This window comes from Streptopelia decaocto (assembly GCF_964273445.1).
Source record: "Streptopelia decaocto genome assembly, chromosome: 7".
In the NCBI taxonomy this organism is placed as follows: Eukaryota; Metazoa; Chordata; class Aves; order Columbiformes; family Columbidae; genus Streptopelia; species Streptopelia decaocto.
The window spans coordinates 47,186,605-47,430,397 of record NC_138661.1 but is presented as its reverse complement, the minus strand read 5'-3'; the positions used below and the strand labels follow the sequence as shown (position 1 = coordinate 47,430,397).

The following is a 243,793-nucleotide window of genomic DNA, read 5'->3' as shown; positions in this document are numbered from 1 at the left end:
ACTCTTGCTGATCAGGTAATGACAGTCCTATCCGGCCTCTTGTTTTATATACCTTTTCTTGAGCAGTCTCAGCTCTTCTGGCAAAGGTGGTAAGAGTCAACAAGGAAATACCTAACACTGTAGGGAGAGATTTGAAGGCAAGCTCTCAGAGCCTCCTAAATCTTGGGCTAGAAAAGACAAGTATCTTCTTGCAGCATGTCTTGAGATATATCCTTTGAAGTCATCAGATGTTTGTCATGCCTCTGATCCAGTAGACAGGCCCCTTTCTTAAGTGTCTATAAGCAACTTTTAGCCACCTGCAGATAGTGCCACTCTGACACTGGAAAAGTCTTCTAACGTTTAAGTCTTTCCTTTACAATTATTCCGCAGTTGTGTAATGGTTTTGTATGAGAACTTTTAAGCCAGTATTAGTTCTTCATTTCATTAGGCCCTACTATATAACTTCAGTATTTACCTCAAGGATTTCCCTTGTGTATTGACTTCCTCAGATCCTCTAACACTACAAGTACTTCATTACGCATGATTTACCTCCTCAGTGGTTCTTACCTTCTAAAATAAATAATATAATATAAACTGAGATTTTCTTTAAGGACAGGCTGCAAAGGCAACAGAACTTCTTCAAACTGAAGAAGTGTGTTACAGAAGTTTTTCACAGCTTGAATCTTACAGAGCATACTGATGAATATCCATCTTCTCTTTTCAGATTTCCCTATTACATATGAAATTTACCAGTTCACCCTGATACGTGTCATACATCTCACCTTGATGCACTGTCCTGGTTTTGTTAAAAATGAGTTTCTCTTTTAGTGAATTTGCCTGTCAGCTAAAGCCTTCATATTAACTGCATTTTCCTGGAAAACTAGATACATGTTTTGGTAAACATAGCAATGGAATGCGAAGTTACTGATAAGCACGGATGCACCTCTCACAAGAGGGGCAACGAGAAACAGGTGACCAAGAAACTAACCGTGTATAACATCCCATTCACATGAATACTTCATATAAAAGTGGAAGATCACGAGGATCTCATCCCTTTTCCTTATGGCCGACATTAGGAGAGGACCTTGCTAGTCGTCCCTGCGAACTGAGGTCTAGTGACAGACTGAATCCAGCTCCAGCTGGCTGCAGAGTCCAATCCAGGACTTTATGTGCCAGCTCTGCAGTTGCTGGGACTTTCAAGATTGGTTTTGTATATTTTGTGTTATTTTCTCTATTCTTATTAGTAGCATTAGTAAAACATCTTTAATTTTTCCAATTCTCTTCTCTCTCTCCTTTTTTTCTTCCCGATTGCCTGTCCTTAGTGGGAAGGGGGGAGAGGGAGGGGCTGAAGGGGGAAGGGCAAGGAGAGGAGGTTAACAATACATCTGCCAGGGTTTTATTGTCACCCCACAATCAAACCCTCGACATGCACAAACTGTATCACACTAGTATGTTTTAAAGGCACAGGCTTCATTTACACTTACACTCTAGCCCGCACTGTGGCAATGTATAAAATTAACTAGCAAAGCTCTGTATTTTATGCACACTTTTGAATAATTTCATGTTTCCAAACACATGAGACAATGTTTTCTGTCTTGAAGGAGGGCCAAATGTTTTATGAAAGGTGCAACTTTGCCAACAAAGCATTTGTATCTAGTCTTCCAGTCTGGAGCATTATAGAAGCTCATGAGAAGGAAGAGTCTGAATTTTGTTAATTTTCTGCACTTACTCTTCCACACTTTCAATGCACATGTATTTATCAATTTCTAGGTTAAGGTCATCACCTGTAATATTGCACAGAGCTGGCGCCCATGAAGCAAGGTGCTCTGAAACTGTATTATGATGAAAATAGCTTAAAAGATGAACCAATTTGAACAGGAAACAATAAGTCCTTCAGCAACAAATGTGAACCTCCATTAAACCAGCCTAGAAAGTAGGCACCATCACAAACAGGCTGAGGTAACCTACGACAACATCTCTTCTAAACTGAAAAGGATTCACAAAAATCAATCAACAGTTCATTTTTTAATTAAAAAAAAAAAAATCTATATAAACAAACAACAGAATACTTTTGAGAAGTATAGGCACATGCTGCCACAAAAGGTTTTCCTACAGTACAAACAATGGACACCAATTCTTTACTTTCACAGTCTGTTTTTTGTGCACCAAAGGTAAAGCCAGAGACCAATAAACCCAAACATGAATTATCTGAATTCCTTTTTTCTTTTCAAACAGAAGGAGGAAATTACCTGCTGCTAAAGATGTTCAGACTAGTCATTTTGAAAATGGTGCCATGAAGCTGATCAGAAGGGAATGTGTTGTAGCATAATTGTCCTATTTCAAAGCATTATCCTGTAGTAACAATCTGCAGCATGGTTGTGCTTCATTGAGAAGAAAATGCTACATCTAGCATGCATTTCAGTACACGCACACTCCAGAGAGAAGCACTCTCCTTGTCAGCTAATGGTGAAAACTAGCTCATTAACCAGTTTGAGCCTTTTAGATCCTAATGACAGGGCACAGAGATAGCATTTGCTAATAAAGCTGCAGCTATTTGCTATTTCCAGTTACGACACTTGTGATTAAGCCAAGCTCTAAGCCTGCAAATACTTTTCTGAAATTGAGACCAGCTTTTGTTCAACACCATATTAGGAAAACACTTTTTGGCATCAGACCAAAGGAATCTTTAAGCGTTAGCTTTTCAAAAGCTATCTTAATAAAGAAAAATCTCTTTAATTTTGTTTTGTTAAAACAGAAAAAAATGTTACACTAGGCTGCAACTTATGAGCACTGTAGACAGAGAATACTCCCTTTCCTCACTGCTTGAATCCATGCCCTTCAGCATTCATTTGTTTGCAACAGCAGAGAGTTGGTCCCGGATCCTTCCTAGACCTTCTAGCATAGTGTCCAGGGTTTCTTTGCTCAATTCCACAGTCAGTGCAGAAACAACAGGGCTATTTCCACATAATGCAACATCTTCCTGAATCTGAAAACAGAAATCCAGATGTTAGCTTTTTGAAAAATTCATTCATGTGTTTTCCCAGTGCCACTATCAAAGTCAGTGATTAACAGATAGATTCAGAAAAAGGCTTTAAATTTGACAGCCAGCTCAGTTCTGAAGGACCATGGCACATTTTCTATGCTGTGTGCCTCACTAGTGAAGTGTGCTCCCATCAACAGAGTGCAAGTAAGCATATACTGCCATGAATATGAGGGAATTCTGAAGAAACTTGTGGCAGGAAGCCACATCTGTATCAAAAGCACCTTAGCAGATACCACATAGCATATTTAACCCCATCCCAAACACAGCAATGAGATTTTTTTCCTCCTTCTCTGGAACTCACCCATCCCATTTTTACTGGTTGGGGAATCCAGAAATCTGTCAAATAGGCAGTAAGTTTATCTATACTCCCCAAATGACAGATGTGGCCAGGGAAGGAGGTTATTAGTAATCAAAAGTAATTTCCCAATTAATGCAGGTAGCTAAACATTCTGATGAGTGGCTTAGAATTAAAGGGCGACAGAGACACCATTCCCAGGCTCTGTGGTATTTGAAAGATCATCTATGAGAAAGTCTGTTCATTGCCCACCAGGCAACAGGCAAGCACCAGATGCCTGTCTGAACTGTTCTGCACTGCCACTGGTAAGGAAGGTGTTAGGCTTATTTTTATTCTGTGTCCTGTACAGCCATTGACATTACCTTTAACTGAAGCAGGCAAGTAGGGACTGCCATTCTGCTGATGCTGTCTGAAGATGTCTTGATGTCTACCCTCCAGTCCATGTCAACCAGCCGAGGCAGGGAGACTGAGGGATTAAAAAAAAGGATCTATTAGGCCCGTCAGAACATTATGACACCAGACCCTGGAACCTGTGACTACTACCACGTACATCATTCTCCACTTCTGGCCCTGGGAAGTGTACAACTTTAGTGCTACTACAGGGTTTTACATCATCATTTTTATTCTGCCATAAGCCAGTCTCTGAAGGCCTCCTCATGACACTGGAAGGACAAACAGGGTTCTCCCACTATCACATGCAAGGATGGCACAGCACAAGACAAGCATAGATAAATTCACAAAGCTGCTGGTAGAAGGGAAGCAGTAAGATGTCTTCTCTACTTCTCCATCCCCTGCCTTGCTGCCTGCAACAGTAAACTAGGGTTTCATCCTAAGTTGCTCTGGGAACCACATGCTCTATTCTGTAATCAATAAGAAAGCACACAGGAATGCTCTTAAAATCCAGCAGCATACAACATGTTATTTCAAGTTCCCCAACCTGTGAACCAGAGCATCCTGCAGTATAGCATATGTATGGGTAATCTGCAATCTTTACATCCTGTCAATTTGTTAAAATATTGAAGATATCATCCTAATCAGATGTAGCCTAACAGAAATCATTCAACAGTCTAGCACAATACTGACATTAATAGTTCAGAGCTGGGAAATCCATGAGCCTTCCAAGGGAAGGAGGCCAGGTCCGACTGAGTTGCACAAATTTCTTGGCAGGCCAGCTATCTCTTGCAGAGAGTGGAGAGGGATATTTTCTCATAATGGTGTGTACTTAATGAAGGTCACTGCACTATGAACCCTCAAGAGTCTCTAGGCACCATGCAAACTGGCATATAAACTGAGATTAAGGTTCTCCCAAAGAAACTCTGGTACCAACAGGCTGGCTGCAAGCACTCTTTGTCAGTTCTTGGGAGCAAAATTTTCCTCTACAGTGTCTTTCAGCTACCAGCAATAAATATATGGAACATCTGAAGAATACAGTCAGGTGAAACTAAAGCAAGTTTTTAGATGGGTGGCATGCAGACATCTTTTCTCCATGTTTGAACAAAACAAAGTTTCCTATTTTTGTTAAAAAAACCAAACAAAAAAACCAAACAAAAAAAAAAGAAAAAGAAACAGTATTGACATTTTCATCTCAGAATTACAAGTGTTTTCTCACACAAACAGCAAACCAGAGGAAAGCGTAATTACTTATCCAATCAGATAACAACAGCAAGTGTTAAAAGATGAGGCTTGAACCCTTGACTGCTCAGTGGTAAAGCACAATTTACCACAAGAATCCAGAAATTTGGAAAATGTCTGTAAGGTAAATTCCTTGTTTAAAATACATTAAAAGAAAACAAGTTGTAAAGTGCAGTTTAACAGGGCATACTTAAAGTCCTTCCCACTTTGGTACTGTCACATTTATAAGACTTGGAACACCTCTTGCACTCTTTTCAACTGCATGGTCTGCTAAGAGTCAAGCTATACTTCCTATGTTCAAACATGCATCAATCAGTTTCATAGAAAAGCCAGTAAATTCTCACTAGAAGAAAGTCCACACTAAGGACATGGAAACAAAGACAAATCATTTTGGTTTGAAAATGGCATTTGCAACTAAGGGGCTGGACTGCTGTAACTATGTGAGAATAAATGAAAACAAGGCGGCTGGAGAAACTGCTCCTGTTTGTGTCAACTAAGGATTTTCAAAGAAGTCTGAATGAAACATAGGACCAACCCCATAAAAGATGCGTAGGGAGGTTATCATTTATTCTCAAACTCAATTCAAAATCTCAACTGTAGTGCTTGGTAGGTTTGAGTGTCTTTGCAAAGCCTTATCAAACCTGGTTGTCAGCAGTTATTTGACTGCTATTTAAGGGCAGCTGAAGGGAATGAAGAGGCAAAGACTAAACATTTGTTGAGCGCTAAGGTGCCCTTTTAGTTTCTCTTTTAGTGAATTTTCCTTTCAACTAAGTTCTTCTAAGTATCTGCAGTTTTCTGAATTTGGCTGCATGTTTTTTCAGACACTCTTTGCTCAGGAGCTGATAACAGTAGCAATGGTCTGCAGAAGAGACCCAGGGTTAGACTATGGTAGCCAAGGTTTTCTAATTTTCTAATCTCCCGTAAGTGAGAGGGGTGTATTTGCAAGAAGGGGCGAACAGAACAGGTGACTAAAATTGACCAACTAAGTATTCCATCCCATACATGTCACACATCCTATAAAAGTGGGAGATCACAAGGGTCTCACTCTCTTCGACCAGCATCTGAACAGGATCCTGCCTGTTGTGCTTCTAATCTGAGGCCTGGTTCCAGACCCTGAATCCCTGAATCCAGTTCTGGTTTGCTGTGAAGTCCAGCTCAGGACTTCCAGATACCTGCTCTGCAGCCACTGGAACATACCCTTGTATATTAATTTGCAAAGATTGATTGCTGGTGGCTTGGGAGGGGCAGGAAACCATCCACATTTTTATGTTAACATTGATCAATCAGTTGGAATGTCCCTAAAATCTCTGCCTTGGCCCTATGTGATATATGTCAGATATTTAATGAATACAGTATTAAAATAATACATCATTTTCTAGAGGACAATCTCATTCCAATATTCATCTAATGAATACAAAGACATGAGTGTCAGAGCAGAGCTCCTGAGTGGTGCTCCAAGAGCTACACACCCAGCTTTGCTTCTGGGTTGTAAAGACCTACCTAGTGTGTCATGCTGGTGTGTCATCTCCTCTAATGCACTAGAGTGTTAAGAATGCAGGAAAAAGCATTATATGTCTTAGTAACACTAGAATATTGTTTAGTATAAGCAACTGCTGTATTTACTGTATTAGCATTACACAACTGCTACCTATTTATATTCTAGTAAAACTTTAAAGGACAGTGTATTTCCAGGTCTTGCTATACTGGTTAGCTGTTGGACATTATCTCCTCTGCAGGCAAAGTGTAAAGAGGATCCATTCAGTCTTCAAACTACTCTGTTATGTATCAGCTCTCATTTATAGGCCTCTAAGTGCTACAGATGTAAAGGAAACCTCCTAGAGAGAAAACAAAGTGTTGTAGCTGCATGGAACACCTAACTGGGAGGTAACTCAGTGCCCATGATGCTGTTGTTAAAAGTTTGCACTCCTTAATTACATCACTGTTTATAAAGGTGAGGAAAAAGCAGAGTTATGAATATATGCAATATACTTCCTGATGCATGGAACAGAAACAATGCACAGAACTGACTAGATGTGCAAAGATAAAGTGTTCCCCAATAAATACATATTCTTTACAGTTGCACAGTTATAGAATATGGACATTACTTAATTACCTGAATGGGGAGGTCAGAGTGCTTCACTTTCAAGTTTGGCAAATACTTGCTATACACTGCACTCTGCAAGGTAGCAACAGACTGAGCATTAAATGGAACTGCATGATGACTGGGAACAATTTAGCACAGCAGCACTTCATACAAGCTTTTTGGCCTCTGCTAAGCTCTGTGATGCCACAATCATACAGCATCATCTAAGCCAAATGAGGTATCCACATGCTACTTTATGAAAACATGTTGTAACACACTATTCTACACTCTAAGCTCCAATGACCTCAGGAAACATTAACAGCATCAAAGATTTGAGCTACTACTTACTCTGACTTGCTTGTGCCTCATTCCTCCAAGCAGAGCTGTGAAACAGTGAAGAAGAGAAAAACAGTATCAGCAGAGCTTTTGGGAGGAAAAAACAAAAAAGCTAGGGAAAGCATTCAGAGTGGCTTATGCCTGATGGAAGGGTCACCAGGGATGCACCAGTAAGCAGGGAGACTGCCTATGCTACTAAGTGCCAAGGAAAGGCTGTCACTTGTGGGCAACAGTAGGCAAACTGGTGACCAACTATTTGTTCTTCTGTACATGCAGCTCACATATAGTATGTATCTTTCTCTCCAGCTTTGTCAAAGCAATGGGCTACCAAGCGGTGAGGTAGTGGTAGAGCATAGCAGTTCTGCATACAGTGCCTCCACATCTAAATCAAGGTGGTAAGTGGACAGGCATCTAAATGCTACCTAATCAGATTTTGTAGTGCTGAAATCTAGCCCTCTAAGCTGTAGCATTTTTCTACCACACAGGTGAGTTGTTAAGATAAAAGAGGCTTTGCATTTTGTGAATGAAGCCCACACCTATTCCAAAAGTCTCAGGAAAAACTTCTGTGCCCACGGCTGTGTTTTGTTTGCCATTCCGCTCAGATGACATGTTTCATTCACCTATGCTCATCCCAGCTTGTGTGAGTATGCCCAAGGCATGCACAAAATTCATAGAAACAAGACTTTGCATGCTGGCAACTATTCACATATCAAACCAGGCTTTAACTTTGCAGCTGAAAGCAAACGGCAGGTGGGTAGCACTCACATATTCTCCAATATTATCTTAGTCAAAAGGTTTTTCAGATTTTGGTGGAAGTTCTCTGGAAAGAGAGAGAGGATATCTTCTGCCTTCGTCAGGCCATGGTACACAGCATGCCTGGTGAGGTTGTGCAAAGCAAACACCAGCTGTAGGAAAGGAAGAGGAGAAAGGGCCCAACTGGGTTGAAAAACATTACATGCAGCAACAGACAGGCCTTCAGCAGCCAGTAGAGTCACAGCTTCTTTATCAGCCCTACGGAGAAGGACTTGGGGGTACTGGTGGATGAAAGACTGGACGTGAGCCAGAAATCGGCACTGCAGCCCAGAAGGCCAATCAAAAGGAGTGTAGCCAGCAGGACAAGGGAGGTGATTCTGCCCCTCTATTCCACTTTGGTGAGACCCCACCTGGAGTACTGTGTCCAGCTCTGGAGCCCTCAGCACAGGCAAGACATGGACCTCTTGGAAAGGGTCCAGAAGAGGCCACCAACATGATCAGGGAGATGGAACACCTCTCCTATGAGGACAGGCTAAGAGAGTTGGGCTTGTTCAGCCTGGGGAAGAGGAGACTCCAGGGAGACCTTGTTGCAGCCTTCCTGCAACTAAAAGGGGCCTATAAGAAAGATGGGGACAGAGTTTTAACCAGGGCCTGTTACAACGGGACATTTTTAAACAAAAGGAGGGGAGATTCAGGCTAGACATGAGGAACAATTTTTTTACAATGAGGGTGGCAAAACACTCAGGTTGCCCAGAGAGGTGGTAGCTGCCCCATCCCTGGAAACATTCAAGACCAGGCTGGACGGGGCTCTGAGTAACCTCATCTAGTTGAGGATGTCCCTGCTCATTGCAGGGAGGTGAACTAGATGACCTTTGAAGGTCCATTCCAAGCCAATCTATTCTATGATTCTGCAGTGAGACCAAAACCACCGAGGGCCTGTGACATGCAAGTACTGCCCACCAGCCCTAATGGGTAACAAGCCAAGATCCTCACTGTCCTCTAGCACACACGCCTCACGCACTCCCCTTTTGCCTTCCCGTAAGGGTCCTGTGGACTGTGCCTCCGCAGGAGGATCGTTTGATCGAGCATGTTTCATTACAGCAGCAGCCGCGGTCCTTCGGAGCCCCATGGCACCATGCATCTTCCTGATGGACTGGGTCAAGCTCTATGCTGGCGCCTGCACCGCTTCCCTCCCTCCCGCACGGTGAGGCCCAGGCGGGCACATTCCATCCTCCCGCGCCTTCTTACGCGCCCCGTTTCTGCGCAGCGGGAGAGAACGCTTCCGAAGGCATCCCGCTCGTGGCCGCGCCGGCGGCTCTCCCTGCCGCTGCCCGCCCGGCTTTACCTGCTCCGCTTCCTCCGGGCCGGGCGCGAGGCTGGGGCAGACGCGCTGTGCCAACGCGGCAAGGCCGGCGGGCGGGCTGGAGAAACACTGCTGGCACAGCTGCCGCACGGCATCCCTCGATGGTGCCTGGCGGGAAGCAAAGTGGGAGGCGCTCAGCCGCGGCCAGAGAGAGGCAGACCCCGCCACCAGGACGGGCCCCCGTCCTCCAGTAGCTCGGCGGCCCGCTCACCCGCAGCAGGCTCTGTAGGGCGGCGAACTCCGCTTCCCGCACCGCCGCCATCTTGACGTTGTCAGCTGAACCAGGTGCAGACCTCCCCGTGTTGCGCCACCACCATCTTGCCGCTGTCAGCTGAGGCGGGCGGGGCCGGGCCAGAGGCCGGAGGCGGGCGGAGGCGGGCGGGGCCGGGGCGGAGGCCGGGACGGAGGCCGGAGGCGGGGCGGGGCGGGGCGGCCGGCCGGCCGGGCAGGCTGGGAGCTGTAGTCCTCACGTGGAGGGGATTTCGCGTTACTGCGGTCGTGCGCCGCGGTCCCACGTTGAAGGCTTGGCTGTTCCACCCGCTGTGGGGCTTGTGGGAGTGCGTGCGCCGTGCGAGCGGGACCTGCAGCCAGAGCTGGACCCCGGTATCAATACTGAGGTAGCAGGGACGAGGGCAAGCCCTAAATATCTGGTCTCACCCCTCGCTGATCTACTAATTTTTTTACTGTCAGTGCAAATCTCTTATTCTGAATGCATAATTTAGCTGTAAACGCTCTATTTTCAGCCAGTGGGAAGCGAAGGTGAAACATTTGTTGTGGTGCTGGTGCAGTGATATGGATCATTATGTTAGCAAACTGTATTTATGACTTTGGAAAGGAGAGAGAAATAGTCTTCTCTTTGTCTTGTGTAATTCGCAATATATCTGGTTCCAGGGCATCGATAATCTATGATCTTTCCCCATCACTGCTTCTGTCACAGCACCTCTATCCTCATTTCCGTTTGTGTTGTTCGGTAAGCAGAATAATACAAGATAAGATATGCAAATATGTAAATGCTGCTTGCATTGGGCTTCACAAGCTTGGCAGGGAAAAGGGCTTACTCCTGCAGAGATGTTGACTTCCCTCTCTCATGCTGGGAAACCTTAAAGGCTGCCATTCAATTCAAACAGAGAGGATTTTATTTTCCATCATCTTTCATGAGCAATAGGAAACAAGGCTCTGGGGAAACTATTTTAGGATATGATTTTTTCATCTGTGACCTCTTGAAATAAATTAGCGTGACTGATCATTTTGCAGACCTGTGCTACTTTCTTTAGCACTTTATCACCAACAAATCTAACCCAGTGCAACCAGCACATTAGGTAAGGCTTAGAGTCTGCTGGGTGGAGTCATCATCATCATGGTGGGCCCTTACTGAGAGAACTGGTGTGCTGCTGATTTCAGGTGGCAGGACGAAGTGGGCAGTGGGTATTGTGGATGACAGTTGCTTAGCCAGGTAACCATACAACTCAATACTCTGATCAGAAGAGGAAAACAAGTGACACGACGTTGTGTATTCCTGAGAGGAAGTATCTGAAAGATTTGGTGATGGTCTCTCTTCTACTGATGCCACAGTGATCATTTTCACCTAAACAAATATGGCAGTATCTGTAAACTACACACTAGAACAGACCAAAAGGTAAAGGGAAGGATGGTGGGATCCTAATTTTTGTTCCCCAAATGAAAGGTTTGCAGAGTTAGTGGGCTAAACAATAGCATCCCACAGGAAAAAAAAAAAAAAAAAGGCTAGTGGTTAGAGGTCAGGGTTTAAGAGCCAGGAATCTGCAATCATGTTCTCTTGACCCTGCTTCAGTCTTCAGATGAATCAAGGTAGGTCACTTTTGACATCTGAGTGTAACTGCATAACATAAAGTCCTTCATTAATAAATGTGAGAATTCATTAACATCAGTGGCAATCTTAGAGGTTGTGAAAGGATTAACAGAATTAAAGCACTATGGAAAAACAACACTGTTGTAATCTGAGCAAGCAAGCCTAAAGGAAATACAAGGATTGTTCACAGGATATCACTTAATATTGTAATTGCATCATTGACATCTTATAATCTGTCTGCTTGTCTCATTCCCAAAACAATAAAACTAGCGTTTTCTACAGTCAGAGGTAAGAAGCATTTTTCTAAGAAGTAAAACTTCTGAAATCCTGTATCCAACTGGGGAAGAGGGTCACTGTTTGGTTGTTGGTTTGATTTGGTTTGGTTTTGTGAGGGGTGTTTTTGTGGTTTTCTTGTTGTTTGTTTTTGGTTTTGTTTTTGTCCTGGTTTTGTTAAAAACAAGTTTCTCTTTCAGTGAATTTTGCCTGTCAGCTAAAGCCTTCATATTAACTGCATTTTCCTGGAGAACCAGACCTATGTTTTGGTAAACATAGCAATGGAATGCAAACTTATTGATAAGCATGGATGGACATCTCGCGAGAGGGGCGACGAGAAACAAGTGACTAAGAAACTGACCAACTGTGTATAACATTCCATTCACGTGAATACTTCATATAAAAGTGGGAGATCACGAGGATCTCGTCCCTTTTGCCTTTGCTTTTTCCCTTCTGCTTATGGCCAACATTAGGAGAGGACCTTGCTAGTCATCCCTGCGAACGGAGGCCTAGTGAGAGACTGAATCCAGCTCCGGTTGGCTGCAGAGTCTAATCCAGGACTTTGGTGGCCGGCTCTGCAGTTGCTGAGACTTTCAAGATTGGTTTTGTATATTTTGTATTATTTTCTCTATTCTTATTAGTAGCATTAGTAAAACATCTTTAATTTTTCCAACTTTCTTCTCTCTGTTCTTCTTTCCCTCCCGATCGCCTGTCCTGAGTGGGAAGGGGGGAGAGGGAGGGGCAAAAAGGGGGAAGTGGGCGGAAGAGGGGGTTAACAATACATCTGCCAGGGTTTTATTGTCACCCCGCAATCTTAACCCTCGACAGTTTTGTTTTGTGTGTTGTTGGTTTGGGTTTTTTTTTCCAGGGCTTTTCTAAAGCAATGACTTTATAAGACATGTAAAATCAGATTGATCCATGCCTAGGTTAAGAACTTAATTATGCAGAGTCACTTTGTCAGACAAGTAGGTGAAGAGATGCAAAGGGCTAGAGGGGATAGCTAACTGTCATTGCTAACCATCACAGAAATATGTGGCAAGCGAGAACATTTACCTGTGAGTCACATACAGGAACAAAGATGGTCCTGGCCAGCTAGCATTGTACTGAATTCACTCTCCAGTCCACCTCCTATTGTTGCCATTTCCTCACTCTGGGTACCTTCTAATTATGAGGAAATAATGACAGGTTTGATTTAATATCAAAGTTGAAATGCTGTTTGTAGCTGATGGTCAGAAGCCAACAGAAGTGCTTGGTAAAATGCTCTATCTGTGGTAAATTATTTCTCTTTCTTTCTCTCTCTCTCTCTTTCTCTCTCCCTTTCTCTCTCTCTTTCTCCCTTTCTTTCCCTCCTTCTTCCCTCCCTTCCTTCTTCCCTCCCTTCCTTCTTTCCTTCCTTCCTTCCTTCCTTCCTTCCTTCCTTCCTTCCTTCCTTCCTTCCTTCCTTCCTTCCTTCCTTCCTTCCTTCCTTCCTTCCTTCCTTCCTTCCTAGCTGTCTTCAAGGTCCAGACCTCCAAAATCAGATTATAAGGAATGAAGGGCGAGACTGTGTCATGTAAGGAAGGCTTGCCCTCTCGTCAGTGTGCTTATCAGAAAGTTTTGAGAAACACCAGTTCAATTACCTGCTGTGCCAGAAGCAGTTCTCTCAGTTTGAAAAAAAAACAAAAAAAAACAAAAAACAACAACAACAAAAAGACAACTTAGAGGAATTAGATGGATTGGATGACCTCTTGAAGTCTTCTCACAGCCGTTTTTTTCCACTAGTTCATGTCTATAATGGAGTCCCGCACAGGACTCCATGCAGGAATTGGTTTGGATCTCAAGAGCTAAACTGCTGTTAGTCAAGTCGTTGAGTCTGAAAATTAAACTCCACTTCTGAGTTGAGCAAATTTGCCTGCACTCAGGCCTGGTTGACATAGCTATAGTAGTGACCAATTTGGCTCTCTCTTTTTGTTCAGCCAGCCTGAGGGATCTGCGGATTGTCCTTTCTGAAGTAGTGCTGATATGTCTATATAAAAAACATGTGGACAACAGCACTACATGGAGGCTGAGTGAGTGAATGATCCCTGGACTACGAGACTCTTAAAAAGTGGCGATAACTTTCTAAGTTCAGGATCTCCTGGACCTGGGGACACGGGTGTATGGGTATGTATGCCTGTTGTCTGCTGTTGTCTGTGAGTTCTGTTCCCAGCCATATTAAAAAGCCTCCAGAATTGGCATTTCATGTGAGGAGAGAGGATTAGGGACCGTGGCTGGGAATCACTTAAATGAGAAGGAAGGTGAGGCAAAGAAGGAGTGACTTCTGAGGGCTAGGTGGGAGGTTTCTGGTGGGAGCTGAGGACCTCCCAAGGCCTTCCAGTAGGAAAATAGTTCTTCATTTGCCTTTTCACTTAAAATAGCAAGTTGTACTAGTTTTCTGTATCTATTGGTACTTGGCAAGGAATAGCCAGGGGGAACTCCCTTGTCAGGTATATATACAGCTCTCTCTGCTGGACCCTGAGGGATTTAAATGTTTCCCTACCTGGAAAATATCAGGGAGGAAGTTGCATATGTGCCCTTTGCTTTTTTTGATGGAGAGGGACTGCCAACCTTTATAAAAAACCAAACCAAAACAAAAAACCCTCAGCTTTTTAAAAAAACGGGGATTTTGTTTGTTTTTTAAAAAAGGAGAGGTAAGGGGAAGAACTGTGTGTATTACATATACAAGGCATTGAAAGAGCTGTGTGTGTTTAATGTACAAAGTATTTATCTTCAACAGAAGTCAGCCATCATGACAATAGATTCTGTGATACTGCAGAGCAAAAATCAAGAGATGGAAAGCTGAATGGCGTAATGGAAGAACTTCAGTAAATATGCTCTGTGTTTTTATACATAGCTATAGAACTCCAATGACAGATAAACCCTTTGGAAAAAATGTTATCTTTGTGATAGTCCCTCTGAAGTGAGAGCCCAAAATAAATGTGTCTGAGAGGGATTGTGTTGTGAGGAGAAATCAATCTTGCTGTTCCTAAAATAGTCAAGGTAAAAAATAAGCATAAAAAAGCAAGCAAATAACTTGACAAAACCTAATCCGGTCAGTCATTCATTCTACCTTCCCCACAATTCTTGGCTGGAGAACTGTAACCTTTTAAACTTCAGGGAAAGAAGCACACAGTTCTAGCGCACTTTGGTGGTTCAAGGCTGCCCGGAAGAGAAATCCTTGGGATATTAAGGATTCGATGGGAAGAACTATTAGGTTTTTCCCCTGTAGCATCTGTTGCAGAACAATGTTTTTTTCCTCATCGGCTTTCTGCTGCAAGGCAGAGCTGTACTCTCTAACCTCACTCTGCTGGGTGTGTGCAATTTCCCTGCTGCAAGGAAAAGTGAAGCTGTTCTCCTGTCTTGAAGATCTCTGTACTAGGTGATTCTGGTTTAGAGATCAAGCAAGATAAAGTGTAAGAGACATATTTTCCTCAGTTGCTTTTGCATTATTTGTTTTTCAATGGTGTTTCTTTAGCAACAAAGAGCAAATAATAGGAAAGAAATCTTCACAGAGCCTTCAGGCAACATTGGGTTTACTAGTACCAGCTGCCCACTTGGAAACATATTCTCAAACCAGCCTCCAACTTTCTGAAGTCCCATTTATACTATCTGATATATTGACGGATACATCAGTCTTTACATGCCAGGGCTAGGGCAGAAGTTTCTTCTTGTTGTTGTTACTGGGAATCATGCTTTAGATATATTATCAGGAGGGAAAAATTTCCCCTTAGATGTCTGGTTGCATCAACACTAAACAGTGGCAGAGAGCATTCCTGAGGCCTTTACTGTTGAATTGCTAGTGCTGTTCTTGGTGTGGTTTCCACTCATACTATCACTCTCGCCCAGCAGCTCCTAGGGTATGGGTCAGGAGTTGGCATGGACTAGGAAGCAACCTCAACAAGCACGTGCATGTGGCCACTCTCTTCAAGAGGCCAAGAGCCGAGCAGCTCTTGGAAAACTCTCTTATGCCTATTGGTCTCTTGGCTAGGAAGCAGTTCAGAGCATGTTTAATATACTAGCATAAATCTAACTTCCACATTCTTGTCCTCACTCTTTTTGCTCCAGTTAAAATGTGCTTTCCAGCAGACATGGTCTCTCTGTTCCACCTAACCCACTACATGAACATCAGTCGCCAGAGGTTTCCACAGTCCTCCTCAGCTGTTGTGCCTAAGGGCAGAGAGAGACTGCAGTTCATGACCAGGCACGAAAGCTTAAAATTCAGGAATTAAATCATCAGGCTACAAAACATGGGTTATTTTAGGTATGTTGGCAGCGACCTGTAGGGGTGGTGCAGAGTGCCCAGGCCAGAGGTGTTTTGCCTGCCTTGCAGGCTGCCTGCATCACTTAGCTGGGGGCAGACTGTCAACCATGCTTGGGGTGTTGCCAGCAGAGCCACGATTTTCTTTTTCCTCATATTTCTGGCTAGCATTGCTGTGTTGACAAAACTTTGTAGACAATCATGATGCTTCCCATAGCTAGTAAGGGAGCAGCCTTCAGTTTTTAATATGATTAAAATCTGCCCTGGAGTATAAGACAATACCAAGTGTCTTGCCACTTTAACTCAGAAAGTTAGAACCAAGCATGTCCTGATTTTTTTTGAGGGGATGACCAACATAGAAACTAAGCATCAAACAAGATGGATTCACTTTCCATTCAAATTGTGGGAGAAAAAATGCTTGCAAAATGAATGGAGCAAAAAATGACCATGAATAAAATGCAGGTTGGTTAAACTGCCAGCTGATCCTGGCAGAAAACCTCTGACTTCACTAGGAAATGGAAATTTCTAAGGACTTATTAGTCATAAAAATAGTGATGAACTTAGAATAGCCTCCTCAACCAGAAAGATTGAACTGGCTTGAAATGTGAAATACTATCAGTATAAAAATGTTGGCTCTATAAGCAGATACCATACCCTTTAACCAATTTCACTCTACTGACAAAACAGTTGAAGAAGAGCCAGCTGTGTCAAAAGAAAAATATTTTGCTGGTCAAGATGCTCAAGAACCTGATTGATTAATGGAAGCTGAAAAACCATTAGATGCTGTGAGAAAGTCTTTGTGCTAATGTAGCTGCTCTAACGCAATCTCAAAAGTATAGAGAGACATTTACAACATAAGGATCTATTTCTAAACAGTAACTGTTTTAGATGCTTCTGATGTCTGCTTTGGCCCTTTTGTGCTTATTAAAGGCAGGTGCCAGACATGAGGTAGCTGTGGTTAGATACCAGCAGGTCTCTAAATAGACACAAGGGTCCACCCCTGCTAAGAGCACTACAAGCCGGGAGTCATGTGGACCTATGACTCAAACATCCCACATGCGAATGTCCTGAAAAAGGGCTTGTGGGGACCAAATTTTCCAACTATAACAACTGGACTGGAGGAAAAAGCACTATGTTGCTGTAGTGTTTTTCAGGTAGTAGTGATGATTTTTAAGGTTGATAGTGAAGACAATACAAGCAAAGTACCCCAAGTATAAAATCATAGAATAATAGAGTTATAGAATGTGCCAAGTTGGAAGGGACCCACAAGGATCATCAAGTCCAACTCTTGTTCCTGCATGGGACAACATCAAAATAATACATTGGTTCTCATTATTTATGTTATGGGTGCAGCCAAGCTTTTCACAGTTTGTACACAGAATGGAAAAAAAAATAATAGTCTGTAGCCCCTGAATGTGTGTAATCTATGTATTTTGACACTTGCTTATAGAAGATTACCAGTTAGAAGATAGGAAATCTATGTTCTTTCTCTTTTTGTTTCTTACCAGGTAAGGTAAAGAAAATGCATACAAAACTTGTAAGATGGTGTTGCATACCCAGCATCAGAAATCCCTGTGCCAGAAATTCTGCTGCATACTGAAAGAACCCTTATGTGACGATGTTTGACATTAGACCACTGGGGGACAGAGGTGGAAATGTCTGGCAATTCTGAAAACGAACAGAAAGGTGAGGACACTTCTCTATTTTTTTTTTTTTGTCCTACCAGAAAACTTCTGGAAAATCTGACAAAAATTAGATGTACCTGTTTTAAATATATACATGCAGGAACAAAACTATTTACTTCTTCAGGAAGGAGGTATGCATTGTTACCTATATAACTTGCATGCAGAGATTTCTGCTAAGAGTATTTATGGCATAACATAGTACCAGTTCTTCACTTCTAAGTATACCTATTGCTAGAGATTGAATCCCACTACCATGGGGATTTTTATTGTCTCTTTTTCCTGGTGATATCTCTGACATTGAGGGACATCTTTCACAATGGAGAGCATTAATATTGTGGACATGTAAACACAATGGAAAGTCATAGCCATAGGGCCGAGAAAAAAATATGTAAGTTAAAACTGATGTTATAATGCAGATACAGAAGAAAGAGCTTAGGAAATAGCCATGACATTCCTATGTATTTTCATTGCACTATGCACATTGCACATTGCATTAAAGACTGGAAATAAATCTGGCCTTCAGACTGTGAAAACTCTAATTGCTCAGTGCCAGCAATTTTACGATGTGTTGTTTTTATTTGAAATAGCTACTATGAAGAATTCTAAAAGACTCTAGTGCAACAATAATATAATTTTTAAATTCACTCTAAATTTTCTCTGCATTGTAAAGGAAAATATTTAATATCAAAGCAGATTTTTTTTTCCAGAAAAAGCAATAATAATTTGTCATTGTCTGGCATTTAAAAAAAAATAACAGGGAGCTTTACTTGTACCTTTTTCTTCTACTTCCATAAGTTCATGTCACAAGGTGAGAAGCTGATACAATGTCAACAGCATCCTAATGTTTGTAAGAAAATGCAAGTTCCTAGTAATAAAGTTGCATGTTGTTTTCCAAATTAGAAGATGCAGGACTTATCTCCTAAATTAATGCAGTAGAGATATGATATCAACTGATATGATTGAACTGGATGTAGACTAAGTGGTGACCAAGAGAAAAGCTCTGTGCCCCAGCCAGTCTGCAAGTGAACTGCAGAGTTTCAGGGTACAGGATTTCCAAACAGTCACCTTTCTGTTTGCCAGCACTTACAAACTCGAGAGGAGAGTCAGCAGGAGAAAAGCCTGCTTGTGCAGCATCCACTGTAGTGCAGACCAATGCATTAGCTTCAAAACATCTTCGTCTTCAGTCAGGAGACATGGCACTGGGGTATTAGAGCATTCCTTGCTGGCAATCCTGCTGCAGAGACAGCTGTATCCTGCAGAGGGAGAGTGAACTGGAGTTACAGTTTCTCTGGACACTACAGTAAGATTTGTTACAGCTTGCCTGTCAAAACCCTTCAGTTTCTCCTAGGTAAAACATGGGCAAGGCTACTTACATCTACTTTTCTGAAGAAAGCATTAGTCAAGCACTAAGTATGTTTCTCTTTTTGAAATAAAGCACCAAGCAGTTAAAAATATCAAAAAGCTATACAAATGAGACTACTTGACATCAACCTTTGATTTAGACACCTTTGCTGGCATGAAAACAAGGCTCTTGCATTTAGCATTCTGACACATATTTCTTTTTACTGCAGTTCAGACAAATTGATTGGTCTGCATGACTGGGGAAAGTTTCTGTATTGATCACTAAACTTGACAGGTAATGCCTGCCTTAAGAACTTGCCTGTGTTTGACTCTTTTCATCTTAAAATTTCCTACATTTTTCTGTTGGTGAAACCCATTAATTTTGTGAGCATGGGACTAGGGTAGGACCATTTGGGAGCATGATTTGCAATGCTGGCCTGACTGTGCATGGTCATGCACCCTGTGCATTGTCAGTCTGTTGCAGTGACTAAAGAAGGTGCAGGTAATATGGCATTTGGCTCCATCTCTACTCACTGTACAGCTGTCATCCTGCAGGTTTTTACTGTTTTACTGTTATGATTTTTTCTAAGGAATGAAGCAAAACCATGTGGTTAATACTTGGGTTTGTACTCTTCATTGTCAGTTCTCAAACACCTTTCAGGTGACAGTATTCCTTCCTTTCTGGCCTCTCACCTGAAGCAGCTAGTGCCTTTTCAGTTTGAATTGCTATTGGGACTTTTCAAATGGGACTGAAAATTAGAGAGTGAGACCACTGCTGACAGATGTGATCTGTAATGCTCTGTGCTAACAGATACTCTCTGTGTGCTATGTAAGTCTGTGGACACCTGTCAGTATTAAAACTGGAAAGTGAGCAGCCTAACACTGCTGTGAAGAAGGCACTGCACTTGAACAGTTCATCTAAGGTAATTTTCTTCTCCTACTGCTGCAAGATGGTCCCTGTAAAATTTGGTAGACAGTCAGACTATGCCAGTTCACAAGATTATGAATGTGTTCAAACTGCAGTGTCATTGCGACAAAAAGAAGCTGGAAAATTTTCCAGCAGAAAGCATTTGGCCTGAGGATAATACGAGGCTTTTATGACTTACTTTATCTAAAGTCTTACCCAGATGTAACAACTATTCATTGATGCTCACAAAACTCCTGGGAGAAAATTCTGTGTAACATAAATCAGTGGAACTGCATCCACCTTTTTAAAGTAAATGAAAGCATGCTTTGAAACATTTTCCTTGAGGTATTTGCAACTCTAACACCATAACAGAGTTAGTTCTGGCAAGACAGAAGGAGCAAGCCACCAATGACAAAAGCAAGACATTTAATCTCTCTCATTAAGCAAAAAAAAGTAAACAAGCCTCAGAGTTGACAAAGGATAAATATAAATTTTAAAACTCATCAAAGGGGTATTTCTTCCTCCCTGCTCTCCTTTCGAATGTCAGTGTCCCTCAGCATGACTTAGCTGTGCTGAAGATAGACAAGAAAGCAGAGGCCAGCACCAGCATGGGCTACCAGCTCTCCCTTTCAGCCACAGTAGGTCACCACATTGTGCAAACAACGTAGAAGGGAAGGCAGCAAGGGAAAGCTCAAACACACTGAAGTTCATTGGTTAACTGTGGTTGACAACAGCTGCCAGAAAGGGCTCCTCCAAGACACTATATGTAAAACAGCAAGCCTCAAGCATGTACCTTTCAGTTGCATGGTTTCTTTCTTCCAACGGAGGAAGTTACCTTCAGTAGCAGATAATTAGTAGGGTCTGTTACTGGGAACCACCACTGCTGGCAGGAGAGTAGTTCTGTTGACAGAGCTTCAGACCATCTTGGTGACCTCTGGCCAGTTTAGGCTTCAGAACTCAGTGAAAGAGCAAGGACCGGCTCCAAGAGTGCAGTGATGCTAATATCAACAAACCAGCTGTAGAAACATTTCATCAGTTTATTATTCTGTATTCATTACAAAGTCTTGCTACACCACAGCCCATTGCAGTCAGCTGCAGGCACAATCCAAGGTTACTGTGACACAACCTATAATCTGTTTAACTATTTTTAGTCTGCTAAAATTTTTTGCTTGCCTAACACTTTTCCACAGCCTAAACCTCGCTTCATCACTGTCCTCTGCACTGCCTGCCTTTAACCACTGGGTGCCAGGGACCTCCGAGCAGGAAGCCACTCATGCACTAGCTCATTCTCCTGCGATGGGAATACTGCCTGCAGATAAGCAAAGGCTTGTGAATAAACCAGTATGATGTTCTCCAAAGCAAGGCATAGAGTGTAAATGTAGAGCACTCAGAGCTGCTGGCTTTTGTAACGTAAATCTCTTGTAGATGTGTGGGGCACCACACAAAATGCAACAAGAGGCCAGTGTTCAGCCCCTTCACCTAGCCGTGCGCTTGTGCTCAATTTGCATGTTGGGCTGTTAGGTGCACCCTGGGCAGTGGCATTTCAAGCTGGCCTCAGGCGCTTAGGTACTTCAGGAAATTGCATGTCCACATTTACCTCACGTTGCTGGTCTGGCAGCTCAGGCTGCCTGCAGAGCTGGGAGGTAAGAACAGCTGTGAAGTCGTGATGGTGACAGAGCTGCAGCAAGAACCTCAGCTCATTTTGTATAAGAACAGGTGAGAGAACAGTCACCATTAGTTTAAATTGCATCTCTTTAAGCAAAAGGATTCATATCCCATTAACAAGGAAATGCCGGAGTCATTCAGGGCCCTTTGTTGCAGTTGCTGCTTTTTATTGGTGTGAAATGACAATTGTGAAGGGCTTATTTCTGCCTTACTAGCTAGGATTGTCTTTTCATTCCATGTTAATATGCTGACTAGTTCAAAGACGTTCAGGTTTACCTGCTAAGAAATAGTAATAAAATCATAAAGCCTCAATTTATTTCAACAATGCCTTGATCACACATATAATTACAACAGAAAATAATTAAAAAGCAGTTTATTTCTCTGATTGTTTTGAATGGTTTAAAACTCAGAAAAGATGAGGTATATCCCATACACTCAGAAAAGCCTCTAATAATGCCTCAAAACAGAAGAGCATAATTGTAAAAAGTAAGAAACTGGAATATAAATTATATCCCTCTTTCTTCTAATAAGGCCCTACCTTATTACAACCACATACTTAAATTACCAAGGTATCATAAGGGTAAATGTCAAGATAAATACTTTGAAGATGTCCTTCCCTGTATTATTGACATCACCATGGACTATTAAAATTAAAGTGCTCTTTAAAACATAATTGATTTTGCATTATTCATTATTTGTCTGCCGTTGCCACTGTTCATTTTCTCGGGGTAAGTAGTAAATGCCCGAGAGGGGTGTTTCATAAATGTATGTTAGATGTTTCACCTCTGGCCTTTCAGAAATAGCACGAATGCAGCTGTGTTTGTGCACCTATTATTTCAGGATGTGAGCCAGCCTCTCAAAAAGCTTCCTGTTGGCAGCCTATACTTTACTGTCTTCAGCAGAGTTTTGTAAAATATCTGCTATCAGTGACTGAGGTGTGTGAGGCAATGAATGCTGTGCACTGCTGATCTGCTCTGTCATGGAAATTCCTATCTATCTCAAATTACTCGGAGGCAAGAAGTGTCATTCAGTGTCTTGAACCTGCCATAGCCAGCCAGTTGTGTCTACAGCCTCTGTGGGTGCATCTGTGTGTGCGCACGTGTGTGCATTTGCACATACACACAGAGAATAATGACTCTGATGGGGACTCCTATGACTGCGTCAGAACTAAACTGTCCCGAGACAGTGATCACATAGATTTAGTCCTTTCTAATGAGGCAATAATGCAATTTCCTTACTTGACGCCTATTGTAAAGTAAGAGTGCATTGTTTGTTGTGAGAATTGCTTAATTTTATGCTTGTATTTCTTTTCACCTCAAAACAGCAGAAATTATCTAATTGTGTTAAGACTTCAGGTTATTTTTATGTGAAACATTATGCCACAAAGAACTGAATTCACCAAGCTCTCTGCTGGCCTCTTACCAATAGGATAAGAATGAAATATGAAAAATTTTCCTTTTTTTTTAAGGAAAGCTCTTTGAGTGGATTATGCAGGATACACAGGAGTCTTCATCTCCAGTGCAAATCATCTATTAAATAGTAAATGCAGCATGTTTAACAGAAATTAATACCAACTTTCTCTTGAAGAAATACCTGTAACTATTGTGTGTGGATTCATTGTATCTCACAGTACCCATTCCCAAAGGAGTGGTTTGGAAGCAGATCTAACAAGCTTCTTTCAAAGCACTGGAGTGCTGAAACTTGCATTTCTTTTGCCAGCACTGGGACTATTTCAGTCAGAAACAAGCTGGGGTTTATGGTGAGCACTCTTGCAGCAGGAAATGCCCAACAGAATGACTTACCAGCATTTTTTTCCATATATATGAACATACATAACAGAGTGAGTGCAGCCAGGTGCCAGCTGGTCAGTGACCTCTGCCTGGGAGAGCACAGCATGAGGAAGAAGCATGAACTGGCCTTTGCAGTGCAGGACAGGGGTGTGGGACCATGGTTAGGGTGGCCAAGACAGAAAAACCTTTGTTGACTTGCTGTGGGCCATACAGGACCCTAGTAGCAGGCAGAAAAATAACAGAATCATAGAATGATTTGGGTTGGAAGGGACCTTAAAGATCATTTAGTTCTAAACCCTCTGCCATGGTCAGGAACACCTCCCACCAGATCAGGTTACTCCAACCTGGCCTTGAACACTTCCAGGGGTGGGGCATCCACAACTTCCCTGGGCAGTCCGTTCCAGTGCCTCACCATTCTCATGGTGAAGAATTTATTCCTTGTACCTAATCTAAATCTACTCTCAGTTTAAAACCATTACCACCTCCCCATCTTTCTTGTAGCCTTCTTTAGGTACTGCAAGGCTGCTATAAGGTCTCCCCAGAGCCTTCTCTTCCTCAGGCTAAGCAACCCCAACTCTCTCAGGCCCCTGGTTATCTTTGTGGACCTTCTCTGGACCCAGACAAGCAGGTTCATGTCTTTCTTATGCTGGGGGCCCCAGAGCTGAATGCAGTACTCCAGATGGGGTCTGATGAGAGTGGAGTAGAGAGGCAGAATCACCTCCCTGGACCTGCTGGCCACACCTCCAGGGTGCGATTGGCTTCTTGGGCTTTGAGTGCACATTACTGTCTCATATTCAGGCTTTTATCTATCAATACTCCCAAGTCCTTCTCCACAGAGCTGCTCTCAATCCACTCATCATCCAGCTTGTATCCATATTTAGGATTGCCTCAACCCAGGTGCAGGATTTGCACTCCTTTCCCTCTAGAGTATCAACCATACCACTCAGCTTGGTGTCACCTGCAAACTTGCTGAGGGTACGCTTAATCCCATTGTCCATGTCCCCAGCAAAGATGTTAAATAATACTGGTCCTAGTACAGACCCCTGAGAGACACAACCCACTGGTCTCCACCCAGACATAAAGCTATTGATTGCAACAATATGAATGCAACTATCCGACTAATTCCTTGTCCACCGACTGGTTCACCCATCAAATCCATGTCTTTCCATTTTAGAGACAAGGATATTGTGCAAGAGCGTCAAATGCTTTGCACGAGTCCAGGCAGATGATGTCAGTTGCTCTTCCCTTATACACTAAGGCTGTAACCCCATCGTAGAAGGCATGATTTGCCTTTAGTGAAGCCAAGTTGGCTGTAACAAATCACCTCCTTATTTTTCATGTGCCTTAGCACAGTTTCCAGAAGGATCAGCTCCATGATCTTCCTGGGCACAGAGATGAGACTGGCCTGTAGTCCCCTGGGTCTTCCCTTTATTTCCTTTTTAAAAATGGTGGTCATGTTTCCCATTTTCTAGTCACTGGAAACTCCAGTCTGCCATGACTTTTCACATATGATGGACAGTGAGTGGCTTAGCAATATCATCTGCCAGTTTCCTCAGGACCCATGGATGTATCTCATCAGGTCCCATGGACTTGTGCACATTCAGGTTCCGCAGATGGTCTCAAACCTTATCTTCTCCTATAGTGGCCGGTACTTCACTGTGCCAGCCCCTGCCTTTGGATTCTGTGAGATGGGCAGCATGGCTAGAACACTTGCTGGTGAAGACTAAGGCAAAAAAATTGTTGAGTACCTCAGTGTTCCCCATGCTTGTTGTAGCCAGATCTCACATTTTGTTCATCAGGGGGGTACCTTTTCTTTCATCTTCCTTTGTTGTCCTATATACCTGAAGAAACCGTTCTTGTTATTTTTCATGTCCCTAGTGAAGGGCCTACACTCCCAGGACATATTCCTGTGATCTCCCCAGGATATGTATCCCTGCCCCCACTGCCTATGCATTTTGGTTTTGTGTTTGATATGATAGCCAAGGTTTCTTTTGCCAGAGCCCACAAGTCTCAGGAGAACTATACTTTCACTAAGAACGCCCAAAGCCAAGTTTGGCCAAAACAGAAATATTTCATTTCACTTCAGTCTCTGACAGCCTTTGATGTCCATGTTGCTCTTATCCTACAAGACTCAGCACAAGGTAGCTCCTGATTAAGAAATGGAACAGACTGGGAACAACAAGATACACCGAGATGAAAGTATAAGTGTATTTTCAGAGCTGCAAGGACCCTAACTCTGTAATGGTGATAGGCATGGAATGGAAAGCATGAGAGAGGTGCTGTTTGGACTTGAAAGCAAACAAAAATGTTTTCTATGTCGCCTTTCACTGTGCTACAGGCAGCACAGTCCTGGGCCAAACAGCCATGCTGTGCTGTGCCGTGCCTGGCAGCTATGCTTCTGCAAGGGTGCACAACAGTGGCTGTGACACTGAGACCATGTGAGGTGTGAACCAAGCTGTGGCGTGGCAGGAGCGGGCTGTCAGTGGTGTGACTCATACTCAGCACATGAGGTTTGGCAGGTCTGCTTCAGAGGAGAGCAGGGTAACAATAGCAGTGGGTGCTGTGGGCAAAGGGTAGCAGGCCACCACCCTGGGCAAGGGTGACAGAGGCAGCCAGCAGAGACAAGAACTGTACTCTGCATTGGTTGCTTATTTATGAAAGCATAAAGTTCTTGTGTTCATATAGTAAATACTGCATTGGTTCTTATTAATTTAATTTAATTGGGTTTTTTTAAATTCAGAACATTTTATGGCTATGTTGATTTATGGTCTTTTCCTCTCAGTAAGGTGCAGAACAGAACTTGCAGAAACCCTGGCCTCTTAGGACATGGCTGTATTTAATCCTGTCACCCATGATACATAGATTAATGTGTTATCTGAATATTTTTCCATGCTGAGAAGAGCACCTAAGCATTGGTGTGCTTGTTGTTTTGTTTCCTGCTGACTGGTACATCCAGCAAACAATCCGACTTCATTCCTTGTCCCCACAATGACAGCATTGTACAATGCCACAAATCAACATCAGCTGATGCATGGTGCCTCATAGTACCAGAGACCGAATTGAAGGGCTACAGAGGAGTGTCACAGTCTTAAAAAATGATGTGGCTGAACCTAGAATTTGTTTTGGTTTGTGTTGTTTTGTTTTGATAGTTGTTGTTTAAACCAGGCTCCTCAGTATTTCTCTGTTAAAAGCATCATCTTCTAACATGGATATAAAATTACCTTAGTTGAAGGGTAAACCAAATGACAAGTCTAACATCAGCCCTGGGAAGTCACTCCTTGGCTTATAGCTACGGATGTTGCCCTGTCACTGGGGTACTTGGTTGCTTTTACCCAGGCTGTGCATCCACACTGTGACAGATTGTACTGGCCGAAGAGCCACTCCCTGGGGAACAGGAGCTCAGGGAGACAACTGTAGACATGGTTTTATTGGTAGAGTGTTCCCCTGGCAACTATATATTTTCAGAGGATTCGTGTCTGCTCAGAAAAAGAATTTATGCGTGCAACAGAAAGGCTGGATGTTGGTGGCTGACTTCATAGTTTCAGTGCATCCACATACTATACAAACGACAATGAAAATACAGTGGTGTAAAGCATGATTTAAAGGATTCTCTGCTTTTGCCTGTAACTCTTCATACCAATGCTACATGGGAGCATTGCTGCCTGAATCCTCATGTTGTGGTATCTTGCCAATATACAGTGATGTAACGTTATGCAACTTCATTATACAGTGACAAAAATGACATGAAGCAGAAGCACTACTTTTAAGAAAAGATGCCTCCACCAGTAAAAATAATTCTTAAATCAACATAAAGACAGGTTTTTGGTAGTAAGACAGCTTCGTGTCACCAGCTATTCTGAATCAGCATGTCTGGAAATTAAGCAGAATGAACTCTCAGACATAAACTGCGATAGTTTAGACAAGTATGGTTACTTTATACCTCAGGAGATATACCTAAAAGTAGGACCTCATAGACCAATCTGGAAACAGCAGAACCAAATGTCAGTCAGCCTTTTCTCTTCATTGTGCTTTTACTGTGTAGTGAAGTAAGGTAAACACGGGACAGAGTATAACCATTACAGCAGTCCTGCCAGCAACACTTACGATGTATTTCCACTAGTGTTTTAGTTCAGATCGGAAGTGTATTTTTGATGCAAATCTCCTGATCATCTCTATTGCCTGTGTTTCATTTTGCATCAGAGGCTGGTTTCAGAGCACAGGGACTAGGCTCTGTTGAGTGAAAATAACTGGATAATGTTCTCCAGAAGCACACCTAACATGCTCAGACCTCAACAGGAATCCAGTCCAGGGGACACAAATGAAGGAGATTTGAATTGAAAAAACCTGGAATATGCGTAGTGTGCATGTCAGATCCATAGCATCAAGTCTGTGTGTAGAGTATCTGCTCTACAGATTCTTGGTCTACTTGACCTTACCATGCAGATGTAACCTTACCTGTTTCTTAAGAGGATTTGAGAGGACTTACTGAAAATCAGGTTCCTAATTTTTTATCTTGCCCATACATGAAATGGACCAAGTGAAATTTTTGCCCTTCCATAGACTATGATCATTAGTAAACTAGTGCTTACACAGTATCACTGCAAGTGACATGTCATTTCTGTAAATGTACTGGTAACATTGGGGAAGACACGTTCTTTTATTCTATAGCCTCTAAAATATGTCACAACTTATATAACTAGTAAACACTTAAATTGTTGCTGAAAATGGGGCCACTTCCAGAGTGGAACGTGTCAGCTGAATCAGCACACAAATTTACAATATAACTATAGAAAGAGGGCAAAAAAAAGGGAATTGCATAAAGAATCCAATGTCTAGATAAAAATCAGCATATTGCAACGTAAGTCAGATTTGAACTAGCATTTGCCTCTGCTTTTGTAAGATTGAATGTGATTTTTAAGTATTCAGGATCCTCCCAGCTACATTTCATTGGGAAATATAGTCTGGAAATGCTCTAACTCAGTAAACAGAGGCAACAGCATAAGTCCTAGAGAAAAATGGTTTCTACAGTAGAGCATGAGAGCACTCATAGCATTTGTGATATTTTTCCTGTCTGCTTTTCTCAAAGGAAATGCATTTGAGGTACTGCTTAATGTAAGGACTTAACATTGATAAATAAGTGTCAAACAGTGTTGGGAGAAAGTGGTATATTAATTACTTAGAGAAAAATATGCTACACTTTCAACAGTCCATACTAGAACTTTTTATCTTCAGCAGAAGCAAACAGGAAACATCACTCTTTCAGTATCAACACTGATTCAGATTTGATTCAACCAGGAAAGAAAGATCTGTAGTAAAAAAAACAAAAACAAACAAACAAAAAACCCACACCAAAACAAACCAAAAAACCAAAAACCTCTTTCCTTCCTGGAAGAGGAAATGTAAAAATAGGAATAGTCTGCTTACAAATCCTGATAAAAGAGATGAAAATACCTCATTTTTTTTGCCAAAAAGAGGCTCTAGCTTGGTTTTGACAAGGCAAATATAGAGACCTAACCAGTTTCAGATATGAATACACGGCATATTAAAAAAGGTCCTTCTGAAGTGACATTGAAAACACTAAAGCACACAGAAATCCTAACTACCTTGATTTTCAAGACTGCTGTCACAAGCTCCAAAACAGTGTAAATCAATTCAATTATTCTGTGAAATATGAACCATTATCAATCCATAAAATGTAAGAGTACAGGCAATGGAATACTTGCTGACTTCTGCTGTTGGAAGCCAGCAAACAGTATCAGTACTGCTGTTAAAATCACCAGTTAAAATGGCTGTGATTATAACATGTAATTTAATTTTTGTGAAGTCACAGAATTTTATTAACTAGGTGTCAGGTGCTTTGTTTATTGAGCTCCTAATTGACAAACACAGGTAGTATACAAAAGTTCCAGAGACTCCCTACTCTTTTTTTTTTCTTTTTTTCCCCAGAATACTATTTGGTTTGTTAATTACAAAAGGTTTGCAAACCGCTTTTCTTACAGACTTGGCTTGGATATTGATTCTCAGTTAGAAACTTTCTGTCCCAACTCTCTCTTGGTCAGCTTAAACCCACAGTTTGAAAAGTGGATGCCTTAGTTTTTTATATGTTGAAGAGAAACTTCATGTTCAAAAGCCTCACAAATAGGTAAGCCTCAAATACTGCACAGTTCAAACTCCAGGCATCTTGAAGTGGGACTCTTGGAGTCTAAAAATCTCCTTCTGCTGGAGGCATGAGAATCACTGTGTTTGGACAACCATTCCCATTTCTCAAGATAAGGAGGCAGGAGAGGAGTTTTGAATTTTTTAGGTCTGACACATGGCTAGTGACTTGACTAGAGAAGGAGTCACGTTTCTTTGACTTGAACAGATGAACCTCTCAAAAGGCTGAGCCCAACTCACCTCCTGTCTAGAGCAGAGAGGTTGCTTCCAGCATACTTTCTTGGTTGCATCCAGCAGCCTGCACTCACCTGCTACTGCAAATATAATCTGCTTGATTAGCTGAAACTGAGTCAACACTCACAGACTAAGGCACAGGATACAGGAGGATTTTATTACGAGTCGGGTTTCCTGGAGGGAAGTCCAGCTAAAGAGGAGGCTTGCATTCTCTCCAGTCTACTGTTCAGTCAGACTTGGACTCTGGCATTTTCTGTTTATTTATTCAGACAGCCCATCTCCTTGCATACCAATCTGTATGTGTACAGTAAACACTGTAAGCTCATTGTGGTAATAACACATTGCAGCTACAGGAATCCAAATCTTCCTGAGTCAGCTACTAATCTTGGTTCTTTCTGTCCTCTTTGCCCTGCTGCCAGGCTCATGCAAGAAGGTAGGTGCAGGCAGTCTGTATCCTGTGTATATGGACTGTCATCAATGTCCTGATCACTGCTGCATACTGCAACTTTCATCAGATGAAAAGAATACCTTTATGTCAGCAAAATTTCTTTTTCAAGGGTAACGGAGGTGACAGAATATTTATTGCCTAAACTGACATATTCATAACAGAGGAAATTTTTTTTTTGGTTGATTTTATGACTGCTGTGTGTAGAGGAGGGGTCAATATATGGAATCAGATTATGGCTAGTTAGAATGGAGTTCCTTGACTTTGCAATTCAGTCTGTAGCTACATATTTGGCAGCAACATAGCTTAACTCACGTTAGCCCAGTTATTTCATTTTTCCTTCTCCCAGGAATGTGTGCCATCTTTGTGCCATGGAGTTTTCCCCAGCAAGACATCCGCCCCTCACAGACTCTGAAAAACATAGATGTGAAAATAAACTCAAACACATCTACAACTGTAGACAAGGTGTGATTGAAATTCAGGGAGCACCTCTGGCTAGCTTTAACTTAGCTAACATACGTAAAAATAGTGGTAGAGATGACTGAGAGAAGCCATATTTCTATATACTTTTCCTGTTCCTACAGCATATACTTTTGGCTACTGTTGGAGGCAGAAAACTGAGCTATTAATATGTTACAATACCTAGTAACCAAACACAAGCTTGCTATGGTGCCTGCTAGCCTGCCTGAGCTGAGATTTATGCAATCAGAAAAGCTCCCTATTTCCAGTTGCTTATAAAAACTTTACAATTAGACTAAGCAAGCATCTCTCAGTGGTAGAACTACATTTTTAAACAAGTTGATCATTCGTGGTGAAAATGGATCTGTCAGGCAACATGTAGCTGCACTTGCTTTTGCTTCTCACTTCTGAAATCCCCTGCCTAGGCCTGAACATCACCTTTCCCTCACTGAGAAACCTCATGTGCTAGGTGCAGCCTAAGACAGTGAGTCCCTTCAAAAGGCACATTCGCCAGCTGCAGGTGAACACCAGAATCTGTTGCCCTTTGTATATATGCTTCATTTGGTAGACTCCCTCGCCCATGACATAATGCAGTGCTAGCCCAGGCATTGCTTTACTGAAGTCTTATTGAAGTTGTTTTTGCCCACAGTCCAGGACTGTGCCTCTCCTTAGCTACGACCTAGCAGATGCACTTTCTGTTGCAGAGGGAAGATGTGAGAAAGGATGCCTGCCCAGGGCATGGTGTGCATGGATCTAGTGAGTAATGATCCAGAGGAAATTACTGCTTACTTGGAATGTTTTTGCTGTTCTGATTTCACATGTTTCAGCAAAGTGTGGAAATGGTAGGGAAAGGAGGGAGGGAGAGAAGGAGGGAAGGAAAAGAGGCAGGCTATTTTATTTGTTAAATGTTTTTGGTTGCAAAGCCCAAGAGTTGGCCCTTTGTTCTAGTGAGCTGGCACTACACATACACATACAAAATCTTTGATTTCCTTTATGAATGGCTGAAATTCCAGTCTTGCGTGGCAGAAGGGTAAGTTCCACATAAAGAATAGTCTCTGTGGAGAGTTTTTGAAAAGAAATCAAAAACCTGACAGACTGAGAAAAATTCTGAGAACTGGAGATGTGTCAAACTGATTTGCCCAGCTTCATACTGGTACAGTTAGGATATAACGCTTCCACACAAACACAGAGCCCTAGGCACAGATTCCACAGCTGCTGTTCAAACACCCATGTTAGCTCTCTGGAGAAGAGTGTGTCTGTACACACAACCATTTGGCCACCCTACAGTATTGCTCGTAAGCAATATGAACACATGCATATGGGTATCTCTAGTTAAATACATTTATTCTGGCAATCAAAGCTGAATTCTGCAAGGACACAGGCTTTACGGGATTGCAAAGACTTATCCTATGCAGAAGATTTCTACACAGTATGCACCTTCCTTTAAGCAACACTTTTAGCATCATATATCCTTCTTGCCACTTTATGATGTACCACAAAGGCTCTGATAACAATAGATAATTTGGGATCAGAGGCATCTGATAACATGGAGGAATACTCCATGAAGCTATCCTTCACTTTACCATCCACACAATTACCACAAGGCATGCATATTCTGGGTATGTGAATCTTACTCTTTATATTAAAATGCAGTCCACCTTTCAAATGCCCCCACTTGTCTACCAAGTCTTCTCAGCCTCTCTAGTTTAATCCTACAGTATAGCTTCACTGTATATATCACTTCTATGCCAGAAGTCACTGACACTCCTATGCCAGACAAGATCATCTATTCAAGAAGTTTAACTGGTCAAGAAAGAAGGATGTAGTTACAGAGTTGTAACTCAGTAATTCTGCCCGTTCCTTTCTCTGTGCAGATAAACTGAATGGCTAAGGGTTTTCTTCTTCACCCTGACACTCCCCAGCCTTCTTCCCCATAGCACAACGCCATTCCTGGACAGACAAAATAAGATCCTTTCGCTACTAATGGCATCTTTCAGTTGAGCTCAACCTCAGCACTGCTAGACCTGGAAGAAATGACCTGGCATTTACATTGGGAGTCAAAAGCATATAAGTAAATAAGCACCAAACTGTAAACTTGTAAATTCATGCTATGGCACCCATTCTGTCACTTGTCCCCTTATCAAGGAAGGCAAGGTCACCACTGAGACTTGAGGGTAAGTTGTCAGTGACTGTACCAAATCAGTGCCATATGCCACACAACAATAAATGAGAAACCTGCTCCAAGAGGAAAAGGCATGTCTGCTCATCATCCCACCAACTGTGGGACAGCTGGGAGGGTTCAAGTGTCTCCCACATTCTTTCTGAATGTAGATATAGACAGAGCCACTGTGATCACTTCTGGTGAGACACATGATTTCTACTTGGTCCCTGACTAAACTGTTTCTTGTGCCAGTCAGTTCAGGAGATGAATGTGTCCTGCTGCATCCACACAGATTCATTAACTGTATCTCACTCTGAGAGCTACATCAAAGTGACGGTGCTGAATGCATTGAGCTGTTTTAAGGAGGAAAGCTTGTTTCTTCTTACTAAGAGAGCTCTACCCCTGGCAGTGGCTTTCACCATGTCAGAGTGTTTCTGTCCCACAGAGCATAGCGTAGTCAGCAAGTGAGGTATAGGAAGTGAAAAAACAGACATACTGAAAACCAACGGATGAATCACAGCAAGTCAGGGATGAAACTTCCTGTAATTAGAACAGTGTGATTTGTCATCCTTTCATCAATAGGAGTCATATAACAACTAGTGATTAATTTGTTTTGCCATAAGAAAGATGTCTTATGCCATGTGCATACTCTTCTATGTGCGCAGCTTTGAAAGTCAATATAACCCGGAGCTGTTGCCAGCAGACAGCTGATACATGAAATATCAGACCTCTCTGCAGCTGGTAACTGAGCTGTTTATCACCTTGCCAAAATTACCTACTGCGGTGACCTTTTTGCTGGCACAACCTATAGATCCTAATGACCTGAAAGTAGGTCATGAAGCAGGTTCATGAGAAAGCAGTACACAGGAGCGAGAAGCTTGTAGTGTTGCTTTCGGGCTTTTTGTCACACTACAGGTATACACTGAGGTTCTCCTGGGCTCTTAGGCTGGTATTGCTGTGTGATGTGCACAACAATGGGCCTAATTGCCTTTTTCCAATGCCAATCAACAGAACAGAAACAGTTCAAGCTGCCCATGGGGAGCAAGGGCAGGGTCATTTTTGTACCCAGTTCATCTTCCTGATCTAATTTGCTGTGCAGTCACAGATATTTGGTAGCACAAGGGAGGGATGGTGCTGGGCAGAACTAATGGCCAAAGCCAATGTGAGTGTGAGATGGTCTTTTTCAGTGGCAATCGCAGCTCATTTAAGCAAAACTATCATGTGAGAAACTGCAGTAACATGAAAACAGGCTGAGACCTGTGGTGATAAGTAGAGAAGTATGGGCCAAGAGAGGCATGGAAAGTAAAAGGTATTGCTTTCAATGTAAGAGGCAAGGGGCAGTGACAGTTGTAGTACTGTTCTGCATAGATATGAGTGCAGATTATATTTTTGAAAGCTGGAGGAAAAGATATCACAGTAATTTTGATATGAAGTGACCAAAGTCAGGCTGAGATATATTGCTTTGTGGATAAGTAGGGGTATTATTTGAAAGAAGACACACAGGAAGTATCAGCAAAATTTAGACATTGCCTGATAAAGAAAGGTCTCAGTTAAAAACAATGCCCAAACAAATGTGTATAGGTAGCAGGGAGGTGGGGAAGCAGCATTTTATAGTATAGTATAGTAAACTGGAAAAGGAAGAGATAAGACTGGAGTAGAAAGTACAACCATGCACTCATAGTTAAAGTGGTTTTGTGTTTGTGAAATCTACCCGGAGACAAGATGAAGAAGAGTGACCAAAAGAAAAAGCCCTCCCTTGGGAAGCAGAAGGAGGATACAATGATGAAGCAATGAAGGAGGGAGAAGAAACCACAGGAGGACCATCAGGGAAAACAAAAGGCAAAAGGACAGCCATGTGTTACAAAAATAGCTGACATGAAAGAGAAGATGGGAACTGCTCTGATGACCAGTATTTAGAAAACGTGACATTCCACTATGATGCCTAAGGTATAGAAACTAGATTGGAGAGGTGTTAGCATCAACGTTTAGGATTCCAAGTAATGAATTAAAACATTCAGTTTACTGACCTTGGAGATGAAAGGCAGGAAGGAGATGGAGCAGATGGAGATGCTGGAGAGACAAACGAAGTCAAGAATGGGATGGGAAGAATTAAAGCAGGAGGATGCAAAGAAGGGTCTGTTCTGCTTGCTTGTGTCCTTTGGAAATTTCTATCATGGTTTCTAGCAGAAGTAAATATAAGGAAGACTGGTTGCCACTGTCTTTGCCTGGCTATGATTTGTGGTGTGACTTTAAAGTATCATAAACAAACATGCTTTGCTTCTTTTCTTCATTTAGATCTTCTCTCCCGCTGGGCTAGTTTGTTCGTTTTCTCCTTGGAGGTTTGACACTGATACGACAAACAGTGGTCTACAGTGGAGGAAGCTTTAAAAACACAGAAATTAGAGACGGAAAATTCCTCTGTAAAAGATCAACTAGCCCACTGTGCTTAGTAGGCCAAGGGATAAACACTGTTGTGCCTATTCAAAATACTGCAATGGGACAGAGTCTACTTGGAGGCCTGTATCTAGTGGAGTCCCTCAAGGGTCGGTACTGGGACCTGTACTATTCAATATATTCATCAATGAGTTGGATGAGGGAATAGAGTGCACTGTCAGCAAGTTTGCTGATGACATGAAGCTGGGAGGAGTGGCTGATATGCCAGAAGGCTGTGCTGCCATCCAGCAAGACCTGAACAGGATGGAGAGTTGGGTGGGGAAAAATTCAATGAAATATAACAAGGGAAAGTGTAGAGTTTTGCATCTGGGTAGGAACAACCCCAGGTTCCAGTATAAGTTGGGGAACAACCTGTTAGAGAGCAGCATAGGGGAAAAGGGACCTGGGGGTCCTGGAGGACAACAGGATGACCATGAGCCAGCACTGTGCCCTTGTGGCCAGGAAGGCCAATGGCATCCTGGGGTGTATTAGAAGGGGGGTGGTTAGCAGGTCAAGACAGGTTCTCCTCCCCCTCTACTCTGCCCTGGTGAGACCACACCTGGAATGCTGTATCCAGTTCTGGGCCCCTCAGTTCAGGAAGGACAGGGAACTGCTGGAGAGAGTCCAGTGCAGGGCAACAAAGAGGATGAAGAGAGTGGAGTATCTCCCTTATGAGGAAAGACTGAGAGAGCTGAGTCTCTTTAGCTTGGAGAAGAGGAGACTGAGGGGTGACCTCATCAATGTTTATAAATATGTAAAGAGTGAGTGTCATGAGAATGAAGCCAGGCTCTTCTCGGTGACAACCAATGGTAAGACAAGGGACAGTGGGTGCAAACTGGAACACAGGAGGTTCCACTTAAATATGAGACGGAACTTCTTCTCAGTGAGGGTGACAGAACACTGGAACAGGCTGCCCAGGGAGGTTGTGGAGTCTGCTACTCTGGAGACATTCCAAACCCGCCTGGACATGTTCCTGTGTAACTTCATCTGTGTGTTTGTGCTCCAGCAGGGGGACTGGACTACATGATCTTTTGAGGTCCCTTACAATCCCTAACATTCTGTGATTCTGTGAGTGGATCTTACAGCCATTGTAACAGTACTCATCCTAAATCCTTCTGCCTTGTTTCATCCTAGTTTCTCCTTCCTCACAATAATAATGCTCTCACTTCTACAAGCCTAACCACGGTGCCTATTTTTTGTAGCTTTGTGTCCTACATACTATGCAGAGCTCTTTCAACTCATGTGACAGTGTCTTTAAATCAATCCTCATCACATCTACTTTTTAAAAACTTAATTCCTTTATGTTTGCTGATGTATTTTTGATGACAAGGTATTCAGGACTGAATCCAGTATTCCAGGGGGTTTACACTACAATACCACTAACAGAGGCTTTTGTTATAGTTTCTTTTCATGAACTCTACTATACCATTGTTTTCTTGTTTCTGTTTCCCCCCCATCATCGCAAATTACAGGCATGTCTAATTTACAGTCTGTTTTCCTGCTACTTTAGGTCTCTTTCAGCATTAAAGCTTTTGAAAATTCTTCTTCCAAATGAATAGCTGTGATTTGCATTATTTTTGCCAGATGTAGTATAGCTGCATTTTTCTCTGTGGAATTACATGTTGTTTCCTGAATATCATTTGTGCCAGAGCTTTGATTTGAAAAGTTAATGGAATAATGAACCCTTAACCTTACAGCTTGGAGGTGTTTCCCTCCCTTCCCCTCCCCAAGCTTGAAACCATAAAAATGAAAATTAAAAGACAACTAAAGAAAAAATTAAATATTTTGTTCTCTTTGCAAGAGTTGTTTAAGCTTTATAGCATCACTGATACATGGAATTTTCTCATAACAGCCCCAAGAGAAAGTTGAACCATATTGTTAAATAATTTGCACAATGTCACTGAGGACTGCCAGACTTCTTGTCCTCACTGGCTGAGCTGGAGTAAGAGGTTGCTGCTCCCAGCCTATCCCCAACTGTCTGCCCCATGCTCCTTGCTAGAATCTGCAAGGTAACTTCAAGGGTAGCTACAGCCTAATCCTTTGCTGTCAAAGTAATCCACTTCAGCTGAAGTCAATTTTTTCTCGCTTGCTTGTGTGCTCCCCCTGGCCCTTCTCTCCCTCTCTCTTTCTCTCTCTGTCCCATGGGACAACTGGAACAAATACATGCTATCCCAGCAGATGGAAAGGGCAAGAGATTTGTGGTAGATAGACTAAGAATAAACTGAAGGACAGTGACCTCTTAACCTGATTTACCTACAACCCTCAGCTCTTTGAAAATCAATGCCAGAATAAGGAATGCTTTTCAGAAATGATGACTCTCTTCATTGCCCTCCTTATAGAATACACTGTGGGTCTTTTCCCATAACTTATTTCTGGGAAGGACATGATGCTGAAGACCTGTTGGATCACACAGCCAAAGCAAAGGTGATATGTTGTGGATTCATCCCATCATCAAGTGCATTATAAAGCAAAACAATAAAATGTCACATCTGTTAGTCACAACTCTTGTGGTTTGAATCTTATTGAAGACCAGGCAGTGTGAGAGCAGGATGTGAGTGCTGTCTTGCTGCAGTGCGCTGCAGAGAAGATGTGTGGTGTTGAGATAATGTCAAAACCAAAATTAAGGCTCTTTTTTACATCTCTGTTCATCATATAAATGTCTGTAGCAACACTGTTGATGTCAATTTGCCTGATTTTCAGTTATTTGAGATGATAGACTTGAACAAGGCCACAGAAGAGTCAATTTCTTTCACAGAAAGTGCATGGCAGTCCATTTGTGCCATGTATTGGTTTCAATGCTGAGGGCAGACATCTGGAAATTATTACTTGTCTGTCTACAGCAAGGAGCTTTCTTTGGAAACCATATTTTTCTCTTTATACTCTAACCAAAGCTAAAAGGAGCTAATAAAGGTGATTTTTTCACTTGGGTAAGCTTTAGGGAAGGATTTACCTTACCTAACTTTGAAAGCTAGGTGTGTTTTGTGTCATCTCAGCTAGCTGAAGTTCGGTAAAATTAATTCCACCTAAATCTTTTATCTCTCTCTGCTGGGCTAATGTTTCTAACTGTCCTTCTTGTCTGCCCTTGCCATATATTAAAGCCTTCCCAGTACCTATGCTGCTGCATAAGGTAACTGAGGGCCCTTACAAGGACTCTTTCCACAGAAGCCTCACCTTTTCCTAATGAGGGAAATCAAAGAGGACCTCCCTCTTCCTCACAGTGCAGTGGCAGGGATCTTTTCAGCTCTTTCCTCCCTTTTCTCCCACAAGTGGGAGTCAAGCCATACATCAGGATGATCACAGTAAGTCTGTGTTGTGGCAATGATGTCCCTCATAGTACTAAAGCTAGAACCACACGAGTATGTGGTTCCCCCTTGTAAACCCAGAGTTCCACAACTCTGCATGTGAAGGTATTTGTCCCACACCTGGAACGTGTTGTCAAGTTTTGATGCATAACCATGTGAGTTAAAATTTGGGGAAAAATTCCAGCTTGTGTGCTGGGATTTTTATAAGAAAACCCGAGAATTTCTTTCAGATGGAGCATGTCACCTGACCAGGTATGTCAGGTCACCATTCTTTTCACCTGCAAATTCCTTAGTATCTTTGCTGGTCCATGGAGAACAGTTTCACTATGATAAATTACATCCTTGCTTCTGTAGTCAATCTCCCTGTAGTGGCACTCACTTCCTGGCTATTTCATGGGCTGCAGATTGAGACCACTACTCAAACTTCACTTCAGCAATACCGTCTCTGAAAAATTAGTAACTGTTGGCTTGAAAAGAAAGTGCAGAATTAATCACAATATGCACTTATAATTGTTAGCAGATTAACAGATGCACTAAAATTTTATGTGCTGCATAGGTACGAACTCTCATCATATGCCACATCAGTCTGGAACAGGAAACATGTTTTTGTATGTGTTCATATAGCTTGCAGTAAAGTCCTGTCTGCAAGCCTTAGGTACTGATTTAATGTTGATAATAGTAAATCCTATTTGTATAACTAATAGTAGCAATAGACAGCAGGTAAGGTGCACAGTACCTCAGTGAGCCTTTGCTTTATACATGTAGAGACAGAAAAGGAGGTAGACATGAGAATACCTCTCCTACAAACAAGCACATACAGCAGGTATTCTCATCTAAGCTTGCTATGGATATCTACAGAACAACTTAAAAGTGTTAAGAAAATCCTATCATGGGCTGATGGATTAACATACTGGTTCCAGAGTAGCATCAGCTTTTCACATTTTAAGGCCAGACGCAACTTAGTTGGGAAGTTATTTTAACAAGCAGTGCATTTGGTTACCAAGTATTATCCACGCCATGTATAAATTAATTCACAAAATCCTCTTAAGCACTTAGAGAAAACGATGCTACAGGGTGTTTCATAAACATGGAGCCAATTTCAAAGCAATATATTTCACAACTTGTGTCCAGCGCCCTGTATTTTACAAATTTCATCTGTCTCCTTTAAGCATTTAAAAATCTCAGCACTTTAAATTAATGAGTAGCTTTCCAAAAGTCGCCCTCACTATTTGAGCTACAAGTTCCATTCGAGCGGTCACTGATTGCAACTAATTGCGGCTTTTTAATGTCCTTAAGGACTCCGAATTACACGTGGTTTTTTTCAGTAGTTTCCTGCGTGATACCTGCTGCAGACTGTGACAGCTGAACACAGCAAACTGCACGGGGCTGCAGCTGCCAGGGGAACCCTGAACCATGAGATCAAAATAAAATAAGCCCTATCTTCAAACGGCACATCCCCTTCCCCGTGCTGCACGTTTAATGGGCCATAGCCCGCCGTTTCTTTATCTGCGGCTGGGTGTAACAAGGCAAATTTCGCGTCCCGAGCCAGGCCTGCGAGGAGTCGGTGGCAACTCCAGCATCTCGGGAGGCTCCAGGGCCCGGGCCGGCCGCCCTTCCTCGGGAAGGGCCTCTGGGGCTCCTCTGTCCTTTCCCTTCCTTTTCTTTCGCTACAGGCCAGAAGAACTTAAACTTCCTGACTCTGCCGGGGCGGGCTTCCCCCACCCCGCAGCGGTAGGGGAGGCAGCCCCCGCTGCCTGCACTCCTCCTGGCCCGGCCGCCTTTTGTCTCTGCTGGGAGGAGCCAGCAAGAGGCAGATTGTAAAAATAAAGGCTGGCCGGCAGCCAGAAGTGTAAAATTCTGGCTGGTTGGTAGCAAACTCCGCCAGATCTCGGCGAAGAGGCAGCACGTCTGTTGGTCGGAGCCGGAGCCGGAGGGGCGTGGGGCGGTACGTCCCGGGCAGCCGGCCGCTCTGCAGCCCGGCGAGGGTGAGTGCGAGGGGCGCTGCCAGGCGCTGGCCTCGTTCGGAGAGGACTACGCGGCCGCGGGGGCTCGGCGGCTGCTGGGCGCGTCTGTTTCGCCCGCGGAGGCAGCGGAGCTGGTAGGGGTGCTGGTAGCGCAAGGGCACCATTGGCGGTGCGCAGGGGATGTTTGGCGGGGGGCGGCGTGCGGAAGGGAGCGGGCTGAGACGGCTCCCCTTGCCTGGCGGTGCCTCTGAAGCAAAGTGCAGGCATAAAACCTGGTAAGTTCTCCGTTTAAAATATTAAAAATAGACCCTCCGGCTGCCTAGCACTGCCGAGTGAGTCATTTCCAAACCAAATGTCTCAGTCTAACCCCTCCCCCCAGGAGACACAATAATTCTGAAACCAGGGCTGAAGGGAAAGAGATTTTTCTCCTCTCTTTCTCTAAATAAATTGCATTAGCGCCTAACTGCTGCAAGAGGAGACAAAAGCCATAAGTAGCAGGCCATCTGTTTAAAAAGCAGCTCCATCCTTTTCTGTCTTCCCTCGGGCCTCTCCCCCAGGATGATGGCACCCATGTTTCCCCAGTAAGCATTCAGAGCCTCTCTGCCTTAGTAATATTTTCAATGCTGTTCCATTTTCACGGACATAATCTACTTGTTGGCTCCTTCAACTGCCAAACTTGTCCCCTGCCACCTTTTTCTCGATGGGACGTCAGCCACAGCTCCGTGTCATGCTACAGTGACCCCTGTCAGTGGAGCTCCTGGTTGTCTGTGCTGAAAAAAGTAGTCCACAGCACAGCTACTTTTTTTCTGCCTTTTCCAATCATATGGTGATTTGTTCATGCAAGTGGGCCGTTTCGACTAGAGTGGTTTCTTGTTTGTTTGTCAGCAACAAGTGCTGAGCCTATTTATCAGTAGTGCTGGAGTTTTGAGGTATAAAAGGCTTCAGTCACTGGTATCTGGATCCGTGTGCAAGAGCTGTTACGTCTTACATATAGTGCTGTATGTGCCCAGCGTACTTTATTAACCCATAGATCTTATTTCACAGTGAGGCAGCATGCACAAGATACATAAGTTGATGTGCAGGCTACATAGTTTTTTTCTAAGAGATAGCACAGTCCAACTGTGCAGTAGTTCCTAATGGTATAGGTAGATCAGTGGAGACAAGACATTGTGCTCTTCTGATAAACTGACTTTCCTGAAACTAGGAAACTGCCTAGCTAAGGGTAAAATCCTGTCCTCTGACCCCTGTGAAGAACTTTGTTAACATTTTGGCAACAAAAAATGACATATAGCTGAAAATACATGCAGTAAGTTATGCCAGCCATTCTACAGCCATGTGAAAGATGTTAGGTTTGAGAACATAATCTGTGGTAGCAACACAAATCTAACGGCGTTTCCATGTAGGTAAGTGGAGAATCATGATATAAAAGCACTCACATCATTTTTTTGCCGTTTAGATTCAATTTATCTGATTAAAACTATTTATTTTTTTTACAGCCAAGAGAGACTACTGTGATTGATTGACCTGTCACACAAACTGAGAGAATCCGGCAGAAGGTTTGTGACTTTTTTTTTAGCCATAACATGTAAGAGATAAATGAACTTTAAAGTGCTACCAAAATATTGAACTAAAGAAAAAGAAAATATTATTCCCTTGTGTTCTAAAAAACAGGAAAAAGCAGACTTCATATCCCAAGTAAATGAAAAGTTCACAAAAATCTAAGACAGTGTGCACTCTTGGTACACAGTTCATAGGCAATGTATGGCATTGTTGCTGAGATTTTAGTGCCGTGGACTTCTAAAGCACATCAGATGGACAAAAATTCTTAGACTTGGGCTGAAAAACAGCTGCTTTTTGGTGAAACTAGGAAGAAGCTTTTCCAGAGGTGAATTATTCTGTGGTTGTCTATGGTGGGGGTGTCCTGAATCTCTAAATAAAATAGCTGTCAAGTCAGGAATGGTGCATGGCACTGGGTTCTACATGGATGGTACCTGCAAGTTTACAGTGCCAAGGGTGGGCAGGGAAGTTCAAGTACACTTGAGCCCACATGGGAGTCTTTTTTGCTATGCCAGTTTAATAGTAATATTTCCTTTTAGCAATTTTACAGTAGGGTTAAGATGATAGTCTTGCATTTGTCTTCAGCCTTCAAGATAAAATTATTTGTAATTATTTTTATGCAGTGTGTTTATGAGCTATCTGATGTCAGCTGAGACTCTGATAAGACTTCCAACGTTCGCTTTCAAAGTTCAGCTGGAGCGGAGGTAGTGTTTGCTGACTACTCAATCCCTTTTGGAAGAATTTCAATTCCTTAAATTTCCAGCAACCAAAGACACGGAACAGGTGAGATATTTAACCGTTTCTTTGAGAAATAAGTAGATGTAGCTTCCATTTTTATGGGAGGAGAGGAGGAATGAGACTGGAATGCATCATCAAGGGCTTACAAGTAGCAGGGGAATTAGTGCAATTCAGAGGATGGAAGATTATGCTGAGGATTTTAGCAAGAAAACAGTTATACTAGAGCTGGCTGTGATGTATAAGCAGGCTACTTAACTGCCATGTTTTCTAGCCCCAGGGTTAAACATGTTGGAGTATACTTAAGTTTTACTAAAAACAACAGGAATGTGAAAGCAAACAAACAAACAAAAAGACTAAGAAAACAAAAAGGATTGAGTGTGAAGTGCCAGAAAACACGAAGATGATAGTCATTCTAGTTGTAGCAGAGATAGTTCATAAAATAATTGCAGTTGCTGACATTTTGTTTGATTTTTGAGGAAGTGTATCCTGTATGCTTTCTAGTTAATGTTCCTAAAAAATTATATATCTCATTACATTTAGACTGATGTGACTTTTTTCTCCTTCAGAAACTGTGTTCTTCCTCCCTCCATGCTTCTGGCTGCCATCTTTAAGAGAGCATCCCTGTGGCTGTCCCTTGTCTGTTCCCCTCTTGTAACTTTATGAATTAGTTTGTGGATTTCACCACATTTAACCAGGGAAGGAAAGGTCTAAAACCATAAAGTTTCTCTGAGCAATGTGACAATGTTTTTAGAGCTGAAGGAAGCATTCTTAGTGGGGTTATGCCCTCCTGCATGTGTGAAATTCAGAAGAGATTGCCATGTGGGAGAGCAGAGCTGGTTTAGTTCTGCTGCTCATGTAACTACCAAATATGAATTATTTACTTGTTGAGCAGCTGTGGCTTTTATTCATTTTAAATACAAGCTAACAGCTTTTCAGTATGCTAAGCAAAACTGCTGTGATCTCTACAGACTACTCAATGCACTTTGTAGTTTGTTTTGAATGAGTTAATACACATATTTCCTGAATTTTGGAGCATACGCTACGTGGAAGTGATTTGAAACAGGTTGAAGCTGCTAAATTGGTTTCTGGGTTTGAAAACACGTTTGTCAATTCAATCCTAAGGCCTTTCTGCAGCAAAAAGTTTGACAGCTTATTCATACTCACGTTATTCAAATGATACATTCCTGTCCTGTTTTACTCCAGTAGGGATGCATGTACTAGTGCATCTATTAAATTATATTGCCGACAGTGGAAAGAAATAACTATTTATGTGCGTGTCATCTTTTTTTTTTTTCTTATTTTCATTCTATGGCTTGTTTTAATCAGCTTGTTTTTATCAGCTATGCTGATTAAAAGTCATTCTTGGTAATCAACAGAGTTTAGGACTGGTAGGTCGGGGAATAGCATAGGCCACTGAACTGAGGCCTGTTGCTCCTTGAGGTACTACTTTGCTATTAAATCAGTTGTGGTTTTTAGAGTGTAACTATTTGAATAAAGCCTTGCTATAGAATTGGAGACAAAGCAATGGTGATTTTAACTCTGCTGTCTGAAGTGAGCTACATCTTGCTGGGTGAAACTCAAAAGAGGGAGGCAGATGAGCTTGCTGCCTTAAAAAAAAAAAGTCTGTGCTAGCTGCTGTGGATTAGGACAGCACTGCACTGAGCTAATTTTGAAAGTATGGTTACTGTAGCTGTCATGGGTACAACTTTATGGAATGCCTTAAAAACCCTAATGCTTTCAGTTAATCAAAAAATGGTGATGTTTCTCTACTGTTCCCCTCTTATCCCTTCCTCCTCTCTATTAGATGGGGTTCTTATTTAATCAAAGATATAACTGTATTTTTTCAGTCCCAATCCAGTCCCGCAGTTTTATGATTCTGAAACTCCACTACATTTTTTGCTTCTTGCCTTTCACAGATAGGTTTTTGGTGTGGTAGTTGCTTATACAGGGAATACAATTTGTTTCAACAAGATTCTATCAGTTATTAAGAGTATCTGATTAAAATTTGTCTCAAGCTTCATACTGGTCAGAACACCTCATTAGCTAAGCTAATGAGGTGTTCTCTAGCTAAACATTTCAGAGTGTTTTGCGTACATGTGGCACCTTTTAATAACCATAACAATTTTGCCCATTTTTGAGTGATGTAAGTCCAAAGAATGAAGTAATGTTTGTAAAGTAACACAGAAAACCTGTGGTAGAGAACAAAATAACTTGTTGTCTTAGATGCTACTCCTATATTACAAAATATTTCTTTTTCTCTATGTTCTTTACTATGACCTGATCTTTTTAATTCACATTGAGCTGTCTCACTCTGTATCATTACTGATTACTTACATTTTTTAGTGAGAAATTGTACTATCATGTGAGGTAGCAGCCTTACTTCTAACTGGCCATGAACTCCAAAGGGGTTGCAGTGGTCTCTGAATTACAGAGAAGCTTCTCAGACCATACTGGAACATAAATGAGGTTTTTCTCCCTCATCTTCTCATATATTTCCTCTCACGCTAAGTAGAGTTTCACTTTTGAGTTTCACGTTTGCTTTAACCTCAGGAGCTCAAAGCATAACTAAGTGGAAACCACTGAGTTTCTTTTCAAATGTTACATTGCTCTGCTATCAAAGCGAAGTTAGATCTGTTTGTGAGTTTGTTTGAGAAGTATTATGAATAAAGGCATGATGTGGCTCCAGTTTGAAGAGGGGAATATGCAAAAGATGTGGAGGAAGGTAGGGATGCTGGAGTCTCATTTATGGAGAAGGGTGTGTACTAGGAAGATAGAGAAGATGAGATCTTGTTTGGTATAGTCAAAGATTAGCAGTAAAATTGTTGGATACATGGGTGCATAGCAGAGTGTCAACACTTTGTATTGAGAGGGCTGTTCTCTCATATTCTGTTGATGTCACTTCTACATTCTTCACATGGATTATTAAAATCTATCAAGTTTCATTATGGATAGGTGAGGCTATTTATGGGGCACAAAGTTGCTGCCTTCATGGTGGGGTAACCCAGCAAAAGAATAATATTAAAAAAAATTGACACCTTTTGGTATTGATTCAGCTTTGGAAAGGAGAGGTAGATCAGATGAATCCTTGTTCTTTCTAACTCTGTGGAATAATTTGAAAAGCTTCATTAAAGGATCTTTAGAAAAATATTTTTGTTTGGTGAATAGGATCCTGGCTTGCGGGAGGGAAGACCTGGGTAAATCGTTTCACTGGCTTTGCAACTTCATTTCCTCAACTAGAAAATTGAGATAATTTTTTTCACTCTTATTAGTAATCATCCAACAGCTCTTGATGAAAGGAGCATTTTGCAGGACTCAGTGGCCCATCCACCAGGGGCTGAGGCTGCCTGGGTTACCTCAAGGCTTTCCTGTGGTACAGGGTGGGAGATGTGGGATGGGCAGGTGGGCAACCACAGCAACCCTTGGCACTGTACATGCTGGGCCCAGCCAAGGGCCAGCAGGAGGTGTGCAATGGGTCTGTAGGTAATGTGCTTTGGCTTGCTGAAGTCCCGTTTTGCCAGCTAGCATGTAACCTGCACAGAGAGTTTGAGGAATCACCTTGCTGTCCCCCATGTGACAGCATCTGGGGCACAGCCAAATGAGGTGTTGGTGGAGCACTGTCCTTCTTCCTGCCTGGATCCTGTCCTTGTGCTGAGAGTAGGGGCATGGCCCCTGAGTGTGCCCCTGGCCTGTGATCCCTGATCATAGCTTCACTGGAGTCTTCCCTTGCAAAATTTCTAAGCTGGTTTTGTTGGTGGGATTTCAGAAACAAGTGGCAGTAATATATGGGTGGAAGAGGCTGCCTTTTAAAGTCTGCAACTTGAATCAATCCTGCTGACAAGATTGTCAGACCTGAAGGCTGGTCTTGCACTCTTCCATTTACCTTCCTGAGCTAAGAAAGTCTCTTGGCATGGGCTGTGCTCGTGGTGCTAGCACCAGCACACCTGAAGATACTCTGTGCCTTATGTGATGGGCTGCTCACAAGAGAAAGTATCTACACTTTTCCTTGCTGCTTCAGGGCTTGACTCAAACCACATTAAGACCAATCTTTAGATTCCTATTGTTTTTGATGGGCTGTGAATTAGCCACTAAAATTTTCATTAGTCAGATTTCCAAAGATGTGAACGCATGAAAGGATGATGATATAAGCAGGAGATTGGGTACCAAACTGTCCCCAGAATTTTTGACATCTGACATACATCTAAGATGGCTTCTGATCAATGTTAAGCAGAAGTGACATTTGTTAGTTATTGAATAAATTTTGATTTGATCACCTAAGCCGACCTTGTTTATTTTTAAGAAACTGAGCAATTTGGGGTCTATAAGAGGAACCAAATGTGTTGTTAATTTAATAGTGACAAAAGCTATTGGTGTTTTCTTAGAATATAGACTAAGTTCATTCATGTGTAGTTGTCATGACCTAAAAAGCTTGAAGTTACAGGCTGTGTGCTGCTTTTCCACTTCTTAGTATGGCTGCATAACAAATAAATGAGGGGTTTTTGTCAGAAGTAGTGTCTTCAGATCTTGTCAGTTGAACTAAAATCAAGGATTTTGCCAAACACATACTTTGTTAAGGATCTACCGCATTGGAAGGAGAATTAGCTAACAAGTATCTAGATGGTTCTCTGCATGTATTTTGTATCTGAGGTAGGGTGCAACCACTCATTGTGGGTCCATAGGCCTGATACAGTGGGGGATTTTTCTTAAGACGAGGCTCCTTCCACACCCAAAATCATTAGAAAAAATTCTGATGTATTTTATGGTCATGGGTCTTCAGCGTCACAATTGCACAAGTCATATGAAGGAGAGGAAAATGGACAAGTGGATATCTTTCTTCATGAAGGGCCTGTTTTTTTTACCACTAAAAAAAGTTTAAATGGCAAAGCATCACTTAATTCTGGATAACTCTTTATTTTCTTTTGCTCTGTTTCAGGAGACCTGGGAAATGCTTGTTTGAATGAGCTGACAATCTTGTGATTTCCCTGATCTCTTTCTGTCCCTTGTCATTTGGTTTAAAGCTACTTTTTGACTTGTGGATTTTTGGTGTGAATTTGGTGTGAAGCACTGGGTGTTTCAAAAAGATGGATCCAATTTCAAAGATACAGTGATTTCAAATTGGGTCTGTCTTTTTGAAACACCCTGTAGTGTTTTTCATGCAAGTTTTCCTCTAAGAAGCAAAAACAGTTATAGTTTTTGCTGCCTCATCACTTCCAGTAGCAATTGTTGCTCTGAGTCTTGAAGAGAAGGCAGAAGAGGAATTTAAAATGGTCTGTTCTTTTGATAAATCCCTCCGTGGGCATTTTGTTTGTTTGGCCGAAGCTTATAATGAAGATTCCTGATTTGAAGGAATTGCTGCCAACCTTTTTTTTTTTTCTCCTCCAGACAGTCAGATGTATTATCTTCTGTTGGGAGGGAAAGGTCTTTTCATGAAATACTTTTATAATGATTTCTCTGATGGTTTTCATGGCTAATACAAAACAAATAAAAAATTCTTAGCATGATGACTATAATGTTTTTATGAATGCCTGTATCTATGTGTGTTGGAAAAGTTTTTGTCTCCATGCTTGATTCTTCTCTTTAAAGATTCACATTAATCCTAAAAGTGTTTACTCAGATTAATGAATTACAAGTGGATGAAATTGCATTGTTGTCAGATTGACTCATTGTCCTGCTTTGCTCACCCAGTTGAGAAGGCTGACTTTCATCTCTGAAGAGTTTACTTGCTCAAAGACATGGGTTTTACACAGATGACATATCTCCCTTGTTAGGGATCTAGAGGGTTTTGATAGCTGGGTTTTGATATGATAATAAAGTATATGAGGAAAAAAAAGACCAGGGTGTAGGGCAGTTGGGAGGTGTGGAAGAGCAATACCTGTCTCTCTGGCTTCCTTATGACAAGCTTCTTGCCAAAAAAGATGTTCAGGGTCATTAAGGAAGATGAGGGGAGTGGGAAATGTTCAAGCAGTTTGAAATGCCCTGATGCCACATAAAGCATTGCCCCAGCAGCTGGAGTTTGTGACAGTGAGAGATGATCTTGGTGTGGCTGTATCTCTTATGTGGCTGCTGCACTTCAGTCTCCAGGTCTTTGTGCCTTTTATAATATCAATGGTGGGAGTGTAGCTTGGTGGCTAGAATATGCTGCACCTGGGTGTCTCCCTTCACTCATATAAAAGGGGGAAAATAATAATTGCTTCTTTGTAAAGTTTTTTCTGGTTCTGTGGTTGATAAATAATAGTACTATGATTATTAGAAGTAGGTTTTATTTTGTAGTCTTCTCAAACACTTTAATCTTAGGAAGAGGAGATGGAATGTATGAGGGAGTTTGGACTGAAGGCCTCTAGGAGGGTGATATCTGTTTCCATGTTTCTGGGTGATTCTGTGGGAGTTTTCATGGCAAACTGAAGAGGAAAATTGTTCCTTGCTGTACTCAGCATTTTGCTAAATACTGTTCATTCCCTATAGCTAAAATAACCTGAATACCATTAGGGCTTCTTACTACCCTATAATTATGTTAATATCTTTCTTGCCACAAGGGTCATTTTTCCTCAGTAAAAAGCCAAAAATTGTGCACTGCAGAATGCACACTGTGGACATTGCCAACAAACTGCTGATTCAACTTCCCTGGAAAAATGAAGCAGTATTTACAAGGCTATGTTACTTTGGGGAAAACTTTCAGTGGAAGCTGATTGCTGTGAAAGGAAAATCTGGTCTGATGGAAGTGTTTGATTGGATTTGGGTGTTTTGTTGTACCTTCAGGTGCACAGGATCTGCAAACTACTTATGCCAGAAGTTTGGTTTTGAGTAAATACTCTGTTACTTCAAGCTTTATGAAACTCAGAAAATAGTTTAAATAGGCTGTGGGCATGGGAAGAGTATGGTCCTTCTCACAGACTTTGGCATTTCCAGTTCTGGTAATGTGAGGGTCAGTTACGTGTGGATACCATTTGGTGGCTAACCTGCCTTCAGGGTCACAGTTTGCTGTGCCTGCCATTTAACGGTGATTGGTGTAGATAGGATAGGAGACATTTTTATCTTTGAATCCTGAAGAAATGAAAACAAGACTCTGAATCTGGTTTCTCTGGTCTCTGATCTGAAAGGAAACCTCAATCTGGTCTTAAAGCTGAGGATCTTGTCTTAAATTCCTGATGATAATCTAAAGTAAGGTTGACTTGACAGTAACATGGGATGGCAGACTGGAGCTGCAGGATGAAGGGGGAAGAGGGGTGTCTTATCTGCTCTTGGCAGACAAGAGCTTGTTATTGTCTGTCCGGGTGACTTCAACAGAGATTAAGGAAATGCCGCAGTTCTGCTGCTGTGAAATCAATCTCATAAATCCCAAGCTCAGGCAAGACCTTCCTGATCATGGTGTTTTACCACTTTAAATATATGTATTTTAAGGCACAGAGGTTGTTCTCCTGATTTACATTCCTGAATTTAGGCTTTCCCCTTGCAACTGAATCTAGCTCAAATTAATATAAATGCAGCTTTATAAAATGTTTTCATTGCTGGTGAGAAAGATACTTGTACGCCTTAATGGCGCATGGAATAGTGGTACTAGGAGGCTTGTGGACTAGCGCAGGCCTCTTAACCACTGTTTGTAACCCTGTTAAATGCCTACAAATGATCTAAAGTAACACTCACATTGCATTTTTTAGCTCTGAAAAATATATGCTCTTTTCCCAGTGTAAAAATTTTTAAGCTAGAAATGTTACTGCACTGCTAGAAGTGAACTGTCACTCATTCAGCTCCTCACACTGTCAGCTTTGGAGCTTGGAGATGACAAATATTGGCACAAGCACTTGTTTTGCAACAGGAAAGTCTGTTAAACTTACGCTTTGCCTCCCAGACACCTTTTGGTATGTTGTGAGAAAAGCCTGCCTTTGGCTCTCCAAGGTGCTGTAGCCTTTTTCTTTTCATTTCTGATGTGGTTACAATTGCCAATAGAGAAATTGCTGGCAGATTGAAATGGTATGGGCAATGTCAAATGAAGTGTTATTCAAAATGCACACAGAATACCCTGCTGATTTGGTTGTATTAGTTTACATTTATTGTTAGTTTCTAAAAGTTACTGTTGTTGTTTTTTTTTTATTTGGAACAGAGCAGCCACAGAATCAGCAGATTGCTGCTCTTGGCGAGCAACAACAGTAAAAGCTAAGCTCATGTCATGAAAGACTGTCTGGGCTCTGTCATCTTTAAAGACAGCCAGGAGATGTCTAAAGACAGAAAAAAGTTGTAGCCATGTTCCAGTTCCACAAATATCTGTGCAAACTGTATTTAGCTTGTGGGGGAATAACAACTGTACTTATTTCTTGAATAGCAACAAGAATTATAGTACCAGTTTCAGTGCCTAAAAAACGAGGTGTTTTCTCTGTATTTTCTCCTTTAACTTCCTCACAGCAGGGTGTGTGGTGCCCGTGGATCAGCATGGTGGTTGATTAGAATCTGACAAGGCCGTGTGGAGGCGGGGTAGCAAAGTGAGCTCAGCATGAAATGGGTCTGGCCGGGTGGGAAGGAAGCTGTTCTTTTACACGTAGAAGAGTTAATTATGGTTTGGGGAGTGGAAAGAGGTTCCTGAAGCTGAACTCTAGTCAGATTAGAAGCACTGTGCAGACACACAACATTTATTTGGCTGATGATCTCTCTTTTCACTTCATGCTGAAGATGTAGTGGAAAAAAGAAGACTTTGCTTTACATCTTTCATGTGCCATTCAGTTATACAACTTTATTTTTTTTTACCTCCTCTCCTTTCTCCAACATCTCCATTCTCCAAAGTGCCAACTACATCTACTGATTGTGTTCATCTTAAGTGGGAAGATTTTGAAGTACAATTTTTTTTTGTGGTTTTTATCCAAGCTAACTTCTTGTATTTCTGTGGTTTACTTGGGGCTACATATTCATCTATATGGAGTGGAAAATATGGGCATTCTGTGTTTGGCCTAGCAATTCTCATTCTGTAGAAGACAAAACAAACATAAAAGTCCTGCTTACTCTCAAAATATCTGGTTGTCCGACCACTTTTGAAGAGGCTCCCTATTGTATCCTTTTTGTAATGAGTGGGTTTATTCCTTTGCACAACACTTCTCAAAAAAAAAAAAACCAAACCAAAACATTGTGTTTGTCTGTTCATTTTTTCTTCTATTGCTCATCTTTTGTTCCTTTCTGGTTAAAGAGTTTTCTCTTTCTCCAGGTTCTAATACTATTTTATACAGGCTGAATGTCTAACTGTAGTTAAAGGTATTTGTAAAGTGCCTCTGGCAGAAGAGTTTAGGCATCTCTGCTAATTGAAATGGAGAGACCATGCTTCTATTTCTGGCTGCCTGTGTAGGTTCATTGTTTAAGGAGCACAATGGGAAGGGGGACTGCTGTTGAAGAACTCCAGAAGATTTGCCTAAGTTTGCTGTTAATGGGATATGATATTTTTACCCCTCCCTTCTCTGTCTTACTCTTTTCCTTTCTCTTTGCTTTGCAGGACTGCCTCAGTTCCTTCATTGTCTTGCAGTGCATGTTTGTGTCACAACCTGATGCTGTGGGAAACTGCTAGTCCAAGGCTTACTCTTTGCTTTTGCTGCAGGCTGAGTCCTTGGGCTTGAAGACTCATTGACATTACTGAGATTGACACTTGGACCTTCAAGAACAGAGACTTTCTGATGGCCCTGCTCCACTCCACCTGAATGTATGAGTGAAGGGTTCACTGTAGCTCCATCCTTTGCTCCCCAGTTCCACAACATGGGTTCATTCAGACGGCCCCGACCTCGCTTCATGAGCTCCCCAGTCCTCAGTGACCTGCCGCGGTTTCAGGCAGCCCGGCAGGCTCTGCAGCTCAGCTCCAACTCTGCGTGGAACAGGTGAGCAGGACCCACCTGGGCCAAACTTTTACCTTGCAACAGCCCTGCAGTAAGAGCTGTGCATGTCTGATCTTTGTGCTTCAGGCAATTTATGGCTCAGCTTATCTGTTTATAAGTGTGCATGAATTCTTGACATGCCCAAGCTTTTCCAGCATTGAAAACCTCCATGGAGGTGAAAAAATTAGACCTAGTAGTGTTCAGCCTTGTTTTTGGCCGACATTGTTCAGAGATACTGTCTTAATGTAAAACAGAATTACTCTTTGTTAACAGTTGATCTTTTTAAGTGCCATTTAGGAAAACACATCCCTAGTATTGTAATAAATGCCAGTTCCTTAATGCACAACAGGAGTTTATTTGCATATTATGAAGCTTTTACCACAGCTGAGTTCCTCTGACAACTGCTAAGCTCATGGCTTCTACCAGCATTTCCTATTTACAGCTAAATCCTGTCTGCAATGTGTGTCACGCAGCAATGGCAACTGGAAAAACGATGTGTAGGGTGGAGAGTATGATGTCCTGATCTGATCTAATAGTCTGCTGCTACCAAAACTGGGTCTTCCCACCCCTGCTTCTGCCACCTTGTGCTAGCTCTGCATTGTGCTGATCCCTCTCTTTTGCTGGCCTAGCTCAGCTTACTAATACCACACAAAAGTAGCCCAGCAAAAACATCAGTTTTATGCTAGGATAGTGAGCTGAAGTCTGTGAAGCATGCAAATGCTGTAACTGACCCACAGAAGGGAATGCCCTTTAAGGGAATGACACCTCCTCTTGTTAGCCGTGGCAAGCCTTTAGACCTGCTAAATCATCTTGTATGCTGTCACTTTATTACTTCCTCTGTGCTGATGAGAGAAGTATGAGTTAGAAGATCCTCCAGCAGCATCTTACAGGCATTAACAGGGCTTAAAGTTGGGTCTGACTAAGATGATGCTGGCTGCAGAATGTCATCCAGCACAGCCAGTGTCCTGTCAGACTCTGTAGATTGGGTGGTTCTTACTAGCATCATTGGATAATACAATGTGATGTGTTCAGCAGATACTGCCAAATGTCTATGACTTCTCATAGCAACTAGCCTGCAATGCACAGCAGAGATCCCCCAAACAGATGTGTTGAAGATATATCTGGTGAGAACATGTTCTTTGTGTACAGTGTCCCTTGCTTACTCTAGGCGCAACCGGAGGTTGGTTGCGCCCTGTCTTCCATGAGAGATGTAGGTAAATAAGAGTGATTATTTCGAGGGAAGAAAGCGTGCAATTATTTAAGTACACTTAACGTCTCCACCCCATTGTAACCACTCAGCTTTTGGCGGCTAGCTCACATTGCACTCTGTGTTAAATCATTCTGATGGCTGTTATTTATGGATGTTGTACTGTCTCATTTCTTTTTTGGCAGTGTTCAAACAGCAGTGATAAATGTATTCAAAGGTGGAGGCTTGCAGAACAATGAACTTTACACCCTCAATGAAAATATCAGGTAGGTTTCTGAAATGTATGAAAAGGGATTTTTGTTGCTGCATGTTTGGTGTCTGCTTGGTTTTGTTCCCCTACAAAGCTGCAGTTGGAAGATATTGGTGGGAGGAGAAGGGACTGAAGCAAACTTAAGTTCAGCTTTGGGGTTTCAGGCAAACTTTGGTTTTGCTATTGGTGGAGGGCATGGGACACTTGGATAATGTTTCTCTGACTTGTGTGGATGTGTAGCTTTGGCAAGGACAGGATGTGTATTAACTTGAATTATAAGGATTTTGTCCCATCCTAGGGAGTTTGCCTCTTCTCACAGTATCACAGTATGTTTGGGATTGGAAGGGACCTCAAAAGATCATCTAGTCCAATCCCCCTGCTGGAGCAGGAACGCCTAGGTGAGGTCACACAGGAACATGTCCAGGGTTTTGAATGTCTCCAGAGAAGGAGACTCCACAACCCCCCTGGGCAGCCTGTTCCAGTGCTCTGTCACCCTCACTGAGAAGAAGTTTTTTCTCAAATTTAAGTGGAACCTCTTGTGTTCCAGCTTGATCCCATTACCCCTTGTCCTATCATTGTTTGCCACCGAGAAGAGCCTGGCTTCATCCTCGTGGCACTCACCCTTTATATATTTATAAACATTAATAAGGTCCCCCCTCAGTCTCCTCTTCTCCAAACTAAAGAGACCCAGCTCCCTCAGCCTTTCTTCATAAGGGAGATACTCCACTCTCTTCATCATCTTCATTGCCCTACGCTGGACCCTCTCCAGCAGTTCCCTGTCCTTCTTGAACTGAGGGGCCCAGAACTGGACACAATATTCCAGATGTGGTCTCACCAGGGTGGAGTAGAGGGGAAGGAGGACCTCTCTCGATGTACTAACCACCCCCCTTGTAATACACCCCAGGATGCCATTGGCCTTCCTGGCCACAAGGGCACAGTGCTGGCTCATGGTCATCCTGTTGTCCTCCAGGACGCCCAGGTCCCTTTCCCCTACACTGCTCTCTAATATGTAATTTCCCAACCTATACTGGAACCTGGGGTTGTTCCTGCCCAGATGCAGGACTCTACACTTTCCCTTGTTAAATTTCATTATGTTATTCCCCGCCCAACTCTCCAGCCTGTCCAGGTCCCGCTGGATGGCAGCACAGCCCTCCGGCGTGTCAGCCACTCCTCCCAGCTTGGTGTCATCAGCAAACTTGCTGATAGTACACTCTATTCCCTTGTCCAAATCGTTAATGAATATATTGAATAATACTGGCCCCAGTACTGACCCCTGAGGCACTCCACTAGATACTGGCCTCCAGCTAGACTCCACACCATTGACTACCACTCTCTGGCTTCTCTCCTTAAGCCAGTTTGCAACCCACCTCACTACTCTATTGTCTAGACCACACCTCCTCAACTTAGCTGTGAGGATGCTGTGGGAGACTATGTCAAAGGCTTTACTGATTGATTTTTACACATAAGGGCATTCATGATGGTAGTAACATCTCTTTTCTAAACCCAAGCTTCTCAGAACCATGAAGTGTTTAAACTAAAAGCAAAACACAGCATGTCATTTAAAAGTTTCATCTTCATGTGACAATTGCAGAGCAAGACCTGAAAATATGAACCCTAAAGATGATAAACGGGGAAAGTCTAACAAACGTTTTCTTACACTAATGGTAATTACGATTAAAAGTTGGTTTTTTTTTTTTTTTTTTAATCAGGTTTCATGATTATCTGTGGTTTCATTCTGATTATTTGGAAAGTTTGGTTAGCAGTAGATAGGACTGTAGAGTAGATAAAGAACAATTTATTCTTACTTTGGTTCCAAGTGCTGCTAGGAGGAGCATTGTTGGAGGTCTCTCTTTCCCACTATATCTATATTCATTCATCATGGATGCTGTCATACAGGACTCCAATTCTCCTTTTATATGCCCGCCATCCCTATTGCAGTTTTCCCAAGCACCGATTGAAATGGCAATTTGGGCTAAGCACATACTAAGCAGCAGTCTAAACTACCCCTTTCCCTACTTTCAAAATAAATGCAGCTTGCAGGGCATGAGACTCTGTCCTATTTGTTATGGTCCCAAAGGTAAAAGTTTAATATAATTCCTTTTGGCAGCTGAGTGAGGGCAGTGTTTCATTCTTTAATGATATTTTAATTGTGTTCAGGTCAGAAGTCCTCACGTTAGGCTTAAGTGCTTGGAACAGTTGTAATTCTTCATGGGATGAGTATTTCTGTATGTGAAAAGAAAAACTAATTTCCTAAGCCTTTGGAAATACCCTAACCTACAGTCTGTTGGCAGGCTTGGGGACTGGCTTTGGGGCTTGTGACTTGTCTGCCAGGCTGTTGCTCACTGCGGTGGCTGCAGCCTGCTCTTCCTCTCCAGTGCAAGCAGGGAGTCCTTCCCATCCTTGTGGGGAGGCAGGACACCAGGCAGAATAGCTGTATTGCCTGGGCTTGGCCACAGTAGCTTGACTATGCTTTCTTCATGTGTGGGAGATTTGAGGGATTTTCTTGAGGTTGTTGTGTGGATGGGTTTCTTTTAGATGGAGATTTATTTCTGAACTAGCCAAAGGAATTTCAAGGCCAGCTCGAAAGCTGAAAACAGGACCTGCTGTGGGAGTGAGGCAGTTCTACAATACCAGGGCCTCAACAAGATGTAAATCAACAGACCTATTAGCAGTGAGACTTGGGTGCGTGGACAGCTTGTGAACATAGACAATATCCAGTCAGCTAATGCATGCTTGGAGCGTGGATGCGTGATCAGGAAATACCTGCATATATAAGGAGGCTTGTTTCTGTAATAAAGGGCTTTGCTTGAATTCATATTGGATTGTGTGGAGTCCATGATTTTTCGCCCTCGCATTCATGTGGGTTACTGAAGTGGATCTAGACTGTCAAGAGCTGGGCGAAGAACAGGAAATTAGTTGTGAACTGCGTGTGCTTTTCAAGCAGTGCTGATGGTAGGAGTGGAAATGTGCTCTTCCATTGACAGGGACTCTCAGGCAGCACTTGGAAGCGCTCACCTTGAAATATGTGATTAATGTTCCTGCAGGTGCCCTGAGCACTGGTTACATCTGCAAATGTCATTATCTAAATATATCACTTTAACATTCAAGTAACTCATTAACGTCCATCTAAGGAGCAAAGGACGTGCATCTGTATGTTTGTATGCACACCTGCAGTCTCGCACCTATGACTCTTGACGTAGTTGGCAACACATTAGCTCTGTGCACATGAGGTGAATCTCTAGCTTGACAATGGGCAAAAAGCTAGACCTGTCAGATGGCCAGCTCTTGTGTGCCATTAGGTTATGCTGGTGCACTTGTTTGTAGTTCTTCATTCAGCTCCCTGGTGAAAGTTAGCAAAGGCAGTGCTTTAAGACACTCACAGATTTTGCACAGCATTTGGTTATTTGACAGTGGGACATGCAGGAGAGTTTTAAAGTAGAACAGTAATGGCATGACTAAGAGGCAAGCAGGTGGTAACATTTTGCTCTGGATTGCTGCCACCAAGTTGTTGTTGGTGTGGTGGTGGTGGTGTGTTGGTTTGGTTTTTTGTGGTGGTGTTGTTTGGTTTGTTTGTTTTTGTTTTTTACTGGTCTGAAAGTCAGTTGTCACGGCAAGAGGAAATGTAAGAAATGCCATCAAGATTTGGGATTTCAGGAAGTGAATAGGAAGAGACTCCTTGCATTCTCCCTAGGGCTCAAGCCTTTAATTGCTGCTCTACCTCTGTGAGGTGAAGTCCTATCATGGGCTTGTCAGTCAGCTGGTGGAGAACCCCCTGGACTCTGCTGAAGCCAGTGGAAGAACTTCTGACAAACAGGCCCCAAAGGCTTCTCTGGTTTATCCCATCACATAGAAACATAAATGTACTTTGAGATGGGAAGGGTAAATATAATTGCCCTGAGAGAGAAGGAGTGAAGAATGTTGGCATGCAAATAAATTTAAAGTGTTACTAAATGGTTAGGGCAGAAAGTTGCTGTCAAAATTGACATTCAGCAAAGATTAGGAAGAAGTGGTGTAGTTTCTTGATAAGAATGCAGCCTGAGAACTGGATGGTCCCTGATTCAAATGCCATTTTCAAGCACTCTTGATTATACTTCATGTTGGCAAAAAGCAAATCTCTTAAAACAGGAAAAATGCAGTGTTTTACAGTGGAAAGTGTTGGGCACATATTAAATTTTAGGCAGAATTTACTGCTGCAGAATTTATGCTCACAGTCACTGAAAGCTGAAAGTGCAAATGCTCTTTGTGAGAAGGTTTGGTTTTTTTTTAAAGCTGCTTTTGGTTTAAAACAATTCTGATTTATATATCAGAGTTTTGAAATATAAATATGTATTACAATGTAAAAGTTCTTTTATAGCCTGATTTAAAATACAACAGTTTTTATTAGAAATACTTGGAGTGGCTTCTGCCTGTGTGTATTTAAAATACTTCTTGTTAAATTTCTAGAAGTTCTTTCTTGAAAAATATGTCTTTTTAATGCAGTAGTCATAGGGAAGCTGCAGCTTCTGCTTGTGTGTTTCCTCTTCTTATCCTCCCACCTTCTACTTCCAAGAGAAAAGGAAGTACATCATTAGGGAAATATGCTATTTTCTGTGAAATTAAAGGTGTCTTTCTTTAAACAAAAAGCAGGAAAAAACATGAATTTCAAACTAAATAACTTGAAATTGTCTCCTCAACTTTCTGGGCATTCAAGGGGGTTTTGTTTGTTTGTTTGCTTGCTTGTTCTAGGTGTATGGCTTATAAATAGAAGACTTCAGGGAAACTGTGTGATTCCTTCATGATTTGAGAATAGCCTTTGTGGTCATTTGTAGAATCTGTACCTAAATGTAAAAGAAATTTAACTGTGGCCAAAATGACACATTCACATATACTCACATGTCTTTGGTATGACTGGTAGTGCAGATATACCTCTAAGAAATGACCAGCAAGGGCTGTTACTTCATGGCTGCATTCCTTTTGTCTACAGACGGCTTCTGAAGAGTGAACTGGGATCCTTCATCACGGATTACTTTCAGGTATTACATGATTTACTTGCTTTCTTTTGAGGTTTGCTCCCCCCCAGCTTTTTGGCCTATAAAAAAAATAGGGCCCCTTTTTACATGCATGTAGCTTACAAGTTTCATTTTTGTCTTGCTACAGAAGATGATGGAGGTACTGGACTTTTTTAATGTGGGCCATATAGCTTTGGGAGTAGTCATATTCATGAGTGTATGTGCTAAATTAAGGATAAACTTCCTTTACATCTAAGAAAGGCTGCTAGTAGCCTACCAAGGTCAAGAGGAAATAACTTGAACTTTTTAAAGAAGATAGCATACCATTCATAGTGTTTTCTTTAGCCTATTTGTCTAGTATAGAGAAGTCAGGAATAGGTTTTCTGCAACAGCAGCCAGCAAAGGGGAAAAGAAATCGGCTGTTGGGTCATTTTTTTGGGGGAAGGGGGGACAGGCAGAGAAAGAAGTCCCTATCAGCAGGAAATCAACCTCAGTACTGTTTGCCCTTTAGTCCCATAAATATAAATGCAAGCTTCAAAAAAGTGAAAGATGAAGAATGAGGTAAGACCTGGTCAATCACAGCTGTGAATAACTGTTATTGCCTTTTACTGATACTATCCAGATAGACAGAGGTTCAAATATAACCACATGAAAGTGTGCTGGATTATTTTGAGAGGGTACTGATGGCTTTCAGTGTTGTAAGTTGTTCAGTGTAGTGTTGATTAATTAAAAAAAAAAAAAAAAGGGGGGGGGGAGGCTGCTGAAAGCAAAAAGGTTTTCTTCCCTTTGAGAAAGAGAGACAGAGAGAAAAAAAAATTCCAGTATTTTCTGAAGCAGCCGACACTGCCGCATACTGTGCTAACAGCATAGAAAGGCAAAAAAGACGACTAGTATTGTTTCCTGTCAGTATTAGATTACATGACTTAAAAAAATCCCCCACGCTGTGCTGTTAAGTGAGAAGCAACCTCCTGCCTTAAGTATAGTGATGTTTTGCTTCTTTAGACCCTATCTGCACAAGTTGTTTCCTGGAAAGAGGTGGCTGCTGGTGCCAAATGGTGGGATGTCTCCTAGACCACGAGTGAGGTCTGGTGGCAGCCCAGCAGAAGGGCTGAGGGCCCGTAGCACACAGTGCCTGGCTTAAGTGGAAATCCGCTCCTGCTAATCCAAAACCAGGCAAACAAAAGTTTGCAACTAAATACATGTGTCAAATTGAAATTTGAAAGGTCTTGATCAAGTGTGCAGGTACTACAGTGTTAAGCGTGGTGTGCAAGGCTGGAATAAGCAGAAAATGTCCAGAGGCAACTTCATGCAGCCATAAGCCTGAATGGAGCATGGAGCTGAACATAGTCCTGAGGGATGTCAGATGTTAACATGTGACTGTTATCTGGTTTTGAAAATTCAGAGTGCAGTGAAATAGGCCTGTGCTGAGTGAGACACAGCTGCATTGTGTCACTGCACAAGAAGGCGGCAATGACTGCTGGGGACCGAATGGTTCCTAGTGCTAGGGTTTGGATGTGTTATTCCCTTTACTCCAGACTGCAAACCTCAAGCCTCTCTGTTATGCTAGGGCTAGTGGCATTAGCTGAGACTCCTTAGGTCTCTTAGTAGTAGAGCTGACAACTGGAGAGACTGCTTAGACTACAGCCTGCTCACTTCTGGGGCCTGGATATCTGTGTTGCATCCCTCTTAGCAAGCTGAGGGTATCTGATCTTGTCCTGGGAGAAGAGTCTGATCACCAGCACCATTTTCAGCAAAAGCAGGTGCAAAAACTGCTCTTTCACCTTAATGGCAGGGCTGTACTACTTCAGCCACAGGCCAGAATTGCGATGTAGATACTCAGCACTGGACTATTGCTGAGAGAGTGATGGCCTTTGCTTCGGAGACCATGCAGTGCAAGGACTTGGCTATGTTCACTTCGGCGTTTGTTTTTGTGTCAGTCTGTCTGTTACAACATTCACGGTGTATGTATACTAGTTCACTTGCAGCTGCTGTTCTCCTACTGAAGCCACTGGGACTCAAATTTAAGTTCTGGGATTTTTATTTTTTTTTTTTTTCTTTTTGCTCAATGTTAAAAGGATTAACTTGGCATCCATCAGACTTAGTCTGAAGTAAAATTCCTTGGTGCTGGCAAGCCATGAGACAAACTGTGAGATAAAGGCTGTTGTAGGAAATGAACTTTTTATTCTGTTGTTAGGTAAGATGCAGGCTTATTTCTGATACTAGACTGACAGTGCATGGCAGTGATAAAAGGTACTGCTCCCTTCTGAATGTTTTTACTCAAAAATCCTTGGGCCGTGGAGTGGGGAAAGACTATTCATGTGCCGAAGGAGGACTGGCAACATTATTTCATTTATGTGGGTTCAGTTTCACTGCTGATGCCAATTGATTTAGGGCAGTACTGTTGCCACCAAAATGAGCAGAGAATTTGGCTGGAAAATAACCTTGAAACAAAAAATAAAGTTTTCAACTACTTCCCTTGGCTTGTTGTGCTCATCCCCTCTGGCATAGGGGAGGTGATGGGAGTGGGTCACCATGATGGGGGGTGGAGTGGAAGTGCATCTTTTGGCAGTGATTTCCTCCACCATCTGCTAAAGCCCACTGAAAAGCTATCCCGAGAAACAAGTTGACTGTTCTCTTAGATTGAAATGAACCCTGAAGGATCTACTCTCACGCGTAACCAAGCAGTTTTAAATATCCTAGCAGCAATTAGAGCAGCTAACTGGGTCATGTAATATTTAGATGTGATAAATTGACTAAAATGTTTTCTGTTTCTTATGCCACAGCACTTGTAACAGGAGCCACTAAGATAATTTTTAAAATCCCGTTTTCCATTTTTTTAAGAGTTCTGGCTCTTAGAGTATGTGTATTTTAAACACATACATAGTTTTTCTAACCACTGAATATTTGAGACTAAAACAGAGTAGAGCTTTTATAGTGAGACAAATCTACCTTTGTGATGAACTTGACTTGGTTACTTGCAAGTCCTTTTCACCAACAGTCATGCGAATTGCCAGGTTTTAGCTCCTGAAGTTGATAAAAGAATGTTTAGGAAACGGGTAGGGTTTAGGCAGTCTTTCTCTGCTACCAAACCATCATCATACCAGAGTTACTGAATCTGTTTTGTATTTGAAAGAGAAATGTAATTCCTATAAGTGCTTTGGTGGAAACTCAGATATTTCATTCTCAAGATTTGTGTTTACAGATCTGCTGCCCTCACAACCGTATTATATATACAAGCTATCTCCTTGGATCAGAGTCTGAGTGTAAATGCCAGGTAGTGGGGGCTCGTTCACTGCAGATCTGCTTTAAAGCAATGCATCATGCTCCAGGTTTTCCAGTACTAGCTTTGCCCATGAACTGATCCAATAATTTCCTGCTGCTGAAAAGGGGTACTTTATACCCACCCCTCCGTTCAGTAACACAGCAGGGCACCATTTGCTCTCTCTGCTGGGTTAGTTCTCTGGTGTTCACCTGAACTACAACAGGGGGGAATCCTATGACCATGGAAGGTAAGAAGCTGGGCTTTGAAGGAACAGGGTGTATTGGTGATTAGGACTTCTTTGGGGCAACTGTGAGATTTTTCAGATAACCTCCCTTCATTTTCATGCTGTCTGACCCTTGTGGTTGTGGAGAAAATTTTTCGAATATGAAATTAGTGTGTGTTGATAAACTCATGCATTACCTTCCTGATTCTGCAGACAGCCTGAAACAAAACCTTTAGAAAGGCTATTTCTTTTCACTCTCTGGGGGCTTGTTAATCTTGAAACTCACAGAGGAAAATGGAAATTCTAGCTATTTCACAGTTAACCACTTTAGCAGAACTGCCTGGTTTATGCATTTTAACTCCAAACTGTGTCCTCCTGAGGCAGAGCGACCTGATCCCTTCCTAGGCACTGTAACTTCTCCCAGCATTCTTGGGCTACAAATGCAAAAAGTCAGATGCCCAGAGTTGATGCCTCTTCAGCCTGACATCCACTGCCTGCTCTGGCATGGCTGGTAGGTGAGGGATGGTGAGTGGACTGTATTTCCTCATTTAATCCAATGAGAACTTCAATGTCTGAAAACCAGGAGTGAAGCTGCTACATTTTCTAGCCTGCTGCAGTGAAGAGCCACGAAGGTGACAAGTCCTGACTCAGTATTAGGCCTAGCTTTCTGTTTGTAAGGCAAAACCATAGGCAATGTGCGAGAACCCATGTTGCTGGAGTGTCAAGCAAAGTCAAAATAGCAAGATGATAATGGATAGCTGTGAAAGTAAGCAGCAGCCACTATGAGGCAAGCCCAGATCCAGGCCAAATTTGATTGTTGTTCTCTGCCTTCAGAGTGGTCAGAAGTAGGGCTAGTGAACCTTCCTGTGGTCAGAGGGCCTCTTGCTGTAAGTCAGCTGGCTGTGCAAAGTGGCTGCAGCAGTAGGGGGAAACATGCACTCCTCCCTCTCCTGTGGCACTGTAAAGCTTTTGCTTAAGTCCCTGCTGCGTGTCTTTCTGAGACTCCAGCCTATCCGGCATCTCTTGTGATGCTTGCTGTCCTTTGAAAGGCTGCTTTGTAAAGCCATGCTAGGAGCTGAAAATTCTCGTGTGTTGCTCTCTCCTGCTTAGTCAAAGAGAAAAACCTGGTGTGTATGACATTTCTTTCCTTGGCACAGGGTTTCTAGTTCTACCTGTTTCACAGCAAGGCAATGAAATAGTTGTGTAGGTTATTAGAGTGGTGATTGCTGGATAAAGGCAGTTCTAGCTCTTCTCTGGCCATGTGCTGTCTTGGGCCTGCTGCTAGGGGCTGCAGCAGTTTGGCTGCTGCACAAGAGGAGTGAGTTCACACTTGTGTGATTTGCAGAGCTCAGCCATATGTCTGCAATACTCTTTTGGGACAAGCTGGTATTTATTATTGTATTTCTCCCCTTGCTGGCTGGGAACCCCTGTTCATGCAGGTCTCCTGGTTAATTCTGCTTCGTCTGACACTGGACTGAGCTTTCATGGAGCAGCTCCAGAGATTCTATAGCAACTGCTCAGCTTTGTTGTCACAGATGGAGTCGCCAGGCAGCTCAGCCCCGTTACTGTGAGCTGAGCAGAGGACCTAGTAGTCCTGGGTGGCAGCAGCAGTAGGGAAACCTGCCTTTCAGACCCTGTAGGCATTGGCTCACTAGGTGTGTGTGATTCACCTGAAGTGGTGCCTGGTTGCTACTGCTCAAACTGTGGCATGGCATGGGACAGCAGCGTGCCATTGCCCCGGTAAGGAGGGCTCCTGCCTGAAGTGGTGACTCACCAGCACAGAGCCAGGGCCAGCTGCGGGGTTTTCCCATAGCTGCTGCCTTGCCGGCGTGTTGCGGTCTAGATTGTAGCAGTGCTGCCTACTCTTTCTGCTTGGTCTGCTCTCCTTCTTACTCTCCCTGCCTCACTTTCTCTCTTTAGGTGGGCTTTTTTACCTATTTTGAACAAAGACGACTCATTTTAGGATGTTATTTCATACTTATCTTGCAGTTTGTTCTCTGTGTAGGACTGAAATTTTCTCTCTGCTTTTGTCACTATTTCCCCTCTTTATAGAGTAGTAGGGAGGGATGCTCCAGGTGTGAGGTGCTGCAACTCACACAGATTTGCATTTCATAAAACACTGCCAAGAAACAGGTAGGTGGTTGTGTGAAACTGGCAATAACTTTGTAGAAAATACTTGTCAAGTAAATTTGTGTGATGCTTTTTTTTTTTATCTCAAAATTAACATCAAGTTATCCAAGTTTGTGTGATGTTTTCTTTTTTCTCAAAATTAACATCAGATTATCCAAGAATCAGTGGTTATGTGCTTGTAGAGCCTGTAAAAGAGTGGTTTAACACTAGCACACAAAGCCTCAGTTGGCTGCAAGACAGGCTGCTTTTAAGAAATAACTGTGATGTGTAGAAGAAAAACTGAATTTTTCACTCAGCAAAAAGGGGTCAATGATTTTGAATTTTCTCTGGATTAGTTTAGTCCCATTTCAAGCTTATGTTTCTGTTTGAACTAGTATTAATTTCTTAATTTTAATGTGGCCTTTTAAAAGCATACTGGCCATGTTCAGCATGGAGACATGAGAGGAAAACAAAATTTGTCTGTAATTAAAGGGGTGTTCATGTAAACCTTTTTCCCCCCAAGAGTGTTGGCTTAGCAAGAGAATTCCTTTGTGGCATGCTATACTGCAGAGACATGGCTTTCAGATGAGAATTGAAGTCACCAGTGATGGCTTGAACCTCCTTGATGTTTTCTGTGGAGCCGCTCCCAAAACTACTTGGCTGCTTTTTGTTACCTTTCTGCTTGGAGGTACCACCCACAGCAGAGCAAGCTGTGCTAGTGGCAGGGCTGTCACCTCGAAAACCTTCCTGTTGTTTTTGCATGGAGGCCATCACCATGACCAGGCTCTCGACAGGGAACATCTAATTTGCCTCTGGCAAAGTCAGATGGGTACCATTTTGCCTGGAGCGTAGTGAGAGCCTGCACAGGAAGGGCCTCCATGGCCCCTCTTTGGGATGACCAGCTCCTGACAAGGCAGAGGGAAGGAGAAGGTGCATGTCACTGCTGCTAACTACTGCTGTGCTTGGGACAGATTCCACCTGCAGTCATTGTGCTGGGAAACTGAAATTGCTCTTCTGGGTATAGATGGAGAAATTTTCCTCAGTTTATCTAATAGAGCAGGGGAAGGGGAAAATACCTGTGCCAGGAAAAAGAAGGAATTAGCTGGAAAGTGTCAGTTTTATAGCACGGCGTGTGATTGCCTTCAGACTTTTTTTTAATTCCCAATGATTTCAGCACAGCTTACTTTGCAAGAGCAGCGAGCACATGCACATCATGGGAAGGGTCTTTGCTGAGGAAAAAATAAAATGTGATTTTTCTAGAGCTTTCAATCCTGTCTTCCAAAACTCAGTGCGTTTGAAGACTTACTTAAAGGCTTTCTCTTAGCTACACTTCTTGGTGATATACCTGAAACTGCTACTGTGGATTTCTGCACTGAGAAATGTAGTGGGGTTTCAACCTGTGAGATTTCACAAGCTTACTTCTATCTGCTACAGAATATCTGTCTCCAAATTTCTTGACTTACTGGTACGTGTTGGGGCTTAAGTCAAGTCTTTGTTTCTCTGGAGTGCATTCTTCACTATAGCAAGAGTAACAGCAGGTTTGCAGCACCTGCAATGAGCATAGCCTGTGTTGTACCAACAGCAGGGTGAGGACTTCACCTGGGGGATCCAGGGAAAGCTGATTTGGGGAGGGAATAACTTCCTCCCCAAGCACCCAGTTCAGTTGTGATTGCAGAGATGAAGTGTCAGCTAAACTTCTTCTGGTAAATCCACCCTTCAAGCTCACTTGGTGTCTATGTGGTCTTCCTTGCAAGTAAGGGTTTGTTTTTCCTTTTAGCTCTGTGCCTCTGCGTTGCCTCTGGCAACTGGGGATAAAGCAGTAAAATGAGACTTGTAATCTAGATAAGATCTGATACAGACTTCCGCTGTTGTTGTGTTTATTAGATTGTACTGATTTGTCAGCAAATGCTGTAGGGTTTTTTTAATGAAAATTTACCTGTCTGGCTTGATCTGAAGGGGTAATGTTCAGATTGAAATAATTTCTAAGCCTGTGACTTTAGCAGAATAGACATATAAGTAAAATTTCCAGATATTTTGAGGAGGGGGAGAAGGGAAATGAGTCTCTCTCTTCCACAGGAAAAAGGAAAAGTTGAAAGGATAATTGAAATATCTGCAGTAACTATGCAGAGCTAAGCTTTTTTTTTTTTAAGAAACATTAAGAATGAGATGATGCAATCTATTTAGCACATGGAATTACTGATAATACATTCATAAGAGCATTATCAATTCTTTATTACAGGGGGATGATTAATATCTCTATTTTTAATAGGTAGAACTGTGCTGTCCATAAAGGTATACAAATGTGTATTTTGTTTGCTGACATAGCTGTAAAACGTACAAAAAAAAATCTCTGAAAGTAGAAAGCATCAATAATATAAGCAAAGTAGCTGGAAAATTGTATCCACAGTACTCAGGAAGTGTTATGTAAATGAAAACCTAATGTTCTAGTGCAGATAGAGAATGAATTCATATTTCTTGAGAGAAACACAAGAAAATAAGTGTGACACCTTCATATGTATGTGTGTATTTTTTTTTCTGATATAGTAGTTTAAAATGTGTTAAAGATCAGCTGTAAATTTCCCTTGCAATATGTGAGAGGTAATTACCTAGAGCAATAGGTTGAAAAATAAAGAATTTAAGTACTTTATTAGTAAACTAAAGGCATCTGGAAGGATTAAAGTGCAATATCACTCCAAATGTTATCTTATTGTTCAGGCAGGAAAATACTTACAGTGTAAGTGGGTTTCACTTTTTCCCCCCTTCTATAGTTTTTTCCATTCCAGATTTTCTCCTTTCGCTTTCACATTGTTTGCTGTTGGCTTTGTTTGTTTTTTGTTTGGTTGCTTTGTTTGTTTTTGGGTTTTGCATGTGGTTTTTTTGGTAGTTTTTTGTGTGTGTGTGTGTGTGTTTTTTTTGGGGGGGTTGTTTGTTTGTTGGGGGAGGGGTGGTTTTTTGTGGGTTGGGGGGGGGAGGTATTTGTTTTTGTTTTTTCCTGGAAAGTTTTTGTTGTTGTTATCCAGAGCCTGACGTGTAGTCATTTATTTTTGCTGAACAAATCTAAAAATGTAATGGAGATCCCAACAACTTAATATTTCCCCACAAAGCCTGTATTTCTGCTAGAGAATCTTTGCAAAAGTCACCTTTATAACAACATTTACAAATGTTGCAATTTTTTTTTCATCACATGAACACATTTATCCAACTTGCTAATTAATTGCTGTAGTCACTGCCCATGTGAAAAGTATCACCTCAGCACATTTTCTTTGCAGTCTACCCATCCTTTGGAATCCCTGTTCCTCCTGTTCTCTACTGGGAACTCTGTCTTTCTCTCAACCTGAACACTCACCCTAACAGAGGAGTAAGCCCTAGACAAAGCCCCCCAGCCAGTAAAATTTTTTCACTGGCAAGTTCTCTTCACTTCTTGCAGTTTCTTTTGACAGTCCTTTGTCATATTGGTGATGATGAATAAATCAGAAAATTGGCTTCTGCAGGGAAAAAAAAAAAATAAAAAAATGTTCTATTGGGGGGAATTCCAGAGTAAAAAAAAAACTGCAGAAATTGGACTTCATTTTTAGAATAAATGTATGGCTTTTTGGCTAAAACTGAGTAAGCTGTTGTAAGCAAGTGAGATTTCACAGGTCTTGGAGGTGGCTTGAGCTGCCAGGCAGTGCATGTCCTGCTGGAGGTCCCTGCTAGCCTGAGTGGGCACTGGTGGTGCGGAAGTAGTCAGCGAAGACCAAAATGTACCCTCCTAAACTGACAGCTGTGCACTGCATGAGGCCTAGAAGCAGCTGCTTTGCAGTCTGCAGTGTTGACAGAGCGCTCTGCTTTTTACCTGTTGGCATCCACAGCTTTTCAGTTGCAGTTAATGAGAGTAATTTTTACCTTCTTTGTGAGTGGGTTCAGAAGGTCACATGCAAAAGTGCTTTGGGTTCCTGTCTCCACATGGTCACCTGTGTGCAGAGCAGCAATTTTAGAACGTTCTGCTGACAAAACAGGACATTCAAGTCAGCTCAGATTCCTTTGCTGAAATTCCTAGGATTGGTTATATAGTAGAGTACTAAAAATTGTTTAAAGCTTGACTGTACTGCATGGATAAGATTGCTTTTGCACTCTGCTAGAGCTAGTAAAGGTCAAAGTCTTGAGACTTGGATGAGTTTCATCCCATGTGTTGCTCCTAAAATGCTCTAGTTTTGTTGTGTAAGTAATTTTAACAGAATCTAAATACTACATTACTTTGAGAATAAGACTATACTAAATATTGTTGGGCTCAAATTCTGAAAAAAAGCCACTAGCAGGGCCAAATGACCTTAATTACAAGCATGACCATTAATTATTTTTCCCTTGTATGCACTACACAATATTTAACCATTATTGCCACTAACACCACTGGTGAATTGGATGGTCATTCCGCCTTGTGTTGTGATTGAACTCTGGATACACATTAGGGGATGCGGGTGGGTTTTTTGTTTGTTTGTTTTTAAAGCAGTGTCTCTGAAGTACTTATATCTGTCTCATTTAGGACAAGTAAGCCATTGTAGCAAAACATGAGTTTATCTTTTAATGTGCATGAGCCAAAGACAAAGACAAGAGCCAAAGAAAGGTATCCATTTCCTCTCTGTTTTATAACACTACACTTCTTTCACACCATGAAGAATGCAATGTCCATTCATTCTTTCCTTGAGATGAAACTTTTCATGGAAGTTTCCCCTACTACCCATAGCATGTGAGGCAACTGATGAGCTTGTATGGCTTGTTCTTTCTCCCGGGCCCTTTTTGCTGAAATCTTGACAAAGATGCCAATGGAAAAAATTATCTCTAGTATTGTAGCAGTTCCCAGCCCTAAAAGGTCTCGGACCTCACCTTGCGTAAAGTGAGATTCCAAAGCAAAAGGAATTTCTTGAATTCAGCCCCTGATTTTATTGGTTTCAGTATTTTCCTACCTGACAGCTTCGTGAATGTAAGTTCTCCACCAGGACAATGCATCCAGAGATGTTTCCTTACTGATAGAATGTATGGTGGTCTCTTCAGTCCCTCAGCCTACTTGCAAAAGACTTCTGGAGTCTGATTAGAATACTATTTAAGGGAGAGCCCTTCCCTTTCTACACATTTCAATGATATCTGATGCTAACAAGTAGGTCTTTTGAGTGGCAAGTTTTTCTTTTGTTCTGGAAAGCAAAGTACAAGTGGAGAATGTCACTGAACAATATTTCCTTCTTTTCATTCCCTTCAACAGTACCTCAGTTTAGTATTGCTTCTTGTTGTAGGGAGGATGCAGAGGTGTGCTGCCTCTCTTTACTTGGTGTTGCTTACAGTTACCTGCTTGTGTGTGTCATAAACAAGCCAGCCTGGTATATGGTTACAGGGGGCAGATCTGTCATCCAGAGCAGCAGTGCAAGAGCAGGTATGTGGTACAGCAGCTCATCGGGAGGTCATGGTGGTGTCTAAGGCAGTGGTCTATTGGGAGTGAAAAAAAGATGTGCCTTGTTCCTCAGCTGGCGGAAGGTTGAAAGGTGCAACTTCAACCTGGTTACCTGTTAAAAACAGAAGCTGGCGGATGAACGTGAGAGAGGGAGAGAGAGGTGTCTGATTGTTATGCGTTATCCTGTTACTGAATTTTTTCAGAAGGACAGAAAGCTTTATTCTCTATCAACGTGATCTCTGTGATAGGATCTGAACCTTTTAGGATGCAGTAATAGTCTGTTACTTGGTGACAGCAGTTACTTTCTCTAGGATTCTCAAAGCTTTTCAAAATAACTGATTCTTCTAGTGCTGTTGGGAGAACAGAAAGGTAGGTGTTGGTTTTGCACCATTCTTGTGTTTGAGGAAATAGAAACAGAAAACTTATCAGATGTTTAGATGTTCTGAACTGCAAACAGGCACATCAATATCTTGACTCTATTCCTGTGACTCGGGACAGATCTATCCTTCCCGCTTCTGACAGATGTTTCAACTGTCTACTGTGTTCTTGTGTCTGGTTGAACAAGAGGGGGTTAATGAATGTACAGCACTCACAGTGAGACCAGGTCTGGTGGTGGTGCTGGGGGAAAGTACTATAATATGGCTAATCTTTCAATAACTGCATGCAAAGTGGATAATATCTGAAAAGAACCTTATTATTCCATGTTTATTTTAAATGTCAGAAAAGGCAAATGCATGTCTCTCTTCTCTCTTGGCAGAACCAGCTCCTTGTGAAAGGCTTGCTGTTTATAGAGGAAAAGGTTAAGCTGTGTGAAGGCAAGTATAGTAAGAAACCCATTTCAGAAGGGAGTTGTTTTTTGCTGTTTGGTCAGACAAGATGATTTGCATGTCTGGAAAGCATACAGCCCTTTCTGGTACTGTCTTAGGATGTCATACAACCTTTTGGGAACTGGATTGCACTGCAGCAGCCCTTGTGAGGCTTAAGGTATGGGGCAGGCTGTTTGAATAGCCAAGTAACTGCAACACTCCCACCAGCCACGTTTTCATTGCGAGCACAGGAACGTGCTTTTGAGAGCTGAACTAACAGGCTTTGTGTAATTTTAAAGAAAAAACCAATCACTTGGGTGGAAAATAAATCTTTCAGGAAAGAAGTTGACCACACATGAAATTCTGTTCAAACCACTCTGGCATATGGATGCTTGTTACTCCAGAGCCTGTGGGCAAAAGCCAGTGTGTTGCAGCGACTCTCAGTGTTGGATGTGTGGGCAGTTAGTCATGTTTCTTAACAGCTTGCTCAAGCAGAGCAAGTTGTGTAGAGCACATGTCTTTGTTCAAAATGAGGCTGGTTTGATTTGACCCAGTTTTGTAGCGTGTAGGGAAGATCCCTTGCTAATCACCGGTCTGCTGTATCTGGGTTGTTAGATGCCAACAGGCACTTATAATCTTGCATCATTATTGATGGTGGATTCCTCCGCACTGTTCTTCACCAAGTGACTTCTCCAGCTGGACAGCAGGCTGTAGGACTCGGACCTGTGAAGGGGTTGTGCAGTTTCCAGCCTCCAGCTTGGTTTGTATTTCTTTGGTACTGGCCCTATAAGGGAGGAAAAAAGGCAGACTCATACATTTTCCTGACTCTAGGTACCTGCCCTGCCACTGCCAGCTCTTCAGAATGAGTGCTATGCAGCTTATCATAGGTTTTCTTTTCTGTGTTCATATAAAACTGTTCATATAAAACACCAGTACCTGTTTTAGAAGTATGAAAATTGAGTTTTGGTCCATAAAAAGCAGAGAGCTGCCTGGAAGCAGTTTGCAGCTGCTGAAGGAGTTTGGGTAAGATGAAGTTTCCCAGGCAGATAACAAAACTTTCTTCCTATGGCTCATTTTTGGTTCCCCAGTTTGAGGTGACAGTGGATCCACTTTGCCTATACAGGCTGGTATCTCTGCAGAAGATGACTCATAGGTACCTTTCTTTCATAATGTGTAGGTTTGTTGCAGCTCTCGTGTAACAGCAACAAGAACTTCTTGTACATACTTCTCAGGTAGCTCTGTCTTCCTGGAAAATTTCTACTGTCCTAGTAGTCAGAGATAGAATAGTGTTCCTGCTGCAGGGCATGACAGTGTTTTACTGTGTCTGTTTTACAAATCACAGCCTCTTATTTTAACATGACTTTTCTTTATACGGTCTCTCAGAATCTCTTTCAATGCCTGTGGGATTTATGATTTCTTGAAGAAACAAACCATTCCCCCTTCCCCTTCAAAAGAAGCTATCTATAAAATTTCACTCTGGGTCCATACACCAAAGCATTGCAGTCCTGGGGAAGAGACAGAGGAGGGAAAAATTTAAAATTGTCTTTTTCACTTAGAGTTGGCAGTTTCTGGTAATGGGTAGCTGTTATGGGGGGGTGTTGAGTAGGTGGTCATTTGCCTGCAGTTTCAGTTTTGAAGCTGGTGTCATACATGACATGGTGAAGCCTCCCTCTGAACCCTCCTGCAGTCATCAGTGGGCTCTCTGCTTGAAAGGAAACATCTGCAGGATCTGGTCCTGTTGGCTCTCTGGCTATGTCCTAAGCAGTACAACCCATGGGCAAGCACAGTGAAAGCCCATGTGTAAACCTCCAGATGGAGAAAGCACTTCAGTACACTGTGATAAGGTTCCTTTGAGTTGCAATTTTATGTGTAATCCAGTTAATCCTGTCAGGCATTTAGTCACCTTGAGGCTGAGCCTTCAAAGCTGCCTTGATCAGCCATCTCCCGTTACTGCTTCTCGAGTCTTGACTGCTTGTGAGCTCCAGCTGAGGCTCCATGGAAGGTATCCTGGAAAATCCTGTTGTCAGAAACTTGTGTTATTTTACCTGGGTCTGTATTTGCACCTGAAATTTCTGGGGAAAGTATCTAAAACTTGAAAAAAACATTGCAAACCTTTGGCCTTTGTGATGGGAATATCTCTCAAAAAATGTAGACTTTGGACCCAAATTCTGAGGAACACAAAGTTCTATAAGTCAAGCCTTTGAGCATAATTTAAAATGTCTATTCAAATGATTATGTTTAGTAAAGCACTTTTTGTTAATAACAGGCTGTTGACCACAGTTGTATGCCTGTTTTAGGAATCATGAGTTGCATAACTTAGTCTGCCTTCATTTTAAATACCCACTTAAATTTGGGGATATTTGTTTGAATCGGAGTCATGTGAGGGGTGGCCACAAGTGGATTTTATTTGGGAATCTTCCCAGGTACCATGTTTGCGAGGAGGATGGTGACTTTGTGGCTCATCAAGGTCCTGACTACCGTGTCTGTGCTTGGGAGTGGGGGGATGCTGGAAGGGGCTCTTGTGAATGACTCAGTTACTGCAAAACAGTTGATGTTGGCTGAGACCTGCTGGTTTTCAGATTGAGTTGCTAATGTGTGGCCGTACTCCCTTGCTAGTTGAGCATGCTAACTGACCTATGAGATTACATAATCCTTTGCTGTGGAGTTAGAGTGTCCAGCTGAAGAGAAGATTCACTCTTGTGTTGGAATTGGTCTCATGTTTTGAACAGAGCTGTCGTCTTTGTGGTAAGCGACAGAGCAATTGTGACTCTGTCAGTTAACGTAAAGCTTAGCCAAGTGATGTCCAATTCTGGATGGAAACTGTGAATGTAAACTGTGGGTTTGTATCTCTTGTTTGGGTAATTAGAGTTTACTTGAGTAATTTGAGTTTACTTGGGTAATTAGAGTTAACTTGATTTTAGTGTCCCTGTCACTAAAGCTCTTGTTCCCAATCTCTCTTTACTTAGGTGAGGATCGCATTGATATCCTGTCTGAAATCTGGGATCACTATTTTACAGAGACTCTTCCTACGCTCCAGGCAATATTCTACCCAGTTCAGGTAATCTTGATTGTAGTTCAATCTTCAGTCAGGTGAGGCAGTGTAACTCCAATGTCTGCTAATGGCACATGGAAACTTCCATTCCAGCAGCACTTTTTGGCAAGTGACTGAACAGATCTTTTAAAACCTTTAAACTACATTTGGGAGGAAGCAGAGTTTGCCTAAGTCAGAATTAACTGTATAAGGACTGCTGAAATCTACAAGGCAAGCACAGTGTTTTGGGCTGAATTTATTGCTATTTGTTTGCCTTCTGTCTGTGCTTATCTGAGCTTGAACACTGAAAATATTGAACTATACCTTGTTTAGACTGAAGCTATGGCCCATTTGTATTTATAGTTCTTCCATTTTTAAGTACATGGGACTCTGTTGGTGCAGATGACAACACTAACAACTTGTCTTCAGAGGGATGAATCTGAAGCAGGAGCAAATGTGTTTAACTCACCCTAACTGCTTTTGGAGGGCTGTGTCCCAGTTGTGCCTTTGGAAAATCCCCTGTTGTTGTTTTTTGAGCTATAAAAGGGCACAAGTAAATCTATGGGTAGAGGATGAATGAACAACTTTATGTAAGACCTGTTTACAATGGGTATTTTGAAAGCTAAGTATCCCATCAACTGTTGAGCTGTATCATTTTTTAATGTAGTTTTAGTCAAGGTTTCCATGTGAGCAGTCTAATTACCTCCACAGCCTGTTTTGATCTTTTCTTCCATTAGAGGAAAAGAAAAATGTACTTCATGAGGAGACTGATGTTCTTGGAAGTACTAGCCTCTTCCTCTTAACTTTTGTCTCTTCCACAAGACGTGCTTTCCAGAACCTTTAAAAATTATTTTTCCCTTGTATTGTTTGAAAGCTCAAAGGTTGCCCTTTTCCTCTAATCCTATTAAAGTTGGCATTTCCTAAAAGAGAAAGGACTTGTGTAAAGACAGACACTAACTATTCTACTGTATTGATTTTTTTTAATTCTTTCCATGCTGCAGATGCTTAAAGGTAGGTGTTTGGCAGGTAAAACTGCACAATTATAATATCTTCCCTTTCCTTTTGCAACTAATTCTGTCAAGAAGTGACCTAATCTATTTAAGCAGGATTTTTTCTGCACTGTGGCTATCTATGCACTGTGGAAACAGCCAAGCTACCTGTGTGTCATATGCAATAATGCTAATAATTCTGCCACTGAGCAGAAAAATCTGCTCCCCTGCTGTTAAATGTCTCTAATGAGAAAGTGGACAAAAGTTTCCACACAGTCAGTACAGCTTTTGGAAGTAACTTGGTGATAGTGGTGAAAGCATGACTATGGGATGTGAAGATTCTTTGAAAGCATAGCTTTTTTACTGTATTTGTCTTGTCACAATATCTGAGTCACTAAAAAATATTTCATAGAAGCTGTGAGGTTAGGGAAGTATTTGACACTGTCTCATACTTGTCTTTACCTTGGAGAGACATGGAATTAATGGACAGACCACTCAGTGGATAAGGAATTGGCTGGATGGATGCATTCAGAGTTGTGGCCAACAGCCTGATGTCCAAGTGAAGACCAGTGATGAGTGATGCTCCTGAGGGGCCATTATTGGCTGTTTAACATCTTTGGTCACATGGACAATGAGACTGAGTGCACCATCAGCAAGCTTGCCAACACCACCAAGCTGTATTGTGTGGCTGATGCACTGGAGGGAAGGGAGAGACCTTGACAGGCTTGAGTGTCAGGCCCATGTGAGCGTCACGAAGTTCAATAAGACCAAGTGCAATGTCCTGCACCTGGGTGAGGGCAGTCCCAAGCACAAATGCAGGCTGGGCAGAGAATGGAGTAAGAGCAGTCCTTAGGAGAAGGACTTTGGGGTGTTGTCTGATGAGAAGCTCAGCATGAGCTGCCAATGTGTGCTTGCAGCCCAGAAAGTCAACTGCATTCTGGACTACATCAAAAGAAGCATGACCAGCAGGTCAAGGGAGATGATTCTCCCCCTCCACTCTTGTGAGACCCCACCTGGAGTATTGCATTCATCTCTTTTGGCCCTTAACATAAGGACATGGACCTGTGGGAGCAAGTCCAGAGGAGGGCCACAGCAGTGATGAGGGAGCTGGAGCACCTCTCCTATGTAGACAGGCTGAGAGAGTTGGGGCTGTTCAGCCTGGAAAAAGAGAAGGCTTTGGGGAGACCTTATGCCCTGTTTCCCCAAAAATAAGATAGGGTCTTATATTAATTTTTGCTTCAAAACTTATTATTTTTTTACATGTGTAGCTGCCTGGACACTATTTAAATTAACTTTATTAACTGTAACTAGGGCTTATTATTGGAGTAGGGCTTATATTTTGAGCATCCTCAAAAATCCTGAAAAAATCATGCTAGGGCTTTTTTCAGGGTAGGTCTTATTTTCAGGGAAACAGGGTAACAGCCTTCCAGTAGGGGCCTACAAGAAAGCTGGAGAGAGACTTTTTACAAGGACATGTAGTGATAGGACAAGGGTTAATGGTTTTAGATTGAAAGAGAATAGATTGAGATTAGATATAAGGAAGAAATTCTTCACTATGAGGGTGGGAGACACTGGAACAGGCTGCCCAGGGAAGTTGTGGATGCCCCATCCCTGGAAGTGTTCAAGTCCAGGCTGGCTGGGCCTTTGAGCAACCTGATCTAGTGGAAGGTGTCCCAGCTGATGGAGGGGGGTTGGAACTAGATGATCTTTGAGGCCCCTTCTAAAACAAACCATTCTGTGATCCTATGAAGTATTGCCATTTTAAGGATGAGGAACTGAAAGGGAACAGACAGCATATTTAAAGCTTTGTAGGCACCTAAGTCCTACACAAATGTGTGAATTTAAACTGCCAAAATACATCCAATAATTTGACTCTGAGTAAGCTGCCCTAAGCCACAACAGAGTGAGCTGCTGGTGCAGTGAGAAATTGCTTTTATTTCAAGCCAGTGCCCTAATAACAAGATGGGGTTCTTCCTACAGATAGGGAACTACCTATTTATATGGTGTGTCACAACATGTGAAGAGAGCTCATCTAGCCAATCTCTTTCAGCATGGTGTAGTTCTTCATGTGCTATGCCTGTAGATGGGAAGGTCAATTTGTTGTTGGTTCGCCATCCTTTGCTGCAAATGTCAACATGATATTCTCCTCTATCCCCACAGTTGCAGGGTGCGATGAGGAAAGATACAGGAAAACCCATCAGATGAATACCTGGCTGTGGGACTGGTGTCACTGGCAGAATTTTGTGTTTTTTGATCATGACACCTGGCCTGCTGACAACAAATGGGATGCACCTGTCTCAAAAGGGGAAAAGGATCCTGGGGCAGGAGTTAGCTGGACTTATTGAGGGGGTTTTAAACTAGATTTGAAGGGAGAGGAAACCAGGTATGGCAGAGGCACACTCAAGGGTGACATGCTGTCATCTGAGGGTAGTGCTAATGAGGCCCTTCGGTCTGCCGTTCCAGTGGAATCAATGGCTTAGCTGAAGTGCATCTATAGGAATGCACGCAGCATGGGCAACAAACAGGAGGAGCTGGAAGTCGTGAGGCAGAGAAACTATGATTTGATTGCCATCTCAGAAACATGGTGGGGTGACTCTCATAACTGGAGTGCTGCATTAGATGGCTATAAACTCTTCAGAAGGGAGAAGCAAGGAAAGAGAGGACGCAGGGTAGCCATGTATGTTAGGGAGGGTTTTGATTATCTGGAACTACATGGGGTGATGATAGGGTTGAGAGTCTATGGGTGAGAATCAAGGGGAAGGGCAACAAGGTGGACATCCTGGTGGGAGTCTGTTACAGACCACCCAACCAGGATGAAGATGCAGATGAAATATTTTGCAGGCAGCTGGGAGAAGTTCCTTGATCGCTAGCCCTTGTTCTTATGCAGTACTTCAACCTACCAGATGTCTGCTGGAAGTACAATACAGCAGAGTGGAAGCAGTCTAGGAGGCTCCTGGAGTGCATGGAAGACAACTTCCTAACACAGCTGGTTAGTGAGCCTACCAGGGAAGGAGCCTCGAGCCTCGCTCGATCTGTTGTTTGTAAATAGAGAAGCGCTTGTGGGCAATGGAGGCTGCCTTGAGTATAGTGATGATGAAATGATTGAGTTTACTTTTCTTGGAGAAGTAAGGTGGGCGGTCAGCAGAACTGATACTTTGAACTTCTGAAGGGAAGACTTTGACCTGTTTAGAAGGCTGGTTGGCACAGTCCCTTGGGAGGCAGTCCTGAAGGACAAAGGAGTCCAGGAAGGCTGGTCTCTCTTTAAGAAAGAAATCTTAGAGGCGCAGGAGAAGTCTGTCCCCAAGTGCCGCAAAGCGAACTTGTGGGGAAGAAGGCCGGCCTGGCTGAATAGAGAGCTATGGCTGGAACTTAGGAATAAAAAGAGAATTTACAACCTTTGGAAGGAGTGGGAGCCTACTCAAAAGGAATACAAGAATTCTGTGAGGTTATGCAGGGGGAAAATCAGAAGGGCCAAAGCCCTAGAGCTAAGCCTGGCCACCGCTGTGAAAGGCAACAAGAAATATTTCTATATTAACAACAAGAGGAGGGCTAAGGAGAATCTCCATGCACTGGTGGATGCGGAAGGAAACACAGTGACATAAGATGAGGGAAAGGCTGAGGTATTTAAAACCTCCTTTGCCTCAGTCTTTAGTAGTCAGAACAGTTGTGCTCCAGGTACACAGCTGCCTGAGCCAGAAGACAGGGCTGGGGACCAGAAGGAAGGTCCAGTAATCCAAGGGGAAATGGTTAGTGACGTGCTACGCCACTTGGATGCCCACAAGTCTATGGGGCCAGATGGGATGCACCCAAGAGTGCTGAGGGAGCTGGCAGAGGTGATCATTAAGCCACTTTCCATTATGTATCAGCGATCTTGGCTAACTGGGGAGGTCCCAGTTGACTGGAAGTTGGCTAATATGATGCCCATCTACAAGAAGGGCCAGAAGGAGGATGCGGGGAACTGCGGAGCTTTTAGTCTAACCTCAGTGCTGGGGAAGGTCATGGAGCTGATCATCCTCACTAACATCACACGGCACATACGAGAGAACCATATGATCAGGCCCAGTCAACATGGGTTAATGAAAGGCAGGTCCTGTTTAACGAACCTGATCTACGACAAAGTGACCCATCTAGTAGATGAGGATAAGACTGTGGATGTTGTGTACTTAGACTTCAGTAAGAAGTATCCCACAGCATTCTCCTGTCATGGCCTGGATGGGTGTACTCTTTGATGGAGAAAGAACTGGCTGGAGGGCCAGGCCCAAAGAGTTGTGGTGAACAAAACCAAATCCAGTTTGCAGACGGTCACAAGTGGTGTTCCCCAGGGCTCAGTATTGGGGCCAGTTCTGATTAATCTCTTTATCAATGATCTGGAAGAAGGGATTGAGTGCACCCTTAGTAACTTTGCAGACAGCACCAAATGTGGTGGGAGTGTTGATGTGCTGGAGGGTAGGAAGGCCATACAGTGGGAACTGGAGCAGCTGGATCATTGGGCTGTATGAGGTTTAACAAGGCCAAGTGCCGGGTCCTGCACTTGCCTCATAACAACCACAGGTGATGTTACAGTCTTGGGGAAGAGTGACTGGAAAGGTGCCTGGTGGAAAAGGACTGGCGGGGGGGGGGGGGGGGGGGTGTTGATTGACAGCTGGCTGAATATGAGCCAGCAGTGTGCCCAGGTAGCCAAAAAGGCCAACAGAATCCTGGCTTGTATCAGGAATAGTGTGGCCAGCAGGTCTAGAGAAGTGATTGTGCCACTGTACTTGGCACTGGTGAGGCCGCACCTTGAATCCTGTGTTTGGTTTTGGGCCCCTCATCATAAGAAAGACATTGAAGTACTAGAGAGAGTGCAGAGGAGGGCAATGAAGTTGGTGAGGGTTCTGGAGCACAAGTCTTATGAGGAGCAGCTGAAGGACGTGGGGCTGTTTAGCCTGGAGAAAAGGAGGCTGAGGGGATACCTTATCACTCTCTACAGCTGCCTGAAAGGAGGTTGTAGCATGGAGGGTGTTGGTCTCTTCTGCCAAGTAGCAAGTGATAGGACAAGAGGAAATGGCCTCAAGTTGTGCCAGTTAGGTTGGATATTAGGAAAAAATTATTCATGGAAAGGGTTGCCAGGCATTGGAGGAGGATGCCCAGGGAAGTGGTGAAGACACCATCCCTGGAGGTGTTTAAAAAGCATTTAGGTGAGGTTCTTAGGGACATGGTTTAGTGCTAGAGTTAGGTTATGGTTGGACTTGATGATCCTGAGGGTCTCTTCCAAATGAAATGATTCTGTGATTACTAATTTGTGTTCTTCTGTGATCCCAGCAACTGCCCATTCAGCATGAAAGTAAGTCAACCAAATGTGTGAGTGTATATTACTAGAAGCAACTTCCTGTCTCAGCTAAGTTTAGATCTGAGGCTCATAGCTGTTGCAGAAATATGACCTTTAAGCAACCAAGTTGGTTAAATTACTGTATGGAGGGAAACTTTGTAAACAAGTCACTGGCATTTGCATAATTGTAGCTGTTGCTGTAACTACTTCTTGTGGAAAAACAATAGCAAATCTTGTTTTGTTTGGCATATCAAGGTGTTTGGATTTCGAAGTGGGGTATGAAGTTAATGAGACAATACTGCATTATATAAATGAAAAGTGTGTACCTACTGAAATAGAGTTCAGAGATACAAACTGGTCTTTTCTACACCTCCATGTTTCTAAACATGCAATGATGCTTTAAAACAGAAAAGTACTTTTATTATGGCCAAACTGCCCTCCAGACTATTGCCTTTAATTTGTATTTACACATTGATGATGCTGTTAATTATGACATTAAACCCATTATGAATTAATGATTAACTGCTGTGAATTCCTTCCAGGTAAATATTTGCCATGTTTAGTGTGTTATGGAGACCATAAAATGTTTCCCAAACATATTGTGGGGCAGAGATTAATATGCTGGGAAGAACAAGGGAAACTCTTCAGGCTGGAAAGTGCTGGGCAGGGCTGAAAGGAAAATTGCTGCTGCTAAGCTGCAGGTGTGCAAGAGAAAGCTGTACAGGTGTTAAGCATAGCAGAGGGAAAGACTGTAACAACAGAATGCTTAATGGAATCCAAATATGCTGAGAAATACTACATCTTCCGCTGTTAAGCCTCCTCACTTTTGTCATTTATGTAAAAAAGTAACTGGGATGACACAGAGTGCCTTGTGGTGGAAATAAAAGCTGTTGCTTTTAAAAATGAAATTTGTTACAAGCAGTCTCACTAGCTTTGCTCTAGCCTAAATTCTGAAATCTATAATGGACTGAATTGTGGATTTCTCTCATATCAGCAAGGTCTAAAGTGCAGATGTTGAGCAAAAAGATTCAACACAGACCAGAAGTAGGCTTAGTTAAGGAGTACTCTGTACCAACCTCTTTCCCTACAAAACCTTCCCTAGTTTCTCATCTCTGAGTGGCAAAAGCATGAGCTGCATCTGTCCTGGGCTTTGAATGTTTGTAACCAAATCAAATGGCAGTTGGGTTTCATGAGGATGTAGTCTTTTGCAGAAATACAGGCCCATTTTTGTCTTTGCTCCAATCTAGTGGTGCCTCAGATGAGGTGTTACTCATTTCAGGATTTTGTGGGACAGAGACTGAGAGGGAAGTGATCAAAGAGTACCATGAATCCTCAGCCAGAGCAGCTTGGGCTTGCTTTGCCACAGCAGCAATGGGGAGGATACAACCCTTCTGTCTGTGTGCATACATGTGTTGGTGCGATGCTCACATGTCCCTTTACCAACTCTTGGATTTTGCCTTCTGTGTTTTTTAGGGTCAGGAGTTGACTATCCGTCAGATTGCTCTTCTTGGCTTCAGAGACTTGGTCTTGCTAAAAGTAAAGTTGGAAGAAATTCTTCCTCTGGTCCAGACAAAGCTCCCAGCTTCCGTTGTCCAGATGCTGTTAATTCTGCAGGTGGGGAGCCTCTGGTCTTCTTTAACTCCACTTGGGTATCTCAACCTCATTGAACTGATATGAACCCTGAAAAGGAGAATGGGAAGATAGAGAGGGTATGATGAAAGGCAAGTGATGTGTCCTTGTTTGGGAGTGGTAAATGTAGAAATTAGAGCTGAATTTGAATGTCCTGAGATTTCCTGGAAACAGGTGAGGAAATCTGTGAGAGAGACAGGTTCTGCTCTTTGATGTTTGTATTTTTCTCAGTACCTCTCCTCCCCAGCTAGGAAGACTCTCAGGACTCTTTTTTTCACACAAATTTTGATCTCTAAGCTTCTTTGAATGCCTCTTTGTACCCTAGTTCTCCTGGTTTCTCAGCCTTGCAATGACAAGGTGAGTCTCCATCACAGTGGATTGTGGAATTTGAACAAGCTGTGGCTGCTGGCTGCCCAACACTGGCCCCTTGGCTGGGATTCTGAGCAGAATCACAGAGCAGTGCTCATGAGAGAATGAATACCTTTTGTCATCAGGCAAAAATGCCATATATCTTCCAAAAGCCTCTCTCAAAAGAACCAGACCTTCTGTGAGGACTATCTTCTTTATCCAGACCTCAAGAAAATATTTTCAAAGCATGCCAAATACAGCCAAGTATACCAGCTATTTTATCTTTTGTATCACCCAGCCTCAGTGCCCTCCAAAATACTGTATTACAGGTGGTGCTTTGGGTTCCTCTCACTTTTATTTCTTCTCCAATATACCTTATAATGAGTGGTGGGACACAAAACTTTCTGAAGTACAGCCAAAATTGCGAAGTGGCTAAGCTGATATTTCTGTATGATTCCTTGCTGTTCTGATGTTCCCAATGACCCAGACTAAAACAGGAGGAGATACTAAGGTGCTAGCTCAATTTCCCTGAAATATTTTAATTAAATAATCTTGAGGGCATTGAGGGTCTCAAAGTGATGTATTTGAGGAAGAAGAGCTTCTTGAGGCTTAGCAGGAAGTTAAGGCTGTGAACAATTTCTGAAATTACTGTTAAATTGGTTAGTGTTACGTTCCATCTTCCCAGCTGTAAGCCAAACTGCAGAGAGTGATTTTCCTGCAGTCCTGCCTAAGAAAAGAACAGTGCTTTGCCCAAGGTATGTTAAGGCATTTCTACAAAGAGATGTTTCCTGGTAGAACTGCCCTGGTATAATTATATTGCTGTAGTTACACTGTGCAAATCTGCAGTGTGAGTGTACCTTGTACCATCCTTTCCTTTGGTCAGAAAAAAGACAGCTAGCTGCTCAGTGTCCATAGGGTTACAGCTATGACTTGAAGAAGGAGGTTGACCTGAATGGCACCTGAACCTCCAGTTGGGTTTATCAGCTGTGCTTCTCCAAATGGTCTACCAATATAGTTGGGATATTCTGGTGGAGAGAGATTTGACAGACCCCAGGCTTTATTTAAAAACCTTACTCAAAACTATGTAAGCATAATGTTGACTTTTTATGTTTGAATTTCAGAGTGTCCATGAGCCTGCTGGCCCCAGTGAGGGCTACCTACAGCTGGAAGAACTGGTCAAGCAGGTCATATCGCCGTACCTGTGTTTGTGTGGGGATCACAGCTTCTCTGGTACCACCTGCTTGCTTGGTAAGACATGCGCATCATACAGAAGCTCTTGTTGGGGTACGCAGGTTGATTAATGTGAGGCGATGCACATCTGTGCTAGAAAATAAGACAGTTCATGACTCCAGGAGAGACAGGAAACAAAGACTAAAATACCCTCTAGAAGGTCCTGATTAATGTTTCCGAATGTAAATTTTTGTGACGGACATTTTATTTCCCATGACTGAATGAACTGTTATGGCCCCATGACTGCATACAAACATGTGTGAAGTCTTCCCTCTCTCTGGATAAAGACTGGATTTTTAAACATCCTGGTCCATGCCTGATGTACTGCTCATACCTCAGTGAGAGTCTGAACCTGCTCCTTCACTGCCTGCACTGTGTCCCTGCTTCCTAGACCACTTTGGCTGCCTGCATTCCCACGCTTACTGCTGCACCAGCCAGCTTTCACAAACAGCAGAACTGTCAGATGCTCATTCTGAGGGATTACAAGTTGTTGTTGTGTTTTGTTTTTTTTGTTTGTGGTTTTGTTTGCTTGTGGGGTTTTGGTTTGTTTGGTTTGGTTTTGTTTTGCCTGTTTGTTTCAATGGAATTTTAAATGGTGGATAAATGGGTCTAGGTGATAGAAGGGAGGGGAGGCTTACAGTGGAAAACTTCTCCACATATGGTCCAGGAGCTCTGCTTATACACATGGCCAGCCAGAAGAGATTGGCTAGCTAAGAAATGGACATAGTGATACTGATCTGATAATCAAGAACATTTAAAGAGAAGTAGCGAAGAAAGCTCCAGCATTCCTCTTTTTTATAAGCTTTAGCCTTTGCTTCGATGCAAATTGTAGCAAGCTGGAGACACACAAGCTGTCTTGTACTACACCTTAGCAGCACAGGGGAAAAGATGGTCTTGCAGTAGAAGGACTTATCAGGACTTAGGTGATATGTGCCTGTAATCAGCTCATGGCATTGCCTTAGGCACACTGTGGCTCAGGTTTTTGTTCTTGTGGTTGATGAGCAATTAACAAGGTTTTTTTTTGTGCAAGTGAACTTCATTATATAGTCCAGCATTGATTTACAGACCTGATTGTGAGGCTAAATCTAGACCATGTTCCCTTGTAAAGGTTGAGCTTTGACTAATTTGATTGTTTTGCTATTTATGGAGATCTGCATGCTGCTGGGATAGTTTGAAAGGTAGCTGCCTGACCTATACTGAAGTAGTCATTCTGGATTTCAGCCAGCTGAGCAAGGCATTAGTGTCATTAAAAAAAAATCATCACATGGACTAGCCTTGTAAAGCTTATGTGCCTTAAAGTAATTGTATTTACTTTAATTCTAGCTGTCATTTCTTTGTGTGTATTTCCAAGGTGGCATTTTGCCCCTGTTCCACCCCATGCTGAGCAGGAGGAAAGGAAGAAAATGTGCTTGCATGACACAACATTGGCAGCAGTGCAGTACTTTTCCACAAATAATCTTGGTATTTTCAAAATGCTGCTGTGGAGGTGGTTTATTTTCCTTAAACTTCTTTCTCTTCCTCTCTTTCTTTTTCTGTCACTTTTTTGCTTTCTCAGAACTTATTTCTTCTCTCACTGGACAACCTGTAATGCTGATGAAGCCCAGCGGGTTCCCTGTAGTGGCTTTTTGGTAATGTACTGTTGGGCTTTGGGTGTGCTTGCATTCTCAGCAGATGCTGTGGAGACCCAACTGCGCTCTGGACTGGAGCGCTGAAGATGAACAAGTGTTGAGAAATATGACTGAAGGTGTCTGATCATGGCTGTTAATACACATGAGGCTTCAGCCTGCAAGGCTGCTGTATCTTAAACTTTATTTGGAGTGAGAGAGGAGTGCAGCAGGAATAGGTGTGAAAGAGGACAGGACAGCTCACAGAGGGGATTTGTGGAGGGCAGTGTCCTCACCTGCTCTTCTGTTACCACCCTTCCTCCTTTGCCTATCTAAAATAGCCAAAACCTGCATTGTAAAGATGGAATATGCTGAAGGGATCCAGTTGTCTAAGAAAAAATGTTGAAATGGGGAATAGGGAAGAAGATAAAACATTTTCCCTATTCCCTCCATGTATTAAACCAAACATCGCTGGTGATTTGAGTTTGCTTAAAAAAGAAACCTTAAAACCTCCTCCCAGTTTATGTTCCCGGCCATAATGCACCAAAATAGAGATTAAAATGTTTAGTTAAACTATGCATGACAGCTCCCTTAAGAGACTGTGGCTGAGAAAGTAAAGGGGGAAAAGTAAAGCAATAAGTGAATGTTCAGAGTTTAGCCTAATTTTACCTGATTCTCATCATAAAGGATTTTAATTTTGTTGCACAAAAATAGTCTATGGGTATTTTTTCCTCAAAAGAGTCAAGTCATCCCTCTCTTGAAGAGAATAAACAGTGAGAAATTCCTTAGTGTCCATCTCTCTCTTTTGTTACCAGGTCAGTTGTATGTAAGCCATTTCTACAGCTAGCTTGCTCTTAAAAACTTCCACTGAGGGCAGCTCCTCAACTCTTCTGTAGGTTTTTGCAGCTCTCACCTTTGGCATTAGAAAACATTGCTTAATGTCATAAGAATGTTGTGAGGAGAAAATATGAGCAGAGACCTATCAGGTCTTAACTGATTTAGTAAATTCAGAAGTCAAAACCCAGGCCTATTTCTTTAGTCAAGCTGAAGGTTGAGTAGCCTCAAAAGATGGCAACCAAACTGCCATTCCTCTTCTTGTATTAGTGATACAGCACCTGTCCTCCTTTAACTGCCCAGACAAGCTTTCCCAGTCCTGCATCTTACAGCTACAACTTCAGGAAAAACATTTGCTGGTGAGGGGAGAATGAAGAATTCTTCTAACTTCTTCCATTGAGTGCCACCAGTCACATGTGCTTCCAACACGTTTCACTGGAGTCCTACCCATTTTGCTGTGCTAGCAGGATACGGGACCACTCCTGTGCTGCTGGGAAGCTGGATAATACCTGTGGATATATCCGATAAAGTTTGCACTTTAACCTCTTTAGTTTATTTCACACCACCACCACTTTCCTCCTCCCTCCTCTCTCCCAACTTCTGTGGGATCAAGGTCTAGGTTATCAAAGGCAATCAGATACTTAAACAGTTGGGTTTCCAAATCCACCAGTGAAATGCTAGCATTTTCCTAGTTGATGGATAAGGCTGTGATAAGAGGAGATGGAGGGGAATTTCATTAATTTTCAAAACTGGCCTTTGCTGTCACTTGGTTAACTCTTTTGCTGTCTTCTACAAGTGTTTTGCACTCAGCTGCATCTGAAGCAGTGTCTGAGCAGCACCCTGTCATCTCAAAAGGTCAATGACTTGCCTACTTAAAAAACATGCCTTGTGAATGCTGACTAAACATGGGTCTGCTTTTGCGTAAATATATTCATGCTGGTAACTAGCTGCATGGTTTAAGTGAACAGCAACTGTGCTGCAGCAGCACGAGCCTCAGCACAAGCTGCCTGACCAGATTCCTAGGTGGGTTTGCAAACTGCACTCAATTCTGGGCTCTGCTCATTGCAGTGTTTCTGGTTTACGGTAGTTACTTCAGTATAGTAAAACTCAGGAGCCTTGCTTTATTTTTTGCATGAGAAGGAGGTCCAGTGCCCCTGTTTCCATTCTGATATAGATTTGAGGGGAAGAGTGTGGCCTTATGAATTACTGTCGGTGTTGCCTTAGATACTAGCAGGTTTTTACAATCTCCCTATTCAGGTTCTGATTATATTAAAAAGCTGAATGGTGTCAGACTTTGAAACACTGACATGTGTGTCAGCTCTTGTTCAGTCTGCTAGTCAGCAAGTGTGTGTATGTATGCAATCATGCAAACAAGTACATACATCGTGTATAAACCTATAGTTGATGTAACTAATTATATTAGTTGACGATGTTATCACAGCACCCGAAGATGTGGCAGAAAAGGATCTCAGGATATCTTTGCCAGTTCAGGTGAAGACAGGGTGACCAAGCTGGGCAGGAATATTTTTATATTATTACTTCCTATATTATGCTTGCTCTTAGTGGACTTCAATCTCTCAGTCATCAGGCATGGCTCTGTCAGCAGGACAAAAAGTTTACATATAAAAATGGCACTTTTTTTCCCATGGGAATATTTTTATTTATCTATTAAGCGAATATCAGTCCATGGCCATGATTTTTCTTTTTCTCATATGTCCTGACTTTTTAGCATAGAATCATTTTGGTTGAAGACACTCTCAAGATCATCACGTCCAACCATAACCTAACTCTGGCGCTAAACCATGTCCCTAAGAAGCTCATCTATATGCCTTTTAAACACCACCACTTCCCTGGGCAGCCTGTTCCACTGCTTCACAACCCTTTATGTGAAGAAATTTTTCATAATATTCAATCAGAACTTCCCCTGGCACAACTTGAGGCCATTTCCTCTTGTCCTGTCACTTGCTACTCAGGAGAAGACACCAATACCCTCCATGCTACAACCTCCTTTCAGGTAGTTATAGAGAGTGATAAGGTTTCTCCTCAGCCTCCTTTTCTCCAGGCTAAACAGCCCCAGTTCCCTCAGCCGTTGCTCATCAGACTTGTGCTCTAGACCCTTAACAGCTTCATTGCCCTTCACTTTAATCTCTTCAGTACCTCAATGTCTTTCTTGTAGTGAGCGACCCAAAACTCAACACAGTGTTTGAGGTGCGGCCTCGCCAGAACTGAGTAAAGAGGGACAATCACTCCTCTAGACCTGCTGGCCACACTATTCCTGATACAAGCCAGGGTGCTGTTGGTCTTTTTGGCCACCTGGGCACACTGCTGGCTCATGTTCATCTGGCTGTTCAATACCTCAAGGTCCTTTTCTGCCAAGCAGCTTTCCAGCTGCTCTTCCCCAAGCCTGTAGCATTGCATAGGGCTGTTGTGACCCAAGTGCAGGACCCAGCACTTGGCCTTGTTGAACCTTATACATCTAGCCTTGGCCCACTGATCCAGCAAATCAGATCCCTCTCTAGAGCCGTCTTGCCATCAAGCGGATCAAGGCTCCTGCCCAACTTGGTACTGTCTGCAAACTTACTAAGAGTGCACTCGATCCCTTCTTCCAGATCATTGGTAAAGATATTAAACAGAACTGGTCCCAATACTGAGTCCTGGAGAACACCATTCATGACTGGGGCCAACTAGATTTAACTCCATTCACCACAACTCTTTGGGCCCGGCCCTCCAACCAGTTTTTTATGCAGTGAAGAGTATGCCTGTCAAAGCCATGAGCAATCATTTTTTTTCAGGAGGATGCTGTGTGAAACAGTGTCAAAGGCTTTACTGAAGTCTAGGTACACAAAATCCACAGCCTCTCTCTCATCCACTAAGCAGGTCATCTTGTTGTAGATCAGGTTGGTTAAGCATGACCTGCCTCTCATAAGCCCATGTTGACTGGGCCTGATTGCTTGATTGTCTTGTGTGTGCCATGTGATGTTAGGATGATCTGCTCCATGACCTTCCCCAGCACCAAGGTCAGACTGAAATGTCTGTTGTTCCCTGGATTCTCCTTCTGGACCTTTTTGTACATGGGTGTCACATTTGCCAACTTCCAGTCAACTGAAACCTCCCCAGTTAGCCAGGACTGCTGATAAGTAATTGAAATGGCTTGGTGAGCACCTCTGCCAGTTCCCTCAGCACCATTGGATGGATCCCATCTGGCCCCATACACTTGTGTGTGTTTAAGTGGTATAGCAGGTCGTTAACCATTTCTCTTTGGATTATGTAGCCTTCATTTTGCTCCCCATCCCTGTCTTCTGACTCAGGGGCTGAGTACCTGCAGCACAACTGGTCTTACCATTAGAGACTGAGGGAAAGAAGGTATTTAGTACTTCAGCCTTTCCCTCGTCCTCTGTCACTATGTTTCCCTCTGCATCCACCAGAGGGTGGAGATTTTCCTTAGCCCTTCTTTTGTTGCTGATGTGTTTATAGAAGCAATTTTTGTTCCCTTTTACAGCAGTAGCCAAGATTCAGCTCTAGTGGAGCTTTGGCCCTTCTGATTTTCTCCCTGCATAACTTCAGGGCCTCCTGAGTAGCCTCCCTCTTCTTCCAAAGTTTATAAATTGTCCTTGTATTCCTGAGTTCTAGCTGAAGCTCTCTATTCAGCCAGACTGGTCTTCTTCCCTGCCAGCTTGTCTTTCGGCACATGGGGTCCACCTGCACTTGCACCTCTAAGATTACCTTCTTGAAGAGAGACCAACCTTCCTGGACTCCTGTGTCCCTCAGGACTGCCTCTCTAGGGACTCTGCCATCCAGCCTTCTAAACAAGTCAAAGTCTTCCCTTCGGAAGTCCAAAGTATCAGTTCTGCTGACCGCCTGCCTTACTTCTCCAAGAACAGAAAAGTTGATCATTTTTGATCATTATGCCCAAGGTGACCTCTGACCATCACATTGCCCACGCATCCTTCTCTGTTTGTAAACAACAGATCCAGTGGGGCTCCTTCCCTAGTTGGCTCACTGACTAGCTGTGTTAGGATGTTGTCTTGCATACACTCCAGGAGTGTCATAGATTGTTTCCTCTCTGCTGTGTTGTATTTCCAGCAGACATCTGGTGTGTTGAAGTCCACCACAAGAACAAGGGCCACCGATGGTAAGACTTCTCCCAGCTACCTGCAGAGTATTTCATCTGCGTCTTCATCCTGGTTGGGTGGTCTGTAACAGACTCCCACCAGAATATCTGCCTTGTTGGCCTTCCCTCTGACTCTTACCCATAAGCACTCAACCCTATCGTCACCATCTTCAAGCTCCAAACAATCAAAACACTTCCTAACATACAGGGCTACCCCATCTCTTCTCCTTCCTTGCCTTTCCCTTCTGAAGAGTTTATAGCCATCTAATGCAGCACTCCAGTTGTGGGAGTCATCCCAACATGTTTCTGTGATGGCAACTATGTGGTAGTTTTTCTGCTGCACAGTGGCTTCTGTCTTCTCTTGTTTGTTGCCCATGCTGTATGCATTCATATAGATGCACTTCAGCTGGGCTATTGATCCTGCCACCTTTATACAGTGAGAAGCCCTAGTTGCTTTGTGAGTATTCTCATGTGCTTCAGTGATTTCTAACACATCTATAACCCTTGTGTCTTCGCTACCGCACAGCTCTCCATCCCCTACTTCTGCTGAGACAGCAGACCAAAGGGCCTCACTAGCATGCCATCCCTCAAATGTTGGGTTGCTGCCCTTGGGTTTGTCTCTGCTGTGCCTGGGTTTCTCCACTTCCTCCTTCAAAGCTAGTTTAAAGCTCTCTCAACGAACCCTGCAAACTCCTGTCTAAGGATCCTTTTCCCTCTTTGAGACAGGTGCATCCCATTTGTTGTCAGCAGGCCAGGTGTCATGTAAACTAACGCATGATCAAAAACCCCAAAATTCTGCTGGTGACACCAATCCCACAGCCAGGTATTGATTTGGTGGATTTTCCTATATCTTCCCTCATTGTATGCTGCAACTTGGGGGACAGAGGAGAACACTACTTGTGCTCCTGATCCCTTAACCAGTCATCCCAAGGCCCTCAAGACCCTCTTGATTTGCTTTGGATTTCCCATTGCAGTCTCGTTGCTGCCTACCTGAAAAATTAGTAGAGGATAATAATCTGAGGACCTTGCCAGCGCAGGAAGTTTTCTCTTCACATCTTTAACCCTGGCCCGAGGGAGGCAGCAGACTTCCCTAAGTAGTGGGTCTGGCCTGCATAATGAGCCTTCTGTTCCCTTTAGAAGGGAGTCTCCTATGACCTTGACCTGCCTTTTTTCTTCATAGCAACTGTTTTGATGGAGCATGCAGATTGACTTGTCCCCTGCAGCACCTCCAACTTAGTTGAACCACCTTCCTCAATGTTGTTGTGTGGTTCCACTTGCAGAGCCTCATACCTGTTGTACAAGGGAACCTGGGAAGGTAGGGTAGTCACAGCAGAGACACTCCTCTTTCTGCACCAGGCAGGAACATTCTGCCATCGCCCCCTATCCCTCAAGTCACTACATTCCACCACGCAGAGAAGGAGGTAGGGAGTCCTCTGAACTGTGTGTCTTGCCTACATGCTGGGCCTTTCTGAGGGAGGATAGGGTGTGACTCCAGTGGTCTATCTCCCTCCCACACTCCCTGATACTCCCCAACCTACTCACCTCCTCTCAGAGTTCTGCCACTAAGCAGAGGAGTTCCTCTACCTGGTCACACCTCCCACAGCTGTGCTCACTGCTGCCATCTGGTATTGGTGTAAGAGCAGGGCACACCCTGCAGGCTGACACCTGGGTGGAAACATCCTCCCACTGCATCTTGGTCCAGACAGCTGCATCACTTGTGGTGGGGGCTGACCTTATGGTTTTCTGCTGGGTGGATTTTTGGAAGGGCTGCAAGCTGTCCCTGTTTAAATGAAGTATGTTTACATTTTGAACGTGTTGTATAGGAACAGAGAAGAACAAAGATTCAGCCCTTGCCTACAAAATCTGCAGCTGTAGAGTCTGGAAAACAGTGATGTTTTGCACAGCACAGTTCAGTTTAATCTCCTTAGACCTTTCTAGTCAGTTAAGACACCTCTCCATAGTTAAAAGCCACGTCAGGATAGACATAATATAAATATTAAATCATGGGGTGGGGGAGTGCAATGTACCATTACCTCAAGAGGCTACTGAGCTCTCTTTCTGCTCTCAGCTCAAGAGCTGAACAGCTCTTAAAGGTGTCTGACTTCCTAATGTAGACAGGAAATGGGTACCTAAGTGTGTTTAAATATCTCAGCCTTGGTTGGTCATGTTGCAAATATATAACTGCCTCCACCACATTTTCACAGAAATGAGAAATGAAGAAGCCCTGATAAGTTCTAGTCAAGGTGGAGAAGCAGCTAATTAGCTAATTAGCTAATGCTAATGACACCAGTGTTATTTCGGTCTTGTCTATGCTTTCCAAGACCCAGGCATGAGCAGCAGCAGAACACTAATGCAGTGTGCTGGGTTTGGTGATGCTTGTGCTGTGCCAGGATGCTTTCCTGCTGCTGACAGCTGCAAGGACAGGTGCTGAGTGGAAGAGTGCTTGCATGGCTTCTCCCTTAAATTACATTTTCCCAATGCCTTCCAAAACTCTGTGGCTTGAGCTGCGGAGACATGTAAGTTACATATTTACTGTAACTACCCTCAAAAATTATTTGCACATATTCTAAAACATGAAAGAAACCGTTTTGAATTAATGTATTACTGACAAAAGCAGGGTGAATTTTTGTCATAGCTTGGCTGCTGCTAGTGATGGAGTTTTGGCTGCTCATCCATTCTTCCCTGGAACAACACAGAGTTTGTTTTCTGCTTTTTTTCCTGATGCAAGCTTCCAAAACTTTTATAACCTTCAGTGATGACTGCTTTGTTATGCATTTTGTTACTTTCTCTCTTATGCTCTGCAGTCTTGGGGGGAAATATTTTGTATGGTTTAAAGACTCCCAACTTTATGAAATGAGACCTTGCACTTCAAAGAAGTTGTAGAGAAACAGAGTCAGGTAGGAAACAGCTTTATCAGCTGCTTTGGAAATAGACCACATGAGGTATTTAACACCACATGGCAATGCTGCATGGTGGTGAAAGACAGCCAGTGAAAAGAAATACTGATTCCACCTACTAGGGAAGTGAATTACAGTAACCCAAAGCACAGACTCAGACTACAGCTTTTCTTAAAGCTTTCAGTGTCAGAGTTGAAATGGTGGTTCATGATATAGGGCTGGGGACTGCCTTGGGTTTGAGTGTTAAACCAGGTGTTTTTCCCCCTTAATGCTTTTGCTGAGCAGATTATAGACCCTGCACCCATCAATTCTGTGTCACCTGTGCTCCTCAAGTACTGCCTGCCTCTTCTGTGCCTTTCCCCATGGGCTGTTGTGGGCTGTAGCTCTGCACTATTAGGTGTTTTCTGTGTCTAGCCACAAAACCAGGCATATTTTAAAGTTGATGAAACGTTCTTTTTCTTACATAATCTTTGAAAAATACAGCAGGATAATGCCAGCAGAACCACCTTTCCCTAGGCAGCTGGAGAGGCAGCACAGTATAAGGATCAGGAATTTAATTTTGATACCAGCTAATGGCATCTCCTGAGAGAAGTTTTCCAGAGAGAGGGATGGCAACTCAGGTCCTCACTGGATGTTTCTTTGGGGACTTGTGCCACTTTAGTGGCACTGATTTTAGTGAACCTGCACATGAGAGCTCCTACGTGGTCCTTACCCGCCTGGGTGAGAGAGGAGACCATCAGGATGCTGAAGAAAGTCCCTTTGCTGCACTCATTACTTTTTGGCTCACATTTCTCACAGGCAGCAGCACCGTTACCTTGCAGCAGGAGGGGAGGTGTCTCCTAACTGGGGGAGCAGCAGACCTCCTTTCCAAACCCCCTAGCATTATGAGTTAATGAGCACCTGACTCCTCCCAGGTGGCAACGAGGTAGAACGCTGTGGCTGCATGCTGGCTGAGTCCTCTCTGTTCTCTGGGGTCAGCCTAGTAGTTTGGGTGATGCTTTATCTGTGCCCTATTGACCTTCTTGCTTCCTTTTTCTCTTCCAGAGAGACGGTATTCTAGATCCCGTCCTAAGACTGGTGTACCAAATTATTCATCTCATGTGGTGACGTGTCGGCAGCCCAGCGAGATGGCCCTGACCCCACTGACAGAGCAGGAGGGTGAGGCTTACCTGGAGAAGTGTGGTAGCATCCGTCGCCACACTGTTGCCAATGCTCACTCAGACATTCAGCTCCTGGCAATGGCCTCCATGATGCACACAGGGATGGTGATTGAGGAGTCAGACAGTACCGACAAATGCCTCCTCCTGCAGCCCAGTTTTAGCCACAGGCAGTGCTCCAGTGAGCCCAGTATCACCGATGGGCCAGAGGGAGTCAAGGCAGCAGGTAGGCAGGACACAGCAGAGCTGAACTGCATGTCTGTCAGCTAGAAGAAGTCTTGCTGAGGAGTGGAGAACTGTATGCGCTAAGCTGGACAAAGCATCATGTCATCCCTGCTAGGAAAAAAGAGAAGAATTTGAGTTATGTTCATGTCATTGAAACGGCCTTGAAGAATCTTATGGCTCTTTGGGAATACCCTCTAGATTTGTTTTTCTTACCTGTCAGGGATCATTGTTGATGGAGGTAGCAGGCTGCTCCTAAATGAGCACTGAAGGCTGCAAACATTTCGCTGTTGAACAGTCCAATCTACCTTCTCTAAGCTTTCTTCCTCTACTAGTCCAAACTCTTTGGCCTGAGGTTTCCTTCTGTTTCTTTGGTATGATACAAATTAGCCTTTATTTTCTTCGTCTTTCTCAGCTTTGCACTGCTTGTTTGCTCTTTGTTCCTGCAACAGAGAGCTCTGTGCTAAATGTTCTCTTTGCTTCTGGCACTAGGCTGGTGATGGCTGAAGACTGCATTTTTATCTTTTAAAGTTGTACTCAGGGATGAAACCATTTGCATCCTGCAGAAAGATCTGCTCACGTGCCTTGTGAGATAGTTCACTTTGCCTACCATGAGAATGGATGAAAAATAAAAATCCAAACAAATCAGACTTTTTTTCCCAGGCCTGAAGAGAACTGAGTATACATGGAGTTGCAGCTGAGTACTTCATATGTACTTTTTTTGGTTCCAGTCATATGTTTGGGGCTGATGGTGAAAATTGGGTGCAAAGGAGGGGTGGATATGTAGATTTGGAGCAAAATATAGTAATGACATTTGGCATCAATTTGCTCTCAAAATTTTGGTGGTGGTAGGGCTATAATGAAACGAGAAATCTAAATGGATTCCTTTGGGAAGGAGGCACTAGGCAGAGTCTGCACTTGTGCGAGATGCAAAAAGGTGCTTCTCAGCACTGGACTGTCATGGTTCAAGATCAGGAGGTGATGAACAGGATTGCATCCTTGGGCTGCTCTGGTACTTTTAGCACTTGCAGATTTTGTGACACCAAAGATAAACAGTGGGGTGTAGAAAGGAGCCCTGTCTCGGTAGTGTATTCATGAAGTGCTCCTGACCTCCAGTGATATCTGACTCAGCACAGTGTTGTTTTTAAGGTAAAGCACTTTGCAGCAGTCTTGGTTTTTATTTTGAAGATTAGGAGTGGGTTCAGTTTGTAGTGTCTGAAACAGACACTTGCAATCTGCAGTGTCTGCTTTGTAGCATCACTTGCTGCTCAAATACTGTTTCTATGGGAACAGAACCAATCTGTTTGAGCAGTCCCCTGGGACACTCTGCTGATGTCTTGCTAAGCAGATTTACAAGTGTAATTACAAGCTTAGAGGTGAATTGAAATGCTGCCTTAAATGTCAAATCCTATTAAAAATGTGGATGTAACACCACTGCCACTTTAATCTAGTCCCTGTAGTACTGACTGTAAATAAGTCTGTCTTGACAAGAAAATACAAGGTTAGGATGAGCCCTCAGTATATTTTTTTCCATGCTATGACATTAACTGCAGAATTTGCGTTGCTTCTGTTGGTCATTAAACATGTTCTTCTCCACTGGTTGCACCGAGAGTACAGCTCTGACCTGTCAGGATTTGGCCTTAGTAGCATGTGCAGCAAAAAGAAAGCAGATTATCATTTGGTAACAAAGCATCAAAAATACCAGCGATGAGCATAAGTCACACAGCCTTCATAAACAGGGGCGTTGCTTTGTCTCTTGTGGTTTGCAAATATTGAAAGAGATACTTGAAAGGGCCTGCTTTCTCTTGCAGGCACCCTAACTGTTGGGGAAATACTGAGTCTTTTGACCACCAGCTGAGCTTACATGTTGAAGAACAGAGTGCTGGCTGCCTCCTCCTTGGAGCATGCAGGGTCCGGGTAGATGTGGCTTTAAGCAGTCTTTGCTTCAGATAGATTCTATGATAAATTACCCTCCAGTCCATAAATTGGACTGACCAGGTGAACTTATTTGTTGTCATTTGCTGCAGGGTGGACATATATTGTGGTGGAGCTTCAGAATCTCTGTGGCGGCAGCCAAACCTAGTAGACCATGCTGGTCTCATCTTGTGGTCCCTCCAGCATGGGGCAGATTATGGGATCCTGCATAAAAAGAATTTGTTTGGCCCCTTGTAGTGATTTAAAGCCTTCTCTTAGTCACAATGGGACATGTGGGGAAGTGATCACCTTGCAGCATTTCAGTTCACTTATATGAATGTTTTTCTTCTTCCTGTTTTTCATCTAACCCATTTGCCTTCTGTGAATACCCAAACCATTTGGATTAGTGAGCAGTGCCTTCTTTTATGGTAAAAATTAGGATGATTTATTTATTTTCTGACATACTCTTGCATAATCTCTAGGGCTAATAGGAATCCACTCCTAGTTTTAACTTGCATTTCTTTTGTTTTACATGTAAGTATAATTTGAATTATTTTGATTTTGTGTCTGTTACTTTGCCAAAATTTGCACCAAGCCATTTTGAATCGTGCACTTACTTGGTTGTTTTGGTTTTTTTTAAGGAAAATTAAAGCTGGTGGCTTTACTTTCTAAACTGAAGTAAACAAAACTTGTTTTATAAACCACACTGGGGGTCTGGTCTTGAGCACCACTTTTACAGCCACAGGAGATGCACAATCATCTGTAAGCCCATCCATTTTACACGCAGACTGGCTCAGAAAGCTGCACCCTGCAGCTGTCATGATGGCAGTGCAATGCTGGCACCTCAGGGCCGTGGGGGTGCACTTGGGGGCAGCACTGAGGGGCCACCCTCTGCTGAGGAGGCTCTCAGCCTGCAGCAGCTCAGTCCGCTGGAAGCAAAGAATCTGTCCCCGGGCCAGAGCCTTGGCATGAGAAACATTTTCATTCTCAGGGTTCTGCTCTGGGGTTATACTTCTTCACTGTTCACCATGTCACACAGACATAACAGGGGCGCAGGGCAGGTCTCTTCTACCCTCATGGTCAATCCACTTGAGAAAACCTCCTGTAAGAGCTGTCAGAACAGGAAGAAGAGATTTCTCTCACCACCTCCCAAAGTCTGTCTGTTACCTTCTAACCAGGTAATCGCCTAGATTGAGTCACTTCCCATCACACCAAATCTGTATTTTTACTATCTCCTCTTCTTAAGGTAAGTGATTTATTCTTAGTACAACTGATCTTTTTCCTGACATCCCCCATAGGCAAGCAGCATGTTTTTATTGCTAGCAAGCAGAGCTTTTTCATTGCCCAGATGGGTGAGCAGCAATCTGGTTGTTGTTTGGTGATGGTTTTTTTGTTGTTGTTGTTTGTTTGTTTTTGTTTGGTTGGTTTGGGTTTTTTGTGTTATTGTTTTCTGAAGGAATCCAATAGATCTTGGTGCTGGCACTGGTTGCATCAGAGGGAGCACTGCAGGGTTTGGATGTAGGGTGTTGCACTTTCTTTTTAGGTCCGAATGACAATGGCTTCCCCTGGAAGGAATGCTCTTGATGTTTACAAACCGGAGTAAACAGACTGAAAATGCTTGGCTCTTGCAGGCAGCCTGTGTGTCCAAGAGAACAGAAATGGAGTGTCTAGTGAGGGACAGACTATGGTGTTTATGGTTTACTTACTTATGTGAACTTCTTAATTCTGCTGTAGATCTAGAGTAGCCGGTTTCCCTAGCTGAATTCCCTGTTCCTTCCCAAGCTGGCTCCATCCCCATGTCAGCAACAGGTCTCCTGGGCCAGGCACACACTGTGTATTGTGTGTGAGGGTTTCCAGCAAGAGAAAGGAGAGTTAAGTTGTATAGAAACTCAGCCAAAGTTGGTGACACTGATTTGCACCCAGTTGCCAGAACCAGAACTGCATGTTTTGTGCTAAGAGCACAAGCTGCTGTTCCCTGCACTGCAGGCTGCAGATGGGGCCTTGCTGTGACACTCACACTCTGTATGGGTCTTTCTCAGAAAAGGCTGAAGAAGGGTGACTTCTAAGTATCAGTGCTATACAAGCGAAAGTAAGCTCCTCTCCTCATTCACAACTGAAACTTAGAGGCAGATAAAAATCTATTTAGCCAGCAGAAGCAAGTGATTATATTTTATCCACTGATTTTAGTGCAGCAGGCACTTATCCATGCCATGAGGCTGGGGCCCCTCCTCCCCAAGCCAGAGTCAGGCTCTTTCCATAACCCTGCGAATCTTCCAGGCAGTTTGGTCAGTGGCGTGTCTTCAATAGGCTGGAAAGGAGGCTGGGAAAATGCATCCTCCTGTTGGCCTGCCTTTTGTGGTAAGCCACCCACTCCTGATAGGAATGTGTGCTTTATATCAAGGCACAAATCTGGCATCTCAACTCCCAAAAGAGGTGGGGTACCAGGTTGCCTGCGCTCCCTGGCTGCCCTCTTCCCCTGGGTCTCCCACGTGGAGCAGCCTGGCAGTGGAGCTCAGGAAAGCAGGTGAGGAAGCAAGACTTACCCTGGCATGGATGGCCCATGGAGCCCAGGTTGTTTTCCAGGGGGACATGAACTGGAAATTCAGCCCACAGCTTGTTTCTCACTCACAAACTCTCCAGCTCCATCGGAAAGTCACCACACATTTTCCTCTTAATTCAAAGTGAGAAGAGCGTGGCTAGTATTTGGTATCTCCCTGGGCAAAGAGGAGGTAATTATTCATCCTATTCATTTTCCAAATGTTGAACAAGGATCTGGCAGCACAACAATGGGATTTTATTACTTATTTGGAAAGAGCTTACTGTCGGCCTTGCTATCCCAACCGTGTGGGTTATACGCAACCATTATTCCCACCTTGGAGAGTAAGTACTGTGTAATTGTTCTGCTAGTTTACATCTCCCTTTTCAGGTGATGAATCCTGCCCCAAGCACTTCTCCAGGTCTAGTGAAAACTGTCCTAAGTACACAAGAAGCAGCAGTTTGGGGTGTATTAGTAGTTTGGGCTGCATTTCTCCAGTTCAAATGATAAAAAAAAATGGCAATTCCAGTGAGGAAATAAGAGAACTGAAAATTGTTGTTATTAATCAGTTTTGTATGGCCAGCACACTCTCTGGGCCACACATAACGGTGCACATGTAGGAGGCATATCTGTGTGGGAGAATGCATGGAAGAGGGCAAGAAAGAAGAAACAGGTAAAGAAAATAGCTGAGTAGATTAATATTTTCCCAGATAATTGGTATAACAGAAGGTAGGGTAGAGGCTCAATTACAGTTTGGTTATCAGATTTTTCAGTGAGCAAAAGGAAAGCAAACTCCATAAAAAAACAACCCTAAAAATAAAATGGCTTGCAGGGTCTCACCTAGTCATAATCCTACCATAGTAGAGAGCAGCTTTGCAGCAGCTATAAATTGCAGCAATATTCAGGGAGTTGCTGTTTGAAGTGTTTGTTATTAGGCTTCAGACCTAACTCACACTTAGGCCAAGAGCTAGTTTGCAGTTCTTGTGGCATAATTAATATAGACTATGCAGTAACAACCTCTGTTACATTGGAAAATAGATTCAAGTCACAGAATCATTTTTTCTGATTTCAGAATTTATGAAGACAGCTGCACTGGCTCATACCCAGGAATTTTATGCAATTGCTATAATATTTTTTTTTTTTTTTTTTATGTGAAAGCATGAGCTCTGTGAGCTCATGGGGCTCCTCTAAGAGCAGATAGGCCAGTTACAAGTTGCTCAGGGTTCAAGTCAGTACTGCACCAGGACCACCAGGAAAGTAACAGAATTTGTGTGTATTAAATGTCATTAAATAAACCACAGCATCTGTACCATAGATCACCTACCCTGTAGGCCTCTTAGACTGATTTTTGCCAGTTATTGGTGAGCAAGCCCTCTTTTCCACTCTGGGTTTTTGATCCACTTCACACTAGATGCTTATCGACTAACATGCGTCCATGGTTTTGGCAGCAGTAAGAAGTCCTCCCTTGTCTCCTGTGTATCTGTCTCTACCAGGCAGCTTCACTACTACAAGTGCTAAACCTGCTGTCTTTCTGCAGGCTCATCTCAAGCCAGTGAATTATCATTTATTTGCTCTGTGGTTGGATGTAAGAGATGAGAGCGTGGGAGAGGCTGTTCAGAAGCGGGGGACTGATGGTACATGTGAAAAGTCCCACTCAGGTGGTATATGCACTATTTTTACAAGAAACACCCTGCTCTAATCCTCTTCTTTGTCTCCTTTGGTGAGGATGGGAGGGGAGCTCCAGTATGCATTTGGGACTTTGAATCTCAGGGATTCATAATGACTCCCCTTAACAAGTTTGAGTGAGTGCTGAGAGTGCTGAGGAGAGGAGAGATGAGGGGATTTCTTGTGATTTTTTTTTTTTTTTTTTTTTTTTTTCTTTCCCCTTAGGAGACAGTGGTGGGCAGCTGTTGCATGCTGAGAATCACTGCATTTGGTAGTGCAGATAGGACTCCTCTGAGCTCTTCTGTTCAGGCTGGTGCTAGATACCATCAATTTATTTTCTGGCTCTTAAATGTTAGACATCTTTCTTCCCTGAAAGCTCAGCGGCAGACTGGACACATGCTGCCTGCTGCACTCATAGTCCTGGTTAAAAGTGGTGGCTCATCCTTAACAGCACTATGGCAAAAAGCGGCTGCCACCATCTAGTCATTCCTCCATCAGAGCATCCCCATGTCTTTAAAAGTCCAGCTCTTTGAAATGAAAATAAATGCCCAAGGAAATGAGGCCTGACAGCATTTGCCAAGAGCTTGCTCCTAGTTTATAGTGAGTAAGCTGGCGTGAACAAGACACCCACGCTTATCAGCCAAACAACTGAAAAAGTCGATCTTTTAAGAGCTTGTTTCTTTGACTTTCCCCAGTGCTTAATCTAATCCACTGGCTGTCTGCATCATTATTGCTGTCCTCCTTTGCTCCTGGTTTATAATGTGGAATGGAAATTGGTTAAGAGCTGCACCCTCCCCCCAAACCCCCCCTTTTTTTTTTTTCTGACTAATTGTCATGATTAGCTGATTCACCTGCAGAGGGAGTGATGCCTTCAGAGGGCAGCAGCAGGCCTGTGTCCACACCTCCTCTGGCTTGGCAGTGGTTATGAAGCTCTCTGTAAAACAGTGAGAATGTCCTGAGTTGGAAGCATCAAGCATCATCGAGTCCAACTCCTGTCCCTACATAGGACAACTCCACAGCTCACACCATGTGTCTGAGGGTGTTGTCCAGTCTCTTCTTGAATTTTGTCAGGCTTGGGGCTGTGACACCTCCCTGGGGAGCCTGTTCCAGTGCTCCACCACCCTCTGGGTGAAGAACCTTTTCCTAATGTCCAACCTGAACCTTCCCTGGCACATCTTCCTGACATTCCCTCGAGTCCCTTCAGGCACTCCTATCTGTATGGGCTGTGGAGAGGCAAGTGGAGCAGAATTAGTCTTTTGAGGGAGTGGATATGTTGTAGATGCTTCTTCCTACATTGCTCTTTTATGGTTGCCCTTAGAGGGGGAGCTGCAAATGGGCTTTTGAGAGCCGTAGAGGAAAGCAAATTTGTTCTTTGTCACTTCCTTGTCTCTTGCCCTGTTTGCAAACTAGCCCTTCCTTCCCCTCAGCTGGCACCCCTCACCTCCTGTACCCCTTGTGTATGCACTGGTGCACTGCAGTGCATCTAGCTCAGGAACTGTGCCCAGTTTGTGCTATGCATAGAGATGCAAAGTGGCTCTGAAAGCAGGTAAGTTAATTTTGTCAGTGCTGGAGAGGATGTGCACGGTATTACTGCAGAAAATGTGGGTCTGGGAGGAGGAGGGCAGAACCTATAGGCTTGCAAGGGCTCCAGACGCTTCACACCACCACCACCTTCTGGAACTGCTTGTGGTGAAAGTGAGGTGTGTGTGCAGGAGATGAAGCTTTTGGGTTAGCAACAGTCATGCCCATACTCAGTATATCACTTAAAACTTTCCTATCCTGATCCACCTTCCTGAGACTACTAATTGGTGTTCTTTTTCTTGCTAAAGTTAATAAAGCCATGTTTACCTCGATATTGCAGATCCAGCAAAGTGTCTGTAAGTGTAACCAGTGGAAACCAATGAACAGAAGTCCATGGCTGCCCTGCAGGGCTCACTGCCAGGGTACAAATTTTCTCCAACCACAGGATGTTTCAAGGGAGTTTCAACCGCAATGGTGTCCAAACTGGGAGACCTAAACCAGTTCAGTGTTTTTGGTTGTGCCTTTAGATCATACATATCAAATGCTACTAGCAGGTTTTGCAATCATCCTTTCATAGACAATTGTGTCAAAATGTTGGCTGAGATGTGGCTGCTGTAGCATCAAAGCAGGCTTGTATCTAACAGGCAAGGCAGCTTTTAGTGAAGGGATAGCCACCTGCAGAAGTGGGACTAATGTTGTCCTGCCATTAATGATGGAATCTTCTTCTGCTTCAGACACAGATAATAGATACTAAAACTGCAGCTCTGTTAGCAAGCTGCCCATCAGAAACAAACTGTTAAAGGCTTGATGGGGAAGGTCAATTATTTAGGTCACTGGACAGCAGGGGAGTCTGGTATGTGGAGAAACCATCCATTGGCTTTTCAGGGGTTCATCGGGCAGCTGGATGCAAGTTTGTCTTGTGACCTTGAAGGGAAGCAAGTAAATAGGATGGTTAAATTAATCGTAACAGATCAGCTTGCTTATCTGAAGGACAATCAATAGAGTGCAACAACATAGATAGCTGTAAGGGTTGAAGGTCACACTGCAAAGGGGAAAAACCGTTTCTGTCTTGCTTTTTATCAGAATTGCTTCTTCAGAGGTATTCCTTTCTGCACTACTTGCCATCACTCAGTGATGAGCAGTGGCGTCAGGGTCCTTGTCTAAGAAGTGGTGTCTGGGAAACTGGACAGGCAAATAAATTTGTAAAGTCATCAAATGAAAGTCTGTGCAGGTAAGCATCCCTCCCTGCCCCCCGAGACACAGATTTTGTGGGTACTGAGAAATCTAAGGCTAGGGGAAAGGATAGATTTTGTATGTGTTTGTGTTACTGTATGCTCTGGGATTAACAGCAAAGGTGTGAAGGCACATCCATGTTGCCCTTCTCATGCATCAAAAGTGTCAGGAACAAAGCCTGAGTTCATTCATGGCTTTTCTTTTCCAGACTAAAATGACACCACTCTTTGAAAAAGGTGGGGAGAAAGTGTGTGGTTTTGTCTGTGGAAAGCCTTGACTTGGTAAAGAAGTTCTGCCAAGGTAAAAAAAAAAAGGTCTCCTTGACTTGGTGCCAGCTTGCAGGAGAGGCAGGAAGCAGCATGTGATGGAAGTGTGGGACACAGCACTGCACGCACAGCAGACGTGGAGCGGTGCGGCTAGCTGAGGAAGACTGGGATGGAAGGTCTAGGCTAAAACTAGAGGTTTGTTAAGATGGGCCCCAGACAGCAGAACGCTGCAACCAAAATAAAAAATTCCACATATCAGATCTTACATGGAGTTTGAGGCCTAAATGAAAAGTAAAATAATCTCTGTGGTCTATTAAGAGAAATTTCAACAAATTAAGCAAGGATCAAACCTCTCAGTTTAGGAAATGACTTGCAAGAAAATGATCTTTTAAGACAGGGAAATTGTAGATGTCTTTAAATGAGGTTTGTGTAAAAGGTCCTCTGGAGAGACAGATGTTCACTATGAATTACAGTGGTCAAGAAGCACTGAGGGCAGGACACTTGACTGGTAATGTGCTTTGGAAGACCCAGCCATAAATTTGTTTGAAAATAATGCCCCCCACTTTTCCCCCAGGGAAAAAAAAAAAAGCACACTGATAATTCAGTCAGAAGCAGCTGGAGTGGTCTGCTGTTTTTCTGTGTGAATAAGTGGATGAATGGGTGTTAGTTTGTGCTTATAGTCGTGTTGGTTACATCTTGTCTAGTCCTGGAGAAAATGGTTGATGAGCTGGGTGTACTTGCCCTGTTACAAATAACTGCATATTGCAAGTTAACCCTAGGTGCTTGCTAGACCAGTGTGCAGGCCAGTACGCCTTCTTGCTGAAAAGATCTAATTGCTCTATTATAATTCATTGACTTTCAGGAGTTTCATTTAATTTTGCAATAGGAATCCTAGACCAAAAGGGATGTCTTGTTGCCTTTCTTTTTTTTTTTTGTTTGGTTTTTGTTGTTGTTGTTGTTGTTGTTGTTGTTGTTGTTGTTGTTGTTGTTTTTCCCAGTGTGTCGATTATCAGCTGAGTTTGTGAAAATAAAGTTCTGTCTGGGAGGAGTAAGAAACCAAAACCACACATTTTTTGGACAGGTCATCACAGGGTTTTTAGCAAGTTATTGCTTCTGCTTTTAATAAGCTGAGAGAATGCAGTTTTTCTTCCAAAATTGTCAGTACCCAGGTGCTAAAACTGCTCCACTTAAACCTTGGCACCTTTGTTGTTGGGTGAGGCAAGTCTCCTGGACAAAAGCCACCAGAAAATATGCTTATGGCCTATGAATTCATTTTGCTGCATACTGGCAGATCTGGCTGAGCCAAGTCAAACCCACTGGTACCTCAGTGAGAAACTATCAGCTAAGATCTTCATGACCGTGAGGAAGACCAGGGCTTTCCCCCTGGTTCAGCACTGGGTGACTGGCTCCACAGGGGCTGTGTGCCAGCCAAAACAACCAGCCACAGTTGCATGGGAGAGCAGCTGGCTCCAGAAGGCAATGGATAGCTGACTGGGACAAAAGAGTAGGAAGAAATCACTAAACTCAGGAACCTTCATGGGCTGTATTGCCTCAGAGATCAGTCAGAACACAAACTGAAAGGAAAAGAAGGCTGATTGAGGCTGGGACTGCAGCTAACAGGGAGATGTTTTACCCTCTCCTCCTCTCACACAGTTTCAGAAATTTTCCTATTTCATATGAGTGGAAAAAGCCCAGCCAAACCCAACCTGTCAGAGCTGTGAAACCCAAGGGCTTGTTTTGGTGAAACAAAGGGGTCAAAGAACATGATCAACTAAAGATTAGACAGTAAAGCAGAGCCCCAGGTTTTGAGCAGAAAGATTATCTTCATGATTCTGTAGCTTAGTCTTTATCTGCTCCACCTCCATCACAAATGGCAAGATGATAAATGAATTTTTACAATATCACACAGTGATAATAACAGGCAAGAGGAAAGAGAAAAAGAACAGGAGAAACAAGGACAGTTCTGTCTGTGGTGGGTTTTTTTTGTTTTTTTTCTTTGTAATTGTTTTTTGTGAACTGGAAAAGACTGCAGAAGTAACATGAACTCTTCATGCATTCTGAGCCCTGACACACTCAAAGCAACTGTTAAATGGCTGTCTCTGCACTCAGACGTATTTTTTTCAAGGAGGTTAGGTTTAATTGAAAAAATTTAAAACCAGCGAAGGAAAAAGGCATGAAGGCTTAGAACTTTGTATTCCAGGTCACTAAGACTCTCACATCCTATAAAGGCGGTTGTATCACCAGGATCCACTTAGTCCAGCCTGGTCAAGCTACACCTTCCAGATGGAGCAAAGGCTCAGTAGTGGGGAAAATGATGAGGGTGAGACAGTGGTGACAGCAAACTGTGTTTCCTTTGGTCATTTTTCCTGCTAGCAAAACAATGTCCTCTTTGAGTGGCATGAGTGTGAGTCTGAGGTGGTGTGTTTTGTGTTGTGTTGTTTTTTTTTTTTATTTTAGCCGAAATGTGCAACATGCAGAATTCATCAGCCATCTTACTCAGGGAAATTACTAGGCCTAATTTCCCTACTCACCGTTTTTGGTTCATGAACCTGCCATTCTATTGCCTCATATTTATTGCACGTTAATAGCACACTCAACCCTCATCAGGGCTAATTTAGTAAGTTTTGTTGACTTCTGTAAATGCTGTCTAGGAAGAGGCTAAATAGCCACAGCATCTAAATGAGACATGCAGCACATAAGAGCTGAAGTCTGGTACTGTGTGTACTCACTGAGGATAGTGTATTAAGGAATTGTACAAGGAATTTTCTTTCCAGATTGAACAGCCTTAGTACTGGGCTAGTGCTTTTTGCAGAGGAGCAACTGGTTTTGCACTAGTAAGGATTTTAGCCAGAACAAACACATTTCTCCTGTGAAGTCACTGTAATGAACTGGTATTTGTCTGATAAAATAGTCAGAATATCCTGGTCCACACCTGGTTTAACAGTACCAAGCCAAATTTTTCAGAAACGTACAGGTAACATGAGACATTTGTATTTATATGGACAAGAACATAACTTTATAAAGCTGGCACCTTCTATTTCTGCATGTTGACTTTCCATTCATAGGTGCAACTGCATATACCTATTTTCCCCTGTTTAAAAAAAGGCAACTATTACTTAATCTCATCAAAAGAAGATTTTAGTGCACTTTAAAACAGACTTTTTAATCTTGAAATATATTCTTTGCCTTCTTGGTGCTACATGGTCTCCATTAAAAACCAGCCAACTCTGAAACCTACAAAACAGAAACTATGACAGAGGTCCTGTATAATTTAATCTTTTTGAATAGCCCTCCATACAAATAAAGATGCAACATACAGTGCACAGTTTTATTAGTTTATTTTTTTTAAATCATGTCAGAAATATAGCGTTGCATTAATTACAAAATATATTAAACAATCTATCAGTACTTCCAAGGGAACAGGAGTACTTTCATTCTGTTCAAATGCAAATCAATACTAACCTTTAACACTGACCCTAGAATAATCTTTTGCATCCATCATCAATACATTTGATGTGAAAGTGACTCTACATAACATCAGGGTGGCATTTCTGTTCTTATTTCATTAGCAAGTTTAATCCCTTGATATCAACATAACCAGGCATACCATGAGACCACTTAAAAAACGAGTCTATACATCTCACATCATCTGAGCTCCCACATATATATTACATACCAACATTTTTAGTAAAATAATTTTCCCTGCCCTGCAGGGAAGACATTCAGAGGCAAACCCACATTTGCATTATATTATAATTCGCAAATCTCTGCCATAGCAGCTTTGCAAATACACATACTAAGCGTGGCTGACTTAAAACATGTTCTAGACAACAGAAATTTGGAAGATAAAAGAAGCCAGGCCACTTTCTAAACCACCTTAAGATAATGGTACAAAGCCTCAAGAGTTACAGAACTCAAGAAATTACACAGAAAACTGGTTAAATACACATACTCTTTTAGAAACAACTCTTGACATTGCATTCCTTTCTGATTCCACTTAAGTAGTTCTAGCAATTATACCTCGATCCACCATGATTTCTCAGAAGAAAATATCAGATTTGCAGGGAGGGGAAAGTAAAAGGGGCTGTTTCAGTGAAAATATATTTTCACATAGAAACTTAATCTCTTCATGCTAACTTTAGAAAAGTTTGAATAAAAGACAGTGGTCATGAAGACTATAAATTGAGATGGTAACAATAGTACTTGCCTTACTTGAAAATAATATTTGTACGAGAAAGCTCTGGAACTGCAGTTAAAATGAAGAGTGGCTTGGAAGGTGGGCGAAGAAGAAAGTGGAACAAGTTGATGAATAGACATTTCCTTAACATTTATAATTTTTCATGACAAAGATGTAACTGATAGCAAATTAGCTCTGAAGGTCTCTCATAAAACTCTGGCATTACAGTAATTTGGCATCAGTCAGAGTTCTACTTGGTAATATTAAAATACAAAACCAGTAGAATAGCAGCAGTGAATAAGGCATTCATATTACTGTAGCTAATACAGTATTATATATGCAGTAGCTTTCTATTTCCTATTGGTTTGTGCTGTTGTATAATATTAACCTGAAAAATTTAAACTCCTGATCCTGCCACCAAAGTGAGTTTCCTCCCAAGGCAGAAGTACATCAGATAGAGCTCAAAGCAAAATTCAGTTCATAATGCAAAGCTTCAAAAGGAAAGTATTAATGCACTTACCAGGTCTATTAGAACACAGACTAAGGAAATTTCTATTAATATCACTATGGTTGAGAAAGGAACTGGGGCAGGAAGAAGCTCTCAAAGTAGAAGTGTCTCATCTGCACCCCCCTCCCCCACCTCCCCTCCCTGAAAAAAGAAAGGTGGCCTTTCAGCATCTTGGGAAAACATGGATAACTAACAAGAGCTTGAAAGTGATTGGAGAACTAGTGTACAATGCCTTCTGTATACAGTGGGTCTGGGCACTGCCATGTACGTTAAAAGCACTTGGTTAAGAATGGTTTAACTACTAGGAATGCTCTAACTGAAGACAACTAATAGGATGAGGTTATTCAGCATAAAAAAATACTTAAGAGGTTTAAAAGGACCATTTTAAAGCATTATATACACACCTGTCTTCTAAACACACAAAACACACTAAATAAGTCTGACTGCATTTAGCATTAGCCAGGAAGTTCACATTTCAGTAGTGACTACTCCATTCAACACAATCCTTCTTGAACTAATAGCCTCTATCTGCAAAACAAATTTTACTCATCTGGATGTGATAAACAAAGTCATTTGTTGGGTCCTGGAACTTTTAATCTCATGCAGGCAGGGAGAGTATCCTCCAAAATCAATATACTATAGTAATCTTTTATTAGCCTTGTATATATTCATATGCACTTTCCCCACCGATGATCCCCATAGGATTGCTTTGATGAAGCCACATAGTTGGAATACTCTCCAGTATCTTTTAAGAATCAGTGTCTTTACTAGTTTGGAGAAATAACATGCATATGCTTATATAGGGCTTATTTCTTTCTCTAGTATCAGACTGTATACTTAAGTTATGGGGTGAACAAAACCTTTTTCTTCCCTCCTTTTAAAGACAATATTCAGAACTTTATCAGCACCATAAGTTAAAATTTTTAGCACCAGTGGTCTTGAACTACTCAGATTTGACTGGTCAAAACTAACATTTATACGGCATACAACCAGTACAGAAAACAATACACGTTATGAAGCTCATGAATTCTTGACATAGTGAATCTAGTGTTTGGTAAATGAGTAGCTACGGAAGCCAGGCTTTTTCCTAAGAGCAAACAGGATTGCAGTTTTTTCATATGTTGTCTAATATTAATTATTAGGGCTTTTCTTCCTTTCCAAAGTGTTAAGGGTGGCCCAGCTTCTATTGTCTAAAGGGATGGGACATACCAATGACAGCTGGATGTTGATGTGGCCACCTGTCCACTGAGAATTCATAGGAGATTACATAGATCATACATCATCCAGAACACCAAGAGATCACTCAAACAGATGCAGTTCACAAGTTCAGATTTAGTACTAATTCAGGTTTCAACAACACTAAAACAAATTCTCTATCATCCTATCTAGTTAGTACATACCTTTGCTCATGTATCCACTCACAACCTGAAAAATGTAGCACTAGGAAAAGATTCCACCAGCACAAAGGTATCTCATTCAAACACTACACTTTTATCTCTCTGCTGATAGACATTCTGGGCCTGGAGCACACACAAAAATATTTATTAATATTTATCAAGATAAAGAGAATTGGGGGGGTGCTTTCAGAGCACATTACAAATATTTCTTCAGTGAACTCAGCTCAGTCATTTAGCCTTCTCCACAACACTGACATATCTTTCAGAACTACTAGTATCAACTCTACATCGACATGTAACTTCCTGAAGCTAACTCAGCAGCAAGGAAGGGTCAAAGCATACTTCAACCCTAGGTTATGTGAGCAAAGTCTTAACCTGACTTCCGGTTTCAAGGGAAGCATAGCCAATTCAAAATTCTACATAAGTCAATATAGCAACTGTGTCAACTTTCCCAAGCTCTGTGGAAACAAGCAAACAAAAGAACAGACCAACCAACCCTCATCTTTATTAATTTAGCTACTTCCCTGCTACAGTATCTATTTCAAGGCACTAAGGCAAAAAGATCTACAGATCTTTTCTAATATTACTCATGTTTTACCAAACTGAGATGTACAGGTACTTCAACAGGATTTTCTTGTTGACAGTTAAGTTTTGATTAACACCACTTCATTCAGTTAGTTTGCTATAGAAGTAGCTTATTACTTTAATAGAGAACAATACCAAATATTTGAACATACGAGCTTGTACAGAAAAAAGAAGTATATCAGCAACAACAAAGCTGTATTCCTATGTTGGCAACTGTGGTCTTTTATAAATGCAACACACACTTGTAATCTGTGGTGGAAGAACATGACTAGTGGCTCCATTCCTCTGTTTAAGACTTACAGGCTACATAGCTCCATCCGTACTGCGAGCTTGAAATCCTTCTCTGCGGAGACTGTTTAAATCTAGACGCGTTAGAACTTCACAGCGCACCAGAAGGGTGTCATCTTTTACGAAGGTTCTTTGCTTCAAGGCTTGCAGGTGCATGAATGTCACATATCCGAAACCTTTCGGATTGCGGTGAATTGTTGGTCTCTGGAAAGCTAGTAATTCCGGCTTGGCTTCCATTACTTCTTCATGATTCTGCCTTTCAGGGCCTTCTGATTGATCCAAAATAGAAAGTCGTATAGTGCCTTGAAAAGGCCAAGGCAGATGGCTGTCATATTCTCCCTGCATAGTGTGGACAAACAGAGATATAAAATTAGCACAACGCTGAGCATTTGGTAACTGAATATGCAGGCGCAAACACAGCTTGTAGCCGGGCTTTCCAGTGTAGAATCCAGGACTGTGCATCACAACAGGTCTCTCTTCTTCCTGGGCTTTCTGAAGTCCACTGAAGTTCTCAATCTTCCAGATATAAATACCATTACATTGCTGTGCCTCCATTTCACTAATCTTCCCCTCCAAATTGCGGATTGTACGTTTGAGTTCTGCCATATGAGTGTTCTGAGTCTCCATTTTAGCAATGAGTTCTCTGATTTGGTGATCTTGTCTTACCAGACGACCTTCCAACTGCTGAATAGTTTCTTTGAAGTTTTCAACTTCTGGATTACAATCATATGTGGTGTGTGACACATGTGAGAAGAGGGCAGGCTCAAAGGGTAGGCCATTGATGAAGGGTACAGGATTTGTAGCAGTAACACTGATATTTTGAAAACTCTGAGCCATCATTCTCATGTGAACCTGAGTGAACTCCTGCATATGTCGTGCCAGTTCATTCCTTTGCATCTAGAATTTAAGAGATGTTGCATTAGGAACATACAAAAAGTTTTCTGCAATCTTAAATGTGGCTCTGAAGAAAATCAAACAACTTGTTGCTTCTGTTTTGTGAGAAAAACTGCAATTTGAATCAAGAAGAGGTGATGTGACAAAGTAGCACTTTACCAATGGAGGGCTCAAAATTTAAGATCAATGTTATGACAAATGAAAAAAGTTAAAATGCAAGTGGGCAAATATTGTTCTACACAAAACAAAGACATGGTGAAAAAGTGTTAGTAAAAAAGTACGTTAAGTATTTTTTCTGCGTTCTAAATCAGCATTGTAGTTCCTTAACTCCCTTAATTGATTTGCTAAAATGCTCCATATTATCAAAAACAAAGGTGTATGAAAACTGATGTGGAAACAGTGAAGCAAAAAGATGCATTTCTTACGACATGGTGCTAACTAGAAATAAGAGTATCCAGATTAAATAATTTTAGAATTCAATCAAATTTAAAGCACTCTCAGGCTGGCAAACATTGTCCCCATCTACAAGAAGGGCAGCAGGGATGACCCTGGCAACCACAGGCCTGTCAGTCTCACTTCTGTGCCTGGCAAAATCATGGAGATTGTTATTCTGGGAGTTATTGAAAAACATCTGAATGACAATATAGTAATTTGTCCCATTCAGCACAGATTCATGAAGGGAAAGTCGTGCTTAACAAACTTAATTGCTTTCTACAACAAGGTTACCTACATAGGGTAACCTTGACCAAGGGAAGTCTGTCGATGTGATCTTTTTGATTTCAGTAAAGCCTTTGATACTGTCTCTCACAGTGTTCTCCTGGACAAGATGGCCAGCATACAGCTGGATAAACACTTAATGCAGTGGGTGAGCAATTGGCTGATGGACCAGGCTTAAAGGGTTCTAGTAAATGGGGTTATGTCGGCTGGTGACCAGTCACTAGCAGGGTTCTGTAGGGATCCATCTTAGGGCTAGTGCTCTTCAATGTCTTCATAAATGACTTAGGACTTGATGGAATACTAAGTAAGTTTGCTGATAACACAAAATTGGGAGGAGCTGTTCACACTCTGGAGGGCAGAGAGGCCCTGCAGAGGTATCTGGACAAACTGGAGAACTGGGCAATCGCCAACCCCTGAAGTTCAACAAGAGCAAGTGCCGGATTTTGCACCTCGGATATGGCAACCCTGGCTGTACATACAGACTGGGGGATGAGATGCTGGAAAGCAGCTCTGCGGAGAGGGATATGGGGGTTCTGGTCGATGGCAAGTTGAACATGAGCCAACAGTGTGCCCTGGCAGCCAAGAGGGCTAACTGTGTCCTGGGGTGCACTCAGCACAGCATTGCCAGCCAGGCCAGGGAGGTGATTGTCCCACTCTGCTCTGCACTGGTGTGGCCTCACCTGGAGTACTGTCTGCAGTTCTGGGCACCACAGTATAAAAAGGATATAAAGCTACTGGAGAGTGTCCAGAAGAGGGCCATGAAGTTGTTGAAGGGTTGAGAAGAGAAGCCGTATGAGGACCAGCTAAAGTCATTTGGTTTATTCAGCCTGGAGGAGACTGAGGGGAGACCTCATTGCGGTCTACAGCTTCCTCACAAGGGGAGAAGGAGGGGCAGGAACTGATAGCATCTCTCTGGCAACCAATGACAGAACCTGAGGGAATGGCAGGAAGATGTGCCAGGGGAGGTTTAGATTGGACATTAGGAAAAGGTTCTTCACCCAGAGGGCGCTGGAGCACTGGAACAGGCTCCTCAGGGAGGTGTCACAGCCCCAAGTCTGACAGTGTTCAAGAAGAGGCTGGACAATGCCCTCAGACATGTGGTATTAATTTAGGGGTTGTCCTGTGCAGACAGGAGTTGGGACTCGATGATCCTTGTGGGTCCCTTCCAACTCAGGACATTCTATGATTCTTCACTGAACTCTAAGAGCCATAAATGTATTTGGTCACAGCTTTGGAAGAAAGGCTAGAAGCTACTTTATTGACAAGAAAGCTGAGAAAAGAGTAATGGATTAATAAAATAAAATTAATCACGCAAATACTTCACAGAGGTTTTTTTAAATTTGAACAGGACTTTTGAAAGGCAGTGTATTAATACGTAGTGGTTTAGAATTAAGGTACCTGAAAACAAACAAAAAAAATCCAAACCACACAACACAAATAACTGAGGATTTGGGCTGGTAAATCAAACAGAAATAGAAAAACACATTAAAAGAACACCAAGAAAAACATGCAGAAAGTCTGCAATTCATGATTCTGATAAAAGGCTTACCTTTTCAGGACACCCAAAAGCACTGTAAAAACATGGCACCGGGGCAGTAGGACAATCATTGTCATAATGGTTAGGCATCTAAACCAAATCAGATTTGAAATTAATTTTTCCATCAAGAGCATTCTTTTATAACACCCTAAAGGAATATGTCTGGATGGACTCTGAATAGGTATCTCAAGTCAGATCACTTTATACCTATATAATTTCTCAAGGAAATATGGAAGTTCTGAACAAAAATGTTAGCCAATGATAAAAATTATCTCATTTTTGTATATACTTTAACAATTCATTGCCTTTGTTTTTACATTAGGCATCAGAAAACATTCAGGTTTTCTTGCTAGAACAAATGGCTTTTGTTTCTAGCCTATCCTCAAGCTAGATCACAGTCCCTTTCCTTCCCTTCTGAAGCACTACTTGCATATAATTGTCGTGTCTCTCTTCATTATCCTCTTCCTCAAAAAGTTCAAGTTACTTCAATTTTTCTTATGGTCTGTGTTCTTCAGACCAAATTATCTCACTGCTCTGGATCCTCCCTATCCATCCCCACCTGAAAAAAGCCAGACAGCTTCAGCTGAGGCCTTACAAGCCCTAAACAGAGCAAAGGATAATTCTGGATTTCACAGACAAAACAGCTATTTGTATAACCCAGTATGTTTGTCTTGTTTAAATATCATGATGAAGCAGAACACAAGCTAAATATAGGTCAGCCATTAATTTCAAACTATTACCCAGGCTAGCATTCTCTGCTCCCTGTTTTTGCAGTTCATTATTCTACCTAATGACAGATTTTTGCCTTTGTTGTTACTGAACTCAGGCCTGTTTTACAGAGTATTTCCTCAATTCGAGAAGATAATTCTTTAACCCAGGTCATAAACACAGTTGCCATCCCATTGAACTAGGGACAGGCTACATATTAAATAACACTGATCATTTTCCTGTCAATAAAGTTATTATTGAAGAAGTAATAATGGCTATTACAAGAGTAATGGCCAAGCAGAATTCCAGCCAGCTTCTACAGTTTGACGGTAAATTATTTCCAAGAGGGGCTTTCCAATTACAACTACTCTCCCTCCCTCTCTGCCCAAATCAAAGCCTTGTCTTCTAATGTCAGCCATAACCACTGGCAGCTGCTTGGTGTTTCACCTCCATTCAAGATCAAAAACATGCACCATGGCCCCTGTCAAGAAGCAGTATAGCTAAACAAAGTTATTTATTTGCAGCCCAAAATCCTACAGAGTTTACCAGATTGCAGTTGTAAGCTGGAGCAGCATTTGGAAGAGTATTACACCTGCACTGGATGCACCATTTTCAGAGAGACAGGTAGAGATTTATTAGCAGGCAGACAAACTGTTTCTTCAAGTTTAATTTCATATTAAAGAAGCAATATAAATACAAAATATCTGACCCAGATTAAACACAGAGAAAAGTAGTCTCTTACCTGCTCTCTGATGAGCACTGTGTTGCAATATTCACAAAATACATTGGCAAGTGGGCAGGTTTGGTCATGAAGCTTAATTATTAGAGAAAAAGAGAGGAAAAAAACAATAAAGTTACAAAATTTAAAAGAGTGCTAATCACCTCTGATAAGATGTTAAATTTTTATTTATGTTTCGAATTTTGCATTTAGCTGTACACAACTGTGAAACAAAGACAATCCCCTTGCCCCTAATAGTACGTTTTCTAGAATTACTGTTTTTTCCTGGACTCATAAAAGAGATTCATAAAGTTGCAAATATTTTATTTCCTAAAGCTCTTATGCTCCAAAGGAGTCTGAATTTTTCCAGATGTTCCTGAAATTCATGTTCAATTGTAGTACAGCTATATTAAAGGCTTTTTTTTTTGTATTGTTGGACTATATGAGGTATCTTCCACAATATGTTATCATAAGATATTCAGTTAACATATTCAGATCACAATATGATATCATAAAATTAATGGCCCTTGAGATAGAATACATCCATATACAGATAATAAATGGAAGCTCAAATAGGAAAGGACTATCCCCAGTATCACCCAAGTGAAAAATGCAGAGCCAAAAGAATTCAGAAATTATCTTGGTCTCGTGCCTTACCAGATATCTCCAAGAGATTCATCTCCTGACATATCTTTTCTGCTAGGCATAAAAAGTGTGTTACTGTGTGTTTCTTTGGCAGTAGATACTGGCCCCTCTGATGGTAAGGCCATAAGGCCAAAAAAAAAAAAAAAAAAAAAAAAAAAACCCAATGGTTTTTTTTAGACAAGTCTTTTCAGATCATAGAGTTCTCAAGAAGTTGGTATAATCCTCTCCCCAGCTTTTTTACCTGTTCTAGACTAATGTCCTGAGTTTGTTCCTTCTCACCCATGAAGCATAAAGAGCTCTTCTAGGTCAACCCACACCTTTTTTTTTTTTTTTAACTGATGTTCCATTTACAAGCAAACCCATATGAGGGAACGTCGAAAAACTGAGACTCCTACTAAGTACCTCTTTATCTTCATAGGCCATAGATGTGGCACAGTTTGGACAACAGACTTGACGCCTCGGACACTCCTGCGTCATGTGCTCTTTCAGATGGTTCTTCTGGAAGGCTCCTTGGCACTGTGGGCATTCCACTGTGGAAAAATCACACTGCAACTCGTGGTCCTGAACAAGGACAAAAGAGGGATTGGATACTACAGATAGGTACTATGATCTCATCTGTTTTCATAAAGCACAGTACAAGAGGAACAAATCACAATCTTCATGCAAGCAAGTCCTTATACATTTATGCTGACTTTACGAACAGCCTGTGATTGTCAGGACTTTGTGTATTCAGAGCTTTAAGAATGCTCTCAGGTAAAAATTCACCTTTATGTTTTTCCTTTTAACTTTGTACATTATTATCCAAAACAATTATTTCAACTAATATATCTAGCTGCTTTGAGGGAATATTAGACTGACTTTAGGGAACTTGTTTAAAGTAAAGATACAGTTGATCAAAAAAGAAACATGAATTATCCTAAAGAGAAAGCTGCATTAGTACAATTTTCATGTACTACGAAGTTCCCTTAAGAATCATCTAACTACAGCTGAAGACTCATAGAAAAAAAAACATGTGCAGCTATAGTCTTAAATGAACAATGAACTGAATTGGCATAAACAGGTATCAGGTATGACCATCTATGTTAAGTTATCTTGAATTTTTACTTGTCCATGAAACAAGGTCCCATATTTTCAAAACTAATTCTCACCTCTAAATGCCTCAGCTCCATCTTCGTACTGCAGCCCTTGTTGGGACACTTAACCATTAATGACAGTATTTCCCGTTTAGCAAAGTTGTCAGGAAAAAGTTGATTTTCAAGCAGGATTTCATTGTCTATCGGACATTTGTGACCTGCATCTCTACAACACATAAATGAAAAAGAAACTCCAAATTTCCTTTACCCTTCATTTAAAATATTTTTACAGTAGCAAGACATTAGTGGCAAAATTATAACATTAAGAAAGTCTTTGAAAACAATAGCATTTACGTGGTAATTAGAAGAAAGTATGTATGGTACATCAGAGAAACTGACAATACGCACATTTCATTAGAGGTGGCATGACTGGGATGCATCACTTTTCTAATTCAATTGTTTTTTTTTGGACAAATACTGTGATAGATACTCTGGAAATAAACTTGAGGAGGATGTAAAGAAACTAAGAACTTATGGTGCAATTTCTGTAAGCACTTCACATAGCTCAAAGATCAAATAATATTTCCCATACTATTTCAAAACAATCCTTTAAAGATTCTTGGACCTTCTCTCCTTCCTTTCTCACTTTATAAGCAGCCGATGTGATCATAGCTGAGAGAAAAAGCAAAAACGTGGCTTTGGTGTTTTTTTTTTTTTTTCCTTCCCCCAGATTCACTTCATCTATTTGGCATTCCTTTTCATGTAGCCTGTTTTGCTGTTTTTGTTGTACAACCATTTGATCCATTGGCCATCCTTCAATTTTTTTTATTTATACAGCAAAGAAGGGTGAATAAACTCCAAGCACAAAAATTACTAATAATTATGAAAATTGCACTGGATTTAGAACTGGGTGTTATATCTGAAGCCATTTTAACAGCCAACAGACAGGAAGTCAGTGCTAACTGGTGAAAGTTTGGAGTCTGATGGTAAAACACAGATGCATATAACTTGCACAAGAGAACTAACACCCTGTTCCACTTCATCAGGTTCTGTTCACCTGCATTCAAACACAGGAAGAAATGGAGTAAGAAAAGGATCACCTCCACCAAATCTTCCTTTAAAAAGACATTCAGTATCAGCTAATTTCTGAAAGCAGTAGGTCAACATATCTATTCATAATTAAGTAATACAGTAGAAGAGGCATGAAGGATCAAAGCTTTGGGGATGAAATGCTAATGGAAAGAGCAATAAAATGGAAAAATACATGGGGAGGAAAAATGTCAGAGAGCAGTTGTGGCACAAAGATCAAAGGCCAGATCATTGTCACTGCTGGCAAGCAGGAGGGGAAGTAGAACCTAGTGGGCTGTGGAGACCAGAAGGGAGTTTGTGTTCTTTGTTGGAAAAGGAAATAATTGCTCAGCAACTCCTTTATCACCAGTGCTGCTAGAAGAAGCAGGGGTAAAGATGAAACTTCGGAAAGAGACAATGAACTTCCTTTCCTACGTTTTGCTTACCAAAGCTATCTCGCCACAAGTCTGATAGTCATACTCCTAAATAAGTGGAAAAAAGAAAACAGCTAGCTGGCCATTTTGCTTCATAGCTCCCTGAGCTACAATAAGCGTGCTGATCTTTGTCATAACCCAGAAACATTCCCCCATTTCACAGGCAACCTACAGAAATCAGTTTTCACAGGTGTAACTTAGTTACAAATGCCCTGTTCAGTGAAGTATATGATAGTTTAGTAGGCCTGCTGATAAGACAACAGTGTTATTTCTACACAGAAAATTTAATCATGTATAACAGCCAAAACCAGATTAATTTTAAATAAAGATTACTAGATACCCAGTTTAAATAACTAGTAGATGAAGAGTAAAATAAGAATGAATGGCAATTTTCCAATGATTACAGTAAGGAAAGAGCAATAAATTATTGTAGTATATTAAACAGACTTCAAACACCATTTACAAGTATTGGGATTGTGTTTAAAAAGCTGCTTAGATCCATCTACAGACAAAGATGTTGCTATCAACAGAATTAACTTCATGCACTTCAGTTCTAATTTACATTAAAATGAAGGCTTTGCTATGCTGGAATTACATTGGGTTGTGCCACCCACAACAGTACCTGTGAAACAACAGTCATCTGCTACGAAGTACAATAGCTGTTCCTATAATTTCCCTTGAAATTAAAATATAGATATGAAAAGTAAAGCCAGAATAATTTTGTTTGAAAAAGTCGTGCTCCATTATTTTAGCACCTGAACAGTTTATACTAGAAGCTGAAACAGTTGGCATACACTTTAACTGCAGCCATGCTGGCTGTTTGATGAACTGCTAGCACCCAAGGCTTTCCTTGCTGCCCCTTGTCAGATCATAATTCTACTTTTCCAATAAACAGAGGTACTGATCTTTGTGGAGCTTTACTACAAGCCCTAAGTCAGCTTTGACCTAAGATACAGGAGAAGAAAGACTAGAGTGAAATTGAATTAGCTACTGCATCTGAACCTAGTTCTAAAACTTAGTTCTTCGTTAGAAAGAGCTTTGTAGACAGTAACCATTGTAAACTATTGTTTGTAGATAAGCTTCTTCACTACCATAAATCATAGCACTTCAAAGCACTTCAGACAGCTTTATTTAAGAAGACTTTCTGTGAGGCAGACATTTACTGTGATCAGCTTCATCTGGTCAAATCATGTCCCTCACATTGCAAGATCTAAGACTTCAGTCTTTAAAACCTTTTAAAAAAAACCTTTGTAGTTGCAGCCACAACTTAGTCAACATGGACAACTACAATTGCTTGTGTAAGTCACAAAAAGCAATTACTCAAAAGCTGCTTGTCCATCCTTTGTAATTTAAAATCCTTAATCTGTGTTCTCTTGAACTAGACAGCAAGGAAACAAGGAATAAACAGAAGCAATTTTTTCCTGATTAAATAAAGGCTGTAACAATCACTTAATGAATAAATAGTATTTCGAGAATGTAAAAATCACTTTCCATTTTCATTTTAGTTCTGCAGAAGCTTCTCAATGACATCAATCAATATGGTACTGAAGACATTACATACTCGAAATCAATATTGTACCAAAAACATTATATACTCCAAATCAATAGCTTGGCCCATGGGTCCCAATTAAGCATGCAATTCAGCCCTTCAGGTATTCAGACGGTCCTGACACTTTGTCTACTCTGCTTTCACAAGCCTTCACTCAAACTGCATTCCAAAGACAGATTTCAGTGGGGAGTGAGGGAAAACATTTTTTTATCAATGAAACACCTGAAATATTACAATGATGATCTATAGTCTCCAAGAGGAAAAATGCTTTCCACCTGTGTTTGGTATTCACTGAAGCAGTCAACACTATCTATAGAAAAGAAGTAAAACAGGACAAGGGTGCAGAAGAAGCAAAAGCTTCTGGTCACTGAAACTGTTTGGAGACCTAAAACTTCAAGCAAAGCAAATGCTCTGTTAATTTAAAAAGGAAGAGAAACCATTTCCCATGCTTGGGGTTTGAGAAGGAAGTTTCTCTACCTGCCATGAGATGTTGTGCTCTGAGCATGGGTTCAATGCCGTTCCTCACTCAGTACTGTGGCAAATTCTAATCAGGGACTGTGACTGTGAAGTTCATCAGCAGAAGGATTAGAAAACATGATCACCCTAGCTGTTAAGGATCTGAAAGATGGGAAATGACACACCTATTTTTGGTAATTTTAAGTTTAGCATTTTCTCCTCAGTTTTCAGCCTAGGAATTCTGTTGTCTTGAAATAATTGGTGAGCAGACATTTCTAAAACTCAGTATACTCAAGTACTGACCAATCTACTGTCATGATTTATAGACATACTCCCATGAGAATGTTTAAAGATTTTTTTTCTTTCTTGTAGAAATAGCCCAGTTAAAGAAGAGTACAAAAACACTACTGCCAAGAAATAGAACAACCTCAGAGCAAGAAATTCCAAAATTTCAGGGCCTTTATTAGTACAAATGTCTAATTCAATGCTTACAAGCATGCATTAAATTATGTACATTAACCATTTGAAATAATTTAAGTTGGAATTTGCAAAGCAAAGGCCTGAAAGTGAAGCCAACTGCTAGTGCATAGGGAACTGGATTACAGTTAAAGCTGACAGGTTCAGATTTGGGTTTTTTTTCACTTCCTTCCATGCACCCGGCTGATGCGAATACCACTGAGTGATACAGCTGGGTAAGGCCTGACATATTTTTCTTGCAGAAGTAGGAACACTGTGAACAAGGCAAGGGACTAAGGGAGCAGGGTGATCTCATGGTATGATCAGTGGAGAACCGAATCTCTTTCAGCTTCCTCTGCAGAAGCCACAAGGCGAGTCACTTTTCATAGGTGAACACTGGTGGTATTCTGCATCTTCTGGATAATGCATTTGCATCCTTTTCTCAGAAATATTGATGAAACTAATGTTAACAAGAACTGTGCCACAGACACAATAAATTTCAGCACTTGCTAGGAAGGAAAACAGCCTGATCTTTTGTTGTCATTTGTAGGTAACACAAAATTAAATTTGTCTTCTCTTACTCAGCTCCAACATTTCCCTCCTTATTCTAAAAGGGATGCCATGAAGAAATATAGTAGCATCAGATAAAACAGTGACAGAAGCTACAGAGAAGTTGAAGAAACAAAATACTCTATTCAGGGAACACTGTTACTGGCATACTGTTCATTTAATGAGCTACAAATGATGGACCATGGAGAAAAATAAACGGAAAAGAACTATGGATAAATGGTATGGAAAACAAGAGAGCAATGTCTGTTTTGCATTCTAAAAATAAAAGCCTAGGAAAAACAACTTTGCACAGTAACACTTAAGACAGTTTGGTGATCTTTATACAAAGGTGTGCAAAGTATGGTTGGAAATTAACGAATTCTATAGGTGGGTCACACAGAATTAAATATTTAGATTCCTACCAAAGCACTGTGACATTTGAGCCAAGTGAGCAATCTATAAGAAAAACCCAGCTTATGCTGAGAAGGAAAAAAACCTACAGCATAATATCTAGCCTTCTATCAATGTGTTCCTATACTCACTGACATGTGTGGGACACTGATGACTGTATTCCAGGTTTGAGGGAAGTACACTCTACCAGTGTACTTTCTGCCCTTCCTTACCCTTTCCATCAGTCATTTCTAAAGCCCAGCCTGCCCTTGCCTTCATATCTCATTCCCACTCCCCCCTATGCCACCTAGTTTCCTCTCTCAGTGCTTGCTTTAAGACCATTCCCTCATTACATTCTCTCTTCCAGCTCAACAAGGAGGCAGCTGATTTCAAGTGAAGAACTAAAAGCATAAATTGACGTATTTGCACCAAGAAACCATGTTGTCTGTACTTGCCTGTAGTTATCAAGAGAAACAATCATAGAGAAAAGACTGGTTTTATAATCCTGAGTTGAAAATGAAATTTACTTAGATAATTTAGCTATCTTTTTTAAATTATTATTTAATGCTTACTCATTCAAATTTTTAGGTTCATAACCTGGGTAAATTTGTATAAATGGCACAATATTTAGATACATCCAACCTCCAAACTCATATGACATTTTGGCCACACATGGTGCTGATTAGAAAGCATCTTTAATGAATCACAAAATCCCAGAGTTCATAGAATCATAGAATAGTTTGGGTAGGAATGGACCTTCAAAGGTCATCTAGTCCAAACCCCCTGCAATAAGCAGGGACATGTTCAACTAGATCAGGTTGCTCAGAGTCCCGTCCAGCTTGACCTTAAATGTCTCCAGAGATGTGGCATCTACCACCTCTCTGGGCAACCTGTGCCAGTATTTTACCACCCTCATTGTAACATTCTTCCTCATGTCTAACCTGAACCTGCCCTCTCCTGTTTAAAACCATTATCCCTTGTCTTATAACAGACTCTGCTAAAATGTCTGTCCCCATCTTTCTTATAGGCCAATTCTAAGTTCTGAAAGGTCACAGTAAGATCTCCCTGTACAATCCAACTCTGCAGGCTGAACAACCTTAGCCTGTCCTCCCTCACAGGAGAGGTATTCCATCCCTCTGATCATCTTGGTGGCCCTCCTCTGGACCCTCTCCAAAAGGACTGTGTCTTTCCTGTCCTGAGGGCTCCAGAGCTGGATGCTGTACTCCAGGTGCTATCTCACCAGAGTGAGTTCTATTAGTGCTCACTTGTAATGCACCTTAAGCAGTTCTATTAAGTTTACATTGTCCTTAAAGTGCTCTGCTTTGGTGAATTTCTTCTTTAAAGTAACTTCCATAAATTTTCCTTTACCTTATTGATTTGACAATGCAGCCTTTGCAGAAACGGTGTCCACACGGTGTCTGCACTGCTTCCCGAAGAGCCATCAAACAGATTGGACATTCATATTTACTTTCCAAGGGCGGATCAAACTCCACATCATATCCTTGTGGTTCCTCTGTGAAAGAACTTGGAGGGTTTCCAGTCCCACTGCTGATGCTTATGCTGTCTTCTTTTGCTCCAACGCTGCAGGCACTGGCCATGGCTGCACAGCAGCCACTTTCCGCGTCTTGGGCTCCACAACTGTTATCACTATATAGCAAGCTCATAGTAGCTAATCAAGTGCTACACAGAAATGCTCTGCAAGGTGACAAAAATATGTATTAATTTCAAATATTCCAAGATCTTCCTTTCCAGTCGAGAACAAATCTTATTTCTGACCAGGAATGCTGGAATAGTGATACAGATTTGGTTCCACTCAAAATGACTGGTTTTGTTTTCTCCCAGTTTCTGTATCTATCTTTTTTACTTATCTTGTGATACATAGGAATGTGTACTGCATCCTGTCAGCCTAATTCAAACACAAACACTTTTCTGTATTCACTTGCATCTGACTACCTAATTTCTGTAGAAAGAGGAATACTATTTCTTCTTGCTGTGCTTACTGAAAATCCCTCTTTACCCTTTCAGTATTATTTACTTCTAAAGCATTCAAATAAAATTTGCATGAAAAATGCTGTACAAAACTAGGTTTTATTGGATGAAATAGCTCAATTCCATATTTTCCTTGAAGTGAATAAATGTTACTTAATTTTTTTTTGTATACAGCAATTTACAGTATACATTTCAAATCAGTTTAGGTATATGTCCATAAATAAAATGCACATCCAAGCACCCAAATGAAGCAGATGCTGTGTTGCAAATGAAGTTCATATACACAACACTGCTTATAACATTTTAAAACTGCCAATAGGACTTTAAATTGAGTAAGAAGCTACACATGAGATAAGGCTGATACTTCCACAGATTAACAGCTATTTGCAAATTAGTAGTACTTGAACAAAGTTCTTGCTCTCCTTTCCCTCTTCCAGTCTAGCTGGCAGGGAGAACAAGGGACTGGCAGAATAGAAGATAAAAGTCACATTTCCTTGAAGAGTGATAAATGGTACAGTGAAGCCTGTTTTAAAATACTGTTCACAAAGCACGTTGAACTCACAGGTATGAAATAGAAAACATACTGGTATCCCCAAACAGATTGCCAATGTTTCTACACAGAATGAGGGAACTTAAAAGAAGCTGTAAACAACAAATACAAATTCTAAAAGTCCAAGAAATTTTCCTCTCCCTGACTTTTTTTATGGTACAACCATTTTCTTAGAATCCTATTGTGTTTAGTTTTCTATAGATGACATTTCTCTGAAACACAGAGGTTATCTCCAGGTACAAGGCAGTATGAGTAGGCTGAGGGTTACAGAGCCAGGTATGCAAAAGCCCACTAAGCCCAGATTTGATCTGTTTTGCATAGCAGTATAAGCAAAGGTCTCTTGTAATGTTCACCTGCTGCATTCATGGTAATACCATCACATCATTTAAAGCATATTAGTGATGGAAATCGAAGGATTAATCAAGAGCTGAACTGTAAGGAATGTTGATCTGCATCACTACTGCAGACTCTGGGGGCAGTGAGAGATGCAGAATGAATAAGGTTACCTTGACCACAAGCTCACAAAACCAAACTACTTCCTGCCTTGATCAGAATTTGAACATCACAAGTCATTTTAACAAAATATTCATGGATAGGAGGAGGAGATACAGGTAGTTTTATTTGGGCACTTATATTATATGACACCTGAAGATTACATCAACAGAAATACTAATCACACAAAAACTCAACTAGCATTTACTGGAAATATATTTTGAACACATGCACTACAGAATGTGCTTTAGGCCATGCAAATGATAAACAATTAGCAATACTACCCATGCTAACAGTGTATGAGCTATTTTTTTTCCAGTTATCCAGACCAAAAAGAAAAACAACAACAAAAAAGGCAGATCTACCGAAGAAAATCAAACAGGCAAAGCTGCCATATTTCAGTCAGTTACAGTTAGAATCAAACCTGTTGTGTAAATATGTGACTTTGCATGTTGTTGAGGTATGCAGAGGTATAAGGAGTATCTGAAGAGCAACGTTCTTGACATTTCTAAAATACTGTTAAGGTACAGAATCTCAAAGCAGAGTTTGACAGTTTATAGAGTTGTACTGAACTGGTCAGCAATGCTCATTTTATGCAGAAATTACAGCAGAGCTGTTTGCATCCAAAGAGTAATGTCATAGATTAAAGGAATCATTTTGGTTGGAAAAGACATTTAATATCATCAAGTTCAACCATTAACCTAGCACTGTATTCCTTACCACTGCCCAAATCTCTGCAGCAAACCAAGCCTTGCCATCCTGTAAATTGGGTGGTCTCCCTCTCGCCGCCTCACTTATGTGTGGAGATCCCCATGGAGGGTAGACACCTTTCCGCACTGAAACCCTCAGCGTCAGGAGCTGGCAGTGTGTGCAGAGAGCCCCACAGCCATGGGCAGAAGACCCTGCACCTAATGAAACAAGAATAACAATTTAAAACAAAACTTGGCTTTTTTGCTTTCATTTTTTCTCTCCCCTTCAGCCTTGAGGCCTCCCGCATGCCTCAGTGCCACCCTCCCCAGGCCTCCCTGCTCCTCATGACTGCTTCAGGGGCAGAGATCTGTGGGGTGACTGGGGAAGCAGGCACTTGGCAGGCATCTACCCTGCCTCTGAGGGGACTTTGCCTGGGCCCAGGCTGGGAACAAGAAACAAAATTACTTCTATTGTTGTTCTCTGACTCCACGTATTATCCTATACATTATCTATCACAACAGGCTTTTATAATCAAGGCTCCTAAACACAACAGCAAAACAAAATAAACACCAGCTAAATTCTCAGCAGTTTCTTCAGGCATAGTCCAACAATAATCAATTTAATCCCATGGAACTGAGGAGCTCCCCCAATGACTGAGAATGGAAGCAGAAAAATCAATGCTTAGAAAGATTCTCTAAGACAGAAAGATTTTTTTAGACTGCCATCAGTAGGTCTCTTTGTTTCTGAAGAAAAAAAAAAATCAAAAAAAACCCCAAACAACAACTTGTTTCTGTTGTTAAACTAACATAACTTCTATTTAACAGCTGCTGTAGAGCATGAGCCATATTTCACAAAAAAACACAGGAAGTAAGTTAGGCCAGTGGAGTGGGAATGTTGGTGTGCAGGATATCAGAATCTACAGGCTAGGACTGAAAAATGCATATTATTCTAAGCCATAAGGGTATATTTAGTAAGACTAAGAAAGGGAAGAGGAACATGTATCCCTTTGCCAATATCACAAAGGAATTCAGGAAGCTGCAAAGAGGAAAATATAATAGCTTTACCCAAATTCAGCTGCCACATTAACTGCAAAGAAGCGCACTACTCTTCTCTTGGGCTGTTCCTCGTAAAAATAAATAATGTTTGAAATATTGTTCTCATAAGGAAGAAAACAAGATCTGACTCAGTGCCATCTTGATAGTTGAACACTTTTCAGATTTAAGCGCTGTGCAAGTATTGTTCTCTTTGCCAATTTTTTTTCTACAAAGCAAGTATGTACATTCAGTTTACAGAAACAAAAATCCTATACTAGAGTCATTTTAATGTATGAGTCACTGCAACCGGTCAACATCCGAGTCTTCACACAAAAATCCCCTTGTTCAGTGATACACTCCACTCCCACATGGAGCTTTTTGTCTACATATGAACAAGGGGTTCATAAAAAAAGAAATGCAAGTATCAATGGCTCCTCTTTTTAAATAGGGAAATTCAGGCACAAAGAGGCAACTTAAACAAGGTGATTAAGAGCCATATTTTTAATTTTGTTCATGTTTTATATTAGATAGGATTCCTCCTACTACTCTCATCCATTTAATCTTATCTGTGAGGAAAATCCTTCTCTTCCACGTGCATTTATAGGTGTGGGGGAAGGCAGAATTTTCCAAATCAAAATCCACACTGTTGTTACTCAGACGATCAACAGGCCTGATTGCTCTACCAGTTTAAAACAATTCATTTACAAGTTGTAACTACTGTAGTATGAATTAGTTCTATTTCCTGTGGCACTTTTTTTACCCTCCAAGAGTAGGAACATAGATTCAACCTTCTTGAATAGAACTGTGCTAGAGCAAAACCAATTAGAGAAGAGTATACTTTGAATGTTGATGTCTTTCCCCTGATGAAGGCAGAACAGACAATTCATGAGCCTACTACAGAAATTTTGCATGTTCCTCCCCTGGAGAATTTTAAAAAATGTCAGGCTAGAAGGGGATGGATTTTAAAACTCAAGCCAGTATGTCTGCCAAAATTCACATCAAATTGCTACCCTTTTAAATACAAAACAGATTACCAGTGAAGTAAAACAAACATCCCCCCCAAACCACATTATTTTTTCTTCCTATTGATAATAGTTGTGATTCTTCCTTTGTGCTGAACAAAACTGAGTAAAATACAACAATATGCAAATATTAATTTAGAATGTATACATCACAGCTTTTAGAATCTATGGGTTTTTTTTGACATTGGTAGTTTAATACATTACACATTTTGGTAGCCTGCTTTATGAACTTTTCTTTTTGGACAATATCCAGCCTTCAGATCAAGGAACAACTGAAATTAAACTGGATCATTCCACAGTAATTCATGTTTTCACTAGTGTGAAGTTCCTCAGGCAGATAGAGCATTAAAACTATGTTTGGTAATGCACCTGAAACACCCTTTTCTAGAGCTAGGAAGTCCTATCAGACTTGCCCTGTAGACAGATAATGGGTTTTAGCTTGCAGACATGAGGCACCCAAAGTCTTTGCACCAGCAAAGGTTGATTTCTCTCTCTGAGGCAACAGCTGTATTTTTTGATAATGGAAAGGAAGGTGCTTTCCAGGCCAAATGGTAATGGACAGAATTTGTTCGATCATTATTTCTGCTGCAGAAATCTGGAATGCCCTAAGGATCAAACCTTCATGCCCCAGAAAAGACACAGATAAGACTATAGTGAGTCCCCATACTCTTCCAACTTCAAGATCAAATCACAAAGAAACCTTTCTTCAGTAAGTATCCTGTACTATATTGGTATTTACACTGCTGCATTACAAAGTGATTAGGTTGATCTGAGAGAGCACAGTCAGACCAGAAGAGCGAACCCCTGCAAGAATAACGTACCTTATGATTGACAAAAACAATTTCAAAACAGAATTAAAAATCACCCATATTTTAAATTAATGCACACACCAAAACTCAGTACTCTGATTTCAGAAGTCCCATAGTATAATGGAGTTTAGGTAGGACTTTCATGTATTTTCATGCTCCAAAGAGCCACAGGATTAATTCAGAAACTTCTCTAAATAGAAAAATACTACTGGTACCAGAAGACATCTTCAGATTGCCTGGGAGATTACACTATAATTAGGATAAAAAGGTGGAAACAAAAGTAGGTGTTGTATCCTATTTGCACTAAAATATGAAACAATACCTTCAAGCATTTGGCAAAGGTGAAGAAACACTGTACAGAGAGAGTATCAGTTACCATGAAATAGAAAAGTTTGAATATTAATCGTTAATTATTAAGTACAATGAATTTCTACATGCCCTTTCCAAGAAAATTCCTACTGAGTAGCCATATAAATAAGAAAAATCAATGCAGAAATCTACTGAAAATTCCTTTTCTTATTTGAAGTTCACGAACATAATTATCTGCTAGCAGCCTGGCCAGCACACAGTCAGCAGGGGAAATACCTTCAACACCACATGGACAGAAAAACGTGCCGAACTTTTCTGTTTTCTTCTTTTGCCTTGCTGAGAACAGTTTTGTAAATATAGTTTTCTGGGTCATGAGACTGACAGACCAGTGGAGTGACTTCAGATAACTTGTTTATGAAGTGCTACTTGCAACACCTATTCCCAGGCAAATTAATCAATGGTCTACTGACAACTAAGCGCTGTGTGTTTGCATTATGAGGTTTGCAACTGTCATCACTGTGGCCTTATCCAGGCAGAACATATAAAATAACACAAGTTCCTTTTAATTAATACTTTTAAAACACTTTAATTTCAAAGCTATCAATGGCTAGACAAGTCAAAGCAATAGGAAATCTGGGCAGAACTCACAACTGCGAAAAACAAATTCTCGTTTCTTGTAAAAGCCTGCAAGTATATTGCAAACCTTTTGTTGAGATATCAACTCTTTCTCAGAACAGCATTAATTGTTAAGACTCCCAATTCTTTTGGATAACTTAAAATAAGAATTTTTCTTTGAGGCAAACATAATTGAACAACAATATTAAAAGCTCATTAGACATTATGAAGAGCTCCTGCCACTGAAGTAGAGTGGCTTTCAGGGGTTTCTGAAGCTTTCCAGGTGACTTCTTGGAGAGAATGCAGTCAGGCTTTATTCACATATGTATTTTTATGCTTAAGTGTTACTTAGGAAATTAGATGGTGGCATATTCCCACTTATGGTCATATTTTATCCTGCCTAAGTATGTCAAAACAAATTTCATTCTAGTGAACAGTGGAAGTGCACTATACTGTATTTAACAACAAAATCTTCCATGGGCTTTTCCATAATCAAAAAAACAACCCAAACCAGAATCCCCCAAACTCTACTCAAACTTATTAACTTCTAGAGACATTTTACTGAGAATTGTTCAGATTAACAAATGCAAGCAAAGCATTGTTACTGAGAATAATTATACTACTTCATTATTTGGCAGAGATTTTGCTCTTCTGGGTCTCTGCTCTCCCTTTGCACACTGAGAACACTCTGAGATATGCATTGTGCCCTTCTGTATCTCTCAGTAGATCTGCAGAGAATTTAAGTTGCTTCCATAATGGGGACAAAGTAAACATCAGGACAGAAAGTACTTCAAAAAGAAGCAGGGAAAAAATATGGCTATGAACAAATGTCATTTCTGTGAGGCACAGCATCCAGGCTAGATTTAAGTACCATCTCAACAAGGATTAAACTTGTATATGGCATTAGTTAAACTATTTGAGACCTTGGGAAAAGAAACAGTGAATCAAGTATACACTCTAGAACAACTAAAATATTTCTGCTTTTCACTCTACCTTATGTTTACTTTTATTTTCTATTTGACATGCTTTATACCCATAATCCTTTATCATTAGTTTTCACAGTCTGCAACTCAAACTTTCAAATATTTGTTTAGCTAATTTGTGCTACTGAGATTCAAAAGTTACTCTTCTTGACATAATAAACTCAACAAGTGAAGAAAAGGCATGTTCACCTCAGACTTTTTCATTCTGAAGTTCTATAAGCACAAGTAACTACTGTGTGCACTGTCTTTTTAAGTATAGTAGTACATTTTTAAAAATACTATTTTGCAATACTACAGAAGTTAAAAAGCCATTTGTGTCTTGATGACTTCCCATTCAGTGAAGCCTGACTGAGCTCCACAGATCTTTAGCTGCTGGGAAAAGCTGAAGGTAATGTGGAATACGCAGAAGAATTACCTCCAAAGTGATACCTGCCATGAAAATAATCCAAGTGCTTTTATCAGCATACATCCATTACCTTTTTTCCTTCTTATCCTAGTGGGACTAGTTTTATGGCCCTTTCATACTATGGAATAATAAAGCAGTTTGCTTGCAAGTATTAATACAGTTGGTGAAAACAAGGTAAAATGTACAGGAGATGTTAAACAAGCTATTAGTGAAGCCAGTAACTGTTTCTGCCCCTCATTCCTTTTCCTACCGCTCCCTCAATGGAAGCTTTAAATCAATACTTTCTTAATAACTTTGTCAATGGTATCTAAGTTACAATAAAACCCACACAGCTCACCGGTAGCTCTGCAGCAGCCAGAGCTTGTCAGAGGCACAGAGGAATACTCTTGACTAGCTTTAACTACTGGGTATAAGGGATATAATTAGAACATTTTCCTCCCACCTAAAGCTGAGATTTCTGTTTAAGTATGAAAAGGCTCAGTATGACCTACCTAAACCAGATGAAATTCATGTAAAGTACTACTGAAGTCATAACTTATGACTCGTCCTAATAAATTTACCATAAATATTAAGTACTGACAGTCTCTACTGAAAAAACAGAGCCATCTGTTTTAGAAACAGTAACCTGTTTTGCAAATTATCCTTGCACACCTTTAAAATGTTCCCAAACAATGTATTGAGTATTTCCATTTCACAGTTGGAAAAACAGAACCCACTTTTAAGGTTATGTACTCGAGGCTGCACAGAAACTAACAATTCAGACTACAACTTGGAAGCTACCCGTTGCTAATGTTCCTACAGCTCACCCGGGCAGTTAAGAGGCAAAAGAAAATCATTCCAGCCAGGTTCCCAACCCCTCAGTAAATCAGCATAACTGAGCCCCTGCCGCGGACACGCACTGCTGGGCCTACAGCTACCCTGCAGCCGCAGCGCAGTTTCAGTTTCGGAGCAGCACAGGCTGGCAAGGCCCAGTAACCGCCCTCCTCTACCGCAGGCCCTCCTCACCGGCAAGTCCCGGACCGACACCGGCGTGAGCCGAGCCGCCGCGCCCTGCTCTCGCACAAGAGGCCATAGGGTTTCCCGCCACGGTCCGCCCGGGCTCGGCAAAAAGGGGACTCCGCCCGGGCGGACCGCGCTTCGCTCCCGAGCCAACAGCCCCAGCCTGGGTGGGAAAACGCTCCGCGTCGCGGGCTGATACACGCCTGCAACGGCCCGCGCCGGCGGAGTCACAACCGGCCCCTCGCTTGCCAGAGTCCGGCGAGCCAGATCCGCCGCGATCCTCGCCGCAGAACCGCGCGCAGGCCCCGCCGCAGCCGCCGCCCGCAGGCTCCGGGCGGGCCAGCTGCCGCCTAGCAGCGCGCCACCCCTCACGGCCCACCTGCCCCTACTCACCGCCGACCCGCGGCCCCACCGGCCGCTCCCCGCCGGCGCCACTTCCGCCTTCTCCTCGGGAGGCCGACGGGCGGCTGTCGCTCAGACCAACCGGAGCGCACCGAGGCACCACGTCCGCTGCAACGCCCCCTGTCGCCGCGGAGGGGGCACGGCAGGAGGGTAGTGGCGGGGCGGTCGGTACAGGCGCTCGGGCCCCGCCCGCGAGCAGCGCTCCAGGTCGCGCGGGCTGCCCCGCGGTGCGGCACCGGGAAGCTTTTGTCACTGTCAGGAGGCGGCGTCCCTCTCTGTGTGCACCGGCGCGGGCAGCCTCGCCCCAGCTGCGGAAATGTGAGGCTGTCATCCCCTGCATAAAAAAGAAATAAACTGTCCCCAGGGTTTGTGTCAGCGATGAATTTTACTGCCATGCCAGTTTTCACTCTGCGCTGCTGATGTTTCCATGAATAACCTTCAGGATTCACTCAGCTGCGTTGCGAGTGCTGTTAAAAATGAGGCAATGAAAGCTGGTTGAGGGGAGTTTTTGTGAATGGCTTAGGATTTGCAAAAAAAGCCATTTCCCAATGTAAAAAAAAATTCTTAGTAGAAATACTTTTCTCTCTCAATCTGAACTGACCCAAGGGGACTCCTGCAGGAACTAAAGCAAGGTACCTTACCTCCCTCAGGGCAAGCACGGAGGTTAATCTTCCCAAGTGGCTTCCGACAATGGGCGATTTTAAGGGAGTGGAAAACCGGGACAGTGCAAACGCAAAGGCAGCTTCATTTCCTTAAAAAAGAACGAGGTGGATTTAGTCGTTTGCATCGGTGAGTTTTCTTGGTAAGAATCTCCAACCTACACATCTTTAATTCAACAAGCACTTATGTTCCCGCTGTTTGAGGGGATATGATCTGGAGAGGTTGTGGGGCCATAGTTCTCCAGTGATTTTCAGAGTCTCTGGCTACATGTCATGCTCCCTGGAAGCTGGGAACCAGTGGCTGGTGCAATTGCTAAGCCACCTGTCTCCCTCCTAGTGCTGACCTCCCAGGTGCAGGCAGAGTGCTACTTCTGGAGCAAAGGTGCATGCCAGACCCTAACATGCCATTCCAAGCATTGTTTTTGCTCAAAACATACTTACATTTTTTTGTTAGAACCTGCCAGGAAGCTAAGAGTTAGAGGAGAGAGATACCTGGGTCATCAAACAGAGCTCCAACATACCACAAGAAAGAAATGGTTATATTGAGAATAAATAAAAAAAATTAAAACTTTGTGCAGTCTTTCCTGGACAACTGGCTGAATTTCAGAACTACCCTTTTTCTTCTGCCAAGTGAACAAACTCTATGTTACTTTCAGTAGCTGTAAAATGAGGAAATTTATCATTAGCTTTGTAACATGTATGTCCCTAGATGGAGTGTTTTCTATGGCTGAAAAATACTATTTTTAGTAATCTTTAAGGTACCCAGAGCACTCATGTCCAGCTTATTTTAATTAAGGATTCAAGGAACTTATCTGGAGGTTTTATTCCAAGTGTAAATGTAATGTCTTTATTCAGAGCAGTTTCCAAATCTGAATGATTTGTGGGAAGCTTAAGCTCATAATCACGTATTAATGCTCATGCTGTAACACAAACCAGTGCAAAAATGCTTTTCTCCACTCGATGGTGCCAATTGCACAGTGAAAACATTTTCCATCACTGGATCTGTGCGGCTCTAACTGTTCAGCAATTATGCTCAGATGTAAAACTCACCCAAAGCTGTAGCAATTCAAGATGAATTAAAACCTTCAGTAGCCTGCAGTATCCCTACGAGACAATGATTTTTCAAGGTGATTTTCTGGGTACTTTGGAAGTAAAGCACTTGACTAGGCTTACATATGCTCATGTGGTTCCCTGGATAACTAAGCTGCTGCCTGTACAGTGGTGTTTGCACAAGAACTCAGGATCCCAGGGGAACAGGGCAGGTAGCCACCTATCTGGGTGAAGTTTTGAATAAGCACGCCAGAGCGAGAGATTTGCTGAACTGCTTCTCAAAGAGCCCCAAATCCCTCAGTATCAACAATGCATACTCTCAAGGAACTGCATCTGCCATTTCAAGATAAAGGAAGAAACTGGCATGTAACTGCAGAGCATGACTCTGATTGATATCTGGTATTGCAGCCCAATCTGAAAAGGTCTCTCCAAATGCTAGGGAGTGAATAGTGAAAATAGGCAAGTTTTTAGGAAGTACAGGCAAAACTGGGACAGCAGAAGAGCTGAGCTCAGAACCTTGCCATCTAGTGCTCTCAGCACTAGACACCTCAGCCGTGACACCTTTGCCCCACACTCCCTTGGCCTGGAATAACCTCTATGAATTCTGTTCTGTCATATTCTGACACTTCCATTGGTTGTTTCTGATTAGGATTTATTTCACATTAGGGTTTTGTGTGAGTCAGTGTCTGAGCAAGGATATCAGGGTTTGGCCCCAAACTTTGTTTCCTTTCTCCATGCATTACACACTCCATACATACTTTGTTTACTTTCTCCATATATTACTTGCTTTGGCATGAATCATTACACTTTGTTCCTGAGGGACTGTTTGCCTCTCTGTGGCACACGGACTCAGGACTTCTTCAAGACATCATCTTAAAAGAATGGCTTGGGGAAGAGTGGCTGGAAAGCTGCCTGGTGGAAAAGGACCTGGGGGTGTTGATTGGACAGCCGGCTGAACATGAGCCAGCAGTGTGCCCAGGTGGCCAAAAAGGCCAACAGCTTGCTGGCTTGCATCAGGAATAGTATGGCCAGCAGGACCAGGGAAGCGAATCGTTCCCCTGTACTAGGCACTGGTGAGGCCCCACCTTGAATAATGGGTTTGGTTTTGGGCACCTCACTACAAGAAAGACATTGAGGTGCTTGTGTGACTTCAGAGAAGGGCAACAAAACTGGTGAAGGGTCTGGGGCACAAGTCTTAGAGGAGCAGCTGAGGGAACCGGGGCTGTTCAGCCTGGAGAAAGGAGGCTCAGAGTAGACCTTATCACTCTCTACAACTACCTGAAAGGAGGTTGTAGTGTGGTGGGTGTCAGTCCCTTTTCCCAAGTAGCAAGTGATAGGACAAGAGGAAATGGCCTCAAGTTCCACTGGGGGAGGTTTAGATTGGATATTAGGAAAAAAATTTCTTCACAGAAAGGGTTGTCAAGCATTGAAACAGGTTGCCCAGGTAACTGGTGGAGTCACCAACGCTGGAGGCATTTAAAAGACTTGTTCATGTGGTGCTTAGGGACATGGTTTAGTGGTGGGCTTGGCAGTGTTAGGTTTATGGTTGGACTTGACCTTAAGTGTCATTTCCAACCTATAGGATTCTATGATTCTAAGAACTGGAAGCATCATAAGATCAGAGGGGATAATAGAAAGAGAATCTCCTTACCTCTTTTAGCTATAGCAGATGTCAAATATTACAATTTTTGCTGATTTTCCCTCTGGCTGCCATCAGTGTTTGTAAGACACTGCCAAGTAGGAGCTGTATTAACTGGGAAATCCCGAGCTGCAGTGAAAGCACAGTGTCTTCCCTCATAGTCGCCTTGTCAAGGAAGAGCATGCAAGTCAGAAATGGATTTGTGTCCTGTAGGATCACAAAGCCACCTGAGAAAGGGAAGCTTGGGTAGGTGCTTATGTAGTTATGCTGCTATTTCAGATTCCCACTTCTGCAGTGTAAAATCCTGTTCACATTTGGAAGGACTTGATAGATTGCTAGAATTTTTGCACAATATTATTGTGGAAATTGAAACTTTCAGGGTGCACTTGTGTGGCAAAATTTGGTTTCTTTCCAATTTGAGTCAGTTTTTGAGACAGCTGCTCTGTGGAAACTAAGCATGGGTGTTCGACTGGGCTTCTCCAGAAAAAATACTTTACTGCCTACTCTTTGTGGCCACTTGTGGCGTGGTGTGGTATCTACCAGCTACTCTATGTATATAACTAGCCTTTATATTGTTGATTCGTCCTCCCTTCACCCTCCCAGGGCCTTCAAGACCCTGGACGCACATCACCAAAGAGCTAATATCCTTGAAAATTATAATAAATACTGATATCAGAAGAAAGGATATTTTGAGATCCCCATTGTCAACTCACTTAAACCCCAGAAACTTGGCTGCTGTTGACCTGAGGAAGTGGACAATTGGCATCCATTGAAATAGCTTTGATGTGGGGTAGTGGTATGACCAGTCACCAAGTTCTCTTCTCTGAGAGTTAACAGTGAAGAAAACAGCTCTGAAACTATAAAGAAGAAAGCCAAATGCAAAATTTTGTGTTATAAAACAGTGCAGGTGCTTTTCAGAGAGAGCCTGCATATTTATCTCAGAGCCCAGAGGTCTCACACATTGTTTATATGAATTTTGTGGTTAAGCCTCATAAATTGCCAGGTGCCACCTGGATTTCAGAGTTCTGTATTGTGTTTAGTTGAAGTAACCTGTGGTTAGCACCAGGGTGGTATTGGGAGCTCGGAGAGACAGGGCTAAGTGAGATAAACAGCACTCAGTGTCTTTAAAAAGCAGAGAGAACACAGAAAGAGCGAGAGCATGCATGAGAAAGTGAACAACCTCGACATTAGGAGCAAACTGGGCAGACATAGCAGCAGCTCTTCAAACTGACAGTGAGCTAAAGGTAGGCTGGCAGTCCTAATGACGGCATCCCAGATGCTTGTAGGACATTGGAACGTTGGTTCCTTTTCTTGGTTTAATGTGGATGTCAATGATTTTATTTTATATGTGCTTCCTCACCTCAGAGGTTGTTCTGTTCATTTTGATGAGACTATCTATAAAGCAAGGTCTTCCTTGAAGTAAGTAAAAGTATTGCAATCTTGCTTATCTCCAGAAATGTATGAAATGTTGTGATCCGGGAAGAAAAGGGATTTCTTTTCCCTTTTCGAGATAAAAAGAGGTGATATTGAACACAGATGACAGAGTTGATTAAATGACCACAGCTGGGGTTCATGTCAAGGGTTCACTCCCTAAGAATCTGAGTTGGGTAGGCAGGGAGAAGAAAGATTGTTCAGTGTGACCCCCAGCTAGAAGAACAGAACACAGGAAAATTTAGCATGAGTAGCAGGAAATGTTTCTAGCACTAGGAATACTTCTAGCTCTCCCAAGAGAGCTGCTGAAGTCTCTGCTGCCTAGGAGCTAGGCAATTCAAAGCATTTGATAAGTAGTCAGCAATTGATAAGCTGGCAACGATTATCTGCTGCAGGTCACCTGAGAGGGCTTCTTTGTCATTCACTTCTTCCAGGGCATGCTCAATGAAAGAAAAAAAAAAAAAATTAAAACTATGCTTGAACTTTTAGCAGGGGTAAGCCCTGTCTGATACATTGGAGTTGGTGATTAGTAGCAAGAGTTAGGTCATGGGTTTGGAGATGAGTATGGCACTATGGTGGCAACAGTGAAAGAAGAGTTAGAAGAGTAGCAAAAGTATTTAATATTTTGCTCAAAATGTACTCCATGCTGGCTGTTTCTTTACAATGATTTAGGTACTGCTCTGAGGAAGCATCATTGCCCATGTTATAAGAGGTTCTGAAGGTGCTGGTGGAGATGGTGAAATTACTCAAAATTTCATAGACTGTTAGGTAGAAGAAAAGGATTTGCGGACAGTATAAGGCAACTAGCCATACAATTACTCTGCAGGTAACAGGAACACAGGACTATTCAGGGGCAAATGGGTTATTGCTCAGGGGATAGATTTTATGAAGTCTGTCACAGGATGCAGCCAAGAAAGCAAGACAGTTATAATGCTCTAAATACATCTGGGCACAGCTGCACATCACAGATCTATGAATAGCAGAACAGAAGCAAGCATGTTGCCAGGCTGGATCAGTGATGGACAGCAGGGGACCACGGTGTGGATGGAGATACTTGGCAGTGTAGGCAGCTGGATGAAGCAATACAGGCAGATGGGGAAACAGTATGGGCAGCTTGTTCTCAGTGGGATGAAATGAAGAGAAGCTGGGAAGAAAACAAACCTAAATTTTAGTTGCCGAGGCCTAATGAGTGATCTTGAAGTTAAACACAGCCCTTAAGGAAAGAGCTAGCAGACTGATATGTTATCCTGGATTTGGAACTTAATCAAAGCATGCAGTCCTTTTCCAATGGATTCTGAAAGACTGTACTGAAATGATGCTTTATTGAAAGGTTATAAATGAAATAATATCAGAAACACCCTAGGCATCATCACGTAAGACCATGACTTGTATGTATTTCTTATGAAGGACATCTTCCTAATAGATACTGAACTGAGATACTGAGCAAGTTATGTGAATTGCTAAGTGGCAATATAATCAGTTAAAGAAACCACAGCTGTACCCACATGATTTCCAGGTCTAGCATATATTATTAATGTAGACTTTCCCTAATTTTTATTACTCATACCAACCATATCAGTAAAAAAATAAGATAAATCAGAAAATATAATTAAGTCTTCTCCATACTGTCTGTTTACTTTGTGCACTTCTCATAGTGAGGTAATGAAATAGTCACTTCTATTGTTGTTTCTACACAATTTTGTTTTCTAAGTCTGATGCTATAGCAAAAGTTTCAATGTATGAGGTGAAAGTCTTGTATTTATTTTTATACAAAACTGTATTTCCATGGCAACGACATTCATATTACTTTTGGCTGCATTTCTGTGAAAGCTAAAATTGGGGTCAAATTTGAACAGACTTTTTCAGCTTTCCAATGCCATTTATCCTTACAGAGAGAGTTCTCAGCAGGGTACTTAAACAGACTACTAATTTACAATGTATAAATATTCTCTCTGGAGCAAATATGCAGCCAGCATAAATCTCCTTTAGAGTCCAGAGAACTGTAGCACTTTGCATGAACAGAGGATATATTCCTCCTGCTTTAATGGAGCTACTCACATTCATTAAGCACATGCTAAAGTATCTTACAAAACTGGTTCCTGAATAAAATCTACACTGGGATGAAGCAGTATGTGGTGCTCTGCCAATGTAGAATGGCAGGTATTAGACACTTCAGATCAAGGACTAACAGGTGGTGTGAGCACAGTGGTCTTGCTGATAGAGCATGAGGCAGAAAAAAAATCTGTATTTCAGACACCAATTGAGTTCAGTTTCATATTAAAAAGTCACCAAACTTTCAGAATGTAATTCTGTCGTCTATAGTAGCCTTCCTTATGGTAAGGTCAGTCAGGTATAAGAAGGAAGGGGCAGATTTGGATATTTGTACTGGATGATTAATAGCTTTATGTAAGGTGGATTAGTGATCTAATAGACATGTGAATGCTTCAGGATCAAAGTCAAAACACATTTGGGTGCTTATCAGAGATACTGAGTGGACAGTCATGTCTGGGCCTCTCAATTCAGTAAGCATCTTGGACAAGTAGCACACTTTCAAAGAATTTCTCAGTTCAAGTGATTAGAACTGTTCTATGAAAAACCATGGCATTATTGTTAATTTTGGAAGATAAACTAACTTACAGCTTCTTTCTCTTTCTCAGGTAATCTGGTTTGTGCCACATTGCAGATGTCAGTAGACTCACAAATGGACCTGCCTGAAGAAATTCAGCATCCATATACAAAATTTTCTGAATGGAAATTCAAACTTTTTAAAGTGAGACCATTTAAAAAAACACCTTCTGATAACAGCCAGCACATAAACAAAGATCAGGCAGAAGAGATTGCTTCTTCATACAAAAAAGTCATACTGCATAAAGATGAAACAGTGCCAAAAGGAGAAAAGATGGACTTAATGGGCAATAGGCAGGCACTTGAGAAAGATGACATGAAAACACAAGACAATGAAGCTCATCAGAACAATCTGAGGCAACTTTGCCGTATCTGTGGAGTTTCACTTCAAACTGGTTGTTACAAGAGAACTCATCCAGTGCATGGGCCAGTGGATGATGAAACTCTGTGCCTTCTGAGAAAGAAAGAGAAAAAAGCAACCTCTTGGCCAGAGCTTATTGCTAAGGTTTTTAAGATTGATGTGCGAGGGGATGTTGATACTATCCATCCCACTAGATTTTGTCACAACTGCTGGAGTATTATCCATAGGAAATTCAGTAATACTCCATGTGAAGTATATTTTCCCAGGAACAGCACAATGGAGTGGCAACCCCACTCCCCAAAATGTGTTGTATGCCACACTACCAGTCGGGGAGTTAAGAGGAAAAGCCAGCCACCCAGTATACAACATGACAAACGTGTGAAGACCCTTGCAGAATGTGCTCAAATAAGCAGAGGTGTAAAGAACCAAGCACAGATAAACAACAAAAATGTAATGAAAGAGAGAATCAATTGCAAGAACATACATCTCAGCACCAAGCTGCTTGCAGTTGATTACCCGGTAGATTTCATTAAATCCATCTCTTGCCAGATCTGTGAGCATATTTTGGCAGATCCAGTGGAAACAACATGTAGGCACTTGTTTTGCAGAACTTGCATCCTTAAATGTATCAAGGTTATGGGCAGCTATTGCCCCTCCTGCTGGTATCCTTGCTTTCCTACTGATCTGGTAACCCCAGTCAAATCCTTCCTAAACATTCTTGATAACTTGGGTATAAGATGCCCTGTAAAGGAATGTGATGAAGAGATCTTGCATGGAAAATACAGCCAACACCTCTCCAGCCACAAGGAGATGAAAGATAGAGAGCTCTACAGCCACATAAATAAAGGTGGCCGGCCAAGGCAGCATCTCCTGTCTTTGACCAGGAGAGCTCAGAAACATCGTCTGAGAGAACTGAAACGTCAAGTCAAGGCTTTTGCTGAGAAAGAAGAGGGCGGTGACATAAAGGCTGTATGTATGACTTTGTTCCTGCTAGCTTTAAGAGCTAAAAATGAACACAAACAAGCAGATGAATTGGAGGCTATAATGCAAGGGAGGGGATCTGGACTTCACCCTGCTGTCTGCCTGGCAATCCGAGTCAACACATTTCTCAGCTGTAGCCAATATCATAAAATGTATAGAACGGTAAAAGCTGTCACTGGGAGGCAGATCTTCCAACCTTTGCATGCTCTTCGCACAGCTGAGAAAGCCCTCCTACCGGGTTATCATCCATTCGAATGGAAACCTCCCTTGAAAAATGTATCCACTAATACAGAAGTAGGAATTATAGATGGACTATCAGGATTGTCAGTCTCAATTGATGACTACCCAGTAGACACAATTGCAAAGAGATTCCGATATGATGCAGCCTTGGTTTGTGCTTTAAAAGACATGGAGGAGGAGATCTTGGAAGGCATGAAAGCAAAAAACCTGGATGACTATTTGAAAGGTCCTTTCACTGTGGTAGTAAAAGAGTCCTGTGATGGAATGGGAGATGTCAGCGAGAAGCATGGAAGTGGGCCTGCTGTCCCAGAGAAGGCTGTTCGCTTTTCTTTCACAATCATGAACATTGCTATAGCACATGGGAATGAAATCAAGAGGATCTTTGAAGAAGTAAAGCCCAATTCAGAGTTGTGTTGCAAGCCCTTGTGCCTTATGCTGGCTGACGAATCAGATCATGAAACTCTGACAGCAATCTTGAGCCCCCTCATAGCAGAAAGAGAGGCTATGAAAAACAGTGAACTACTGCTTGAAATGGGAGGCATCCTGAGAACATTCAAATTCATCTTTAGGGGTACAGGATATGATGAGAAACTTGTGCGGGAAGTGGAAGGGCTGGAAGCTTCAGGTTCCACTTACATTTGTACCCTGTGTGATGCAACCCGTTTGGAGGCGTCCCAGAATTTGGTCTTACACTCCATAACCAGGAGCCATGCTGAAAATCTGGAGAGATATGAAATATGGAGGTCCAATCCATATCATGAATCTGTTGATGAGCTCCGTGACAGAGTGAAGGGTGTTTCAGCCAAACCTTTTATTGAGACTGTTCCCTCCATAGATGCATTGCACTGCGACATTGGCAATGCAACAGAATTCTACAGGATTTTCCAGATGGAGATCGGTGAAGTTTACAAGAATCCTGATGCATCTAAAGAGGAGCGGAAGAGGTGGCAGTTGACTCTTGACAAACACCTCAGGAAGAAGATGAACCTGAAGCCTATGATGAGGATGAGTGGAAATTTTGCTAGAAAGCTCATGTCCAAAGAGACAGTAGAGGCAGTATGTGAATTAATAAAGTGTGAGGAAAGGCATGAAGCCCTAAAAGAATTAATGGACCTTTATCTGAAGATGAAGCCAGTGTGGCGATCTTCATGCCCTGCCAAGGAGTGTCCAGAATTGCTGTGCCAGTATAGCTACAATTCACAGAGTTTTGCTGAGCTCCTGTCTACAAAGTTCAAGTACAGATATGAAGGCAAGATTACAAATTATTTCCACAAAACCCTTGCTCATGTTCCCGAAATAATTGAAAGAGATGGGTCCATTGGGGCCTGGGCAAGTGAAGGAAATGAATCTGGAAACAAACTATTTAGGAGGTTCCGAAAAATGAATGCCAGGCAGTCTAAATGCTATGAGATGGAGGATGTCTTGAAACATCACTGGTTATATACCTCCAAGTACCTCCAGAAGTTCATGAATGCTCATAAAACATTAAAAAGCCAGGGCTTCACCATTGATCCAGAGGAAAGTTTAGGTGGCTCCTTGCCTTTGGAGGTATCAGAAAGCAATGATTCAGCAGAACTCTAAATGTAGAGTGCATTTGGTATTGAGTTTGTGATGGTGTCTTCCTGCATGTAGGCAGCTTCTTTTGCAGGCCTGTAGAGATACAGGGAAGTCTGAAATGACCACTTTTACACTCCCTGTTAAATGTGCTGAGTGGAGTTTAATAAACACCATGTCTGTTGGGAGTTTCCAAGAGGCAATGCAGTGATGCATTTACCAGTTGTTACGTGAGATGAAAGCAGAAACAAATTGCAAAGAAAGGTCTTCAGTATATTTTGGTCTTAGAAAGTTGTTTGTGAGAAAGCAAAAGTAAACAAGGTTTTATATAAAGTACTATTTTGGAATGAATATGATTCTGGAGTTATGACAGTTCCTGCAAACAGAAGCATGGCTATTTGTTCTGTTTGTCTTACTTTTTTAGAGGGTTGGTTATTTTATTGACGGTCCTTTGGCTTTTTAAAGTAAAGATTCATCAGTGAGACACTTGGGTAAGTGTTTTGGGACAAAGTTCAGTTATTTTTTTATAAAATACTTACTAAAGAGGCGAACTTTGATCTCAGAAGCTTTAAAAAAATATTTTTTAACTTTTATATTGTAGTACTTCTTAGGAGCACATAGTGGTATCAACATGCTAATTTACTATAGGGAGATATAGGAAAGGTTGTTGGAACTTTTAAATTATATTTTTATTGTAGTCTGTTTACTCTAAAATGTAAACTTGTGCTCCTAAAACAGGACTTAGAGTGCCATATGGTTATCTCACTATACGAAGTACATTCAAGCTCTGCTATGTAGCTTGTTGCTTCATAAACATTTTAGATTTCTATGGTAACTTCAGTATATAGTATAATATGTATTAGTAGAGTTTTATTGGGTGAATTCTTGGCTTCACTGAAGTCACCAGTAAATAATCATTAATACCAGCAGGCCCACAGTTTCGACAAGTCATTAGCACACCCATTTCTCAAGAGATGGATATTACCTTGATCAGATACATGGCAGTGTTCTTATCATCTTCTCTATTAGGATATTTCACTGACTGCTGCTGATATGCTCCAACTGTATCCAAGAACAAGCTTTTTCACACCTGGGACAGACCACACTCACAGTCTTATTTTCCAAATCTGTAAAAGAAGAATTACATTTATTACATTTATTAACCTCAAAGCTGCTTCGCATGCAAGATTAGTAGAAAAGCAATGAACTGTCTTGAAATTACTGCACACTGTATTTTATATTATTACAGCAATATTTAGTTGGCATTCCTTTGTACTATATTAGATGATTAGATGATTAGATGAACCATTTTGTTTGTAGTGCAACACAAACCAGCTTCTGCCCCATAAAAATAAGAAGTGGATTCTTTTAGATCCATATGAATATACTAAATACCACTTCAGAAGTATATTCATATACTAAAATTGTATTAATTTAATTCAATGACATGTTCATGAAATATACTGAAAAGTACCTGAGATGCCCTAAAATCCTCTAGCGTTTCAGATTTGCACCTCTAGCTAGGGCATTACTGTATTTGCAATAATATTACTGAAACAAGATTAAATGCTGAAACAATCAAAAGATGGATCTGAAAGAATCCAGTTTTTATTTTTATGTGGCAGAAGCTGGTTTGTGAGTGTAAGGGAACAACAAACTTAAGGAATTAATGGTCTGATGTTTGTTTAGTAGCATCTTGTTCATGTTATTTACTATACCTTTGAGGGTCTGGTATTTACCATTTTTCATTTACCAATGAAAAAGTAGATTCAAGCATTAGTAATTAGTACAAATAGTTTCATCCTGATTATGTCTTTCTTTCAATTTTATTAATTAAAATACTAATCTTTAAAGTATTCTGTAATTTAGGATAATGTTTTAATATGGTTTCTTTAAACATAGTTTAACATTATGTCAAAATTTGCAGTTGGAAACAATGCCTTTTACTTAAAACATTTAATTTTCTAAGCAGTCATAAGGACTGCAGTGTCTTTTGTATGGTGGACCGTTTGCATCTACTGAGTGTTCGTTTCTAGATTTTTTTTTTTATTGTTTGAATCAAACAAGTGTTTCCCATAGAGCATAAATACCAGGTTTACATAAGCATCATTCCTTACCAAGAAATGCAGACAATGCGTTTTCCAGGGAGTATAAATATCAGGTACAAACTGCACCCTTTAGTAGTAAATGCAGATGGGGGATATGTGCTCTTATCAGCTGAGAAATGCTGCTCTAGACCATTGGCAAATGACTAAGGCAATGGTGGAAGCTTGCCTCACTGTTGATTTCTTATTTTTATTTTTCAAGGGCATCTTTCATTATCCCATAGCCTAGAGGTTACACCTCTTCTGTCACCCTCCTCCCTTTTTGTGAAATATTTAGTCTCTGATCATTTCAGACATCTGATTTACGAGCAGAACATAGGCAATTGTTGCTGCACCACTGGACATGGAGGGCTGTGACACCCAGCAGGCACAAGAAGGAAAGGGTGGATGCGGAAGTGTCCTACCCAGCCTTCATCTTCAAACCAGACCTTCTCCTGCTACGGCTATCAGCTGAGCACTGCTGGCAACTGCTTATGTGCTTGTAGCCCAACCACAGGCAAAATAAAATGTTAAGAGCTTAAATCAGCAGGAATAAAAGAATCACAGAAAGGCTGGTGTTGGAAGTGGCCTCTGGAAATCATATAGTCCAACCCATCTGCTAAAGCAGGTTCACCTAGAGGAGATTGCATGGAAATGTGTCCAGGTGGGTTTTGAATGTCTCCAGAGAAGGAGACTCTCCAACCTCTCTGGGCAGCCTGTTTCAGTGCTTTGTCCCTTTGACCCTTAATCATCTTTGTAGCTTTCCACTGGACTCCCTGCAGTTGTTCTTTGTCCTTCTTAAACTGAGGAGCCCAGAACTGGATACAGTACTCCAGATGTGGTCTCACCAGAGCACCGTAGAGGGGGAGAATGAAGACTGCATTTTATTTGCCCTTTGGACTGGTCAAAGAGTGCACAGGTACTAGTGCTTTTAGCCACAACACCTGGATCTCCTGGAGTAGTGTGTCCATAGATGTGGTAGATGCCTCATCCCTGGAAACATTCAAGTTCAGGTTGGATGTGACTCTGAGCAACCTGATCTAGTTGAAGACGTCCCTGCTCATTGCAGGGGGGTTTGGACAGGATGACCTTTGAAAGTCCCTTCCAACCCAAATTATTCTATGATTCTGTATAGTTTGCATTTTTGCTTGGCATTTATTTCATTATGCAAATAGTTGCTCACTTTTTTCTCTGCATGTATATTTCAGACAACTGTATTACTTTATGTTTTATCCTTGACTGTGCTTGAGTAACCTAGGGCCAAGTTTAACAATCTTGACTCACCTCATGGTGATTTTCACTCAATTTAAGTGGTATATACAGTTTTTGCTGCCTTTTGCACAGGGATGAGTTTCATTCCCAAGTAATCCAGACCCATTAATTGCAATACATATGTGCCACTGGAGTGACAGACCAGACTTTTTTTCATTTTGCACATGTAATTTCAGTGGCTCTGCTGAAATTTTTGAATTCCAAATTCACTTTAACAAGCTACTGATTTAACAGCAAGTGATTCATCTCACTGCCTTCAAAAAGGGTTGACTAACTTCTACCCATATATGTAAGATTTCTCAAGACAGGCCTTATATCCTGAGATAACCTGTCAGCCTGAACACAACCTGGATGAGGGCAAAGGAATGCAGTGGCACGTGAAAGTGTTCTTTTGTGAAATATCATTAAGCCATTAAGACACATTTCACATTCTACCAGTTCTGGGCAGGATAGCTGACACAGAGATCCACTACTATTATTTTAAAATTTTATTGTCTTTCCTTACACTTGAATCTAGTTTGATCTTCCTTTTCCCCATTGTTGACATCTGTAAATCAAGGGACTCTCTTTGAACTCATTAGAACAAACAGCATTAAAAGGGTAAGTACCTGCGAGTGAAGCTTTTGTAAACAGGGATAATAATGCTGCATGCACACAGCTATACATCAGAAGGCAAACAAATTCTGACTGCAGACAGGTGCATCATTTGCTTATGCAGTCTGTTATTAAGCTTTTTGATTTTGAAGAGACTTCAGAAAAATGGAGTCACTTTTATTTACAGTAGTCTTTCAAACCTTCAGTAATTCATGAGAAATAATTTTCTTGTTCTGGAATTATACTGACTGCAGTTTTTATAAATCACATTATATATCTTGTTTTGCTTGTCTTTATTCAAGGGCTTTGTATTGTGAATTGCCATGTTATAAAACAATGTGAAGTATATTAAAAGCCATGATTCTGGTCTCACATAAATTTTTCCTCACAGGAATAATTCTATTGACTTAAAAAAATCAGCTTTGACTTTTAGTCAGGTAGTTCAGAAAAAAATTCTAGATATTTACAGCATCCTAATTTCTGACTACATGGAGTACTGTGCTTTGTATCACTGCACAACTTCATAATTTTACTTTTTTACTGTATTACAGTTTCTTAATTTATGAAACCTGTTTAAAATAAAGGTCTTGTAAATATTGACATTTCTGGCTTTGTATTTCTTACCCATTTTTCAACTACGCAGATCATTTCATGGTTACAGTCTTGCGTTTCATTCAAATTGTGGATGCTTTTCATATTTAGGCTGTTCTAATACCCAGAGACAGCTGTGATTCCAGCCCTGTTCTGGAAGTCAGTAAATTAACACAAATGAAGACTACTCTGAGCCTCAGCAGTCCTTCTAGCACCTTTCCTTATAGGCAACTGTTTGACAGAAAACTAAACTAATTTAAAACCCATTTTATTTAGTCTGTAAATGGCTTTTGCTTCATTACCATGCCCACGTGTGTTTAAAATCAGCCTTGCACTGTTACGTCTATCTTAATATGTTAAGCCTCTTTACTGGCTTCTGCGCATCCTTTGCATCAAATTTTGGCCCTTCATCATAAACTGAACTGCAAAGATTAGTTCCAATCTACCTTTAAATTCATGATTTGTAGCTTCCCTTTATTGCACTTCAGAAAACCTTTCTTCCCTGCAATGATATCTCAGGGTCAAAAGACTTACATAAACCAACTGGTTTGGATGGAATTAAAGATGAGCAAATTAAGCTACCTGATTTCTTTGTGCAATCAAGTAATTAGACATCTAATTGCTGGACTTTATATCACCAACTTAGTTATTTCAGCTGACCTTGAATAAAAAATGTTGGATGGAAACACAGAACCCATGTCAAACAAAAAAAAAAAGCAAGCCTCAGAGAGTTTCCTGGTAAATTAGGGTGATTTAACTCCTTTATCCCTAAATCTATAATAACTGACTGAATTTTACTCTCCATGTATTCCTATTAGAATTGGGATCAGATGAAGCATTATGAGGCCTGTCACTGCTTTTCTTCAGAGTACTGCTTTAGGTGACCGAATATGGCATAATTTTCAAACATCCGACAAGCTGCAACTCTTAAGTGTGGGAGCTTTTCTACCTTCTGCATCAAGCTTAATGTTGTCCATAATACAAAAAAGACACATTAGAAAGGATTTAATTAGCACCTTTTCCAGTAGCATTGGGAGAGACATCAAGAAGTGCATTTTCAATGTGCAGCTCTTCTTCTGAAGATGAGCATTCTGAGCCAGTGTACAAAGGAATACACAATAACTACCACCTGAAGGAGGTCCTGCACACCTGTTGTAGTAGCCAGTGTCCTCTTCTTCCTCTATATGTGTATGTATTGAGAAATCTGAAGGTTTATAAGGTTATTGCCTTACTTTTTTAAAAGAAAGAATGGGCTTCATTATCACAATTTTCAAAGGCCAAGCAGATACATCAAACTGGAGTTTGATTTTCAGAGGCTGTTGCTCAAGCCTTTCCCTAAAGTTAGTCTTGTTTGACATGGGCTAAGGTAGGAAACCAAATATGGAGGGAGCTATAGCCAGCAATCATGAAAAAAAAAGAAGCCAGTCGTTTTGTCTTTAATACATTGAGTCTAGCAGTTAATAACTTTACAGATTCCTTTTCAATTTGAATTCAATCTTTTCCTTTTGTTTTGGGCTCCCCGTTGTATTATTTCCACTCCTTTCAATGGTCTGTTTCTGCAATTAGTCACTGTCAACTATGACACATGCTTTAGTGCTGCCACTGAAGACTGTGTTGTGCCTTTCCTGTAGATTAATCAGGCACTTCAGGGTCCAAGCACCTTTCAGTAGCAGTTAAATCCATTATTATTCTCATAAAAGTTGGTAAAAACAACATAGTGTTACTAAAATGTAGCTGGGAAACATGATGCTGCTTGTTGTGGTTACAAAACACACAGGTCAGTTGGACACAGATACAATAGACATTTACTTCTGCACTCAAATCTACTTCATTTTATCTTCTAATTCTAACCTGCCTGATGAGGAAACATCTCATATTGATTAGCTGGTTTTGAGACAAGCAATGCTCTAACAAGTACATGACTCAAAAGTGTCATCAGAATTATCAGGGTTCTTTCTGCAGTCTTGAACGCTATGTCAAGTGTCTTCTTTACAGGCTGATGTTCATATATATCTCTTTGAGTCCTTTGGAATATGATATTTTACTTTGACTTCCTTCTTCTGCAGTGGCTACAGCCTCTGAGCTGTGATTAATGCTGCTTGTACTGCCCTTCACTATGAGGCTGGGATATGGTTTGACCTAACAATTTCTACCACTTACACAAATAAGTCATGCATTTAAAAAAAACACAGCTCAAGCATACGATACATTAACATTATGGGTCTGATAAGGCAGATTGTAACGTCTGACTGTGATTTGCCTTTTTCATAGCCACAGCCTTAAAGAAAAGAACAACAACTCTGTCACGGTTGAGACGGACAAACGACATGGACCAAGTTCTTTCAAGATGAAGGTAGTAGATGCCATTTATTGCCACAAGTGCATTTTTATACAGTTTTACCAATTCATGTGCCTCTTCACTATTGGTTACAAGTTATAGCAGTAACATGTCATTGGCTATTTTTGCTATCATCAATGTTACTCTTCTACTCCCTTCTCTCTCATGGGTACATCCTTAACATCTCTGGATACTCCTTTACTCCCATCTTTCTCACGGGTAGGCCTTCATATCTTCAAGACTAATTTCTGTTCCCATGCCCTCCGTCAGGGAATCCACGGACCCACCGTAGTCCCCCACACTTCCCCCTTTTTGTTTTTGTGCTAAAAAAATTGCCTTCGTTGTCCGCTGCAGGGCCCTTTGCAGCAGAGAAATCATGCATGGCAACATTAGTAACACAACCACAACAATCATCAAAACAATCAGTCCTGTTTTCGCTACTGATAACAACCATCCTAAAAACCCCCAACCACTAGGCAATTAATTTAACGAATCCCATCAAAATCTTCACACCCATGTCCTTGAGCTAATAACAAAAAGTCTATCGCAGCTCTACTCTGCCGTGTGGCATGTCTTACAGAATCTACATCTAACAAAAGTCTACTTAAAGCCTTAGAAGTTCTGGTAGTTTGCTTAACTAGCCAGCATCCTAATTTTTCTAAAATATTTAAAGCTTTAGCTGTGCCAACACCAGATACAAGAGATCCTAAAACTCTTAACCTTGATCCCCAAAAATCTACATTATCATCACATTTTGATTCATATACATGCAAAATGTGTTTTTCTCGTCTTGCTCTTCTGTGATCTATTATCATAGATACATTGGGTGTTAAGAGAGTTAATAGTCCCTAAATACACAGTCCTCCAACAGCATTCGAAGGAATTCCTGGCCAGGCTCTGTCTCCACAGATCAAGATTACACCATACAGGAGGTTTTGGGGTCGCTCTCCCACATTATCAATGACACCCCTTGGATTCTTCTGCGAGGCATTACACCATTGAGTTTCATTTCTATAGTCACCAAGGGTAGCATTAATATTTTGCAGTTTATCCATTCATGTTCTCATATATTGTTCTGACACTTTTCACAAACCAGGTTGATACAGGCGTCCATGGGCATAGATGCCAGCAATTCCAGTTCCTGTGGTTCGATATCTGCTTCCAGGAGGCAATTAATCCAAAGTGCCATGTTAGTATTATTACAGTTCGTTGCAATGCCTCTGCATCAACCACTATTTTGAAACAGTTGTGTGATGTTGCTGTAGTCATCAAGGAAGACACCAACCAAGCATGTGTGGAACGGGTTTTCCGGAGACATCGTAGTTAGGCATATAGAGTCCTGGTCAGTCGTGTTGGCTAAAGTAATCCACATGTTAGTCTTTGTCTGTGCAGGCATCCAAAACACAGCAGCTGCAACAATCATTGTCAGGAAGATAACACAGGTTTCACGTTTCGTGCCAGCAACCATTGCGGCCCTTGATCTGTAAAGACACAAGCATAACCTCTCCCCCAGGTTATCAATTGATGTGGCCTTTTCCATTGACCATTAACTAGTGATTTGTCCATAACTAATGTAGGTTCTTTCTGATGTAGCATGTTTTTGGGTCACACTTGCGAAGTGTTTCATCACAGGGCAAATTTGGGCTGCACCACTTAGATATAAGGGATTCATCACATACAGTGCTTTTGACAATTGGTTTTGTGGTGGTTTCCCTACTTCTCCCCCCTTTTGTTTTTAAAAAACCAAACCAAAACAAAAACACAGTTCAGAATCAGATACGTGCGTTGGACCTTGACTACGTACTCAGAATCACAAACCAAATTTAGAGGTTCCTCCTTAAAAGTTCTAAGTAATGTAATGCTGAGCCAAGTTCTGCTCATTGGGTTGAACCTTCAATAATTTTTACAGAATGATACCAATTGTTATCTTCACGCCAAACCACTACAGCTTTATGAGACTTCCCAGAACCATCAACAAAAACCGTGCAAGTATGTAGGATCAGACCAGATACACGTATGGTCTGTGACCTGATGTTAAAGACTTGCAGGTTCTGCAGCAATTTACATTTTACATTTATGCATGCCAAAAGCTGTGCTGTTAAGAAAACCAGCTAGTGCAATTTACAAAGACATAGATTACAAATAAAAAAAAATCAGAATTAAATTTCACAGATGGTACATATATGACAAAAGGATCATGGCCTATTAAGACTTAAATTCATTCCCTGCATTTCTTGATCAGAGTAACAATCAGTATATCAGTCTGTTAGCAATCTCATCATACTGTCCCACAATAGCCACAGGTTTTTTCTTTGTTGTAGCTATAAACAGACAAATCTGCAAGTCGAATCGAATGCAGTCAGCCTGTAAGGTTGTCATAAATTTATTCCTCAAAGTTTCTAACTCCATTTTGGCTGTCATATTTATTGGATTGATTTTTTTTTTTTTTTTTTTTTTCCCGGATCAAAGTCCTGTTTCAGATCTATTAGTGTAGTATTTGCTTTATCGAAACATTGGCTGTTAATACTAGTGGAAATACAGCCTTCGAAATTTCCTTGGAGATTTCTCAGTTGCAGCAAGCAGATCTGCACCATCCAAGCACCTTCTTGCAGGACATGCAACTAAACAGAATTCTCAGAAAATGTTATTTGAGCTTACAATATACTTAACAAATCTTAACCTAAGAGAGGTATAGGACTTTCTGGCAACTACAAGAATTCATGTATTAAAACTTTGTTCCAAATTTGGCATTCCATTGGTCTCAAAAAATGGCCTTTCTTTCATTCTCTCCCATGACCTCAAAAACTAGCATGGTGAATTTACTAAGAAGTCTCTTACAACTAGTTACCACAGAATAAGTCTATTAACAAATATTTGGTTTAATTTTCCAGTTTCATTAGAACTACGGGTCTGCTCAGGATGCCTTTCGGACTGCTCCATTCAGTCTTACATCGCTGCAGGGTGGGGGGGGAGAGAAAACCCCCCTTTCACTGCTTTAAAAGCGGGCAGCCAGGTTTTTCCATTTTTTTATTTTTTTCCTTCTCTTCTTCCTGCAGTTTAGATATAACCAAGGTCACGCAGCTGGCATAATGGCTGGTATGAAGTGGGAGGCTCTGGTAAACTCCTCAGTTACAATGAGCTGCACACAGGCCTGGGATATTTTGCTCTTTTGTTTTCCCATTTCATTCCAACCATAATACACTTTATATGCAATTTCAAGTAGCTCAGCAATAGTTACATTCCTTAGCTCCATTTACCTTTTACAATTTACAGATGTCAAAAACCAGTATAATAAACATAAATCCATGATTCTGTTTTCCTAGATCCAAAGCAGTTAATATTCTAGCAACTTTTAAATACAACCTCTTCCAAATTCACATCTATCATAGCATTTAGGTGTTTGTTTTGTTTGAGTGTTTTGTTGGTTTGTTTTTTTTTGTTTGGTTTTTTTTTTGTTTGTTTGTTTTTTGTTTTATGTTTTTTTTTTCCTGTGTGAATCAGATTTTAACAATTTAAATTATTTTCTGGCCTCAAAATTGGCAAATTAACTTACAGTACCACACTTCACCAAATTTTTTCCAAAGTTCTGCATAACAACATTAATTGCAATACAGCACTAAACCCCAGAATTCCACATTTAAGTCACATTCAAGTAAAGTATCATTTCAAGTTTTCTTTTTTCAGAATATTTCCCCTCAAAGTTACTCTAACGTATAAGGATGCATCCTAAGGGGGAGCAAGGTTGAATTTTAGCAGTGGAACCGGTTCCCATTTTGTAATTATCTCCCCAAACAAAGTTCTTTTGGTACCAAATATATATATACGCTAACTAAAATACTGAGCTCAGATACGAAAACCATATACCAAGTTCAAATATGCAGATGGATCACAGTTACACTTATTCAAGACAATATCTCAATTTTTGCATTGCTTACTGCTCAGCCAGGTAGCAGTGCTGCTGGGTCTCCCTGACAAAACAGGTCAGTGCGCGCTGGAGCCCAAGCGGCACCCGCCCCCCACCGCAGCGAGCTGGACTGGGCAAGGCCTTTTTTTTTTTTTTTAGTGTCTCATCTGGTGCACTACAACTGTTATTCCAAAACCAGGATTCTTTCAAATCCAGCACATCGAGATGAGACACAGCCTGTCACAGAGTTGTGCAAGTCTGAATGCCGGAATAAAGGTAGCATGCTAGAAAGAAAAATAACAGCTACTACACACAAAATTTTACCATCACATTCACGCAGTAAAGAACTAACTTACTCATGATCTTCTGTATTATCACAAAACGCACATTTTGAGTCAACGAATTCTCATGATTTAACAGACTGTGAACTTATCGTACCATATAACAAAGACCTACCAAAATTGCAACATGCTTAAACCAATACCCACAAAGAAAACAGGTTACTGAGGAAAGCATCTTGTGACTTCAGCAAGTTTACTGTGACCTGTGTGTTATCAGTTAACTCCCTCTCAGCTTGTTGAAGTTCAAACCGTTCCAGCTGTAAAACTGTCTGTAATGATCTAATGATCTCTTGTAGAGATTTATTTTGTCCTGCTCTTCTCACCTAAAAGCAACATTAATTGGAACAAAGCATTATGCTTCAAGGTTCTATCCTCCAGCCACTTTTCCCATTCAGCTAACTTAAACAGCAGCCATCATTGACCATAATATTTCACAAGATCTTCTTTCCTCATATTTCCAAGTGCTTTCCTATGTTTTAAAACACCTCCCAATACCGATTTCTTAGGAACACGACTGAAAACAGTCGTTTCTGACCTTATCTGGTAAGTAAAAACCATGACAAGAGGGAGGATGTGGGGCGGAAGACACAGGGCTGCTTGCAGCACGACTGGGAAAAGTGGGGAGAAAGTTTTATGGCGCACTTATACCACAAAGAAACAATTCTAACAACAACCAGTAAAACAATTAACTCACATTCCTGACAAGGTGCTTGATTTTCAGAGAGGCAATACACAGAAACACATAAAATGTACTGTAAAACTCGCAGATAACATGTTGATAGCAAACATTAGAATTCTCTACTGCTAAGTTCAACACCAGTGCTTCCTTAGCTTCTAAGTTTTCAACCTGCTCATTGATGGCCTCTTGAAGATGGTCAATAAATTGCATGTAATTCTCACTGGGACCCTGATTAATAGTTGCAAATGATTTGGCTGCTTTGTTGGTTTCAGACACCTTTATCATAGCTTGATATGCGAGGTCTGTTGACTGCCTCAGGATCTCAGAAACTTATCGTGCCTGTAGTTGTGGTGTGTCAATTAGTGTCTCTTCCAAGAGTTGTGGGATACCTGCCACTGTCAACAAATCCCCATCGTTCCGTCCTAAATGTTCTATAGCTGTTACATTGTATAGGTCTAATTTTGCTTGAGTCTTTCATAGTTTTTATCTGATCTCGGTGCAACATGTACACATACTCTTTTTCCTGTTAACTTTTCACAAAAAAAAAAAAAAATGCTGCAGACCCTCATCCTCATCCGAGTCATCAGATAACGTGGACTTGAACGGTGCTGGAGAATCATTAGTAACGGGGGGGTCGGGGTTTGGAACAGTGCCTTTTTTTTTTTTTTTTTTTTTCAAATCTAGCCCAGAGAAGCCACCCCCCTCCGCTGTCTCTGCATGTTCCCGTTGCTCTTTTAATCCTCTCAAAGTCTCTAGCAACAAGTGCCATGTTGTTAACAGTTCAGTTGTTTCTTTGGATCTTTCAGTAGTGCTTTGCCCCATAGTAACATAGTCCTTTGTAAAGTCAATTCCAGAGGGCTAATACCCTGCTTCTTCAGAAGCAACTTCCATGCAGATAATACAATACTCTCTTCTTTAGATAAGTTCCACCCCCCTGTTCCCGGTAGCTCACCTACTCTTGGCGTGGTGTCTTTTCAACGATCCGGATCTTCGGCAACTCTCCTCGGCTGTTCTATCAGCTGTACCGGGCTCCGTCTCCACAGCTCTTCTTTGTCTGTTCACAGCTTCACGCTGTCACCTTGTCATGCGAGATCCTCTTCAGGCAGGATCATGTCTGGGTCACCAGATGTTGCGGTTGAGACGGACAAACGACATGGACCAAGTTCTTTCAAGATGAAAGTAGTAGATGCCATTTATTGCCACAAGTGCATTTTTATACAGTTTTACCAATTCATGTGTCTCTTCACTATTGGTTACAAGTTATAGCAGTAACATGTCATTGGCTATTTTTGCTATCATCATTGTTACTCTTCTACTCCCTTCTCTCTCATGGGTACATCCTTAACATCTCTGGATACTCCTTTACTCCCATCTTTCTCACGGGTAGGCCTTCATATCTTCAAGGCTAATTTCTGTTCCCATGCCCTCCATCAGGGAATCCACAGACCCACCGTAGTCCCCCACACAACTCAGATAAGAATTGAAAGGGGCTGCAACATGTTCTTGTGCTTACTGCATACAGAGTATACCTGCTCTCGGCTCATAGGAGCTCAGGGAGTCCCTGCAGCTTCAGGAGTCAGTTCTGGGAACTCAAGAGATACTGCAACAACATATGGTAACCACACCACCAGTGCCTCAGCCATCAGGCTTTATCTTAGGTTGAATGTCACTTTTGCTAGGCCAGTATCAAGCTTTCCCTTTGGAAAACATTTCCACCATTTTATTTGTCTGTACTATCAGACAAATTTGTCATGCGATGTGGGCTCTGAGGAATTTGATATAATGATAGTAACTGGGAGAAGTAACAGGCAAAAACATGATTGGGCATTGCCAGAGAGTTCAGTAATTGTGGGCAGTCTTGTTTTTGTTAAATGGTGAAGGGGCAGGGACTGGAGCTTTTTTGTGAGAGCATATTGTCTCCCTTTGTTAGTATTGTGATGATGTGGCTTTAATTTTTGTGTGTGTGGTGGTTTGGTTTTTTTTTGGTTAATGTAAATGAAGTGTATGAAAAGTGTGTGATAAATGTATATTTTAATGACAATTCAGCTGAATAAGACTTACAATTAACCTACAAAAGACATTAACTACTGAATTTCATCAGTTTGAAGGGACTTTATATGGGCATTATATTAATTTATTCCTTTGAAAAACATATAGCACTATATACTCTGAGCTTAAGTAAAGTAGCATGACAAAGGAAACAGGAAGTTGGCATTGAACTCTATGAATTTATAGCAATATCAAGCTGGTGAGAGGGGAGTCAAGGTGAGATACTTCCCATTTATAAGCTCTGCTTAAAATATAACCTCCCTCAGCACATGAAAAGGTTGGAAATAGAAAATTTGTATGGTTGCCCTTTACCTGCTGTTGACTTAGTTGTGAAGGTTTTAAGAGGAGTACTGTGCATACCTGTCTGTGTTGACAGGAATACTCTGCTACACATGCTACACATACAGTATAAAAGAGTGGCTGCTCAGGGTCTGCACACAGTGATCAAATGGCTGACAGCTGCTCCTGGTTTTCTTTTTTATTCAGGGGTCTGCCATGAGACCTGGACTGTCAGTACTGAGCTATTATCACTGCTCACAAATGTTGAGCTGATTTTTTAAAAATATGTTTGGAATGGTAATAAAAATAAAAAAATAAAGTCAAGAATTATGAGGCTTTACAAATAGTCAATAAAAGAATCCACGAAAAAGCCAGTAAGCTCTTGGGCTATTCAACCTTGACAATGTCCTTTTCAACCTGAATCCAATATTCTCCTTGTCCTTTGAGCAGCCAGTTGCATTTGTTTCCACTCTCAAAATGCTCCACTGTCTCAACGAGTCACTCCGAGCTACAGCTTTCACTTCTAAGCTTTCACACTCTACACAGTCACCCTGGGAGAGCAGAGAAAGAAATGCATAGTGGAGGACCTGGAGTAAATGATAGAAGTCCTGTTCTTCAGAAGGAACAACTTCTGAAGTCAGTGGGAGCTCACAGCATGGGGTGGCTGTGAAGCTAGACCCCTTATCAGACTTCAGATGGACCTCCCAAGCACACATGCTGTCCTTTCGTAGAATTTGGGATTTATAGTGTTTTATTTACCCTATATGTGAAAAAAAAGCAGTAATTTTTATCATAAACTTTATTAGCTTACTAGATTTTTAAATATACAAACAAGTTGTTGAGCACAGTGGTTTAAAAAAACAATTTGATTTTTGCTATGATACTCCACAACTGTAGCCAAAACTGACATGCAATCATTCAGTACCTCTCAAAATCAAAAATTAATTATCCAGAATTAAATGCTCTGTATGTAAACTTTCTATAATGGAAGTCCATGAAGAAAACTGACCTTCAGCGTCTGAATAGTTCATTATTTCTGACACAAGGGACTTTAGCCACCACTTCAGTTTAAAAACAGAGTAATTAGTCTAATTTTATTTCATTATACCAACATAAAATTGGAGTAATACAGTTATAAATTAAGCCAAATATTTATAGAACTACTCACTAAGTTAAAAAATTAAAAAGGGTAATATCCTGCTCTTTATGGACACATGCTAACACCACTGAGTACATGGGATAATGTCTTATACTACTGGCAGTTCCATTAATCTCTCTGGGGATAACTGAGGAGTAAGTTATGGCATAAAATATAGCACAAAGTTACCAGTATCTGGCTATGTGTCTGCACAATGCCCCCTGTGATGGGGTTCCTATCTGGATGTTACAAAACTGCACATAAGAGACAAAATAAATTCATGAACTTTGAAATGTAACTGAAATATTGACTTATTGAAATCAATTGACTAGAAATATCTGTTTGAGCTTCAGTATCCCATTTTGCTTCAACCATTACTAGCTGTCTTTGAATGTGAATTCACCTCTTCCCAGGTGAATAAAAATCAGCAGCATAAATCTATTCAAACAATCTCCGAAGAAACGACTTTTTCATGGGTGTTGTTAACTTCATCATTGACTTTCTGCGCAATGGTTTCATAGGTTGCTTTTTCAGGTGCACCACTTTTTTGGGAGTTTGTAGCCCTTTATTAAGGTCAACATGCTCATTGCAGAAGTACTTGACATTTGACTCTGAGAGATGTAGGAGCATGCTCTCTGAGAGATCCATACATTGTGCGTGGACCCAGTGGCCAGCCCTGCTGGAACACAGGATCATTGCGGGCTTGTTGAGTTCTGTTGAATAGAAAGGGACCCAGGTGTTGATGTCAATATTGCAACTGGCAGAGCAGGTGATCCAGTAGCCTGTTTCTGATTCATCTTCTTCATCATCTTCATTGTAAGTGTCAGTATCATCAACATCAAAGCTATTGGCCTCAGCACTAAAACAAAACTCTTCTGAATCTTCAAATGGAGTGGAGTCTCCCGGGTCTTCACTTGACGTCTGACTGCAAATTTGTGCTGTCAGTTCTTCCTCCTTGTCCTTTTCTGCTCCTTTGCATCTCAAAATGTAGAAGTAGTTTGCATCTGAGATGAACTGTTTGTTGGCCCCTGGAATGCCCAGCAATACAGACCCTTTGCCCATATCACAGCCAAACCACATCCTGCAATGTTTAATATCTGGTGTCCAGTCTGGGTTGGCCCTTTTAACAATCTCTATCTTATTATCTTCCAGAACTATGGTGTTACACACCAACCGTTTCTGGTTGTCAGACTGGTACCCGCCAACAAGGACAAATTCATCATCACTGGTTTGAGTCACTATAGCACTTGACACAGATATCCCTCCCGGCAAGATGGTGCAGGTCACAGCTGGGCTGCCCAGTGGGAGATCAACTTTTAGCTTGTACAAGCTAGGCAACCTCGTGTTATTTTGAAGTGAATGGCCTCCCAAAATGTAGACTGTATCATTTCTGGCAAGTGAAACGTGGAAAGCAAATCCGTCTTGAAGCTCTGGAAGTATGTATGATGTACAGCATCCAAACTCAAAATCAATGAGAAACACAGATGGCAAACAGTCAACTACACTGTTCCATTTTTCAGTGGTTCTTTGTGCCAGAGGAGTATATGATCTCCCTCCAAATATAACGCTTATGCTTTTTCCCCGGCTATGAACTACATTAATTGTATGGCCATATCTAGCTTCAGGGACATCTCCACCCAGGTCTTTCTCAATGCATTGGAATGTGGTTTTCTTGCTATTTTTGCTTACCAGACTCATAACATAAAGCTTATCAGAAAGGTCATTGTTAGGTGTTTTCCCACCGTGAATGATATACTGGTACTCATCAGGCTCTGCATTGCCTCTGAGTGTGCAAAGAGCAGGATAGCGCAGAGGGGGGAGGTAGCAGGAATCTTTAGAGAAGAAGGCAGGTTTCAGTTTGAGCTCATTCTGTTTTATATCAAGGAGGAAAACACCAGTGGGACAGGATCTCTTTGGCCATCCTTTCTGTCCAAAAAAGAAAACATCCCCATGAAAATTCAGGAGAGAGAAGCCTGGCTGAAGCAAGGCTGAATTACTGACAGCTGATACCACCTGCAATGACATTTCATCTGCTGACTGGGCCATCCTGTGGTCAATATCTGAGAAAGAAACACAAACGAAACAGATGAAACATGCTTTAGACCTTATGAGAGTTGCTAACAGTACTTGAACAAATCGTATTAAAGTTGTATTTCAGTTCACACTTTGAGACCCAAAAAGAGATACTTCTCTGCAGCTCAAGACGTGAATCAAGCAAGAGCTGTGTACCAGTGCCGCGGGATTTTGTACGAATTTTTGCCTCTTAGCCAGTAAAACCTGAACATTTGAGTCTGCGCTGGGGCGACCTCCCAGCTCCGGGCCCAGCAGCTCCCATGGAAACGGCGGCCCCGCCGCCTGCTGGGGCCCGTAGTTCGCGCTGGGTGCGTCGGCCCGGCCTGGCCCGGCGCGGTGAGGAGTTTCCTGGACATCGCTCCGGCGTGAGGAGGCGGGAGTGGAGGGATTAGCGGGCAGGCTGCGGGTGAGTGCAGCTATGGGGCCGGGGCTGCCATCAGGCGAGTCTACTGGCGATGGGATTCGGCTCCCAGGCGCCCGGGAGCGGAGGGATCAGCGCCGGGGTTGACACAAGGCAGGATGTTTCCTGCCCGTTTCTCGCCCCGAGGCGGCTGGGCCGTCCGGGGTTGCCGGCCTGGTGCTCTGTAGCCGCCCGGGGGCCGCAGTCCGCCTCAGCACGCATGGTGGGATCTGCGGAGAAGGGGCGCGGATCCCACGGCCCCTGGGGGCCTGCCGGGAGGCAGCCACTTGCCTGCGCCTCGCTCCGTCCTTGGAGGCGCCTGCCTGAGGGGCTCACTTGCTCCCCGCGAACGGCACCCTACTTGTGGGAAGGATGGGCAGTTCCCCTCCCATCCAGGCCCCCGAGCCCGGCTTCTAGCCGGGAACACGCCGTCGTGCTCCGTAGTCAGTGAGCTGAAGTAGCTGAATGCAAACTTAAGTTGAACGTTTTGCAGGCTTACAAGGAAAACATCAAATTTGTTGAAGACACTTAGGAGCAGTCGATGCCAGCTGTATTTCTAACCATGTATGTATGGCTGAAGCAGCAGAGGTAGGAGCTGTTAGTGCTGGGGTGAATCTCACACACTGGTGCTGCAGAGCTCACTGCTTGGGTTTATTGTGTGACTTGGGAGTCTTGCTGCCAGCTGTTTTTATAGTGTGATCAAATTCTCTATCTTTGATGTTTCCTGTTTGCTGATGCTTTTGTGAGTAGGTTTCAACAGATATCCTCTACTTTTTTACCTGTTTGTTCAAAAATCTAAAAGATTTTGTGCAGTCAGCCTGGATAATTACACTGAAAAGAGATTTGGAGAGCATAGACAACTGCTTGGTTCCCTGGCACTGCCCTTTGATGACTGCAGAGTTGTGCCTTTTAGTAAATATCCAAGTTCACTGTCCCAGGCTTTGCCAAATCCCCAAAATTTAAAGATGTGACTAGGTTTCAAATACAATATTTGAAAAAAAATGAAACCTCTACATTTAAAAATATAATTCCTTGCTTTTAAATCTTTTGGAGTCATATTTTCCTTGCTTCTGCTTTGCATTTCCTATAACAACAAAAACAAGACACATAGGGTTTCTTTTTTAAGGAAGGATTGGTATCTTCTAGTTATATGACATCAAAACCTGTGGACTCTGGAACAAGATAATGTACAGTGAGAGTCACTGTAAAATCCTGGGGACTGGTGACACTGGCTACATGAAATTGCTCTTGGCTGGTGTTCTCATGCACCATAGGAACTGCTGTACCACATTCTTGTACTGTCTGCCTGCTCCACTTTCTGGTATGCAAACTGCTCTGCTAAAATATGGATTTGCCATTAAAAGCTTTCAAAGGTAGGTGAGCCTGGTCATATGTGCTTAGGCCAGAGGATTTGGGCAGAGTAGGCATAGCCACTGCTGAGTCTATTTTAAAAATAATCCATGGAATAGCTGTCTTTTCGCATGCTGTGGATTCATGCAAAGGTCATGGTCAAGTTCTGTTCACTGTATAGCCAGTCCTAATGCCTCTGCCCAGAACATGCTATTTTTTTCTGTATTTAGATGCCTTTTCAGAAGCACTGCACTGTAGGTGAAGTTCAGTTATGAGTTAAATAAGTGAGCGAACCCTGTTCTGAGCATGTCAGTATACGCAACAGTTTTTGTTCTTATTATCTGCATGAGAAATATTTGCAACGTCATTTTACCTTCAGGTGATACACTATACAGGAATCTCTGCTGCTTGTTTCTTATAGCTACTCAAAAATGCTGTCATTAGAGGAGCTTGCACTAAGTTTGTTTTACTGCATTAGATCTCCTTTGTCTCTTCTTTCATATTGTGTGGTTACTTAGCATCTTTCTTTTTACAGGATCTTTAGAAAAGTAATGTGTCTTCCGTACTGAAGATACCATAAGCACACCTCTTAAGTTAGTGTTCCAGATTGTAGCATTAGTGTTTTACATTTGACTACTTGTTTATATTTGAAGTCTTAACAAGACTATTAAAAATGGCTAACAGTTTAACTGAAATGCTAGTATTCATCTTATATTCCTACATATACCTCAAGAATCTCCAAATACGACAACTGTTAGTGTCCACAATGTCACAAACTATTTCCCAAATATCAAGCAGTACTCAGTTCTGAAGAGTACTCTATCTGGAGAGACTGTTGTAGATACAGAGTGGAGAAAAGACCAATGAAAATGAGTCTGTGAGACTGATAGACACACAGAACTTACTGGTTAAACACATTTAAACACACTTAAACACATTTACTTCTTGTCATCCCTTAATATTTCTTGAACTTTACTTAAGCAAGCAGTTAATTAAGTAACAGAATATTTATCTTAGATTCTCTGACAGAAGTAGCTCCTTAGGCACTTGCTAGAATTGCTCTGGCTTTTGAGATTGTTTCATGCTAATTATGGTGTGTTAATACAGTGTGGCTGATCTTTAACTATGCTGACCTCCACCATTATTCTTCCAACACCACTGATTCCTTTGGGCCAATGCTCATCTGACCCTGAGCAGCTTCAGGGAGTCTAAAAGGTTGAAATCTAACCTTATAACCAAAAAGTTTGAAGTTTTTTTGCGGCTTTATGCTCAAAACCATGTCACTGTGAAGTCAGATTAGCATTAGTGCCACTGTGGAGGGAAAGAGTAAATGCCTTTACTGTGGTGCAGCACAAGATGAGGGGAAAAGACACTATGAGAAGTAAAGATAGATAAATAGAGAAGGGTGGAATTACATAAACAATTACCAGTTGTGGTGGCTTTAGTCATGCTTCATCATATTTGGCTCCAAGGATTATACAAATAAGTGAGAATCTCAGCATTACTTTTATAACCCCTGTTTTTCAGAAGTGAACTGTAGAGGTCTGAGCTAGAACTAAGCTAACAGAAAAAAAACTAATATTCTTGTCTGAAACTTATGATTTCGAGCCTTTTTTTTCAGATAATAAGTGTATGGCAACACGAGATTACAAGGAATTCAGATTTAGATAGATTCGTTGAGAGATTTATTTACAGAAAGATCAAATGAAGAAAGAAGGTTCTTTTTAAGAGCACCAGCTAATGTAATTTGAAATGTGCATATTATGGAAATAGATTGGGACATAGTTACAATTTTGTATGTGGAGTATTACTTCAGAAACTGTATTAAATGTTCACTGAGGAATATAGGATGAATGTATTTTAGAAACAAGGAGTAGGATTCAGGTGCCTAGTATCAAGCAACATTTCATATGCCTTTGTATATTCTTCTTGTCTTCTAGCTTCTGCTATAGAAGGCAGCACGTCTCCCATAGGTCCTGTGTCCTAGGTCCTAGTAACTCTATGGTTTGTAAAATGTCACTAGGTTAGTATATTTAGGCACTAAGTCACTCCCAAACTGTGTTTACTACTTATTGTTCTCATTGACCCTCTGTAGTAATTGTTCACCTATGTGCTGTGCCTGTCACCCAGTTAGGCAGCAAATACATTTTAAATAGGAGAACAAGGAGTAATTAGTATTGTTGTTTAGTGTGACATTTCATATTAATATTTTTCTGCATTAAAAAAATACCATATTCATAATAATTCCACAGTAATGTAAACACTACCAAATAATGAATTATTTGATCCTATGAACTGTAGCAAACAGCACTGATGGGACACTGAGAGAATGGATTTCAGAACAGCATGTAATCTTAGTTGATAAATGCTCATTGCTGATCATTAAATTCTGTCATTAGTTTGCAGTTATTTTTAACTTGGCATGAACACAGATATCTATGTTAGAATTAAATTTAAATTTATTCTGCAATATTGTATATTGTTTTTTTTTCTCTATCTGATCTGAAGTCTCTCCCTTTGCAAAATGAAAAAGCATACCCCTGAAAAGCAAGTGCTGGCTGTTCCGAAATTCTTCACAATCAAAATCATGTCCAGATACCCACAGAGCTTTGAAGTCCTCTGTAAATAGGCTTAAGGAAGGAAATCTTTCTACAGTATTTCTCAAAACATTCACTAAGTGTATCAACCAAGTTTGCTTTGGGCAAAACAATAAGTTAGACGTACCTGGCTGATAGGGCCTTTTTGCGTCTCCTCTGAAATCTTTCTATGTAAGTGGGATTCAAATGTGAGCACTTTGGGGAATCTTCTCTGACAGCACAGGGTGCTTGTAGCATGGAGAGACAGCTTGATGGAGGGGAACCTATCTTCTTAATTTGCAGATGTGCTCCTGAGAACTCAGTCTACTGTGGCTAACTGACTGTGACGGTTGTTTTTTGTTTTATTTTGGTTTGTTTTTTTTTTTTTTTCTTTTTCCTTTCTTCAGATGGCACAACAAGAAACCCACCAGCCTCCAGAAGGTTTAACTCTTTGTAGTAGAACCAGACCAGAATAACAGTAGATGTTAGTTAGATTTTGAATGTCTGCAGTGTATGCTCCTTTATAGTTTATTTTTCACATTGCTAAACCTGTCCAGCTCATTATTTTTTTTGAATTTTTTAGTGCTATTGGAATATAAAAATGTAATCTAAAGTAATTTTTGAGTTGAAAGAAAAATAATTACAATTGCTAGTGAAAGAAAACAACTCCTGCTGATAGGCGTACTGTTGCTCTCCCCAGGAATGCTCCCCTGCAAGTAGGTCATGACATTGAAACAGAGCAGCGGAAAAGACAAATGCATGCAACTCAGTGAGTGAGGGCTGACTAAAAGTCCAATTTGAGGTCCACTGAAGTCATTATGGATGTATTTTTTGCTACTTCAGTGGCCTTCTGATTAGACCTTAAAAGACTAAAAAACTTTGTATCCTTCTGTGGCTTTTTTCATCAGTTTCACAGTGCTTTTCTCAAAACAAAAAAAATTAGACTCTGGAAAGTCCTCTGGGAACATATATCCTTTCAACAACTAGCAGTGCTGGGACATGAGAGTATAAGCCACTTCCACAACATAGCACAGCAAATAAACAGAAAAACCTGGAAAACAATCTCACTTCTTTTGTTTTCCTGGAGCTACTTTACCCACTCCTGAGTTACAACATCTGCTGCACAGTATCTTGGAAATACCTCATCTTCCATTTCAAACTGCTGTGAGAATAGAAGTTTGATTCGTATAGCAAAGCAAACATACTGAATGTTTGTGAAAATTGTCTTGAGACCTTGAATAACTGTAATGCAGATAGGATGTGGTGATGTTTCTCATGTGAAATACAGCAGCTCTAAGGAGCTGTGCCCTGTAGCATCCATATGGGCCTATTACTTCTGAAAGAAAGATGAAAGTAGACTCTACTACAGAGTTGAATGCTGAAGAACTTGACTTCACCCAAATTTAAGGGCATTCAGATCACATTTATTTCTGTTTTCAGTCGCGCCTAGACAATGTTTGACAGCTTCTTATCTGCGTGCTTGACACAGGCTGATTCTTGTTTGGGTCTGTGATCAAAGATCTACTGGCAAAGGAGACACAAATATTTAAGTGAAAAAATCCAACCGTGAATTGTGTCTTATTTAATATTTTACATTCATTTTATTCTCCTTCTGCCAATTGACATGCTTTATCTTTAGAAATTCTTTTTCCAATTACTGTGGCTGAGAAGATGGAGAAATTAAAGTTTGTTGGCAACAGCATGTCAGTTTTGGATGAGAACATGGCCTGTCCAAGCTGGTCTTCTGTAACTGTCAGGGACAAACTGCTTCGGAGGAGGTGCAGGAAGTAGCTTCAAAATAATCTGTCTACGAGGTGGGAAAATCATGTTCAGAACTGTGCAGGTCATAGCAAGAATATCTAGGATTTGCATCCTGAATTTATTTGGCAGACAACCCGTGCAAAAATGAATAAATAGACTATCCTTCACAATTTTTATTTTAATAACATTGACATAGGCAGTATGTTTTCAATTTTCTGTCTCATCTAAAAACATCAGTAAACAGTATTTAACATGTGAGGGACAGGGCTTTATTTGGAGTCCTCATCTAAAACAGTTGATTGAATCCAGCAGTGCTTTGACTATCAAATCCAGGACAATTGCACTCCAGTGTGCAGTGGCTACTCCTGTCATAGGCCTTCAGGTGCCCTTTAGAGGGAGCAGTGTTGTTTAAGCCATTGGAAATTTGTTAAAAAAAACTCTATCATGTATAGGACTGCCATAATAGCTCTGAAATCAAACTGGATCAGTGTGCTTGCTTGCAATTAGAGCCCTTTTATATATATATATATATATATTTCCCTTAAAAGCTCATAGAAGCTAGGCACAAGAGGCACATGTTTTTGACCATTGCAAAGGTTGTCTCTGAGGCTCAGTAATGCATTTATGCAACCAAATGCAGCTCCCATTCACACAAATTGCTGATGCCCTTAAGGCCTCCTGTTGAAGGCAGTGGCAAACATCCAATTGATTTAAACAGAATTAGCTGTTGCAGATTACATTGAATTGAGAGATGCTGCAAGAAACCTCATCTGAAAGTTTTTGTCCTTTGTAATTGGAACTTGTTCTTTTAGTTTGTTCCCATAGTTCAGTTGACCCACACCTGCTTGTGGCCAGAGCTTGCTGCCATCAGGTTTACTCCGGGAGCTCTACCTCCCTGCAGGTGGTGGGTAGTGGGGAGGAGGAGGGAGAGAAGTAGAGCAGGACAGTAGAGCAGGGAGGGCTTTCTTTTGCAACTGTAGTTTTGCAGCTGTCTAGACAAGAAGGAAACAGTTGTCTGTGTTCTGGAAGGTGGGTAACATTCCTGTGCTGCCCCACTGAAAATGTTTTATGTCTTTCTTGGGGCAGGAACTCCCAGAATCACTTCTTTTACTTGGCCCACTTTTGAAGTGCCATCCTGGGATAGTGGACAGTCCATAGCTAGCCACAAACATTTATTAAGGACAGGCTTGAGTTCCAGATTTGCATGCCTCTGCACCTTGAACACTGATGAGAGAGGTGATTGTCCCGCCCTGTTCTGCTCTGGTACGACCTCACAGGGAGTACTGTGTGCAGTTTTGGACACCACACTATAAAAAGGATATAAAGCTACTGGAGTGCCCAGAAGGGGGCCACAAATTTGTTGAAGGGTTTAAAGGGGAAGCTGTATGAGGAGTGGCTAAAGTCACTTGGTTTGTTCAGCCTGGAGAAGAGGAGACTGAAGGGAGACCTCATTGCTGTCTACAGCTTCCTCATAAGGGAAGGAGGAGGGGCAGGCGTCGTTCTCTTCTCTGTGGCGGCCAGTGATAGGACCCAAGGGAATGGAAGGAAGATGTGCCAGGAGAGGGTTAGGTTGGACATTAGGAAAAGGTTCTTCACCCAGAGGGCGGTGGAGCACTGGAACAGGCTCCCCAGGGAGGTCGTCATGGCCCCAAGCGTGACAGCATTCAAGAAGAGACTGGACAACACCCTGAGACCTATGGTGTCGTGTGACATGTGTGGTTACTGTGCTAGCTCTATAGCGAAAAAAGATAAAGCATTGTCCAGCAGTAACAGAGGATGATATGTAAAAATAATGTATTTGTGTTCAATCTGATTTGTGCAGACAGTAGTTATAAAATCTTGACAACAGCTGTATCTAGTGACGTTTTCCATGAACCTCTGAGTATCCCTGTTTTTATTGAGAATGACTTTTAGGAGAGCAAATTCATAGTGTGGACACCTGACTTTAACTTATTCCAGAAACACTAGGGAAGTTTTTTTTTTTTGCAGAAAAATAAAATTATGTGAGGTTTTAGTGAATTTGTAGAAAGGATTAGCTTATTGTTGCTTCCATTTAAAATTCAGAATCTTGATTTTTCTTTCTTTGCCTGTGTTATATTTAAAAGAAACACAATAAAGCATTTAAAAATGCACCATAAAACTCTGGTTTTTTTTTAAGAGTGATACTGTTTTGATGATGCTTCTCCCAATGCATACATATTGAAGTGCATGCTAGATGAAAATATATAGGCTCAGTGACATACATGTTTAAAACCTTTAAGGATAACTTCCTACTCTCCATACATCAGGAGATTTCAGGTATTAAATGTTAGATTATATTCTAATAGCATCCAGTGCTTGCTTTTTCATGAGGGTGATGTTCAGGATTTTATGATCAGAGTTTGGCTAAAACTTTGTTAAGTTGAATTCACAACGGCATTTCCTAGCTAACTGTGATGAGTCAAAAGCTGGTGTTTATCCGAAGTCTATTGCTTGCTTACAGCTTAACAGGTAGAGGATATTAAAATCTGAAGTTTCCCAGGTTCTGTAGGGAGCAGAGGCTGCAGAGCAGAGTGAGAATTGAGCTATACCATTTTGCTAACACCTGGTCTGGATGCTTAATCTTAGACAGATGGCCTGGTGGCTGTAGAACATGGCATTCACTGAGAAAGCTGCCATTCAGCTTGGGTAAAGATACAATTGTTTACCCAAATTGCTTATCAATTTTCTAGCTTTCTAGAGCATTTTAGAGTAAAAAAAATCTAAGCTTTATTGCCAGCCCTTCTCTGGTTTGTTTATGTCACTTAAGCTCTTGCTGACTCAGTTTTTTGATCTGTTATTTGGTATAATATTTGCTTGCTCTTCCTCATGGGACTATTGTGAAGTTTATTTCATTAGTTTTTATAAAGGACTTTGAGATCCTAGATGCCAGATGCCAAAGAAAACCAAAATGGTTATTGCCATTTTCTTGATTAAATATATGCATTTTTTTCCTTTGCACTAGCCTTACAAATCACTCCAGACTTTCATATAATGAAGTTTACCTCAAATAACGACTGTAATGACTGAACAATAATGAGGAGTAGAAGGCATTGCGTGCCTCTGAAACTACTGTAATTTGCATAAACCACTCTGGGAGTCTGGTGAATTACATTCTGCTTGGTCTGTCCACAGAAACATTAATACTGGTTCGTTTTTTTTTTGTAAAACTTTAGAAAACTTCAACTTTAGGTCATGTGGGCTTGCATGTAAACACATCTTTGGAACATTAGTCTTCTTTACAAGCTGGCAATCCAACAAATTTATACCTTGGCATTAGAAATCATGCACTGTTTTCTTGCTGGGCTCTAAATAATTTTTGTTCAATCTTATTTAACTTAAAAATTAGATTTGCAGCCTTTCCTTAGTGTAGGTGATTGGAAGTTTTGCCGAAGAATTAAGTTTTCATTCCAAAAAGGCATTTTTTCATGCTGTGGTAAGTCAAGAGAAGAAACATGGGAACACGTGAAAATCAGGCACTTAATGTATCATATATTCTTGTATCTTTATCACGTTTATGTATGTAAACTGGTTATTTTTTAGTGAAGTTGCCACCGTGTGGGACAATGTGGCCGTTACATGTGTCTATGTCCTCATCTGTGCTTTTCTGCTTATAGTAGTCTGGTCCTATGTGTACAAAAAATTAGTAATACTATTAATTATTTGGCATCACACAGCTGTTAAAATGTATTTACACAGCTTTTATAAGTGAGGGTCAGGATTAACTTAAGCATACTTCACCAAGAGCTGCTTCAGGGCCATTACTTCCCCTAGAGTCTGGTGAAGTGATGAAGATGGGCTGGAAGACTGTTGCTATGTGACTGAAGAGTGGAGCTTTCAGGTCCAGAAAAGCTTTGGTGGGGTTCTCTCAGCTCTCCACATTTGTTCCCTTCTCAGGGGTGGTGCTCACCTTCTACATGACTGCCCAGCTCCATCATACCCTCTCCATACTGTGTATTGGCTCAGCGTAAACACACATAATGATTTAACATGCCCTCCAAAATCTGGGTCTAGTGGCTTTGATGACACAGTGAACAGCGCACCTGCAGAATGATGGATTCAGTCCAAGTTTTGAATGTACAGGTGTCCCAGTTCTTAAATCAAGCACACGAATGGTGTTACTGTTTCTGCAAAGACGATAGGGGTCCTAAGACTAAAGGGGAGTGAACACCACTGAGAGAGGCTGGGCTGTATTACCTGAGGACATACATTTCAGGCAGAGGTGATTATAGTCTCTCCCTTTGCACTTAAAATGACTATGTTCACTTGAATTTTGGGGGAAATGTTGTGTGGAGTCCCACTGACAATATCAGAACTTCACAAGAAGAGAAGAAAAAATTTACATTCTGGTGCTCATCTGTGTGAATTAGGGACTCGTTGGTTAATTTGTTTTCTGCCTACAGGTACATAGGACTCTCTTCTTTCTATTGCAGAAGCGGCCTACTAAGGCAGATATACCTGTTCGACTGTCAAGTTGTGGATCATGGGAGAACAACTGTCAAACAACAGCATCCTTGATCAATTTAGTGATAGCCATGAGCAGTCATATGAAGAGTTTCTAAATACATTCACTTATCTTTTGAAAGGTATGTAATTCCCCAAATCTCCCATTAGAAATTGCAGCCAGAAGGGAAGGTAAAAAGAAGAGCAGTAGTATTTTAGTGTTGTTCTGCTACTTATGTGCTTTGTGAGCTTAGGAAAATCCTTTTGATACTTTTGTTTCTCCTATAAGCAGTAGGATCCCTGAGGATGACTTTCCTTAGCTTGGTTCACAGACTGCTAAGGTAGGTCAGGTGTTTAACCATGTTTTGCTTGCCTTAGGGATGTGGGGGAGTGTGCGGTATTCGGAACGATGGGCTTTTCCTAAGGATGTTCTGCATTATTTTGCTAGAGAAGTTCCCATAAAAGAAGAGGCGGCTAAGGAAAGTGCTTAATAGTATGAGATGGCCTAAAATTACAGGTGTGCAATTTGGATACTTCCACAGATTTACTAATACTGGCTCTTTGTGTTATGCTGTTATGTGTGTCAAGCTAACAGATAACAAGGATGAAGGCACATCAGGACATCAGGTTAGGACAATTACACTGAAACAGTCTCATACTTTGCAGATAAATAAAAGGTGGGGCTTAACCTTGATCTGACCATTGCTGAATTACAGGCAGTTCAGATCTGGATCCAAATTCTGTAGCTCAGGTTCATTGCTTTTGGCCATGTTAAGTAAGGTATTATAAAAATAACTGTGAGCTGCATATTACTCACAATTCTCTTCACCACAGCTTTGCACTAAAAATGATGTCCTCATCTTATTGCAAAAGAACTGTATTTTTCAATTACAGCATGTGGCATGCTCCATTCATTGGCATTCAGAAGTCTATCCTGTCCTTGTGCTTGAGGCAGAACTAAGTGTCAGTCACAGGCACTGAGCAGAGAAAACCAGTGGGGAGTCGAAGCTGCCATAGAAGTAATCTTGTGGCAACCTTCTGTCTCCTCCCAATAAAAAATGGAAGAGAAAGGAGACACTGAAGGATGAGATAGGAGGATTGAAAATTAGGTTCTTAGTCTTTATGTATGATTGATACACTAGGGATAGCTCCTATCTTAGAAGCATACTGCATGTCATGATGCTACTTGCAAAAAGCCTCAGTGTGTATTTCAGTCACTTTCATTGTCACTATGGCATCTGCCACTAAAACTGTATAAAAAGCAGAGCTTTAGCTGAATGAAATGCTTAGAAATGCAGTTTCCTATGCTAGTGTAAACAAAACAGCTCAGCTTGTTTTCCTCCTACCTTCATTTTCCTTTAAAAATACCCAAAGATATTGGTTTGCGTTATGAACTAATGACCTGCAAAAATTCCACTCAAAGCACAAGGCATTTTAGCATCAGAACAGTGCAAGATACTTTATAAAATATCAAATTATTAGTTTATTAATTTTGTATTTGGAAAATAGTAATTTGATAGCTTAGTAAAGACTGTCTGCTAATAGGCTGCATGTGGGAATGGCAGGATGTGCGGCTCCAGCTAAAGGGCCTTGGGACAGGTTATACAGAAGTATGTTTTTATGAGTGTAAGGAGTGATAGCCCAGGCCAGTGAGAATGGTATCTAGGGTTGGAAAACCACCTCCATATGTATGATGTGTGAATGTTGGGCCTGGGCATGTCAATGAGTGGGTCAGAATGCCGCCCACGAGATATGCATGGGAACATGACTGAAAACAGTCACGAGTGTGGTATGTTTGGGATAACATTTTTTGAAAAAACATCCTGTCTTACCTCTTAGTCCAGGTCCATATCTGTAAACCTATAAATTGAGAACTGTTAATAAAAGTCAGCTCAGCCTGGCTCTGCTCTTGCTGCTAACAAGAACTCTGTGTCTGTGTGTCTGTATGCATCGTTCCTCATCGCCACAGCTGCAGAAATTTTCACATTTATATATGAGTTTAGATATTTACTGTGGGGTCAAGTAAAATCTAGAATAAAATCAAATTGAATAATTTTGGTTAGAAGAGACCCTCAGGATCATCGAGTCCAACCATAACCCAACTCTAACACTAAACTGTGTCCCTAAGAACCTTGTCTAAACACCTTTTAAACACCTTCAGGGATGGTGACTCTGCCATTTCCCCGGGCAAGGCATTCCACTGCTTCACCATCCTCTCAGTGAAGAATTATTTCCTAATATCCAATCTAAACCTTCCCTGGTGCCACCTGAGGCCAGTTCCTCTTGTCCTATCACTTGCTACTTGGGAGAAGAGACCAACCCCCTCCATGCTTCAACCTCCTTTCAGGTAGTTGTAGACAGTGATAAGGTCTCCCCTCAGCCTCCTTTTCTCCAGACTGAACAGCCCCAGTTCCCTCAACCACTCCTCTTAAGACTTGTGCTCCAGCAACAACCAAGTGAAGTAAATCACTTGAGCTTGCTGAGCTTCCCTGCCCTGTCTGTGTAAACTGCCTGTGCACACTGCTGCACTAACTGCTTCACCCCTGTTAGCTGGACCTGTTCACTGTCTTCCTGGTCACCTGCAGTCCCTAGGAGGGCATTTAAATCTCCCCCAGTTGTTCCTGGCAATGCCCCTGCCACGTCAGCCCCTCTCTTGAGATCAGCTGCTTTCACGGTGATTCTCTTGGGATCCCCTTCTTGTGTCCTCAATCCATGCCCAGCCTTGGCAATTACTATAGCCGCTGCTGTGCACGTTGGTTCACCATGTTTAGATCTCCTGCCGTTGCTCTGTAGCTGCTGCTGTGCTCCTCACTTGCTGCTGATATTCTGTCCGTTTTTAGATTACCTTTCTGAATTTGGCCTGATAATCGTGTTGATCCACACATTAAATCTTTGTACTATGAGCCTTCATGTCAGAATTTGCTTAGTTAGATATGGAGATAGCTATTGGTATACACGAATAACCAAGCTCATTCAGTTGTGTGGGTAAATATATAGGAGCACTTTAAAAAGAATTCCTTGAAAAAGTTCACTATCTGATAGGTTTATTTTTGACTGTCATAACACTGGAAGCAGAAGGCACACGTAAAACTGTTAATAGTTGGATTGTACTTATTTCACAGGGTACCATATTCATATAAGGTGATTTTCACTGGTGCATGAATTTGTTCTAGCTCTCTAGTTGAGATTGATAAGCTATTTTCTCCTGGAGTTTCTACATTATTCTTGAAAGCATCTCAAAAGAATCTGATTTCCTAATGAATGTTTAATTTTTCTTCATTAGTTAAATTTACACACAGTGAAATTGAAAAGAGTGTACCTCGAGTACAAAAACCTGAGCATCTCTGACTGTTCTGACCTATCTAAAAAGAACCCTTTGAGGTTATAAATGTAGCCTGGAGTAAACCCCTGTGAGCATATTAGGGTCTTCTGCTGACAGAATAGTTCCATTCCTGTAAATATGGCAAACAGTATTAGTGAATTTCTGCATTCCTGACTTTCATTGGCTTTTTAAGGTTTGCTAATATCCTAATCAAGAAAATAACATTTTTAGAATGTTGTCTTCTTATATCTGATTGTGAGATATTACCTTTGGCTACTCTATAGAGTAATAATAGAGATCTTATTCTTACTTGTGTTATCTGAAAAGACTTTGTCTTAGCTCAAGTAGAACAAGATTTGGAGTAAAAATAAGGTCCTTCTAAATTCTGTGTAATTCATGTGATATGCAGTTTAGAAGTAGACTCGACAGTGCTAGGTTAGTGGTTGGACTCAATGATCTTAAAGGTCTTTCCCAACCAAAAAAATTCTATGATTCTGACATGCTATGTGTATGATTTAAGTAGCACACAGATACTTTATAACTTAGTTGGACCATAAATTATATCTTTGAAATAGGAATTTAATCTTCCTGCTTTTAGTATTCCTGAAGCAACGATTCTGTTTTTTTGAAGTGTGCTTGATACTGTGACAGAATGAGGATTCATAGACTAATTGACAAGTAAATCCTATAGTAAGCCTTTTACTACTCTTCTACTAGATCTAATGGAACACAGATAAACATACTTAAATGTCATTTTAAAACTCTGAGCTCAGCATTTTAAACTTACATACTCCAACAGAACATGGACTATATATCTCAAATGCATAATATTTTAAAAACTATGGGAGCACTCCCTCCGTGATTGGAAAAGTTTTTAACCCTTTTCTTTGATTCTGTAATGGATGGGCATTGGAGGGCTAGCTTAAGATCCCCGTAAGTCTCTTAGCTTTCTTATATACAGCATCCAAAGCTGGTGAACCCATGGGAATATAATTTAGTAATTAGAGCACAGGTCCAGAAAGATGAAATCTTTCATGCTTGCTGTAAGGCTTTGCAGAAGTTTTCAGCATCTGGAAAAGAAATTACCACCTCTTGTGCAAATCCAAAGCAAAGATGTTGGTAAGAGGAATCATTTTATTATTCATTTACTTTAATACATTAATTTGCGCTGCTCTTAGAACCACTGAACCCCTTATGCTTATGCCAAGTTACATATTTAGTTTTGTTTGTTCATTTTAGCACTGAGTATAGAAACAATCTGATAATAAAACAGCTGGCATTTGCTTTAAGGTTGTACAACTCCACTATGTTTTTGAAGTAAAAAAAAATCCCTTAAGTGTGTTTTCTTGATTGTGCAGTTGAAGAAGCCTCATAAAATTTTGATTTACAAAAGAACTGATGACACAGATTTCTGTAGATGTTGTCAATGTATGTTCTCTTCAGAACTAAACACTTCCTAGAACCAGTGTGGACAAAATCTCATGGAAATCGACCAAATCCCCACTTTTTTAAAAAAGTACCACACAAGGCAAGAGGCTCTTTTAAATCTAAGGAAGACTGTTTGAAATCTGGTGGAGAGAATGATGATGTCCAAAATTAGAAGCAACATCTGCTCATTTTTCTAAACTCAGCAGAAGATTTGGAAATTCACTGGAGCATAAAATATCTCCTTTGACCTTCTAAAAAAATAAAAAAATGGTCCAAGCTTCACATTTTTCATTTAGATTTCAAATTACTCCTCTTCCACTTGTAAAAATATGTTATCCATGATCAGCCAGCTGCATATGAAAATGCTGCCATGAATGAATTTCTTATCCAAACCCAAGTTTAGATTAATAGTTTTTCCATGGTCCTGGATATTTGACCACTAGAATTAAATTCAGTCCATTCCTACTCTTAATTTTGCTTGGCCGTGCGTTGAAGTCTGAGGGCTTTGATCAGACCCATCTCTAAGCATAGTGAACCTTGGATATATACTTTGTAGCCTCAGTGCAGTCATTTTGATGCTTCTGAGCCGAGCAAGCTGTCAAGTGGCGGAAGTTGGAAAGTAGGCAGACCCCTTCTCTAAATCCAGGTAGCATGCAAGAGCCTTATTCTGTGTTGCAATCAAATTAATTTAATTCCCCAGTGAAAGCTGAGTGATGTATTTAGTTCAAAGTCCATTTGATGGTAGCTGTCTCCTTCCTTTTTTTGTTAACCACATTTAGGAAAAACAACAACTTTAAATTTCCTATGTAAGTGTCAGTGGATGCACTTTACAAATGTGAGTCTTAACAGCAGAAAGCATAGCAAAAAATTGTAAGAAATGACAGTAAATTCACTTCAGTTTTTAAAATGGGCCAGTAGGACAATTCTAACCCCAAGAGAAATTTCCAGCCTTCTTCATATGAGTGTTTTGCCAATAAAAGCAACTAGGCAGTTCAATAAAACTAATTAAATTAATCTGTCATCCACAGGGAACTTAAACAGGGCATGAAATAGCGAACCAGTGTCAATTCAGAGCTTTTTATTGATGTGTTGTGCTGGATCATTGAAAAGAACTGGTTGAGAGAAAAATTTTGCAATTTTCTATTGATCATAAATTCGGTAGCTATCTCTATATAACCTTAATTCCATGTAGTGTAAAATCAAATATCATACAGAGTCCCTAAATGTAGGAAAAAAACCACATAGGGATGCAAACATAATAGGTTATTTTTTAATAATAGCTGATCTGTTTTATGGATATGTGTTGTACTTAGATCTCAATCATATTTGCTATGCAAAGTACTTCACTGTGCAGACAGAAAAAAATTAGGCATAAAGAGGGGAAATGACTAGTGTTCGTTTTCACAGTAGCTCACTGGCAGCACCAAGTAAGGACAGAGGCACTTGGACTCCCAGAAACTTTGACAGCTCTGGAACAATAGCGCTTCCCTAATAGCAATTCTTTGTTCTTTTCTGTGATGCTTTTATTAGTAAAAAATTTCTAAAGATTGTTTCAGATGAAAAAAAAGTATTTTCATTCTGTTGCATAACTCAGATTTTCTAAAATGTAGAAAAGGGAAATATTTAGTAATTTTGCTGTTGATAGTTTGATACAGATTCCATCCTGTTAAGTGGCATGTTGGCTATGGTTAAATTTTGTAGTACTAGAAGAAGCAGTAACACAAAATGAACTCTTGTTAACCTCATCACCTTGCCTTGAAAGGCATTGAAGTGTGCTAAATGCAGCTGTTGGCTAAGTTTCATGTCATTGCAGTGAGGTGAGGAAACACTTTTAGCCCTCTTTTTCAGATGTGGAAATGACACAAAGCAAAGAATGTCGGAGATCAGAGCCGTATAGTGGCTCATCAGGACAACCAGAAACAGCAGTCAAGTGACCTCACTGCCAGTTTAATGCTGAACTCTCTATAGAATTGTGTGCTTTTCTGTGTCCAGTATAAAATCACATAGAAATGCCTGATTTCAATTAAGTTGGTATTTGCCTTTAAAAAGAAAATCAGGCCTTTTTGAAGTTGCCTTAGTGCCTTAATTATAATATCCAAAGTCGAGCTATTTTGAAGCTCTTGGGCTCTCTAGCATTTTATTAATTTGTTCCCACCTGCTGTAATCTTTTTATGATATTACTTGTTGAGAAAGGAGTCATTTGTATGGAGATGCCAGATGCTTTTAATTGTATAGAATTCACTTGTTTCTTATAGTGTTTATCTACTTACCTGCTAGTGCTGAATTCTTCTACAATGGAAGTACACAGAAGGTTTTAAAAATCAGTTTTGTCCTGATTTATTAGTATATCACCTGCTCTTTTACAGTGCTCCCAACATATGTATTTAATGTGGTTTCTTAGTTCTGAGGATGAATTTAAGCACATTTGTGGTTGCTTGAACTGTAAAAAAAAAGTGTAACCAACACAGTGCTTATTTAGGTGATCAACTCACATTCTGTTTCTTTTCACCAAGGTTCAAAGTGTAGGAAAGACTCAGAAAGAAGTGTGGAGTTCCTGTACACTGAGCTAGTATTCTCCTCTTAGTTACTGTCTAATTTACAGGTCTTCCTTCTCTTAAACACAATTTCTGAAATGTAACACTATTTACATTCTGCAAAAGATAGTGTAGTTTTTCTGAAGCTATTGGAAGCAGGCCCACCTTTATAAACTTCTGGAAAAGGTCTTCCAGCTTTTAGATCCTGATACACTGTCAGGTTATGATGGCAAAATACTACCATTTGTACAGCCTGTGCCTTCGTGAAACCTTCCCCCCCCAAAAAAAAAAAACCAACCTCTTTATTGTTAGAACCAGAAATCTGATCTAGTATGTTGGCATTGCTTGGTAGTGATAGATACCACTTGATCCCTGGTAGACATTAAGATGTGTAGCTCCCTTAATAGGATTCTGCTAGTTAATGTCTGCTGAGGATCTGCTCTAAGGTTTCTGTCATGGTTTTCTGAATTTTGTAAAGATTATTTTTTATCATCATCTGTTGGGAGAAGCAGGATTTTGCTCATGGCAGGCTGCTGAAATGGTCAAGTGGACATTTGCTTTGTTATTTAACTAATTGCATTATAATATTCAAATTGAGAAGGTATACAGCAAGCAGCACTGTTGAACTGTGGAAGAATAATACATATTTTTAAATGATCAGCTGGGGTGAGTGTGGTATAAACAGGAAACATTGCCCCTTTTCTAACACTGGCACTATCTAAAACACAACAGAGAAACAGACATATTGATACAGATAAACACTGCACAAAACCAGAATATATATGTTCCATTAAGGAAAAAGGGAGAGATACTGATACAGTAAAATAACAGTTAAACTTTTGAAATTAAAGAGCTGAGTTAGTTTTGAAGAAGTATTGCTGTACATTAAGCTAAAGCAGGTGTGTGAGAGTGCATGAAATATATTGGGAGTGACAATCATTTGTCTTTCCCCTGAGGAGCATGTACAAAACAAAAGTCCTTTCCTGTATTTTTTAAACATCCTACAGCAAGGGAAGTATCCAAAAATTGCTGTCTCTATTTTTATTAGTAGCATTAGCTTTTAATTTTTCCAACTCTCTTCTCTCTGTCCTTCTTTCCCTCCCAATCGCCTGTCCTTATTGGGAAGGGAGAAGAGGAAGGGGATGAAGTGGGGGAGAGGGAGTTAACAGTACATCTGCCACGGTTCTATTGTCACCCTGCAATCAAACCTTGACATCTGGAGACATTCAAAACCCACCTGAACACATTCTTGCTCAATCTACCTTAGGTGAACCTGCTTTAGCAGGTGGGTTGGACTAAATGATCTCCAGAGGTCCCTTACAACCCTAACCGTTCTGTGATTCTGTGAAATATCACTAGCGTATTGCTGTTTGCTAGTCTGATCCCAATTTAAAAAGTATTTACTTGCAAATTTTTTCCACTCAGTCAGGTTGCTGATATAGGGGAGATATCAAATTGGTAGTAAGCTAAGTCAAGGGCATACTATAGTTTTTAAACAGTGAAAGCAGCAGTACCTAAAGAAATCAGCTCAAATGAGGTGTTTTACTAACTAAGGATATGGTGATTAGGTTATAGGACCTTTCAGTGCATCTGTACTGGTGGAGATTATGGCAGTGGTGCCCATGAACACCCGAGAGCTCTGTGAGTGCTGGCCCTGGGTGGATTCACAGCCAGTATCACTATCAGCTCTGACAAGAATTGCCAAGGCTCACTTCTATACTAGGCAACATGGGCATTTGCTCTAAGAGTTGTGAGATTTACACATGGGGCACATGTTTGGGCTGATAGTCAGGATAAACAGGATGATACCAAGATACCAAGCTAGAAAATACAAGAACTGCTCAATTTTTTTATTAGTTCATCACTGTACTCTGATCAAAATCAGAGGTCTTTCTTGTGCTTGATAAGGAGGTACTGAAACGAAGAAATAAACTTAACAGCATAGTCAATTACACTGTTAAGGGGCATTCTTTTATTTTTTTCAGTGCTGGGGAACACTGGGGATCATTCTCCATAAGTGCTCCAGCGACTGGATACTCGTGTGTTGCTTATATTCACATAACTATTACATATGCATTACAATTTTTGAAAATTTTGACATACAATACACCTATACTAAGAAATAATTGATGATGTTAGTTATAATTGTTCTGTTTCTTACTTACAATACACCTATTAATTATTAGTTAAATATAAGCTAAGCACTCTGCTTCAAACAATGTATCACTTAATCTTCTGTCTCCCTCTTGTCATGCAGAGGATCTAAAACTTGAAAAATATCCCCTCATTTTGCAGGTGATCAGAAAGCATTTATCTCATGTCAATTGGTTAATGATGGGTATGTCTTTTACAACTTAATCACAGTATACATTAATTTGGCAGGTTCTCTTCAGTACACCATCAGTTAGGTATGTAAAGGAGTATGTGCCCTTTAACTGCTTAAGATATCAAGTGATTTTGTGAGCACAGATCGCATGTCTTCATACATGTTGGCATTTGTAGTGCCAGATGAAGGCACAGACACAAATGTTATATGCCATTTTGTGCAGCAATCAGAGACCATTTAAACAAAGGTTTTAAATAAAAACTAATATATAACCTTACTTACTGTCTTGCTTGTTTTGGGTGTTTTCAGCTCTCAGGTTATTTTATCAAGTTTTCTGTATATTGCGTAAGCTTTTGAGACAATTCTTCAATATTGAGGAGCAGGTGATACTCTGTGTACTTGAAGTTCAAATTGCGTATTGGCTTTTATGATACAGATTGCAAAATACAGGTATATGATGCACATGGAAGCTCTGAGCAGGAGAGGAAAAGTAAATGTGTAAAATAAGTCAATATTAGAGCTAATGACATTCACAGTTTTCTTTTTCCTGGATAGTTCATTATGTTTTCTGATCTGGTGTGATTCTCCTTGCAGACAAAGAGGGGAAGACAATTCAAGGAATTAAAGTGGACTCCCTGAGAAAAACATTTTCTACTTCTGAATTATCAAATGGAAATAAACATGATGGTTCACCTGAAAGAAGCAAAGAAATATGGGTGTCTCTGCCACCACAGATGTCAAATAAGAATGAGGTAATGAGTTAACATTTGTTCATGTGGACAAGCACCACATGCAAACAGATGAAAATATGGGGAGATACACTGTCCAAATGTTAGAGGCTAGTGATATTTATCTCAGGTAAGGCAAATATTTAAAATACTACCTAAATATATAATGTTTACAGAGATACCTGCAGGGATCACACTTGGCAGTGGCATTTGCTCTACTGAAGAGCTGCCATAATCTGACTAATAAATAAGGCAACCTGCAGAGACCTTATTAATGCTTTCACTGAAGACTGCAGTTAACAATAGAGGTTAGCAAAAGGGAAAAAGCCTTGAGAGTATGGGTGCCACCTGTCACATCCCACCCAGAGGTATGAGTCGGGGGGAGAAGTGACTCAGGTACATGGGTCCCCTTGGCTGGAAAACTGTACATACAGTACTTAAGGTCTGTAAACAAAAGGCTTTTATTTTGTGGCTTGGCCCAATTGGCATGTGATTTGGTGGCAGAAGAATTTATGTTATTGTAGGTTCCATTGGTAAACCTGAAAAGTTTGTGGCATATTTGGGGCTGTCAATCTTATGTCACTATATTACTTATAAAAAGGGAAGCAAAAGAATAGAAGTATAGGAAAGCAAGAAAAGAGAGAAGAATTTCACCATCCTTATGGCTCTGCTGTATGTGTGATAGAGTTCGTAGTCTCAGATCCAGCCATGTGTGACATCCTCCAGTGTCTCGTTCAGTTCATGTGATGAGGCTGGTGTGCAGAGTGGTGGTTGCATAAGGTGGGCCTTTATAGCCCTCTGGGTTGCCTGCTTGCATAATTTTTGGTCTTTTGTGGAGGTGTTATTGCAAGATAGAAAAGTCTGAGGGGGGAGTGACTGTGAATGATTGACAAGTCTTGGGTCATCTTGAAGAGTCTCAGCTTTTCCCTTTTGCCATGCTGGGTATATCAGAAGGCAGAGCTATGTGCCCTCTGGCACATCCCCTACCTCCTGTATCAGCCGAACAGCCTTGTCTGTGGCTTGTTAGCTTGTTGATACGTAAATTGCAATTCACCTTATACTGAATGTACCATATCCTGTGGCTGGATGAACTGGTTTTGCCACTATGTTTGAGCCATTATCCTTATCACTCTTTGACACCAGCATGCACAGATATATTTTGTTTCTTGAGGATTTTAGGAAGTACTGAATTCTGTGTTACTGAAGCTAGATTGCTTCAGATACCTAAAGTAAACAGTAGGCAGGTGTCGAGGGTTAAGATTGCGGGGTGACAATAAAACCCTGGCAGATGTATTGTTAACCTCCTCTCCCCCCCACTTCCCCCTTTTTGTCCCTCCCTCTCCCCCCTTCCCACTCAGGACAGGCGATCGGGAGGGAAAGAAGGACAGAGAGAAGAGAGTTGGAAAAATTAAAGATGTTTTACTAATGCTACTAATAAGAATAGAGAAAATAATACAAAATATACAAAACCAATCTTGAAAGTCTCCGCAACTGCAGAGCTGGCACCCAAAGTCCTGGATTAGACTCTGCAGCCAACCGGAGCTGGATTCAGTCTGTCACTAGGCCTCCGTTCTCAGGGATGGCCAGTAAGATCCTCTCCTAAGGTCGGCCATAAGCAGAAGGGACGAGATCCTTGTGATCTCCCACTTTTATATGAAGTATTCACGTGAATGGAATGTTATACACAGTTGGTCAGTTTCTTGGTCACTTGTTTCTCGTCGCCCCTCTCGCGAGATGTCCATCCATGCTTATCAATATGTTTGCATTCCATTGCTAGGTTTACCAAAACATGGGTCTGGTTCTCCAGGAAAATGCAGTTAATATGAAGGCTTTAGCTGACAGGCAAAATTCACTGAAAGAGAAACTTGTTTTTAGCAAAACCAGGACATTCCACCCCTTATAATATGCCATTCACTGAATACTTAAACCTTATCAATACAATCTATCAACACAATCTAATTAATCACTACTACTATATATATATATACATATGTACATATATACACAGGAGTAATTAATCAGTGGACCATCTTTTAAAAAGTTCATTAAGTTCATTTTGTCACAACAGTCTCCCAGGGCAGGAAAAATGGTACAAGTGCATCTCATGACCACTGTTTGTGGGTTAAAGACATCAACTTCGAGGAATTTGTTAGGCGCCACTCGAAGAAGCTAGCTCTGGTTTCATCATCACTGTCTTGATCTGAAAGACACTTATTAAATACTGTTAGTATGGCAATTCACATCATGCAGTTCAGTATTGAATATTTTCACCTAAAGTCAAATCCCCTTGAGGTACACACCGAACTTCTCCATCCTTAAGCATCACCCACCAGGTGCTGCCAGGTCCCTGGGCAAAAACAATCCCACGAATGGGCTTGCCTTTGCCTGAGGCAGGAGTAACCCAGACTGCCTTTCCTAACATGTTTTTCATGTGTACTACAGGGACTTTATCTCCTTCTACAGTCCTTAGAATTTCTGATTGGGCAGGCCCGGCTCGATTGGTTGATCCCCTGGTGTTGACCAACCAAGTGGCTTTTGCTAAATGTGAATCCCAGTTTTTAAAGGTTCCACCACCAAGTGCCTTTAGTGTAGTTTTTAGCAAACCATTGTACCTTTCAATTTTCCCAGAGGCTGGTGCATGATATGGAATATGATATACCCACTCAATACCATGTTCTTTGGCCCAATTGTCTATAAGACTGTTTTTGAAATGAGTACCATTGTCTGATTCAATTCTTTCTGGCGTACCATGTCGCCAAAGGACTTGCTTTTCAAGGCCCAAGATAGTATTTCGGGCTGTAGCATGAGGTACAGCATATGTTTCCAACCATCCAGTGGTTGCTTCCACCATTGTAAGTACATAACGCTTACCTTGACGTGTTTGTGGAAGTGTAATATAATCAATCTGCCAAGCTTCTCCATACTTATACTTTAACCATCGCCCCCCATACCATACAGGCTTTAACTGTTTCGCTTGTTTGATTTCGGCGCAAGTTTCACATTCATGAATAACCTGTGAAAGAGTGTCCATAGTTAAATCCACCCCTCGATCGCGAGCCCATTTATATGTTGCATCTCTACCTTGATGCCCTGAAGCATCATGGGCCCACCGAGCTAGGAACAGTTCACCTTTATGTTGCCAGTCCAAGTCCACCTCAGCTACTTTAATCTTAGCAGCTTGATCTGCTTGTTGGTTGTTTAGATGTTCCTCGGTGGCTCGACTTTTAGGCACATGAGCATCTACATGACGAACTTTCACAGGCAGGCTCTCTAGCCGAGCAGCAATATCTTGCCACAGTGTGGCAGCCCAAATGGGTTTACCTCTACGCTGCCAGTTGCTTTTCTTCCATTGCTGTAGCCACCCCCACAAGGCATTTGCTACCATCCATGAGTCAGTATAGAGATAAAGTATTGGCCACTTCTCTCGTTCAGCAATGTCCAAAGCCAGCTGGATGGCTTTCACTTCTGCAAACTGACTAGATTCACCTTGTCCTTCAGTGGCTTCTGTAACTTGTCGTGTGGGACTCCACACAGCAGCTTTCCACCTTCGATGTTTTCCTACAAGACGACAGGATCCATCTGTGAACAGTGCATACTGCTTATCAGTGTCTGAAAGAGTATTATACGGTGGTGCTTCTTCAGCACATTTTACTTCTTCCTCATCTGGAGACATCCCAAAGTCTTTGCTTTCTGGCCAGTCTGTAATCACTTCTAAGATCCCTGGGCGATTGGGACTTCCAATTCGAGCTCGTTGCGTGATCAATGCAATCCATTTACTCCACGTAACTTCGGTTGCATGATGTGGAGAGGGAACCTTCCCTTTGAACATCCAGCTCAGCACCAGCAGTCGAGGTGCCAGGAGGAGCTGTGCTTCAGTACCGATCACTTCTGAAGCAGCTCAAACTCCTTCGTATGCTGCTAGTATCTCTTTTTCAGTTGGAGTATAGTTGGCCTCAGATCCTTTGTATCCTCGACTCCAAAAACCTAAGGGTCGACCTCGGGTTTCTCCTGGTGCTTTCTGCCAGAGGCTCCAGGTAAGTCCATTATCTCCGGCTGCAGTGTAGAGCACATTTTTAACATCTAGTCCAGTCCGAACTGGTCCAAGGGCCACCGCATGAGTTATCTCACGCTTAATTTGTTCAAAGGCTTGTCGTTGTTCAGGGCCCCACTCAAATTGGTTCTTTTTACGAGTCACTCGATACAGAGGGCTCACAATGTGGCTGTAGTCAGGAATATGCATTCTCCAAAAACCTACAACGCCCAAGAAAGTCTGTGTCTCCTTTTTATTAGTAGGTGGAGACATTGCAGCAATGTTGTTGATCACATCCATTGGGATCTGACGACGGCCATCTTGCCATTTTATTCCTAAAAACTGGATCTCTCGTGCAGGTCCCTTGACCTTGCTTCGTTTTATGGCAAAACCAGCATCCAAAAGAATCTGAATTATTCTCTCACCTTTCTCGAAGACTTCTTTCGCTGTGTCGCCCCATACGATGATGTCATCAATATATTGCAGGTGTTCTGGAGCTTTACCTTGCTCCAGCGTGGTTTGGATCAGTCCATGGCAGATGGTAGGACTGTGTTTCCACCCCTGGGGCAAGCGATTCCACGTGTACTGGATGCCTCTCCAGGTGAAAGCAAACTGCGGCCTGCACTCTGCTGCTACAGGAATAGAGAAAAATGCATTAGCAATGTCAATTGTAGCATACCACTTAGCTGCCTTTGACTCCAGTTCAAATTGCAGTTCTAGCATGTCAGGCACAGCAGCACTCAGTGATGGCGTAACTTCATTCAGGCCACGATAGTCCACAGTTAGTCTCCACTCATCACTAGACTTACGCACTGGCCAGATTGGGCTGTTAAAAGGTGAGCGAGTCTTAATGATCACACCCTGGCTTTCCAATTGACGGATCAAGTTTTGGATAGGAATCAAAGAGTCTCGGTTGGTGCGATATTGCCGGCGATGCACCGTCGTGGTAGCAATTGGCACCTGCTGATCGTCAACCATCAGCAGTCCTACAACAGAAGGGTCATCTGAAAGACCAGGCAAATCAGACAGCTGTTCAATTTTCTCAGTGTCCACAGCTGCTATACCAAATGCCCACCTATACCCTTTTGGGTCCTTAAAATACCCTCTCTTGAGGTAGTCTATGCCAAGGATGCACGGAGCATCTGGACCAGTCACAATAGGATGCTTTTGCCAGTTTTTTCCAGTTAGGCTCATTTCAGCCTCTACAACAGTCAGTTCCTGGGATCCCCCAGTCACTCCAACAATACTGATGGATTGCGTTCCTTTATAGTTAGAAGGAATTATTGTGCACTGAGCACCAGTGTCCACTAAAGCTTTGTACTCCTGTGGGTGTGTTGTACCAGGCCATCGTATTTGTACAGTCCAATAAACTCTGTTATCCCTTTCCTCCACCTGGTTGGAGGCAGGGCACCTCTAATTTCTGTTTTGCACAGTCTCTGGGTGTGAATTAGAGGTTCCTTCAAGAGCATCAGAATCTCTTCTGCTCCTTTTGTAAACTGGAGCAGCCACCTTCCTAGGAGTTTTTCCTTTTATCTCACGTACTCGTTCTTGAAGTTCTGAGGTAGGTCTTCCATGCCACTTATTCATGTTTTCTCCCTGCTCATGTAGGAAGAACCACAGTGAACCTCTTTTTGTGGGCTGCCTCTGTCCTCTCTCTCGAGACTGGAAACGCCTTTTCCTAACAGCTGAAACATAGGTTTGTGCAGGTCGTGAATGGTATGTGTCTTCTCTGAGTTCTTTGATTTCTTGCAATAGCTTTTCAAACCGATCATCAGATTTTTCACACAGTTTCTCTACAGCAGAGACACAAGCCCGTAGAGAACCAGCAAGGCTGTCCTCAAAGTTCCGGAGCTGCTCAATCACTTCAGTAATATCTTGTACACCTCCAGCTGACCAGACCATTCCTGCCAATGACTTAGCATATGCAGGTGGTGCGCTTTGTACAAATCTGCGCCACAGAGGTCGTGTACAATTGATTCTATCTGGGTCTGTCCCCTCTTGGCTGTTTGGTCCAAAATAAATGATCTCTCGCACAGCTAATTCTCTCAGGAACTGAATACCTCTCTCCATAGTATTCCATTTCCCTAACTTGGATATACAATCTTCCTTGTAGGGAAATCTTACTTTCATAGCTGCCAGGAGTCAGGTCCAGAGAGTAGTGGCATTAGACTCTCTTGAAATTGCCCTATCAATGGTGGAATCTCTTGACAGAGATCCCAGCTGCCTGGCTTCACCACCTTCCAATTCAATTGTTCCTGCCCCATTGTCCCAGCATCGGAGCAGCCAGGTTAAAATATTCTCGCCTTCACGACGACTAAAGTCTTTTCGCAGATCTCTCAGCTCACCTGGAGAGAAGGACCGAGTAGTGGTCACTTCATCTCCTCCCTGTCCTGATGATGATGCCCCTTGGGTTGATGTTGGCCCTGTGCCATCATCTGCTGCACGGGTGGTCTTTCTAGTGACTTTCTTACAACCGGCAACTGATGCTGATATGGGTTTACCATCATTTGATTCATTTCCAGAGTCTGAATGACTGTCACAGTGATTACTGTGGTTACAGCAGCAACAGTGCCCAGTGTGTGAAGGAGGGGGGGCTGCCTTAGCCTGTGAGGCTGGAGAAGTAACGTTATCATTAGCGGCAGAAGAACTCTGCGTAGGAGTTGTACCTTCAGCCTGCGAAATGGCAGCAGCTGCAGCTTTTGCTGTTTTGCTCTTTCTCGAGCGGCCAGGAGAGCTTTTTGCTAAAGCTTCCGAAGACGCACCGCAAATCTCAGGACAACAAAGAGACGCAAACCTCCTGTTGAACGCCATTTCTCTTAACAGAAGCACAAACTGACACACATTCAGCAAACCAGATAATACCATCACAGTTCTATCAAAACTCCAAGGATATTCAAAATTCTTTAAAACATTTGCGAACTCTCCTAGCGAAAAAACGAAAGTATTGTTAGTCAGCCTTTCTAAAGATTCACTTGACCAATTAGCAAACACAGAGCCGTTCTGCTCTTTAATCTCTCCTGGAGGCTTTTCAAGGTAAAGCAGAAGCGAGTAGAAATTAATTAGCGGCTGCAGTACAATGAAATAAACCAGTGACAAACCACACAGTATCATCATGATCATTGTCCAGTTCCTTGTTGTTATATAATGAATACTCCGATTTAAAAAGAAAGCCCAACACAGATATGGAATTAGTGAGCACAACGTAGAAAATAACTGATACAACTTATGCCATAACATCTTTAAATCAATGTAATTCACTTTGCCTTAGTACCACTAAATAATATCCAAAGCAAACAGACGCGCGAGTATCACAACTATGAGTTGGCACCGTGCCAAGAAAACGGAAAGGTACGTTAGAGCAGCAGAAAAGCCAAAAAACTTCACATTTACCCCTTTCTCGAGCCCCACGTTGGGCGCCAATTATCTGTCGAGGGTTAAGATTGCGGGGTGACAATAAAACCCTGGCAGATGTATTGTTAACCTCCTCTCCCCCCCACTTCCCCCTTTTTGCCCCTCCCTCTCCCCCCTTCCCACTCAGGACAGGCGATCGGGAGGGAAAGAAGGACAGAGAGAAGAGAGTTGGAAAAATTAAAGATGTTTTACTAATGCTACTAATAAGAATAGAGAAAATAATACAAAATATACAAAACCAATCTTGAAAGTCTCCGCAACTGCAGAGCTGGCACCCAAAGTCCTGGATTAGACTCTGCAGCCAACCGGAGCTGGATTCAGTCTGTCACTAGGCCTCCGTTCTCAGGGATGGCCAGTAAGATCCTCTCCTAAGGTCGGCCATAAGCAGAAGGGACGAGATCCTCGTGATCTCCCACTTTTATATGAAGTATTCACATGAATGGGATGTTATACACAGTTGGTCAGTTTCTTGGTCACTTGTTTCTCGTCGCCCCTCTCGCGAGATGTCCATCCATGCTTATCAATATGTTTGCATTCCATTGCTAGGTTTACCAAAACATGGGTCTGGTTCTCCAGGAAAATGCAGTTAATATGAAGGCTTTAGCTGACAGGCAAAATTCACTGAAAGAGAAACTTGTTTTTAGCAAAACCAGGACAGCAGGTCAGAGGCATTTTTAATCATCTGAAACACATGAGATTAAGGATTTGATGTGTAGGGACAGGAAAACAACAGACATCATATGGAGAGAGCAAGATGGAAATCTGAGACCACTTGTTAAGAACTTCTGCCCTCCTCCCTGAATAACAAATAACTAAGATGTGATCTAGCCTGTACTCAAAAATCCCCTTCATTAAACTATTAAAAAAGAAGTAGAAAGTAATTTTGTGCAATACCCAGAGCAACACATTTAAGCACCTTCAAATTATGGGCCTGCCAGGCCTTAGTCAAAAAGCACAAGCTGTCATTTTCGTTCCTACTAGCACATCCCTTTGAGGTGGAATCAAGTAAGGCTTTTAGAAAAAAAAAAAATGGATTCTGTCAGTTGATTGTGTAATAATAATGACAAGACTCTTTTTGCCATTTTTCTCATGAAGAATATGGATTGCTTATTGGGATAGACTGCCTCTGCATGTCTTACTCTAGACTCTTTGAATTTGCTTTCTGCCCCATAAAGCAATGGGCAACTTCCATTATCCTTTATTCAATGGAACATCTTAATGCTTGTCTTTGTTGCTACAGAAAAAAAGTTTCAGGCATGGCTGCACATTTTTGTCACATTAGCAGTTTAAGAAACAAATACAGTAGTAGTAGAATGCATCAGAAAAATTACTGGAATTATAGCAAGAGGAGGCTGTAATGCAGTAAGTTGGCCACTGTAACCTTTAAGCCTGCCCTAATGAAGAAGAGAAAAAAAACTGGTATTGAAAACAGTGCTTCTGTTCTGAATGCTGCTTTTTAGGCATGTTACGATTATTTGCACTGTTGTTCCCATTGATTCAGTCTGGTCCTGTGTAAGATTTCAGAGGATTACCTGCATACACTCTATTTTCAGGAGCATTGCATTCAATTTTTTCAAAAATTTAAATACACAGTAGAGGATCTGTGTGTGTAAATCAGTAAGAGCTTTGACTGTGATTTTGGTTCTGTTTCATGCATATAAATATTTCTGCCTATCTGTCTACAGGCAGTGATGAGTGAGAGCTGGAAAGCTCGTGGCTCTGATGGAAATAATCTCAGTCTGTCTGAAAGAGTGAAGGTGAGTTTTTCTTTGATTTTTACAAATCCCCATTATGATTTTCTTTGAAGTGGGCATTATGAGTAGAACATGACAGATTTTTGCTTTATTAATTTACAAAGTACTTGCAATTTGTTGATGTATTTGTTTCCAAATCTGTGGGAAAGAAGGATGAGAGCATTGCCATCCAAAATTTTTTTCACAGAATCATGGAATGTTGAGGATTGGAAGGGACCTCAAAAGCTCATCCAGTCCGATCCCCCTGCCAGAGCAGGAACACCTAGACAAGGTTACACAGGAATGTGTCCAGGCGGGTTTTGAATGTCTCCAGAGAAGGAGACTCCACAACCCCCCTGGGCAACCTGTTCCAGTGTTCTGTTACCCTCACTGAGAAGAAGTTTCTTCTCATATTTAAGTGGAATCTCCTGTGTTTCAGTTTGAACCCATTACCCCTTGTCTTACCATTGGTTGTCAGCAAGAAGAGCCTGGCTCCATCCTTGTGACACTCATCCTTTATATATTTATAAACATTAATGAGGTCAATGATAATGTTAATAAGTATGTACTTTTAAAGTGTAAATGTTATGTAAGTGTTGATGAGAATGGTGTCAAATCAGGTTGCAAAAAATATCTAAGAGCATGTCTAATTACTGCATGGAAACACAGAAGACTACCCAGTGCATATAGTAAATCTTCCATGGTAACACTATTTTCATGTAGGCTGGGAAAGGCCTTTCACCCTATGCATCTAGTCAGAGTGCTACTTGAAATAAGAAATGTCTTTTGTTGTTGTAAGTTTTAGATAGTTTAAGCTGTTTTGAAGGGACATCAGCCTGATACAACAGTAGCACGATGTCCCAGATGGAATACTAAACATTTCAGAATTCTTAGCTTTTTTTATTTCCTCTTCAGTTCACCACTAGTATCAAAACAGAAGGATCAAGCTCTGCTTTGCCTGCAGCATGTATTGTCTCTGTGCCATATGTGGTGAGCTTGCAAAACTGCAGAGTAACTTACCATGTGTCTTTTTCCTGTGGAAATATTTTACTTCTCCATTTTCCCACTAAGTTCCTGGAAAAGTTGTTGTAAAGCCTGAGCTTCTTACCTATCACTGTAGTTGATATGCTGCAATTCTGACAGCAAGTCTTTCCCTGTACTTAAAAGTATTTCCTTTGGGTTACCCATTTCAAAGAAAATTCATATGCTTGCTTGGAAAAATGCAGAGGAAACTTGAGAAGATGAAGGAGAGAATGTAATACTTTTTTGCTTAGCTCTGGATTCTGCTGTAAGAAATGGAATTCATACATTGTAATCTGTTTTCTAATTTGGGGTTTTGTACGGCAGATGGACAAGTGCTTAGATTTGGAAGATACAGACACAGATGAAGAGACATGCAGTGGTAGGTTTCACTCCCCTTTGTATCATTGTTTGTCTTTGGATGCAAGTGTATAGACATTGTGTAGACCACCTCTAAAAAAGAAGTTCTTCCTCAGTTTTTCTGTTACTAGAAAATTCCACAAATTGCCCAAGTTCCCCAAATTAAAGTACTCATTTCCTCATGCTAAGAGGTAATGAGATAATAAATTATAAGGAATATTTATCATACTGTGTCCTGATAAGAAGGTTTTTTTTCCAAGATTTTTCAGAGTTACAGAACACTTCTTGTTAGCAATGTTTCTACATTTTTCTGCACTTCTATTTTGTATTGAAATTATTTTAATTACAAAAGTTTTTCCACAAAGTAATGTGGGTGCTGAGAGTTCTATGAAGTGGAAATATTTAATTATAATGTTGTGCCTGTCTATTAAAATGATTTGATCCTGGGATTAAAATAGATGAGAATACTTTTGAATTCACAGTGAACTTCTTTACAAATTCCCATTATGAGCATTTTGAGTTGTGTTGAACTGTTCCATACACCTATAATAATTTTAGCTCTACCAGCTCTAAGAAGTAACTAGAAATACAGTGTTTGTAATTATTTGTCTATCACAGGTGCTTGTGTGGTCTTTATTACCGCTAGAGTTGATGACCTTTTAGTGATTAAATGTATTTTCCTCATGTATACCTGCAACTGCACAAAGAAACCAAGCCACACAGATTGAGGGATTTACCTAAGGTCACTGAAAGAAGCTGTTACAGAGCAGGACTTTGGTCCTCAATTCCTTGGTTATTGGCATTTGACTAATCTTAGATTAGTCTTTCTGCATGTGCAGAATTCCTATTCATAGTTAGATGGCTTAGAGACTTTCAGTTGATTAATATTTGGATCTTGGCTGTACCTCACAAGAAAATAATAAACCAACATATGTCAGGTTTACAGCAAATATTCTTTCCCCAGCCTGGGCATTTCAGGAAGGAGGGAGTGAGATAGCAGTGTTGTATCAGGTACAGACTTCAAAGATTTTTTTGAGTGCAGTGTTCATATGTGCCCATTTTTCCCTTTGTAGGACATTGTTCTGTGTTTGTCTTAAATTATGATAATATCTGTTAAAACGAACAAACAAAAAACCCCAAACCTGAGGCTCACTGATGGAAGCCTAAACCCACATTTCACTTGTATCAGAATGAAATGAGAATTGTCTGTATCTATTTCATATAAGTATTCTTGTATAGCTCTGGTTCAAAACAAGCCACAAATTAGATGATGAGAAATAAGCCCAACACTGAAATACCAAGGAGGGCAGCGAGGAAAGGAGAGCTCTGCTGGAGCTTGCTTGCCACTTTCTGGACTATGCCAGACCTTGCCTCTCTGGGGGCTTTTCACTTATTTCTGTGTATTCATGTGTATTCAAGAGTAAATGTTAATCACATATGTTTAGAAAACACTAGTAAAACAGACTGCATTTGAACAAGATGAAAATTACAAAAGCAGTCATCTGCTTTTACTGTCTGAATAGCACCTTATGCAAGCCACATTGGGAAACCTTTCAGTTAGTGCTTTTATCGGTGATTTTAAGAACAATAAACATGACATTATACCCCCACTACTGTAGATTATAAGTGTGCTAACTCCTCGCTTTTTACGTGACGTTCGATTTGGCTTTCAGTCTCTGTTTTCTTCAGTTCTTCCCATGAGACAGAACTCCCTGCACAAACTCCCTGCACAGACTGCCTCAGTGCAGAAAGAAATCATATCAATGCCTAAGCAATCAACAGTGCTCACTAACAACATTTAGCATTGAGATTGTATTTTATACCATCGAGACTGCATAGCCAGAAGATATTTTATTCCTTCTAAACTCTGTAAGGAAAGTGAATAGCTTGCAAATTTATATCTGGAAAAGCCACAGCCTGGATCTTGCCCAGGGCTTCTTCAGTGGACGTGGTTGTTGACTCAAGATGAAAAATTTCCCCTTGACTGCTAAGTACAGAAAAAAGGACTTATAGTTTGATAGTTGTCTTACATGTCAAAATCCACTTGATAGGCTTCATAATAAGAAAGGTATAACCTTACTGCTGTAGAAACCAGAGCAATAAAATGCAAATTAAAATATAAAATGGTGTTGCTTCTATTGCTTGTAATAATAAAGTAATATAAAATAATATAGCTCATGACCACCTTAATAAAGGACTAATTCTGAAGAATTCCAGTTAGTTTATAAGCAAAGTGTGATACAAACTTGAAAAATATTCTGCTACTGGTCTTTCTAAATGCTGCCACCTGTATGGCAGAACAAATGATAGTTTTAAGTGAAAAATATCATACCTTATGAGTGTAATTACAACAAGCTTTTATCTCTACGTATTATTGGCAACAGTTGAGTTTCTCTGTACTTTTTTTAGCTTTAAAGGGCAGATCAGTTAGCTGAGTTAGCAACTGTACGTTAAGTGGCTCAGAGTTGACAGTGTGAAAAGCATGATAGAAAATAGGTATTAAAACATCCATCAAAACCAATGCTTTTTGTGAGGTGTCCTGGAAGAATCATTCTAATGGGTTTTTTCCCTCTTTTTTTTTGTTTTTCCTCAGCTTATTGTCCTAAGTGCAATGTCTTTTAAGGTTTGAATGAATACACCTGCTTCTTAAAAAAAAAAAAGAAAAAGCAGCCCATAGATTTGGCTATCATGCAAATTAATTGTAGCTGTTTTCATTAGACAACATTGGGCTGAAAGCCTGAAAACAGGGCAATGCTTCGCATTGTGGGATTTTGGCATTGTAAACTGTGATTGGCAGAATAAAATTGTTGCCGTAAACCATAACTTTAATGCATCACGTAGAGGCAGCATGTGTATCATAGACTGTTTAATCGCTCTTTCTCACTGAATTTAATCTGTAGCTGTAAGTAGCTTAAGGCAACAATGAAGATGATGAGTCTTTCTCCAGGGATGGATGGAGAATGCCAAGTACCTTTGTGTTGGTGGCAGAATTCCTTTCCAGGACTGGTGACAAATCACTTGCTGCAGGGCTTGCAGGATAGTTAGGTAATAAGTAATATTTGTATAAAGTACAAAATATGTAAAAAGCGTGTCTAGAGACCTTGAGTGTGCTATTTTGAAATGCTAGAGAAAATTAAAATAGGACTAATTAAATGTAGGAGTGAGACAGCATAGGCAATGATATCAGATTCTCATCCTAATCTGTTTTGGAGCCCTGAAGTACTGTAAACTTGCGTTTTCAAAGTCCCAGTTCTCTGTAACCCCACAGAGGTTGAGGAGAACCCAACTGACTCAGTTACTTTGAAGCTGAGGCCAAGCATAACTATTTGATTATTTAAATAATTATTTAGGCAAATTATATCAATATATGTTATTTTACATTATCTGTGCCTTTCTATTTATTTTTTGAGTCTGTATTAACATACAGAAAAATCAGGTTGAGAAAGGGGATTCATTATTATATTATGTGGATTTTTCCAAGTATTGGGCTCACCGCAGCTGGTTAATCTCTTTTCTTCTATAGTCTCTGCAATCCATTTAACACTGCCTCAAGATGATTTCATACTAGGGAACTCTTTGGGGCTAAAAGCCTAAAGCCTGAGAATCAGAGGAGAGAGCAAAATTTAGCTTTTAAGCTTCTTTCGTTATCACTACCTCTTTCCCCAGCTCCTCATTAACAGCTTTTTTGTGAAATGTAGTGTCTGAAAGTGGTAAAACCTGTAGCTGGGCAACATTTGGCTACAGTAAAGCTAAAGAATCAGACAAGACTTTGAAATTCTTCAGTCTTGAAAGTTCAAATCAGGTTTGTGACAATAGATTCTTTTTTCTATACTTTTAATTAATGTCAGTGGTACACAATGAACAAAAACTAAATAGAGGAGAATAGATCAGTTTCCAAATATGCCACAAGTATTCCAAAGCTCACTGCCATATCATCCAGGATGTTGATACCTCGTGATATGAGAAGAGGTACATTTCAAAATCTCTTCTCAGATTTTTTATATCATTACCTGCTCAGTTTATCTATGGTGCTGTTGGCAGTATCCAAGGCTTTCCTGTTGCTAATTAATCACCTCCACAGAGAACATAATTAGCAGTGTAATTAGGATCATCATCCACTAGTGCTGTAGCGTCAGCCTGAACCAGCTGTGAGGTACTGGCTAGATCTTACAATAGCCTACGGTTCCTTTGGGAGCTCCCACTGAGAAGGACTGTCAAAACTCCCCAGTTTTTCTCTATGAAGGAGTTTCTTGATTAAACATTATCAAGGAAAGCAGCATTTACCAGTTAGACTTTCATATGCTGTCATGCAGCCAGGATAGAGAGACAAAGCTCATTTCTGGCCTGTCTGCTGGCAAAGAAAGGTTGATTACCACGTTCTTATGGGATGATTTAAGGGAATTTGAAATTTTGTTTGCATTAGTAATGAACCTTAAAATAGTGGAATTGACGTTCTGAGTATGACAAGTGCTTCTTGCTAAAAGCAAAAATAAATTTCCTTCTGTTCTAATTTTTGTTGTCTTTCTGAGCCATTGCCAGATTGTTACATAATAGTGCTTCCTCCTCATCTTCTCTCCACAGATTGGTCTATTGGCAAGGGGGGAGCTGATAGTACAGAAATAATCAGTGCTTCTATCAGGAGGTGATACAGACCTCCTGATGTCCAGGCTTTCCTGCCTTCAGTGAGGATATATATTATATATAAGTTTGAAAAAATAACAGAAGAAGTCATTGCATTTAAATGAATATTCAGATCTTCCTTCTGTCCTACAAATGGTTTTGACCAAGTTCTGGAAGTTCAAAAAAAAACCAGTTGCAGAGCATTTCAAGATGTAGTATATATACCTGTGAACTTCTCGGAAAGCTTTCTCACTTAACCGATGCAGAGTAAGAGTAGATGCTATGCTGAAAACAAGTATGGAAAGCGCACAGATGACTAGAGATAGCTATAAGCAACCAACAGAATAGGGATGAAAACTGGAAACCACTTATACATGAATCATGGATCAAAACCCCAAAATCCAGGAATGAGTTATCCAAGGGAATGAATTAATCTCTTTTTAAAAGAACATTCTACTTTTCAAGTCTAAAGTCCTGCTGGCTTTGTAATATCACACAATTTCCAGAATAAAACTAAATGAAGAATTTGATTATGGATTTTTTACTTAGGCTTAGCTGGGAAATCATTATTTTCAAATGTAGATTTACAGGAGAATGAGAGGCCTGTAACTCCACTACTGTGGTAAAAGTGTGCAGGTAGAGAGAAGTTGCTGCTTCTTCCTTTTCACCCTGCATCTATGTACCCCTTGGTTCTATTCACTAACATTGAAACAATGCTTTGAAAATATATTCTGAGATTTCAAGAGGAAATGGAACTACTAAAATGTAGAATGAAGCTGTAAAGAAACTTGTGTATCAGCCAGAAAAAATAGTAGGTAGATTTGCGTAATTGCAAGACATATGGTTCCCTTAAGTTCCTTCATAAAAATGTTACTGAGACAAGATTAATACATCTGAGATGTAGCACAGCTGAGTTTGATTCATATTACAACATATTTCTAAACCTAAGGCATGTCCTTCTGAGGCTGTGATAGAAAGCAAACCCACTGTTCCGAGTATGAACGTTTTGCTGAAGTATGCTAAGGAAGAGTGATCCATAAAGTCTGTGCATTTGTGAACTGTGGACCAAATCCTGCCCATGTGGGAAGCTTAAGTGGTCCTGTGTCCCAGATATACGGAAGTCCTCTCAAGTATCTGTTTTTGGAAAGCTCAGAGAGGGACAAACATCCATGAAATATCCTCAGACAAGAGAGTCATCTGCTACTGTACTGGGCAATATTTGTACTTCTACCAGATATTTTTATTTAATGTTTTCAGAGAGTCCATGTAAAGACACTTTGCAAAGATTCTTTATGTCAAATTTACAAGTAATGAAACTCTAGCAAAAGAGAATTGAATGAGACTGTCCAGCTAATCAATGGCAAGACCAGCATTCAGTCTGGTATCTTACAACACCTGCTGCAGACATCCCTACTCAGGACCTTACTTCTTTCTTATGAAGAGATGAATCTAATCCCAGGTGTTCTCTGAGTTTAGGACCATCTATATCTAGATTTTTAATTCGGTCTCCTCCACAAAGAAGAGCTACCAGTGTATTCTCAACCAAGTTCGATTTTTCCTTAGTATAGTTGTCCCGTCCCAACTCAACTGGGGTGAGTGCAAAGTTTAACTTTTGAATGCTCTATGCAGTTCCACAAAGTGACTACAATCACCCAAGAGGTTCAATTAAATCACAGATTTACTAGACACCACTCAGTGGGATTACTGTGAATAGTGGCTTGGCAAAAGTTTGTAACTATGTCATAAAAACTTAGCAAGACTTTAACAACAAAACTCACAAGATATTACTCTTACTTGCCCAGAATAAACTTAGAAAGAGAGAGAGAGGAAAAAGAGAGCGATAGGTTAAGATATCAGAAGAAAAGGTAAGATCTCACCACTCTGTTATTCTCTGTAGCTGGCTTGGTGGTGGTTGCAAAACTTCGTTAATGCCGTGCAGTGCACACACATGTGCACACACACACATACACAAACACATATGCAAAACACACTGACAAAACACCGACTAAAAAGTGTCCCAAATGAGGAACTTTTGTAACCCAATCCATTTGCATGTGAGCTAGGAGACGGCAGTTTGTCTCCTCACTCTGCTTGCTCTTCATGCTAATTAAGATTGTTCCAGGAATGAGTTGGTGGTCAAAAAATTAGAGTAATGGTTGTAGTGCTGACCAGAAGTGAGTTGTTTTGTCCATTAGGGGTAGCTGGTGGTTTGTGGTTTCTCCTAGCGGCTGATTGTCTGCTCAATGACCCATCTTGATCATCCCAGTTTCCCAGGAATGAAACACTGTTAATTGTCTTTATCTCAAAAATTTATTCTGCGGGACCTTAAGGTGAAAAGATAGCATGTCTGCCTTCACAGCCATTTAACTTTTCCTGGCAAAAGTTGCAAAAACCAGCTGTTTAAGGCATAACATAGACCAATAATGAGTCTTTTGTTTTGCAAAGGATGAGGGACACACTTCAAGGCTCTCACAGTACTACAGTTTGTTATCTAGATTTTAGCTCAGGACTGCATAGATCTGTTTTAAAGACAGCTGCCTATATTACATATCATGAAACAGTAAGTACAGCACAATTTGACTAACAAGCTTCTGCCTATGTCTGAACACTACAGGATTTTACGCAGGATTTTTCTAATTCGTGCATTGAATGGAAGGGCAAAGTTGACTATTTTTTATTCAGCAGGATCATTGGTTCTCCCAGGAGAGGTGGAACAGACAGTGACTTCCTGTACACCCTTTTTTGATAAGCCTATTCAAGTGACGTTCAGAACCTCGTTAGTTCCACAGCCCTCGGACAGCAAAGCCCAAGAGGTAAGAGGTCAAAATTGTGGTTTTGTTGTTTTTTTTTTTAAACGTCTTGGCCTCTAGTGTTATTTCCACAAGAACAGAGAGATGTAGATGGAGTATGTGGAACTGTTCTGAGTTAACAAATCATATTATTAATTTTAAAATTATTAATGAATTCTTAAATGCATTAAGAATTGAGATAAACATTCTAACAGAAAGGTACTATTTTATCTTGCACACTGCTACTGTGTAATCCTACATTTAAAAAATGTGTGCTTCAACACTTCAAACTGTATGTAGGCTTTTTAATATTTAATTGGTGTAACTCACAGAATATTCAAGTAAACTCTTGCACTTTTTGACCTTTTAACAAACCTTTTAAGTAAAGAATAATGGGCCAGTTAATTATCCAGCAATCTCACGATCTTACAACATCCTGCAGTTCTCATTTGACTGAATATAGAAACCATCTTTTGCAACAAGGAGGGAGTGAATGATCCCTTTGATGTGAAATTAAAAAAAAAAAAAAAAAGTTTTAGAATATATTGTGATAAGAATTGGGATTTGTCCTCTTGGGAATTAGCAGTAGTGTGATTTCTAGATCTGTTGTGGAGCAGTTTGTATTATGGAGTCTGAGTCTTTTAGCCAGACACAAAAAATACAAGCTTTATTTTAGAATTGCCATTTTCCCTAAAAATTTAAGGTGTTTTCAAACTGGAACAGAAGGTGTGGATTGCTCACAGGCTCATTTTAGGTCATTAAGCTTCCTATCAAAATAGTTGGTGTGAGCATTAACTTTTGGAGATGATTCTATTGCAGAGGATTCTTCACAACTCTTTTCCCCTGCCTAATCATTATAATAGAAGCTGAAGTTAGCCTCTAGCTAAAATGGCCCAGTTTTTGTAGTTTCATATGCTTATTGATGTCCCATGAAGCTCAAATCAAGTTTATAAATGACATGTGACCAGCGAAGTATTGATGTTATAGCAGTGCATATGGTGCATCCTTTCCTGAACTTAATTGTGTTTAGTTCTTTGCAATAAACTCTTTACTATAAGGAACAAGCCTGCTTAGGGAAAAAGTAAATGTTCTAAAATGACCTTTCAAGCTTAAACACCCATCATTTTCTGAATGCAAATATTCTTTTCCCTAAGAATTGACATAATTCAAGGTTTTTGCGATGAGATATATCCATTGGTACACACACACAAAACTAGAATGAGGTTTTGTAGTTTTGTCATTTCATAACTTTTGTATAAAACCAAAGAAGAAGGAAGGTTGTAGCAGCCTGCAGTGTTCATAAAGGATTGCGTATGACTCTTTAAACTATAATTCATGAAAAATAGATAAAGATCCCACTGCATGCAAAATTCATTTCCATTTGAGGAGAAGTTGGATTATGAAAGAGAAACTGAGTATTATTACATTGGTTAAGGGTTGCTGCATTTTTTAAGGACAAAGGCATGATTTTCACAACCATTTGGCTGGTGCCAGGCTGCTCAAGATAAAGGCTGTCATCCCCCTGAACTATATGCATAGTTGAGACTTCATTTATATAATATAACTGTGGCCTGATTTTTAGAACTGTCAAGACTGAACAGGTCCATTTTAAAATCCCTTAGTTCTTTAAGTTGTCATTGCCTTGAAAATAAAGTCTTGCATTGCTTATGGCAGGATTTGGTTAGAAATGGATTTTCCCTGAAATAGAATAATAAAATCATGTAGTTTGGAAAAGACCTTTATATCTGAGTCCGACCATAAACCTAGCAGTGCCAAGTTCACCACTAAACCATGTCTCTAAGTACCAGATACACGTGTCTTTCAAATACCTTCAGGGATGGCGACTCCATCACTTCCCTGGGCAGCCTGTTCCAATGCCTGACAACCCTTTCAGTGAAAAAAATATTTCCTAATATCCAATCTAAACCTCCCCTGATGCACCTTGAGGCCATTTCTTCTCATCTTATCACTTGTTACTTGGGAAAAGAGGCCAACACCCACCTTACTGTAACCTCATTTCAGGTCTCCCCTCAGTCTCCTTTTCTCCAGGATAAACAACCCCAATTCGCTCAGGCGCTTCTCATAAGACTTGTGCTCCAGACCTTTCACCAGTTTTGTTGCTCTTCTTTGAACTCTCTCCAGCACCTCAATGTCTTTCTTGTAGTGGGTGGCCCAAAACTGAACACAGTATTCAAGGTGTGGCCTCACCAGTGCTGAGTACAGTGGGACAATCTCTTCCCTAGTCCTGCTGGCTATACTATTTCTGATACAAGTGAGGATGCTATTGGCTTTTGTGGCCACCTGGGCACACTGCTGGCTCATATTCAGCTGGCTGTTGACCAACACCTCCAGGTCCTTTTCAACCAGGCAGCTTTCCAGCCACCCTTCTCCAAGCCTGTAGTGTTGCATGGGCTTCTTGTGAACCAAGTGCAGGACCTGACCCTTGTCCTTATCCTTGTTGAACCTCATGCAATTGGCCTCAGCCCAGTGTTCCAGCCGGTCAGATCCTACCCTCCAGCAGCATAACACTCCACCCATCTTGATGTCGTCTGCAAACTTAATGAGGGTGCACTTAATCCCTTCATACACATAACTGATAAACAGATTAAATGGAACTGGCATCAATACTGATCCCTGGGGAACACATTCATGACCAGAAACCAACTGGATTTAACTCCATTCACCACAACTCTTTGGGCTGAGCCATCCAGCTAGTTTTGTACTCAGCAAAGAGTACACCTGTCTAAGCCATAAGCATCGTAGGGGAATGCTGTGGGAAGTGGTGTCAATGGCTTTACTAAAGTCTAGGTGGACAACAGCCACAGCCTTCATTCACTAACCGGGTCCCCTTGTGAAAGATGGAGATCAGGTTAGTCAAGCAGGACCTGCCTTTCATAAACCCATGCTGACTGGGTTTGATTGCCTGGTTGAACTGTTTGTGATGGCACTCAGGATGATCTGTTACATAATCTTCCCCAGCACTGAGGTCAGACTGACAGGCCTGTAGATCCTTGGGTCCTCTTTCCGGCCCTTGTTGTAGATGGGCATCACATTTACTAATCTCCAGTCAACTGGGACCTCCACGCTTAACCAGGACTGCTGATAAATAATTGAAAGTGGCTTGGTGAAGCACTTCCACCAGCTCCCCCAGAACCCTTGGCCTCATAGACTTGTTTATGTGTAGCATGTCAGTCACCATTTCCCTTTGGATTATTGAGTCTTCATGCTGCTCCTTGTCCCTGTCTTCCAGCTCAGGTGGCTGGCTACCCTGAGAACAATTGATGTTACTATTAAAGACTGAGTCAAAGAAGGCATTAAATACCTCAGCCTTTCCCTCATCCTTTGTCACATCCACATCTCACATCCGCTAAAGGATGGCGATTTTCCTTAACCCTGCTTTTCTTGCTCATGTATTTGTAGAAACATCTTTTATTGTCTTTTATGGCAATAGCTAGAGTAAGTTCTAGCTGGGCTTTGGCCCTTCTAATGGCATCCTTGTAGTCCTCTTAAGCTGCCTGCCCCTTCTTCCAAAGGTTGTAAACTCTTCTTTTATCCCTGCGTTCCAGCCAAAGCTCTCTGTTCAGGCAGGCCACTCATCTTCCCTGCTGGCTCATCTTTTGGCACATGGGGCAGCCTGCTCCTGCACCTCTAAGATTTCCTTCTTGAAGACCAATCAGCCTTCCTGGACTGCTTCGCCCTTTAGGACTACCTCCCAAGGGACTCTGCCAACCAGCCTCTTAAACAGGTCAAAGTCTGCCCTCCTGGAGACATCCCTGCTTTGAAATGAGTCTGGAAACTCTCTCTGTCAAAACATCCTATGAAATATAAACAAGCTTCATAGTGCAATGTAGGATGTCAAATGTCTATGCTATGGACATGTTTGTGAAGAACTTCAGCAGAAGGTGTGTATCTCTGAACATATTGCTAAGGAAAGTTTAAAAGAAGAAGGTCTGCTAAGAGCCAGTGTACAACTTGGCTAATTGTTAAAGAAAAGTTGTCTCCTCAAAAAAGTTTCTCTGTCAAAAGCTGTTGGGAAGAGGCTCAGTGAATAAAACAGCCAATTATTTGTGTTGTCCACCAATGTCGCTTCGTCTTTCTTCCTGGGTTTTAGACATAAATATATTCCTGGATTCATTATCGACAAAGCAGCATACATGACCTCCCACAGGCCACTGTGAATTGAAACAGCATTCACTCCATGGTTCAAGTACATTATCACAGAACATTCACCTTTCCTACCCAGGTATTTATTCTCTCCTTTTTTTCTGCCTAATACTGTCTTTCACAAAATACTTTTTGTTTTGTTCTATTTTAATTAACAGTATATCTTAATGTCTGCTTCCTGGGGTCTTTGGTTGTTCTTATTTCCCTCCCTGCATACATGTGAGCACAGCTGAATGCATGTTTTCCATCCACTCAATATAAGCATGCATTCAAGGTGGGGTTCATCTCTACCTAACTTAGCTTTAAACTTGGTCTAATTTAGTCCTGTCATCAGAAGGTGGAGTTAAGCACCTTCAGAAAGTAATTCATCCCACTTGCTGTAGCCATTTGCCCTAAGATGTAATATATCTCCATCTGACTCTCAGGCTGGGTCTTTTTTGGCTAATTGATTACCTTAATCTAGAAGCCTAATTTTTATATGACTGGTATTAGGGAAGGTGAATTCTACCCTTCTATTCTCTATTGTTTGTCTTTAGTTTGAGCATTCAGAAAAGTATTTTCCATGCCTATCATTTTATCTTTATCTGTGGAATGGTGGCAGTTATAACCTAAAATACAGCTTCCATTGAGTTCCTTTGGTTTAAGGTTTTACTGATAGATCTCAACTGAGTTTTGTTTCTGCTAAGTGCCATGCGTAAATACAACAAGAACAAGGAAGAACTTAAAGACAGGACTGACTAAATGAAAGGAAATGCAAGAGTTACTTTTTCTCAGAGGCCAGTAAAGACACAGAGATGGAGTTACTTGTGCAGAATTAGGAAGCAGAAGTGGAAGACTGGTCAAGATTTACTAACTCCCAATCCAGTGCTCCAAATTCAATACAAACTTTTTTTTTTCTCCCAAGTACCCCAGTATATATTAAACTTACGTGAGTTAATAGCATACATACCTTTCCCCACTGTTTTTTTTTTAGTTTATTTATTGTTATTGAACTAGTAATTTTTCGCTTAAGTATACAACAAAATAATGGGTGAGTGTGTGTGCATCCTTTACATAATTTGAACAAGAGAATCAGTGCCATAATTACACAGAAATAAAGGTTTTAGAAGGACAGAGACAAGCTGTTCAATTAACTGTAGCTCCACACAGATTAATAAAAAGAACTGAGTTGCCAATTATTAATAGACTGAACTTTAAGGTATTTTATTTACAACATCGCTTTGTAAAACGGCCTCTAGCAAAACACTTCAGTTATTAATATGAACATTACATTCTTTCCCCCATTAATTTGGACATGCACAAACTGTAAATGAAAATGATTTTTTTCCTTCAGAGAGTAAGTCACAGGAGCAATCTTAAGCAAACTGTCAGTGTTCTAATAGAGCAAAATTCTATTCCCAGAGAGCGCTCAAAAAGATTTCAATTAGATGTTAAATTAGACACCTGAAATTCACATATTTCTCTCACCTCCTTATGCAACTATAACAAGATAATAACTTGATCAGGTTCTGTTGCAAAATCTCTTCCTTTGGAAATAGATAAAAATTGCAGTTTGCAGTATAAAAGTTTCAGATTGCTTCTCTGTGTGGAGGGTTGGTGTGAATGGCTTATTGGGAGAAGAAGAAAAAAAAGATCCTTAGTGCTATGAATACTCACTTGAGAGATGGGGCACACTGATAAATTTACAATGTGAATACACTTTTCAAATGTGCAATGAGTGTGTAACAGAAAAAAAACAGTGAAGTTGGATATGTTCTTCTTTGGCATCTAATTCCACTTAGCATTTTGGGATTGCGATTTTTAAACAGAAGTTTTTCCAGTATTTCCCTGCACATGCATAAAATGTTCCTGGAATGACATGAAGTTTGACACAAAGGCCTAGTCGAATGTGTGTATACTTTCCACAACTATGTTGGCAAAGGAAGAATAGATTTGTTTTTCTAGAATCCCTATGAAGGCTTATTGTAATTTAAACTCTTCTTAGCTTAGCTACCTGTAGATGTGGTAACAAATACTGTTACAACCAAACAAACCGAAAAATAATTGCACCTTGCACCACATTTTAGAAGAGTGTTCCGTATTTCTGCAAAGGAAAGACAGGTATTGTACCCTGAATGCTAGTATCACTTGTTACGCAGTTGCTGGTGCCCTTACTGGCATGGAATTTTAGGAGTTTTTGCCTGTGGAGAAGCTGAAACTGGACATGAATATGGCGAGGAGGTCAAGGAATTGACACTAGCCTTAATGGGAAGGAGAGTTTGTGTGCAGGCTTTATTTTATGTAAACATTTATTGAATGTGCTCTTATAAAAGTTAATGATGGCTTAGCTGGGATAGTCTATGGACATAAGCAAAATAATCTTTACATGCAGCATGAATACCATTTTCTAGACCAACTCTGTCTACAAAGTTTGTTTTTTTCTTGTTTATAAGTGCTTATGGTCTACAGGTCTGCATCTAGGATGATTTATATATTCCACCATCTATTGAAGCCAATGTAAGCTGTTCCCTAGAACATTAAACAATACAGGTGAATAATAAAATAAAATTATACAAAACCAGAAAAAAATATTTCCTCATCAATCAGCCAGTATTACAGTTTATTAATAAAGGACGTAGATACTTGCAAGATACTCACTGCCATGCCTGTCAAGTGCCTGGACACAGTAGAGGAATCCAGCTACTACTTCTCTGACTTATTAAATGGCATTAACTGTGTCAATACAGCTTCTTACAAAATGCTGCCAGAAATCGTGTGGGATCCTGTGCCTTCTAAGCTGTGTAGTGACCGTGAGATGCTGAGTGTTGTTCTTCCCTTTCAGCAAAACAAATAAGTGTATTCTTAACATAAAATGCGACAGTAGTCATTGTCTTAATTGAGGATTCATGAGGAGTCTGGAAAAAATAAGCAGGTGCTTAAATATTTTGCTGATTTGGTTCTGAAGTACTTAAATCTTTGAAATACAGAACCCTTGAGGAGTTGTGCTATTTATCATTGTCAAAATTTCTAGACACTTTATATTAATGTCTCAAAGAATAGGTAGCATTCCTGTACAGTGGGTTGTAAGGATATGTCTCCTGTGTAGCACTGGAAATATTCGATGTAACTGCTCACCATAACCTTTTGTGTCATGGCCCCCTGCAGTTCCTTATCAATGTGCAGCCTTCCATATAACTTTGTTTTCATTATTTTATTTCATAGGCAGGCATTTATTCTAAGATATTGCAATGAGAAGCAATACAGAAATGCTATATACTATGTCAACAAATCAAATCTTGGCAAATGCAGTAAGACTCTTATGTTCATCATGCAAGAAATCCAAACCAGCCAATTTCATATCTCTGAGGTGGTGAAAATAAATTATTAGAGTCTGAAAAATGATTGTGTCATTTTGGTAATTTCAGGCATTTCCTTTGCTGAAACTGTGTTCTGGGAAGCATGTTACATTAGTATCAGATGCATGTACACTGAAGCTTTATGTGATACTAGCCCAAATTTTAAGGATATGGAATCTGTCTTTGAAATCTAACATAGTTGTACATAATGTGTCCATATCTCCACAGCCCTGCTGCTACAAGTGGCAGGAATGTGACATTTATGCAAGGTAAGTTTTTAGATTCCTTGCCTTGAGCAAAATTAGCTAATGATATTCATTCAGATACAGTACAGTACAAATGGGGCAAATTTAATGGCTTAAATTAGGTCAAATTGAATAATCGAATGTATACTTTTACTTAAAAAGAGCTTAATCAGCTGAGAGTGCTAGAGTAAAAAAATAACTTAATTAAATATTAATTAGAAGTTTATGTTTTGAGCTTCCTTATCTCTTGCAGCAATATTATTTTTGTATCTGTTTTTCCTCACTGCAGCTACTATGGGACAATGTTCAACCATTTTCACTTGATGAAGAATTTGATTATGACAATGTGGCACTGACCCCTAAGTTCTCTGAAGCTGAGCTGAAGTCCATTACAGAATTATCCGAAGGGAAGAAAATGGGGACAGATGTCAAGTCAGCATGAGCTGAAGAATGAGTCAAAGACATTCTGTGCTGTGTTGTTGAAATAACATTTTTAGGGCATAAATCTAGCCCTTCATGGTACCCCTATTTAGTGTTTTTATCTATGAGGTGAGTAGTGGCATCACTGAGATTTTTTTGTTTGTTCTACCAAGGTGCCTTGGAGCCTGAGTTTGCCTTTTCTTGTACCTCCTCCTAGTCCTAATGAAAACAGAATAGGAAGATGGTGCTTGCGCAGAGTTGCTTGTATAGTAGCCCTTCATCCACAGAGGAGGTATTTCGATCCTTTATATATGTCTGTACAGGTATTTGCTTAGACATTCAGGTCGGCTAAGGAGGTCTGTGTTTGTCCCTAAACCCAATGGGCTTTTTATATAGATCAGTGACCTTTAATATTTTAAGGCCCCAGTGCTCAGCTACTTTGTTGTTTTCCAGGTGGTACAAGGCAGTTCGAAGAATATGTCAAATGACAGCCATAAATTCACTTTTGTAGAAAAATCCTTGAGCGGGGTGAATCCTGTATTGGCTCAGGCCAGGTATGCTGGAGTAATTGCTCCATAGGACCAAAACAAGCTGTTGAAAGTCAGAGTAGCACTGTGGCTACTCTGGCTTACATTGGGTACTGACTCATTTCCTGACTTGTGCAACGCGAGTCCTAAAGCTGCCTTTTACCTAGATCTTTCAGTAGTGTAAATAAGAGCTTTTTGCAGCTGACCAATCTTTCTCTTTCCCTATAATTATAACACTTACATAGACAGAGCTATAATGAGTGAATAAATCTGGGAATGCTGGGGTTTTTTCTGTCCTTTGGATTACCTCAGTTCTGCAGAGAAATATCTATTCTTGTTTCCAATGAACTTTTTGAGTTCATCGAAATTGATGTGGTGCAACTCCTAACAATTAAAACATGAACTGCTACAAAAGGCCTTCCTCAGAGGAAAAAACAGTGATCTTATAATTTAAAGGAACTAGCATTGAAGGGCTGTCAGATTTTACTTTTTTTTTTTTTTACAGGAGATGATTCCAAATACCAGCTTATGGTTTACACTCAGCATTGCTGAAATACAGTAGACTCTGGGGTTCCTTAAAGGTCAGCTAGTGTGGCTGGGAGAGAATAGTGTGCATCTCTCACACAAGGTAGTATGTACTCTTGCTATGAGGTGTTTAGAATTTTTTTTTTTCCAGTTTAGTGTAGAAGCTTTGCTAATGAGGCTTGTTGTAACATCACAACACTGAATTGTATTTTTTTTTTCTGGTATAACTGCATTAGCTGTAGTTTTTTGATCAACATTTTGTCCTTGACCTACCTCCATTATTTCTGAAGTGGAGGATTAACATGATGAATATGGGAAGAGAGCCTGAGCAGATAGACTAGAGACCAAACCACATGTTTTTTAAAGGCTCTGGATGAAATCACTGTGGCTCATTGCCTGTTCCATTGTCAGCAATTAATAAAAGCAAAGAAAGGTGTTTTGATGCTCTAAAGGAAGTTTTCTGGATCAGTAGTTTTGTAGACCATAATAATGTACCACTGAAACCTGAAGAGCATTAGTTTTGAGGAACGGTATTTACTTCAATTAGGGGGATATAATTTAAGAGTGAGATTCACCAAAAAAAAAAAAACAAAACCAACCCCAAACCAAAACAATCCAGAAAAGAAAGTGGTCTTAGACAAGATGTTTAAGGAGAGTGATTTAAAACTGCAAAAATGTTGTATAGAAAAACTGGTCTGTATAGGACCTTGCTGGTAGCATGTCCAGACGTTAAAAATAAACTTCCATCCAGAAGTTTGTTTTGAACATGTGCAATCAAAAGGATGCCTTGCTGTAGTTAATGCAGTTTTTGATGTAGTTTACTGGATAGCAGACTCTGCTGTCATTTGGGACTTTTTTTTTTTTTTAATATAGATTCATTTGAATTCAATGAAGTGTTTTGTTGAACCCAAGATATTTTGATTTAAGTGCTTCAGATACAACTGGAATTTGCCAGTGAATTGTTCAGATAAAAATTCCTGAGTAGATCTATTTATTAATTTGTCGTCTTCTGGAATACACAGATAATGTATCTAAATGGGAGGGATAAGAAGTAAGTTCTGGAAGAGCTCCATGAGTGAATCTGAGAGGAAGAAATTGCAAACTGCTGTACAAAGATAGTAACATCAGCCTTTAAAAGCCTCAACAGAAAGTAAGGGAGACATATTAACATATGTATGTATAGCAAAGATAAAGGAAGCTTCAGTCTAAGAGACCTCTGCCTACAGGGTTTGATATCCTGCAAAGAATCAACCATAAATTAAGGTGGACTTTTGTGGGTTTGTGGAATGATGAATTCAGCAGGTTTTTTCTGTGTTTTATTAGAAAGGTATGAGACATAAACTATGAATCAGTCCTGTTGGAATCCTGTTGCCAGTAGAGTCAACGAGAAAACTGATCCAGGGATTCATGATGATCTTCAGGCAAATCAGCTCTGGAATCTCTATTTTCTATTCATTTCATTATCAGTTTTTCCCTGGCCATTAGGGATACATCTAGCCATTCAGTTCCTTCTCTCATAGGCAAATGATTCTCTTACCAAATGTTCAGAGTACCTATTTTGCTCTGTAAGTGTCATTCAGTACAGTCATTATATAGTTCCATTTGATATAAAGAAACACTTTGCTGCAGCATACCCAACAAAATTGTAACTCTTAAGTGACATCCATCTTACTCAGAGAAATGGGGATAATTCACTTACATTTACACTACTCATGAGTAGATTTTGCTCTTTGTTAACAGAGATGAATATCACAGTGGAGATTAGGCAATGTAGGCTACATTTTCTGAACATGACATTTTATTGGCTTGCCCACAGAGGAAGCGTATTTTTCACTTCTCCATTACCAGGTTGTCATTTTTAAGAACATGCTTTATGTGCATGTTAAATTTTGTACATGTGCATGGAATTAGTTACCTGGGATTGTTTCAGTGTTTGCAAGGTTGTTTGGAGTCTGAATAATACATATCTTCTCCTCTTGTAGCTTGTATTCTCTTTAATATTCAAGATTTTCAGCAGGGGCTGGTAACAGACAGTCTCTATTTATGGTCTTTTCTAAACATTTTTCCTGTTTCCCAATAGAGCTAAAGGCAAACTCATGCATGGAACAGGGAACTTCAGGTATTATTTGGAACTGACTTAGGGGCTGTTGCAGGAGGGAATAGGATTTTCTCCCTACTGTACTGGCAAGGATTTTGAAATGCAAAATCTCTGATGTTGGTTGAACTTGTTGGAAGTGAAGGCTGTGTGATGCATCTCTCTAATTCCTTTGTATTCATGACTTCATTGATGTCTCAAGTGCAATAGAGATATGCATCTATATCAGCCACTGAGCTTTTCTGTATTAAATTTGTTGTTTACTTGGGTGTTAGCAGAAGGGTATTGACTGCTTCTTTCCACAGTCTTTATGGATCCTGAGTTATGGGGAGAAACTCCTTGAGTTTTATGGGAAACATAGTAGTCCTTCCACTGGGGCAGGAATCTGAAGGATTGTTTCCTTGGCTGGCTGTGGTGCAAGCTTGGATATTACTAATGCTCAGAGTTACTCCTTGTGGGTGTAAAAGCAAGAGTCATTATTTGCTGAGATAATGGTTGTGAAAGGATACAATATAAATTTAAGCAATAAAAAGAGATGCAGACAAATCTCACTCAGGCATTATTATGGTTCTAAATATATTTCTATTAATGAATAAAGGTATTATTATGTACACTTATGTACAGACAGTGCCACTGACAGAAAATAGTTTTAGTATTGAGAGTACTCACCAGATAATTCAAAATGTTTTGAGGAAAATGTCTTGGAAACAAATCCCTGCTCTTATGGATCCCTGCTCTTATGGAAAAGACCCTTTGGCCTTGATTTTCTGCTGTGATGAACTGGCAGAACTCCTATGAGACCATGTATATTCATACAGAGCAGATAGGATCCTGGTATTTACAGTCTTAGCTGAAAGAATACAAGGCCAAATATATTCCAAATTTAACTTTACTGAATATAAAGCTATATATGTGACCCATTATCGTTACGGCAAAATATTTAAATGCAAAGACAATACAAATGAAATGTAAAAGACATATCTTTAACTTTCAGTTAAGAATTTTACACAAGTAATTATGGAGTTTTGGTAGTGTTTTGTGCTTAGAACATTGTTTTTTGCTTTAACAAAAATATGACATACATTTTCAAGTCCTGTTCAAATCATGAAACTTGATTACATCCATAGTTACCAAAGATTCCCACCTCCTTTAAAGTTTTTTTTCCCTCTGCTTCTTGTCAAAGATTGGAAATGCACTTTGCTTTATCGTGGAATTATTTTAAAAGATCTGACTTCCTTTGCAAAAACATACACTTTCTTAAAAAGGCAGACTCTCTCAGTGATGCAAAACTAAATGCAGATGTAAAAATAGGACCAAATTCCTACTTATTCAGCGATTTCATATACCTCATGGTGTTGCTAAACAGCCACTTAGTATCAAAGTATCTGCTTGGATGGCAGGCTGATTTGTATCCTGTTGTCATCTGCCTTCGTTTTTACTCAGGAGTCTAAGCAGCACCTTGGTCCTACCCAGGTATGAATTCTTACAGCCCTGCACAGAGACAGCAAGACAATTCAGTTAGGCTGACCAAAGAAGCTGAAGCAGCAGTCTTGTACCAGGGCTCCATGCACACTCTCTCCTGCTGAATAGTTTAGATGAGTGTGGCTATTCTCCTCTTTTCAACAGATTTGTGTTCCAACTGTTGTGAATGTGATACCCCTGAAGACATGCAGTGGAAAAGTGATAACTAACCTGTTGACTTACTGTGGCTGTGCTGAACAGGCAGCTTACTATCCCCCTTCACAGGCTGCAGCTCAGCCTCTGCGTGACAAGCACCCAGTAAAGTGAGGAAATGTGTGACACGGGTTCTTACTGGCCTCAGGAGGTGAGCTCCCTGTACAGCAGAGCCAAGCCCGTGTGACAGCAAAGGGCATTCCCACCACAGTGTGCTTTCTTGTGGCGAGGTGTCAGTTAGCACAGGTGGGTGTGAGGTGCCACATGTGTCGTGGGCTCTTCTGGGAGGGGGGATGCACCCACCCATCCAGGCTGCCTTTGCCTGTCTTGGGCACATGCAGTTCTCCAGGTGCTAAATGTCTGCCCATATACTTGGGAAAACAAGACAGACAGTTTTCTCTGAAATGGTGTTAAGTTGTAGAACATCTCAAAAGATCATGTGTTCGGTAAATTTGTGATTGCTGGCTGTTGGAAGTGACACCTCATGTTTTGCTGGCAAGGTACTGTAAGCCAATGTTGCAAGTGTGTGAGCTGTAAAATGCCATGGAGTTGGACTGCAGTTAGTTTTAGTGCTTGGTTATGACAAGTCTGAAAGGAGAAAAGCAAATCTTAAAAGGTACCATCATTTTTGTAGACAGGCTACTTTATTTGAAATTGCAGTGCCCCACAGTTAAAATGGAAATCTATATTAATGCCTTGTGAAAATGCAGAAATATTTATCTCATTTACAGCATTTCAAAAAAGGACAGATAATAAAATCCCTGATAAACAATCTATAATTTATGTATGTATTTATTTATGTATGTAATTATTTATTAATTTATGTATGTACATATTTTATGTATGTCTTGTTCAGTATATCTATCCATGTAAACTTTTCAAAGTAATAAACAAAGACAGATCTGAACAAAATCCCTAAATCTAACTTCACTCTGAATTTCAGGCTGTAGAAAATCTCTTTGATCTGAATATTCCCAAACTTTGGGGAAGTAGATTCTCTGCTTTAAAAATCTCTAACCAAACATTTCTCAAGCAACCACTTAGTACCCATGTCGACTACAAAAGCAAAGCAGTCAAGGACCTACCTATATAAAAAGAAACTATGGAACGTAACAATTGGAATAACAGGAAGATAATGGTATTCTATAAAAAGACTCCAAAGATAGTAGAACTAAATGGAAGATGATATTTTTCTAGAGACGAACCATAATAAAATATTCTGTTGAATTAATACAATTCTTTAAAACCTTTGAATGCCCAACTGGAAAATTAGTGTAATCATTTTGTCATTCATGTGGATTTATAACACAGTTATCTCTTGAGCCATTAAAATGAGATTAAAAATTGTGTGGGATTCTTCAGTGTATTTTGTGGCAGTACTAGCAACATAAATTAAGGCTTTAGCTGCATTCTATCACGTTACAACAGATTTTGTTCTTCTGTGGCTCTTGTGGTTGAGGACTCCGGTGGCACTGTTTCTGGAGTGCAGGTGTGTGCAAGTAAGCCTTAAGTTCAGTAAGTTTTCTTGAATGCATCTGCTTTTCTGTCCATACATGTAAAACCTTGTAATATACAATATGATATGCATAATTTATTACGTTGCTTATGCTCCGTGGAATAGCTTAGCTGGAGGACAGATTCTACTGATTACTTGGAAGTGTTGACTCTGTCATTTAAATTTGCTGCAGATTGCATATTTGTTCTTTGAGAGAGCAATGTTGAAATGCATTTTTTCATTATCTTTTCCTTATTTTTGTTTTTGTCTTTCCTACGTCAGATTTGCAACTAGCTTTCCTAAACTTGACAAGACACTAGATTAATCCAATTAGCCACTTTCCTGGTGGATAAAATTTTAAACTAAAAAAGATGGAAGGCTTGTGTCTGGGCCAGGAAACATCAAAGCACTGTTACAATTTCATGCACAAGCTTAGCATTTGCAAAGCTTTCAAAAAGAAACAATCAGGAAAATACAAGTAATGGTCAGCCTGCTTACTGAATAAAAATTTAATTCCAAAATGCCTTTGTTTAAGTCAGATGCTTACACTTCGGCTCTTCTGTCCATCAAGGATTCTGTTACCTAACATATTTCAAAATCCAGACTGTCAAAAATACTGACAGCTCGCACTAGCTGAATAGCATTTCCCACAACAAAATTGTGATCCATTTAAGGCTCTTTGTTTTGGGTTGTGAAACACTTCCTGAATTCCGCAGATTTATTTGCTATTCATGAACATTAATAGAGTAAACTGTCAAAAAAATAATGGCCCCGTGGCTATCTTTCTGCTGAGAGTAGGAAAAAGGGAGCTAGTAGGAAGAGAGGTTGGTTAAGCAGCCAAATATTGTCTGTGCTCTGAATGTGGTATTTGTAAGAGAATCTTAGTTGTCAAAAGAGCTGGCTGAATAACACCCTACCACAACCCTGAACCCACATAAATGAATGTGCTGGCAAACAAGCTATCCAAATTAAATTGAATACTATTCCAAGGGTAATATTATTCATCATGGAGTGTGTTTTATAAGGTGCTTGCAACTGAGAGGATATACTAATTGGCAGGATTATGCTCTGATCACAAATGATCAAATGAGTGTTTATTTGGTACTGCTTGTAGTCCTACACTTACCCAAATTTCATTTTTGAAATATATATATTATTTTGACACTTTTCACTCACTGCCCCTGAACAAACAGATGGAAGTCATTCTTCAGAGATGATACTGAAAAAACATAACTTGAAGTGCTCTGAACAGAATTGATGAAATTAAGATCGAAATAAAATTAAGCAATATTAAATTTAAGAAAAACAACTTGCTGAAATCCAGATATACTAGACTCTGCAACTACCACAAAGGAAGTTGGTGGAGCTGATTTGCTGAGGTCAATTTAAAAAAATATTGGAGAATATGCTGTGGGCACAAAATACTGCGTCAGGCAGGAGTTTGTTTTGAGTAATATCTTCCCTCTAAGACTGAGGTACGTGAGAATGAATGGTTGAAGTGTGAAGAATTTTACTTGTTAAGATGCCTATCATCTTGGGACTCCAGTTTTCATAATGGAAAAAAAGGTGGTTCTGTTTAGTGATGCAGGTTCAGTCTCACTGTTTTAGTTCCAGAGCATCTCTACAAACTCTTGACTTATACACAGGCTGTGGCAACCCATAAATGAAGCATCACTGCCAGCATTTGCAAAAATGAGAAATGATGTGTTATTTAAATATTCTGCTTTTCTGAACAGTCTAGTTGCATTACAATTTCACAGTAAGATAGGAGAGCAGGCATTTTTTCCTGCTCTTAAAAGAGTAGCTAAATTTAGAGGTGAGAATTTTGAAGTGGAATGTTGGATCAGAAACACATCAGGGCTTTGAGAAAACCTGTGTCTGCATGTAGACCTGTGGCTCATGAATCATGATATCTTGCCTTAATCTCTTTGCCTGAGTAAATGACATCGTATTTGATCATACTATGGAATACGTGAAGTTATTTTGTTTTCCAGAATCTAAAACAACTGAAAAATTCATATTTGCAGGGCATGCTTCTTTTACATTTTTCTCCTTTCCTTTATTGGTCTTAACTGCCACGCTCTACAGCAATCAATATAATATAATGCAATATGCAGGGAACAGGGTATGGTGTTCCTACATTTTTCAACAGGAAAAGGGAACCTTCTCCTTACTGAGAGCCGAAGGGGCCATTGAAACCCTTTGGTTGGCCACTTGTCAGTTGGAATAGATGTGTACTAAGTTAAGCCCATATTTTAGGGAAGCATTTGTACTACCCAGGGAGTTGTAATAATTTGGAACAAAACTCAGTTCAATCAGCTTAAAAATAGTCTGTCTTTTGATCACTATTAATTCCTCTCGATACTCCCATCCCACTGTAGCTGTTTCAGAATCAGCATAGCAAACACACACACTCTCACTGTTGTCTCTTTTAGCTGGGCTTATGTATAGTGCATCCAGTTCTCTGGGACATGTTCAGGGAGCTACAACTTACCAAGAGATTCCTTGGAGTAGAATGGGGTTTTAAAATCTATTTTCTGTTCCAAAACATTCTTCCATGTAACCCTGATTCACCCTGTCCTCCTCAAAGGAATGGCTAAGGGAGAATGCTAATGCCTAGACTAATTATGGTTTGTTGGTTTAACTGAATGTTCAGTTTTACCTTTCAGTTCACCTTCCCTAACCTTCCTTTTCCAGACATAATTTTACTTTGGCGCCAAATACTGATCACACAATAATGTGTGTTTCTTCAAACCACTCCCATCTTATTAACATTCAGAAAGGTGTTTGTTGATGTATTCAGTAGGAGAGGAAACTGATTATTACGTCACAGTAAAATTTCTCTGGTTTAAATGTTAATTGGTTTAAGCACTCTGGAGTTTTCTGTGACTTCTAGCTAGTGTTTTTGTTTGTTTGTTTTGTTTTGTTTTCTGTTTTTTGTGTGTGTGTCTGTTTGTTTTAAATTACGATTTATACAATCTTCTAGAAGAAGGGGAAAAAAAAGTACTTTGCTGGCCTAGTTTCAGGTAACCTTAAAAGTTCAAGTGGACTAATTACACATAAATGAACAACAATTTTTGTAAAGCTTCATTTGAATCCCAGAGGGGAAAATTCATAGAAAATCAATTAACTTTCCACATGAAAAAATAGCTCATATTGCTAAGCTTTTCTTGCATAGTTTCTAGATTATGTTTGGAAGCAAATTGCCTTGATTACGTTTGATGGGAAGGAAGCCTTTTAATTAATTTAATACATGCTATAGCAGTGCTAAATTGTATCATGGAACAATTAAGTGGGCCTTCATTGATATTTTTGCCCTGTTGAAAATGGATATTGCTCACTTAGTGAGGCATGCTCTTGCTGGGTTGACGCAATTATCCGTTCATTGCAGAGCATGTGACATAAAAGCTATTAAGGCCTTTTATATAGAAGAGAGGCTAAATGGAATAAACAAAAAGCCAGTTTCGGTGAAGAGTCTGAAATGTCTCCTCTGGTCAAAGATTTGGATAAATGCGAGCTAAACTTCAGAGTCTGTACCCACATGGGACTGAACCAGACTCCTGTTCTTTCTGATTTCTTAGAGAGACGAGCCTACTGGTGAGGGATTTGTTTATAAAAGGAAGCTAGTAACTATGGTTAGTGAAAGGCTCGAGATGGGAGAGGAAGCTTTCTTGCAGCAGTGTGAAGGCAAATCTGTGCTAGAAATTCATTTCAGAGGTGCAGAATCTTGGCTCTGAGTGCTGTACCACGGGACTGCTCTGTTCTGAGATAGTGCTTTCTACTTTATTTAGAGATTTAATTTAATTAGAAATCTTAAATTTAATAACTAGCATTTTGAATTGTGACAGAATTGGGCCGTAAAACATCAGTATGCAAGGAGCTCTGTCAGATGCACTCGTTCAGCTTGTGTACCAGTAAAAATAATTTTTATTGACTGGAATGGCAAAGGCAGTAACCAGAATGGCTCCATGACATTGCCTGGCATTAAGTAGAGAGGTACAATTTACACCACTTAATTCAGTAAGGATTGACTTCCTCGAGGACAGGTTTCAAATCTGTTTGTGTCTCACTGAGAGCTAACTCAGCACCTGCTGTCCCTGGTTTTTGCCAGTCTTTTGGGCCAGCTGGGGGACTGTAGCTTCAATGACTTTGACTGTGATGATCAGGCTTGACTAACTAAATGCAGTCTGTAAATTTATCTGAGAAAGCAAATGTATTTGTTTTCCACACTGCTTGTAAAAACATATATTTGCTCTTTGCATCCGTGGCATGAATGGTCCTGTGTAGCCCTCTGCCTTCCCATCAATAGGGATTACAGAAGAATTTCATTTTATATTATTTGAATTTGTCTTTCCTGTCATCACAGATGCTAAACATTTGTGTACCTTTTTAGTTCTCTGAAGTGAAAAATAGCAAAAATAAAATATGCATTCTCACTACTGTATTTTGAGTGCATTAAAGGTTCTATTTTTAATGTTTAGCCTTCTTCATTAAGATTTTTTTTTTAAAAAAAACAAACCTCATCTTGTTGAAAGGCAAAGATAGATGGTTTGGGAACTCTGTTAGCGCTGGAATCAGCATCACAGATCGCCAAGACCTAACCCTTCTGAAAGATGGAAGAGTGTGTCAAAGATGATTGAAAATGTCACTGATCCATAAAGGCAATCATGCATGTCTAATCATTTCCACTGTAATTGGAATGTGATTTCCAATGGGGATACTCTAGGAAAGATTTTGCTTGGCAGTTTCAGCAAAAACATTAAAACTAGCATTTTTGGAAAAGAAAGCACTGATCTATTTCAGTTCTTGAATTTTCCACTTGGGATCATTAATTCCTAACTCATGTTGTGCCCCACGAGAAAAACAGACCAGTAAGATATGCCTAAGTGTACTGCTAGCTGACTCTCTTAAGAGACTAATGAATGATGGGCAGGGTTTAAGGGGAAGCCAACAAACGGAGAGAAGAAAGGCCACTAACTAAAAAGCTTTTTCTCTAGAACAAGAAATATTAAAGGAATGAGAGAAAAATATGTGATTCAGTTTGGGAGAAAATGGATTACAAGAACAATACACGGCTTGCTGAGCATCACGTAAAAGCTCCAAAATGCTCTGGGCACTTAAGTACCTAAGTCCACAATAAAAAAATATTTTGTTGGGAAGTAATTTCTCTCCTCTCCTCTCCTCGCCTCGCCTCGCCTCTCCTCGCCTCGCCTCGCCTCGCCTCGCCTCGCCTCCCTTCCCTTCCCCTCCCCTCCCCTCCCTTCCCTTCCCCTCCCCTCCCCTCCCCTCCCCTCCCCTCCCCTCCCCTCCCCTCCCCTCCCCTCCCCTCCCCTCCCCTCCCCTCCCCTCTCCTCCCCTCCCCTCCCCTCCCCTCCCCTCCCCTCCCCTCCTTTTATTTTCTTTTTATTTTCTTTCTTATTTGTCTAAAATAACAGGAAAACGAGACCAATTGTATTGCCACCGTAAAAGCAAATCCCAGTACAGAGCACATGGTGGCAGTGTTGCAGCACTGCTGAACAGCTGTTGTGTGGCTCTTACCCAGGCAATATTCATTTACTGAGCAAAAGTAGGTAGATACAAGAGTGCTGCTTTACCTAGGAAATATTATGCTTGTACATGGTAGCACTGATTGTTTTTTTCTATTAAAATAGAGAGTAAGGTATAGGAAAAATAGTTTTTTCCCTTTCTGTTCTCTACTCGTATTACTTGCATGCATCCTGAGCACTACTACAGTTTAACTTTTGCAGCAATAATGTAGCTGGTATTGGAAGAATATATGACTAATTAGTATAATTCCATAAAAGCAAATACACCTGCCTCAGAGGAGCACTTAGGATAATAAAAACCTCTAGCCGTCACACACACAGAGAAATCAGGAACTCTGAAGGTTTCTCCCTCTCAGAAGAAAACTTTACTGTTCAAACAATCTAGTCACTCTAACCGAAATATAAGCTTTTCTTAATGTCTACAAAATAGTGGCATTGCAGAAGAACTTAGCAGGAAAAGTTTCGGGGACATGTTTCTGTGTTCAGTGGCTGTAGATGGCTCTCAGCACAAAACCCCTTGGAGCTGGTGTGGTTTGGCTGAACCTTTCAGGAGATCACTGCAGCAGAGCAGCAAAGGGTTCATGCACCTGTGGCTTTCTTCTCTGTTTAGCCTGACAGGAGGGCCCTTCAGAGGCAGACTGAGTAGGAGAGGACTTATGCTACAAAGACAACACTCAGTGCCAAGTACTTCAGGTCTCTGGGGCTGTTATCTTTCATATTCATCTTGCTTTTTGTGTGCTGTTGCAGCTCCACCACTTCAGTTCCCAAGCCACAGTTTTCCCTGCTTTTTCCTCTACCTTTGTTGAGCTCTGTTCCTCTGCGGACAAACCCTTCTCTGTGCTTCTGTCACAGCTCAGCTGATTTCAGTTTTACCAACACAAAATTAATGAGGTTTTTTTCATTTTTTTTTTCAGCTTCTTAGGCCTAGACGTGTTATCAGCCACTGCTGCATTATTCCAATCATCCTTAGCTCTAGGAGTCCGGATTCAACTCTAGAGACAGGAGCAGTGCACTCACCAGGTGTCCACTTACTACCCTCCACAGCACTGCCTTACTCTCTGAGTGGTAGAAGCCTAGTATGTAGCCAAACTGTAAGGGCTCAAGATGCCGCCTTAAAGTTGCAAGAAAGAAAATGCAAGTTTTTTTCAGCTAACCAGCAATGCTGTGCTGTCTTTGTTCCTTTCTTCTCATTCTGTCAGACACAAATGTAAAATAAATGTAAAATAAAATGTAAAATAAAACAAAATAAATAATCCCAAAGCATGGGAGCAGGGCCGGGCCCAGAGAGTGCTGGTGAATGGGGCTGCATCTAGCTGGTGGCCAGTCACTAGTGGTGTTCCCCAGGGGTCGGTGCTGTTTAACATCTTTATTGACGATTTAGATGAGGGGATTGAGACCATCATCAGCAAATTTGCTGATGACAGCAAGTTGTGAGGGAGTGTTGACTCGCTGGAGGGCAGGAGGGCTCTGCAGAGGGATCTGGATAGACTGGAAAAATGGGCTGATTCCAATGGATGAAGTTCAATAAGGCCAAGTGCTGGGTGCTGCACTTTGGTCACAACAACCCCCTGCAGCGCTACAGGCTGGGCGCAGAGTGGCTGGAGAGCAGTCAGACAGAAAGGGACCTGGGGGTACTAATTGACAGGAAGCTCAACATGAGCCATCAGTGTGCCCAGGTGGCCAAGAAGGCCAATGGTATCCTGTCCTGTATCAAAAATAGTGTGGTCAGCAGGACAAGGGAAGTGATCCTTCCCCTGTACTCTGCATTGGTGAGGCCACACCTGGAGTATTGTGTTCAGTTCTGGGCCCCTCAGTTCAGGAAAGACATCGAAGTGCTGGAGCAGCTCCAGAGAAGAGCAACATGACTGGTGAAGGGACTTGAGCATAAGACCTATGGGGAGAGGCTGAGGGAGCTGGGGTTGTTTAGTCTAGAGAAGAGGAGGCTTAGAGGTGACCTCATCACTCTCTATAACTACCTGAAGGGAAGTTATAGCCAGGTGGGGATTGGTCTCTTCTCCCAGGCAGTTAGCAATAGGACAAGGGGGCATGGGCTTAAACTCTGCCAGGGGAAATTTAGGCTGGATATTAGAAAGAAATTCTTTACAGAGAGAGTGGTCAGGCATTGGAGTGGCTGCCCAGGGAGGTGGTGGACTCGCCGTCCCTGGAGGTTTTTAAACTGAGATTGGACATGGCACTTAGTGCCATGATCTAGTCAACGGACTAGAGTTGGACCAAGGGTTGGACTCGATGATCTCTGAGGTATTTTCCAACCCAGTCGATTCTGTGATTCTGTGATTCTGACTCCAAGTAAGCCACACTCAAGCAACTGCTTAGATTCATGCTTGTGAAATCAGTACTTTCAAACTGGTTGGTATAGGTTGAGTAACACCCATCAGGCTAGCAAAAAAATAAATGTTAGGAATTAAACAAGTGTTTGGATCATGTGGCCAGTAAGGTAGCTGTGTAATATGAACTGTCTAAAACCACTGAAAATGTGTTGAAGTAATTGATACAGTAATACCAGGGATTTTTTTCAATGCCTAAAGTCCTTTTTGTGGGTACATTTCCAGGATGAAGATCAAGAGCCACACAATTCCCTGTCTTCTTTATTGACTCACAGAAGGCATGGTTTAAGTGGTAGTGGAAAAGATCAGAATGGAAATTTGCCAACAACTGCTAAACAAGTGTTTGGTATTTTGGTAGTTCCTGCCTCTCCCTGCATCCAACAGACAAGACCAAGACTAAGAAATGTATTGAGAGAGGAAATATAAGTGACATACAATTCTTTTCCAGGTGCATAATATAACAAATACATTATGGTCATTATGAGGTGTGTAAGATAACTTGTGTGTTATAATCGTTACTTTCAGTAATTTTTAACAAGATAAATGAAGTGGCCATGGCAATGAATTTTCTTGAAATGTGTTGTTCTTGAGTAATTCAGCTGAAACTGTATAGATCCCACTTCAATCCCTGTACACGAGCCAGAAGTCCTACCTCCCATACCACTGTTTCCTCAGAGCAGATTGACACAATTACTAATCTTTCAATCCTGTTACCCACCATAAGCGCAGACTCTGTGTCGCTGGTGAAGCTGTTTCCAACTGCCCATCTTCTCTGGCTCAGAAATGCAAGGATAGCTCCCATACTCCTTCAGCCAGTGCTTTTTTGTTTTTTTCTTTCATTCAGCCTCTGCCAAATCTCCATGTGCCCAACACCTCTGTCAATAGTGCATTGGGATTGTACTACTTTGTGTGATTTTCTGCACTCTTTGCTTTACAGGCCACACTGCTGAAGATTAACAATCTGGATGAGTTTCATTAGGAGCCTTTGACCCAGCTGCAAGGCAAAGAAATGCACCACCCTGTATGCCTAAGTGACTTGGTTTACCTGTATCTTTTATTTTAAACCTGAGCTTAAACTGACAAGAAACAAACTCAAACACTACTAGTAAGAAAATGATAAATCCTTTTTCTAAAATTATCATCTGTGAAGTGCAGAGAAATAGCTAAGCCAAATATATGTAGTTTAGAATGAATGACATTAAGAAGATTCATTTCAAAACACTTACACATCTTAAAAAAAAATCCTGCTGGCTTTTGCTTGTTTTTTCCCTTCACACATAAGTAAAATATCAGTTCCCTATTCTCAAACAAGTGCTCAAACCCCAAACATTTATCACTTGCTCTGTTATCTATTAGGATTAAAAAATTATGCTTTTGCACTTTGTATTAATAGCATGATGATCTTCTGCAGCATCTTCTGACAATCATTTTTAAAGGACAGTATGAGTGTAATTTTTGTAGTTGAGGCATTAAGTCCCCAGGATATGCCTAGCAAGGCCTCCTTGGTGTGCAGATTTATTTCCACTGAGCAGCTAGATGTATTTCAGCAAGGGCAAGATACTGCAGTAGCTATACGGTAGCTATAGATATTAAAGGCTGATGCTGTAGAGTGCTGATTGAGGGCTAGAAAGTTACAGAAATTGTGATATTTAATGCTCATCTCTAGTTCACAGCTGATGTACCTTTACTGTCAAACCCAGATAATATTTCACTTGGTCAAGGTTTAATGGTAACAAACAACAAAATCCATAGTGCATCATATATTTTGTCTTCCACTGTAACAGCACACAGAAAAAGTGTGAATTTCACATACAGATGCTGAATTAACAATACTGTTTTTATAAAGTACATAGAAATGATTTATTGGGCAAGTTTCAGATGTAATATAAGCTCTTTTAGAGTCAGAGGGTGAGATTCCCCATTCACTTCGGCAAGTGTGGATAGGATAACACCTCCTCATATGAAGTGACAGAGGCTACAAAATGGCTCTGCTATCCTGATTATATTTATTCTTCTCTACTACCGGGCAATCTGTTTTGTAGGAAATACAATTTGAGGTTACATTGTCTTTGGGTCACTTCCTTCTTATACATTATTACATCTCAGTGGAAGCTGTTTGATTTGGGTGGCCTGGGCATCTGCAGCAGTACAAGAGAGCTTCTGCAAGATGATTAAAATATATTCCAGCATTTTCCATGCTATTCTGTGACAGATGTTTTGTCCAGTCGTATTAATACACTGTCTTGACAATTATTTCCTATTAAAGAAAATACAGACCTCATTTCCCCACCTTTTCCTTACTTCGAATATCTGTTCAAGTGCTTTATTGTGGTCAGAGTAGTGGAACAGCAGTAGCGTGCATTAATTTTTACCCCTTCCATAAAGATATTATCCTTCTGCTCACAGTCATATGATATTTGCCAAATTGAAAATTTGTTAAAAATCCTTGCTACTCAGCTTGTAGCTCAATCTATTTGGTTTCTTGCAGTTCTGGGATGTGTATCTGTTGCACTTTATTGAGATCACTGGGGGTTTGCTTCTTCTCCAGAAGCTGTTATTCTACTTCTGAGATCCTCAGTTCCATTAGCAATCATGTGTTTGCCCTCATGTTCAACCTTGCTGTTGCTACTGAGAACAAAGAATGCATTTTAGTTTGTGGGCTATAAATAGAGTGGTTTTGATCTCCTTGCCATACTCCTTGCCCACTGCATCATGATCTCATTTCTTCTTTCGTTAATATCTGTAATACAAAAAGGATGTGTCTGCTAATAAAAATTACTCGTGGCAATTCTGGGAAGTGCTTTCAATATAGAAAAGGCCTGGAACACCACTCAGGGGCAATGATTTCTCTTGAGAATAGAAGCAACATGAGTTAGATGAAATTCAGTAATATAAAGTGAAAGGGAATTCACATGAGGGGGGATTTGCCAGACTCACTGGACTTCCAGTAAGAAGAGTGGGAAGGGGACTTTTATGTTATCAATGTAACAGAAATTCAGCGCAGCTTCAAGTCCCAATCTTCTATCCTGGCCCTTTAAAATGTAGGCTTTCTTAGCAAGTAACATCTTGGACAATAACAAGAAGTTGATGTCTTTTTTTTTTTTTTCCCCCACATGATATGATAAAAGCATGTATCTGTTCATTTAGTGTAATTAATGGCTTTTTGGTGTCTTTGCAATAGATTTTTGCTGTTCTAGACATTTGAAAGACACAGGAAAAGAAAAGTCTATTGTGTAAGTTTTTGTTTTCTTTAAATGTTAACCCTGAAGGCATATGTATTTGAGTCACAACTCTGATTTGAGCTGATGTGTTGCCTGATTTTCAGGGGTAGGGGCACTTCAGTTGCTAGTAAACTCCAGCCTAGAAATACTCTGGCCTTTTCAGTTCCTAAAACATATTCCATAAGTAGCATTTCCCTTGTGGCCTGCAGCAGGAAGATTTGACATTTATATATTGCCCCACACGTACATCACATGATGTTAACAGATTCTTTGTTATTAACTGATGTAATTGACTTCTGAGATAAAAATAAATTTATATGGGAGAACCCACAGAATAAAACAAGGTTTTGATTTTATCCCAGAGTTGAAATAAAAAAAAGGAGGAAATAGATCATTCCCGAGGACAGCCATTCCTTCAGGAAAGCAAGCATAAGAAAACCCAGAGCATCAGTACTGATAAGAAGCAAGGGCATGCGAAATTTATCCCACACCTAGGCAGTATGTCGGATCAATATATCAGAGAGAATGTAGGAAAACATAGAACAGACATCCAGGAAGTCAGATCATATAAGTAGCATTCTCCAACTTCGCAGCAAGTCTTCTACCCTCAGGAAGGACTCGCTCACACTTTTTTTGAACTGAACTTTCACTGCACAAATGTTAAGCTTACTGGTATCATTACGTGCTACATCTGTCTAAATACACTTGTGTTGCATGTGGATGTATTCCTGGTGTTATTAAAAAAAAAAAAAAAAAGGAAAAAAAGTGAACATATACCATGGATGTGAATATCACCCAATTTAAACGTGAAATTGCAGAGCTTTTACTACCTGATGCACTGAGTGGATTTTTGTTACTGTTATGTTACTTTTCCTGTTACTAGAAGTCCACAATTAAAGCATTGAGCACCACTCCTAACAAATATTTATAATTTGCTTTGGAACCACCTCAGTACCTCTGGGCTCGCAACTGCAGATTTCTGCAAGAGCTATGTTCATTCAGCAACAGGAATTCAAATAAATGGGAAAGAGTAACAGCAAACTTCAGTGGTGTAAGTGTAACACACAGGACGTCAGACAGGAGAGTAGAAATTTGAACATTGATAATATTTCAGATCGTATTGCAAATATGATGAGAAGAAAAGGTTTTTGTTGATGTCCTGAAGGCTTTACATCTTTGCTTGCTACTCTTGCCTTTTAGCACTGTGTGCCTAGACAAAAGACTATCTGGATGAATATAATTTTACGTTTGCTTGATGATGAAAGTGTGTCAAATTAGTCAGAGTGATAGGAAAATGGCTTTTATTGATTTATTTATTTTTCCCATTGGAACACAATGTGATTCTAGAAAATTTATTTTCCTGATGAAGACAAACAGTGATTTCCCACAACCCTGCAGAGATGATCAGTGATGTTGGGGTAATTTGTATCCTGGGAGTGTTGCACTGTGTCTCTTATCCGAGGACCTGAGGAAGTCTATGTAACCTTTCTCACTGCATATACTAAGAGCTGCTCATTTTGTTTCATATTGCAGCAACCAACTGTAAGGAATGACAGAGACTGTGTGACCCCCCAGCTAGTTAGTTTTTCACTATATCGCTACAGAACTGAACTTCAGCAAAGAGAAATAAATAAGAATACTTCAAGAGCTAAAGAAACCTCTTGTTCTTGAGTTAATAAAAGTGAACAAAGGAAGGAAGAAGATAGAGAAGGTTGTGACTTCTTTTCCTGTAGCGCGGTGACATTTGCTTATCCGTCTTAGAATTCATGGCCAGCTCTAGTTGTGTTAGTAAACTTATATATTAAAATTCAAGCTACTTTCTGAACTTTAAAATATTTTCCCTAATGCCCATTAGATTGAAAATAAATCTTCATTATTTCCCTATTTGTGAATGGCTTCCTTCTGTCAATGTTATTTTGTGAGTCACCAGTAGCTGATGCACTGCTTTATCTTTATTTAGAGTATTTAGAAATACAGTGGTACATACTATGAGGTAAGTACTAATTTATGACAAGGTGTGCAGTATGCAAAATGTCATATAGTTTGCAGAAATTAATGCATGAGCCAAGTGCAAATACATTAGTTTGACCAACTATCTGGAAAGCAAGTTTAATGAAAAAGGGAAATGAATGCAACATAAGAAGAAAAAGGCATTGTTAGTGTCAGAAAACTGTATATAGCATATGTATTTAATATAGGGACCTCTATAAATTAATAGCTCATCTCTGAGTTCAAATACACAGATACTTGTCTCTGGTAGGGACAGTCATATAATTCAGAGTGCACCAGTTATGCCTCACAATGAAAACTGAGCACTGGAGGCTGAGTTTAGTAAATCTTAAGTCTGTTCCAGGATGTCACACATCAAGTACAGCATTTCAAAGCACGCTTCTACTACATTTTAAAGCAAATACCCATGTCTCATTCTGCTAAGTCGTATTTCTACAATACAGGTTAGTAGAAAGGGTAAGACAACTCAGTGTCTTGAAGGCTGTGCATTTCTAATGAATTGCAGCACGTTGAGATCTTTGGGAAAGATCTGCTTATACTCTCAGGCACACACATAAAACCATGGCTGCAAATTTTTTGAATGTGTATCTGTGGTCCATTCTGAAGTCAGCTTCAAAAGACTCTAGATTTCTTGGTTACACTCTAAACCTGAAGTATCTTCTGTGATAACACCAGAATTTACACTGTATAGCTCTTGACCTTCAAGTCAGGCATTTTCCCTGAAGTCTTCTGTGTTGACACCACTCATCTTTACTCTTTACTATGATTGGCACATGTTAATTTCAGCCTTTACAGACACCAGTAAGGTTAGGCTTAATGAAAGCCATTAGAATCTCAAAAAACCCCAGCATCAGAAATGTAGACCTGCCATCTTATTCTCTCTTCCTATAGTGTCTGACTCTGGTTTTCCCCCAGTACTGCTGTCTGTAACCACTACAGCTTGTTAGGCTGCAGAAGTCAGTCTGTATTTCAGTCACTTTTTACAATTGCAGGCCCACAACACATGGACTTTAATGTGAAATCAGCAGACATATGAAAGAAAGTAGAGCTTGAAGCAACAGGTTTAGAGAGAAGCATCCATTCTGGTTGATGCTTTTCTTCTGTCCTCATGCAGATGGTGGAGGAGCCGACTAGGAGAGGTGCACTGCTGGATCTCATCCTCACTAACAAGGAGGGTCTGGTCGAAGCAGTAAAGGTTGAGGGCTGCCTGGGTTGCAGTGACCACGAGATGGTGGAGTTCAGCATCTCGTGTGGCAGGAACAGAATAGCAAGTAGAATTGCAACCCTGGACTTCAGCAGGGCTAACTTTGGCCTTTTCAAGCAATTGCTGGGGTAAATCCCATGGGCAAGACTGCTTGAAGGAAAAGGGGCCCAAGATAGCTGGGTGGCATTCAGAGACTGCTTCTTCCATGCTCAGGATCAGAGCATCCCCACACGTAGGAAGTCAAGGAAGGGAGCCAGGAGGGCTGCGTGGTTGAATAGGGATCTGTTGGGTATGCTCAAGCAGAAGAGGAGAGTTTACAGGTCATGGAAGCAGGGGCTGGCCACTTGGGAGGAATATAAGGCTGCTGTTAGAGGATGTAGGAAGGCAGCTAGGATAGCCAAGGCCTCCTTAGAATTACAGCTGGCGAGAGGGGTCAAGGACAGCAAAAAGAACTTTTTCAAATACATAGCAGATAAAACTAATACCAGAGGCAATGTAGGCCCACTGATGAATGGGGTGGGTGCCCTGGTGGCAGAAGATACAGAGAAGGCAGAATTACTGAATGCCTTCTTTGTCTCTGTCTACTCTGCCGGAGGCTGCCCTGGGGAGCCCTGTACCCCTGAGACCCCGGATGAAGCCAGGTCAATGGAGGAGTTTGCTTTAGTTGATGAGGACTGGGTTAGGGAGCAATTAAATAGTCTGGACATTCATAAATCCATGGGTCCAGATGGGATGCATCCGCGGGTGCTGAGGGAGCTGGCTGAAGTCATTGCTGGACCGCTCTCCATCATCTTTGCCAAGTCTTGGGAAACCGGAGAGGTGCCCGAGGATTGGAGGAAAGCAAATGTCACTCCAGTCTTCAAAAAGGGCAAGAAGGAGTACCCGGGTAATTATAGACCGGTCAGCCTCACCTCTGTCCCTGGGAAAGTAATGGAACAGCTTGTCCTTGGTGCCATCTCAAGGCATATCAAGGATAAGAGGGTTATTAGGGGCAGTCAGCATGGCTTTACCAAGGGTAGGTCATGCTTGACCAACCTCATAGCCTTTTATGAGAATGTAACAAGGTGGATGGATGATGGCAGAGCGGTAGATGTGGTCTACCTTGACTTCAGTAAAGCCTTTGACACAGTCTCCCACAGCATCCTCACAGCTAAGTTGAGGAGGTGTGGTCTAGACAATAGAGTAGTGAGGTGGGTTGCAAACTGGCTTAGGGAGAGAAGCCAGAGAGTGGTAGTCAATGGTGCGGAGTCTAGTTGGAGGCCAGTATCTAGTGGAGTGCCTCAGGGGTCAGTGCTGGGGCCAATATTATTCAATATATTCATTAACGATTTGGACGAGGGAATTGAGTGTACTATCAGCAAGTTTGCTGATGACACCAAGCTGGGAGGAGTGGCTGACACGCCGGAGGGCTGTGCTGCCATCCAGCAGGACCTGGACAGGCTGGAGAGTTGGGTGGGGAATAACCTAATGAAATTTAACAAGGGCAAGTGTAGAGTCCTGCACCTGGGCAGGAACAACCCCAGGTTCCAGTATAGGTTGGGAGATTACATATTAGAGAGCAGTGTAGGGGAAAGGGACCTGGGGGTCCTGGTGGACAACAGGATGACCATGAGCCAGCACTGTGCCCTTGTGGCCAGGAAGGCCAATGGCATCCTGGGGTGTATTACAAGGGGGGTGGTTAGTACATCGAGAGAGGTCCTCCTTCCCCTCTACTCCACCCTGGTGAGACCACACCTGGAATATTGTGTCCAGTTCTGGGCCCCTCAGTTCAAGAAGGACAGGGAACTGCTGGAGAGGGTCCAGCGTAGGGCAACCAAGATGATTAAGGGAGTGAAGCACCTCCCTTATGAAGAAAGGCTGAGGGAGCTGGGTCTTTTTAGTTTGGAGAAGAGGAGACTAAGGGGGGACCTTATTAATGTTTATAAATATATAAAGGGTGAGTGCCATGGGGATGGAGCCAGGCTCTTCTCGGTGGCAAACAATGATAGGACAAGGGGTAATGGGATCAAGCTGGAACACAAGAGGTTCCACTTAAATTTGAGAAGAAACTTCTTCTCAGTAAGGGTGACAGAGCACTGGAACAGGCTGCCCAGGGAAGTGGTGGAGTCTCCTTCTCTGGAGACATTCAAAACCCGCCTGGACATGTTCCTGTGCGACCTCACCTAGGTGTTCCTGCTCCAGCAGGGGGATTGGACTAGATGATCTTCTGAGGTCCCTTCCAATCCCAAACATACTGTGATACTGTGATACTGTGAAGCTGTGGCAATCCCTCCCTGTATGCCCTGCAGGCTCTGCCAGTGTGGTTTCTGAAACTTATTACAAATTGCCATAGGTGATATAGATGACTAGCTATTTATTTACTCCTGCATTGTGTGGTGCAGTGTGAAACTTAAAAGCCCCTCAATATGTAGAAAGTCCAACTAGGGTATTGATTGAGCCTTTCTAGCACCAGGAGTATCCATCTATAGATACATAACCATTAGGATCCTGTTTTCTGTAGACTGCACCATTAAATTTATATGACTTGGCAGTCTGCAGAGATAGCTGCCATTCTGTGAGACAGAACAGATGCTGCCTGCTACAGTGAACCACATAATATCTTGTTCTGAAAGTCTTTGCAGGTCATATTAATATAAAATAAATCAAATATATAAAAATATATCCGAACTTTAGGGGCAAGGACAAATATAACTTTGTTTGACTGACTTATCTCCATTTGCAATTTGGAGCAGAAATCATAAAACTGTAACCAGAGGATGTCCATCAGAAATCAAGATTTCCTCCCATGGTATTTTGTCTTTGCTTATAGTTGTATTTCCACAGTTGCTATTTAGAGTGAAGTCTTAACCATTCAGATACAGCTTCTCTTGGCAGATAATGTTCTCAAAAAAAAAATTATGGAAAAGACTATCACAATGACTGTGATAATATTAATACACTGTTAACTTGAATATGAGAAAGTAGAAGTATTAAATCTTACTAATCACTAATACAGTGATTATCTATGTTTCAGGAAAATATAGTTTTGTATGTGTAATTAAAAAAAAAAAGGACACTAAGAAACGGAAATATTTCCTATTTTAATCCTGATTTTAACTGACGGTAAATAGAACTGCTGACAACAGGAACTATTTTTCTGTATTACTAGCAGAAGAGTAGGTGTTGTATGTGGAATAGAAGAACTGCATTATAGAGTGGAAATTGTATTTTTTAGGAAAACATAACTTGGAAACTATTTATTGCAATTATTTACTTCTCAGTGACTAAAAATATGTGTGGTCTCAGTTTTAACGAGCTCATTCATAATTTCCTTAAATAGTTTATTGGTTAATATGATGAAACAAGATATTCTAGCTCCTTTTTTAACCTTTCAAGCCATGTGTCTGTAGCATGCATTTATTTTGAAACCACATAGTAAAAAGCTTTTTATCTGTATGTAGGCATAACTGAAAACTAAGAAAAACACGTGAAAAATGCCATGTCTTCTGCTTTGTCTTTGCTGCTAAACTGGCTTGTACATGAATGAACCGGAACAAAAGTCACCTTGGCTAAAGTCAAACAATGGGTCTTAATTTTACAATCAGCCCATTTCTGGGCCCAAGATTCAGGGAAGTCCCTTCAGTGAAAGTCATTTACACATTTTTTTCTCCCCACACGAGTTAAGAATTCCATGTATCCTTCACTCATAGCTGTCACTAAGCTAATGTATCTCAAAAGTCTGTGTGCATATTAGAGAAAAAAGTCATATTCCTCTTAAATATGCTCTGAAGGCTACCTTTTGCCTCCTTGTCATAAAATTCATTAACTGGCTTTTTCTTAACAATGTGTTTTCTCCTGCCTTTTGTTGTGTACACTGGCTGTTTTGATTGTATCTAATAATAATTTTCAAGTGTTGTTCAAGCCACGAGGGAGAAACTGTACTGACAATAGTCTAAGCATTGTTTGCTTCTGGCAATGTGGAAAGATTTGTTGGTTCGTTTCTTTTCCCTACAGTAACCTCATGATATCCATGCTGCCTGATAGTTCTCAAAAAAAGAGCATTAAAAAATACCTACTTTTAAACTTTAACTAGAGCCTGTTTACCTCATTATTTCTTGTTTGCAACCTTCTACTTGGAATCACTCTTAAACTGGCTTTAAACTGTTTTCATTTATTATTGTTTATATTTAGGATATGGAAGGCAGTTCAAGGAATCTACTCCTGACTCACACTGGGAAAAAGATATTAAGTGAATTAAACTATCTATTTTTAAAGGATGAAAATCTGTAAGATATCTTTTATTAATGTATGTCTGTTGGTATTCTGTTCTTAGTGCCATTTTGTCAAACAGACTTGGCACACTGAATCCTATCAATTTTAACTATACTGCATTATGATGCTTACTATGCTTTTTCTTGAGGTTTGCCTCAGGGACTATCCCAAAAAGAGATTTGCTACCCAGCTGGAGAGCCTGCCTACCAGTGAAGCCCAAGGGCACGCTCTGGATCAGGTCTCACTGCCACCCTGTGCCTGGGCTCTCCTGGCAGCATGGCCACAGCCACACACACCTGGCCATGCCGGCTGCCACATGGGCAGCCATGGCCATGGGAAGTGAAGTGGTGAGCCGTGCATCCATGAATCATGGCTGCTCGGAAACTTCTCTAGAGCGGCCGTGCTCCTGTCTCAAGGGGCAGTGGTTGTAGTCCAGCTGGGGCCAGGCTCGGCTTGTGAAGAACACCATAAACTTAACATTGGGCTGTAGACAGGGCAAAAGGAGAAGAAAGGAGGAAACTTGAAGCAGGGGGAATGACTAAAAAGGAGGAATGGGGACTCACTCTGCAGCATGATGCTTCTAGTGTCTTGCATCAAATTACTGTGGTGGAACCACTTTGTCCTCCTGAGGAGCGCAAACCCTCCTGAGACCGCTCAGGCAGGGTTTGCTGAAGGGACCCCATCCTATTTTGTTTGCCTGTCTTTCCGTTTTTCTAGTGGCTTACAAATATACAAGAACATTATATTAATCCTCAGGGGATAGACTGTTTCCCTTGCTCTCCCTTGGTACGCAGTACTGGATGATCTCTATGGTGCGCTAAGGGGGCAGAGAGCCATCCAGATCAAGTAGCTACTCTTATGACAAGGCTACAGGGGTGTACAAATGAACTAAACCATGTATGAGATCAGTATCTGCATGCCTGAAATAAGACAGAACTTAACAGGTGCAATTTAAAGAGAACTGGTCATTTCTACTTGGTAAATTTTGGAACAGCCTCTGGGTTTGGTTATATACTTGCATGTATTTGGTGTCTTCTTACACGTTTTGTGAAATTAGTTGTCATTCTATAACATCACTCTATAGGTGAGGTTAACAATGAGCAAAAGTATTAGTTTCTTTTATCTTCTACTCAGTAAATGTACTGTGATTTTTCCTAATTTAATTGACCAATAAATGATATAGCTTTATTTATTTTGTTAGTTTTCTGATGTGTAAAGTTTTGATCTCATTCTGTTTAACTATATCCATTATAACCTGAATCAGCATCCACAATGGAATCATTGCACACTGGGCCTGCATAGTATTTATCCTACAATTTGTGGCTCATTTGAGTTTTGAGATGTAGATAATCACCAGATCTTTCTGTTTCTTGAGGGACGATAGTGAAAAATACTGGAAGAAAACTTTATTTAATGAATTTTATTTCAATTATCTCTATTTTGTCTGCTAAGAAAAAGGAAAACTGTTTCAGGTAAATATTTTACTACTTGATTAATCCTTTCAATTGCCCTAAAATCTTTGAGAGATAAATACATATCTTGGTCCCTTTTGTTTCTGTTCAAATATATCCAGAGTAGTAATACTGTCTGTATTCCTTCCACTTAGCTTCATAACTTTTCTTTCCTGGCATTTATCTTATAGCCAGAAATTGAGCCATATCCCTTTATTATTTTGAATAGTTCTCAGATTGATTGTGAAGAGATTGAAATATCCTATAAAGCAACATCCACATAAAAAGGAAATTTTATGAATGAAATTTCTTGGTTTTATTGCCTGTCGAGAGTTAAGATTGCGGGATGACAATAAAACCCTGGCAGATGTATTGTTAACCCCCTCTCCCCCCCCACTTCCCCCGTTTTGCCCCTCCCTCTCCCCCCTTCCCACTCAGGACAGGCGATCAGGAGGGAAAGAAGGACAGAGAGAAGAGAGTTGGAAAAATTAACAATGTTTTACTAATGCTACTAATAAGAATAGAGAAAATAATACAAAATATACAAAACCAATCTTGAAAGTCTCAGCAACTGCAGAGCCGGCAACCAAAGTCCTGGATTAGACTCTGCAGCCAACCGGAGCTGGATTCAGTCTCTCACTAGGCCTCCGTTCGCAGGGATGACTAGCAAGGTCCTCTCCTAATGTTGGCCATAAGCAGAAGGGAAAAAGCAAAGGCAAAAGGGACGAGATCCTTGTGATCTCCCACTTTTATATGAAGTATTCACGTGAATGGAATGTTATACACAGTTGGTCATTTTCTTGGTCACCTGTTTCTCGTTGCCCCTCTCGCGAGATGTCCATTCGTGCTTATCAATAAGTTTGCATTCCATTGCTAGGTTTACCAAAATGTGTGTCTGGTTCTCCAGGAAAATGTAGTTAATATGAAGGCTTTACCTGATAGGCAAAATTCACTGAAAGAAAAACTTGTTTTTAACAAAACCAGGACATTGCCCTTGTTTTTTCTCACTCTCTCTTAGACTGTCTGTCAGTGATTCTGCTGACACGGCAAAAGGTGCTGACAGATATCCCCTTGTGGACAGGATTCCGCATAAATAACTGGGCTGTATGTGAAATGTCCCTACTCCTTCTTTCTTTATCTTCTTTCTCTCCAAATAAAAGCCTGCAGCAAACCATAGGGGCTGTTGGGAGTCATGATTCCAAAAGACAGCAGGGATAACAAAGGGAATTATATCCCACATGGCTGAGGCATAGGGGTTATAAGAAAAGGGGGGAGGGGGGTGAAAGTAAGTTGGAGACACGGGAGAAATCTTAATCTCAGAAGATCCCCTGGGAAGGATATTTCTGTGGTTATCCTGCAGAAGTGGGTGATGAAACATGTCAATTCACTACCCTTTTTTGCTACAGGATTCTTCCCTCATTTTGGAGTGAAGCCAGATCTGCAACTAGCTAAAAATCTACCTCTTTTTAAGGGCTCCAAAAATAAAATATGGAGGGTCTGTTATTTTCAACAAGTGTTTAAAATATGCAGAAACTCTATGATTATTGGTAGACAAACAGATTTCATATTCTCACATATATTTACTTTTATATTTCTCTCCCCTTCTAAATTGTACATAATGCTACAAAAAACACAGAGTTTGGGTCAAGTAGGTGTCCAGGCAGCTGGTTTCTTATGTCTTTTAGTACAATGTTATTTCATGTAAGAGTGCAAAGGAACTGCCTGTGTCATGGCTCTTGAGCCCTGTGATTTTGCACAGTGTATCACTATTACTGAAAAACTTCTGGATATATAATAATGATCAAGAACTTAGAATTTTCCATTTCATGTCTCCTGTGTGATGGTTTAACTGATAGAACAGACTGCTGTATAAATCATGAACAGAAATGGAAACCACTAAAATTACATTCTCACAAAGCTCCTGGTTAGATGAGAAATTTTTCTCTCATTCTTTGCCATTTCTCTGCCGCTAAGGCTAGCTGTAAGTTTGTGCTGGTTTGACTGAAAATGAGTTAATTTTCTTCACACAGTTACAAACCTTTCTTTTTCATAGCTAGTACCGTAATTATTTGGACTTAGTTTGAGAACAAGATGATAACACCCTGAGACAGAGTTGATGTTTTTAATTGCTCTGGTGTGAGAGCCAAGAACGTTCTGAGTGCTCTGCCCAGGTGTGAGGCATCAAGGAAGCGGGGCATGGATGGGGCAGACCCTGACTGACATCCAGAGTGATCAATAAGAGTATTGATGAAGAGTATTGAATGAAAGATGTGATATGGGATTTTACTAATCAAAGATGGTTCATTTCTCAAATTATTCTGCAAATATAACAGACTTCTAGAAAAGATATAGCTGCTCAGAAAGTGACACTGTGTAATCCAGATTTGCCACTGTACATTGTGGAAGAAGAAAACTAAAAAAGGGAAGGGAAGGGAAGGGAAGGGAAGGGAAGGGAAGGGAAGGGAAGGGAAGGGAAGGGAAGGGAAGGGAAGGGAAGGGAAGGGAAGGGAAGGGAAGGGAAGGGAAGGGAAGGGAAGGGAAGGGAAGGGAAGGGAAGGGAAGGGAAGGGAAAGGTACCTGACAGTTATTTTTTCGGTCATTATCTCAGATGCAACTCTAACATCAGAAGGTCTCACTCACAAAAGAAAACAGGGCTTTTGGTGACTGTAGTTATAGGCACAAAGCTGATAACTGGTATGACTGAAATTCAGTTCTAATCTTTAATGGTTCTTTGGGGTTTGTTATCCAGTTTTCAGCACTCCTGCTCATTTCACTGTCCAGCCAGTACCATTGGATGAACTAAAACAGGTGTATAAAAGTAAGTGCTGGATAGTTGCTCCTCAGCCCACTGACAAGACTGAGACTGATTTATGCTTTCCACAAACTTTTCTCTGATATGTTAAGCTCCCAAACTCCATAGGAGAAGAAAACCTATGAGGAGTACCTGAGAGAACTGGGGTTGTTTGGTCTGAAGCAAAGGAGACTGAGGGGAGACCTTATTGTTGTCTATCTGGACTATCTGAACAGATGCTGTTAGTGAAGTGGGTGTCAGTCTCTTCTTCCAAGTAACAAGTGATAGAACAAGAAGAAACAGGCTCTTGTTGGGCCAGGGGAAGTTTAGATTGGATATTAGAAAAAATTTCTTCACTGAGAGGGTTGTCAAGCATTGGGACCGGCTGCCCAGAGAAGTGGTAGAGTCATCATTCCTGGAGGTATTTAAAAGATGTGTAGATGTGGCACTTAGGGACATGGCTTAGTGGTGGACTTGGCAGTGTTAGGTTTATGTTTAGACTTGATGATTGTAAGGGTCTTTTCCAACCTTAATTATTTTATGATTCTATGATTTTATGAATGTGCCACCCCAGCAGACTGTCAGGTAGGCACTGGATATTAGAGTGAGACCCTGGTGTGGGCTGAAGATGGCGACCACTGTATTGCCTTGGAAGCTGCACTGCAGCCAAAAGGTGGATGGGCAGTGGAATTCCTCTGTCCATTCCCCTGTGATGTGGCTCTGCAAGAATAAAACTGGCTGAGGAGGATGGAAACCTTTTTTTCTGGCGCCATCATTATAGTGTGATGTGTGCCGAGTACAGCCAAATGTGCAAAAACATTCCTAAGCAACAAAGAAGACCCATTTTGTAAAGAAAGCCATGACCTCCTTCTGTGAAGATGGCTGTTCTCTTTCTGGTAGGGAGAACATGTCTCTGGAAGCTCAGCGTTGCTGTGAAGGTGCTGTTCCTCGTAATTATGGTACTCATATATGTGAGCTTTTGTGCCTCTTTGGGAAGTGCCTGACTGGCGCATTTCATTACAGAAGTCATACAAACCTATTGATGCAGATGCAGTTAGAAACACAAGAGATATAACACTGCTTTGCCCCATACCTGCCATAGTATTAGCAAAAAACCCTGAAGTTATGGCTTGGCGACTTAGACAACAGTGGCATAAACACCGAAGTTGCACTTTTGCAAAGCTGCAGGTAGGGGACTATCTCTTGAAGCAAATGCATGCGGAAGGGGAAATTCTGGATGCAGCTTGCCCTGACCTGCTCCTGTAGGATAAGAGGACTGCAGTAAAATAAGGCTAGATTTTTAATGTGATTTTCACACAGCCACGCTTTGTAGCCTTTAAAACCAGTTTGAGCATTACAGCTCAGACAAATATCAGATGCTTGGTCTTTTATTCAGTATTGGTCTACCCTGACATCTGGAGAGTCGAGTGAGTTGTTTAGGTCAGCTAGAACTTTGTATGGAGATGTACATACAAGGCCATTAATACCTTTTCAGTAGCTTAACATCAGTATGCCCTGCTGCATTGATGTTTTTGATTCTTTCAAAGGTTCTCAAGGGCACACGTTGAAACATAAGAACTCAACAGGCAGTGAAGTATTGAATCTGAAAAGATGAGATGTAGTGAACATTAGGCAGTAAATGTGTCTCATTTCTCGTTTCCTGGATTATCACAGCTTGGAGCAGAGCTGCTGAAATATCTTAAACCTTTCTGTAGACTGAAAGCAGAGCTTGTGAAGCACAGAAAATCATATTTAAAGATGTTTCTGATCTCTGTCATTTTTTTTTTATAGCAAAGCAGTGAAGGTGTTTTAACAGACTAAACCTTATATGCCACCTTAAAAGGAAGAAAGCTGTACAGATACTCGTCCCCTCTGGCTTCCCCCACATCCACCCCCTGTCCAGCCTACCCCCCTCCCTCCCCTCCCCCCGCAAGACCAAACAATGGATTTCTGCATTTCTGTGTGTAAAATGATAAATTCACAGTGAGTTTATTACTCTTTGTGAGTCTTGCAAAATGAGCTATGGAACATGGACTACTTACTTTATTCAACCTTGCAAAAAACAAGGGCATGTGAGCAATGCATTGAGACTGTGAATAGAACCAGGAGAATTCATTCATCCAATACATTCATTTCAGAAGGCCATGCATTTTTGTTGCCAGATGAATGCATTAGCTTTCAATAATGCAAATGGAACTGAATGTGTCAAGGAACTCAACAGTATTTTAACATACAGTAGAGGTAGATTTACTCTGTTTAATTTTGTCTGTTGCAAAGGAGAGGTTAAATCTAGATACATTATTAAGCAGATAAAGCAACTTTTTAGACAGTGCTTAGAAGAGCAACATCCATTCCTGGGAGATTTGTCATAGTGCATAGGACAAACCGCATGCTTATCAAACAGCTCCTGGAGCAGCCTCATTATCTCTCTCTCTCTCTCTCTCTCTCTCTCTCCCCCTCTCTTTTTAGTAGTAGCTCTGAATAGGAAGACAGTTTTCCATTTTGAAATCAATCTTTTTTTTTTTTCCATTTTCTTCCCCCAAATATTTTCTTTTTATACTTTTTTAAGGGGATGAGGAGAGTGCAGAAGGAGTCAGGAAAAGTGATGAAAAGTGAGAGAACAAACTCAACAAAAGTTCTGTGGTTAGAGGTGTTTCCTGGGCTCAGCTCCTCCCTGAAAGTGAGGGGACTCAGAACTACCTTCTCCATCTCAGCTGTGCCCGGAGTTGGGGCCAGGCACACATTTCACACGGGAGAGACAGTTGAATGCCTGGCCTGGAGGTAATGTCAGTCTCAAAGATCTTACGCCTGATTTCAAGCAGTGAAGTTGAATCAAAATTAGATCTTTTCTGTGCCATCAGATTAAATTAATATATCCAGACAGCTAACTCAAACTTTGTGGCAGAAAGCAGGGAGCTGCCACCAGGCCAAAGTCCTGGAATCTGGAAGAAAAGGCAGGATGTTCCTAACCATATGTGCTGTGAGCACCTGGGTGATGAGCTGTGTAATGCACAGGTTTGGTGTAGAGTCTTCGAAAGTGCACAGTGAAGTAGTAAATTGTTGGAACCATTTTAGGCATAATGTCTTTTCAGTGTATTTGTTCCCCAGATAACAGCAGTTAGTTTCTTGAGCTTGATCTTTCCCATGGCAAAGTTCACTTTTATCTGATTTTTGGAGCTGAGATGCTCTATTAGCTCTTACAGGTCAAATTTGCTGCCTACAAGCAGAACTATTTTGTCTGAGTACACAAGGTACTTCCCACCTTTACACTGAGACTCAGGCACAGATGATGTTAAAGAGGCAGCTTTAGTCTAGCTTGTCCTCTTCTTATCTCTTTCAAGCTTATTAATTATTCCTTGGCAGATGGACAGGAACTAATCTATATTTCTGTTTCCACAAAGCTGAATGATGAATGTTGCCGGTAGCTTCATAAAATTCACATCAGATTGTTGTTATGTTTTATCTGTTAGAGTTGCTTAGGTTGTGACAAATACAGGGCTCAGAATATATTGCAGTCTTCCCTGGGAGTGCAAGAGAGGCATTTGCCAAAATGGAGAGCCTGTTGTCTTCCCTGCCTGTACAGCCAACTTCTCTTTGATATGTGTCTTCACCTCCTTCAGCATCAAAGGGGTAAACTGATGCCCTACAAATTTAATAGGCCCAGGGTCAAAGATAAAAAAAGCATCAGAAGGCACCAAATTGTAAATAAACAAATACGATCAGCCTTGACTTCCAGCATACTTACAGCATACATACAGCAACTGTATACTTTAGCCTGTGAGAAAGAGCAAGAAAAAAACAGAGACAAATTTGCATTGAAGCTACTACACTGTTTCATAAAACATATAAGCATTGATACACATAGCAAAACCACCTACCACTCAAATCAGGCAATTTTGAAACATATTCTGACTTTTATGACTCTTTATAAGAGTAGATTTTTTTAACAACAAAAGTACGTTTTTGATGGTAATGACATTTCAATACTTACGCTACTGATGGTAAGCACCTGAAAATGAGAGCTGCAATAGGAGTTGTCAGGGATGCATTCCCTATGAGCTAAGGTAGCTTGTCCAGCCTTGTGGCTGATAACAGGAAGTGTTGATCTAATGTCTTTGCCTGCATCTATGTTTACATGGTTAGTTAGACCTTTAAAAGGTTTTTTACTGGGACAATGCCCTGCACTTCTGCATATGTATGTTGAGTACTGAGAAACAAAGTGTTCCAAAATACCTTGCCACTTTAGAAATGCAGATCATTTGGCCTTCTTGCAAGAAGCGTAGTTCCTTATTACCATAGTGTATTACAAAGTTATGAATTCATTATATTTTTTATCTCTCTTTCCATAAGCCAATTTAATCAGACACAAAACATGGAAGTCCTTTCACTTCTGCCTCATTTTATTACACTACTGTTAGCAGATGATAGTTTACAGTAGTGTCACTGGTCCTTATTTCTGCTCCATATAGTCTAGATTATTCATCTTCTGTGTCTTATTCATTTGAAGTTTACAGTGGCTTAGCTTCTCTGTGAACTTCTAATAATCCAAAAAGGAAAAAATTATATTAAGCATTTACATGTGTGAAAAATGAGGGGGAACACAGAATACACAGAAGGCCTCCCAAACTCTGATTGCTATAAAACTGAAAATTTCATTTTATATTCCTCAGGGGCAAACTGTAAGAAGTAAATCCCATGACACTATCCATTTAATAGTGTGTATTTCAAAAGCCATAAGACTGAAGTGAGAGAGAGAGAGGCACTCAGTGTGTGTAAGAGAGGTGAACATGGAGAAATGGGAATGACTTGGTGGCATTAAATTAAATGACAGAGGAGTCCAATATTAACCGCTCTGCAGCAGACCTATTCAGAAGCTGTATTTCAAAGTCCTAAGCCTGGAAATGAATAGCTTATAGGGAAAAATAAGACTGGATAGTATTAAGTTGGTGCAAAATAATGATGGTTTTGGACTGTGAATTTTAAGTCATTATAACTAGGCTCAAACACATATTTATTAATCAAAATAGGAACCATTACAGTCAACACATTTTTGCCAACAAGAAATTAGTTTATTTATTCCTATAGCATAAAAATCCATGCTTCAGGATTCAGCAGACTCTTGGAAAGCATTTTCTGCATCCTGCTCATTGTGGAAACGTTTTCCTTGCAAAAAGTTGTTGAGATGCTTGAAGAAGTAGTAGTCGGTTAGCAAGAGGTCAGGTGAATATGATGGATGAGGCAAAACTTTGTAGCCCAATTAGTTCAGTTTTTGAAGCATTTGTTGTGCAATGTGTGGTCGGGCATTATTGTGGAGAGAATTGGGCCCTTTCTGTTAACCAATGGTGGCTGCAGGAGTTGCAGGTTTTGATGCACTTCATTTTTTTGCTGAGCACACTTCTCAGATGTTATGGTTTCGCTGGGATTCAGAAAGCTGTAGTGGATCAGACAAACAGCAGACCACCAACCAGTGACTATGACCTTTTCTGGTACAAGTTTGTCTTTGGGAAGTGGTTTGGAGGTTCTTCTCCATCCAACCACTGAGCTGGTCATTGCCAGTTGTTGTAAAAAATCCACATTTCGTTGCACATCACAATCCAATTGAGAAATGGTTTGTTGTTGTTGTGTAAGAGGAGACGACACTTCAAAATGATGATTTATTTTATTTTTGGTCAGTTTATGAGGCACCCACTTATTGAGATTTTTCAACCCTTCCAATTTGCTTCAAATGCCTAATGACTGTAGAACGATTCATGTTAAATTCTTTGGCAACTTCTTGTGTAGTTGTAAGGGGATCAGCTTTGCTGCTTGCTCTCAGTTTGTCATTGTCAACTTCCAATGGCCAGCCACTACACTCCTCATTTTCAAGGCTCTTGTGTCCTTTGTGAAACTTCTTGAACCACTCCTGCACTGTACATTCTTTAGCAGTTCCTGGGCTAAATGCATTGTTGATGTTGCGAGTTGTCTCTGCTGCATTATGACCCATTTTGAACTCCAAGAAGAAAATAGCTTGAATTTGCTTTTTGTCTAACATCATTTCCATAGTCTAAAAAAAAATATGAACAGCAAGTAGTAAGTCAGTAGCAAAAAAATATAAAGCGGAAAACACATTCAAATTATGTATAACATAACCACATTTTTTATTTAAGAATGTATCTCAACATGAAACAGCAAATTTCAACAATGCAAAATCCACAATTCCGTTTAGACCAGCCCAATAACTTGTTGCATATATGTCAACACTGCATAGACAAACTTAATGCAAGCTTTGTTTATTTTGTCTGTGGATCGATGTTTTACAGGGACAGGCAGAAGTTTGCATAGAAATGGGCCCCTAAAGTGGATCTTGCAAACTTTTTAGGTGAGCAGTTTTCCATCATGCAGTAAGTCTGCTCAGGGGATACTTCAGGCTTACAGACTCAAGCACAACTGATTTCTGTTGCCCTGAGGCTGAAAAGCCAGGGATGGATAGGAGAGCCCTATGGAGAGCTTGGGGGATCCTTCTCCTCAGCGGCTACTGGAGCCAGCCTTGGGCAGCAGACTTTGAGGCAACAAGAGCAGCTTCTGGCATGGACAGCACTATCAGCCCTGCCCATGCCCCACATCATCTCCCCACCTCTCTGGAGAAGCAGCTTTGGATTTCCAGGACTGTGACAAGCAAAAGAAACAGTCCAGGTCCTCCTATTTTGCTGCCCTTGCAGGGGAGCGCTGCAGAGAACTGTCTTCTTTGCTACAGCCTGAGATTTAGTTATGTAGTTACTAAGAAAGAAATAACTTACAGTTAGGCAAAAAGAAGCAGCAAAAAATATGGGAATAAGACTTCTTTTCCTCTCTAAATTTTAATAACTAGGTTGGCCAGAAGGACCAGTCATTTTTAACGTTGAGGGAATGACACTGCAAGGCTGAAAGGATTTTAAAATGGAGATGGGGGGCAGGGGAAGAAAGAAATACATTATTCCAGAGATGTTAAACTATTAGCAAGAAATATTTTTTTTGGTTATTCTAGTCAGAGAGTGCCTTTCTGCCAAATGCAGTACAAGAAATTTGTTAATTAATCCACAGAGACACTTACGCATTTAATCAGATTCAAAATACCTGTGTTCTTGGCACAGGTAATGTTTCCTCATTACTAGTGTAAATTAGCATTTAGCTGAAGCTAGCACCTGCACTGAACACATGAACTTTTGCTTGTCAGTGAACTACCACGAACCTTTTTGATAAGAGAAGCAGAGAGGAAGATCTAAGAAAGTAGGAGATGCTGAAACCTTCAATCCCACTGGTAAGATCAGACTGTACAGGCTGTATTTTACCCTCTTCCCCCAGAAGCTGCATCCCAAAACAATTACCAAGCTCCAGCTCTAAGCACATAGTTCCCATGCCACCTCACTGCCCAATGTAAAAGGCTTATTTGAACTCCAATTATGATCATAGAATGTCCTCAGTTGGAAGGGACCCACAAGGATCATCAAGGCCAACTCCTGTCCCTGCACATGATGATCATTGTTACCCTGCAGTCAGGGGTGTGCCGGCAGCACTGTGGCTATATTAATGTGAGCAGGAAACTGTCCTCCAGTCATGCATGGGGTGGACACTTCTTCGGCACAGGATAGTCTGCAGCAGACCGAGGAATGTAATCTGTTCTCTTCGGCAGCCTCTTTAAAAGTAGTTAATCTTTTTTTCTTCATGCTGAGGAAAGATGCAAGGACAATAGCTGGGCTTCATCATATCTCGCTTAAACGATTATGTGCCTTGAGTTAGGGATATAGGGGCTATAGGTACCTTGTCCAGCCAAGGAAAAAGGGAAATTCTGTCCATCTGTCACCACTGGAAAGGCATTATTTATTTTTGCTGACTGAAGGAAAGCTTAGGGCATTTATGCTTCCTATTTAGAGACCTTTGTCAGGTGCCTGAGGTTAGAGTGGGTAAAAATGTGTCTACAAGGGCTCTGCAAGGTGCTATGATTAGTATATGCTTTGTAAACCTCAAGGTAAGTTTCAGGTTATTGGCTCTGTGCTGTA

General features: G+C 41.1%; 6 protein-coding genes across 20 annotated transcripts; 3 read left to right on the top strand and 3 right to left on the bottom strand.

The window, feature by feature from the left end:
* Positions 1-1,991: 1,991 nt before the first annotated feature.
* COMMD9 (COMM domain containing 9) lies at positions 1,992-9,821 on the bottom strand. The gene is made up of 6 exons (XM_082059215.1): positions 9,696-9,821; positions 9,467-9,592; positions 8,134-8,273; positions 7,381-7,415; positions 3,680-3,783; positions 1,992-2,965 (listed from the first exon to the last, which is right to left on the bottom strand). Exons 1-6 carry the CDS (start codon positions 9,744-9,746, stop codon positions 2,825-2,827), a joined length of 597 nt encoding a protein of 198 aa, XP_081915341.1. The 5' UTR covers positions 9,747-9,821; the 3' UTR covers positions 1,992-2,824.
* A 249-nt stretch (positions 9,822-10,070) lies between these two features.
* Positions 10,071-96,772, top strand: PRR5L (proline rich 5 like). Of its 9 annotated transcripts, none has more exons than XM_082057515.1 (11): positions 10,071-10,101; positions 41,900-41,959; positions 42,584-42,743; positions 52,267-52,540; positions 53,930-54,010; positions 58,889-59,006; positions 70,756-70,813; positions 73,771-73,862; positions 81,606-81,746; positions 83,231-83,357; positions 93,830-96,772. In XM_082057515.1, exons 4-11 carry the CDS (start codon positions 52,371-52,373, stop codon positions 94,210-94,212), a joined length of 1,170 nt encoding a protein of 389 aa, XP_081913641.1. In that variant the 5' UTR covers positions 10,071-10,101; positions 41,900-41,959; positions 42,584-42,743; positions 52,267-52,370; the 3' UTR covers positions 94,213-96,772. The 9 variants fall into 9 exon arrangements, with proteins under 9 accessions (XP_081913641.1, XP_081913643.1, XP_081913642.1 ...); XM_082057517.1 differs by lacking the exons at positions 10,071-10,101; positions 70,756-70,813 and adding exons at positions 40,157-40,424; positions 74,837-74,861 and having other exon boundaries at positions 58,958-59,006; XM_082057516.1 differs by lacking the exon at positions 10,071-10,101 and adding an exon at positions 40,157-40,424 and having other exon boundaries at positions 58,958-59,006.
* Positions 96,773-106,613: 9,841 nt separating this feature from the next.
* On the bottom strand, positions 106,614-131,849 carry TRAF6 (TNF receptor associated factor 6). Of its 2 annotated transcripts, XM_082059630.1 has the most exons (8): positions 131,740-131,849; positions 125,200-125,387; positions 122,817-123,143; positions 116,622-116,772; positions 115,876-116,034; positions 114,853-114,924; positions 113,415-113,492; positions 106,614-111,151 (listed from the first exon to the last, which is right to left on the bottom strand). In XM_082059630.1, the coding sequence occupies exons 3-8, from the start codon at positions 123,110-123,112 to the stop codon at positions 110,270-110,272; spliced, it is 1,638 nt and encodes a 545-aa protein (XP_081915756.1). In that variant the 5' UTR covers positions 123,113-123,143; positions 125,200-125,387; positions 131,740-131,849; the 3' UTR covers positions 106,614-110,269. The 2 variants fall into 2 exon arrangements, with proteins under 2 accessions (XP_081915756.1, XP_081915757.1); XM_082059631.1 differs by lacking the exon at positions 125,200-125,387 and having other exon boundaries at positions 131,740-131,794.
* RAG1 (recombination activating 1) lies at positions 127,673-142,315 on the top strand (the record flags this gene model as incomplete). The annotated part of the gene is made up of 3 exons (XM_082059236.1): positions 127,673-127,776; positions 131,459-132,066; positions 139,185-142,315. The coding sequence occupies 3 exons, from the start codon at positions 127,673-127,675 to the stop codon at positions 142,313-142,315; spliced, it is 3,843 nt and encodes a 1,280-aa protein (XP_081915362.1).
* A 15,680-nt stretch (positions 142,316-157,995) lies between these two features.
* Positions 157,996-159,603, bottom strand: RAG2 (recombination activating 2; the record flags this gene model as incomplete). The annotated part of the gene is made up of 1 exon (XM_082058584.1): positions 157,996-159,603. The coding sequence occupies one exon, from the start codon at positions 159,601-159,603 to the stop codon at positions 157,996-157,998; it is 1,608 nt and encodes a 535-aa protein (XP_081914710.1).
* A 346-nt stretch (positions 159,604-159,949) lies between these two features.
* IFTAP (intraflagellar transport associated protein) lies at positions 159,950-225,947 on the top strand. Of its 6 annotated transcripts, XM_082058695.1 has the most exons (10): positions 160,013-160,036; positions 160,524-160,594; positions 170,169-170,321; positions 180,383-180,540; positions 189,643-189,714; positions 191,038-191,092; positions 198,373-198,503; positions 206,513-206,772; positions 221,788-221,955; positions 225,605-225,947. In XM_082058695.1, the coding sequence occupies exons 3-8, from the start codon at positions 170,219-170,221 to the stop codon at positions 206,663-206,665; spliced, it is 672 nt and encodes a 223-aa protein (XP_081914821.1). In that variant the 5' UTR covers positions 160,013-160,036; positions 160,524-160,594; positions 170,169-170,218; the 3' UTR covers positions 206,666-206,772; positions 221,788-221,955; positions 225,605-225,947. The 6 variants fall into 6 exon arrangements, with proteins under 6 accessions (XP_081914822.1, XP_081914819.1, XP_081914824.1 ...); XM_082058696.1 differs by lacking the exon at positions 160,524-160,594 and having other exon boundaries at positions 159,950-160,036; positions 198,376-198,503; XM_082058693.1 differs by lacking the exon at positions 160,524-160,594 and having other exon boundaries at positions 159,950-160,036.
* Positions 225,948-243,793: the final 17,846 nt, after the last annotated feature.

What these genes read in the sequence shown, in the direction of transcription:
- TRAF6 (XM_082059630.1), bottom strand. Translation starts at nt 123,112, where the DNA reads ATGAGCTTGCTATATAGTGATAACAGTTGTGGAGCCCAAGACGCGGAA. An exon ending in TGCATTGTCAAATCAATAAG is followed by an intron (nt 116,773 to 122,816) that starts GTAAAGGAAAAT and finishes TATGTGTTGTAG; the next exon opens with AGATGCAGGTCACAAATGTC. An exon ending in TGGAGCTGAGGCATTTAGAG is followed by an intron (nt 116,035 to 116,621) that starts GTGAGAATTAGT and finishes GTCCTTGTTCAG; the next exon opens with GACCACGAGTTGCAGTGTGA.
- IFTAP (XM_082058693.1), top strand. Translation starts at nt 170,219, where the DNA reads ATGGGAGAACAACTGTCAAACAACAGCATCCTTGATCAATTTAGTGAT. An exon ending in AGATGTCAAATAAGAATGAG is followed by an intron (nt 180,541 to 189,642) that starts GTAATGAGTTAA and finishes ATCTGTCTACAG; the next exon opens with GCAGTGATGAGTGAGAGCTG. An exon ending in AGATGAAGAGACATGCAGTG is followed by an intron (nt 191,093 to 198,372) that starts GTAGGTTTCACT and finishes TTTTTTATTCAG; the next exon opens with CAGGATCATTGGTTCTCCCA.
- COMMD9 (XM_082059215.1), bottom strand. Translation starts at nt 9,746, where the DNA reads ATGGCGGCGGTGCGGGAAGCGGAGTTCGCCGCCCTACAGAGCCTGCTG. An exon ending in GCCCGGAGGAAGCGGAGCAG is followed by an intron (nt 8,274 to 9,466) that starts GTAAAGCCGGGC and finishes CCTTTCCTACAG; the next exon opens with CTGGTGTTTGCTTTGCACAA. An exon ending in TGAGGCACAAGCAAGTCAGA is followed by an intron (nt 3,784 to 7,380) that starts GTAAGTAGTAGC and finishes TTAATCCCTCAG; the next exon opens with TCTCCCTGCCTCGGCTGGTT.
- PRR5L (XM_082057515.1), top strand. Translation starts at nt 52,371, where the DNA reads ATGAGTGAAGGGTTCACTGTAGCTCCATCCTTTGCTCCCCAGTTCCAC. An exon ending in TCCAACTCTGCGTGGAACAG is followed by an intron (nt 52,541 to 53,929) that starts GTGAGCAGGACC and finishes CTTTTTTGGCAG; the next exon opens with TGTTCAAACAGCAGTGATAA. An exon ending in ACCCTCAATGAAAATATCAG is followed by an intron (nt 54,011 to 58,888) that starts GTAGGTTTCTGA and finishes TATGACTGGTAG; the next exon opens with TGCAGATATACCTCTAAGAA.